Genomic DNA, 288,358 nt, shown 5'->3' on the forward strand with positions numbered 1-288,358 from the left:
AAGGGTGTAGATCCTACTACATGGAGGTTGTGCACCAGGTATGAGATCAATTTGACAATCGTATGACCTGTGAGGTGGTAAGGTGTTTGCCTGTTCTTTTTGGAAAACATCCTGGAATTCTTGATATTCTTGCGGTAGCTGCCCAACTGGAGTAGCGACTGTGGCCAGGCCCTTGTTCAAGGTTTTCATTGGATAACAAGTATGTGCACAATCCGGGAAGGTTATTCTCTTCTCTCGCCAATCAATACAAGGATTATGTGTTTCCAACCAAGGTATCCGCAGTATTATTTGAAACTGCGGGGCTTTGAATAAATCAAACACAATAGTCTCTTGATGCCCATCCTGACCCAATAATGTCAACTCTGCGGTGGAATGAGTTACAGGCCCTGAGGCAATTTCAGTTCCATCGACTGTGGTGATGACATCCGAAGTGGTCTTTCTGCAGAGGGGTAGATTCATCCTAGAAGCCAATTTGTGATCCACAAGGTTTCCTATGGCCCCGCTATCAATGTATTCCCTAACTGTATGCAAACGTGATGGCTGCCTTGGATCTGTAAGGACCATTGGTATGATGAAATGTGAGGTCTGAGTATCCTTCTTCAAGCTCGGCAAACGGACCTCTACGCTTGTCGGGCGTGGGCGTTTCCCAAATCAGGCTCCATATGTCTTTTATCAGTAGCTCCTACCACCCTCTTGGGTGGTTTTACCGGGAAATCCCATAGAAAATGTCCCGAAGTTCCACAGTACAAACAAAATTGCATCTGCCGTCTCTTTTCTCTTTCTTTTTGAGTTAAAGGTTCTTTAACCCCTCCGATTTGCATGGGTTCTGATGCATCTGTTCCTTTGGGAGTAACGTTGGGTTTAACCAAAACCTGGTTTTCGAACCTGACTCGATCAGCCTTTCTATTCTGGGGTCGATGATCTAACTGGACCACTAAGTCTATATATTCAGCACAATCCTGAGGTGGGTTCACAACTTGCGCCAAAACATCTTTAAGTTCTCCTTGAAGTCCACGATGAAATAACGTAATTCGTTTTACCTCGGGCCATCCGGTTTCCACCACCAACCTATTGAAGGTTGCGATATAGGTTAGCAGATCCTGATTACCCTGTCGTAGGGACAAAAGTTCGTTATCCAGGGCCTGTCCCTGTAATTGGGGGCAAATAGTCTTTCCATGCTCATTTGAAAACCCTGAAAATCCCAAAGAATAGGGTCATCCTGATTGACTGGTGGGATTGACCAATCTGCTGCACTGCCGCTGAGATCTGATAATACGAAGGCTACTTTGGCTTGATCGTTCGGAAAGGCTCCAGGTCTGCATAAAAAGTGCAAACGGCATTGGTTCATGAACACAGCGAATCTTTTCGGGTCCCCCGCAAAGCGTTCTGGCAGGGCTAAAGGGATATTTCCTGTTGAAATCACTTGCACGGGGTTGCTTGTTGAAACAGGGTTTGGAATCCCCCCGAGTCCCGGTAGGGGTGTTTGCCCCGCTTGGTTTTGCAGTAATTGTCTAGCAAGATCATCAGTGTGTTCCTTCGAAACAATCAACTCTCTCCTGAGTGTATTAGTTTCTTGGCGAGCGGCATGTACTTCAGCCCTAGGTTCCCTTAGTAATTGGGCCAATTGGTCAGTTTCTGAGGTCTCCATGACACCCGGGTGAGAATTTGTAGGAAGGCTTCGCATTCTGTTACGCTCACCTGGCTCCCACAGGGGTGTCGATCGGAACTGGACAGCCACGGTCTCCTCCCACGTGATGCGTAGTGCAGAGATGACTGACTGGACTGGCCCACCTAGCTTCGTCTGCTTGACCCGTAGAAGTAGTCTCCTAAAGACGGGGAAATGGAATTAGCCACCTGTGGATTTGAGTAGTAACCCCTCACTGCGTCCCCACTTATCCCTTCTGACGTTCCCTTTCACCAAGCTCACCTTATAGTTTTGTATGATGAGCTCTCCATCCTGCGAAGAATGCAGGGGCGCGTTGATGGCCAGTTACTTCACTGGCTTGAGGATATTGGAAGAGTTCTGGACAATTCTTGACTCCAAACCTCTGGGTGAAAGGCCGTAAGTATATAGTTCAAATGAGTTCAATATGTCCGAATAATCACTCTTGTTCAATTCCTTTGTTTCTTTTGCGGCTTAGACCCAAACGAAGATTGTCTTGTGGCAGCTGAAAGAATTCAGGTAAGAGTCTGTGTTTTCTAACGCTGTCCGATAAATGATGGCGAAGTTTAACTCGCTGCTTTCTCTTTTCTTAAAAAGTGCAGCGTATGAAGAATTGGCGTGCTGGTGGATAATACCTCCTGCGGTAAAATCAGGTAAGCAGGTGGTGGCAAGAGATTGTCCCTGTTTGTTCCCTTGGCTCACCCTGTGGTTTTTGTTCCCCTTAGGTGCTGGAATGCTGCAACCTTGTGATGGATACAGCACCGGATCGTAGAGGTACTGCGAGGAACGGTGAGTATGGCGCGGCGCTGCTTCAGGCGATGCAAGCGTTTCAAATGAAGTCTATTTTCCGGTTCGAAGATGCACTGGATCCGAAATCAGGTAAGAAATCCATTAATGTTCTGGTTCTAACCTTTCTTCTTCTTTTCCTTCTTTCTAGGCGCTCTGGAATCTCGAGGCGGGCGTGGCAGGATGCTGACTGAAGACACGGTGAGCGTTACGCTGCTGGATGCAGAAAAACGCGAAGCATGTGCTGCTCTTCGGGCGTGGTTTAAATAGCCTTCAAAGTAGTCCCAGGTAAGTATTCCTCCACAACCACACCCGAGTAACAAAATAGTCCCTAAAACAAAATAGTCCCTTCAAGCCTCACAATGGGCTTGGATGCTTGAATCTCTTGCAGCACGGTCTGCATCAGGTAAGTTTTAACATATGACCCAGATAGCCCCTAACAGGGGTTGCTGGGTTTGCTCCAGGTGACATGATGCCTGCTTCCGGGGTTGAAGGACTCGGTCTGGATGCCCGGGGGTAGGCATCATGACAAACGGATGCCTCTAACTACGCCATAGGAGCAGTTCTAAAGCAAGAATTCGAGGACAATTTAGAACATCCCATTGCTTATCTTTCACGAACCCTGACCCCAGCGAGACTCATTATTCCGTTTTGGAAAAGGAGCTGTTAGCCATCCGTCAAGCCTTCACAGAATGGCGTCATCTACTTCTGGGAGCAAAACATCCTGTTCAGGTCCGTACAGACCATCGAAATCTTCAGGTTTTACAATCCCTGGAATGTAGGAATAGTCATCAAGCCCGTTGGGCCTTATTCTTTGCCCAGTAACAGTTCCAGATCCATCATTTCCCTGGATCACATACCATAATTGCTGATGCATTATCCCGACGACCCGACTACGAAACTCTTGAATATCGGTCCTTCCCAAAGATGTTTCCCCACACAATATTTGTAGCCCAAGCAGTCAGCCTCCTGGAAGACATTCGGATGCAAACCCAGTCTTCTGAGATCTGGAAGGACTTTATGGGAAAGAATCGATGGAATCTTAGAACAAAGGACGGGTATCTGTTCAAGGATAATGGCCTGGTCATTCCCACAGAGAAACGACAACAACGGATTATAAATCTTTGTCACGATACCCTTCACTCAGGACATCATGGCATCACCGACGCCCTCCGTCTAATACAAAGACAATTTTGGTCGCCAAGAATGAAGATTGACGTTCAACTGTACATTCAAGCCTGTGCAGTCTGCAATCAAAACAAGCATGATAACAAACGACCGGCGGGTCTCCTACTTCAACCTACGCTACCGACAAGATCCTGGGAATTCATCGCTACAGACTTTATTGTGGAACTACCACCTTCCAGAGGATACACCACTATCATGGTCACCATTGATGTATTCACTCATATGGCTCATTTTACACCATTGTACAAGTTACCATCTTCTTCAGAACTTGCTGGCATCTTCCTGGAACACATATTTCGACTTCATGGACTCCCTTCCAAGATCATATCAGACAGAGGACCTCAATACATCTCTCAATTCTGGAAACACTTATGCCGTATACTAGAAATCCAAAGTACCCTCTCTTCAGGTTATCATCCACAGACTAACGGAGCTACTGAACGTGTGAACCAAAGCCTGGAACAATATCTTCGCTGTTTCACCACCAAGGGACAGGATGATTGGTTACTGTTAATACCTGTGGCTGAATTCGCCTACAACAATTCTGATCACTCGGCTGTCAAGACCAGCCCTTTTTTTTTTGCAGCCAAGGATTCCACCCTTCAGTTCCACCTTCCATTCTCCCACATCCTACACCAGTACCAACAGTTGACTCCTGGATTGAAACTCTCATCAGCGTACACAAGGAAGCCAAAGAACACTTAGAAAGGGCCAGAACTAACACCAAGCATTATGCAGACTCCAAGAGAAGACCAGGACCTTCCTATGCAGTGGGTGATAAGGTCTGGCTGTCCTCGAAACTACTGCCTCGACATTTACGACTGAACAAGTTGGATCCCCGGTACTATGGTCCCTTTTCCATAAAGGAAATCATAAACCGAGTGGCTGTCCGACTCAAACTACCAGACTCCTGGAAGAAGATTCATCCAGTTTTTCACACTTCTTTAATAAAACCTTACATCCAGTCCCCCCGGAAGCGCCTTCAGACACAACCCCGTGGTTGTGGACGGCCAACTGGAGTATGAAGTATCCAGAATATGCGTCTCCAGGTATAAACGGGGTCAACTTCAATACCTGGTTGAGTGGAAAGGATATCCTCCTAGTGAATGCACCTGGGAACCATGCTCAAACCTGAATACCCCCTGATTACTCAGAAGGTTTCATCTCATACACCCGGGCAAACCTGGTGGGACAGGTTTTTGAAGGAGGCATGCTGTCATGATCCGTAGAACGTGTCCCTTTTGGACTTCCTGGTCCCTGACACAATGGGGCTTGCACTCCATAGTACTTCCAACATGGCCGTCTAACGTAGAACGCTATCCACCAGCCTCCACGTCAGACATAACACATTCTATAAAGAGACCACGCCCCTGCGTCCCCGCGCGTCTCAACGCTACCACTTGCAGTGGCTAGACGTGTGCTCCGTAGTTTGCCGTAGCTAATCTCTTGTTTCCTGGTTCCCGGACCCTCGAATCCCCCCTCAACCTTCCTTCCTCTTTATTCTGCCTTAATTAACCTCCTTCGTTCCTGGACTTCCCGGAGATTCCAAGTACCCGTGGACGTAGAATGCTGAACGCACGCTGGAACCAGAAGACGCTTGCTCGGGGTTGTACAAAACCCGATCTGTACGCAAGAAGACTCCTTCCAAGAATTCCAGCAAAGATCGAAGTCAGGTGAGAAAAGGGGAAATCTGTGACAAGATCTAAATAAAAGACTACAAAACATCTCAGAACAGATGACCCAAGAGCTATGTCAACCAGAAAGGTTTGTGAATGTAATATGGTCAATAGCCTCGCCAAAACCACCATCAAATAATGCAAAGTAGAAACATCTTCATAGTTTTGATGAAGAAATCAGAGAAAGAAACAGAAATTTGAGAAAAGGTATTAGAGGATTAAAGACTCAAAAATTGGATCAAGAATCCTGCACCTTACAAATAAAAGTAACTAGACGAAATTACAAGGCCTGGGTAAAGAACCATAAAGCTCTCCTTCATCAAAGAGATGGGGAGCAAATGTTAAAACTAGTCTCAAACTCAACCTCAAGAAGCTGCTGGTCAGTGATACGAGAGCCAACACTTTGGGTGAAACTATTAAAACGACCCTTCACTGAGATCCTACAGGAAAGGAGTTTTCTCCCGTCTTGGAAGACAGCATTATTAATGCAATTTTTCAAGGAGGGGGATAGAGTAAACCCCTCAAATTATCGCCCTCCTGGATATCGATAGTAAAATATTTATGAGGTTTCTGCTAAATGAGCTCTCGATATGGGTAGAACAGGAGGAGGTACTATCCCATGTCAAACTGGGTTTAGAAAGGGTCTATCAACGGCCTTGAACGGGATTATGCTAAACCTTCTTAGCGAAACATCAATGGTGAAGGGAGGGACACATTATTTGGGGCCTGGATAGATCTGTCCAAAGCTTTTGACCAAATTGACAGATCAAGGTTATGGCATAAACTCAGAAGAAAGGGAATCCCAGAGACGCTCCTATCAATGTTAATGGGACTTCACAGGGAAACAAGTGTAAGGGTATTTTTGGATAACAAGGGACACATTTCAGACTCAGTATTAGTAGAAAGAGGGGTAAGACATGGTTGTCTGGTGGCACCCACATTTTTCAACCTATTTCTAGCTGACGCAGGGGAACATTTGATCTCGTCCGCGTTGGCCAGTCCCGAACTTAATGAAACAAAAATATTCTGGTTGGCCTACCGGGCGACATCATCCTGCTTGACAGAACTGCTATTGGCTTGCAGCGACTGTTGAATGGACTGAGTGAATATGCAGAGGAAAATGGGTTGATAATAAATCCGAAGAAGTCAAGGATATTGGTATTTAAGCACCCAAGGAAAAGGGTTAACTTCAAGCAATGGGTTCTAGAAGGGCAGAAAATCCCACAAGTAGAGGATCTTACATATCTGGGTTATAAGGTCTATGCAAGCCCAGCCAACCACAAAGCTGAAAGAGATTTGCTCGCTAAAGCCCTCTCTTTAATTCCCGATTTGATCAAAATCAGAGGTTGATATTTGTCAAGACTTGATGGTCGTGTAGCCGATGAAACCTCCGTCCCCAAGTACCACTCAAGCAAACAAGAAATTACTGCCCGAGTGGTCCTTGAGGCCACAGGTGGTGAATTTCGTCAGCCGGAACCAGGAATGCCGGAAGATGCCCCCTATGACCACTGTAAGGCAAACACGAAGTTAGGTCATAAACACAGAACCCTAGACTTGTATATGAATATGTAAGAAGTCTACAATAGGGCTTACCCTTAGGAGCTGGTCGGGACCCAATGTTGGTGTAAGGATGTTATCGGGGGCAGCCGGCAAGGGTGACGACAAGATGACAGCTTGGTAATGCACTTAGTAGGATAAAATCACCACCATCGGTTATCAGGTCCATGGACACTGTATGCCATGGTTTCGGGGGTATAGGCAATGGCTGTAGCAGTCCCAGCGGACGACCCTTCCGAGTCTTGCATTGTGCGCATGTAGAGCAGGTGTTAACATATGTCCCCACGTCTCGCCGCATCGATGGCCACCAGCACCAGCTTTTTAACAACTCCAGAGTACGTCGCTGACCTGGGTGGCCATTGATAGGGGCATTGTGGGACCACTCTAAAGCCTGGTTGCGAGAGTCACTGGTGGGGAGGAACAGTTTTCCTTGAACAAAAGGCAACCCATCCTGCATAACGGTATCCCAATCATCCAATTCCTGGGGATGTTGTATAACCCATTGGCGTATAGCCGTTAACATAGGCAGAGACGGAGTACAGGTACAAACAACATGGCCTTTACCCAGGAGAGTTTCGGGATATGATGGGAGAGGAACCCCCCCAGGCGAACGGGACAGGGCATCTGCTTTACCATGGGACAACCCCGGTCTGTATTTGACAAGGAAGTTGTATGCAGCAAAAAAAAAAGGTGCCACCGAACTTGCCTACTATTGGCGCATTTCAGTGACGCTAGGTCCTGTAAGTTTTTATGGTCTGTGTAGACGATGGTCTGATGTTTTGCCAAGAAAGCGTCTCTGATGGCTAGGAGCTACTTTTCAGTGACCGTATAGTGAGTTTCAGTCGGTGTGAATTTCCTGGAATGGTAGGCCACCGGGTGTAGTGCTCCGGTGGTAGGACAAGGCTGAGACAGGACGGCCCCTAAGGCAAAGGAAGAAGCATCTGCCTCTACAATATATGGGAGCTCTGGATCAGGATGCTGCAGGACTGGGGCCGTGGTGAACAAGGTTTTAAGGGAGTCGAAGGCTGCTTGATGTTCAGCGGTCCATATAAATGATACTGCAGGACTGGTCAATGTGGTTAATGGTGCCACAATGGAGGAAAAATTTGCGATGAACCTCCGGTAAAAATTTGCGAACCCTAGAAAGGATTGTAATTGTTTCCATGTAACAGGTTCCTGCCAATATGTGATAGCCTGGACTTTGGATCGGTTCATTGTTAGCCCCCCAGGTGAAATATGGAAACCCAGGAATTCAACTTCAGCTGTGTGAAACAGACATTTCTCAGGTTTAGCGTATAGCGAGTTCTTCCTGAGTCTTGTGAGTACTTCTCTGACATGAAGGATGTGTTCGGCCAATGTTTGGGAGAATATCAGTATGTCGTCCAGATATGCCACGACTTAAACATCCAGAGCATTACTAAATATATCGTTTACCAACCGTAAAGGCAGTCTTCCACTCATCACCAGGGCGAATGCAGACTAAATTGTATGCCCCCCAGAGATCCAGCTTAGTATAGATGGAAGCATTGGTCAACTTGTCTAACAGGGTAGAGATGAGTGGGATGGGGTAACGGTTCTTTATGGTGATCGCAATCAGGCGTCTGTAATCTACACAGGGGCAGAGATCTCCCTCTTTTTTCGGGACAAAGAAAATAGGACTGGCCACGGGTGAAGAAGAAGGCCTGATATGACCTAAGTGTAAGGCGTGGCGAATGTATTCTTTAAGGGACGTTTCTTCAGATGGTGATAGTGAATATATGCGTCCTTTGGGAAGCGATGCCCCATAAATCAGATCAATAGAACAATCATACGGTCTGTGAGGGGGCAGTATCTCAGCAGATGTTTTATCAAAAACTGAATGGAAATCATGGTATTCTGGGGGTACTCCTGACAAAGTGGCTCCCACCGTATGGGTTGTTTCGGGTGGGTCGTTATCCCCTACAGGGACTAAGTATAGGCCCCCAAGTGCCCTCGCAGGGTTGTTGAAGTCTTCTTCCAGTAAACAAAAATGTTGGCAAATGTCAAAAGAAACCTGACCCGTACCCCAGTCGATGAGTGGGTAATGCCTTTTTAACCAGGGAAGGCCTAGGATTATCCCGAACTGTGGTGTGGATATCAGATCAAAGGACAGTTGTTCTTTATGGTTACCCTGAATAATCCCGTCCATCTGGGCGGTCTGTTGTTTGATCGGACCAGAAATGAGAGAGGACCTGTCCACAGTTTGGACTGGCTCGGGATGTGTCTTGGTCACTAGTGGAAGGTTGCACTGCCTGAACGACCACTGGTCTTACTGGGCCGAAGGTAGGAACCCTGGGGTTGTGAATCGAGCTCGTCTTGTCCCCCATACTCAAGGACGAGCTTTCTGAAAACCCGAAGACTTGTTCTTCAGGCGTCGTGGGCACTCTTTGACGAAATGAACACTGAGTCCACAATAGAAGCATGCGTTGTCGGTTCTCTGACGCTCTCTTTCGGTCTGAGTGATGGGACTTCGTAGACCTCCTATTTGCATGCGTTCACTTGCGCCATCCGGCGGAGAGGGCAAGGGTTTACCTGAAAAACCAGATTCCGCCCGACGTTCGGTCTTCCGAGCGTCTACCTGGAGAGTTAGGTCTACTAGTTCGGGATATGCGTCAGGAAAGAAGGGATGACAGAAAGAGCGTCCTTCATAGTGTTTCACAGACCTTTGTAAAATACCACAGCTTTCTTGTTTTCGGGCCATGAAGTCTCAGCTGACAATTGGTTGAAGCGTGTGATGTATTCTATTAAGGTTTGTCTACCTTGGGATAGTTCTAGGAGCTCTAGATCCCGGGACTGGGCTTTGTACCTGGTATCGAATACTTTGGCCAACTCGCTCACCAGGAGATCAAAATCGTAAAGGGCCGGCTGGTTGTTCTCAAGAAAAGGATTAGCCCAGGTAGCTGCAACCCCGGTCAAGTGGGATAGCAAAAAGGCAGCTTTTGTGGTGGAATCATGGAACACCAGTGGTCGGCAAAGAAAGTGAAGTTTACACTGATTAATAAAGGTGCAATATTTTCTGGGATCTCCCTGGAACTTCTCAGGGGGTGCCAATGGAAACTGGGTAGGTAACACCACGGGAGTAGGTGGTGTAGGGGGTACAGAGGGACCCAGAGTTGGTGTTGCCTGATCACCAAATTCGGCATCAGCCGGTAACGGGTTGCGGGTACTTTGGATGTTATCTAAGCGATGATGTATCTCGGTTGTGGCAGCCGCCACTTCGGTTCTAAGGGATGCAACAGCTTGCATTAGAGCAGCCACAGGGTCTCCGGCAGCGGGTTCCATCGTCTGGATGACCAAAAAAAATGGCTTCACAGTCTGTCAAGACTTGATGGTCGTGTAGCCGATGAAACCTCTGTCCCCAAGTACCACTCGAGCAAACAAGAAATTACTGCCCGAGCGGTCCTTGAGGCCACAGGTGGTGAATTTCGTCAGCCGGAACCAGGAATGCCGGAAGATGCCCCCTATGGCCACTGTAAGGCAAACACGAAGTTAGGTCATAAACACAGAACCCTAGACTTGTATATGAATATGTAAGAAGTCTACAATAGGACTTACCCTTAGGAGCTGGTCGGGACCCAATGTTGGTGTAAGGATGTTATCGGGGGCAGCCAGCAAGGGTGACGACAAGATGACAGCTTGGTAATGCACTTAGTAGGATGAAATCCCCACCTGACGTAGCAGCCAGAAGCTGTGAGTCAATCAGTTGAAAGGTACGTGATCCAAGAACAAAGTTCATAACAAAAGGGCAATCCAATAGCAATCCGGGGACGAAAAACGTGGTCGAGTCCAGGAGAGAACAGTTCCAGCAGGGTATATCAAAAGGAATAAGTCCCAGGCAAAGGTACAGTGAAGGAAGAAGCCAAATCAGAGTCCAAGAATCAATCCGAGGTCAGTGGTAGTCTGTAATCCGTAATCCGTAATGCGCCCAACAGGATCAGCTGTGAAGCGCTGGAGGGCAGTCAGCGCGTCGCTTTTGAATGCTGACTCATGATCGCGTGACTCTCATCATCCGTCACGTGATCGAACGTGCTGAAGGAGGAGCTCCCAGGTGCCGGCAACGGAGACGTTGTAGAATGCCTGTGGCGCGTCTCCATGGCAACTGCCAACGCCGGAATGGAAACCAACGCCGGGATGGGAAATGAGGCAAAAATCGGCATCGCTGACCTTGTCCCAACCTTTGCCGGCAGGCCTGCAGGGGAGAGTATGTCCTGGCATGTATTTTGGTGGTGATAGTGGGAGCTGGAGTCTGGGATGTGTCCACGGAACGCGTGGATGAAGATGGGGGCGTGACAATATTGCAAATTATCAGTGGTTCCAATGATAAAATACTATCTGGTCAAGATAGTGCCAATACTACTATATGGCTTAGAAGCCAAACCGCAACCGTGGGACCTAAATTGGGCCAAAGTGGAGGGTAGAAATTGGAAGAGAGCCCTAAATCTTCCGTGGAGCACACCAGGTGGACAGTTGCGATTTGAACTGGGATTAAAGTCTTTGAACTGCTCAGCAGAATGGAAATTGATGTCCTTCTACAGGGAGATCACAAATCCTAAAAGTGGCTCTATGTATTAGGAGATCAAGGAACATCTTAATCAATTGAAATCTTGGATTCTGCAGGGACTGGAACAGAAAATAAAAATGCACTAGCCATGACAGGTCAGAGTCTGGAAACACTGGATAAAAACCCCCTGAATGTAAAACGGGAGTTGGAAACATTAGATTGGATAGATACAATAGGGAAAATAAGATCATCAATCCCAAAGAACCCCTTTCTGGTTGTTGATAAGGAAATGGGAACTCTCCCTAGGCACCTAGAAAAATTCCCGGATGAAAAGACCAGGAGTAATTTTCTCAGAGCAAGACTTAACCTGTTACCCACGGGGGAAATACTGGAAATTAGGAATCAGTCAGACTGGGCAGTGCAATACTGTGAGAGATGTGCGGCTCCAAGAAACCAGTCCCTGAGACATTTATTAATTGAATATAAAGGAACGTGGGACCAAAGGGTGAAAATACTAGGATGATTCATAGAAAGATCTGACTGGTTATCATCAGAGAATACATGGCATAGAATAATAGCAGGACATGAAACACAGTTTACAGCAGCAGTGGTAAGATTTCTCCAATCCATAAATCTGGTGGATTGTAACATCTCAACCAGAAAGAAGAACTGAGGAAGTAAATATAGATTAACAATGCTGGAATTTCAATAAGAAGCAAGAAAATGTGTCCCTGGGGTAGCAAATGAACTATATTCTGATAAACCTAAGATTAGGCGGGGTGGGGGGTTTGGATAGAATAAAGGGTTGTGAAACTGTCTCATAATGGATATTTGTATAATCCTCAAACAAAATCTATTTCCTTAATGAAATGAAAAAGAGGAAAGAGGCAGGTATTTGACTCCACAAGATTCTTATCCTTACTATTGTTTTTTTTTCTCCTTTCCGTTTCTCTTTCCTTTTTCTTCTTTTTTCCCACCCCTCCCTCGCATTTTTAGCTCGGTAAAGAAAATGTTGATTTATAAAATTTTTATCTGAATGTTTTATGTCAAATTGTTTTGGTTTCTTGTCTATTGTATGTAGATTGTAAACCAAATACAATAAAAAAATGACATTACACAAATTAAAATGGCAGATTACAGCATTGAATCAAATTGCAAAGATAGCATCAAAAATAGATTTATGATTTCCAAAGAAATAAAAACAACAAACTCACAACAAATTAAAATAAGACAAACGAATCAGCTGACCCATACATAGAAAACAAAGTTCCCAAGAACTTAATCAAACAGAACAGAACCTATCTTATGTAAAATTAAAATTAGTCATAATCATAAACAAATCACATAAACATATAAACACCTCATCAAGTGGATACAGCCTATAGAAGGTATAATGTATATACAGCCCATTAGATGGTATAGGTATCTACGGGCATCACAACCAGGATCTCAGACCAAAAACTAAAAATGTATCTTTGCCTACTTTAAGTCAGAAAAATGAGGAGCACCTATTATTATTATCATCTGAATATGACTAAGTATCAAGATCAGTTAGCAATATAACCTCCTGTTCAAATTTGTGAAGGTATTCATCCACCTTCTTCTAGATCTGAGTGATGACAATAATCAGGCTTTTATTAAACCCCGATAAACAGCTAAGCCAGAATATTTCACTCACAATGTATTCCTGATAGAACAAAAATTTTGCAAAATGTCTGTCATAAATTGGTCTTATCTTCAGGCAGCAGGTAAGAACATGTCTGGCAGATTCAAGCATATTAGTATCAAGACATAACCTATAAGCCCTCTTCTCGGCAGGGATACCATTCCAAGCACCTATTATCCCCAGTACATTCAGACGAGTAAGTCTGATATCCAGAAATATTCTGTGCATCGACTAAGAAGGAAGCAGTTTTAGATAGTTTTGTGGTTTTTTTAATTCATGCGGCCCTTCCCCTTAGAGATTTCATACTAGCAAACTTCTCATTACTGGCAACCCAGTCCCATAGCTCTATGGCTTTTTTGAGAGATTTTTTCACTGCACCATCCCCATATTCCCATTTGGGTGACCAACCTATTTTATCAAACAGTTGGAAGATATTCTCCTTGAATTTATTAAGTGCTACCATATTACCACCCTCTAATACCTCACGGGTGATAAATAACAGTCTTTCCGTGCAAGCAAATGTAGTCCTAATATATAGCATAGCTCTGTCAAGATCTATATGCGAGGACAGAGACATAAGGCCAAGCTCAAGCCGGACTGCCTGGACTGGGGTATATGTAGTAGTGAGACCCAAAAGTCTCCTCCAAATCATACCTTCAGTCACATCAGTCCAGTCTGACCAATCCGAGTATGAAGCTTCCAGAGAGTATGCAAATATTGCTGCTAGCTGCTGCTTATATACATTGATAATGCCCAGGAGACTATAACCTGCGGTTTTCTTAGAAAATGACATCACCGCAGTTAGGGGGGACATGACATTTGCTCTTTTACTTTGTTGAATGTTAGGCAAAGTTTGTATGCAGCACCCTTTGGGACCAATTCATACAACTAGGACTACAGGTGTAAGCAAAACCAACATTTGGTATAAGTCTGTACGACACAGTTTTGTGGTAGCGCTGCTGAGCAGTCAGGCTCATCTCAAGAGGGAATGTGAGCTGTAGGGGTGTTACACAGAGGTCTATAATTACAAGTATTCAAATACACTTATACTCAATGTTTCTTGGTAAAACACTTATTAATTTATTTCACAGTCAGTTATATAACATTCACTAGAAAGAGGCAATCTATATCACACAAAAATATACTTCAGTACTTCACAATATCAGGTTCTGAGGCATTTAAACTACTTTGAAGGAGGAGCAAAATGGCATTCAGAGCATTTGAAGTAGGAGCAAAAAGGCATAAGTTAATAAAACAAATATTACAATTACTCTAAAACAGTGCAAATATTATGAGTTCACCAGAAGAGTTGATTCAATGCAATAGGTTAGGCCAAAGTCAATGGGCTAAAGTCTTGTATAGGATAAAGCAGTTCTGGAAGTTAAACGGAAAAGTCTTTGCCAAAGTCCTCATAAGTAGTTTGTAAAATAAAGATTCATATGTTGGGTCACAAGCTGACTAGGCCTGCAAGTTGCCAAAGTTTCAAGCACTTTCCTAGTGAGAGGTAAGTTCTCTCGGTCGGGTTTTCACAGTACCTTACAATGAAGAAAAAGATGCAGCAAAAGACGTCTGTTCCTGGCAGTTCCTGCTGATCTCGCTGTTCCTGAGCCTCAGTCTTGGGGACAAGAGGGAGGATGTCGGGGGACTCCTGCACTGCACTGGGACTGGTCAAAAAGCTGGCAACGGCAAATCTTCAGTTCCGGTAACTGTAGTCAAGCACACAAACTGGTGTCCTTCTCCCTGGCTATTCGGTTTCCTGCAGCACTCTGAGGAAAATACAACCAAGCCTGAGAATGGTATCCAGGTGGCTTACGAGTTGATTGGCCCCACCAACTCAAAGGCAGAAGTCGTCCTTGAAGGGCTTCTCTATCGAGATGTACTTGGTGATTCGGTCCTGCAGCAGGGCTTCACCGGGCAAACCAACGGTCCAGGAGTTGCAGCAGCCGTTCTCTTCCAGCTCGTCTTCGGTTCTTTCGTTCCAGTGGTCGACTCTGCCTTCCAAGCCAAGAGACTCGCCTTTTATCCAGTTTCCTCCGATTCATTCCAGCCTAGCTGGCACTCACCCAGCAGGGTGGCTGTCCTTGCCGGACAGTCAGCCAGCCAATCACGCCAGAGTGCATTTGGGTCTCCTAGGAGACTGAGCACAGGGAGTTTCAGGCACCTCTCTCACTTCCTGCCCACCCCATTCACTCAGGCACCAGAGGCGGTCTTCAGTCCTGAAGCCCGCCAAAGGCGTAGGAACAGAGGGACCAAACCTGGTTTGGTGCGCAGAGACAAACTCTAGAAGAACCTTTCCAAAAAGAAATGGCTAAAAATGAAGACAGGGACCTGTTTAAACAAAGGGGGCTCAGACTCCATCTTGAAAAACATGGCTCCCGCGATCGATTTAACAGGAAAAATCATGCTAGTTCGTTGTAAAACAACTGACACCAGCCATTTCAAGAGGAAAGGGTTGCATTTGACTGCTACATGAGTTTCTAGACATAGGGGATACTAAGTAACCCCTCCAGCACTCTATTGTAGGATAGGGTGTGCTGGGTCTAGGAATCTGAAAAGACTAGTAAAGTTAATTTCACTTTACTTTCTCTGGGAAACAGTAGTTTCTCCCAGAGAAGGTATTTAAACCTTGGGACAGCATAAAGGGCTTCCCCTGTGTCACTGCACTGAGGGTGCTGTGTGACACACATGAACAGATGATGCATATGGAGTTGTCTAAAACTCCATAATCAAAGAACACAAGATTATAACACACATGAAAATACATGAGAGAGAGGGGAAAAAGGCTCACACTCTCTCCAGGTAAGAAAATCAAGTCCTCCAAATCCAGCAGAGTTTCTGGGGGTCTCTAAGGTGAAGGGAATTAGCTCATGTATGAGAATTCTCCCGAACATTGAACCATACATTTTTTTTCTTTACTCCCCAAACCTCATGTCCAAGGTATTTACAGGTTTTAACTTTCCTTATCACATCCAACAAGCAGGATATTCCTGATTTTTTACAGCTGTTGCGACCAACAGCCATTAACTGCGTTTTAGACAGGTTTATCTTTAGGCCATTATCAGATGCACATTCACATCCAGCTCTGGCGCTGTTACACATGCCGATGTATGTGTTGTCGAAATTGATAATATCATCAGCGTAACTCATCCAACCTATCTTACGTGTACATATCCTGGGAAAGGCATTCATTTTTTCTTTAATGATTGCTCCAAAATCAGCCATGAACAGATTGCATAATGTGGGTGCTAAGGAACAACCCTGTAAGACACCCCTATCGATAGATATTGGGTCAGACATAGCGCCCTCGTTGTCAAGCCAGACCCTAGCCTTGCTTTCTTTATAAATCATCATAAAGAAATATAATAGATGTTGGGGCATACCAAACGCTTCAAGTTTGTTCCAGAGCTTCTCCCGCTCGACAGTATCTAATGCAGAGGAAATGTCTATGAACAACACATATAGAGGAGGTTGATCAACAGCATTAGCCTGCTCGATCAGCGTATTCACAATGAAAATATCATCAATGGTCGAGCAGCCTTTGCGGAAACCAGTTTGTGCAACATCCAGAATATGTTCCACATGGATCCATTTATTAATTTCATTAAGTATCGGTGTGCAAAAGATTTTATTGGATGCATCTGTTAATGCTAGTAGACAATAGCTTCCTGGAAGTTTACGAGACCCATTCTTATAGACAGGAATGCTATTGGACACCGCCCAAGAGTTGGGCATTATTCCATATCAATAACCTTTTGATATACAGTGGTGAGTATCTGTGACCAGATTTCAGGATTTTCTTTAATTATAACATTACATAGCCCATCGGGCCCTGGTGCTCTACTGGCTTTTAAGTTCTTAATGATCCCCATAATATCATCATAACACGTGGTAATGTTAGGGATATGTTTTTCTCCCAGCTTATTAGCTCCTCCTTTAAATGTATCCAAAATAAAGCTGACCCAAGTATCATTGGCAATAGGCACAATAAGCTTGTGGATTCCCACATTGTTAATAGATTTGTAGCTTGCCCAAATTTCATGGTGTCACCATCAATTAGCATCCTTACCATATGCTGCCAATTGATGTTGTCCTCAGATGCCAGATATCTCCTAATCCAATTTCTATAATTGCTCCTGTAATTGTAAAAAACACCATGTATTACTGCCCTATTTTTCATCACACACTGCTCTCCGATCCGTGTCTGCATCGCCTTCGGCTCACACTCAACAGGAATGTCACTCCTGATGGCCAAGATGCCGACACTGAAACTGATCACCTTCTTCATGCTATAAGAAGTTCCTCAACCTGTACTTCCTTCCACTTTTGGGAGATTGGACTTGCATCCCCCTTTTGTTACCCCTGTGACAAAACTCCTAGTTGCCTCCTTTTCCTCTTGTTCCCTTTCTCTTTCCCAGTCATATTCTTCTTTAGGCACCCCTATTTTGCTGACATTAAGCTGTAAAAGCAAGGAAATATCAAGGCTGAGTACCAGAAAAGGAAATACACCAAACACGGCTATAAAGATTCACAGATATTTAATACTACGCAGTTACAAAGAAACACAAATCCGATACAGATAGCTATCTGGCTCTCGACACCCGCAATGAGTACCAGCCCGTCAGAGTGAGGAGGGAGAGTGCTGGACATCTAAACATTAGCATTTTTATACATTTCCTACAATATTGTCCAGCCCCTCTACAGGTTAATAATCTGCGGTCTAGAGTTCAGGCCGAGTTCACATATAGCTCATACCATAATATGCACACGGATTACATAGGTTTGTGCTTCCAACTAGTTACTATGGCGAAGTGTATTCCTGGATTTAGCAGTGAGCCTTAGTACATATCCCTTCACAATGTAGTTCGGCCAGTGTCCACCCTCGACATTTACATAGTGTTGTCCTTGATGTGTATTCGTGGATGAGGCTTGTTAAAGCAGACAATCCTAGGACAACAAGTCATGCTTGGTGCAAGGTCTCATTACCTAGTCTAAACAGTCGGTCCTCAGACAGTCTAACCATTAACACAACTCAAAGGTCGGGAAGGCTTGGTTGCAAGTTAGAAACACAGTCCACCATTTTAGAACAGAGAATCACATACGAACAGAAAGCAGAATGGCGGATGATTCTAAAATGGCAGTGAAGTCAATCTAAAATCGGAACTTTGCAACGCGGTTTTCCTCGCAGAGCGACTAGGCTTAGGCCAATATATATCAAATTGGACAATCTACAGCCATTTGGCGATCATGGCTGCCTACACCCCAGGGGCTAACAGTGATGTAAAGAAACTCTTGGTCTTGGAAAAGAGACAATACTGCAATGGTTGATTCAGGGCGTTGATTGATTCTTGAGAGAAATAATTTGAGCTCTTCTGCAGGATAAAATCAAGGACCTCTTTTACCAATGAGAGGTGGGGGCAATGATGTGGGTAGGGGCTGTGTGGGCCGGGTTCACTGGGAGAGCTAAAGATGTATGGTCTGCAGGAAGTTCCAAAACTGGTGAATGCATGGGTAACCAGGGAGCAAACCTTGCTCCATGGTGGTGGCAAATTAAAGTGTGCCTTCTCTCCAAAAAGCCAGAAGATATCCATGAGTGTGGCTGTAACCACTTGTAGAGCTGACATGACAAAGTTGTTGCACAGTTTGATTTCTTTCCCATATGTACAGCCCTATTGCCTCTGAAACAGAAGGAAGATTGTGTGAGTCGCTGTGCCTTACCAAGTTGATCATAATGTTGCAGACATGTTAATTGTCCAACATAGTTGTCCCATACACTTTAGCATTGTTCTTTGGTGGCCATTACTATGTCTTCTGTAAAGCCCACTAGCCCCTCTACTCTGAATACCGTTTGCCCCTTCACCCAACTATTATTCCAGAAATATGGCCTCTTGATGTGTATTTGTGGCCAGACAGTGCCCTGTTTCTATGTTTTCTCTTGCTCTTCCCTTCACATCCATGTTTGTCAACTTCTTCTAGCAGTGCTTTTACTGTGTATCCCTGGAACTGCCTGTGTAACTTGCAGAGAACTAAATGTGCTAAACACTGTGCCACTGCGGGTGACACTTCATTTGGCAAGAACATCTAGAAGTGTCAACAGCGTGTGGAATGAAACTACACACATGACATGATTGGTTGTACTTGCTCCTTCCCACCTCCCTCGTGCTACTGTACCACACATTGCAAGCTACCAAATAGAGATCTTCTATGGCACTAACATAGATATTTTCGTGATCATGGGTTCTTCTTTTTGATCTGGTCACAGAGTTTCTATGGGTGGCTTATTCACTTGCTTCGTGAGTTGTGTTAGTCCTCAACTTCCACGCCCCCAAACACATTAGAAAAAAGGAGAGAAAGAGCAAAACATATACTATAGTATTTTTTCCTTCTTCCTGTGATTCTGTGCTGCTGCTTCTTGAGCATTTGAAGAAAAAAATCACACTTTTTCCCAAAGGGATGCACTGAGTTCAAAACAGTCATTACATTTTTTCCTCTACTCATGTTTTAAGTGCCGATGCATTCATTGCGCTTTGAAACACTTGTTTATGGGTGCGTTATGAATAAAATATCATATCATTCCACCGTCTCCTGCATCGATTGCTGCTGGTGGGAGGAGACGGTGCTTGTATCCTTTCACCTTTATCTTCCTTTCACCTCAACCATGTTAGGCGTGGCAAATACAACTTCATGGGGGCCTGAAAACTACTGCTGGTCCCACTTAGTCTGGAGATAGTTCTTGCCACCTGGATGCAGTTGGGGCTTTTCTAGGAACGCTCTGTTGCTGGAGAGCAGTGTGGCCGGTTGATGCAGCTTTGTGGTGGTCTGATGGGAGATAACTTTTGCACATGTGGTTAAGTTTGTTTGTTTGTTTGTTTGTTTATTTATTTGGTAATTCGCACCGAACCCTTAGGTAGCTGGGTGCAGCAGATGCAGTTATACTTTAAGCTTGGTTACAACATGATACAAATACAGTAATAAAGTTTTATGAATGCAATGGGCACAGGGTAACATTTAAAACAAGGGCAGTGGTCAATTCAACCTAATGTTACATTAGGTAAAAGGTGGATGATAACGGTTAGTCGAGTAGTCAAGTGCACATATGGGTACAGCAAAACAAGCATGTATTACTTTTCATTAGCACGGAGCCAGTTTAGCAAATTGCGTCTGAATCTGGAGTATGGTTGTTCAGTTCTGAAGGCTTGGGGGAGTGCATTCGAGGATTGCGCCGCTTTAACTGGGAAGCTGGATCCGCCAGATTTGGAGAGTTTGAAACTGGGAATTTCTAAACAGTGGCCGTTGGATGATCTTGTGGGGCGGGTCAAAGTTCTTCTAATCATGCTGTCTGAGAGATAAGGGGGTGCAGCATTGTTCAGGCATTTGAAGGTAGGGGATACAGTTTTGAGAAGGATCCTATCCCTGATTTCTAGCCAGTGCTGGTCTCTTCTAATGTTAGAAATGTGGTCTCTCCTGGGTATGTTCAGGGCTGCTCTAAGGGCATTATTTTGTAATGTTTTCATTTTATTTAAAATGCATTTGTTTTCTCCTATGTATAGAGCGTTGCAGTAGTCTAATTAGGATATTATTAGTGCATGGGCAAGCATGATGCATCTAACTTTGGAAAGGAATGGTCTGCAATCCCTGATAAGTTTACTGGTATTGGCAGTTGATGAAGCCATGGCGCTGACTTGCTTTTTTTAGTGATAGGGTAGTGTCTAGGTAAAAGCCACATTTTTTTACCTCTGTTACTGCTTTGATTACATTACCATCAATATTGAATGCAGCGTAGCTGGGGCTAAGTTTTTTTAGGTTGGCGTCAGAACCCAATATCAGGATCTCAGTTTTGTCGTCATTCAGGCAGAGGCAATGTGATGCCATCCATGCCTGAATGAGGTGGTATATCTTAGTTATCAAGGCCGTATCTATGTCAAAATTGCCCGAAAGGGGTATGAGGATCTGGGTATCATCTGCATAATTAGTGTAGGTGACACCCAGTCTGTCCAATTTGTCGAAAAGTGACTTGGTAAAAATGTTATACATTGTCGGTGAGATGCATGATCCCTGTGGTCCCTACGTTACCCCCAGAACTCCTCCTCCAAAATTTCTGCACTTTTGTGAGGATGTGAGATTGTTCGAGCAGGGGCAACCGGCGTATGCATCTGCTGACTCGTAACCACCTCATGAGGAGTCAAGTGATGGTCCTTCCCTGGCAGGTTACACTTGCTGTTCAAGGCCAGAAGCAAGCAATACAGCCAACTCTTGTTTCAGAAGGGACATATTTTAGACGGTTTATTTTTAAGCAATCATTCAATCTCTCCATGATCCCATTTCCTTGTGGGTGGTAGGCAGAGCAAAGCTTGTGTGTTATGACCAGAAGGATAGTTTTTTCTCAAAAGGGCTAATTTGCAAAGTGGGGCTCATTGACAGACCACAGAACATCACAGATTTCCCATCTGGGAAATACTTCTTGTACCAAAAATCTTGCTGCAGTTTTTGCATAGGTATGGACGCACTAACCAGCCTCAAGCCATCAGGAGAATGGACAAACAGCCACAAACATATAATGAAAGGTACTGCACCTGTTAATCATGTCGACAAAATGATATGGCACTCCCTGAAAGGCCCTAACGGGCGAGGCAGTGTGCTCTGTGTTAAACTGGTGACACGTGCTACAATTGGCCATGTTGTTTTCAATCTGCTCTGAATAAGTGGGGACAAACCAATCCTCACAGATGTCTGCAACAATGTGTTGTTTCAAGGCATAAGTGGGGTGGTATAATTGATCCAGGGCAATGGTGAACATTACTACTTTGCCTGTAACGTTTTGTCTCCAGACTAGGCCTGTGGGAGACAACACACAGCCTTGCTTGATCCAAAAGTAGTTTTCTTGCTGTCGGCTCGTCCCTGCAATTGTATGATCTGTGCTACGGGGAACTGAGTTATAAGTGACTGACTGCTGTGTCTGCTGTAATGCTATGACATGGGGCTTTTCTTCCTCTATAAAAGACATGTAGGCCACTTGTTTTTCTGCTGTGTTTGTGGCCTCATTGCTGTGGGAGACTGTGTCTGTTCCTTTAGTACGGGTTCTGTCTTTTTTTTTAAAGCCCCTCCTGCGCCTTCTAGATAGGCCATAATATACTGTGGATGTGACGTATGCAGAGTCTGAGTAAATTGTAGCTGCACCTTCTACTAACAGTTCTAAAGGCTTATTGAGTGCTATGAGTTCTGCTGCTTGTGCTGAGTAGTATGCTGAAATATTTTCTGTAACACTTGCTTCTACTCATCTTCCTGACACTTCAGATAACTGACCATTGCTGCCCCGTGTGCCTTTGGTCATTCTCCTGATCAATAATGGAGGACCCGTTAATGAATAGAACCTTCCCCTCCACTAGTGCATTCTCTCACACTGGGGTGCCTTCATCTGGGGTGACCTCATACACAGTTCAATCGTGAACCTGATCCTGTCACTGCACTGGCTGTGCTACAAATGTTGCTGGGTTCCCAACATGGCACCGGACAATGTGAATAGATGCATTTGATAGTATTACTTCGTATCCTGAAGCTCTCTGTGTAGTGACGGTGGATTTAGATTTGTATATGATGGCAAGAAATGCATGCTCTACATACAACGTGACCGGGCATCCCATTGTGACTGTGGAAATCTTATGTATTGCAAAAGTAGCAGCTGCCAAAGCTTGTTCGCATTGGGAAGGGGACATGCATTAATGGGTTTAAGAGCCCACTGTAATAAGCAAGAGGCTTGTGCTGCAGGGATGTGCGCTGAGTGAGAACTGCTGTCATTACCTGACCATCAGAGTGTGAGAACAGAAAGAAATGGCTTGGTGTAATCTGGTGTTGCTAGGGCTGGGCATTGGTGATTACCAGTTTGAGGTCCTCAATGTATTCTGCTATTTCATTTGTCCACTCAAGGCCCCTTCTCTTTTTGGAGCTCTTTTAATGCTTGCAGCAATGGCCTGGTGTAGGTGGAATAGTCAAAGATCCATCCCCTTTAGTAATTGCACAACCCCAGGAACTGCTGGATCTGCTTAACTGTGGTTGGATGAGGCATGCTATGTACTCCTGCTGCCCTATCTGTGGTGACTCTCCTACCTGCTGATGATATGATCTGCTCTAGAAACACTACTTCCTTCTGGCAGTGTTGCAACTTATACTTGTCCACCTTGTAACCCCTGTGTGCGCGTAAGGTGAAAGCTGCACTAAGTCCTAAGTCCTTTCTACATTGCTCCTCTGGTTTCCTGCACACCAAAAGATCATCTACATAATGGATGACTTTGCTTGGTATGTGTAAGTTGCTCAGGTCCTTCTGAAATACCCTGTTGAAAATGCTTGGCACTCACAAGACCCCTGAGGCAGCCGAGTGTGCTGGAATCGCTGCCCATGCTAAGTGAACGATGTCAGATACTGGGAATATGAGTGCAGTGGGATTGAAAAGAAGGCCTTCTTAAGATTGATGACAGTGAAATGGGTTGCTTCTGCTGATACATTGCACAGTATGGTGGAAGGGTTGGCCATTACTGGAAACTCTGCCTCAACAATGTTTTTTAAACGGTGGAGTTTATGTATCATCCTCCAAGATTAACCTTTTGCTTTTTTCAAATGGTATATGGCTATGATGCATGGGGATGCAGATGGTACTATGATCCCTTGTTCAAATAATGTAGCACTGGTGGAATAGATCCCCATTGTGAGCTTCCCTACACAGGGGTACTGCCTAACTCAGGGTAGGAATGCACCTGGTTTGAGCTATATTTAGACTGCGCCTATGCTCTTCAATAATCCTGCATGAGGGTTACTAGTCCAAAATGACTTTGTATTTTCTTATAATCACTACTTCCAAATCTAGAATACGTGTGGAACCTGGTGCCCTTTCAAGTGGGATCACGGATCTGAACAATGACTCTGCAGGCAGGCAGAATACGATGTTCCTTATCAAGGGCAACTATCCTAGTAGAACTGTTGTTCCATAAAGGAACAAGTGTTCATGCAGGGTCACCCCTCGCACTGAGCTGGCACCACATAGTGCCTGCAGCACTGCTTCTACTCGCATGTAATGCATGCCTGGTGTCAAGCACGCTACTCCTTTGTTGGTAAAAGAAATAGTCATGTTCAATTTGCTCAAAATATCTCTACACAGGAGTTTGACAGGGCTTTCCTTACAGTACAACAAGGCTGCTGACAAGTCATGTACCCCTGCAGTGCTGGGTAAATCTTCAGTTAATGGAACAGCAATTACAGCCCCATTGAATAAATGTGTGTCTATAACTTTGTTGGTCAATAGAAATCTCCCTTCCCTGATGCAGGACTTGATGACCCCTGTGTCTATCAGAAAGGTGAACCTTCTGTTTCCTGTCTTCAATCACACCTGGGGTTCCTCTTCCAGGTCAGGGGGGATAGACAGGATTGGGCACGTCAGTGTTCTCTGTGGTCTGTCCTATTGTGGATACATGTTTGAGCATGGAAGCGGGAAATGGTTGCCCCCTAGGACACTTCACTTGTGAGACCCCCAGAACATTTTGCTTTATGGGTGGATTATTTTTCCTTATACATCAGTGAGTGGGAACCTTTTTCCACACTCACACAATCATTTACTCTTTTTATGGGGGTCATTGCTAAGACTCTCCATAGTGTCTTTAATTTTATCCTCTTTGACAACTTTTGGTACATACCTTTTTATTGTTACAGGGTTGCCCTTTGGGCTCCCCTTTTACATTCTCAGGCTAACCTTGTGAGAACTACAGTTCCCAAAGGTAGTAAGGATATTTCTATCCCTTCTACATTTTGTTAGATGAAACCAGCACACACCCCCCCTTATGTGGAGTGCTGGGGAGATATAATGTATACCCTTTCTCACTAACACTGTAAATATTCTGCTAAAGGGACAAGCTTACCTTTAATGGTTGATGGCAATGGACCTTTTTACAAATTTGGTGCACCTTTACACAGGCTATTTTCGCAGCTGCGGTTAAGGCACCCATGGTTGCCCATTTTACCAAAATGTCACAACCCTCGCCCAAAACTCCCTCTGGCAAACCCATTGGCCAGGTGGAGTCAGGACTCGGGCCTCTAGAGGCTGGCATCCTCTTCAAATGCCCTCATGGGGCCAGTCCTGGCACCTATGGCGCCAGGCTCATACACCATTAACAACAATGTGCTTGGGAACTACTTTATTGTATTGTCAGCCAACATGGAGGCATCCACATAGCTTGGTTCCTAAGAACCAAGCTATGCGGTCTAGTGTTTTGGGTGTGGCAGGCCCGGAACTACTTTCCCTGGTACTACTTTACCTGGGCTATATAAACCATACCCTGGCTGCAGAACATGCTTCGTGTTATTTTGCAGCTTGCAACGTGATGCTCACCGTGTCCAGCTATTCCCTCGAACCTCGCAGAAGCAGAACCTGCAAGGAGACAAAAGGAACACAATTAGCAGCAGCATTTTACCTACTGTCTTCATCTTTAAACACTCGCAGCTACTGAGAACAGCTTCCTCGAATCTGCACGCCTCCCGGACAGAACGACCTGAAAGAGGAAGATAGAGGCAACATTAAAGAAAGCTGTAGAGACATTTACAAATTACGTACTGCTCAAAAGGCTTACCTGGCTGGTCGCCTCTCGGCTGGCACCACTCCGGACATTCCACTCACTCTGAAGAACACTGCGACCTACAAGGAAGGAAAACACAGGTTAGCAAAGGCAAGACTTTGCAGCGCTGCGCATAGCGCTTACTTACCGCATCATAGCACTCTTAATGCGCCATCATCTACCAGCGGGGCTCAACCAAGCCAGTTCGCCGCGCTGAAGCCCCGCATACCTAAGGGAGAAAAATGAGACATTTTAAACAAAGAAAGGCGTGCAGGATAGCAACAAAACTAAAGAACAGCAATAAGACCTACCTGAACAATATCAGACAGGCCAGCATCAGTGAAGTAACTGAACCGCACTCGCCCATGAAAGACAACGCACCCCTGCAAAGAAGGCAGGATGGAGAGCACGCCTAATTCTACCACAAGAACCTTCCCCGCAGACCACATCAGGGCAAAGCTGAGAAGCATACCAGCGAGTAACCCAGCTGGGTGGCGTCGCTGTAGATACCAGGTGAGCGTAACACAAAATGGCCCAGTCTCCTTTTTTTCACATTTTAGTATTCCTTGTCCCTCTTCAGCCCTTCCCCTGCCTTCCAGAGTGGAAAAGACCTTTGTGTGATTACCATCATCAGCGGGAGACCTCGGTCAGTCCTGCCCAAGCTCCAAAGTATCCGAGAAGGCAGGAAGCTAGGGAGGAGTCCAAAACTCCACAGCCCTTGGTCTTCTGGCCTGCCTGCAAGAATCCATTTCAAACTGGGAGGCTGGCTGTCCTGAAAGAACTGCCAACCCCCAAAGTTTCATTGTTGCATGCCTGTGTGATTGGCTGGCTTCCTGCATAAAAGTCTGATCCTGGAAGCTGAAGAGGTAGTTGACAACTGAAACGGAATCCCAAGAGAAAGATGAAGAAAGCACAGCTGAGGTGATTTCCAGCGCCGGATCGCCTGCTGTTTATCCAGAGCCTATCCTTCCTTCCAAGTGACCTGGGTAATCCAGAAACGACGACCCCAACATAGAGCCTGATAAAATCCACTGGATTCAAGAAGACCTGAATTTAGAGCCATCCCATGTTGTGCTGCTGCCTTGCAGGGCTGAAATACCCCTATACCCTGGTACCTCAAACCATTGTGCGTGCGTGGTCTTCTGAATTCCAGATCTAGCTGAAACCTTGGTGGCATCCTGCTGGACCTCCAGAGATGAGATTCCAGTCCTTGATGTCCCTCACCGGAGTGGTGAACCAGATTAGCAACGCAAATCCAATTGGCAATATTCAGTCTTCTTCTGGCTCCTAAAAGGGCACCAAAACTGCATATCCACATCCAGCCATGACGAAACACTTGACTGGAGCCTTCCCCATTGATCCCTGCTGCAGAAGCCCTTCCAGTGGCCTGTCTTCAGTCTACATGACAAGGAATTCAGCAACCAGGTTTTTTGGCTACAGATGCTTAAGTCTCCCCTGCTGCAAACTCTTCTTCTGTGCTGAGTAAACCATGTCAAGAACCTCTTGCCTAGAGCCTTGTCCATGATCCCTGCTGCAAAAGTCCTTCCAGTGTTCTGTCTTCATTCTTCATGATGAAGGTATACACCAAACTGGTTTTTGGCAGCAGATCCTGTAGTCTTCTTGGGACAACTCTTCCTCCATGCTAAGGTACTGTGTTGGCTCGTGTATTTACTTACCTTAAGCCTTTCTGATTCCTGTGTAGCTTTGAGGTGTTTTCTGTGATTGGCAGGCCATTGCGCCAGTTCACCCATGCCCACTGCTGGAATCCTCATGGGGCATCTCTCAGAAGTCCCTTGACCCTTTCAACCTCTCTAAAGTGAGATGTTACTTGTTTGACCAGTCTTCCTTAGGAACTCTGACTTTTGCTACTTCTATGCCTATCCTGAACTACCTGGACACCGGACACTAGAGCCTAGTGACCCCACATTTGCCACTGAGAACACTCATACTCCAAGAATAGGGAACAACTTCTAAGGATTTGGCATGTTGCCTAGAAAAGAGAACAGGTGTTTAAAAGTGTACTTACTTGTAAAATAGTTGGTTCCTAACTGTAACTCTGAGAGTGAACAGTTACAAAGGTTCTTATTTACCTTGAAGGTATATGTAAGGTTATTTTACTCAACTGTGAATGGGTTGTGCCTCTTTCCCAAAAGTAATGCTGTTGGCTTCACTAACTATTTCTTTCAGAGAATAGGTGTATAGGTTTTCCAACTGGTTTACCCTAACTTTTGTATAGCCTGATTAGAATAGGTGTGCCTTAGGGTTTACCTACCTGGAATAACATTGAGTCATTCTTCAGGTGTAACCTTGGGTTTTGCTTTCCCTGGTCTGTTTCAAACAGATTCTAAAACAAGCTTAGGTATATACATATCTTTAAGTTGCTGGTAGCTCCATTAAAAAGTATATGGGTTTTATTTACCTTGGACTGCTTTGGGCAGTCCTAAAATAAGTTAGAGAGTTATTGCTTACATTAGTCTATATTTCACTGATCTGAAACACGACTGTGAAAGTTTATTACAAAATAGGGGTTTTACCTGCCTAGAATAGCTGTGTGCCATTCTTAAAAAGTGTTCTTAGGTGTGGCAGACCTTGGTCTGCCTGGTGCATCCTAAATTAGTGTAAAGGTGTCTTGCTTACCTTAGTCTGTGCTCCACTGATCTGAAAACAACTGTCATTGTATATTACACCAACAGGTCTAACTCACCTGTAATAACTGTGTTATCCTGAATGTAGTTATAGCGTTTTACTGGTCCTCAAATATGTGTTCCACTATTCAGAAAGGTATACTTGCAGGTTGGTTTACTAAGTGATTCCTTAACTGAGTGTCACTGCACAACTGCTAAGGTCTATTGCCCTTCTATTACTGAAAGTAATCAGAAAGTAACTTATGGTTTTACTCCCCATGAATAGGTATGTCCTATATTAAATGTTTTTGATAAGGTCTGACTTGCCCAGAATGCTGTTTGTTTTCTAAACAAGTTTTATGCTTTGGTCTGTGAATCTTCAAGCATAGTGGCTTGTTTGTATAATGTTTTTATGACTCTATGACCAGTACTTACCCCAACACATAACGTGGCCTACTTGTATTTATAATAATCCTTTATTTGTTTAATACCTCTAGTTGAAAGTTTGTCTATTTGAATCATTGATATACTGCTGATTCTATGTAAATTCCTACAACCCTCCTCCCTCCTAAAATAAGCCTGGATGCTTTGTCTATGCTACCAAATACTCAGCTGTACGCCTTATACTAATAGTGGAGTTTTGTGCTGTCTCAGTTGTATGGTGTTGCTAAGCCCTTAGTTGGACTTCAGAAAAACTGTCCTAACAACACTTGCTCCTGTGTACTGGGACACTGTACCGTGCAGTAGGGTGTTCTTATCCCATGGTTGCAGGTTTGTCTGTGCTGGTCCTTTCTGTGTGGGTGTCTGCATGGTGGTCAGTGTTGAGTACTGAATGGGCTGTGGTTGTATTGGAAGTGGGATCTGCATGGGACCTGATGATTCCAGTAGCATGGGGTCTTGAGTAGGGTTATACATGGGACTGGGGGCTTACACTGTGCCTGGGGTATAAGGGAATACCTGCGTCGTGGGTGGTGGATAATTGGGAGGGTAGTGTGATCAGGTGGGGCGCCCGGGTGATACTGCATGGGTGGTCTGCTTCATCAATCTTGTGCATAATGTTCCATCCTCCCGTAGATCTAACAGGGCCCGGTGACCCTAGGTCTCCGTGCTCTGAATCCCCCTTCCCTTACTCATTGAGAGCTGCCTCTCCCTCTTTGAAATCCTCCCATATCCCCCCTTGCTTCTCCCTTCCCCTTCATCCATTCCCGCTGCTGATCATATTGCCCTTCTGCAGCGATGGCAATCAATGCCCCTTCCATACTCACTTTGGCTAACTTCTTTTGCACTCATTTTCCTCTGCCTTCTACACCTGCTCCACTTTAGCCCTTTCCTTCTCCCATCTCCTTCTACAGGAATGCACAATATGTGGCTGTATCTCAGCCCATCCTGTTGCCTGACTACCCACTGCTTTGTCCAGATCTCCCTGTACTTAGTAGGGGACCACTACGCAGCATGTTGTGGAACACGGGTACACTCGTATGCCATAGTTCCCCCATTTCCTCATTCTGCGTTCCCTGAATGGAATGGATGTAAAGTGCTGGATCCTCATCTAGTTTCATTGTGGGTGCCATAATTGAGCCAATACCTGGTTTGTCTAGGTACTCGTCCCTTAAAGCCTTCCAGATACAGGCTTTGCAGTTATTAAATGGAGCCCCATCATTTGTGTTGCCTTCATGAGGTTGTTTCTGTCCGTGTGTGGCCACGGCACATAATGAGCTTTTCCTATTCCCTTCTCCAACAAGAGGAACTGGGCTCCTAACTTCCCCTTATTGGGCAGCTTCCCTTTTTTCCCTTTCACAACTGCCGTCCATCGGGGAAATGGTCTGAGCCTGGCGCCCCATTGTGTTATGTCTCTTTGTTCCTCCTCTGTCCCTCCTCTGTCTTCCAGTCTTCCTCTGCCAGTACCCTTCCCCCTCTGTAAAAACGGAATCATAATCTATGCTCTGGCGGTTCCTCTCTTCGCATCTGTTTTACTAATTTCCTCTTGCTGCAGGAAAGGGACCCCCCCTACCCCCGTCTGTCTCTATCTTAATGTAATTAATAACTGTATTGTCCATTTTGAGAAGTATTTGTACCGCCGTAACAGGTATTGGTATCTACCACTGGACAATGACCTCCCCCTTTGCCCCTCAGTGTCACCCTAGCCAGCTCCTCCTCTGTCCTCTGTAATGCTGCTTCCAAGTCCCTATGCGCCCTGTTTTTTATCTCAACTAGGAGTGGTTTTTGTTTTCCGACTGTTAACCTCTACTGTTCTTGATCTGGCTTCGGTCTGGGGCACATATGGGGATTTGTGTATCACTCGGAAGGCTGCAATGGATAGGTTCCTGGTATGGACGGGCCATCATCTGTGCATACAGTGGGGCTTATGCCTGGTTGGTACTCTATTCACAGTGGGGCGGGGCGGTCACCTGTATGTTTGCCAGCATCTGTGTCTGGTTCGTTCCTTCCCCAATGAGTGCCGGGTCTGTCACATGTGTGTCTATGTGTCCTAACCTTTGTGTCTGTATCTGCATGGGTGCATGTGGGATAAGGGGAGGGATGATCGCCTGCACAGGTGTCTTGTCCCATTTCTCAATACTCCCATCGGGTCCTCCTCTACCTTCTTATATATTTTCCATAACTCAAGTATGCTTTGTCTGTTCAGTTCAATAACTTTATTTGGCCGTAGGGCCATCAAAGTACAAATCACAAATATAGCAACAACAATAAAACAAATATATAGCAAACCTCTTGTTCCGCCACAGTCATTGGTGGAGTAAGGATCAGAGCCCACAGGCTCACAACCCAATTGGAGTCTTTTACAATACAGGTGGATGTCTACATATTGATGGCAAAAGCTTTCTCAGTTTGGTAATTAGCTTGCTAAGTGCAGCAAGGTGTATTACACGATCCATTCTCAGGTCCATGATCAAATGGGGCATCCTGCAAAATCCTGGAACATAGTCATGCTAAATGGCCGGTCTCACCCAAGGCCCCATTCCTCATGCACTGCGCTACTCCATAATGTCCTGGGCCAGGTCATCTTCCCCTCTGTCCTTTTTCCCAGGGGATGTGCATTTGGGCTGGAGATTACATGGTCAGATTGGATAATTTTTAGGGACCTTTGCCACCATTTTTGCAAATACGACTTGATTTAAATCATGCTATTTTGATATCTCAAAAAGCACATTTCAGATCTTCATCTCTTACTTTCATATAACTCAGAATAGGCTTTCCTCCGTCGGGCTTGAACCTTTGGAGTTCACTCGGTCTCCCTTCACCGGGCTCACACCCCTCCAATGTATAGTTCAAATCATGTTGCCTCACTTTCATAAAGAATGTATAGTTCAAATCTTGATCTCCTATTTTCACACAACTCAGAACAGGATTCCCTATGTTGAGATCGATCCTGTCTTTCTTTTCTCACTTCTCACAAGTTTGCCATTCACTGGGTCTCCCTCTGTCAGGCTCAGACCCTCTTTCAACTTTGTGGGGATTCCCTTCCCCAGGTTTTTCTTGAAATTTCATCTTACTTCATGTCTTGACTTTCAAAGACCTTCGAGACTGTAAAGGATTTTGTTGTCAACCCCTGCATGACCACTTCAACATTTCACTCAATATGGCTCATAGTTCATACAGGTTTTCACAACAGGAAAAAACGCTTTCTGGTACTTGTAGTTCACAAACTTCTGTAGGCTTCCCTCAATCGGGCTTGGACCTTCACATAAACATTCATAGGCTTCCATATATTGGGCTCAAGCCTTTCCTCATCATCTTTCTACACACTTAATAGTTTGCCGTTAATTTTTCTCTTTTCCTTTTACGGGTTCATATACATTTCACAGAGACTTTCAAGTGTGCGCTCCACGTTCGCAGGACCACCCTGTTACTTTGTATAGTTCATTTAAGAATCCAATCTTTCTTGCTGCTTCTGCGCAACTTTGCACACTACGTGTGTGATTTTTGTTGGCTATTGTTTCACTCGCTCGCAACACAAACCAGGCTTTTGTCTTCACTGTTAACTAACTGGTTGTGTTATCTGGCTTCTCTTCACTCTCACCTTGCATGCAGCTGTCAAGAACTTTATCACATTCTCCTCCGTGCCTCCACAACTGTGTCGTTCTCCTAGGAGGGGAACCAGCAAGATTTGTACACTTCAAAGACGGGCTCTCTCAACCTTCCTGGCCGCACTCTGCCAACTTGGACGGTTTGTCTGCTTGGCTTTTTCCGCTCTTCCCAGCATTGAAACAGACCCTTGGCCTTCCATTCTCTGCAGCCTGGTTTGCAACAGCTCAGAATAGCTGTTCCTTCTCGTATCAAGGCTCGCTCAGAGTGTGCCTGTGTGTTCCACCTTTTATAATGGTAGGGATTGTTAACAATTGCTCAGTGTTTATAGTTAGGATTAAGTGCCTGACCCGGCCTGGTCTCATTAAAGGTACAGAGCCATTGCAAGTCATTAGAGGTAATCTTCTTAGCTCTAGTCTTCATCTTCCTCATCTCAGTAGTGTTGTCAGTATAGAGAGGAGAGGAATTATGGGAGATGTAGTTTCCAATAAAATGGGTAGGGACAGGTTAAATGGGTTTCAAGAAAAGGGGGATACCATGTCTCACCATCAGGTGCTTTTCCCCCACTCCCCGAGGAACCCCTACCCAGGTGATCCTCCCTCACTTGTCCACCTAAAGGGTTGGGATCCAAAAGTGATGGCCCTCCCCGGCCACCTGAAAACTGGATCCCCCGGGACTAGGCAGTGATACACCCTCTGGTTTTTCACATTACCTTGGTGTGTCCTGATTGAAGCACGTTAATGCATGCTGGTTCAACTACAGCACCAAAACTAGAGCTGGACACTGGCTTCAACAATTTTGAATCCTCCATAGTCCCCTTGTTGTTAAAGCCTAATTCTGCCATGGTCCACCGCTTTCCGTGGAGTTCTATCCAAAAAAATAATAATTACTTTACATCTGCCAGTTCCGCTAGTACCCTGTCAAACTGACAGCCGCCACTTGCTGCTGCCCCCTTGTTATCGGAGGGGTGAGATGTAGCTACACCCGGGAAGGTTGGTGAAGTTGACAGCCCACTGGCTAATGCAGGGTGGACTGTTCTCATCAACACACTTAGCATGCCCCCCGCAGGAACACCACAACCATAAGACTCCCCTCCCCCTTCTTCCATGCTGGAACTAGATCTTTCGTGAGAAAGGTGGGTAGGAGAGATTGGGCAGCATGGCGAAGCAGCAAAATGCAGGCCCGCTGTATCTCTTTATCCGAGGGAACTCATCCCTGTATTCGACTTGCTTCATTACAGGAATTATAGGGCAGCATATGCAGGGAAGTCAGGCTTAATTCCATTGTGGTGAAGGCTGCCACTTCATCAGCCCCTTCCCCGGAAAATGTTGTGAATGTAATTGGCAAAATCACTGTGTTAACTAGATTAGCTGTGGTGGTAGGAAGGAGAATCACCCAAAACGACAAGAAAAAGAAAAGGTATGGCATATTTGTCAGAATTTTGGCTATGCGAAAATGACATATAGCCTAAAAATTCGAACAAATATGCCATACGAAACATTACAGTGAAGAAGGGCAGTGGTGGGTCCGGGAGTGTCCCCTGCACCCTTGTTCAATGTAATGTGAGCTGGGGTTGTGGGGGGTGTCCCCAGCGACCCTGACTCAATAAAGACGGCGGCACACAAGGAGTTGTGCTGCCCACAGGTAAGTAGAGGTGTGGGGGCAAGGACAAAGTCTGAAATGTTCAGGGGAGAGAATACCGAAAGTTATTTTCAGAAAAATAACTTTTGGTCTTTTCTCCCTCGAACATTTCAGGTATGGTCTTACAACCCAAATCCATAGGCAGGCACTTAATGATAGTTGGGGGTGCATAGGCGATATGGTCATCTTAAAATACGTGGCTTTGCCGATTTTCTTCTGTGGATCAATTCCAGTCCCAATACCCACATAGTCGGAGGCACCCATTGCACCGCTCCACAAATCTGTCCCCTGGCATCTGGGACCAATATGGATACCTCAACCCTTTTTCACATTGCCTGAAACACTTAAATGCTCCTTGGTCTCAATATGTGAAGCATTGTCAGTCACCTTAGCCTCAAAACGTTGGCTGTTTCATTCCCTGGGTCCATGGCAGTAGAAGGGTGCATTGTGTCGAGGAAAATGATGGCTCTCATTTATCAAAATATGAACTTCCCCTGTGGCTTTGAAGGGGTTACCTGGACATTCTTGGTTATGCAGGGTGGCTGGGCTTCCGTTTGGATTTTCCTTTTTTACTACTAAGATTTTCCTTTTTGGATTTGCACATGGCATAATGACTTGTGGCTCGTTGTGATGATGAAAAAACAGGGGCTCTTAGCCTGATGGTTGGATGGGTGGCGGCGATGAGCGATAAGCTGTAAACAGTGGGTGGTACATGCTAGCCCACTATCATTGGGTCGTTATATGTAAGGGCTTTCTGCTCTCGGCTGCTTAGCGCGCGGAAAGAGGACAAACCATCAGTCATTCAAAAGAAAAGAAAAAACAAAAGGTGTGTAAAGTTTGTTGTGTAATAGAGAGTCGGAGGCTGGCTGTATGTTCTCAAGCTATTTTATTAATTAATAACAAGAGTAATTATTAAGTTAAGTGCAAGAGATAAAACATCCAACAGCCCCGGTGGAAAGCTGGCCCCAACTGTCACCTTCAAATCCCCAGCTGGAGAATGTAAACACTACGATGACATCACAACAGACTTGCTCACACACTCACTCATCCACACCAGATCACTACATGGTGCTTTTCCAAAACTTTTGACCCTTATCAGCTTCTTGTCCCACTCAATCTCCCAGATTGGCGCTAGCCTGGGCCCTGGGCCTCTCACCAGTGCCTGCAGACCACTGGCTGTTGGCAGTCCACTGAGCAGGAGAAGCCAAAGTGGGGCGACACAGTGTCCCACTCAACCCGGTTTTGCTGCTGCTAGAATATCCCTCTTCCCATGATACTGCAGGACAACCTTCTCCCTCCCAGCGTCAAACAATGTGCAGGCGCTCAACACCTGCGGGCTGGTGTGGGCCCGATGTACTCTAGCGGGCATGGCCAAACAGGTCCAAGAGGCAGGAAGTTCCAGGAGATCAAAGCCCCCCCTGCAGGCACTCAACACTAGGCCCGCGCTGCAGACTTCACATTGCAGGCTGCGTGCAAGCCGGATGTACCCTAGGGGGTGTGGCCAAACAGGTCCAAGAGGCAGGAAGTTCCAGGAGATCAAAGCCCCCCCTGCAGGCACTCAACACTAGGCCCGCGCTGCAGACTTCACCCTGCAGGCTGCGTGCAAGCCGGATGTACCCTAGGGGGTGTGGCCAAACAGGTCCAAGAGGCAGGAAGTCCCAGGCGATCAAAGCCCACTCAAAACCCATGCCCTTGCCGCAGGCTTCAACTGCTTGCCTTTATAGGTCAACAACAAATGTGTGTACATATGCTCAAGAATCCTCTCATGGGCACCCCCCCCCGCAGGCCAAGCAGTAAACATTTGACCCTCTGTTCACTGTACCCACTCCTGGTGGTAGTTCAAGATTTTTTCCATGTACTGAGGTAGCCGCTCGCACATGTATTCTATCTGCTTGCTCATTTTTTCTCACCAACAACAATAACATACAAAACAAAAACTCTACAAGAATTGCTGTTCCCCACAACCTTCAGGAGCCACCCCTGCGGCGGCCTTGCTTCAAAATCTCTTCAATACAACAATAAGTCAGCATCCGTCTTTACACAACAATCCCCTGTAGGCGCCTGCCCTCTAACCAAAACATAAATGTTTCCACCACTCATCTCCACACACAGTGGACTTCTCGCAGCCCATTTCAAACACTCAAGTTTGTACAATACCATCAAAATAAATGTACACAATGATTTATTTGTCCTCCTCCTGTCCCCTGACAAAGAAAAATACCACGTTCCATACCACACTTTGTCCATTCATACCCGAAAGACCACCCCTTCACTTGTACCCGCAAAAAAGTGCACTGTAAGGAACTCATGGTGGCAACAGTAAAGGCAGACACAAGTGATCACAGTTCAAGGGTGCTATTAAAGATGGGAGCAAGCTACGACCATCAAATAATAATAAGGCAGTCCTAGTGGCATCTTGTCAAATAAAAGGGCCTATACTAAAAAAAATATATATTGCCAATCCTTACAGCTAAATTCAAAAAGAGTGTGGGATAGTGTTGACAAAAAAAGGAAAAAGTGTTCACAAACGATAAGTCAGGATGTTATAGCCGGGGGTCTTCCTTCCCCACGTTTTTAGCACAGGACACTCTCCGGCTTTTCCAGCACAAGGCTACAGTTCCGTTCTCTTGTATCAGGGCCTTCGGTGGTTAAGTATCTTTTCTACAAAAGTCTCTTGCCTCCCAGGACCTGATAGGTTCAAAATAACAAAACAAAATGTTCCTTTCCCCATGTATGTTGGGTGATGACGTTTCGCAATTTTGGACCACCCTCTTCTGGGCGCAGACCCTTCTCAAACATTAGCCTTCCTCTGTTGTGTTCACTACAGCTTTTATTCCAAAGATTTTACCTGTTGCATTCACAAGTCTCAACGACACAATGTTTATTGGGGTATCATGCTTCACCCCGTTCTGCAGCCATCCCTCTGATGGGTTCACGTTTGCCAGTTATACAGTTCCCTCTGCTGTATCACGATACAGGATTTATTTCCCTTAGCTTTCCAATTATTTGCGGTTCAAAGACTTTTGACTGTACAGGGGGTTTTACTCGACCCGTGTAGAACCACTTTGACTTTTCCATGCGGCTCTCCTAGAGCCTTCTGTTATCGGTAGTTGCAACAAAAAGGGGGGGGACCAGCCAGGGTCTTTTGAGTGAGCACCCACGTGACGCCGGAACACTCTGCAACTGGCCTTTCTCCTGCAGTTTTAACAGTTCTTTGATTCACCTTATTTTGCCATTTGCAACCTTTGCTCAAAACAGTCTGGTTTATTATCGGTTCTCCCTCCGACTCACCGGCTGTGATGAGCGATTGGCTTTTCTTATCTCTGGAAACAAGGACAGTACCATGGTAGCAAGCGCCTCTCCCCGTCCTGGTTGTCAGTGTAGGAAGGCTCAGTGTACCGTTGACATCTGCTACCGCACAGGCTGGATATTGTTCGTGGTCTTATGATTCCTTTCCCGAAGGCTTCACGGGTCTGGGTCAAAAAGGGCAAGGCCACTTCTCTCCTTGTCATCCCTTTGGTTCTCACCCCCTTTCTCCTCCTCTTCAACTACCGTCCTGGAATAGCCGTCTCGTTGTGCAGCCTGCCTTGCTCGTAGTGTGCCTTCATTTTCCACCTTTTATCCCTGTGGGGAAGGGAAAGGGGCGTCAGGTGTGTGTGGTTATTATTAATTGGCCTGACTCTGCCCGATCCTTGTGTTGGGACATGTCTGGCTAATGGCTGAGTATTAATCAGTTGTCTTTCATGGGCTAAGAAAGTGCTTGTGTCAGAAAAGGGGGGGGGTAGAGTTTCTGAGTATCACACGTGGAAGGAAGGGGAAAAGGTGTTATTAGAAAGGAGATACCATGTCTCACCCATCATTGTCCCACTCCACTCCCTGAGGACCCCCCATCCAGGTGATCCTCCCCCACTGGTCCACCCCCAGGAACTGGATCCAATAGCAATAGCCGTGTCCTGGCCACCTGGATGACAGATCCCCAGGGACTAGTCAGGGAGACACCTTCAGGTTTCTCACAGCACTCATGTCTAGGTGTCTTCCAAGGTCCTCCGATGTGGCATCACCCTAAAAGGCCAACACAGCCCGGCATAGTGCAGGACTTCGAGTAACCAAGGCACTGCCCACCTCTTTGCTGTGTGCCTGGGGACTGGTCTCTGCAGGTAGGCACCGCAGCCCAGGAAAAGCGGCAGGGGACTTTCCAACTCCTCGGGGGGCAGCAGGGGAGTCTGGAATACACGTTGGGGTCACCACTATATAGGGTAGGCCCAAACAACCAAGAAACAATCCAAGAACAATAATGAGTGCACGAATTGCAAGAAAAACACATTTTATTGCATATAGTTTCAGTAGGGAATAAAACAAACTTTATTCAACTCGCCTACATTAAATGTCACTGTATTAAGGAAGAAATAACAGCCATGGCATTGAAACAGTTGCAAGAAACATGTACCTTTCTACATTCCCATTGGCTGACAGCATCAGTCCCTTAAAGAAAACCATTCATTAGTTGTCCCTCGTGGCCCAGATCTAACCCCGGGACCAAACAAGTCCAGACCCTACATCAATGAGCTCATGTCGGACTCGCAGATTTCTCTTTCCCCATTGGTTGGTAGCTTCAGGTACATTTGTTGCATTCAGACCCTTTCCCCATTGGTCGACACACCCTTGAGTCTCTCATGGTGTGTTTCAACCCTCAGTCCCGACCATTCCTCTGTGAAGTGTAAACAGTGTGGCAACAAATACAGATACCTCATCCCATTCCCATGCGATCAGAAAGTTTGGCACCTCCTGATATTTCTCATCCTTGTGGCTCTACACTTGGCAGGAGCTTGCTGCGACTCGTGTTTAGGAACATGCTGCATCTGTGGGGCACACCCTATGAGACATTATAAAAAATGCTACTAAGAAACCACTCAGATCAATTTCTCAATTTCATGAACTTTTACTAAACTGTTCTTTATTTTCCAGCTGGGAAACTGCTGTGCCCTACGCCACTGGGTCAATCTCTGTGCGGCCATTGTACACCACCGCCAAGGATGCCGGCCATGTCTGTGCACTGACTGGGGTGGATCAGAAATGAAGTCTGATTTTACTGTTCACAATCAAGCTACGAACTGTGGCCTAGCCCTTTAGATAGTCACACACTGCAGCTCCTAATGTACCCTTACCCACCTGGTAAATTGTTAACCAATGCACCTCCTGCCTGCTACCAAATATGTCTATACATTCCCTAATGGGTTCACTACTCAGCCTTCACCTCCGCTCTGTGCAACAAGCTAAAACATGTTTGGTTTGTTGCTACTTGCTGACATGCAGCCCAAAAACATTTGGACCTGCACTCTGTCTGAAAAAACACCATGTATTACTGCCCTATATTTGATCACAGACTGCTCTCCAATCCGTGTCTGCATCATCTTTGGCTCGCACTCAACAGGAATGTCACCCCTGATGGCCAAGATGCCGACACTGAAACTGACCAACCTCGCCATGATATAGGAAATTACTCAAACTGTACATCCTTCCACGTTTGGGTAATGGACTTGCATCCTAAGAGTAAGTATTATGTCTAGTGTGTCTGTGTTTTCTGTACCTAGCTGGACTGATTCATCCAGCTCACCTTGGGGGCTGGAGGGAAGGTAAGAAGAGTAAAAAGAAGACAGATCTCCCCTGCCAAAAAATGGGCTGGGCATGGGCGAAGACATTCTAAAGAATAATGGTTAGGAAGAATGGTTGGGAAAATTAGATAGCGGGACAAGAGTCAAAAGAGAGCTCCCTGGGGAGGCTATGGCGTTGAGCAGCCACCCAGGGCCTAAAGAACATTTTGAGTTTGGCTACATGTGTAGGGTGACCCGCTGCCCTTGCCCTGTGAAAAAAAAGAATGGAAGTGAAGGGACTTACTTTAGGGACGTTGAATACGAAAGAAATTCTTTTCCAAAGAAGGCAGCCTGCTATAAACAACAATCTATGCCGATTCTGTGAGAAATCGGTTGAATCATTGAAACACCTGATTATAAGCTGTCCAGCAATTGTTAATTTACGTTCTGTCCACCTAGGCGAATATGCCCCGCTAAATGATGATATGATCACCTGGTGGTGCCTGATATCCTCAGGCCAAAACATTAAACATGTTTGTGCGATTGTAAATTTGATGAACGCTCTCTTGAGATGTCCCCCGTAATCAGGAGGGGTGGTAGGCTGATGCTTGAAGTGTGTAACTGTCTAACTGATAAGTCAAATGTTTAATTGACTTTGTCTGTCTGTTTGCTTGACTATTAAGTGCCTTATATGCTACGATGGTGCGTTGAAGAACTTTGTGGAAAGCATAATAAGACATAATGATGATGTTGATAACAATGATATGGATTGGATGTTTAGACGATTTAAAACAAAAGTTTTCTTTTCTTTTCTTCTTTCCATCTTGGTGTTGGAAAGAGAAAGGAGAAAAACTGTAGTTTTTCAATAAAAAAAAAAAAAAGAAGGGACTTTCTCATTCCTGTCACCAGAGACTACGACACAGATGCCAAAGTACTTAACAACATCTATAGTATCATTCAAGCTTGGATGGCTAAACATGGACTCTGTCTCAATGACGAGAAGACAGAGCTTCTCCTTTTAGGCTCCAAGCTCAAACTCAACAGACTAGACAAACAATTCAATGCATTTAATATTGACGGTAGCTTTATCAAGGTCTCCAAAGATGTGAAAACTCTTGGCATCTACATCGACTCTTCTCTAAACCTATCAAGACAGGTCAATGCGTTGGCCTCCTCTGCAGCATACACCTGCAAGTTAATCACGGCCTACAGACCGTTTCTCTCTACACCTAACTGGATCTCGATAGCTAGAATTCTAGTACCCTCCAAGCTAGATTATTGTAACATACTTTACCTTGGAACCAGTCAACAGAACTTTAAAAAGTTGCACGTTCTGCAAAACAATGCCATTAGGGCAGCCCTGAATATTCCTAGATCTCATCATATATCTGAGGTAAGACGCAACCTGAATTGGCATTCGGTTAAGCAAATGATCGCCTTCAAAACCCTTTCACTTACCCACAAATGTCCCGCCACCTAGCACCAAGTTACCTGACCAAGAAATTTTGCACGCAACACCTCACACCTCCCGATGCGATTGGCGCAGGCACACTGCCTTAAAGTCCCTCGCTTCAAGCTACAAAAGACAGGAGGGAGTTGTTTCCCTGTCCTTGCAGCCAAATTGTGGAACACCTTACCCTAACCACTAAGAACTGAACAGACCTAACACCCATTCAGGAGGAACACCAAAACATGGCTCCTTGCCCAAGAATCCTAGATACAAATTGCTCAATTTGTAAGAAATATACTCCCTTAATTATGCAATCTTCCTGTAAATTCTGTACATTTCTATCTCAGTCAAATGTATATCTTGTAATTTGAAAGTAATATATACCTGCAACTATGTAATTCTCTTCCTGTAAATGCTGTAAATTCTTTTTGTATTTTTTGCAATCTGTGTATCTTCGTTCATGTCATCGTATCTTCTGTAACCTTCTATGTAGAAATGCGCCCAGATGCACACATGCTTGGAGCACCATACAAATAAATAAACTAAACTAAGCTTACACAGACCCTTTGAAAATACATATTCCTACAAAGAACAAGTGGTTCTCCACTCTTCAGGGAAACACACTGAAATTGTATCCATGGCAGAACTCCAGTTAGGACCCAGGTCAACTGGATGATATAACATTAAAACACTCTTGGAGATACCAGGGACATGTGTTCATGCAGCAGTCAGATTACCCTTGGAGACTGAAACTCATAAGCACTTGAAACCTGCCTGGACTGCTAAAATAGGATGAGGTCACCATTCATTTTGCTCATATAAATTTTAATTTGAAAAACATTTGGTTCAGCAATTTCTATAACACATTTATAACCTTAGGTTCAGCATAAAAGTAGCATCAAATTTGACTTCAACAACATAAAAACAAATACATCATTAAAACAAATCATAAAGTGCAATGTTCTCCAATGTTAACATGTTTAATCCTAATTCACATGTACTTCTATTTTACTACTGTGCAAAACTTACAATTGTTTTGTAGATCCAATTGTGGATCTATCTAAACAACATCCACCCAACATGTTTTGTTCTCTCACTATGCTACTGAGAGCCTTACAGTCTTAGAATTTGCAGTGGTTAGAGCGGATATCCCTCTTTTTCCTATTTTCCCAGGGGCTATTTATTCCCCCTTCATATTAACTTCTGATTTACTGAGAGCCATTTTTAGTGAAGTGCTTGTCTTCCTTTTGGGGGCTGTCTTTTTCAGCCCTGCAACCCAAGGTGACATCTTGCTTCTCGCTATTCGCCACCCTTATCTTTCTGTGGATAAATTATAAAAGACCTTTGTTACATTCCATTATGATGCCCCTTCATGGTTAAGGACATACATACATACTAAAGGTTTTCACTTCCATACATGTGTACTCTTCTGTCTATTCTCCTGAATCTGTTAACCCAGCTTGGGCCTGTTCTTGTTCAAATCCAACTGTTCTTTGAAATGCTGGAGATACCAGTTCATAAAGCTCTATTCTCGGCTTTGCATCTATAGGTAGAGTGATATAGCATTTGTGCCCATTTACTCTTTTACCTCTCCTGTCCATATTACATCCTGGAGGATAACACAGAAAACAGAATCATCTTTTGTAACTCCATTATAAACAAGGTAGAACTCATATTCTTCCCTGTTCAACTTAATGAAGGTAAGGAAACAGTTCTCTCCAATGTTTGCCTAGTTCAAGATGTTTCATTAGCAAAAGATTACTCAGGGAAATTAGAAAAGAATCTGAAGATTCCCACATTTAGTTTGAAAGGCAAATGGGAATCTGGACTTGATGCGATGGATTCAAGACACATGATTACGAGCAGGTGCATGCTGGAGATCCTAATTGGAAATAAAATGGTAAATCATAACAGTTAGGTCGTGGGAGATGTCATTTCGCATTTCTATATCAGCAATGACATACTACACCATATGCAGTTCAATGATTTAGAGAAAGCATTTTGTTCTGCCAAATTGCTGCCATATGCTGCGGAATTTCAAACAAAAGAAGAAATTACTAATACAGGAAATGCACGGCAACACACATTGCCAGTAAAAATGAGAAAAAGGATAGGACTTGCTGAATGAAGAAGCTTTTATTAGTTAAATAATATTGTTCAGCAAAAAGGGCCTGTCCCTGCATCCAAATCCATTAGTAGATCTCAAAGATGACACAATCCGAATACTGGTTGATATTAATGACCCCCAAACCAGTGTTCTATCCCCAAACATGGCTGTTGATTCTAAACACTTTTCCATGTATTTGGCCAACCCTATAATTGGCTCCTTACCAGAAGATTGTTATGACAATGCTGATAGAAACCGACCAGAAAACCTTTATACTTGACGAGGGGTGGAATTATATGGTGTACTCCCAGTAAATTTATGGAGTGAAGGCTGTAGGCTGTTATCTGTGAGATGTGTCAAGATGAGATATCTTTCATAGTCACTAATAACTACCTCGACATGAAGGAAACAATTGCCCATATAGATGCCTTAAGGAAAGACCTCTCTACCCAACTAGAAGACACTTCAGAAATAGCCATCACAGAATGTTTCCAGGATTACGTAGATGGTAGAACAAATCAGTATGTCTGAAGACTGTGAGATGGAAGAAACAAAAGTTAAGACTGCTATTTATGGATTTTCAAATATTTTCTCTAAAGACTCATATGATTGTAGAAATATGTCTATTCACTAAACAACCATAACTATGCACTGCATGAAAAGTTTACACATTTGGTAAACAGGGTGCAAACGTATACAAACTATAGGTTTCCAAAGGTTTGCACCTGTTTGAAACTTGTTTGTAAACATTTGGTTTACATTGAGTTTAGACATAGGCGAACCATGTAGTTATGCAAATCCATTTGGACTTTATGTTCCAGACATTTGTAAACACTACGTTTTCCATGGTTTACAAAAAGGGAATACTTTGTAAACCTAATGTACACTTACAGGGTAATTCATAGAATTTCGCAGAAAAGTGTCGCAAGCGGCTGGCGCAGAGTGTCCGCGTGCGATTGTCTGCGCCAGGCGCGTGCGCTAAAACCGATTTCCGCGCACAGCGTATTCATGGATTTTAGGCTCCCAAACCAGCCGTGGCGCAGAGTATCGCAGCGACCCTGCAGCAGCGCCAGTAACGCCCCGAAGAACGCCCTTGCGCAAGGAAAAGCCATCAAAATCGCTAAATCATCGCAAAGGGCTGCGCTAACCCTGGACCAGTTTACAGGGCTGGCAAACAAGGAACGCAAAGCGGGTAACGTTTATATCAGGGGTACGCGGGAAGTTTTACACGCGATTAGCCAGGGCACGTGTATTACAGGGGTACGCGGGAAGTTTTACACGCGATTGGCCAGGGTACGTATATTACAGGGGTACGCGTGAAGTTTTACACGCGATTAGCCAGGGTACGTGTATTACAGGGGCACGCAGGAATTATCACACACAATTTGGCTGGGTACGTGTATTACAGGGGTACGCGTGAAGTTTTACACGCGATTTGGCTGGGTACGTGTATTACAGGGGTGCGCGGGAATTATCACACGCGATTTGGCCGGGTACGTGTATTACAGGGGTGCGCGGGAATTATCACACGCGATTTGGCTGGGTACGTGTATTACAGGGGTGCGCGGGAAGTTACACACGCGATTAGGCTGGGTGGGTCCTCATAGGTGTTCCCTGTACACCCTCCACGGCCCCTGCAGGCAGCCCACAAAACAGGGGACTACCCTGCACACCTGCTCATGTCCCCCAGCACCCCCACCCCCCAGCACTGTGGGCCACCCTCCACCAGGCCCCCACTCATGTCCCCTTGCACCTCCACCCCCCAGCAGTCATGGGGAAGCCTCCACCAGGCCCCCACTCATGTCCCCTTGCACCCACCCCCCAGCAGTCATGGGGCACCCTCCACCAGGCCCCCACTCATGTCCCCTATCACCCCCACCCCCCAGCCACCAGGGGCAGCCTCCACCAGGCACCCACTCATGTCCCCTATCACCCCCAGCAGTGCAGGGGCAGCCTCCACCAGGCCCCCACTCATGTCTCCCACCACCCCCACCCCCCAGCCACCATGGGCAGCCTCCACCAGGCTCCCACCCATGTCTACCACCACCCCCACCCCCAGCAGTGCAGGGGCAGCCTCCACCAGGCCCCCACTCATGTCTCCCACCACCCCCACCGCCCAGCAGTACAGGGGCAGCCACCACCAGGCCCCCACTCATGTCCCCTATCACCCCCACCCCCCAGCACTGAGGGGCACCCTTCACCAGGCCCCCACTCATGTCCCCTATCACCCCCACCCCCCAGCAGTGCAGGGGCAGCCTCCACCAGGCCCCCACCCATGTCTCCCACCCACCCCACCCCCCAGCAGTGCAGGGGCAGCCTCCACCAGGCCCCCACTCATGTCTAACACCCCCCACCCCCCCAGCACTGAGGGGCACCCTCCACCAGGCCCCCACTCATGTCTCCCCCCCACCCCCCCAGCACTGAGGGGCCCTCTCCACCAGGCCCCAACTCATGTCCCCTTGCACCCCCACCCCCCAGCAGTCATGGGGCAGCCTCCACCAGGCCCCCACTCATGTCTCCCACCACCCCCACCCCCCAGCAGTCATGGGCAGCCTCCACCAGGCCCCCACCCATGTCTACCACCACCACCACCCCCCAGCAGTGCAGGGGCAGCCTCCACCAGGCCCCCACTCATGTCCCCTATCACCCCCACCCCCCAGCCACCATGGTCAGCCTCCACCAGGCTCCCACCCATGTCTACCACCACCCCCACACCCCAGCCACCATGGGCAGCCTCCACCAGGCCCCCACTCATGTCTCCCACCCCTCACCCCCCCAGCACTAAGGAGCACCCTCCACCAGGCCCCCACTCATGTCTCCCACCCCCCACCCCCTCAGCACTGAGGGGAACCCTCCACCAGGCCCCCACTCATGTCTCCCACCCACCCCACCACCTAGCAGTGCAGGGGCAGCCTCCACCAGGCCCCCACTCATGTCGCCCACCCCCCACCCCCCAGCACTGAGGGGCACCCTCCACCAGGCCCCCACTCATGTCCCCTATCACCCCCACCACCCAGCCACCAAGGGCAGCCTCCACCAGGCACCCACTCATGTCCCCTATCACCCCCACCCCCCAGCAGTGCAGGGGCAGCCTCCACCAGGCCCCCACTCATGTCTCCCACCACCCCCTCCCCCCAGCCACCATGGGCAGCCTCCACCAGGCTCCCACCCATGTCTACCACCACCCCCACCCCCCAGCAGTGCAGGGGCAGCCTCCACCAGGCCCCCACTCATGTCTCCCACCCCCCACCCCCCCAGCACTGAGGGGCACACTCCACCAGGCCCCCACTCATGTCTCCCACCACCCCCACCGCCCAGCAGTGCAGGTGCAGCCACCACCATGCCCCCACTCATGTCCCCTATCACCCCCACCCCCCAGCACTGAGGGGCACCCTCCACCAGGCCCCCACTCATGTCCCCTATCACCCCCACCCCCCAGCAGTGCAGGGGCAGCCTCCACCAGGCCCCCACTCATGTCTCCCACCACTCCCACCCCCCAGCAGTGCAGGGGCAGCCTCCACCAGGCCCCCACGCATGTCCCCTATCACCCCCACCCCCCAGCCACCATGGGCAGCCTCCACCAGGCTCCCACCCATGTCTACCACCACCCCCACCCCCCAGCCACCATGGGCAGCCTCCACGAGGCCCCCACTCATGTCTCCCACCCCCACCCCCCCAGCACTGAGAGGCACCCTCCACCAGGCCCCCACCCATGTCTCCCACCCCCCGCCCCCCACCACTGAGGGGCACCCTCCACCAGGCTCTCACTCATGTCTCCCACCACCACCACCCCCCAGCAGTGCAGGGGCAGCCACCACCATGCCCCCACTCATGTCCCCTATCACCCCCACCCCCCAGCCACCATGGGCAGCCTCCACCAGGCTCCCACACATGTCTACCACCACCACCACCCCCCAGCCACCATGGGCAGCCTCCACCAGGTCCCCACTCATGTCTCCCACCCCCCACCCCCCCCCAGCACTGAGGGGCACCCACCACCAGGCCCCCACCCATGTCTCCCACCCCCCACCCCCCCAGCACTGAGGGGCACCCTCCACCAGGCCCCCACTCATGTCTCCCACCCACCCCAACCCCCTTGCCACAACGGGCAGCCACCACCAGGCCCCCACTCATGTCTCCCACCACCCCCACCCCCCAGCAGTGCAGGGGCAGCACCACCAGGCCCCCACTCATGTCCAACTCATGTCTCCCACCACCCCCACTCCCCCAGCATCCAGGGGCACCCTCCACCAGGCCACCACCCATGTCTCCCACCACCCCCACCCCCCAGCAGTGCAGGGGCACCCTCCACCAGGCTCCCACCCATGTCCCCCTGCCCACAGGCCCTGACAATCCTCAAGCATGGGCCTCATGGCCAGCCACCACAGCCCAAAGCCACAACCAAGTATTACATGCACCCATGATACTACTCCAATGGAAACAATGTAAATCAACACATGTGTCTCACACACACACAATGGTTGCAAGTGAACCTGAAAACCCATATCATGACATGCATGAAAACAATGAGATGAAACCACACATTGAAGAATGAAAAAATCCAAATAATGTATTACTAACAACAGTAATGGCAATCAAAATGAAACAAAATACACAAGTAAAAAAAAAAAATCAAGCTGCCTGTCCCTTTTCAAATTAAAATCAATAAATGATAATCCTAAAAAATTTCTTCCAAAGTTCTAGTCCATAAAAAGGAAATGAAGGGAAAAAAGAAAATGAAAACCATTGCTCCATGGAAAAAAATATCCATAGTAAAAAAATATCCAAATCCAAAGTCCAACTATGTACAAAGTATTCAGGGTCCATCATCCCAACAGAAGAAATGAAACCTACCAAAAAACCTATCTAAAATGGAAATATATACAAAAGGTGGAGCAGTGTCGACTCCAAATAAAAATAAACTATAAAGGAAACCTATCACTAAATAACTATATACAATGGTGGCGGGCCAGTCCAGCGGCTCACTTAGTGGTGTTCCGGGCTAGGGCATCATCGAACTCCTCGTCTATGTCCCGGAGGCGGTCCTGTTCCATGGCCCCGAGGGTCCGCAGGGAGGCCGACATGTTCACCCCCAACTCCCTGCGGATTGCCTCGAGGCACTCGGGCCGCCTCAGGGCCCTCCGCATGGAGTTCTCCGCCATGACCATCGTGAGCCGCGCCTCTTCCGCCCGCCGCCGCTCCGCACCTATCTGCTGGCCCAACCGCTGCCACACGGAAGACACTTCCCGTCCAGGGTCCTCCTGCCCGCCGGCCGAAGCCTGCCCCTCCGATGTTGAAGGCCCCGAGCTATCGTGGCTTCCACCTACAGCCTCCTGCTGCTGCAGCTGCTGCTGTCCATGTGCCCTGTCCGATGGTGCCTGCACATCCTCCTCCAGTTGGGGTGCAGTCGTTGATGTGCAACCCCTGCTGGACGTCCGACTCCCGACTGTGGCAGGGATCTGTTGTCCACCAGCCTGGCCGCACGGTCGGAGGCAGCTCCACAGGGCACCCAGTTGACACATGGGTGGGAAGATGGCATGGAGGACGACTGGGGCATAGGGGGCTCCGTGGAGGAGGGGGTCGGAACAAGGTCCAGGAAACGGAGGAATCCAGCCCTGGTGAGCTGTCCCAGTGGGTCAACGCAGTCAACGAGCCATGCAAGAAGACGTGCAGACTCATCATGAAAAGACTGCAGGTCATCTCGCATGGCCCGTTGACGCAACGCCACCCAACCCTGGACAGGCTCAACCTGGTGCAGGATAGCCACATCCGCAGGGAGAGGAAGGCCAGGTGTTGTAAGCCAATCCCCTCCCTGAGAACGGGTCTGGAGGTAGGCATCCCCGCTGGTGCAAGATGATGCAGTGACAGGAGCAGGGACAGGATTGCACACAGGCTTCTCCGCGGTGGCCTGTGCTGCCTCCTGTCCTAGATCCTGCACTGCACCACTAGCACCAGTGGAATCCCCACCTCCAGACCCCGCCTCTGTCGCTTGCATGGCCTCCTCCTCCTCCAAACCCCCCACCAACCTGGATGACTCCGTGCCATCTTCCTCCGTTGGGCCCTGTGGGGTCCCAGCTGCCCCTTCTGCTGCCGAGGAGTCCAACTCTAACCTCCACCTCTTGGACCTCCCCTCGGCAGCTGCGGCCTGGGACACGGCACCGGACTCCTCACTCCCCGTCGAGATCAGAACCTGGGAGGGGATCCGGGCCTTGCGTCTCCGGCTGGTGGTGCGACGCCTGCCGCTGTGCTCCACAGCACCTTCTCCGCCCTCTTCATCAGTTGACGCTGCAGACAGGGAGAAAGAAAACACAGGCATCAGGGCACTGTCCAATGGACTCATACACGCATGACAGTCATACATGAGTGGCATTGGTAAACCTAAGACATGGCATCACAATACCCAACACACATGTCATTTCAACTTGCACACATGAGCCATACCACAGGCATATTGCAACAGCCAGCACCATCCATTCACATACAACAGCATGAGCAGCCAAAGGTCATCCACACATCACATGCAACATAGGGACTACACTACACATGCACACACACCACCAAACTTACATGCATGTGTACACCTCCGCCAACTGTCGCAGTGTTCCGATCGACATCCATGTCACACCTGACAATCATTCCTCCACATCCTGTGCCATGCAAGCCCACACACACAAGCACCATCCATGTGTCACACATGAGACCCCTCGCATGTGTCACCCTCACGGCCCTGTACACCCCCCCCTACTTGCCCACATAAAAATACATGTTCAACCTGCACACTCCTGGCACACCACACGCACAGTTTACAATCAGTATGCATGTACACTTACCGCTCGACTCTAGACGGGTCTGCCTCTCAAGGACCTGGACGTGGAGCGCTGGGGATATGCGTTCCAGGACCCTCATCTGATCTTCCGATAAGTGGCCCCGGCGCCCCTTAGCATCCGCTGCCCTCAGGAGGTGCCGGGCCTTGTTGAGGGTCCTGGACCTGAAGTCCTCCCAGCGCTTCCTGACACGTTTGTAGTCGCGGACTGCCACCTCCTCCGCGTTGATGGCAGTCACGATGTCCATCCAGATCCGAGTCCGTCCTTCCTTGTCTGCTCGCAACCTTCCGAAGAGGGCTTCATACTGCCCCAGGACATGCTCCACCAGGACACCAACTTCGGTGGCAGTGAAGCTGGTGCCCCTCTGCCTCCTTGGCCGGGGGTTGCCACTGGTGCCAGATGTTGCAGTGCCCGACATGGCAACCCCAGAGGCAGGAGTGGGTGGGTAACTGGGTCCTGGGGCTGGGCTGTGGGGCGATGGAAAAGCAGTCGTGAGTCTTCGGTTCCAGCAGGGGTGGTCACAGCAACAGCACCCCTGGCTGATGTGCAGGCAGCAAATGGCAGGGCACGTGGGCAGCAGGCAGTCAGGCAGCAGCAGATGGCAGGTGGGAGCGTGCTCAGGACTCTGGGGGGCAGTAATTCGGCCTTCTGGGCAGGAGCGTGGTCTTCCGTGTGTGAACGCGTGGCCAGCTTGATACGGAGTGATTTTGCACGCGAAAATTGTGCACGTCTGCGTGTAATTCGAGGAAAGGCCCTTAGCGCGTAAGCGCGTCAGCACACGTCTGTGCATTCATTGGCCCAAAGGCCACCAGCGTATGCGGGTCTATGAAGTCACGTGCACGTTGAATATGGCACACGTTTGAAATGTTGCGTGTTAAAAAAATGAAAGACACGTCCCAGTGTCAAAGCGTGTAATTGGTGGAAATAGCGCGTACACGCGGAAGTGACAAAGCGTGTAATTGGTGGAAATAGCGCGTACACGCGGAAGTGACAAAGCGTGTAAATGGTGGAAAAAGCGCGTACACGCGGAAGTGACAAAGCGTGTAAATGGTGGAAAAAGCGCGTACACGCGTAAGTGACAAAGCGTGTAATTGGTGGAAATAGCGCGTACCCGTGGAAGTGACAAAGCGTGTAATTGGTGGATACAGCGGGTACACGCGGAAGTGACAAAGCTGTAATTGGTGGAAATGGCCCTAGCGCGTACACGCGGAAGTGACGCTGGACGTGTGGGCCTGCATAAAAGGTACGTGTAGAACACCATTTCCTTGTACGTGCTTTTCGTGGAGAGCGAGTGGGTGAATTCTGTACTTCTTGTCGTTTCACACGCGATTTACTTCACTGCGTTTCAAGTTCGTACTCCCTGTTACCTCTGACAGCTTTTTCTCTTTTTTCTCTTTTTCTGGTTTTCCTGGGCCTGTTCCCTCAAACAGTGTTCCCTTCTACTGTTGTCCTGTCTCCTCAGACAGCGTACAAATCTTCTTTTGGCGGGGGTGTTGCCAACCAAACGCGCTTCTTTTTCATGCTCTTTTTCCTGGCAGACGGTGAGTCACGCACGTATCTAACATCTGTGCTTGCCCCGTGTGTAGCCTATCCCTTCAGAGGTCATTCTAGGCTGCGTGTGACACGCATACGTTCATTCTTGTGTTACTGGGTGCCACAGCGTAGTGCAGGTTTTTTTTTCCGCACACGTGGTCTAGGAGGGGTTGCGTGCACGTCATCTCCCTTTTTTGGGCTTCCTGTGCGTTGCGTGACCCGTCATCTTTCCCCAGGGGTCACATTCAGCCTTGCTAGAGCACTAGGGTGCAATTACCATCTGGTACCCAACCCCTTTGACCCCCAATTGCCCAGGACAATAGTTTACAGCCACTCCCAGGGCGAGGATTCCGTAAGGGTGGCAAAGGTGGACGAGCCACAAGTGGTGGCCGTGGTGGATCCGGTAGGGGATGTGGTCGTTACTTGCAGGGTGACCCTGTACCCCCATGTGTGGAGGACCAGTCAAGGGCACCCATAATACCCCCCCCCCCTTGGTTGAGGCTGATGTGTCTGACACCATCCATGCTCAGCCCTTGTTGGACCAGCCCATTGTGGCACCAGACCTGGCTGACTCCATGGCTGACTTCCAGGTCAGCAGGCCTAGGACACTTGCGCTGGTGCACGTTGATGTCATCAGGCCACGTGGATCAGGGGCAGCAAGGTCATCTGCTGCCCCAAGTAGGCAGGGTGTAGAGGCTGCAGGGGCAGCTGCGGCTCCATCCACTCCAGCTCTCACACACCCAGCCAGGACAGTGTCGGTCCTAGTCCATCCTGCTGACATTCCCCATGACACCATTACACTTGAGCCAATGCCTGCACCAACTCCCATGCTGAGTGTGCAATCCCATACTCCTGATACAGAGTCCACCAGGGCTCCTGCCCCTAGTGTCCAGAGCGGCGCAGGACACTCAGGATCACCACCACCTTCCAAGCGGAAGAGGAAGAGTGCTCGTCCGGCACAGGCTGATGCCCCAGACACGGCTACACAGTCCGGCCCGTCGAGGAAGCTCAGCTTCACGGATGCCGAACTGAATGCACTTGTCGAGTATGTGTCCGCACATGATAATGAGATGGTCATTGTTGCAGGATCCAAGACCACACTTGCACAACGCCAGGCACACTGGCAGACCGTTGCGACATCGTAAGTGCCCTTGGAATCGTGAGGCGCACAGCCAATGATTGCTATAAGCGCTGGAATGACCTAAAGCGCAGGGCAAAGAATAAGCTGGTCTCAAGTCATGCCGCAACTCTAGTGACTGAAGGTGGGTCTCCAGTAGAAGACATGGAACTCACTCCACATGAGTCAGTCGCTGGGACCTACGTCACGGAGGAACAGATCCAAGGTGTGGGAGATCTGCCTGATTATGAGGCATTGTCCGGTGAGTGCACATGCATGTGTGTGTCATCCATGTGCATGGTGTGTGTGGAGGGCTTCTGTTTGTGTGCCAGGTGAGGGTGTGTGCGCCTGAGTCGTTTGGGTCACCCATGTGCTTCATGCAATACATTCTGCGCAGCAGCATTTGGCCATAGCAGTATCCCTTCTGCCAACAGTAGACATCTAGCCCAACAGTACGCCAGTTGCCCTTGAAATGTCACCTTGCCACAACATTGTTGCTTATTTTTCTCTGTTCATTCAGGCAGATTGTTTGCATTCCACCACTTTTACTAGGCATTTCTCAGTCCTCTAGTCACATGTCTGACATGGCTATGGTAAAGTGGAGTGACTTTGTTACCTGGATATCATTTGTTCACACATGTCCCTGTGCAATTGGACCATTTTGGACTGACAGCTCCAGGTGAAAAATCAGACCTGTTTGAATTTGAAAAGCTATTACATGCGGGAACTGGACTGAATGAATAAGTGCTGCCCTCCTCTCCACCTTCACTCAATAGCAATGGTACATGCCATCTGTGTGATGGCATGTGTATTTCACCTGGCAATCACAGGCCAATGTGTGATGCCACTGCCAGGCAGCATGCAGAAAATGTGTTCATCTTCCATCTTGGTGTCATCAGTGTGTGCCATTTGCCTGCCCTTCATACGCAGTGAGGGTGCATGCGTGGGAGGGTTTTAGACATGTGGGACATGTGTCAATCAAGTACTGGTTCTCTTGCTTCTCAGCCCTCATTGTGTGCCATGGTGCTAATGCCTGTTTCCATTTGTTTGCTTTTATGTCTTTGCAGGGGAAGACGCACCTGATACTGCTGGGGTTGTGGAGATGGTGCAGACCCAGGAGGGCTCCGAGGGCCGACCGACCACCAGTGAGGGACGTGGTGTGGTGGTGGGTGAGAACCCACAACTGCTGCAGGTCGTGCTCTCAAGGGGTGTCTCTGGCTGCACCTCCCCCGAGCTGTACTCAGGTGTTGATTCGGATGATGAGACCTACGTGCCGTCGCAGGTGAGTGTTCCTGGGAGGGATTCTGTTCTGTCCCACCCACCTGCACCAGGGTCAGAACCCTCAATGGGGATGTCAGTGTTGGCAGCTACGCCTTTGGTGGTTACGGATGCAGGGTCACACTCTGCGACATCTGATCCTGTTCCTGGACCAGCAGATCAGAGGGGGAATGCAGTCCTGCAGCCTCAGGCAGTGCCGGCACAGCAAGGCGCAGTCGCCTTGCCCCAGACAGGTGTGGTGCCCGCCGACGTGGTGGCCGTACGCCACCTGGCAATACCGCATGGGAGCAATCCATTTACGGTATGGCAACCCAACAGGCAGCATCATCAGAGATGATGGCTCAGGCCATGGATAGGGTGGCCACTTCCATTGTCCCCCCCGAAAGGCTGATGGAGCGACTACAGCAGGCAACCGACTCCATCTGCCAGTCACACAGGGAGGACATGTTGGTGTCCAACAGGGACAGGCGGGCGGCACTGGCGACTCTTCAGGAAGCCATCTCCATAGAGTCCCAGGGCCACAGGGAAGCACTGAGGCAGGAGCTCCTTCACCTCAGGACGACTCTTGTTGAGCTTGAGGCTTCAACAAACCAAAGGACAGAACAGCAGCTGGAGCGTCTCACCCGTACGCTCTCAGCTGAGATGCAGGCAACTAGGGCGGAGGTCCGGGCATCCCGTGAGTTGTTGCATGGGGACCTCCGCACACTCATCCTCCAGAACGAGACCTACCACACCAGCATGCTTGCAGCCATGGAGGAACAGACTAGGGCCTTGCGTGGGCTGCCTCCCATAGTGCAACCATCTCCGGATTCAGCTGCACAGGGTGATAATAGCGACAGCAGTGATACTCCCACAATAGGGTAGCCGTGTGGGCCATGAGCCCATGGAGGTGTTTTTTTCCCAAGATCCACACAGGTGGGTTTTGGTGTGCACCCTGTCCTCGGACCTCCTGGGTGGCCTCCCCAACCCCCCCGGGCCCATTAATGGCCATTTTTGATTTTTTTTTTTTTTTTTTGGGACAATGTGTTGCCTTCTGTGGCTCCTGTGGGCATACACTGCATTGTGGCTGGGCACATGCAGGCTTGTCATGTATTTGGTTCAGATGCTTGGGTTTTTGTCACACACACCCCTCCTGCTTCCCGTTTCCATGGGCTTGCAAAGGGTGTGCCCAAGTGACATTGACGTACATGGTGACATTGGACTCCCACTACATGTGTGGGTAGTCTAGTCAATACTCTGTATACATTCCTAGTGCATATTGCTGTTGTGTTGTACACTGCATGTTGCATTGATGTGTAACTCATCATCCGTGTCTACCTCCTAATTTGCAGGTCCTACACCTACAACTCTACATGGCGGCAACACTGTACAGTTGGAAGTGGTGGGAGTGCAGGCATTTCCAGGTGGTGAGACTACTAATTCCTTACATTCGTAATGTCATGTTAATGGTAGTTTTGAGGGTCAGTGGCTGAGAAGTGTTATTGCTAAATACCTGCTCAAGTGTGTTGTTGGTCCTGCATTACTGTGAGCATTTCAGGTGTCGCGAGTTTCAATTAGGGACACTGTACATTGTGACACTTGTGTCATGTTGTGGGGATTACTTTGTTTACCTGCACATAGCATGACATGGCACGGTGTGTCGTGTGGCGGTGCTGGGGATTGGTTTGGTGACATGGCACTGTCCTCATGTTGCATTCTGCAAGTGGGTATTCATTTTAGCTGCATGAATGTGTTTTTTCACGAAACTGTATTGGTGGTGTCTGTGTAGGTAGGGATGCACACATTGTAACACTTCCAGGTGAACAATCTCAGGCTGATATGGTTTTGACGGTTGATTCTCCAGACATTCAGGATCAGTGTCAGGTTGAGTCATCATTGATTGTCAGATGGTATGTGCCAGGGCAGTGTGATTTCTATGTGAAGTAATTAGCCACTAGCTGTGTACGGGCTGCCGCCCCCCGTGCCCTTTCCCCTCCCATGCGCAGCGGCCGTGCATGTGGTTGGGGATGTGGGGCCACCACCATCTCCACGGCCAGGCCCGACGTGTTGCAACGTTGTGCAGGACACATGCTGCCACTATGATCCTGCACACTGCTGGGGGAGTGTATAACAGCTGCCCGCCAGAACGGTCAAGGGAGCGAAAGCGTGACTTAAGCACTCCGAATGTGCGCTCCACTATGCCACGGGTTGCAATGTGGGCTGTGTTATATCTTACCTCGGGTGGCGTGGTGGGGTTCCGAAGTGGCGTAATCATGTGGGGGCTGAGAGGGTAGGCTCTGTTCCCTGTGGAGGTGGTGATTGGTATCATTGGTGGGTTGTGACCTTGCTCAGTATCTGACATAAATGCATGTGCAGTGGCATTCATACTCACCAAGCAGCCATGTATCGCCATGCCGCCCAGCTTCTAGGTCCCGGCTTAGGGTGGACATTCAGTAAATGAAGCTGTCGTGGGTGGACCCGGGATAGTTGGCATATACTGAGGTGATGATTCCCTTGGTATTACATACTACCTGCACGTTGATGGAATGCCAGTGCTTGCGGTTCCTATAGATGTGCTCAGATGCCCTGGGGGGACGTAGAGCCACATGGGTGCAGTCGATGGCACCTAGCACTTTGGGGACTCGTGCCACACCGTAAAAATCCAGGGCGGCAGCATGCCTTTCTGCAGGTGTTCTGGGCAGGTATATGTGCCTGCAGACTGATGGGCGTGCAGTGATGATGTTCAAGACCTGGTGTAGGCAGCGTGACTGGGTGGCCTGTGATACCCCACCCACTATGGCACTTGTCCGCTGAAATGATCCAGTGGCTAAGAAGTGCAGTACATTGAGGACCTTCTCCAGGGGGCTGAGTGCTTGGGAGCACAGGGTGGGTGATGTGAGGTCATCCTCCCACTCACTCACCAGGTCCAGTATTATGTGTGGTGGAAACCTGTACCTCCCATACACATGGTCATCAGGCATCCTGAAAAGGCTTGTTCTGGGTGTGAATATTCTGGCCCTGACTATCCTCCTCCTCCTCCTTTGGTATCCCACGGCCACTGCTGCTAGGAATGGTATATTCATCGTAGCGTCTGAGCTTGTTATTTTGTTTGCATGCAAATTTATGCGTCGCGGTTCGACGTATGCCTGCTTCCTACTGGCGTATGTGTTTCTTTGCGCGTGTTGTAGGCGAGCGTGTGAAACTTCCCACGCACCCCTGACATCCAGTACCCAGGCCAATAGCGTGTGGAAATTCCCACGCACCCCGGTATACACGTGCGCTGATGTACTCGCGTGTGTAAGTGCCCGCGCACCCCTGAAATACACGTACATAGGCCAATCGCGTGTACGAGCACTTTTGTCCAATTACACGCGATGACACTCTGATGTGCAGTCTTTCCACGTGTGCTCCGTCATCATGTGCTATGAGGGAAACACCCGTGCGGGTCACGTCACCCGGGCTTACGCGCTGAGGGCCTTTGGTCCAATAGAATCGCGTATACGTGCTGAAGCGCTTACGCGCTAAGGGCCTTTCCTCGAATTTCACGCTGACGTGCAGGATTTTCACGTGCCAAATCACTCCTTATCAAGCTGGCCACGCGAAAACACACGGAAGATCGCGCTCCTGCCCAGAAGGCCGAATTTCTGCCCCCCAGTGCCCCGAGCAGCCTCCCACTTGCCATCTGCTGCTGCTGCCTGCCTGCCTGCCTACCTGCTGCCACCGTGCCCTGCCATTTGGTGCCTGCACATCAGCCATCTGCAGGGGTCCAGTTGCTGTGTCCACCCCTGCTGGAACAGAAAACTCCCGACTGGGATAACACCGCTCCACAGCCCAGCCCCAGGACCCAGTTGCCCACCCACTCCTGCCTCTGGGGTTGCCATGTCGGGCACTTCCACATCTGGCACCAGTGGCAACCCCAGGCCAGAGGGGCAGAGGGGCACCAGCTTCACTGCCACTGAAGTTGGTGTCCTGGTGGAGCATGACCTGGGGCAGTATGATGCCCTCTTTGGATCGTCCCACGCCAGCAAGGAAGGACGGGAGAGGATCTGGGCCGACTGTGTGGTTGCCATCAACGCGGAGGGGGTGGCAACCCGCGACGTCTAGAAGATCAAGAAGCGCTGGGAGGACTTGAGGTCCGGACCCTCATGAATGCCCGGCGCCTCGTGGAGGGGGGCCGGGGCCGCATGAGTTCCATCCAGATGAGGGTCCTGGAACGCGTACGCCCAGCGCTCCACGCCCACATCCTTGAGAAGGAGACCCGTCTGGAGTTGAGCTGTAAGTGTCCAAGCATTGCTGTGTGAGACAGGGCATGTTGCGGTGTGCTGGTTGTCTGATACTTGCCTGTATGTGTGACATAGGCCATGTATGCATGTATGTGTGCAGGGACATCATGGTAATACATTTGCGACAAGTGATGTGTGAACTACATGGTTGTTGCATGTGTTTAAATGCCACATGGGGAGCCCTATGCAGATTTTACACATGAGAGCATGCCAGTCTCTGTTCCTGGATATGGGTGGGGGTGAGGGATGGGTGCTGATGCCAGGTACATATATGGTAGCCATGTCTCTGTGCCTGACCTGCGTGTCTGTGACTTGTGAATGCCATGGATGCATGACGCATGTGTGTGACAATGCACAGATTCACTGATGCAGCCTAGTTACCCTTGTATCCGCTGTGTTTGGGGTGTATGAGGCCAGATGGATGTGACTGAGGTGAAGTATGTGCATGTGATAGGCATGACCCATGATGCATGTGAGTTCCATATCATTGTATGTTTCAAGAGTCCATTGGACATGTATGGAAATGTCCATGGCATGCACCATGCCTGTTACTGTGTGTGTTTTGCCTGGACTGACCCATGTGTTGTGGAGGGACATGATGGAAGTGTACTTTGACAGTGGTACTCATCTGCTATTGCTTCCTGTCTAGGGGACCATTGAACAGTACCCTGATGCTTGTGTTCTATGTCTCCCTCTATGCAGCGGCTAGTGAAGAAGAGGGCGGAGACGGCGCTGTGGAGCAAGGCGGCGGGGATGCCCCCACGGCTGCAGCGGAAGGGGTGGGTGAGCCCCCACAGGGGCCTGCTATGGCAGAAGACGGTGAGGAGCCATCCAGGTTGGTGGTTTCCACAGAGGAGGAGGAGGCCGCCACTGAGGCACACATGGGGCCTGGTGGGGGCATCCCTGCTGGTGCAAGTGGTGCAGTCCAGGGGCAGGGGCAGGAGGCAGCACAGGTCACCGTGGAGGGGCCTGTGCATGTCGCTGTCCCTGACCCTGTGAGTGCACCACCATGCACCAGCAGGGATGCCCCGTCCCAGGCCCGTCCGCAGGTAGAGGGGATGTCCATGTCACCTGACTCCCCTCCACCTGCGTACGAGGGGACCCGTATCTGTATGGAGAAGGGCCTGATTGGGGTCACGATGCGCGCGGGTGCAATTCGTGATGACGTGCGTGCTTCCCGGGAGGAGCACGCACATCATCACGAAGAGCACCGTGCCGACGTGGCCCAATTGGGATCTTCCATGTTCGGGGGTTTCCTGCATGTGTCGGCCAATCTGGCGGCCCTCTCCTCCTCTGTGGAGGCTATACGCTGGTCGTTCTCCTTGCCGTCTTCCGGCCCAGATGCCACCAGGGCCCCCTGTGGACCTGCCCTGACCAATGCAGCCAGCTCGGTGGGGATCCCATCCCTGCCACAGTCGGGAGTTGGAGGTCCAGCAGGGGTGGACACCACAGCAACTGTACCCCAGCAGATGGAGGATGTGCCGGCATCATCAGGCAGGGCACGTGCACGACGGCGTCGGTGGATTCCATCAGCCTGGATGCCGTCGTGCTGGCAGAGGCAGTTGCGTCGGAGGCAGCAGCAGAGTCAACGTGGGAGGCATCATGGCTCGGGGCCATCAACATCGGAGGGGCAGGCATCGGCCGGAGGGCAGGAGGACCCAGGACAGGAAGTGTCTTCCGTGTGGCTGCGGTTGGGCCAGCATATAGGTGCGGAGCGGCGGCGGGCGGAAGAGGCGCGGCTCACGATGGAAAGGGTGAAGAACTCCATGCGGAGGGCCCTGAAGCGGGCCGAGTGCCTCGAGGCAATCCGCAGGGTGTTGGAGGAGCAGATGGCGTCGTCCCTGCGGACCCTCGGGGCCATGGAACAGGACCGCCTCCGGGACATAGACGAGGGGTTTGATGATGCCCTGGCCCGGAACACCACGGAGTGAGCACCTGGACTTGCCCGCCGCCTTTGTATATAGTTCTTTAGTTTTAGGTTTCCTTTGTTTCTTCTTATGATTTGGAGTCGACGGACACTGCTCCACTTTTTGTATATAGTTGGATTTTAGTTAGGGTTTTTTGTAGGTTTCCTTTGTTCAGTTGTGCTCATGGACCCTTGGATGTTTTGTACATAGTTCTTCATTGGATTGTTTTATTTTTTTATTTTTTTATTTTTGATTTATTCTCCATGGAGCAATGGTCTTTGCATTTATTTTTCTCTCTCGGATTGATTTTATTTTTAATGTGACTTTGAACAACATTTTTTTGGATTTGGATTTGTAGTTTTGATTTTTTTGGACGGACATGCAGCTTATCTTTTTTTCATTGCCATTGTAGTTTGTTTCATTTCATTTGCATTCAATTTTTTTTAATACAATTTTGTTTTCATACTTCACTGTGTGGTATCATCTCATTGGTTTCATGCATGTCATGTTGGGTGTTTTCCCATTCATTTGCAACCATTGTGTGTGACGGACATGGGTTCATTTGCTTTATGAACATTGGGGGTGTAACATGTAATTTCCATTTCCATGTGGGTGAATGGGTTACTTGGTAGGGCCTTTTGGCTGTGGAGGCTGACCATAACGCACATGATTGGGGATTGTGAGGACCTGGGTGCAGGGGGACATGAGTGGGGGCCTGGTGGAGGGTGCCCCTGGATGCTGGGGGGTGGGGGTGGTGGGAGACATGAGTGGTGGCCTGGTGGGGGATGCCCATGGTGGCTGGGGGTGGGGGTGGTGGGAGACATGAGTGGGGGCCTGGTGGGGGCTGCCCATGGTGGCTGGGGGGTGGGAGACATGGGTGGTGGCCTGGTGGAGGGTGCCTCTGGATGCTGGGGGGGTGGGAGACATGAGTTGGACATGAGTGGGGGCCTGGTGGTGCTGCCCCTGCACTGCTGGAGGGGTGGGGTGGTGGGAGACATGAGTGGGGGCCTGGTGGGGGCTGCCCATGGTGGCTGGGGGTGGGGGTGGGTGGGAGACATGAGTGGGGGCCTGGTGGGGGATGCCCATGGTGGCTGGGGGGTGGGGGTGATAGGGGCCATAAGTGGGGGCCTGGTGGTGCTGCCCCTGCACTGCTGGGGGGTGGGAGACATGAGTGGGGGCCTGGTGGAGGATGCCCATGGTGGCTGGAGGGGTGGGGGTGGTGGGAGACATGAGTTGGACATGAGTGGGGGCCTGGTGGTGCTGCCCCTGCACTGCTGGGGGGTGGGGGTGGTGGGAGACATGAGTGGGGGCCTGGTGGGGGATGCCCATGGTGGCTGGGGGGTGGGGGTGGTGGGAGACATGAGTGGGGGCATGGTGGAGGGTGCCCCTGGATGCTGGGGGCGGTGGGGGTGGTGGGAGACATGAGTTGGACATGAGTGGGGGCCTGGTGGTGCTGCCCCTGCACTGCTGGGGGTGGGGGTGGTGGGAGACATGAGTGGGGGCCTGGTGGGGGCTGCCCATGGTGGCTGGGGGGTGGGGGTGGGTGGGAGACATGAGTTGGGGCCTGGTGGGGGGTGCCCATGGTGGCTGGGGGGTGGGGGTGATAGGGGCCATACGTGGGGGCCTGATGGTGCTGCCCCTGCACTGCTGGGGGTGGGAGACATGAGTGGGGGCCTGGTGGGGGATGCCCATGGTGGCTGGGGGGGTGGGGGTGGTGGGAGACATGAGTTGGACATGAGTGGGGGCCTGGTGGTGCTGCCCCTGCACTGCTGGGGCGTGGGGGTGGTGGGAGACATGAGTGGGGGCCTGGTGGGGGATGCCCATGGTGGCTGGGGGGTGGGGGTGGTGGGAGACATGAGTGGGGGCCTGGTGGGGGATGCCCATGGTGGCTGGGGGGTGTGGGTGGTGGGAGACATGAGTGGGGGCCTGGTGGAGGGTGCCCCTGGATGCTGGGGGGTGGGGGTGGTGGGAGACATGGGTGGTGGCCTGGTGGGGGATGCCCATGGTGGCTGGGGGGTAGGGTTGGGTGGGAGACAAGAGTGGGGGCCTGGTGGGGGATGCCCATGGTGGCTGGTGGGTGGGGGTGATAGGGGCCATAAGTGGGGGCCTGGTGGTGCTGCCCCTGCACTGCTGGGGGGTGGGAGACATGAGTGGGGGCCTGGTGGGGGATGCCCATGCACTGCTGGGGGTGGGAGACATGAGTGGGGGCCTGGTGGTGCTGCCCCTGCACTGCTGGGAGGTGGGAGACATGAGTGGGGGCCTGGTGGTGGATGCCCATGGTGGCTGGGGGGGCGGGGGTGGTGGGAGACATGAGTGGGGGCCTGGTGGGGGCTGCCCATGGTGGCTGGGGGGTGGGGGTGGGTGGGAGACATGAGTGGGGGCCTGGTGGGGGATGCCCATGGTGGCTGGTGGGTGGGGGTGATAGGGGCCATAGGTGGGGGCCTGGTGGTGCTGCCCCTGCACTGCTGGGGGGTGGGAGACATGAGTGGGGGCCTGGTGGGGGATGCCCATGGTGGCTGGGGGGGTGGGGGTGGGTGGGAGACATGAGTTGGACATGAGTGGTGGCCTGGTGGTGCTGCCCCTGCACTGCTGGGGGGTGGGGTGGTGGGAGACATGAGTGGGGGCCTGGTGGGGGCTGCCCATGGTGGCTGGGGGGTGGGGGTGGTGGGAGACATGAGTGGGGGCCTGGTGGGGGCTGCCCATGGTGGCTGGGGGGAGACATGAGTGGGGGCCTGGTGGGGGATGCCCATGGTGGCTGGGGGGTGGGGGTGGAGGGAGACATGAGTGGGGGCCTGGTGGAGGGTGCCCCTGGATGCTGGGGGGTGGGGGTGGTGGGAGTCATGAGTGGGGGTCTGGTGGGGGCTGCCCATGGTGGCTGGGGGTGTGGGGGTGGTGGGAGACATGAGTGGGGGCCTGGTGGGGGCTGCCCATGGTGGCTGGGGGGTGGGGGTGGTGGGAGACATGAGTGGGGGCCTGGTGGGGGCTGCCCATGGTGGCTGGGGGGGTGGGGTGGTGGGAGACATGGGTGGTGGCCTGGTGGAGGATGCCCCACACTGCTGGGGGGGTGGGGGTGGTGGGAGACATGAGTGGGGGCCTGGTGGGGGCTGCCCATGGTGGCTGGGGGGTGGGGGTGGTTGGGAGACATGAGTGGGGGCCTGGTGGGGGATGCCCATGGTGGCTGGGGGTGGGGGTGGTGGGAGACATGAGTGGGGGCCTGGTGGGGATGCCCATGGTGGCTGGGGGGTGGGGGTGGTGGGAGACATGGGTGGTGGCCTGGTGGAGGATGCCCCACACTGCTGGGGGGGTGGGGGTGGTGGGAGACATGAGTGGGGGCCTGGTGGGGGCTTCCCATGGTGGCTGGGGCAGGTGGGGGTAGTGGGAGACATGAGTGGGGGCCTGGTGGGGATGCCCATGGTGGCTGGGGGGTGGGGGTGGTGGGAGACATGAGTGGGGGCCTGGTGGGGGATGCCCATGGTGGCTGCGGGGTGGGGGTGGTGGGAGACATGAGTGGGGGCCTGGTGGAGGGTGCCCCTGGATGCTGGGGGGGTGGGGGTGGTGAGAGACATGAGTTGGACATGAGTGAAGGCCTGGTGGTGCTGCCCCTGCACTGCTGGGGGGTGGGGGTGGTGGGAGACATGAGTGGGGGCCTGGTGGAGGCTGCCCCTGGATGCTGGGGGGTGGGGGTGCTGGGTGACATGAGCAGGTGTGCAGGGTAGTCCCCTGTGGTGTCGGCTGCCTGCAGGGGCCGTGGAGGGTGTACAGGGAATACCTGGGAGCACACAGCCAAATCGCGTGTAGAATTTCCCGCGTACCCCTGAAATACACGTACCCAGCCAAATCGCGTGTGTAAATTCCCACGCACGTACCCGGCCAAATCACGTGTGTAACTTCCCGCGCACCCCTGAAATCCATGTACCCTGCCAAATCGCGTGTGGAACTTCCTGCGCACCCCTGAGATCCACGTACCCAGCCAAGTCGCGTGTGTAAATTCTTGTGCACGTACCCGGCCAAATCGCGTGTGGAACTTCCCGTGCACCCCTGAATTCCACGTACCCTGCCAAATCGCGTGTGTAAATTCCCGCGCACGTACACGGCCAAATCGCGTGTGGAACTTCCCGCGCACCCCTGAATTCCACGTACCATGCCAAATCGCGTGTGAGACTTCCCGCGCACCCCTGAGATCCACGTACCCAGCCAAATCGCGTGTGTAAATTCCCGCACACGTACCCGGCCAAATCGCGTGTGGAACTTCCCGCGCAACCCTGAAATCCACGTACCCTGCCAAATCGCGTGTGGGACTTCCCGCGCACCCCTGAGATCCACGTACCCAGCCAAATCGCGTGTGGGACTTCCCGCGCACCCCTGAGATCCACGTACCCAGCCAAATTGCTTGTGAAAGTTCCCGCGCACCCCGGAATACACGCACACGTTATTTTTCAGTCAGCGGGTGTCCGTGTTTGTGGGTACCCCTTTGCACGTCATTTGTCCTGGAGGGCCACAGTATAGGACATTCATCATGGCTGTATATAGGTGCTATTTGTTGGCGCACCTTTTGGCGCACATTTATTACAGGCGCTGAGACGCTACCGCCTGCTTTCTTGTGGCGGTCGTGTTTGTGCCTGTGCGCTGGTTTGACCGTGCGCTTTTTTGCCCTATTCGATTCCATGAATACGAGTTGTAGGCGAGCGTGTGGGCGTTCCGCGCACTTGCACTCTGTACTTCCCCCGTGACGCCCACATTTTGGCAAGTTGTTCCCCATTCCGAGTGTTACGCCCTGTGTTCCGCCTACTATTGTTGTGTGCGCTGCGCTATGTGCGATTTTCGCTGTGGCCTGTGCGATTTTCGCTGTGACCTGGCGCACGCCGTTAGATGGCCTGTGCGCCTACGTGCGCCGCGCACTTTTTTAGCGCACATCGATGGTTTTCTCGCGCACGGCCTTCCATGAATCGATGTGCGCTGCTTTTCGTGCGATTTTCGCACTTGCACTTTCGCTATTCCACTGCGAATCGCACGTTTTTGGCCACTTGCGCCGCGCTAATTATTCCATGAATCGGCCTATGTTTCATGCACAATTGAACATTTCATTTACAAAGAAAACTGTTATTTGTAAACCTTTGCAAACCTAGTGTACACCTCAAATGTGTCAATATTAGTAAACATTTGGTTTACAGCATTGACTATTTGTAAACCTTTGCAAACCTAGTGTATACCTCAAAATTGACAATATTAGTAAATATTTGTTTTACAGCATTTACAATGTTTGTAAAACTTTGCAAATAGTATTAATTCCAGTCTTGAGTAAACTGTTACTTTATTAAAGAATAAGTTTGTACACCCCCTAAAACACAATGGGCCTCATTATAAGTATGGCGGTAAGGCAGCAACGGCACCAGTATCACTACCGGCACTGTTGCTACCATACCGCCATACTACGAGTTGTACTTGCGGGACTTGCTCTGCCCGCCAGGTCCGACCTAGCGGGCAGTGCGGCACCCGTGAGCACAACTCGTGGATGCACCGGCACCGTTATAAACGGTGCCGGTACAATCCCAGCTCCCCATTTCCATTCAGCCCTATGGGTCCGAAAGGGGACTGGGTGTCCCTTATTGCCGGCATCCGCAAATGGGCAATTACTGGGTCCGCCAACCTTGGCATGACCCGGTAATTGCCCATTTGCGGGTGCCGGTAAAATCACAGGTCTGGGGGCAGCTGTTCCTTTGATACAGGCACGGCTACCAACCAAACCCGTAATGAGGCCCAATGTTGTAAAGGTTGTGTATAAAGGTTGTATATTAGGGGTTCCTAAGAAAACCTTGTAAAGGCAGACCTGGCATCTACTGCAGTAGCTGTTCTTCCCTCTGTGCAGTGACTTAGAAACAACTGCACATATGATTTGAAGAAAACAGCTTGATAGTGCATCACTGGCAGCACACCTTAAAAAAGTCATACAAATATTTAAAGCCTCACAGCCATGTGATGCCAACATTATACTGCACACATCACATAAGACAGAGATCCATAAACAAACACGTAAAACAAATGTAACTGCTGATTTTCTCTAGGACGCTAGACTCTTGCTACGCCGCTCCTACATTTCTTACAAATTGTTGATTAATCCTCCAGTTATGGTCCTTTACTTGTCTTTTGATTAAATCTAAACTCACCAGTCGCTCAAAAGTCATAAATGTGCTCAGTGTGCCAGAGTACCAAAATGTACTTTCACGGGGCAAATTAGTGTTAGCAACAGCTACATAACATGTTTACAGCCATGTGAAGCCAATAGGTTAGTGGGTTTAAAAGTTAAAGAAAATGTTGTATGCTGAACATTAGGCATATAGTGGCCACTGGCAAATTCAATCAAAGAAACACTGATGAAGCCAGATGAGGTCCTGCAGCACATCCAAGAGAACTATATGTGAAGCTAATGTACGCTATATTAGGAGTCTACAATAAAAGCATTTTGAAATAGAAGCCCAGCATATGCATCTCCTAGCCTGCTGAAGTACTGGTGTGCACCTCAATCCTGCTTCGATACCAGCTCTCACCTCCCAGAGGTTTCATCAAAATCACAATTCTTAACCCAGACAGTATCCAACATGATTTCATATCCTATGATTAGAGTAGGGATATAAGAATAAAATACAAGTAATTTACAACAAGGCCCATGTGTTCAAAACAGAGTAATGGCAATTACAATGCGTGTGACTGGTCAAGTAGTTGTACAAATTGAGCCTTCCAAGTATTGGAGCATGTTAAATGTGTTCATTAGAAATATAGTCTGAAGCTATGATCTTTACCCGTAAGAACTACCATACATGTAAATCTTATTTATTTTTCTGAGTATCCGTAATTTTGAACAGTTGGGGGGTTATATCTCTCTGTGGCTATTGGTTTGCAATAATTGCAGTTGGAGTAGCCAGGTAGAGAAGGGCTTAAACACCCTGTCTAGGCGGGGTTTGGCAGTGATTAGGTTCAACAATCAGTATGGAGAGAGAAGTGTTTCCCCTGCTATGGACATTTATGGAATGCAGGGTGTGCATGCTGCATTATTTGGAGCAGGATTGTGGGGGTATTCAGATGCCCATGGCTTGGTTTGGGAGGAAAATAAATAGCTGCTCTTAATCTTCCCAAAAGTGCTCAGAATTCACCAATCAAATTTGAGTTGGGTGCTTATGGGCTGGAGTATCTGATACAGCTGCGACCATTACTACACTGGTTGCACATATGGCATACGAGTGAACTTGTACGATACCGGGCGGGAATGAGTGACCTGCTGCATCAGAATGGTGTGACAGGTCTTCCATGGTTTCAATTTATCAAAAATATGGCCATATTGGTGGACATTTGTCAGCTGTGGAAGGACCCTCTTTGGTTGGGTCATAATTACAAATTTGTTTTGAGGGGGGCGTAGGGTAAATGCTTTTTCAATGAGATATGCAAACAGTTGTTGGGGGAAAAAGGTGGTGCTAGCATTTCTAGTGTTCAAAAGTGTATCTAGATATTACTTGTAAAAGGATTGAGAAGACTGATGATAAGGTTTAGATTAGGAATTCTTCTGGTTCATTACCTTGTTGCACGATGGAATTAAGATTCTCTAGATAAATGACAGTTCTGTACTAACTTGGTGGAAGATGTTATGCACTTTATTTGTATCTTCCCCTTATATATCTCCCTAAGGAGATGCTTTTTAAGACCCTTATTTGTGCACGGGCAAACAAGGACCGTTTCAGCCTATAGGCTGCTTAAAATAATTAGAGATGAAAATGGTGTAGTCGAACTAATGAAGTATTTAGCCGCTGCTTGGGCTTTGCATGCACATTTAATACATTCTTGTGTATGATTGTCCTTGTATTTATGATGTATAACATATATTTTATCTTGTTGTACCTGGCAAGCATTTTTATCTTTGTTACAGCACCCGCGATTTACTGCAATGCAGGCGTTACGAGCCTGTGAATCTCACACCTCAGTGGGTTTCCATGCTGCATCCCGCAACGTTCTTTCCTGTTCTGGAAACCGGCATGTCTTTTTCGCCCACCATGGACGGGGAGAAGGGACTACTTGTAGTTCCTTCTTCTGCTCCTTGGCAGGCATTTGCTTTCTTTTTTTTGTTTTGTTAGTGAAACGCCAGTGCATCTCGCAAGTTCAAAAACAAACTATTAGTGCCCCAGTTCCATCAGCCACTTTGTGAAGTCCTGTATCCCCCTTGTGGACGTGGGTATGAAATTAGCATGGTGTGAATGACCACATACACATGCATAACTCAAATTTGAAAAAGAAAACTAGGACTATTAGTTAATTGTGACTCACTGAAAGTGGGAGAAAGGGAGAGAGAAAGAGAGAGAGATAGAGAGAGAGAGAGAGAGAGAGAGAGAGAGAGAGAGAGAGAGAGAGAGAGAGACAGAGAGACAGAGAGGCAGAGAGACAGAGAGAGAAATAGAAAGAGAGAAAGACAACCATTAGCACAGAGTGGCAGACCGCTTATAGCGAGCACCTCTGCTCTGGCAGATTGTAAGAAAGTAGGCTAACCATTAGCAGTGAGTGGCAGACCGTTTGGAGCAACCGCCTCCACAGTGCCTCTGATTCAAAGAAAGGAAGAAGATGACCATTAGAACCGTGCAAGACTGCTTAGAGACAGATATTTCCTAGGGATCCAAGCGAGTGGAGGGAGGACAGAGAATCCCAAGGTGGAGGGCACAAACAATACTAACTTTTAAATGCTGGTCCAAAGCTGGTCAAACTTTTTCACATATTGGGGATACTGGCGCAGATGACATCACTAGGCCTAAATGGTTATGCACTGTCAGACATTGAAGAGCCTTGCATTATAATAGCATTTTTTACTGCTTTGCATCTGTTCGAAGTCTAAAAACGTCTAACCCTTCAACAAATTCACCATAGCCCCTTCTGTTACGCTCACCTGGCTCCCACAGGGGTGTCGGACGGAATTGGACTCCTACGGTCTCCACCAGTGTGTTGCGTAGTGCAGAGATGACTGTCTGGACTGGCCCACCTAGCTTTGTCTGCTTGACCCGTGGAATTAGTCTCCTAAAGACGGGTAAAGGGAATTAGCCACCCTTGGATTCGAGTATTAGCACCTCACTGCGTTCCCACTTATCACCCCGATATTCCCTTTCACAAAGCTCACCTTATAGTTTTGAATGATGAGCTCTCCATCCTGCGAGGAATGCAGGGGCGCGTTGAGGGCCAGTTACCTCACTGGCTTGAAGATATTGGAAGAGTTCCAAAGAGTTCACAATGTCTGAGTAATCACTCTGTCCAATTCCTTTGTTTTCTGTTGCAGCTTAGATCCAAAAGAAGATCATCTTGTGGCAGCTGAAAGCGATCAGGTAAGAACCTGTGTTATCCAACACTGTCCGGTAAAAGTTGCCAAGGTTAAACTTGTTGCTTTCTCTTTTCATGCAGGTGCGGCGAAAGAGGATTTGGCGTTCTGGTGATCAATACCTCCGGCGGTAAAATCAGGTATATATATGATGGAAAGAGATTGTCCTTGTTTGTTCCCTTGGCTCACCTTGTCGTTTTTTCCTTGTTCCCCCTTAGGTGCTGGAATGCGGTAACCAAGTGATGGAGACAGCGCCAGACCGTGGTGGTGCTGCGAGGAACGGTAAGCATGGAGCGGCGCTGCTGCTGGCGAAGCAACGCATTTAAAATGAAGTCTTTTTCTGGTTCAAAGATGAGTTGAATCCGAAATCAGGTAAGAAATCCAGTAATGTTCTTGTTCTAACCTTTCTTCTTCTTTCTCCTCCTTTCTAGGCGCTCTGGACTCGAAGCGGGCGTGGCAGGATGCTGGATGCTGACTGCAGGCACGGTGAGCGTCACGCTGCAGGATGCAGAATAACGCGAAGCATGTGCTGCTCTTCGGGTGTGGTTTAAATAGCCTCCAAAGTAGTCCCAGGTAGTATTCCTCCACAACCACGTATTCCTCCACAACCACGCCCACGTAACAAAATAGTTCCCTAGGAAAAGTAGTCCCTTCCAAGCCTCACAAGGCGCCAGGACTGTACCCAGATTGCCCCTAACAGGGGTTGCTAGGCTTGCTCCAGATGACATGATGCCTGCTTCCTGGGTTGATGCACTTGGTCTGGATGCCCGGGGCAGGCATCATGACACCTTCCTTACAAGAGGTTAAACACTCTTCAGTGAAAGAGGTCTATGATGCTAAGTTCTATACTGCTTCTAATAAAATACCAATAAACTAATTCCTAAGTTTGAACAGCAATCACAAAATAAAGAGGATTTATTGATTACCAATCCTAGATAGCATTAAAAATCCATCACCAACATAAGTCTGTCTGGTGCTGCTGTTCCCTCTGACCTAATCAGATTTCCAGAAATGCCCCAGTTGTTTACTTTGTACTGTCCAGACAACTGAATACAGACAGGTTGACCTGGTCTATCAAAGTGTAGCTTCAAGATGTTATGATCACTGTAGGAGGGGCACTGCATGGTAAGGCCCCTAGACTAAGGAGTGACTGACTAGCCACAAATATATAGTCCAGCCGGCTTACAACCCTACCATTAGTCCAGGTCACATTATCAACAGAAGCCTTACTACCCACCGGGTTAAGGTATTCCAACCCATATGCATTAATAAAACTAGTCCACCTAGCCCTTTGCTTAATTTGAAGGAAGTGGTATGTTGAAATGGAACTTGCAAGATTTACTCCTGCTCTAATGGACCCAACTTCCCAATCACACTAGGCATTGAAATCCCCACATATAATGATCACACCACCAGGATATAACCAATGCCATTCATTAAGTACTGCTGCAAGGAGGTTCATGATTTTACATGTAGCTCCTCCAGGAGGATCACAAATAATAACCAACAATCCTCTGGCACTTAGCACAAACCAGTTGGGGACTCCTACAGCACATTCATCCACCTTCATGGAGGTGCTAGCACCAATAGCCAAGCCCCCACAATGTCTGCCTACTCTACTCTTGCTTGCTTCCCTGGTAATAGGGTCATAACCATCCATGACAAACTTGGCAGTTAACCAGTTTTCCTGCAAAAGAAAGACATCACAGTCCAATAATGTATCCAAACCCAGGGCACCATTTACAAAATGGGCATGCCCTCTAATGTTCCAACTGGTCATAGAAAGTGAATCTTCCTTGAATCTCTTGTCACATCACAGCTACCCATATCACATAGGGTGAATGGCCTCCACACCCATTCACGGTTGTAGGTCAAATGTTCAAATGCAAATGATCGAATGACAAAAGGATCGAGTCAATTTGACTGAAAAAAAGGGTTGAATTTTTTTTTTCTTTTTATTTTTGGATGGGGGGGGCCCCCCCTCCAAACCCCTGTTTTTGGTGTTAAAACACCTTTTTTTACCGATACTAAAGCAAAAAAATATATACATTTTAAAAAAAAATTGTTTACGGTCAAATTGACTGGACCCTTTGGTCATTCGATCATTTTGGTGTCGAACCTTTGACCAGACACCCCCATTCACCCTGCAGATACCCACTCTGTAGGTTTCCTACATTGCTTGTGGGCTTCGTGATGCTGGAAATGCATTGGAGGGACAGGGCCTCCCTGTTCTTGTCCTGTAGTCCTTTTTCATTTGTGTTCTGTATTGTTTTCTGCCCAGGAGTCCATGTGGGACTCCTGGCAGTGCAGCTCTTCCTGTTTTTGGTTTGGTGTACAGACCCATGGGATACCCTTATGGCACCCATGGGTGGGGGTACAACCCTGTGCCCTTAGTGTATGTTTTTGGGAACCTGTGTGTGGCCCACAGAGCAGGGTATGGGCTGGTGGCAGCCAGCTCCATGCTGAATTTGACAGGTGCTCTGAGTATCCTCCATTTTGGGATACCCAGGCCCTGCCATTGGAATCAATTGATTCCTGATAGGAAACAAGATGGCCCCTGTGTCCTCTTGCTTTCAATTGCCCATTACCCTGTTTTCCCAAAGTCCTGGGAAGCCCTGACTCTGTCCTTTCTCCCTGACTGGCTGTTGGGTGGAAGTTCCATATATGGTATTGTTGTGAAGTCCAGGCCAGGCAGGCTGGAGCCTTCCGAGTAACTGTATGTTGTGGGTACACCCTGTGGGTGGGACCTGGGTGAATGGAGTGTGTGACCAATATGCACCTCTTGTTGTGGATGTCTGGTTTATGGTGTTTGACAAAATGACTGAGACAGCCCTGCCCGAAACTGGTATGAATGCAGTGTGTAGCGTTGAATAGCTGGGTACTTGTCCCAATACACATTCCTTGTTGTGAGTGTCTGAGAGGGAGGAGAATGGCCTGAATGCACTGTATGCCTAATTGGCTGACTGACTGCTGAATGCCCTTCTGAGTGATTGGTTGCCTGAGTGTGACCCAGCAGATTGAATGGGAGATCAACTAGTATATCTGGGGGCCTCTCACTGCTAGAAATCGTTCAGAAGCTGAAGTTGAAACTGACGCTTAATCTCGAAGCCGAGCCTGAAGAAGAAGGTTGGCTGCTGTCTCCCTTCGCCAAAATCCGAAAGCCGTCGAGACTGACCCAAGAGATGACCTGGTTAGGTGCCTCTCCCCGTGCTCCGAGGGACCATTGAGCGCCGCTAACTGTCGCCGAAGCGCCCTGGAAGTCAGACCCTAGAAAGGATGCCGACCGTAGACTGGGACTGCTGAGGAGAACGAAGATCAGCACCGGACATTCCTTCCACCGTCGTCGACCAGGGTTCCCAACTTTGCTGTAACCGCTGAGAGCCCGTCGAAGCCGTGTTGCCCAGAAGCGGGGACCGCTTGATGCCGAGCCACCAACGACCAGAGCTGCACGCTCCTTTGCCTAAGACTTTTGATTCACGGATGCACTCGTCGGCAACGCCACCCGCCTTATCCCGCTGGAGAAGGCCAGGCCGTCGACGTGCCGAGGAGCATCCGTCGGTGGGTTTCCCGCCAACCAACGACCGTAGAGATGCCGGACGACTCGACGCCCTTGCTGGGCCACAGTTCTTCACAAATTCTTTACAGTCCTGCACTATCAACATGCTATTCCAGGTACATTGGGGTGGTAGAAACATTATAGAAGGAAATAAGACTTATAGAAAAATATATGGACTGGGCTTGTGATATATCTTTACTTTACAGGTTGCCCAGGTGGGGGGAACTCCACACAGAACTGTGTTTAACAGTAGAGGCCAGTATTCTGCCAATTGTTCTAACCAACTGCTTTTCCTCCTATGTCTATTGTTGGTTTTCTTTATTAAGTGATTTGTGTGACATTTAACCAGAGTACAGTTGATGCACTTTAATGAAATCTAATAATAATTGTGGTACCACTTAGAACTGTATATATTTGCCATTAAAGATTTACTGAGCACAAAGTGAATTATTGTGATTGTGTATATAACCTTCACCCTTAATTATATAAAGACTGTGTTTTAACTAATACATTTTGTGGACATTCCTTTGTGGGGTCTTGGGGACTACAGAACAAGTCTGCATCACCTCCTGAGAAGCTAGGCCTTGATTGCTCGACTACTTTACCAATAATAGAGAATCTTGGCTGGGTTCCTCTGTGCCTCTCCTCTGCCATATAGAGAGCAGAAGTACAGACCCCCCTGTAGTCTTTACAGACTTCCCAATAGATTTTGCAGAGGGAACAGAGATTGTAGGCTCTGTAGACAGGTTTCCCTCATGACCAGACTTGAACTCTGCAGCAATCCAGTTGTGGAAGTGAAGACAAGACCAATTATCATTCTGAAGGGCTTGTTGGTGGATCTAGGAACAGACTCTCTCAGTTGGAAAATAATTCAATTAACATAATATTTTGTTCCCTCGCCGGATTTCAACACCAGAAGGGCACGATTGCTTACTACATTTGGAGCCAAGGGCTTACCATCGTCTGCCTCTCTAGGTTGACTCGCCAGGGGCGGACAAGTGTGGGGAGTGGGTTGATCTACTTTCCTCACTTCTTCGTCCACAGGTGAATTTGCCAAAGCTTCAAAGTCGTCATAAATACATGACTGATCCTCCTGAATTTAACTTTTTTAGGGACTGCCTAGGCTTGTTTGCCGATACACAGACCCAGTGATCCAGGGTCTCCTTAGTATTCCTTGACATTGTAAAGGTTGTCTCTTCTTTGCCTGCTTTGGGCTCAGTTCTTGTTCCTCCAGTCAGGCTCAAGGTTGTTGTACGTGAGCGGGGAATCCAGCGCAGGCACCGAAGGTTCAGCCTTCTATTTATAAGAGACTTCACTAGCATGTTTTTTTTTTAGTTGTACAACCATATTTAGATGCATTTTTCCTTCACTGCCTTCTCTTTCACGGTTGAAAGAAGACAGTATGAGAATCAGCTTTAGATACAAAATTCTGTCCTGCGCCAAAGGAAACAAATGTGGCACAAACCCTCACAATGAGGGTCACCTCCCCAATGAACGAATCCTGGATCGAAATGTGAGCTGCTCTATTGTCATCCCCAGGCCACCATCTCAACCTCAGTCCCTGGTTCCACTGAGATACTTTGGGCCTCATTACGACCCGGGCGGTAAGTGAATAACGATACTGGTAAAGGATTACCGGCATCGCTTACCGCTCCGGCCGATTATGACCTTATAAAGCGGTATTAGCGGCACCGTAATTAACGGTGCCGCTAAAAGCGCCAAGGGCACACGACCACCCATGCTGTAAATACTGGCATGGCGCAAACAGGGCAACATCACGAGTGAGGCGGACATGCACTTAACACCCTAGTGAAGGCCGTAAAGTACCTTACCGCCATGGTGCAAATACCAGCATCGCGGACCACCCGTAAATGGCCATGTGCAGTGTTCCCAACTGCCACAGGTGCACACAATCAGCACAGGTGCAGGCAATACAGACTGGGTCAGCACAAAAGGAGCACACCCCACCCCTTCCCACACCCAGTCACACTCCACAATGATTCCAATACTACTAGCAATGCAGGGGCTGGAGGACTTGATTGCAGTGGAAGTGCTACTACAACAACAACAACAGCAACAACAACAGGCAGCACAGAGGAGAAGCAGGAGGAGGAGGAGGGCAAGGCAGGGCCAGCAGCCTGAACAGTACAGCCAGTGGCACCACGCAGGCAGCCCCCAATTCCACGCATCAGAGCCAGTCCATTCAACCTAACCCCGGAGCAGATCCACACCCTGTACCGTCTGGACCGGGACACCATCACCACCATTGTGGACATGATACATGACGACATTGTCAGCCTGATTGAAACACGCACCGCCATCTCACCCCTACAGAAGGTAGTGTCTGTGCTCCACTTCCTGGCCACAGGCACCTACCAGCACACAGTGGGGCACATGCATGGCATTTCACAACCATTATTCTCATGTACGCTGAACCAAGTGCTTGATGCCCTCCTCAAGCACACAGACGACCACATTTCCTTACCACGGTCTGCCCGGGAGATCTCAAACACCAAAGTAGCTTTCCATTCACTGGCCGGCATCCCTGGTTGCATTGGCGCCATCGACATGCCATGGAGGTACCGTACCGCAACCGTAAGCTATACCACTCAATCAACGTGCAAATGGTATGTGACTCAAACAGGTTCATCACACATTGTTGTGCCCGATTCCCCGGATCAACCCATGATTCAATGGTCGTGCGGAACTCCATGATACCACGCTACATGGAGCGACATGCAGGGCAGAGATCCTGGCTTCTCGGTGAGTCGCATGTTATGCCAATGGAAATGTGATGTGGGTAGGTGATTGAGGTACAGACGCATGATATGATATGATATGGCATTTGTAACGCGCCTATACACAAGTGTTTCAAGGCGCGACGAGGCAGGGAGGGGGGAACAAAGGGAAAACAGACAACGATCCTACGAGGCCAGGTGTCATTCAGACTGCGCAAGTGCAGGGGTAGGGGGAAGGGAAAAATGCAAGGGGAAGGGGGAGGGGGGAGTGCAATACAAATAGTAGAATAGAAATAAAATAATAAATAAATAGGGCCAGCTGGTGGCAAGTGCAAGGTAAGTGCAGACAAGTGCTGGGGAGGGGGTTGGGGGGCTGTAGTGATACAGAGACAGTCCCGCTGTGCAGGGGTTGCCAGGGAGGCAGTGCAAGTGAAGAGTGACTGGGTCCAGGACCGAGGTCGGTGGGAGTGGCCTAGTTGCAGGATCAGTGCAGTTTTGGTGAAGAATTTAGCAGGGGAGAGGGAGAGAGAAAGCAGAAGCGAAGAGGAAGGTTTTGAGGTGCTTCCGGAACAGGAGATGGTTCTCCTCAAGTTTGAGGGAGGCAGGAAGGCTGTTCCAGAGGGAGGCACCTGCCGCAGAGAGAGATCTACCCCCAGCTCGTTGCTTCGAGAAGCGGCTGACCCAGAGGGAGTTGGAGACAGATGAGCGTAGGGCTCTGGAAGGAAGATATTTAGGAAGAGAGAGTTGAAGGTATTTAGGCCCCAGGCCCCAGAGGCCTTGTGGACAATGCAGAGGGTTTTGAACTTAATCCTCGCAGCCACTGGGAGCCAGTGTAGAGATTTCAGTCCTGGAGAGATACGGTCCCTGGGCTTGAGGCCAAGGACAAGTCTCGCAGTTCTGTTCTGGATGAGTTGCAGAGGGCGGAGAGTGGAGGCAGGCAGATTAAGATAGAGGCTGTTACAGTAGTCCAGCTTCGAGAGAACCAGGGCTCGGGAAACAGTGAGCTTCTGGGGGAAGGAGAGGAAGGGAAGAATACCTCTGAGGAGGTGCAGCTGGTAATGTGACTTCTTAGAGACGTCAGATATATGAGGAGAGAAGGAGAGTGTGGAGTCGAAGATGACCCCGAGGTTTTTTGCCTTGCAGGTAGGAGCAGGAAGAGGGCCAAGAGAGGCCGGCCAGAGAGCTGCAGGGAAGGAGGGAGTGGGTGTGCCGATGAGTAGGATCTCAGTCTTACTAGCATTAAGGCAGAGGTCATTGGCAGCACACCAATCCTGGATAGCAGACAGACAGTCAGAGATGAGGGAGAGGAGGAGGCTGAGGGTAGCCTGAAAATGAGCTGGGTATCATCCGCATAGCACTGAAAGTTGGGGCAGAGGGCGGTGATGCGGTGGGCAAGGAGTGCCAGATACTGGTTGAACAGCCAGGGAGAGAGATTAGATCCCTGGGGAACGCCACAGGTGGAGAAAAAGATGTCAGAGAGGAAGGACCCAAGTTGGACCTGGGAGGGTCGATTGGAAAGGAAAGAGGTCAGCCACGCCAGAGCCTGACCAGTGATACCCAGGTTATCACAGAGACGGTTGAGCAGGATGGCATGGTTGACAATGTCAAAGGCAGAAGAGAGATCGAGCAGAATGAGAACACACGGAGTGTTGGAGTCGAGGTTTAAGAGCAGATCCTCACGGATGTTCAGGAGAGCAGTTTCCGTGCTTCTGGCCGCTCTGAAGCCAGATTGATGGTCATGGAGACTGTCAACAGCTTCAGCATGGAGGTTAAGCTGGGAGATGGCCAGTTTCTCCAGGAGCTTGCCCAGGAAGGGAGTGATGGAGATTGGGCGATAGTTAGCCGGACAGGAGGGGTCGGCAGAGGGTTTCTTAAGGAGAGGGTGCACAAGGGAGTGCTTGAGGGGGGATGGGAAGACTCCAGAGGCAAAGGAGTGGTTGCAAAAGTCAGCCAGGGCAGGAGCCAGGGAGTCGATGTGGTCCTTGATAGTTTTGGAGGAACAGGGGTGAATCTGTTTAGACGAGACTTTCATAGATCGGACTTGTCTGGAACCCTTGTCAGCAGAAAAAAGGGGAAAGGCAGAGAAGGAGGGAGGAGGGGTGGCTGCAGAAGGGCCAGAGGAGGAGCAGGGAAGAGAGGGGGGGAGGTGATAGGAGGAGAGTGAGGACAGGATGTCCTGAGTTTTAGAGATGAAGTGGGAGGCCAGTGCAGTGCAGAGGGCCTGGGAGGGGACAGGAGAGGTAGAGACTGCAGCAGGGTTGGCAAGCTCCTTCACCTGGCTGAGATGGGGGGGTATAGATGCATACTTCACCTGGCTGAGATGGGGGGTATAGATGCATACTTCACCTGGCTGAGATGGGGGGTATATATGCATACTTCACCTGGCTGAGATGGGGGGTATAGATGCATACTTCACCTGGCCGAGATGGGGGGCATAGATGCATACTTCACCTGGCTGAGATGGGGGGGGAATAGATGCATACTTCACCTGGCTGCGAGTGCCAGAGGGAATGGACCATGCTCATACCCCAAAGCAGCCCAGACTGGACATGACACCTGACCACATAATGCAAGATGTAAGCAGCCCTACCATGTATATGAAGCAGTGTCACAACCATTCCACAGCCACCTGCATGTGCACTGTACCAAATCAGACCGCATCCCGCTCAACGCAATGCAGCTACAAGCAATGTCTATACCCAATACACAGCACCAAACTCCATCAACTGAAAGGACAGTCCCCCATTACTGCATACAAAGGAGTCACATGAGGGTCCAATACATCAATACACCACTACACTGACACAGAGGCCCAACTGCATTGCATGACACCATTTGTTGTGCGTAGTGAGATCATCATGAGGCTGACATCAACGGTGCCTGGATGAAAGCATACAAATTACTGGACTTCTGCCACATCACAGTTACAACCGCCGTGGACTAACACAGTGCATGAGCACTGACAAGGAACTGGACTCCCCTGCACCCACCAGTTGATGGCATGCACACCAGTCCATAGAGGAATACACGCATAGCAGTCACATCCTGTGTCTCCATTCATGCATGGAAATGGGGTTCAATTGAAGAAATAAATGCATGCTATGGTGTCACTTAATGAGGTCCCATTTGATGTGATGACTTTCACATACATTGTTGCCCACATGCAGGTGATGCAGGCTATCCCTTGAAGAGGTGGCTCCTTACCCCAGTCCGGAACCCACAGAACAGGCACGAGGAGGACTATAATCGTGCACATACACAAACCCGTGTGGTGATTGAGCAGACATTTGGCCTCTTGAAGGCACAGTTTCGCTGCCTCAGCAGGTCTGGTGGGGCACTCCTGTACCGCCATGAGAAGGTGGCAAAGATCGTCATGGCATGTGTCATGCTTCACAACATGTGCATCAGACGGAATGTGCCCCTGACCCCTGACGCTGAACTGCAACCACCTGACGATGAGGATGAGGAGGGTGGGATGGGGCAGCACCTCAGGGAGGCAGCAATGCACAGGAGGGACGTTACATGTGTCAGACTCTGATCAACCAATGTTTCTAGCACTCATGGACAGGGGTGTTACATGGAGATGGCACTCGGGGCACTGGGTGTGCCAGGGACATGGACACTGTAGACTGTTAACAAATAAAGCACACGTATGCAATGGGCAATGTCCACACATGTGAATTATGAGTTACCAAAATGTGTATTGAAGAAGCATAACAAAGTGAACAAGTCCTCCACCCCACACACCCTCTCCCCCCTCCCCCCTCAACTCCCCCACACACCCTCTCCCCCCTCGCCCCTCAACTCCCCCACACACCCTCTCCCCCTCCCCCTCAACTCCCCCACACACCCGCTCCCCCCTCCCCCCTCAATTCCCCCACACATGGTGTGCAGTAGTGTGCATCAGTGGTCCACATGGCACCAGTATGCAAGTCTGTGCCTACTGGCCTCCCCCTCTTCCAGCACCAGGTGCCCCCCTGTCTGATCGGTGCACGTTCCTGCCAGACCTGCTCACAGGGCTGTTCCTGGTAGAACTGGCCGCTGAGGATGTACCTGGTAGCTTGGATAACTGTGGTGGACGCATGTCCCGCATTGCTGCCACCATCTCAGACAGTACATGCCGCACTGCAGCCATTTCTGCACATATGTCCTTTGAGGATGACTCAATGGCTGACTTCAAGGATGCAGCACATTCCCGGATGTCGTCCCTTACACTCCCACATTCAGTTATGTGCTGCATCAAGAGGCCAGTGAGCTCCTGCTGGCGCCTTTGAATGTCCTGGATCGCCTCTTGGGTGTTTGGGGCTGCGGTGGATCTTTGAGGGGTTCCTGAATTACTATGTTCCTCGGGCACAGCTGGGGTGGGGCTGGGTGTTGCAGGCCATGAGTGATCTGGAGACAGCCCGTGCATGCTGGTGTCGGGCAGGCTGCATGGGGACAGGAGTGGGGAATGCAGGGGGCCAGTGGGGGGAGTTGCAACATGCAGCTGATCCCCTCCCTCATCATCAGAGACTGCTGCTGTGGCAGCTGTTTCGCCAACTGAGCTGCTTGCAGCCGATGCAGTCCCTTCTGCCGCTGCCACTTGGGTGCTGGTGGCTGTTGTGGGTGCTGCAGTGGGGGCCGTAGAGCATATTGGTGCTGTGGCCTGTGGTGTTGTCTTGGCCTTCCAATGTGGTGCCGGTTGGCCTATGCCCCTTGAAGTGGAGGCCCGGTGTTGTCCCTCCTCGGCACTGGCCTTCTTCCGTGGTGTGGTACCGGTGTCCTCATTACCGCTGTCAGATTGTGTGCCTGTGGGGGACCAAAGGAGGGAGAGGGTTAGTGATGGGTCTACGGCATTCGACATGCATTGGGGTGGCTGCATTGATATGGATTGGTAGATGAGTCACATTGGGGGGAGTGACATACAGGTTGCCTCACTCTTGGGTGGGTGATGCATGGAGGCATTTGGGTTGAAACACAAATGGGGTGCATCATGCATGTGGACAAGGTGATGCTCTGCACTGCCTGTAGGCAGACTTGTGCTTATGTGTCTGGTGGACCCTGCTATACATCATTGCAGTTCAGGTGGAAATCATCATGGTGGTATTGGCATTGTTTGATTAGAGACACCTACCTGCATCGGCTGATGACGGGGCTCCTCTCTCCATGTCCCCGACTCCCTCTACTGACTCAGTGCCTATGGTGGAGGCACATATCTCCTCCCATGGTTGGAGTTTTATGGGCGACTCCGCACCTCCACCTGTCGCCATGCCAAGCTGTCAGTTGGCTGACAGTATACTGCGCACACGTAGACATAGGTCGTCCCATCGCTTGCAGCATTGTTTTGGTGTGCGGGGTGTGGTGGCGACAGCACTGACGCTCTGGGCGACCAATGCCCAAATCTGCTTTTTACGCAGCAGCGCTGGTCGGGTCATTTCATTTGCAAACACCAGGTCTGCATGCTCCTGCAGTGTTTCTGCCAACATGGTGAGCTCCTCTCTGGAGAAGCGCTCCTGGCACAGCCGATCTCCAGTGTTTTAGACAACTTTTGGCATCCTAAATTCAAACTGGTGGTGGTTGAGGTGTATGGGAGTTCTGGGGGTCAGATGGCTCCTGGTTGTGGTGGATGGCAATGGATTGTGTTTTTAAAGATGGGCGCCGTGCTCTTTCCTGTTCCTTTGCGATGATGCTACTTCCGGTTCCGCTTATTTACAGTCACTGCTAATAGCGGTTACCGCTATTTGAGGTGACCGCTATTAGCGGTGACCGCTAATGCCGATGGCTAGGTTGCCAGAGGTGCTATTTCCACTACAGACGATGCCGGAAAGGGGGATTTATCGGGCTTTTGCGGCATGGCGGTGAGTTCATTACTGGCATGGCGCAAAGCTCGTGCCCGTGAACTCGTAATGGGCCACTTTTGGCAGTCTATTGCCAGCACGGACACGGTAATTACGCCATGCCGGTAATGACCGCTACTTACCGCCCGGGTCGTATTGAGGCCCTTTGAATCAGGGTTGAAGAGTAAATCACTGGTACCCCCATAGCCATGTCGATAGATTTAAGCATGGCAAAGTTCAGCTTTTGCCCCTTAGAAAATCTCTGTACAGATGGATAGTACCACTTTAAGCAAGGTACGCAGATTGTCAAGCTCTGCTAATCATTTGTCCACAGACACATCACCATTACTAAAACACTCACTTGTATGACAACTGCTTATATGAATGAGCTTCTCCAAGTCAGGGGTTGCAGAAAAATGACATCAAATTAAAATTGGGATGTTGTGATAGTGCAGCGTTCTGCGCCTCTAAAATGGGACGCCTGCATTGCTTTGCTGCTGCAGACTGTAGCACAGGTGTAGGATGGAAAATGTGCTCGGAAGTAGGTCATCATTTTCCCCGCACAGGGTACTCCCTTCAGAGTTTTTTGTCATTTAATACCTGCTCTTTGGCCTGTATGTCCTTATCTCTCTTACACACAAAAAATGTCAGCATGCTTTAGTGTGATCAACATCTTTAGAAACAACCACACAGGTCATACTGTATGATATTGTACACCACACTTAAGCATGCTGAATATTAGGCAATGTATGGAAAGCTCCTACCAACGTAGATTGATCTTAGTCACCTGTTGGCTACCAACTGCTGACAACACTTGCCACACTCATTACGCAAGTAGGGCTCACTACAATTAACACAACTAGCACACAATAAATAGAATGCCAAGTAGTGCTGTGTCAGTGTCCCCCTCTCATGGCAATCATTAAAAAGGTGAGCAAAATGGTGAGAAAATAACAATGAGTGGGTGCTGTCCCACAGTGCCTCACAAAAACAACTAGCATGTGGGGCAACAGATGCCACTGGACCCTCTCACTGTTCTCCAGTCCACCTTAATTCAGCAGTGGTTCCAATGAACCTTGTTACCCATCCTCAGCCACTCTACCTACTCTCACTCTTATGCTGGTTACTCCGACATACTCCACCGGCTTGCCCCGGGAACCGCAAGCTCAGGCTCACCACTCAGTCTCAGGAACCACGGCTGAATCTCACTGGTCCGCCAAAGGGCCACTCTCTCCTCACTGCGGCTCAATTCAGCAATCTCAGATGAAAGAACCTCTGTACATAACAAACTTGTCAATAACATTAATTCATCCTCAAAAATGGTGTGGATTCCAGCTCTGATGGACCACAAAATCCCACTACTAACAAAGTTTCTATTGTACAGATATTTCCGCTGACCTAATCAGATTACCCCGAGCCCAAGGTCTCTGATAAGAAACCTAGAAGGTGGCAGCCCTAATGTGCAACAATTTCCCATCAGTCTTCATATTTCTGTCCTACCATTTCATTAGCAGTTGAAAATCACTCTTACCTGTCAGCCAGAATAGAAAAGAAAATATCTGCTGGATTGGGGTAAGGACACTGGGTGATTTGACAATTTATCTGTGTGTTAGTGAGATTTGCTTAAGCCTTGTTGTCAGGGTCTTTAGGTATTTCTTCCTGGTTTAGGAACTACTAGCAATTCCCTCAAGCACACCAGGCTTTCCAAGTGGTATTCATGACAGACCATCTGAGGTCTAATTCTCAGGAGGTGGAGTGAATTGGTGCAGTACACAATTTTCATGTATAACCAATGAGGGAATGTCCACACATTATATTTTATCATAAACTTATGTTTTTTATATAAGAAAAGGAAAAGAGAAAAATGACTTCAATTTCAGGTAAGTACACTTTTCAGAATAAAAGTTGCCACAGTTAAACAAGCAAGTAAAACAGTTTCAGAGTTCAGTAAAACATCTTTCCTAGAATGAAGACTGCAGTAAAAGGCAAGCAACACACATTTCTGCAAAACACTTTTCATACTTGGGCTAGAAAGTTAGAAAAGACCAAGGGAGACCCGTAATAGTGATTTGGGGGAGTCGTTGGTGGTAGAGAACTACCTTTTGTGAACATAGCCCAAGAGGCAGTTTCTGGAGGTCCACTGGAGTGAGACCAATGGGATAGCATTGATGATGAAGAAGGGTCCAAGGGATGAAGAAATAGTTGAAGAAGAGGCTCATCAGCAATGCTGGAGTGTTAGGAGAGCAATACCCTGGAATCGAGAAAAAGCAGTTCTACAGCAGGCAGATGGAGTTTTCAGAGTCTCTTGCTGTGCATGCCATTTGGTGACCACCCAAGGTTGCAGTGATGTCACACCAGTGCAGGAGAGATCCAAAGACTCCCAGGTCAAGGGTAAGAGCCACAAGAACTGCAATACAAAGCAAGCATGACTGGTGGTAGCCTTCAATTTAGGGCTCCCACACCATCATTGGGCACATGATTTGGCTTCTGAAGAGGGGGCCAGCTTGCCAAGATCCCCAAGGAAGAATGCATGTTCATGATTTGCTACTAGAGTCACACTGGAGAGCAGGCCGTCACCAAAGAAGGATTGGGAGGCAAGTTCAGCATTGCGGTTGCAGGATCAGAGGCTGAACAGACTCCTTGTGCTTCCCTGAAGGGGAGATGGAACCAGACTGCTAGCCTGATATCCTGGGACAAAGAGTCTCTGGTCAGCTAGGCACAGGGCCTTCGAGCATGTTTTGTGAACCAGCTGTCCCCACCACATCAGGGTAAAGGTTCCTTCTGGTCATCCAGGAGAGGGAGAGCTTTGCTGTCAGATTCTTTGGAGCATCAAAGTATGCAAATACAGAGCGTCAGTTCTGCCTCAGGACTTCCAGAGTATAGGTGCAGCTTTCCCGTAAAAGGTAAGGTGAATGGGTAAAGGGGTCTGCTTTTATCTCTATCAAGAGGTGAGCACAGTGACCATTCACACCCCAAGAATCATTCAGAGGGTTGGTCAGCCAATGCCAGATCAGCCCTCCAAAACACACACATACATTTAGGATGGGTGTCTCACACACAGGAATTAATCCACGTGATTCAAGACAGGCATAGTTAAGTGTGATTTTAACAAATCACAAAACAACAAATTCCCTTTTAATGAACCAAAAACGTCTAAAAAAACAAAACAGTTTTTCTCATTGTTTTTGGGGGGCTCCAACACTCCCCACTCTGCCACCCCCTCCCAAGTCCCCCTTTTTTAATTAATACGTTTCCCCACACCAAAACTACTTTTCCCATTCCCAACCCCATATATATAGTTTTCAAAAATATATTATTTACTTTTTAGACTTTTCAGTTAGTTAAAAATGCAATTTGTTGTTTTATATTCGTTAAAATCACTGCATAGCGACATGCATCTGCATATACTAGTCATCACTGTTTTCATGCTGACTACAGTCCCCAGACCTGCAATACAGGCATCCGCTCTCACCAACACACACAAGGGACAAGCAACAGTCATGGGGCCCCTCAGGTCTTCAAGGCAAAGAAAGACAACCTCCATTTTGTGAAATGGAGAAGGTAGGTAAAAAAGGACCCAGCGAAGTAAAATGGATTACATTCAGTAGAACCATTTTACATAGGGGAAAATTAGTCGCCAGCCTAGTGCCCAACTAACAGAGATGTGGTACCCTATATGGGACAGTAAAGGGTAACTTTGGGATACCCCTGCCATGGGAATGAAAAGAACTCAGAGCAGAGCACATCTAACAGAGCCGCACACTCAGTCCGGCTTTGCATTAAGCCTGATTGGGAGAAAAATAAGTTCCTAAACCGAGAGTACCCAGCAAGGTCTGCAGGGGGATACCACATGTGTTAAAAAAGTGGGCTTTCTCCCTAACATAGCGGAACACAAAAGTAAAAGAAAATGGTTTAACATGTGTCTTGCACATACATGCTGCCAGAATTACCCAGTACTCCAAACAGTTGCTTGGCAATTCCAATTTTCCACTATCGTTAAACACCTATGGGCATTGTAAAAAGCACCATCAAGGGCAAGATTACAGAAACTTTGCACCAGTGGAAGTGCAAAGTTGCAGGGTATTAACAGTAGGGCATAATTTGCCCTATTTCTAACAGCGCTGGGACATATTAGAAAACTATTGAACCATGACAAGTGCAGTTTGGCATGGTACAAGCACCGGGCAAAAATTACTCAAGTGCAAAATAATGAATTTTAGCACCAGGGCAATGTTTGCCTTGGTGCGAATACCATTCCATATTAGCACTAGGGCAAACTTCTGGGCTCTTTGGTTATCAGCACGGTTTGGACTACAGACACACTTGGCCATGGTTTGCTTGAAGTTACTCTTACCCTCTCCAGGGGTCTTCTGCCAATCAGCCCTGTGTGGGCTATGGACTCATAAGGCCCTGTCGCGATTGCAGTTCTGCAAAACCACCTTCAGGGGTCTTTGGCTGATCAAGCCTGTGTGGGCTTCTGCACAGTCTCCCCAACCTTCACCCGTCACTCATGCAAGGCTGTGTACCTTCTTTACATGGGGTTTGCTTGAACCTGCAGGTCTCTCAGGCATTTGCAGATCTGTGTACTCATCCTTGGGGCAGACTGCACTGTTGATGTCTTGGTTCTAGTTCTCCGCTTTGGCAGCTGAGGGTTTTCCCACCCTTAGTTACTTCCGTCTGTTTACCTTCTTGGCATCCCCGGATACGTCCGCGCTCCTGCCTTGGTTGGAGCAGCAATCATCTGCAGGCTTACAACTGCGTGGCTTTCCTCACAGGTTCCTCCTTCGGGGAAGGGAATTCCTCCTCTGCACTCTTGCACATGCTGGCGTTCTCTGCTCTCCAGCCAGGTCTCTCCCCTTCTCTGGCATGGCAGGTGTACTTAGTTTCCTCCTGCAATGCCGAGATTGAAATCTTTAATTCCCAGGAGCACTGCGAGGAATAACAAGATGCGAGTAATTCAATTTCTGAAGTGGTAATCTGACCATCAGATTCCCCTTTCATAAGCATCATGCCAAAAGTATGGTATAGCCCTGTGCCCTGCTGCATCAGTAGCCTGCTCTGCAGCGCCTGTTCTTCAGTGGCCCAGAGGAGTTTCAGGGGACACAAGTGCCCATCTGACAGCTTCAGTGACAACCAATTCCCTGCAGCACTGGAGTGGCACTAAAGAAATACACTGCTACAGGACTCAAAATTAATATTGGATAAGCAGGAGCTACAAGCAGCCCCTGGGTATCAAGCAATACCCACTTCGAAAGAGCTACCACTGGGGAACGAGGTGCTAGTACATAGCATTACGCAAGTCTAACTGCCACATAAAATGCAAACATATAATTGTATCCAATATTTATCGCCCCTTAGGCTTTAAATGTCAGATAGATTTGTCATAATGTTTATTTATAGATTGTCCCAAATGCACATAGTTGTGTTTGTTCGGCATCAGTTGGCCTCGGGGACCAAAAGTAGGTCATGGTAACGGTTTGTTTTAAGCTAACAGGGCTGTTCTGGGCTTTAAGCAGGAGGTAGATATCTCCCAGATAATTTCAAACCCTGCTCCTGTACCAAAACCCTTTAATTATGAGCTACTGTCCTGGTGGCAGAGACATCCTCTAATATGAGCCATACCTTAGAAATGGTATTCTCATAATTATTACAGACACATTAGTTTTATATCACACATGTGACAGACTTGTAAACTCAGCTTAGCTGTAAAGGGACTATGTGTATTCTCCACAGACAGGGCTGTTACTGCTACTGCCAGGAAGATTGTAGCCCTGGGGATTGCCTCTCTGTCATTCCTTTGCAATGGGTGGGAACACCTCTGCAGAGAGACAGCCACCCTACAAGAAGCTGTACTGGGAAGAGGAATCAAAGGGCACACCCATTCACATAGGAGTAGCCTCATACCAGTGTGCTGCACATCTAAGTGCCTTTGATTCTATTGAGAAGGGAAGGGTGGGGTTAATGTAGATTGTGGACCCTCTTGACAACAGGAGGAAGGTTCCACCCTCTTGTTTCTCTCTGCTCCTATATCTCATTCTTGCTCCCCGGCCCCACTTTCTGTAGCACTTTGGGTGCGACGTCAGGAGGAACGGTCCACTGGATCCAAGGCCATGGAGTGGAACCCTAAAGCAGACTGGCTTTAGTCCAATTGTCTGGGGGCTTTTGAATTTAAAAGAAGTGGTCTCCCACCACTCTTCAGTTTCATTTTGGAACAAACACCAAAGAAGAATTTCATTGGACCTCTGTTGTTGACTTTCCAGACCCTCCATCAGTGAGGCGAATACTGAGTGTCCAATGCAGAGATGAGCTATGTTTCCTACCATCCCCAGGGCACATTGGGTGTGGACCTACTGCTGGAACAAGACCGCCATCTCTGCCAGTTACACTGGTGCCACAACGGTAACTTGGTGTAGGACCCCTGAAGGTGTGCCCCAGGCTGCATTGCTGGGAGCCCTATAAAAAGGACTGAACCTGTCCCTGAGGCCACAGAGTGGTGCTCACAGTATCCGGAGAGCCAAGCCAGACAAGAGGCGTGTGATTCATCAAACCTGTCAAACTGTTGTTAAGCTGGGTTCACTGCATGCAGAATCAGCAGAACCGTTGAGGGCTGCCGTTGGCACTCACCAAGAGCTTTGAATTCGAACTGCACACCCAAAGCTGTTTGTTGCTGCACTGTGGTAGCTGAGCTCATTGTTGCCTCGGCTTGAAATACAAGTTTTTTGTTGCATCTGCCACTGCGGCTCCCACCACCCGCATATTCGCTGCCAATTGTTATCGTCATTGAAGCTGACGGATCCTCAAGCCCTAACCATCAACCACTCCAACTAAACCTGCACATCCAGCATCTTTGCCATCTACTGAAGCATCAAACCGACCATGGTGGCCCCTGATACTCCACATCTCCTTGAACGCTTTATAGAATCGATCCCGTAGAGAGCGCAACCAGTCACTAGCCTCGAAATGACTGTCAGACTAACTCTGGTTGCCCTCATGATCAACTTGTCTCACAGCATTGATCTCAAACCGCAACAAGCTCCTGTTAGACCGCTGTTTGATATTGCTTCCCCGCTAGGACAATGCAACCACCACTCTCGAACAGCCTCGAACAGCACGAACTGCAAAGAAGATCCTATTGGTCCATAATTGCCTTCTTGGTCCATTTTGATCCATATAGACTGGTTAGGTTACCTGTGCACATTTTCCCAAGACATATCCTTTTAAAAAGAAAATAGTGGTAATTGAAATTGCCTTCTCACCTGAAGGGCAGATCACCGGCAACCAGATAAGTAAAAGACAATCATCTAAGGAAAATGCTTGGTGCACCTCTTGCAAGGATAACAAGGTTTTTTTCTCATAAAAACATGACATGTCAGTAGAGGCATTCAATCCCATCTGCCATGGAGTGCACTGGTTAGTTCAAAGCAGGACAGTACATTTTGAATGAAGTTGTCGTCACAAATGATCCACGCAGAATACAGTATAAATTCCCTGAGCTCATTGGTCGTACCCTATGTGCCACCTGCTCCATATGGGATACAAAGCGATTTGTTACCATTTTTCTCTGCCCAGCCCCTTCCACATGGTCTATGGCCGTGTCACTCTAGGTCTCAGAGATATGATTGGATCCTTAATTGAGAATACTTCTCTCCCCATGGACAACTCACATGATGTGGAACTGGTAGTTGGACATGAGCTCAGTGGAAACTCTCAAGGTCAAATTGGCCCTCTGAAATGTGAGGCACTTCTTTGGATCCCAGACACATAGGGACCCACACCATGCCTCCCCATCACTGATCTAGATTTGTTATCCTCGCCCTGTGAACCTCGCAGTACAAATCACAGACATTCTGCTCTGTACTCCCCATTGGCAGCAGCCCCCTCCCCGGACCTTCACCTGGGCTTTGCCAGGACCACACTAATCAGTCAACCAGTGAGGGATTTAAGTGTTCTAATGGTGGCCATCTGGTAGATCAAATAGAGTGACCAGCATCATGGGAGCACAGGGTACCTAAATCTGAACTGGGCTGTTTTGGCAGCTCAGGAACTCTGCCCTGGCTCCCAGGATAATGTCCTTTAGGGACAGACGCAGCTGGAAACGGGGATGAGAAAAGTGTATTGGTGCTGAAATACCAGGATATGCTATTGCTGATGCTCGGACCTGGCCTTTTTAGGCCTCAATCTTAAGATGGCGATAGTATTGTGATTATTGTCACAGGACTGAGCTGGCTTTCCCACCCTCCATTATTGTGAGCTATGATGTTCTCTCACCCCTACAGGACACCCCACCCCCCCATAAAGTCCGATTTCATTGTTACAATATACACCCAATATATTTTCCTCAGCCTAAATCATAATGGGGGTGCAGGGGACTTGGATATGCAACACACCCCTGTATTCTCAACCAGAGTGTTGCATTCTCTCTTTTCTGCATAATACCTGTTCTTCCTACAGGCCACAGGGGTGGGTTTTTGTATAGTTTTTCTATTTAGTTTTCTTACAGATGGTGAGTTTAAATATATAAATATATATATGTGTTTTGAGCTGTGACACTTTGGTGTTTGGGTCAGTAGTGAATCACATTCACACCCCTTTTAAGAGTATAGCCTTCCCTCGGTCCATGTTACCACAAAAGGCAAAGAAAGTGTATCTCTTGAATGTGCTTGGTTTACCTTTATGATTGGGATCACTGTTGGTTTAAAGAAGTTTAAGAGCTGAGTAGGTGGTTTATTCACTGCTCACCTCAACACTCATTCAGAGCAGAACTAATTGTGTCACAAGCAAAGATATCTCAGGCAAGCATTTCATTTGCTGAGCTGAGCTTAGCTCAGCTCAGTTATATGCTCTTATGAAAGCCGAAAATGCTCAAAAGCACAGAAATAAAAATGTTGACCTCTGCCACCCGCAAAATGACATCCATATGTGATGTCCAATCTTGATGATTTTGAATGTTCCCATCATTTTAGCAAAACATCCTTCTTGTGAGTCATATAAAAGTTATCAAGAGTGAGAGAAAGAGAGGCAAAGGGGAGAGGAAAGAGAGCAAGAGAATGAGAGAGCATACATGCATTGGGTGTACCTCTTCTCTCTGTTGGATCCACCTTACATTCTTCGTTAAACATGTGTGGCCTTGCCCTCTACATTTCCATATGACATGTTATCCCGTATGATAATAGATGTTTTTATATGTTGCATCTGAAAAATAACCTATAAACTGAAGGTCACACATATATTTGCAGCAGGTGTATTAACCTGCTCGGTTATGTTACACACAGCTTACGCAGAGATCTCTTCTTCGAATGGATTGTGTCCTCCCACGTATTCTTCATCTTATGATAATTTGTTATCTCCAGCTTAGCTGCTTCGGAAAAAAAAATTCTCGGCAGAGGGCGCTGTGCTCGAGGTTGCGGTGTCGACTGTCCCTCGACGGGCTCCGTACTCTGTCGACATTACTGATGGTATAAATAGCTTGAGCCACGCCCGTTGCTTCAGTTCCGTTTTTCCGATCGCTTCGCTAGCGAGAACGGGGCGCTTCGAGATTTTCTGTGGAAAATGTGGTCTTCTTCTACACCTTCGACACCCAAAACTGGGTTTAAGAAGTGCATCGACTGTGGATCGAAAATGTCGATTACGGATCCTCACCGAGTTTGTCTCTGGTGCCTCGGTTCAAGTCATCGAACCGACTGTTAAAACGGATTTCTGAACTCTGTCCTGGAGGCGCAGAGGTTCAGAAGGCCAACCTAGTTTCTTGGAACAGGGTTACCTCCGGACAAGCCAGACCAATCAGGGTAGTGATCGCGGCGGTCAAGACTAGGTCTCAAGAGGGGTGAGGGTGACTGAAAGCCCGCAATGAGCACACACAGCAAGGACACTTACAGATTACTCCAAACAGGTGTTATATTAAAAATATAGACACATTTATTCCAAGGCCTTTGCAGCAATGACCATAGCGAGAAATCACAATTAAACTCAAGTAAACCAACACATACCAAACCAATACAATATATATACAAATACAAACGAGTCTAACGCGTTAGACGCACAAAATGTGTAGAGCACCTAGATGGGGAGGAAAACAGGCAGTGCGAATAATACTCAGACCCAGTCTGTCTTCAGAGGCACCTAACTAAAAGGAAGTCCAAACCCTACGAAGAGTGGAGCCTTGTGCTCAAAGGTACCTGCACACGCTGGTGCCAACGGGCAAAAAGGGGAGTCTCTTCGAGGGAATCAGGCAGTTCAGTTCGGTGAACAAATGAAGATGAACAGAACTCCGCGACTCAAGCACAGCCTCCACTGTGGGCAGAAGCAGAGCGCGAGTACGGAGAGGCGTGCTGTTTGACACAGCGAAGATAAGCTATGGGCTACTGCAGGACGGCAACCAGCTCCTAGCTATGCTACTCCCCGGTCCGCGATGCAGGCAGACCCGGGCTTCTCCGCGTCAGTTTCAGTGCTGGCAGGTTCAGATAGGAGCAGGGGACGTCTCGTCGTCGTGTAGATTCCGCAGCAGCAGAGTTGAGTTGAGGGTGTCCCAAACGCAGTGAACCCGCACAGTTTGTTACGACAGCAGGGCAACGGAGCGGCCATGTGTATCTCAGCCAAATATACACTACTCACTTCAGACCTGGGAATGCCAAGTGTACGAATCGTGTGAGAGTGACAAGGACTCGAAATACAACAGAGTGTGGGATATTTTTACCCATGCATCCAAGCCCTACCATAAAACTGTGCAGTACTGGCATGGAAAACATCATGATGGCCAGAACTCCCCAGAGAGTGCACAGGGAAAACATGAAGAATAGGGTGCCACCCATTTTTGCCTATGTTGTGAGCACAGGAGGGCACTGCCTAAAACCACCATTGGGCTACACACACAGTAGCCTGAAACCATTGGGAATGGCAATGCTGATTGCCAAAAAGCAACTCAGAACTGTGGGGAATTCATTTTCTTAATCCCAAAAATGGTTGCATTACCAGTACTCACCACTATCAGACAGCCGGCGTTTTAAAACCACCAGACTTTTGTGTAAAACTGAACAAATGAAACAAAACCAGACCAAGGAAAGACTTGCTAAGAGGTGGATACAATGTAAAACTATATTCTGAAATGACTTGAAGGAAGTCATTATTTAATGTATAGGTAAAAATTGTTAGTTTGATTTGAATGTAGAAAACTGGGAACAAAAAGTGACATTTAGCTGAAACCTGGCTTAATGAAACTGAATTCTGCCTGACAACTACCCCCGACAGGAGTTGAAACTGGATCAACAGCCACTCTTCCCAGGCCTAGCTGCATCCTGCTGCCCCTTGCCAAAAGAACCTGTAGCACCTCTCTGATTAGATTAGGGGTGGAGCACCTGGGAACTGGAAGGGACAGAACAATGCAACTTCCTTGACTCAGGCAAATGTTATATTGGGGGCGTCGTAAAATAGCTTCCTCTTGGGAGAAACTGGGGGGCAGCTGTGCCTCTGTGAACAAGCTGGCTTGGGGGAAGTGGATAAACCAGTTATTCCACCCTGTGATGTGGGAAGCCACACCCCTTTTTGACCAGAGCATAATTTTAAAAAGATAGATAACTCACAGTGCGGACTTGTCAGAATTATATAAGTAATATCATTATTTTTGTGATTTTTCTGTGAACATTTTAAGAGGCATTAGGACCCTGTGGTGTATTCTGGGGGGTTGCTAGCGGAAAATAGGGTCTCACTCCAAATGTATGCATGTTAAAAATCTGACACTTTATCATCTGTAACCCATATCCCTGGTGCACATTTGTGTAAAATCTGGAAAGGTTTAGAGGTTGTTATCTGGATGAAAAGGGGAGAATTCTGTCATCAGTGGACACGACATCGTACAAAGACAGGGATCGGATGGTTTGGTGCTACAGAAAATATGTTAACTGGACCTATAATATTAGAAAAATGGTACATAGATAAATATGTATTTGGGTCAGAAATAGATTTGTGTGCAATCTGACAAGGGGAGGTTCCTCTGACCATAAAACCTACAGCATCACTCTGACTCACATTTCCTTCCCCCAATCAAGGGAGAGAGGAGGAATTGGCCAGTGATAAGTGAGAGGGGCGGGTTTAGTTATGACCAGGCACACACCCACTTTCCAAAACACATAAAAAGAGACTGCTGGGACAGGTAGACACATTCAATTCCATTTGCTGCGGAGCATGCTGACCGACGACTTCACATCCAGAGATCCAGACTTCAAATCCATCAATCTCCACAACCTGTAGCAGAAATTAACTCCAGAATTTGTAGCAGAGAGGCCTGAATCCACCAGATGAATCCTCTTCAGCAGGCCTCAAAACTAACCAAACTATTCAACAGCTGGGCGAGCTGTTTGAGGTTTTGCCGAGAATTTTTGCAAGAACCTGTAGCAGTACCCAGAAAGCAGTGTTACATCAGAATCCAGAGAGGCTAGACCAGCAGAGCAGAGCTGACCCAGATCGCTGTGAGCAGAACCGGTGCCTGATTGACCCGCCGAGCAGACAGAACCGCAGCCGGACGTGTTGACCAGATGCATGACGAGGCCTAGTTCAAATTTATATTGTGAGTACCTAGCAGAACTGTGCAGAACCAATCTCTTAGTTAAAATAATCTAATCCAAACTATTTTAACCTAAGTAGAACTGCCTCCTAGAAATCGTGTCATCTGTCATTTGTAAAGCTGCACAACTGTCACCTGTCAATTCTGCAGCTGCAAGCTGTCACCTGTCATTTTGAGTTTTACTTTAAATCCGAAAAACGACCTTTATTTAATCGTCCGTATCTCTGGAACCGTTTGGGCTAGGAACGAAATTTAATGTTCATCTGAAAGCTTAGAAGCTAGGCTTTCCTACTCCTTATACTGTTTCCGCAATCACGATTTACGCACTGGCAAAATTTACCGCGATTTGCGATTTTGGCTCAATTTCTCCACTTGTCAAAATAGCAGCTCCATTCTTTCTTTTGTTAAAATCCGTTTGCAACTTGGTAATAACTCAGAGAGCATCGCTAAAGTGAGCCTGAGCTAATACCAACACGCCTCTCCCACTCACCCTGAATCTCTAGAGGGAATTAAAATCAGTTGGCACATTTTCCCATCCATAGCCATCACATTTAAAAAGCATTTTGGGCCTGTGTTTCCAACTCCTACCTGTTTCCTCTAAGCTTGCTGGGGGGGAACTGAATTTCGTATTGTATTTGATTGCATTCCTGAGAACTGTGTGCTCCTCTTTCCATCTCCTTCCATTTCTTTCATTGCATAGGGGAGGGGGGTGAATTGCCAGAGAAAAAGTGATTTATCTTATCTTTTGCTAAAATCATATCAAGTATTTCTGTACTGCATTTTATTCTTCATTGCATTTCCTTGAAACCATAAAGCATTCTCAGCTACCTCAACCTCTATACTACTCCTAAGTAATCAAGTGTATCAAGTGTACCACTGTAACATTACCCATTGTGGATCCACATCATATGTCATATGTCTCAGATATTAATATATTATAAAAGTGTGATAGATATATATTGTTGAATTGTCCAAATAAACCTTTTAATTTGCAAAACAAACCTACTTCTTGGCTCAGTGGGGTCAGGGGGATTCTAAGAGGGGGGTGTTATACAAGGGTTGTCATACAGAGTACTGCAGTGGATATAAAAATACATCAATAAGGGTTTTCCTCAGCATCCCAGACTAGGCATTGACTTAGCTGTGGTGTTGATTGAATATCGCTTACAAGAGCAAGACTCCTGGGTAGGCTGGTCAGTCTGCTGGATGGCCCAGAGACACTTCCGAAGGCTTACGTGCAGGAGATGGTGAAGGTGCCAAGAATAGCTGTTCCTGCTATTCCAAGGGTCTAAGTACCAGTACAGGCCTTCTCGTTCGATCAGAGGTGGAAAGGGTTTCACCAAGCGACAGCAGTGCAGAGGAGCAGTCCTTCAGCGGGTCACCAGCGGTTCAGACTCGTGGTTGCAGGATACTTGGCTCCTGTATTCCTTTGTTTGTTAGAACTCGGGAGATCGACATGGTAGTGGTGTTTCTAGCCTCCTCTTATCCACGGTTCCCTTCACGCCAAAACGGAGAGGACCCAATGGGAGATCTGCTCACAAAACACTCACACCATACGTGGATCTATCACGGACCACGGTGGTCCCAGGCATTCATACCACACTAGACTCTCTAGCACCCAGGATGTGTATTGGGACCAGACATCCCAGCCCACATCCTGGAGGCACACACAAGGCCTGTAGAAGCCCGCAAAAGCATCTGTGTTTCGCGGGAAAGTACATGCCCAAATTAGAAAGGCCCCGGGTCGGCTCGACCTGGGGAAGGTGAAGGTGGCAAGACGGTCAGCGGACAGGACAAAGAGCCTCGTGGTCTGGCCATTTTGGGAGCCAGGCCACCATTTTGGGCTAAGCGTGAGAAACGCGCTTAAAACGCCAAAAGGAGCTCAAAAACACAAGAAACAATCGCTGCCACCAGTCCCGTCAGTGATTCACTTGCACCGAGCATTTAGAATCCAAAAAGAGTATCTAGGGCCTGTAGAAGACTAGAGACCCAAGAGAGCAGTAACTCAGTTTACAGTGCCCTCTTGTGTCATGTTGCGTGAAAGCTGCCACATGATAAAGAAACTACGGAAAACAACATTCCCCGGTACTGACTGTCTTAAGGGCATGTCAGTTTCCCCATAAGAATGGAGCGAAAGCCCAGAGGAGTGCGGCAGAAGGCTGCACTTCTCTGGCAAAGTCTAGATCCTGGTGAAAACAACAGCAAAAAGTTTAGGGGTTGCCACATGGAAGGAAAATTACCCACAATTAAGAAATCTTTCCTAACACCGACGACTGTGGCTCCTGTCAATCTATGACGGAGAAGACCCTTCGTGAGAGGAGAGGTAAACTGTTGGTGGGGAGGGAAGCTTCTAAAGCTAAGGCTGTGTCCAAAAAACATAAAAAATCAACCGATTCGAAGGAATCGGATCACCATAGGCATTCCAAGAGATCTCGATCTCGTAGCAGATCGAGACGCTCTTCGTCTTCCTCGTCTAAAAAAGTGAAGAGAGACGTAGATCTCCCTCATCATCTTCCGAGTCATCGACTGAAGAAATTCGATGTCCGACAAAATCGGATTCCCCCAGAAAATGGGAGGAATTTCGTAAAAAGATGATAAAGGTATTTGAGAATGCGGCCCGACCCCCTCGAATAAACCTCAGAAGAGCCATACCCCTAAAGTCGCTCCATTGGACGACAAAGGGAAGTCGAAAACTACTATGTTTAAAGCCAGTAGTGTCGAGGATACTCGAACAACTCGAGTTGAAGACTTCCCTCCGGATAGAGATGATAAAAAAGTTGATGCTTGGGCCTGTAAAGTTTTCACTTCAGGATGGCCCTTAAATCAACTAATGTCACCTGTACCCTGGCCAGGTTCACCCATACCCTGTGGGACTGTATTTTGGCGGCGGCTGATCATATTCCGGAAGGCGAGGAAAGGGAAGGCTTCCTGAATATAGTCAAAGACGGGAAGGAGGCAATGGGGGAATGTCTCCAGTCTGGACTGCATACTGCTGATCGTATCAGCAGATCCATGGCTGCAAGCACGGTTCTACGCAGATTTGCGTGGTTGAGGAAGTCGGGGTTTGCACCAGATGTGCAGGCCAGACTTCTCAACATGCCCTTTGATGGCTCGAGGCAGTTTGGCAGTAAGGCTGATGAAAGCCTAGAAAACTCCAGACCTCTAAAGCGGCAGCTAAATCTCTTAGTGCCTCCATGCGCCAGCCTCAAAAACCCTATTCCGGCTCATCTTCCTGGAGGGGTCATTCTTTTCGGTACTACTCCTCTTTTGGTAGAGGAAGAGGACAGGCTTTTCAAAGAGGCAAAAGAAATTTCCCTCGTGGTGCACGAGGAAGGGGTGCAAAATCAGCCTCAGGAGCGGCATCTTTGCCCTCAGCCACTCCTGCAGCCGCCTCCAAATCACTCTGAGATCTTGTTACACAAAACCCCAGTGGGAGGCAGGATTTCTCAGCATCTGAAGGAATGGCGAGGTATTACCTCAGATGCTTGTGCACTGGAAACAGTAGCTCAAGGTTACTGTCTCCCCTTCCAAAAAAGGCCTCAGAATCATACACCTGGAGCCAACTCTGTCAAAATTCCATACCCGCTCCTGTTGCAGGAAATTTTAACCCTGCTTGAGAAAGGTGCTATAGAACAGGTACCTGTAACGGAGAGGAACAGGGGTTGGTACTCCCCATACTTTCTCATCCCAAAAAAGGATGGAGGATTGAGACCCATCTTGGATTTAAGAAACTTGAACAAGTTCCTCAGGAAGGACAAGTTCAAGATGGTGACCCTTTCTCAGATCCTTCAGGGTCTACAACTCCAAGACTGGTTGTTATCATTGGACCTTCAGGATGCTTACTTTCATGTGCCAATCCATCCCAAGCACAGAAAGTACCTGAGGTTCGCGATTGGCAACTCTAATTATCAGTTTCGAGTTATGCCATTCGGTTTGACCTCCGCCCCAAGGGTTTTCACCAAATTAATGGCGGTGGTGGCAGCGAGTCTCAGGAGAGGGGGGATTCACGTCTACCCCTACCTGGACGATTGGTTGATCAGAGCACGTTCTCCCGAACACGCTCAGGAACACCTTTCGATCACCTGCCACTTCCTTCCCAAATTGGGCTTCTCCCTCAATTTCAAGAAGTCCCACATGATACCATCCCAAAAGCTCCAGTTTATCGGAGCAGTCTTGGATACTTCCTCGGGAAAAGCCTCGCCTCCCGAGGTGAGAGCTCTCTGCATTCTGCAGATGGTGACAAAGTTCCAGAATGCCCAGCATCTACCGGCCTTCGATTTCCTGAGGTTGCTAGGCCTCATGGCATCCTGCATTTTTCTGTTGCCAGAGGCCAGATTGAGAATGAGATCCCTTCAATGGGCACTCAGAACTCAGTGGTCCCAATTCTCAGGGAATATGTCGGATCTTCTGCAAGTCCCGAGCGCAGTTGCTCAGGATCTTCTATGGTGGGCTTGCAACGACAATATCCTAAAAGGAGAATCTTTTTGGCAACTATGGCCGGAGATAACAGTAGTAACGGATGCCTCACTCATGGGGTGGGGAGCACACACCAACGATCTGACAATCAGCGGTCGTTGGTCTCCATCGGAGTCCAAACTACACATCAACCTATTGGAGCAGAGGGCAATCAGACTAGCGCTGGAGGCCTTTCTGCCCTCTGTACAGGGGAAAAATGTCCTGATAATGACAGACAACACAGTGGCCATGTATTACCTCAACAAGAGAGGAGGTGTAGGATCAATACCGCTGTGCAAAGATGCAATGCAGCTCTGGTTCTGGGCAATACGAGAAGGAATCTCTCTATCAACAATTCACCTAGCCGGAGAGTAGAACACGGCGGCAGATGCTCTGAGCAGCAGAGCACAGTCTCCCACGAGTGGGAGCTAGCTCAGGAAGTCTTTCTGGAAGTCCTTCTGGAGATCTTCGCCCTTTGGGAAACCCCTCAAGTGGATCTGTTCGCCACCACGATCAACCGGAAGTGTGAACAGTACTGCTTAAGGGAATTTCCTCAAAGAGGAGCTCTGGGAGACGCATTCATGGTGGAGTGGAAGTTTCCACTGCTGTACGCATTTCCCCCAAATCCCATGATTCCTCAAGTAATCAGGAGGTTGAGAAAGTTCAGGAAACCCATGATTGGGCCAGGAGGACGTGGTACCCGGACCTTCTAGACATGTCCATCTACCCTCCAATACGTCTTCCACAAAGAGAGGATCTTCTCTCGCAAGAGGAAGGTCGAGTTCACCATCCAGAGGTCAAGACACTCAACCTTCACGCATGGTTTCTGAGAGGTTGAGATACAAGGATTGGGATCTTCCGGATGACGTAATGGAGATCTTGCTTTTCGGCCAGAAGGCCAGCAACAAAGTCTTTGTACCAATGTCGCTGGAACAAGTTCAGTAACTGGTGCAAGGATAAGGATGTGGACCCCTTTGAATGTGGCACCCCAATAGTGCTTTCTTTTCTATTACATCTAGCCAATCTGGGGCTCCAGATAGGAACAATTAAGGGATATCTTGCTGCGCTATCCATTTTCAAGCGCAACTCGGAAGAGGTTTCATACTTCAAAATTCCACTAATAATCCAATTCCTAAAAGGACTTACTAACGTATACCCTCCAGTACCTTTTCATGTCCCAACTTGGGATTTAAATTTGGTACTTACATTTCTAAATTGTATACCTTTTGAGCCTCTGCACTCCTGTCCATTGAGGCTTCTAACATTAAAGACTGTTCTTCTTGTGGCCTTATCATCAGCCCGCAGGTTTAGTGACTACAGGCTCTCTCATGCACACCTCCATATACTACTTTTTATAAGGACAAGGTAGTTCTTAAAGTTAAACCTTCATTTTTACCAAAAGTAGTTTCCGACTTCCATTTGTCACAAAAAATAGTTTTACCAACATTCTATCCTCCTCCTCTTTTGGGCAAAGAAGAGGAGAGACTACATAGACTAGACCCCAAGAGGGCTCTTAGTTTCTACATTTCAAGGATGTCAAAATTACGCCAAGATGACCAACTTTTTGTGGGTTATACCGGTCATAAACTGAGTTTATCAGTGACAATACAGACCATATCCCGCTATTCTGGCCATAATTGAGTGCTACAAATTGGCAGCAAAAGACCCACCAGATGGGCTTTGAGCCCATTCTACAAGGGAAATGGCTACTTCTGCGGCTCTAAAGAGGGGAGTTCCTGCAGCAGACATTTGTTCAGCTGCAACTTGGAAATCAATGCATACTTTCATCAAGCATTACTGTTTAGATACTGCTTCCTCCAATGAGGGGTTATTTGCCAAGGCGGTACTTCACTCTGTCCATGAAAACAGTATTTAGTACTCCCACCTCCAAAATTGCCACTGCTATGGGAGTCTATCATAAGATGAGGAATATGTGGGAGGACACAATCTGTCAAAGAAGAAGTTACTTACCAACTGTAACGTTCTTTGACTGGATGTGCCTCCCACATATTCCTCATCGACTCTCCCATCCTACCCCGCAGTACAGTTTACATTTTCTTACACTTTGCTCTCACGAAGAGTGCATCAGTCATGAGGCACGCCTGGGTGTTCCTCCTATATTTCATCGAAAAAACAGAACTGAAGCAACGGGCACGGCTCGAGCTAATTATACCATCAGTGACATCGACAGAGTACGGAGCCCGTCGAGGGACAGTCAATGCCGCAACCTCGAACACAGCGCCCTCTGCCGAGAATATTTTTTGCCGAAGCAGCAAAGCTGGAGATAACAAATTATCATTAAATGAGGAATACGTGGGAGGAACATCCAGTCGAAAGAACGTTACAGTTGGTAAGTAACTTGTTCGTCTATGGCATCAACGCAAAGCAGTCTCTTCAACAAATGAACCATGCTATTTTAGTAGATGCATGCCCATCTGGTTATACGCAGAATCCTGAAGATCATACTTTGACCAGCGATTGAGTTATAGTCATACTTTCAACAGCGTGTAGACAGAGCTCCAGAACAGAAACATTCCCCAATCAATGTTATTATTGTGACTAATTGGTATTTACGTTGTTTACCATTAACCTTCATCTTTCTGTCATCCCACATACCTGATATCCCCTTATCCACATCACCACTTCTGCCGCTTCTCACTCTTTTGGCCCTTATTCTGGCCTACCCTTTTCTGTGTCCCCCATTGTACCATTTTTCTGTTCCCCTCTATTGCTGTGCCACCACACTCTCCCTTTCCCAATGCTCAACACATCTCACAATCAGCCCCTTTCTCTGAACACATACCTTCATTTCTAATTCCTATATTTAAGCACTGACTACACAACGTGTCTCCCTTTCCCCCACACCATCCATCCCTTCCCCTAATAAGCACCGAGTGGTCAAATGTCACATCTGTCAAAAAAACACATACCCATTTAAAAGTTAGTATAGACATTTCTTTCTAAACATGTAAACCAACGGCTGTGGGCAGGGAGGCAATACAATTGATGTGGCCAGACACAGCACAAAAACCTCATACAATTTGCACATAGCTCCAAGGACACTTTTTGAAAAATAGAACCGTAGGCATTTCATTTAAACAAGATTTATTTTTAGAGCAACTTTGCATTACTATTCCTGCCGCTGAAACATTTAAAGCTAATGAATGACACATGGTGGTGCTGGGCAAGCAATTAAAATGAAAATATAGGGCACAGGGTTATCGTATTGTATTTCATTAGGCCAACATAACTTTAAGCGTCACTAAAACAAAACAGTACATACTCACGCACGGCAAAAGAAATGAAACGTTATTTCAGCATTGATAAAATAAATATATTTTGCTCGTCACGATTGTGTTTTGTACAAGCATTTCAAGTACCCCTCTGCTGCCATACTCACTTATACTGTGCCTTGCACTGGTCTGCGCATGGAGTTTGAGGGTCCCTGGGTGGCTGCCATACTCACTGATAATGTGCCTTGCACTGGTCTGAGCCTGGATATTGAGGGTCCCTGGGTGGCTGTTGTGTACTGGGTACACGTATTACGCATGCGCGAGACTCACGGAGATCGCGCATGCGCTGTAGGTTAATAAAGGCGGTGCCCCGGCAGTTGGAGCCGGAGACCGGAGCCATTGCACGTCTCCGGCGTGTGTTCTTAGCGTGCATGAATGCGTGTGCCTGTTTGCGTGCTGGGTGACTCGCAGGGGGCCCGCGAGCATACAAAACTGGCGACGAGGCGGGAAGTGAACCGCTACTTCGTTCCTACAACATTGCAGGAACGGAGTACAGCTCCGCAGTCGCGGACCCGCTCGAGATAGCCAGCGGCCATTTTGAGCGCTCGAGTGAGAACATCACACGCAGTGGTTGCGGCCCGTTTTGGGTGCTGTGCACCATCTGTTAGTCATCAGCAGCTAAAAAAAAAAATAATTTTTGGACACTTCACAGCCCAGCTGGAGCAGGGCTGTGATAGACAAAGGCCCTCATTACGACCCTGGCGGAAATCGGAAAACGATGGCGGAAATGCAATACCGCCATCGAATAGCGCTCGGTGCGACTATGACCCGTCACCGCAAAGTACGAAGCCATTAGCGACACCGTAGTGAACGCCAACGCTAACTGCACCAAGTACGCGCGCGCGCGCCATGCCAAACCGTAAATACCACCATGGCGCAAGGGTACGCGAATTCCGACCCTAGCGGACATGTACCTAACGCCATCAAGCATGGCGGAAAGCACCATTCCGCCATGGTGAGAAGTACGGCATCGCGAATCAACCGTAAACGGCCCCACTGAGTGCCTGTACACCGCTCCCTGCCCACAAAGTACAACTCCCCGTAGGTGCAATGAAGTCACAATGCAACCAGTGAAATGTACAAGTCACCCATGCATGCCAACGAACAAAAGAATCACAAGAGGGGCCAATGGGAGCTGCAGGGCACAGATAGCACGAATACAGAAGCCATTCCAATGGACATGACCACAGTCCCCCCCCCAGAAACGCACGCAAACACAGGCACCTGTGACCAGCAATATTCCGAAAATCACAACATTCCACCAGTCCACCTGGCTGACCGGCATCTGTTACACAAAACCCAATCCCCCGCCCCTGAGCATGACAACATTCAAACAGTCATATTGGCAGCCCCCATCCCTGACCTCACTGTGCTCCGTAGGCAAACGCGCCCAGCACAGTACCACGCGACTAAACTCCGAAGCTGGAACCCAATGCAGATCTCCTCACAATACATCGCTCCCCAAATAGGAATATGCCACATCACTCGCAAAGAAGAACGCTACACGGCCCATATCAGAATGGAAATTTAATGCACAACTAATTCACCAAGCCCATACAGCCATTAGTCCATGAACTCCAAAACACATATCACCATTGTGGGCTGCATCCGCAAGGAATGACCAGCAACTACTTGTGTGACGCCCTGTTCCATCATGGTACACAGAGCCACATTCACGTACGAAAAGGCAACATGGAAGCGCACAGAACCGCAGGCCCGTCCCAATGGGGAGCCACTAGTCCAGCTGAAAGGCCGAAATGTTGCTCCGAGCCACTAGTACTGCGTGAGGGCATGTGGCCCATTGGCGATCGTCCCATAAGATCGTAATGCTGCTCCACTGATTAACACGAAGCAGCAGGTGTCGGGAGTAAACGCCATCTGCAGGAGTGGCATACAGATCGCAGTGGCAAAAGGGGAGGAGATACCTGTCAACCAAAAGAAAAGAAAAAGAACAGAATGGCCATCAGAACTACATTCGAACAACTCACTTCAATGATCACACTAAATCCACAGTCATATGCATGCTAGCCCACTCGAAAGGATCATCACCACCCCAAAACCACTTGCGACTCATAACTATCTATATCGAGGTGTAAACACCATCACAAACGAGTGTACCTGTGCATGCGTCTGTCAAAACAGATTCCATCAGATGGGAATGTTAACGTGCATGGACACAAGTGTCTGAAGGCGCGTCGAGACAGGGAGGGCTCAACAAGGCCAGATAGACGATGGTCCCACTATGGCAGCCCTGCATCACATAGCGCAGGGGAGTCGGATAGATTCCAAGAAGCCCTGTACATGGCAAACCCTGTATCAAATCACCTGCCCATGCATCCATTCATCATTCCCTCATCCTGTTATAAAAACGCCTGAATATTTACTCACAAAACATTCGAAATTTCCATTGAGTCTGTGCGTTATGCAGCCTGCAAAATCCACAGTGCCCCAGCCCGTAATTCCAGTGTTGTGAAGTTACATGTATTTGGGAACGTCCGGCCTCATCGCCCACGTCACTATTGCGCATCCAAAACTATTCATATCAATCATTGCTTCCTCGCCATGGCCCCTGTCTCAAGGACATCGAACAATAGAACGTTATATTTGCAGTCAGACCTGTGGGCATCTCCTCTCCGCTAGCTGAAAACCGAAAGCGCCGCCCTTCGAATTCCTCATTTGCAACATCACGTCGAAAAGGCATCTGTGGCCGTTTGAAATCACAAATTAATCCATCTAGTGCGGCTGTGTGTGAAAATGGCAACTGCCATCGCCCACTAATGGGACGCCCCGCCCGTCGTTGCAACTCGGTACAGTGATGCATGAGGGCCCACCGTTACTCGAGTACTACGTTCCACTGACCCATCACAAGTCTGTTCGCGACTGCAAAGATTGTATGTGAAACAATGGGACCATAGCCGAATGTACATATCAACAAATGTTACACGGCCATCGGGTACAAATACATGATTGCAATAGCAAGATGCCATTCCTCGAATTGCAGCGTTGTGTGCGGGACGTGCTCGGCCAAAGGGGAGAGCAGCTTGCACAGGTGGAATGAATCACCACAGGTGGAGGCCATACAGCCTGAAAACACATAAATTGCACACCCAGTCTCCTCCCACAACCACACCCACTCCGAAATGCTACCGGCAGGACTCGCGATGTTGGCCCTGGGGGACCTGATAGCACTGCAAGTACTCCAACTCCAAGAAGAAGACGAACACCAACTACAACCGGCCGCACGGAGGAGACGCAGGAGGAGGAGGAGGGCAAGGCAGGGCCAGCAAGGGCCGCCAGCACAGCCACTACCACCACGCAGGCAGCCCGCAATCCCACGCCTCCGAGCACATCCGTTCAACCTCACTGATGAGCAGATCCACACCCTCTACCGTTTGGACCGGGACACCATAGCCGCAATAGTGGACATGACACACGTTGACCTTGTCAGCATGATAGATAGCCCAACCGCCATCCCACCCCTACTGAAGGTGGTGTCTGTACTACACTTCCTGGCCACAGGCACCTACCAGCACACAGTCGGACAGTTGCATGGCATTTCTCAGCCACTGTTCTCACGGACACTATTGCAAGTGCTCGATGCCCTCCTGCAGCACGCAGACGACTACATCTCTCTACCACGCTCGGAGCAGGAAATTACCAACACAAAAGTGGGATTCCATGCACTTGCCGGCATACCGGGTTGCATTGGTGCCATCGACTGCACCCATGTGGAATTGGTCGTCCCACATGCCATGGAGGCCCAGTACCGCAACCGAAAACAATTTCATTCCCTGAATGTACAAATGGTGTGTGACTCCAACAGGATCATTACACATTGTTGTGCCCGATTCCCTGGATCAACCCATGATTCTATGGTCTTGAGGAACTCTACTATACCACGCTACATGGAGCGACACGCAGGGAACAGATCCTGGCTACTCGGTGAGTCTCATTTCATGCATGATGATGTGGGGTATGTGATGCGGCAATGAACTGGCAGGAAGGGGGGGGTGTGCGTACGTAGCAATGGCATTCCACATCATACGTTTATCGTCCACATACAGGTGATGCTGGGTATCCACTGAAGAGATGGCTCCTCACACCAGTCCGGAACCCACGGGACCAGCATGAGGAGGACTACAACCATGCCCACTCACGTACCCGTGTAGTCATTGAACAGGCATTCGGCCTACTGAAGACTCGTTTCCGCTGCCTCAGCAGGTCTGGCGGGGCACTCCTGTACCGCCATGAGAAGGTTGCAAAGATGGTCATGGCATGTGTCATGCTCCACAACATGTGCGTACGTAGAAATGTGCCCATGCCCCCTGACGCAGAACTGCAAGCACCTGATGATGGTCATGATGAGGGTGGGGATGTGGCAGCACCTCAAGGAGTCTGCGAGGCACCGGAGGGCCGTGACATTCGTCAGCATCTCATTGATGCATGCTTCTAGCACTCACGCCTGGTGGCTGATACATGGACACGGGACTCGTGGCACTGTGTGTGGCTGGTACATGCACAATATGGACTGTACGCCTATGATGGCCTAGTACACAAAGATCATTGTCCACACATCTCATTGGTTGATCGTGCACTGTTTATGGCATATGTGATATCATGTTGAACACCCTATCGACCCGCCACCCAAGTGAGCCCAACACACCCCCTCCACCCTCCTACCTCCCCCCCGAACACCAGTGTCCAAAGATGCTCATTGTCAGTGGGCTGTCGCTATTGCAAGCCCCCTCTGCGGGTGTCAGGGGCACCCCTGCCTGTGGAGCGCAGGTTCCTCCCAGATCTACGTTGGGGGCTGCCCTGGACGGAACTTGCTACGGATGATGTGTCTGCCTGCTCACGTCCATGCATGTCCCTAAGGGTTTGTGAGATCTCAGTGAGCACACGGCGCACTGCGGCAAGTTCGGCACATACGTCTTTGGACGTCGCATGCAGTTCCCCCCTCAGGCTCTCGGTGCTTCTCTCCATTTGGACTCTCAGGCTCTCGGTGCTACTCTCCATTTGGACTCTCAGGCTCTCGGTGCTACTCTCCATTTGTGCCCTTAGTGTCTCTGTACTTCTCTCCATTTCTGCCCTGAGTGTCTCAGTTGATGTTTCTATGTCTGCCTTAGTGCGCCCACATTCATCGGCATGGTCCTTGAGGAGCGTGGCCAGTTGCTGCTGTTGCACGATTAACTGGTCGAGGGACTGTTGCCTCTGCTGGGCCATGGCCATTTGCGGGGGTGTCACAGAGGGGCTGTTGACCTCATGTTGCCTTGCCACAGGGCTTGTGGGGGATGGCCAGTCGTCGTCTTGTGGGTGCCCCTGCGTGGTATCCTCATGTTGTACGGGATGGGACAGACAGGGGGAATGGGACAGGTCATGGATGGATCTGACTTCGACATCCCCGTCTTCTGTGTTGGAGCATGCTGCCATCAATGGGGTGTCACCTATGGTGCTGCTGCCACCAGAGGCAGTGCCTTCTGTGGCATCCGTTGGGGGGACCTGTGGTGGTGGTGTTGTGGGCATGCTGGCTGCTGGGGTGCCTGTTGATGTTCCCTCCTCTGTGCTTCCACCTGATGTGTGCTGCTGCCGTGTCTTGATGCGTGCAGCTGAGGTGGAGGGTCTTTGGCCGTTGGTCTTGGCCCTCTTTGCAGGTGCGCTGGTAGGGGTGTCCTGATGCTCGTCGTTTGGATCAGACCCTGTGGTGGAGTAAAGGAGGGCGAGGGTTATTAATGGGTCTGTGGGTATTGGAATGGCATTGTATCACATGCATTGGGGTGGTACCTGAGGGTGATTTGGGTCGGGGCCTTGGAGGTGCTTTCATTTGTGTGTGGAGTGAGGGTGCAGTTGTTTGGCAGCCTGCAGTTAGGGTGTGCCTGCTGCACGTGTAGTGCGTTTTTTAGGGGTTTTTAATTATTTATGTATTTATTGTGAGTTTTAAAGTGCGCTATCAGGGCGATGTGTGTGGACGTTCTCCTGGACATGTGTTTCTGTTGCACTATGTGGACACATGGTACTTCACATGATTGGACATTGTGGATTTAGCATTGTTTTATCTGGCCCACCTACCTGAATCTTCGGATGTCTGCACTCCTTTCTCCATCCCTCCGACTCCCTCTATGCTCTCCATTCCGATGGTGGAGGCACAGATTTCTTCCCAGGGGGTCAACTTGATGGGTGATTCAGGACCTCCCCCGGTGGCTGTGGCAATGTTGCGGTTGGCAGAGAGTATGCTGCGGACGCGTATCCGCAGGTCGTCCCATCGCTTTCTGCATTGCTGTGGGTTGCGGGGTGCGGTCCCCACCGCACTTACCCGCTGTGCCACCAGAGCCCATATGGCCTTCTTGTTCGCAAGTGCCGTCCTGGTCATTTGCGTGGAGAAGACGACGGCAGCATTCTCCTGGAGGGTCTCTGTTAGCACGGTGAGTTCCTCACGGGAGAAGTGGACCTGCCGCTTGCGGTCGCACGCTTTCTTCGCTACTTTTCCCATTTTTCTTGGTTTCGCTAGGGTGGATGACGGGTTGGGGTGTGTCTCGGGGTAGTGTTTTTAGTGGTTGTGTGGTTTTTGTGGTTTTATAGGTGTACGGCGGGATGTTTCCCGTTCCGAGCCCATGTTTTCACTTCCATTTCCGTATATTTCCGGTCACCGTACTTTCCGGTAGGCGCACTCTGCGGTGTCCGCTGTGATGGGTGGCGGTATTGCACCTAGGGCGCCGTACGGCGGCGGTGTGGGCCGTTTTGGGGTCATTTCCGCCATCGCGGACTTTGCACTTCCGCCATGCCGTGGTGCTCGTGCCCGATGGGTCGGAATGGGCCGCACTTTGCTCCTTCGTGCAATGGCGGAAACGCTATTTACGCTGTGGCGGTCCGGTCAGTCACTTTCCGCCAGGGTCGTAATGAGGGCCAAAGCGACAAAAGACAACAAAGAAGATTTTTGTCACAGCTGGGAGCCGGACCACCCATTTTCAGCCAAGACTTTACTGTGAGTACCCACGGAGATGGGTGATGAGACAGATGAGGAGGGTGCCACCGCTCCAGTACCACGTAGAGTGCGCACCACCCTAGCGCCCATGCCTGAATTCGACACTACAGGCCCCCCATCAAAACTCGGCCCCAAATGGCTCATATGGGTCAAAAGACTGGAAATGATGTTCAGGGCCTCAGGGGAAACAGCAGATGAGGCAAAGATTGCCATCATGATGTACTCGGCAGGCACAGAGGTCCAGAAGATATACGCCTCCCTTGACATTCCAGTGGCGACATATGACGCAGTCAAGCAAGCGCTAAGGGATCATTTCCTACCATTAGCGAATGTCGATTTTGACAGATTCGTTATGGGGGCTGAAAAACAACGCAGCGACGAATCACTAGATGAGTTTTGTGCCTGTCTGAGACACCTGGCGAGCTCCTGCAGGTGGGCCAATGAAGAGGAAATGGTCTGAAACCAATTATTGCAAGGATGTTGCTCTGGCAAACTCAGGAGGCAAGTCCTGAGAGAACCGGGACTAACCCTCCGGCAAATCCTAGACATGGGGAGGGCGCATGAACTGGCGGAGGCCAGAGGGTCGAAGATGGACGCAGCCACTCATCCCAAATGTGAGGAAGAGGCACTCGCTGTCAGGCGTTTTACGCCGGGAAAGGCCAGATGGACACCAAAACCGGAGGAAAAGACAACAAGATCGGGCTCCCCTCAATCGTGCTCATACTGTGGGTATGATCTCCCTCACAGGGGTGAGTGCCCAGCTAAGTCAAGGACATGTGGCAGATGTGGGGTCCCCGGACACTATGCCAGGATGTGTAGGGCCACTGTGCCCGTGGCGGCCAACAGGGGGCCCGAGAGGTTCGTGAGGAGTGGTGCCCGCACTGTGAAGGGTATATCTTCTCTGGAACAGGAGATACAGGATATGAACATCGCCGAGGAAGAAGAAGAAGAAGAAGGAGAAATATTCTGTATCTCCAGCATAGCAAGTGGCCCCGGAACTCGACGAAAACCTACATGCACTGTGAACATTGGGGAAGTTCCCACCCCGGTCCTCATCGATACGGGAGCATCGGTATGTGTGCTCGCGGATAGACACTACAATGCACTTGCGGGCCCGCCAGCACTTTCGCCGTCTAGAGCCCAAATATATGCGTTTGGCGAAGATACCCCTCTACCCATCCAAGGAGTGTTCATAGCCCCAGTATCCCATGGCAGGAGCAGCATCAAGGCTAGGTTTTTCGTTACCAGCGTGAGCCCGCATTCATTGCTGAGTTGCGCAGCTTCGGAAGCACTCAACCTAGTGCATTTCACATTCGCAGTATACCAGTCGGATCTGAACAATTTGTTGGCACGCTTTGAGAAACTCTTCAAAGGGATAGGGAAGCTAAAGGCTGAACCTGTACGGCTCCACATCGATAAGTCAGTCAGACCAACGGCACTAAAACATCGTCGTATTCCTTTTCACTTGAGGGCCCAGGTTGAAGAGGAACTACAACTCCTAATAGAACAAGACATTATCGAAAAAGTGGAAGGGCCGACGCCTTGGGTTTCACCGATTGTTGTTGCCCCAAAGCCCAAGCAACCGGGGGCTGTACGCATTTGCGTCGATATGAGACTACCCAATCTGGCTAAAAAAAGAGAGCGTCATATCACACCAACTCTGGACGACATCGTTGGCGAGCTTCAAGGAGCCAAATTCTTTTCGAAATTGGACTTAAGAGCAAGGTACCACCAGCTGGAGCTCCACCCAGAGTCCAGATATATCACGACCTTTACAACCCATGAAGGACTGTACCATTATAAGAGGCTCAGTTTCGGAATATCCTCCGCGGCTGAGGTCTTTCAAAATTCCATCAAGGGGGCTCTGTCAGGGTTGAAAGGGGTCATAAATATGTCGGATGACATTCTTGTATTCGCCAGGTCGGAGGCGGAGCACATCAAGCGCCTAGAAGACACTTTTCGCAGACTGCACAGCCTTGGGTTAACACTGCACCAGGAAAAGTGCGAGTTCATGAGGGACAGTTTAGAGTTTTTTGGATTCATTTTTCACGCGGGGGGTATATCACCCGATCCGAAGAAAGTGAAGGACATTCGGGAAGCATCATCACCCACGTCCCCGGCGGAAGTTCGCAGCTTTTTAGGCATGGTGACATATTGCGGACGCTTTATTCGTGACTTAGCATCCATCTCTGAACCGTTAAGAGCTCTCACGAGGAAGGAAGTGGCATGGGCATGGACTGGAAAAGAGCAGAGAGCGTTCACGGCCATCAAAGAAGCTCTGTCTGAACTAGACACCATGGCGTACTTTAACCCGGCCCGGGAGTCTGAGATAGTGGTGGATGCCAGTCCTGTGGGACTAGGGGCAGTCCTTTTGCAGGCAGATCAGCAGGGAGCAATGAGGCACATCGCGTATGCCAGTAAGGCACTGACCAGCACCGAGAGGAGGTATTCTCAAATTGAACGTGAAGCCCTCGCCATATTATGGGGCTGTAAACACTTCAGGTTATACATCCAAGGGAAACCGGTTGTAGTGGTGACGGATCACAAACCACTACTGCCCATTCTAGCTGGTGCCTCATCCAAGCCACCACCAAGAATAGAAAGGTGGATGTTATCCCTCATGGAATACGGGGTAAAACTGGTATACCGCCCAGGGACCCAAAACCCCGCTGACTACTTGTCTCGCCATCCCAGCTCTGGCCAGTCAGGGGATACCACGGAAGTTGCAAGCTGTGCGGACACCATTCATTTGGTTGTCGAGTCGGCGCTTCCCATCGCCCTATCGAGAGAAGAGATTGCCAACGAGTCCAACTCTGACGAGGCATTTCTGAGAGCGAAGGAGGCAGTGGCCTCAGAAGCATGGAAGGACCTTCTCATGAACAATGCCAGGAGAAATGTGGAGGTGCAAAAGGACCTACAGGCATTGTGGAGTGCACGACACGAATTGTCTGTGACGACCGATGGACTACTACTGAGAGGACACAGGATCGTGATTCCCAGAACCCTCACAGCAAAGGTCCTTCAACTGGCTCACAATGGGCATCAGGGGATGACCAGAATGAAGGCATGCCTCAGACTCAAGGTCTGGTTCCCGGATTTAGAGAAGAGGGTTGAAGAATTTGTGAGGACATGCATCCCATGCTAGGCCACCAGCCCAGCGGAAAGAGGTCCACCAGTACAATCCATGGCAAGAAGTGAACTACCCTGGGGGACAGTCCATGCCGACTTCGGCTCCACCGGTCGGGGTCTGTACTTCCTGGTTGTGACTGACCAGTGGTCCCGTTATCCCGAAGTGGAACTGGTTGAATCCACGGCCAGCGATCACACCACCATAGCGATGGACAAGATTTTCGCCACCCATGGTTTCCCCGTGGAATTGTGTTCGGACAATGGGGCACCTTTCCAGGGGCAGGTGTTTGCCCGATATTGTGAAGAAAGGGGAATAAAACACCGCAAAGTCACCCCGTTATGGCCAAGGGCCAATGGCGAGGTAGAGCGCTTCATGCGCACCTTAAACAAGATATTTCGCATATCCGAAAATGGAGGGGAAGACCTCCGAAGGAACCTGTTTGAATTCCTCCGAGAGTATTGTACAACTCCGCACCGATCCACGGGAGTTGCCCCGGCGGAAGCGCTCTTTAAAAGGATACCGCGAGGGCTCATACCTGAGTCCGAGGGGCGGGAACCAGGTGTGATAGACAATGAGCAGGTGCAGTCGGACAGAGTGTCCAGGAATGAGAGAGAGACAGTACGGAGAAGGCTCCCCGAGAGGCAGATAGCAGTGGGTGATACCGTATTAGTACGAAATAGAAGGTCGGAGGGCAAGTTATCGACAACCTATGAGACTCAACCGCTGGGTGTAACACATGTGAAGGGTACCATGGTCACAGCAGCCAATGCCAGAGGTACTATTACACGGAATCTATCATTCTTCAAGCGTATCAAGACAGCAGAAGATGATGCGGCGGCGGACCAAGCTCCGGAACAAGAGAGTGAGGCAGAGCACGAAGAGTGCCCTCCAATGGCAGATATGCAGACAGAGGAGATCCCGGAGGGACTGCGCCACGATACCCGAGCAGGGCAGGACGAAGGCTGCCCCAGAGGTTCAGAGACTTCATCGTGGACCCAGCCCCCTAGAAAGGACATTTTGCTGTTCCAGTTCCTGACGACAAGCAAGTTCTGTTTTGATGTTTTCATGTTCAAATGTTTGTTTCTGGGGGAAGAGGAGGAGTGTTGTGTACTGGGTACACGTATTACGCATGCGCGAGACTCACGGAGCTCGCGCATGCGCTGTAGGTTAATAAAGGCGGTGCCCCGGCAGTTGGAGCCGAAGACCGGAGCCATCGCACGTCTCCGGCGTGTGTTCTTAGCGTGCATGAATGCGTGTGCCTGTTTGCGTGCTGGGTGACTCGCGGGGGGCCCGCGAGCATACAAAAGTGGCTGCCATACTCACTGATACTGTGCCATGCACTGGTCTGAGCCTGGATATTGAGGGTCCCTGGGTGGCTGCCATACTCACTGATACGGTGCCTTGCCCTGGTCTGACCTGGAGTTTGAGGGTCCCTGGGTGGCACAGACCAGAGCTCTGCTCTGGGAGAGAAGGATAGTATTTCAAGGCCATTTCCACGCAGCCTCTAAGAATCCTGTTGCGAACATAGGCGGCCATTCTTCCCACCGATCCTTCTTTTGATTTGTAATGCTGGAATGCAACACAGCGCATGTCTCACACATGCGCTGTGAAGGAGGCAGCAGCCTTCCTGGCAGATAGCTTCTAATTACAGCTATGTGTGAAACTAAGCGACTGCTTTTACAGCTAATGCAAACACATGTACTGTAGTGCTGAGAGTGTCCGTTGGCTGCCTTTGGAGGTAGAAATACACTTGAGAATACTGAAGGAAAGCATATTAGAGCTACAGTAGAATGTGACTTAATTCTGTTTAGATTATTTTGTTGCCAGCAACACGTAATAGAATTTCTAGTGAGGCATGTCAACAAATATTTTCTGTACTTTTTTTGTTTGTACATATTTGCAAGTGTTCATTTTATAATGTTCTATCACATCAATATAAAAAAGAACACTTTCACCACCACCGATTTGGAGCTTGCAATGTAAAGGTACAGAAAACATCAGCATATTTACGCCGTGAATTATTTGTTAATTTAATCAGGAGAGAGACTTGAAAGCCTTGGACTGCGAGAGGGCTGCGGTCTGAGAAAACAGAAGGACCATAACTCAGCACCGCTTGCCACTCCCCTGCAGACAAGAATTTCCGGAGGAAAAAAGACCTGACGAAAAAAGATCTGACGTGATAATATTACATCTCATCTCACAAAGGATAAAAGAGACCATTTTGAAAGCAAAGGAAAGGCTAGCTGAAGCAGGTTTCAGATTATCGAAGGTTGATCAATCGGAAAGAAGTAAACCCAAGATGACAAACGAATATACAGGAATGGATTACAAGAATTCCAGGTCGAAAGTATCTCAGAAAGAATCCAAGAAGGGTAGGCATACGACACCAGAAATAGAAAGCAGGAAACTGAGATACGGGGAAAATAACAAGGGACAAAAGCTTGCCCATGGGAAAGCTGAGGAAATGACCCGACCATACAAACATACTCTGAGAACTCAAGGAATCAAGTATCCTGACAGAGACTATCAACTGTAAAGGGAAAAGGCTCCTCAGAACGAGAGGAACAAAAGTAAAGTGGACCACAAACCCAGGAATGATACCTGGTTGGAAAAAATGAAATTTACGGTGGACAACTCAAAGTCAGTAAAAACACTACAGAGGCCTGTGACGGAAACGTCAAAATGGACAGAAAGAGCACATAGAAGCAGCTTTCAAGTCCCTAAGCAAAATGGAGAGTCGGACTTCAAACCCGAAAAAAAGAGACAATAGGCCTGGAAGGAGGCAGACAGGGGAAAATCCCTTCTAGCCTCATGGAACTCCAGGGGTTTTGCAAACCTCTTTTCAGGGAAGTGTGCCTTCCTGGGGAAGTATGATATCATTTGCTTGCAGGAATCGTGGATAAGAAAGCTGCCAATCTGTGAAGGGTATGAAGTCTTTATGAACCCAGCAAAGAAAGGTTTACTAGGTAGACCTCGTGCTGGCCTCTTGACACTGATAAGAGGAGAAAGCGATCTTAAAGTGATACAACATCACACGCCAAACCCTTATGTCCAGGTCCTAAGGCTAAAGAAACAGTTACAATCCCAGGAAATGGGAATCTTGATAATAAACACCTATTGGAGCCAAATGGACTGTGTAACTGACACCTACTTGTCCAATATCACGGTGGAAATAGATGAATCTATGACAACGGAAAGAAATCAACTTATTCTTCTCTGTGGCGACCTGAATTTGAAATTACTGGACTCAATCGGAAGGCTCAAAATGAAATCCACGTTGGAGGGGAACGCGAAAAGATGGATGGAGGAAATGGAAATACGAGAAATGAAAATTTTGAACGGGCAGACGAAAGGAGACTTAGAAGGAGCCTCTACATGGTTTAATTTCTCTACCAACGCTGTCCTAGACTATTGTTTCATAGCGGAAAACACCTACAGTTGGATAACCTCGATGAGGATAAAGAAGCAAAAAACCAGTGACCACGCTTTATTAGAAATTGAATTTAACTGGGTCTCTGGGAAAAACACAGGCTCACCTCAAACCCTTCTTGAAGTGACAGGGGGCAGAAATCGACTGAGAATGAAGCTACCAATGAAGTCTGACAGTTATAAGAACCATGTTGGAAAAAATGCAGAGGAGGTCGAATATAAATGGCTTCTCAAAGAGTTCGAAGTTCAACAAAAGGGAAAAAATAACCTTACCATAATAAGAAAGCATGCATACAATGCGGAGCTGGTGGCAAAGAGAAAGGAACATCAAGCCTCACTGAGAAGCTTAAAACAAAGTGTCCAACCTAATAAAGAGGAACGAATTCGGCAATGTAAACAATCATATAAAAACTGGCGGTCAAACTCGAAGGCATGGCGTGCTCAATGTGATGCAGAAACAATGTTAACAGCTCTGCAAAAAACAAACACACGCAGCCTATGGGAGATTATTAACAAGGGTGAGGACCTACATTCAGCTCTGACCGTTTGTCAGGTTACAAAAGAAAATTGGGTAAAGCACTACACCAAGCTCTTTAAATTAACTCCCGGAGAGGAACCAAGCCCATGCCAAAGGAAAAGGAGTAAAACACCTTGGAAAATGGATTGTGACTACAATGATATTTTGGGGATCATAAAAAAGCTTAGCTCCTCGCGAGCTGCCGGGCCTGACGGCATTTCAAATCAGCTACTGAAAGAGAACGGCGAAGAATGGGCAAAGTTCATTCTACGGCTCTTTGAGCAAATAAAGAAAAATAGAACCATCCCGTCATCATGGAAGGAGGCGCTGGTAGTGCCTATATTCAAAAAAGGAGACCGGGAAGACCCGAAAAATTATAGGCCTATCGCCCTCCTGGACTCTATAGGAAAAATCTTTGCTTCCATCCTTCTAAGAGATCTTAAGATTTGGGCAACCAAGGAAGGCTTATTAGACAAGCGGCAAACCGCCTTTGTGAGTGGGGTTGGTACCACCTTGAATTTATTTACCCTGAACGTACTAAAGCTACGGACCCTCGAAAAAAAAACAGATTTGTACTTGGGCTTCATAGACTTGGAACAAGCCTTCGATGGAGTCAATAGAGGCCTTCTTTGGGCAAAATTGAAAATCTGGAATTGCCCTGGAGACCTCTTGGAAGCTACTCAGGAACTATACACAGGAACATCAATTCAAATAATAACAACAAAAGGAGGAACCACTACAGAAAAAATTCATACATTCAAAGGAATCAAACAAGGCTGCGCCTTAGCCCAATTCCTATTTATCGTGTACCTGGCAGACATGGCGGAGTCCCAGAATAAGATCAGGGCTTTCCCGCCTAAAATAAATGGCGAAGAGCTCTCGTGGATCCTCTATGCTGATGACGGACGTGGTCTTTATTGACCAAACCGCTGTAGGCCTTCAGCGAAGTATATCTGAGTTCAAACAATACTTGGACAGAAATCAGATGAAGATAAACATAAAGAAATCTGTCATCTTAATAATGAAGTCGCTCAGAAGGACAAAACCGAAAAAAAAGAACTTTGTTTGGAATATTGACAACCAATATTTGGACACAGTGGAGTCAATGATATACCTGTGAATAAGAATAAACAAAAATATAAATGAGTGTGGTCAATACTCACTCATTAGAGAAAAATTGTTAAAACTGACAAACCAGGGAAGAGCCCTACATCGAAGATATGGAAAATACTCAACAATACCAATATTGACTTTTTACAAACAAAAAGTGGTGGCTATTCTGTCATATGGTGCTGAATCAATGCTAAACCTGTAGTGGGAAACCTGGGACATAGTAGAAGCATTTTTCTGGCGGAAGATTTTAAGACTACCAAATTGTCTGTCAGTCTCGACAATAAGGCATGAGTTAAGACTCCAATCTCTAAGATCAACAGTTCTGTGGAAGACTCTCTCCTTCTACAGAAAATTTATCCTGGAGCCTCCTCCACCCCCCTTTGAGATCTTGGCTAAAACATCAATGGAGGAGAGAGACAAAATTCTTCAATTGTGGAAAGTAAAATGTCTGTCAATGTTAACTCAACACAGCATAAAAGAAGAGACTCTTAAAACAAATCTGAATAAAGCAAAGAAGATCCTGCAGGAACATGATTGGGACAAAACGAGCACCTTAAAGCAAGGTAATAAACTATGCCACAACATCATTTGGGAACGTAAAACTTTAAATGATGCCCCACTATATTTGAAGAAGTTCCCTTCATCCCACTACAGAGATTTCTTGATGCGCTGCAGGCTCAACATCCTATCTACCAAAGAGGTCCAACTCCAAAGAAAATTGATCGCCCCCCGAGATGCCAAATGCAGATTCTGTAGAAATCCTAACCTTATTGAAACAACAAGGCACTTGGCGCTATCCTGCCCTAAGTTAATATCAGAAAGAAAACAATGGCTGGGGGATTACATCTTGCGTATTAACCCAAACATGGAAGAGGAATACTGGGAGGGATTGATGACAGTGGAAAAGCTAGGGAAAACACTGGATGTGCTAAAGTTCATTGAACACCTTTTGATAAGGACTAATCAGAATACTGCCCTAGGATCCCTGGGAGGACATCATCCAGGTCTATCTACAAGTGACAACTGCACTGGGCTCCTGAAAGCATCAAATCTCTATCTCTCAACAGACTAAAAAGGAAGGACTTAATTGGAATGTAGATGAATGTAGGAGATTCACCAAAGTGATTACAAGTCATGTTATTTTATGTTAAAGGTTATAAATAAAATGTAACCAATAAAACATTATAAAAAAAATATATAAATTTAAAATTGCAGAAGTTTGGAAAACCAGATAGGCTACATCTTCTAATGTATATTTTATGTCTTGCTCTACTGCATGTATTTAATTTTACTACCAAGCACATCAAATAGCAAGCTTTGGCAAAGCCAACAGGTCTAGCTTTTTTATCTATGTTATTTATGGGTATGATATGATATGGCATTTATAACGCGCCTATACACAAGTGTTTCAAGGCGCGACGAGGCAAGGAGGGAGGAACAGAGGGAAGACAGGGATAATCTGACTAGGCCCAGTGACATTGAGATCACGCGAGTGCATGGGGACGGGGAAAATTGCAGGGGGAAAGGGGAGGGGGCAGGGCAGTGCATGGGAATGACAGTAAAATAAATAGAATAAATAAGCGATAAGTAATAGTGTGGCTAGCTGGAGGCAAGTGCAAGGGTAAGTGCAGACATCAGGTGTCAAGTGCTTGTAAGGGGCTGTAGGGATACAGCAAACAGTCCCCAAGTGTGTGGAATGCCAGGGAGGCAGTGCAGGGGTGCAACTGGCAGGGGAGGGGACCTGGGCCCGAGATCAGAGGCTAGCCAGGTGACCAGTGCAGTTTCAACCACGAGTTCAGCATGGGAGAGGAGGACAGAAAGCAGAACCAAAGAGGAAAGTTTTGAGGTGCTTCTGGGACCAGAGATGGTTCTACACAAGTTTCAAGGAGGCAGGGTGGCTGTTCCAGAGGGAGGCCCCAGCCGAACGAAAGAGATCTACCACCAACTCCTTGCTTGGAGAAGCGACTGACCATGAGGGAGTCGGAGGCGGATGAGCGAAGAGCTTGAGAAGGAAGATATTTAGGAAGAGAGAGTTGAAGGTATTGAGACCCCAGGCCCCAGAAGACCTTATGGACAATGCAGAGGGTTTTAAACTTAATCCTCACCACCACAGGGTCCAATGTACAGATTTCAGTCCTGGAGAAATACGATCCCTGGGCTTGAGGCCAAGGACAAGTCTTGCAGTCCTGTTTTGGATGAGTTGCAGAGGGCGGAGAGTAGCGGGAGGCAGATTTAGAAAAAGGCTGTTGCAGTAGTCCTGCCTAGAGAGAACCAGAGCTCTGGAGACAGTGAGCTTCTGGGTGAAGGTGAGGAAAGGAAAAATACACCAGTGCGGAGGCAAAGCTGGTAGTGTGACTTCTTAGAGACGTTAGAGATGTGAGAAGAGAATGAGAGTGTGGAATCGAAAATGACCCTGAGGTGTTTAACCTCATAGGTGGGAGCAGGAAGAAGGCCAAGAGAGGCTGGCCAGAGAGTGACAGGAAAGGAGGGAGCAGGTGTGTCAAGGAGGAGAATCTCGGTCTTACTGGCATTAAGGCAGAGATCATTGGTGGCACACCACTCCTGGATAGCAGACAGACAGACAGTCAGAAATGAGCGAATGAGGAGAAGTGGCGGAAGGGAGGCTGAAAATGAGTTCAATGTCATCCGCATAACACTGAAAGTTGGGGCAGAGAGAGGCAATGCGGTGGGCAAGAAGTGCCAGGTATTGTTTGAACAGCCAGGGACAGAGGTTAGACCCCTGGGGAACACCACAGGTAGAGACAGAGATATAGGAGAGGAAGGACCCAAGTTGGACCTGGGAGGGTCAATCAGAGAGCAAAGAGATCAGCCAAGTCAGGGCCTGATCGGTGATACCCAGGTTATCACGGAGACGATTGAGCAGGATGGCATGGTTGACCGTGTCAAAGGCAGAAGAGAGATCAAGTTAGATGAGGACACAGGGGTGCTGGAATCGAGGTTGGAGAGCAGGTCTTCAGAGATGTTCAGGAGAGCAGTTTCCATGCTTCTGGCAGCTCTGAAGCGAGACTGATGGTCATGGAGACAACCAAAAGATTTAGAGTGAAGGTTAAGCTTGCAGATGGCCAGCTTTTCCATGAGTTTGCCCAGTTAAGGAGTGATTGAGATTGGGCGATAGTTGGCCAGTCAGGAAGGGTCAGCAGTGGGTTTCTTAAGAAGTCGGTGCACAAGGGAGTGAACGGAGATTGAATGGATAAGTTTAATTGCCTGAATGGAGGATGAATTGGTGGGTTGATTAGTGTGATTTTTTAGATGATGTTGAATGTCACAATGGGAATCAATTGCATTGAATGTGGTGGTATATGTAGCAGGTCATTGGACATGCAGGGTTTGTGCATGCCTCCTGGGATTGTATGTCTTCAAATGTTTGTGTGACTGCAGAAGAGGGCATGCTGCAGAGGAAGCCAGCACAGCAGCTAGTGATTTTTACAGAAAGTGGGGATCATATAAACTAGATTTCACCTCAAAATTGACCCTAACTTTTAAGATGCCCACATGCTTACTCCTGAAGTATTGTGACTTTGTGTATCTGCATTCCACAATACATTAACATTAACATACCTGCCTTTAACATGATATCAAATATATTTACTCTCCCCCTAATCTCGACACTCCTTGATTGAAAGTATTAATGTGTTACCATGTATTTCTCTCAAACCTGCTTTGCCTTGATTGCATGCCTATTGGTGCCAGTTTTGAACCCAAGCCAAAACTGAAGAGCCCATTGCCTAGCTGTCTATGTAGAAAACACATGGGCCATAAGGACTGAGTCCACCCCATAGCCCATAATTGCTATTGTTGAATTGTGAGATTGGGGAGGGGATTACTTCTTAGTTCTTGTGACCCATGTGTTTTCTATGCATGTCCTGCGTGGCAGGATCAGCCAAGCAGTATCTTGATTAATGGAGTGTGGCCTCTCTCACTTGAAATGAATCTCCAATATAAGTAGTCATATTGATCCTTCAGTAGGGGGGCATGGATAGCTCCTGACAGTCACATGTCACTGCTAGGATTAATGCGCAGATAATCATTGTGGTCCACCTGTTTCCATGGAACTTTTATTGCAGGGAGACCTATAACGATAGCTGATGCTGTAACCAACTCTGTTAGCAGGTTTCTTTATAGAAGTTATTTCAACAGAGAGTATTCTAGCTAAGTGTTCAAGTAGCATTTAGTCCACATTCACAAAAAGGGAACTGTTGTGCTTCTGTAGGAAATATATACTGATCCAATACCCTTCCCAGTCACTTTAAACTCTACTCACGATATACCACATTGTTCACCAACACACTAACCAGCTGAATGCATCACAGTTGTTTTAATGCAAATCCATGCATCCACTATCCCTTCTAGTATGGAACTGCAGTTGTTGTTATAGTTTTCAGAACCCAGAGAAACCTTTAAGAAAACAGATTTGAATTTTTTCAATCACGCCAAAAATGCAAAAATGACATTTATAAGGTTTACTGATTTTTGCAAACAGAATGTTCACTCAAAATGTGTGGAAAAACAAATACTTTACTAGTGTTTTAAATCATGTTTTTTGTGGTTTACAAAATCTTGCAAAACATTTTAAACCCTACCTTTACTATGGTTTACGAATATACAAAATATAGTAAACATAAGGTATGCTTATTGTATATATCCTATTATGTAAATAGAATGTTCACTCAACAAAATGTTGTGTAAACACTGAGTAAACATCAAGTTTGCAGAGGGTTTTCAACAATATTGTAAACAGTTGTAAATCTATGGTTTTGCTATAGTTTACAATTTCCAGAAAATGTGTAAACCATTGTTTTCATGCAGTGATGGATCCTAACATGGTGGCAGTATTTTATAAAACAATACCGGTTACCGCTAGTGTCTATGGAATCATTCACAGAGATTATCTAGAATTTGGAATCTTGTGCGATCATTCGACTGATGCACAATATTTTTCAGAACCTAGTTCTAGGAATAATGAAACCCAATGGGCAATGGAGACTCTCTGCAGACCTAATGGAATTAAATAACAGGCTACACATGTCACAGTGTCCTCTTCCTTATATTGATTGGGTCCTTGCACAGTACCAGGGTTCGAAGGTATATACTGTCCTCAATTTGACTAATATATATTGGACTGTCATTGTATTCCATGAACACCGATAAAACTTGTCTTTACCCTTGGTGGGCAGCAGGATGCATGGGCAAGAACTCCTGTTTCGTTAAATTAACAGTCACAATAAGTTCAATATATTTCTGCATAAGGCCATGCCTGACCTTGTAGAACGAGGGAACTGGGCTTATGTGGATGATCTATTAATAAAAGGAAAGTTGTTGACCTATACCTTGAGGATATCCTAGGTGGGGACTTTTTTTTGTGACACATGGGTCAAGACCTAAACATTTACTTAACGTGGTGTCTGGTGTGCTCAGTTCCAACCAATTTCTCCCACTCAACAGGCTCCTCTACAAAAGAAAGGAATGACCTTACCATGGGCCATTCTTCAGATCCACTTTATTGGTCCAATGACTCGTTTTGCATGCATCAACACATAAATGTTTGCAGGTACATGACTCTTTGCCAATTGGGTTAAATGTCTTCCTGCTTCGAATTGTAAACCAGAGACAGCAGCTATATTATTAATGAACAACATATTTCCCATTCAGCCTGCCTCAAAGATCAAATATGACCAAATGAGTCATTTCAAAAATGAGTTAATTTGTTTAAGTCTCCTGAGACTGGTGCACATTACTATATAATGAAATGGCTGATGCTGTGGTAAGCATTGAGACATTGGTGACCAATCCAAATTTAGCACAAAAATAAATCTATGAATGTGATTGGATTAAGAACCTAGCGGCTTGTCAGATGTATAAGGACTTCGACATCTCAGTGTTCGGATCAAAATGACATGGTGCAATGGCTGAATACCTAATTAAATGTCCATCTCCCCATATACGACGGAAATTCATGAGATTTCACTTGAATTTATGGCACACCCGAGAAATATTGGTGAGGAGAAAACAAATCAAGTCAACTCAAAATCATTGTCGTTATTGTGTAGATAAACAGCAAATAGAAACTTTGCAACACTTGATTGTGGTATGTCCTTGTTTAAATGTACTTAGAGCCAAACTATTTCAAAATGTGTATATGATATTCTCTGATTTGGATGTGAGTATAATTTGGAAACTATTGTTCACAAGTCCCGGATTGGCCGTGAAGGTTGCGACTGTGCACTTCCTTGAAGCTACAGTCCCAGAGGTTGAGCCAACTTAACAGCAGTAAGGGTCAAAGGGATATATGTAATCAGAGATTTGAGTTTATTTTTTTTTATTTTTTAATAGATGGCATTTATATAATCCATTGGTTTCTACCTGCAGTAGTGATTCATTTTTTTTAATCATGCTTGGTCCTTTTGATGTCTGTATGTTTGGCTGAGACGGTGGTGTTTATGTGTGCCCTTTGTGGCTGTTGTGAACTCTTTAGAAAATGCATCATTTGCACAATTACATAATGTGTATAATGTTTACATAGATAGATGTCTAATGTCTATACAGATAGATGTTTTTTGTGCCTTTTCTGTTGATTTTCTGTTGATGGAAAAATGTAAAATATTTGAAAAGTTGTTTTTAACAACTAACCAAATAAACATTTTTTTTTTAAAAATGAGTTAATTACTAGAATGTGGGAAATGTTTGGAGTTAAAAGGAAACTACATATCTCCTACGACCTGGCATCCATCTGAGTGGTGGAGCGACATAATAAAACTATGGTAGGAATCTAAAAGAAGTTCATACTGGATTCTGGACCCAGTTGCCACTTATGATTACCACTAGTCCTGATGGCTCTGTTGTCTACACCCACTTCAGCAACTAAAATGTCCCCTTTTGAATTCATGATTGTAGAGAAATGGTATTGGCTGAACTGTAATATACCGAACACAGGAACAGACATTGATCATCACCTCTATCACTCATGAATAGTTGGAAAACCTGTGAAAGCATCTCCAAAATGCTTTTCCCTATGCTCAAAGGAACCTGCAGAAATCTGGGGTAAGTACCAAAACCTATTATGACCTGAGGACATCCAAAAAGGAATATGAGGTAGGTGATAGAGTTTAAGTTAAGTTCTTTGCCAGTTGGAAGATCTTCCCTATTGCATACAGAATGTGCATTCCAAAAGGGAAGCTGGCGGAGGAGCATTGTATCCACATGAATCATCTGAAAAAGCCTGCACCCTTAGATGCTCTTCATAGATCTTGGAATTGGTCCCCCAATCAGATGAATTCTGACAAAGGAAAAGAATCTGAATAAAGAGGAAAGTACGAATGATTTGGGAGAACAGATGACAGTTGGTAAAATGTTAATGATACAATCATGATTGATTAAATGTATGTGAAACTTAGATATATAGTACTGTGTACACATTAGGACAGAATAGAGTAGTATAGGAACTTATAAAGGCTTAATAATATAAAATGACTGCTTGTATGTTACCAAACCTGCCAAAATGCCTACCAAAATGCTACTAAAACAGCCATTCTACCGCTCACATCTAGTAATTAACAGCCTTCCTTAGGGCCTCCCGGATCTAAAAAAGGGGGAGAAGGGTAAGTACCCCAAGGAAATAGGGTGCTGATCGTCCAACCCAATGAACGAGAGGGGGATGATAACCAGAATACCCCAATCCAAAGAAAGGAATATGTGCAATGAGTCTCGAGGTTGATGAACCAACCAAAGAAAGGAATTTGTGCACTGAGTCTCAAGGTTGATGAACCAAAGCTATGAGTGGTCCTTTTAATAGGGCAAATGTGGGCCCTATGTTAGTGTAGTGCGTGTGCGAAAATGAGCCAAAAAACATGGCGCCGACGTGCGGTCATATTGGGCTTTCACTTCCATTACTGCAATGAAAGCCTACGTTTTCGTGGGCTCAGCAAGTAAACATGTATTTCTGCAGCAGAGGCAAGGTCACATATTAATGTAAGATTGACTAACTGTGGGGAATAATTGTTCTATTGTCTGCCGAAAGACGAGCCAGAAAGGGAGTTGGAGAGCTCTGCATGTGTAGTGATAAGGGACACTGGGAACGAAAGTAAGGAGAGAAGCTGGGTGTTTCCGCTTCTAGCTGGAATATTCCACTCTGTGCCCCTCATGCTTATTGTCTGCTCTTCGACCAAGGGCAGTCTGGTACCCCATGATGGGCAGGGATCGAAAGTAGCCCCATAAAGAGAAGAGATATTCCTCTTGGGAAAGCAGTTAAAATGTGGACCCCAGGTTATGCAGTCTCGCGGAGAGGGAGGACACTCTGCTCCAGACCCGTTAGCACGTGTGATCTCTTTGCCTATCTGCTCTGGGACAAAGCAGTGTTGCGAGGGTAGAGAGGAAGGTGTGTTCTGCAACAATCCTATTGGTGACGCTCTTTTTCTATGTTTTGTATAACTATGTGTTTATTTTTTCTTATTTATGTTATGAGCGCATAAAGGGTCTATAACAAGCCATTTACATAACCATTATAACCAGTGTTTTAGTTCTAATTCTTTGCCTATCTGGGTCCAATAAATAATTTTGCGAAGGTCTGGGGGTGTAAGTACGAGGTGTCCCCCGTGGCCAAGATAAAGCAAAACAATTGGCGCTGTGAGCAGGGTCTTTGTGCTGATATTGATGCCAGAGGCCCCTGCTAATTTGATATAAGTAAAAGATATTGGACTCGGAGAGACAATACTTCGGAAAGTGAAATGTGTGTTGTGAGTTATTGACCAAATGGACGTGGAATAGCCATTGGGTAAAATGAGTTCCCTATTTTGGAAAAAAAGGAAGCTCTGCAGGCGGAGGCTGTCCTGAGTTGACTATTCCAGGGTGGATGAAGAATCCATATGACAAAGTCGCACAGACTTGGGCATGTGGTGCAGGCTTGAGCAAGGAATGGGATATCAGCATAGGAGAGGAAAGTCCGGATGAAATGGTGGGTTGTCTGAAACAGGTGCCGGTGGAACAGGGAAGCAGTGTTCGGCTCTAGGTAGGAGGGGCTGGATCTTGTTGCATGCTTTCAGGAAAATACACCAGCAGAATGTGGAATTACAGGCGAATGTCCTTAGATTGGAAAAGGAATTGGCTGTGGAAAAACAAATTGCGTTGATGCAGCAGCTCCAGATGAAATTGTATCATGATAAAGTGGATATATATCAAGCGGTGGCCGAACGGGCTTCTGTAAGGGTGGCTCATAACAAATATAGAAAGAGAAAAGGGAGAGTGAATTCTTGCAAGGTAGCAACCGTGATTGTTTCCGCAGGGGTAGATTTGGATCCCAATCAGTGGGATGGTGATGTATTCGATAGTACTATTACTGAGAGTGGTATAGAGCCAGAGGTGTTACCCAAGCCGGAATGTGGCCGTAAAGAGGTAATTGTTAACCCATGATATGTAGAAGGATGGGTCGTAATCCTAACAATCCCGGAGGGGGGATAGTGGATATGACATAATTTGAGGATTATTGCCAGCAAGAAATTGGGGAAATCATTAGCTGATTGAAGCAGAGGGCTGGTGAACCCTGCTAACATGGATGGTCAGGTTATTTGATGGAGGGACAGCAGGTCTGCAAGTAGATGCAACAAAATCTGCCAGATTTCTACCCTTGACGCAGGAAATCCAGATACAGGAGATTCTACATGTAGGCCCCCCTCATGAGGATGAAGGGGGAGAGGTTCAAATGTCTTTGTTACAATTGGCGGCCCAGGGAGGTAACCACAAGTAACCTATCGCCTCTGATTGGTCAAACGAGGAGACGAAATGGTATACTTTAAAAGAGGCAATTCAAAGAGTGAGGGAACATCCTATGAAGGAGGCAATTCATTTAGATACTGCCGAGCATTTGGGGTGATAACGTTGTCTGTTTCAGCTAGAAATACCATCATTCGACCTGCCCCCCCGGCATGTAAAAATGTTATAATGACCCTATTGGTGGGAATTACTGGTAGGGTAACGGATTAAGTGGTAGATGCTACTAGGAAAATTGGCGGATCTGGGAGAATGGGAAAAGACAGAGGAACGACCCCGAGTGCGAGAGAGGGTGGGGCGGAGTGAAACATGCACTCCTGGGAAAAGGCTTGATAGTCATGATTCTCACGTATCCAGAAAGGATATGTTTTTAGCTTTGCTAAAATACAGAGTGCCGCGGGAAGACATTGATGGGATTGAGGCACGGGAAATGTATAAATTGTACAAAAAGCAGTGTTTAGATGGGAAGGAGCGTTACAAACAAGTGAAGCAGCAAGGGGTATATAAACCTGAGAGGGAGGAGGTTGCATTTACATCGCCTCCAGACAAGGGAGATGCTGAGTCTTCAAGTATGTCCACGCAATCCCAGCCAATTTATGCAGACTTGGAAAAAATGGTGAGTGCGAAGGTGGAAATGGAATCCAAACGTACGCACTCAAAATACGAATAGGATGATGGTCAAACTCTGGTAACAACTGCCCAAATTAAGGTAGATAGAAGGCCTCATGTAAAAGTAAAATGATTTTGGCAGTCATGAAACATACAGGAGGTCAACGCCTAAATTGATACCGGGGCAGAGGCCTCATTGATACATGGAAATCCTTCAAGGTTTAAGGGATGACATTTTACAATTACAGGGTTGAGGGGCAAAGAGACCCCTGCCATTCAAATGAATAGACATGAAAATTGGGAGTTTGAAAAGGGACACTTATCAGGTATTAGTTGTCCCTATCCCCAAATACAATATTGGATTTGACATTCTAGAAGGATTGACGCTAGGATTGGGAGGTACACTTTACCAGTTTGGGGTGACTGCTTTCATTTGTACCCCTGTGACTGTAGGGTGATTAAAAATGTCCCTGGTGCAGGTTCCGATAGCCACAAAAAGAGTGTCCATGAAACAATATCAAATTTCGGGAGGGCAGAAGAAGATTTCAGAAACTATTAAAGGGTATGTAGAAGCTGGTGTCCTGCGTCCTGTAATCACGGCTTGGAACAATCCGATCTGGCCAGACGGGAGCTACAGGATGACTGCTGATTATCGTAAGTTGAATAAACACACTCCTCCGCTAATACCGGCAGTACCTGATGCAGTGACTTTGATTGAAAAAGTGCAGTAATTTGAGGGAATCAAAAAATAGGGCTCCTTGTGTGGAACCTATTCTACCCAGGAGAGTTAACTAGGAAAACAAAAGATACAAATGAATAGGTCCAAGGATGCTAGGCTCAGAACAACACCTCCACATGTATTATCAAACTCTGCATTGCTAAGGAAGGAATCACTCTTCAATAGTATGTTGTAGAGCTAAATCTCATTTTTTTATATTAGAGTTGTGTGCAAAAAGACATAAATCCAACATTTAGAGAAATTAAGACATCAAAATGGTTTGCTAAAACAGAACAATCAGACAAAAAAACAGAAAGATATTTAAAACACACAGTGCCAAAAAAACATTTTTTGGGACAATCTCCAAATTGTGTGTGTGCAACAAACCCGACTCCTATTAGGATTTGCCAAGAAATTCACATATTACAGTGTACATATTCAAGTCAACACCAGGTGTTTCAGCCGTTTCTAGGTGGGCTAGGTGAGGCACACCTAGCCCACCTAGAAACGGCTGAAACACCTGGTGTAGACGCACTACTCCCCCCAAAACTACAGCACATTAATACTGTTTACGCAAGAAAAATAATTTTGTGTACCCACCATTGTTCTATGTGTTTTCCACAAATGTTGACTTGAATATGTACACTGTAATATGTGAATTTCTTGGCAAATCCTAATAGGAGTCGGGTTTGTTGCACACACACAATTTGGAGATTGAAACTGGAGACAGATATACACTGCTTGAGAAAAAACTGTTAGCCTGTTATTGGGCACTGGTGGATACAGAACAGATGACGGTGGGTCATGATATCTTGATTCGACCGTAAATACCAATTATGCAATGGGTACTGAGCTCCCCTAAAACACATTGAATTGGGCACAAGAGGCTAGAATCATCAAATGGAAATGGTACATTCAAGATCATGCCAATACAGCAAAGGGTGGAGTAGCGAAGTTACATGAGCAAGTGGCAGGGGTTCCGTTGGTAGATCTGGACCCGAAGGGGAGGTGACGATTGGTGAATCTCCCGTAAAGTGGGGAATCCCGAATGGAGAGTTAACAAGTGAACAAGTCGAACATGTCTGCTTTACCGATGGCTCAGCCAAATGTGTAGGTGTAGAGCAACACTGGAAAGCTGTAGCCTACAATCCCAAATTGAAAAGGGTGTTAACCATCTCCGGCACAGGGAAGAGTAGCCAATTTGTGGAATTGTATGCCAGGCTTTGAACAGGAGACGGCAGGGAGTTGTTACACTTATACGGACTCATGGTCCATTGCGAATGGGTTGGTGGTATGGCTTCCTACTTGGCAGAACAATGGATGGAAGATTCATGCTAAGGAAGTATAGGGGAAAGAGTTGTGGCAAGACATTGCTGAGATGCTAATGCATACTACAGTAACTATATATCACGTAGATGCACATTGTGCAACAGATTCATTGGAACGATGGTTCAATTCTGATGCAGACGAACATGCAAAGATTTAGATCATGGACGCGAGGGCTGAGGAAGATGATTTGGAGGGTTTGCTAAATGGGCCCACCAGAAGAGCGGACATCTCGGAGAGAAGGCTACTCTCAGGTGGGCACAGGACAGAGGAATCAGCCTTCTGTTAGAAATTGTGAAAACAATAATTCTACAATGCCCCATGTGTCAACATCAGAAGCAAAGACCTATTTCACATATAATTCAAGGCACATTAAAGCAGGGTAAATTGCCTGGACAGATTTGACAGATCGATTATATCGGTAAAATGCCCATTAGCAGAGGATGTCAATATGCATGTACCATTGTGGACACGTATTCTGGTTACTTAATGGTATTGCCATGCAAAAGAGCCACCCAATTGAACACGATTAAATTGTTAGACAAAGTGGCTGTGTATTATGGTATTCCCTTGCAGATTCAAAGTGACAACAGGTCCCACTTCAGGGGAAAGTTGGTTTTAGATTATTGTCAAGAAAAGGGAATCAAATGGATCTTTCATGAGGCTTCAGGGATAATTGAGAGAATTGATAGATTGTTGAAAGCACAGTTGCGCAAAACTGGTAAAGGTACCTTGAAAGGGTGGTGAGAATGTGTGCTAGATGCAGTTCAAGTATTTAATAACCGTCCCATTGCGAACAGTGAGACTCCATTGATGCATATGTTAACACCAGCCTTACAATTCAGACTCAATAAAGTGGTGGAAACACTGTTATATTGGAAAATGTCTCCTGGAGCGCTAGCTCCTCATCATGCCTCTCCTGAGTCTACTGGGGTAGATTTACATGCAAGGGAAGAAATCCGACTTGAACCAAGAGGCACTGTTGTGATTGATACAGGAATCGGGGTGCAAATTCCATCAGAAAATATGGGATTAATTGCCCCTCGATCTGGACTAGCCCTGAAAGGCATTCAAGTGTTGGAGGGATTGTGGATGCAGATTGTTAGGGAGAAATCAAGCTCATTCTCATAAACAGTGGAGAAAATATGTTGCCTATACATAAGGGAGATCAAGTTGCCCAATTGAAATTAGTGCCTGTAAAATTATCCATGGTGAGGAAAGGAGAGCCACCCACAGTATTGACTATTCGTGGGGACAAGAGTTTCGGCTCGTCAGACGCAATGGTTCCAGGTGCCAAGGTATGGGTCAAAAAACATAATGGTCCGCCCGTTCCGGCAGATGTTATTCCATCAGGGGAAGTTCAGGTGGTTCTTTTGATGGAAAAGGAAATGTTCCCGCTGACAAATGTTATTTACATGAGTGCTGTACTCCGCTGATATCTTGTTTCTGAATTCTGAGTTTTAGATCCTGTGAAGGCTGAGTGCCTGTGTAAGGCCCGGTGCAGTGTCTTCAGGAGCGTCCGGGGACATGTCGGAGGAAAGATGGTAAATTTCTCCATCCTACGAATGGAATGAGGGATCTGGATGAGGACCGATGAGTCTTCTAAACTCACACCGAAGGGTGCAGCCCTTTCGGAATATCACAATGCCTTGAGTAAACGGCGAGGAAATAAAATGGACGCCTTACCCCCTTCTGCAATCTCTGTGTCTTCAGGGCATGATGGTTATTCAGCCATTGATGGAAAAGCCGGAATCATTTGGGTTTACTTGCCTCGACAAGTGTTGAACGTTTCGCATTTCTGCATGGCGGATGTACATGACTCCGCAACTTTGATTTCTACCTGGGTTGTGGTGGTACCAACAACCGCCCCGGTACTGCAGTAATTATTCAGAGTATTGCATTGGGATTCTTTGGTTGAGACTTCTGATGTATGGAATTCCTTTTCAGTTTATGAGTACTGCAAGTTTTGTGCGGAGACAAACCGCAAATGGAGAAATATGACAAGCATAATTACTCGTAGAATTGCTCCAGCTGATATTTGCTATCACATGACTTGTGATCCGAATTTTGTCGGTAAATGTCAACAACTAAACTTGGATCAGGCTGAGAAAAGATCAGATTTTGAGTAATGCTTGTGTGCATGACCAATATCTGTTTGTCTTGATGTATCTAATAGTATGCTGTGTAACCATACTGGCTTAGCTGCTAGTCACCTGAACCATGTGAAACTCTCTACAGGTTGGTTATTTTCCTGTGGTAATTATAACTATACATATATTCCTGCTAACATTTCAGGTGGCCCCTGTGCTTTGGCATGTCTTGGTCCAATGATGTTTCCTTTGCAGCCTGCTATTCGGCGGTCTACACAATCCGCTCATTATTCTACAATGTCATCTGATTGTGATTCTAATGTACACTTATAATCTGAACCTGAAGTGTTAGCTTTGGCCATTTCATTAGCAGGGATTTGGGGCTTAGCAGCTGGAGGATATAAAACCATGATTAAACTGGCTTGCTTGGTAGTTAAAGGGATTAATGAAACCTTGCAGGCGTTAGCAGAATTATTGTTAGATAATAGAGGTTTTAGGAAAGCTATCTTGTTGAATAGAGCAGCTATAGACTATTTGTTTTTGAAGCATAATTTGGGGTGTAATGCTGTTGAAGGGATGTGTTGTTTTGATTTGGAAGACCGTTCCCATTCCATTGAGGATCATATCAATGAAGTGAAGAAGCTAGTTGCTCGAGTGACGCAGGATAAGGATGGGGACTGGTGGGGTCAAATGTTTTCCTGGATTCCTGAGGCGTTGCATTCAGCTTTGCTTTGGGTTGTTGGTGTTTTTGCCATTTTGATTTGTTGTTGTTGTATTTCTTGTATTCCGAATTTGTGGCGGTTGTTTCGTGGTTCTGGGAACAGCCCGAAAATAAACCAAAAAGCATGGCGCGGACGTGCGGCCATGTTGAACATTCACTTCTATTACCGCCATGAAAGAGCAATGAAAGCCTACGTTTTCGTGGGCTCGGCAAGTACACATGTATTTCTGCAGCAGAGGCAAGGTCACATATTGATATAAGATGAACTAACTCTGGGGAATAGTTGTTGTATTGTCCACCGAAGAACGAGACAGAAAGGGAGTCAGAGCGCTCTGCAGGTGCAGCGATAAGGGACACTGGGAACGAAAGCAAGGAGAGAAGCTGAGTTTTCCGCTTCTAGATGGAATATTCCACTCTTTGCCCTTCATGCTTATTGTCTGCTCTTCAGCCGAAAGCAGTCTGGTAACCCACGATGGGCAGGGATCGAAAGTAGCCCCATTAAGAGAAGAGGTATTTCTCTTGGGAAAGCAGTTAGAATTTGTAGCCCGGGTGATGCAGTCTCACTGAGAGGGAGGATGCTCCGCTCCAGACCCCGTTAGCACAAGTGATTTCTTTGCCTACCTGCTCTGGTACTAAGCAGTGTTGTGAGGGCAGAGATGCAATTGTCTTCTGCAACGATCCTAATGGTGATGCTCTTTTTCTATGTTTTGTAAAACTAACTATGTGTTTATTTTTTCTTATGCATGTTATGAGCGAATAAAGGGCCTATAACGAGTCATTTACATAAACATTATAACCAGTTTTTTATGTGTTTTTCTTTGCCTATCTGAGTCCAAGAAATAATTTAGCGACGGTCCCCAGGGTGTAAGTATGGGGTCTCCCCATGTGGCCAAGATAAAGCAAAACAGTTGGAAGAAACAAGGGAATATATTTTGTTTCAAGAACGATCCCTGAACCTTGGTTCCTCTCCTGGAGAAGTTGATTTATGGAGGAGAGACCTGTAAAGGAAAATACAGCAAAGGATAATGACCTAAAATAAAGTGAACACAGAAAGTTTATCTGACAGAGCGAGGTAGGCGCTTTTCACAACAGGATACTTACAATAGAATTGTGCATCTTACTTGGTGTTGTGGTACATACGATGCCTGTCTGAAGCGCGAGGTGTGAACAAATGCCTGGTCCCAATGTCTGGTCCCAACAACATTTTACATTTCACTTTTGGATTGCAATAATTTCCGAAACCTGATTTTATACTTTGAAGACACTAGAATTTGCACACTTCTTCAACTATTGCCTGAATCAATATTAAGACATGAGGAAAAGACAAGACCGAGAACGTTGGAGTGCATTTGAATCCCAAAAGAATTCAGTAGACCTAAGGACACAGGTTTAGGGCTTAAACCCTCAGGAAAAAATCCACTTGTGCTACAAACATGTCATTTGTTATTAATGATCATATTTTGCATGTGTCCTTTTAACCGAAATCATATAAAAGGTCATACAGAAAACACAGCATTTAAAAGTTCCATTTTATTCTGCATTGTCTGTTTTTCACTTGCAATCACATTGTATATTTAAAGCTCTGAACAATCTTGCCCAGACATATTTCTGTTGGAGCTTGATTGGAACTTGAAACAGCCTGAGAACTCACCTCACACTAGAAACCCCAGTTCAAGAATGCAACATCACAAGGCATGAGCACACAAAGAACCATTCATCTATTGTGCTGAAGGTGGTTTCAAATGAGACATGCCAGTACAACCACTTCCAGATGCCAGCTAATGGGCTTTGGCTCCGGGCTTCAAAGAGACCTATCACCACTTGTCCAGAAATGGACCTCATATGTTAGCTGAATCCATGCTGCATTGTATTTGATCTTAATGAGAGGCCAAACAAATTATGCCTGGACACATATTGAAATCATGAAAAAGAAGTATGCAGCAGATGTATCAACAATGCCCTTTATAGGATGAGGCCAACAGCTTTTCACTCCCAAACTGGATAGGGAAATACATGTTAATGCCCAAATCTTTAATTGTTAAAAAAGTATATCTATGTGTTGTGATGACCAATCAACACAAAATATTGCTTTTTGTATCTACCAAACCAGGTAAAATAGCACATATTTATTTTTAATATTTTTATACAGGATGAACAATGCTCTTTTGATCACAAAAGAATGTACAATAGATAGACATATGTGCAATGAAAAGATTAGGAAATAAATGGGGAAAACATATATCTTGTGAAATATTTGGCGCACAACAAGGTTCTGCATCTCCAATCATGTGCACTGATATCTAGATTACAGTGATATATAGTTTATTAATCTCACATATTCACATCCAAAGCTAGGTTCTAAAATAAAATGGAATGTATTTTCTTCGTGAAATAGCTTACCCCCACCCCACTTTTAGTGTCATGGAACTGGCAGAAACCACACCTCTGTCACAAGTACTAGGAGGAGTATAATAGCATATAATAAGCATCCTCATAGAAGTTAGATTAGTATGGAATATGGGGAGATGAACATTGACGATTTTAGATACAACGGAATGGAGGGAGCAAAGCTGAAATCATTTAGAAAACTGGGTTCCAGCCAGGCTGAGGGAAAGAAATTTTGCAGACAGATGAACAACTAACACAGGGGAGGCGACTTTCCAGACAGCCAGTAAAAAGAACCCTGCTGATGCATTACCTCCTGATTGAGGGTTCAAGCTGTGTCCCCAAAACCAGATAAGATACATTAAAATGTAAATATAGAAGACCCAATATAACTCCAAACTGTCCCAATAAACTGTCCAGGATAAAAGCCCATGGAAGAGACACTGAGAGCCATGGGGAACATGAAAGATACAGAATCAGCCTTAAATATGGTGCTCTGTGTCTCACATGTATAGTGAGTACCAAGTGAGAAGCAATTTCTTTAAAACCCAAATGTATTTTGGATTGGGATACAAGATTTAAAACAGAATGTGTTTTGGTGTCGCTTATGCAGAATTGCTTTTGTAAAACTACGCTACATTTCAAATAGAATCTACGGCTTAAGCCAGTTTTGAATAATTTTGATCATAGTGTAGTCCTAACATATAATTGTCTGACATGATATCATGTACAATTGCCTCCATGAGGGCCTCAGCTATAAATTAGATTTTTCACAACAGAAATGAGTATAGGGAATTAGTTCTTTTCACTAAGAATAGTCCAAAACGTTAAAACATTGCGTTCCCTTATATTTGTATGTACATAAAGTCCTATGTGCAATGTCACAGGAAAAGCATGCTTTAACAGTGTATATTTTATTGGAGAGGATTACATCTCCAACACAAAAATACACGTAGAATAAAAATGACACACACAGGCACATAAAAACTGTGCATGCATACATAGATTTATAGTTGCACACGCATATGCATTGAAAGTAGCACAGACCTGCTTAGTGAAAGTTGCACACACTGGTTCATTGAAAGCTTCACATACATATTCTGAGAAGACATTGTTCATAATAGAGTGCAAGAATCTGTGATTGATTTTGAGTTCAAAGCTGTGCAAGCCATATTTAAGCTGCCCATTGCCTACATTTATCCTATACATTCACTACCTCACACTTGTACAGGGGAGCCATGTTGAATGTACATATGTTGATAAATGTATGTTCAAGTAACTTTTCTCCGATACCATAATTGCTTTGATTCTGGAGAGAAGGATATGTTTTGAAGATATTAAAATATGTCAACACTCTGGCCAAGAGGCAGCAATGTTATAAATATAATATGTTTTGTTGTTTAGATAGAGGAATTAAGAATATATATATATATGAGGCTGCTTTGAATGTTTACAAATACAATTTGTTTGAGAGACAATTTGTAATTGAGTCTATAACATTGCTATGCTCTCCATCGTGTAAAGCTGCCTTAGTTGAAATAACCTTTTTTTTAAAATACATTTTGAATTTTGAGATACACACTGTCTGTTCTTCTTGGCCATAATTGTGGGGGTTTGTACATCAAGGGGCATTAACTTGCTTATGTTGCCATACCAGAATGTGTCAATAAACCTATCAAACGATAATTTGACAAGTTTACCCACCATTCTTCCTCCCATGCGTCCACGACCTTATGTGTACCTTTCCTCGGGCCTACCTCTGCAACCCCTCATTGACGATTGGACCCTCTGCCCTTCCTGGGCCTCTTTGGTGAACATGAAGCCAGCACCATTGCTCTTATCCCCACCTGAGGCAGGCTTTTACCTGGCGGCCCATCTTTGTTGACCAAGTAGTTCTCCCCTCTTCAGGAAGAACTCTCCCTGCCATGTTTGAAACAGCGATAGTAGCAGCAATCTCGTCTTCTGAGGGCATCTCTGTGCAAGCTGCCATCACTGTAGGCTCCTGGAAAAAAGTGAGAAGCACTCATGAACACTATTTTCTAGCAAAGGGTGTTGGCCTCCCATGCCAATCAGCGGTACCAGCAAGTCTTGACATCACCATGTCTCCTGGCACCATTACCTGATAGCTCCCCAGTTCACAGGAATAAGGCAGCAGACTGTTGGCCTCACGCACTGTCACAGAAACAAGTGTCACAGTGAGGGAGCACATCAACAAATCTCCCTCATTCCAATGTGCCAGTTTAGGCCTGTCCTCCTTCCTGATGTTTCCTGTCTTCTTGCCTTCCTCATCATGACTTCTGTCCTACTCCCTCCTCCTGCTGTCACTCTACTTGTACCCATTCTTTTTCCTGCTCCTTGTTTTGCTCTTCACTCTGCTTTTCTTTCTCCAACTGACACCAAATTCCCACACTACCTGGTGCATTTGATCCTGTTACAACGTCTGCTCTCTGACAATGGATAATGTAAGTAAGGAGGCGATCAAGGGGGCTGGGAACTTACCTCAGTTAGAAGATGATGGGCCTGGACTGGTATGGGGAGGATCTCTTTGCTATCTTCCCTTAGTCCAACATGGAGAGTAGGGCATGGACACATGGCACCAGGTCAACCCCATTTCAAAGTGTCAAAAGTGTGGGTGCTTAATGCTCATCATAGTAGACCTAAACGACCAACTTTGTGTCTATTTAATCATACACCAAAACACTGTTGTTACCCTGGCCAGAGATCCAGGGAAAGGGCTATACATGTTCTCTGGGTTTGTAGAGCAGTCCAATAATCCCTTTGGGGGAGTTAAAAAATCCTGGGGGCTATTTAGTTCTTGGTCCTAGTGCAATACTATTTACCTAGTTGACGTTAATTCTATGTGTTCGCAAATGCCGATAAATGATCATTAGGACATATCTAGAAGACACTTAAAGGGCAATGCATTCTATATATCAGACACAAAGTTACAGTTTCAAGCACAAATGCTAGTTACATTTGTGACAGGCTATATGTTCCATATAGGTTCCTCCTGCTTATTACCAGGAGGTGATTTTAGCTCCTGCAATCCTTATTTGGATCCCTGCCATGTCACACTGAGGGTTTGTTAACTGCCAACAAGCTGTTCCCACGCTGTCTGCAAACCTTGTGTCTAAGTAATCCCCTGCATGGCCCATAAACCTTGCATAATTGCAATACACTTGGTAAGCAAGGCATTACTGGAAGCAAGTTATACGCCAAGGGATGCTGATCTGGGGGTCTTCCCGGTGGGCATCCCATGTAGACTCCAGCATGGCCAGCCAGTCAAAAACACATCCCAACACTGCAAACACACTCTGGAGAAACAAAGGGGCTTCCCTCTTCCTACCAAGCCAGTAAGTCTAAACAGACATTGAGAATGAAATACAATTTGTCAGACAGGCCTAACAATGTTTTGGTCCAGCCTTCCTCTGGCAGTTGAGTCCAAGTGAATTCAGAATTTGTAACCATCATAGGGCACCATTAATTTAGAGACAAAGGTGCAGACCCTGAGCAAAGTCCAAGATCAAGGTCTGGGACAATTGGTGTTGGACCTTGGTGAAGATGGTTGTAGTTTTTAGTTAGAGAGACTGGAGGATGGTCCAAGACCTAGTGAGGAGAATTGTCAGAGTGACTTGGAAACCTGTAACAGGGAAAAGGGGATATAAGGAGTGTGTGAAGAAGAATTCAGACAGGAGGAGAGAGAAGGAGAAGGTTGCAAGGGGAGAGGAGGTTGATGGAAGAGAACATCGGAATATGGCGCTTTAACACAAGGAAGAGGTTGGGGAAATGGAGATTTCTGGTGGAAGATAACATGAAAAGGATGGGATTGGAAAGAGAGCAGGCTGGTAGAAGAGAATACTAAATGGAGGAGGTTGATGAGTAACAGTGGTTTGGGAGAGGGATCAATAGATTGGATGAGCATTTACCAGGAAAGACGAACCGTGGGCCATGATAGAGAGTCAGAACAGGAAGTAACAGGAAGGCACAGCTGGCCCAGGTCAGGAGCTAGACATGGAGGATGAACAAGCTGGCACAGAAAGGTCAAAGGAGGTGTAGAGAAGATGGGAAAGGCGAGCAGGCCTGGCATATAATAATAATAATAATAATAATAATAATAATAATAATAATAATAATAATAATAATAATAATAATAATAAAATAATGGATTGTGTTTAGTTTCAAAGAAACTTTTACAATACAATTTACAAACAACATTTTGTTAAAATCATGCCATATAATACAATGCAATACCATGGTACAACAAAACAACAAGGGCCATGTTCAGACTATCATCCTCTCATACATTTCATCTTACAATACATTTAATCAATTTAAATATTAAATACATTTCATCAACACATATATCAACAACTACGACAAACTCATATTCGAATCCTAAAACGGGGTTTCCCTACATTTTCCTATATACTGTTATTACAATACTACCTAAAAACTCTTAGTTTCTGTGCTTAATGGCCATTTTCCTTCAGTTATGGTAATACCATTTGCCATACCTTATAAATTGCTATGTTTGAATCCATATATGTGCAATAAACCCAGAATTCTGGGGATTTTATAAATTCGCAATTATGTGTCATTTTCCCCATAATTATCATATACACTGTACCCAACCTTTCTGTGCTTTGTTGTTTCTGTATTTGTTCAAACCTGACAAATTCTACAGTAATGCTCTTCAGAGGATAGCTTTCATAAGACCCACCGATTGCCTGTACTGGTAATTGGTTTGTGCTTAATTGGAGTCTAAACTTGCGCACACACGGATCTGGGCATTTCAGCAGATAAGACTGAGAGGTTATGTACCTATGCACCACCTGCGCTACCTGAGGGTAATTATGCGGCTTTGCCAGGGGGGGGGCATAATTCTCACACCAGTCCATCTTGACACCCTTCTGCTGAAAGCCTTCTTTAATGTAGCATAGTGGCAGCAACCTTCAAAGTCCGGGGACCAATTTATCTTACCGCACAGGTCCCTCATCAGTGTGAAATAAGGGTCAGCTACGGGTCCCACAGTAGGCAATTTGAAATCGGCCCCTATCATCCCCAAAATGGGACACTTAGGGGTCGAATTCACTATCAGTTAGAATTTGCGTCTGTGCCTCAACAATGGTGCCTTCAAAGACAGCAGACCCAGTTCAAGCCGGATGTACTCCATCAGGGTAGACCTCGGAAATCCCAGAATCGTGCACCAGAAAAAACCTTTTATGATGTTGAGTTATTTAACTTCTTTTAAACTCAGAGCCTCCAGGCCATACAATGCAGACGGACAAAACCACTGACGGTGAAAAACCAATAAACCCCCAAGTGAAAATCTGGCATATTGATTGGTAAATATTTGCACTAAAACAGTAATCTGTTTGGCCCTTCTTATTTTGTCTTCCTTTATGGATTTATAACCCAGCCTATTCGATATCTGGAGCCCTAGTTACCAATAGGTGTCTGTATACTCAATCGTACCCCCGGTAACATTCACTGTTGGCCTGTTTATCTTTCTGGAGGAAGCCAACATACTTTTAGTGTTTATTAGATTCATAGTCAGACCGTTTTCTTCCCCGTAATCTCCCAGTTCCTCCAACATAGACTTCATCCCGGTATATAATTGGTCAAAAAGGACCAAATCATCAGCATAGAGCATTGATGTAATCAGAGTTGGGCATGCCTAGGTGGACATTTGCCTTTGTGGCCAAACGTGCAGGTAGATCTGCAACGTATAAATTAAAAAGCACAGGTGCAACCATGCACCCCTTTTTTACTCCTTTAATTATCCTGATTTTATAGGATAATAGCCCCTCGTTGTTCATGCTAATCTGCTCTGATGTGTCTGTATGCATTGGATCTGTAGCAGCCAGTATGGGAAGCCCATTTTCCTCAATTTTGAACACAAGATGTTACAATCCACCTGGTCGAAGGCTGCCCAGAAGTCAACGAAGACTATATTGTAGCCTCTGTATTCTATGTAGGAGCCAGAGTGGGACATAGCATGTGATATAAAAGTGTCCAGTAGTCTAATGTTATGCGTTGTACTGGAGCCTGGCGAAAACCAGTTTGGAATGAGCAGAGAATATTACTGTGCGTAGCCCAGGTCTGCAAGTGTTCCATAACGCAAGAAGCAAATCATAGTGGTATCTAAAAGCGACAATAGCCCGTAATTCTCCGGTAACAACCTCACAAGGTTTGTGTATGGGGACCAGAATAGACCACTTCCATGATGCCAGGACCTGACCTGTGTTGCATACATTAGTAAACAGGTATACCAGTACTCTTGACCACAGTATCGGGTCCTCTTTCAGCACCGCAGAGGCTAGCCCATTTATAGACCTATAGGATGGAGTAGGAGAGGAAAGGTCCTGGCTGCAAATATATTTTGGAGAAAAGCTGCTATTGCATTACTAGCAGATGGAGACCAGGAGTTTAGTTTAGTTTATTTACTTGTAGAGCACACCCCACTCAAGGGTATCTGGGTACAATGGGCCACGCTCTGAGAAACATCAGCCAACAGTTTTGATGAACACCTGAAAACGTGCAAGGAACATTGGTGACTTGCACAAGCAACCCATAAACCACAGACTAAGAACGAGAGACCCCTGAAAACCTGTAATGAGGTGAATCTGTATCACAACAGAGGCATTTATGTGACTGTCTTGTTTTTTTTGCATTCCTAAATTGACTTAGTTGATTTTAATGTCAATAAAATCCATGTGTACAGACATTCCCTGTGTCCAGTCCTTTTGTGTCCCCCTCTCACCATAAGACAGTCCCTTTCTAAATCCAGGCCCACTTTTAATTAAGCTCATTGAATGTTTGCCATATGCACCGGTTGGGACTTGAAAATTTGGCTCTGGGTTTCATCTGTGTAATTATGCCCAGCCCCAAGCCAGAGTGTAGCCAAGTACCTTCTAATTGTCAATGATTTGCCTTTGGCTTCACATGTTGAGTGTATAAGCCTGGCTCGCCATCTTGGTATCAGGGGACCTTGTCGCCTGACCCAGAAAAGGTTTCATTACTGTTCAATGTCTCTTTTCAGTCTGGTATGTCTGTCCAGTTGATTGCATCTGTGTCTCCATGATTGGGTAAGTGGCAGCTTACTTTCTGCTCCACTGACCCTGAGAATGCACCTGTTGGTTTCTTGGTGCAGAGGTTTGAGGGCCGCAATCTTGATCTTGTACTGCATTTATTAAGAGCCCTTGTACAATGATGCATTTCTGATTCCTTGTGGGGGGATGGGATGTTTGCCCCATACAGCTGAGGTCAGGAATGGTGAAGGGTCCACCATACCATGCCTCTGGGTGGACATCGCATAATGATGGTCTCCCTGACTCTGGAGATCCCTTGTCACCCACTTCTTGACCTTAGAAATGTGACATATCCACTTGGAAAAATCTACTTGTCTTGATCGACATTTCCCAAGGTATCCAGAAATTGAGTTTGTCACTGTATCACACTGAGAACATCCAGACCAAAATAGAAACGATGCAAAACATGGCATGCCCAGTGAAGTGAAGACCGACAAGTTCTACCCTTCAAAGGCAAGAATTCAAGAACTAAACCAAAGATTTGTGTCGGCCTCAAGCAAATGGAGATGAGCCACAGGAAGTCAAAGAATTCCTGAACTAGAAATATCCTGATTATTCAATTCAGAAGATTTGTGCACAATATTCCTCTGTCATTATCAGATACTTTTGGGTTTCGGATGTTTTCAAAGATCCAACCTTCTCTCACACTGGCAATATTAAGATATTTAATATTAAGGTGTAAGGGAGTGTCTTCATCTATTGTAGACTACATTTTTGTAGGGATCCAGATCTGAAAAAACTTAATTCCTCCACATTACACAAAATGAATTCTGTGACCATTGAACCTTGTGAACCTATTTTGATACTGGTATGAGGAATGATGGGGCCTCTGAGTGTATTTCTGTGGGGCTAAGGGTTAACTTGGCTGGCAATAGAGTGCTTTGGAACACCGGTATGGTGTCTCGTGTAAATGATACTCTTGCAAGTAATCTTAGCTCTGTTAGCTAAGGCAGGGTTACCGCCGGACCCATAATGAGGCCTATGGTCTTTTGTTGCCTGAGTTGGCTGAGTGCAGATTTTTGTTGGATAAAGGTCACTGTTAGTCATTGAAACATCTGTTTATATCTTGCCCTGTAGTTCAAGCGAAGAGAATGACTTACTTTAAAATATGTGCAAACTTGTAAAACTCAGGTGAGGAGGAAATGGTTTGGAGTTATTGCCTGGTGGGAAGGACCACCTCGATTGTATTAGCAGTAACGTTTGTATTTAACTCACTGCAGCTAGAGCACTCTGATCAGGACTGGACACGTTAGGATTTATAAGTTTTAATGAATCTAATCAACTCTTTTGCCTTCGAATGGGTATTTTAATGTTGGGAATGTTTTAGTGATGTTGTTGATGAAATCCTCAAATGTCGATTTGCAATGAAAGCACTTTGAAACTGAGGTGATGAATATTATTTGATTGGATGAAATTTGAATATTCCATGACTTGGTTGTTTTTTTTCGGTTGTTCTTTCAATTAATTATTTTTTTTATTTTTACTCTGAACATTTTAAGAGTTTATTGATTGAAAGTGATATTTGTTAAAAATGAATACGTATAATGTTTTTTAAAATATGTATTTTTTCTTTTAAATGACAAGTTAAAAGTTATTTTATAACGGTATAACAATAAAAACATATGAAGATATTGTGAGAATCCAAAGGGTGTCTCACTGACTAGTCCCTTGGGATCTGTCATCTGGGTGCCGCGGTATGGTCATCGCTATTGGATCCAGACCCCGGGGTTGGACAAGTGCAGGAGGATCACCTGGATGATGGGTCCCTGGGGAGTGGGGCACCCGATGATGAGACACGGTATCCCCTTTCTCATCCTCCCCTTACCCCTTCATATCCGGCATACAACCTGGGAACTTTACCCACCCCCCTATCCTACACAAACATTACTACATGGACGGAGTGCTCAGGGAGAAGACAGACTAACAGCTAGCCATTTCATTTGACATGTCCCAACATCAGTGTCAGGCAGAGTCAGTCAAACACTCGTAATGACTCACACCTGAATCCCGTTACATTTCCCCTCATGGATAAAAGGCAGAGTATGAGAGCACACTATGAGCCAGGTGAACGGCATGGAGAGGCAAGACTTCCAAGGTGGCAGCTGAATCACAAAAGTGTTGTGACAGATCAGTAGGGGGCTGTGAGTCGGGAGAAGCCCCTGACCCCTTTTGGCAGTGATCGAACAACACTTAATGGTCGGAGAACAGTGCATGTAAAACCCAGATTTAAGGCAGTGAAAGCTTCACAGGGTGTGCATTATATCCGGGGCCCTCCTGCCTGTCTGCTCGAGGGCAGGAGGAGCCGCAGCCACCCGAGTATCATCCTTGGCTTGAGGAACAAAGCCGTCGATAAAGAAGCTTCATGTAACTGGTGAGCTGGAGGCAACTGTGCAATACTGGTTTGCATTGAAGTGAAGGCTGTGAGTGGCAAGATTGTTACAACGTGAACTGTCTAAGAGGTGCAAGTGAAGGCCAACTGGAGAGAGGGAGTGACAATTGATGAGAGGATTCAGGGATAAGCTATTGCAGAGTGGTCTGGCACCTGGGGGTGCCCAGTCGAAGGTCTCTGACAAAGGCCTCCCTGAAATAAGTAAATTGTAAAGGAAGTTGAAAGCAACCAAGATCGAAGTGGTCATGCAAAGGTCATGACAAAAGACTGTGGGCCTCATTACACGGAAGGCGGTGAGCCATGGCGCTATTAGCGCCATGGCTCATGCCGGTAAAATACCGGCACCGCCTTGGCGGAAAAGGGATTTACCGCCCCATTCCAAGGTTGGTGGGGTGGTAAATCCCCCTTCCGCCATTGCCCTTCCCCATTCCCATAGGGCTCTATGGGAATGGGGAAGGAGCTAATTATGGCACCGCAATTTTGCGGTGCTGTAATTAGCTCCGAGGTCCCTTAGCGGGTTGGTTTTTAACGCCTGCAAAAAGCAGGCGTTAAAGCACCAACCCGCTAAGGGACCTCGTAGTAAGGCGGTAATGGTTAACGGTCACCGTTACCATTAACGGTGGCCGTTAACCATTACCGCCTTCCGTGTAATGATGCCCTGTGTTTGTTTGTTTGTTTATTTATAGTGTGCACCAGGCCCTGAGGTATCAAGGCGTGGGATCATGGATATTCTAAGCTTACAAGTTACAGAATAGGTCACAAGAATGTACAGCATTTACAAATTACATAATTAATACAAACATAATATACATAGGGCCACATTACACGGACGGCGGTGGACCAAGGTGCTATTAGCACCTTGGTCCATGCAGGTAAAATACTGGCACCGCCTTGGTGGAAAGGGGAATTACCGCCCTATTCCAAGGTTGGTGAGGCGGTAATTCCCCCTTCCCCCATTGCCCTTCCCCATTCCCATTTTTGCCCCATAGGGCATAATGGGAATGGGGAAGGTGCTAATTACGGCACCGCAAATTGCGGTACCGTAATTAGCGCCCTGGTCCCTTTGCGGGTTGGTTTTTAACGCCTGCAAAAAGCAGGCGTTAAATTCTCAAACCCGCAAAGGGACCTCGCAGTAAGGCGGTGAGGGTTTACCGGTACCGGTAAAATACCGGTACCGGTAAACCCTTACCGCCTATCGTGTAATGAGGCCCATAGTCATGAACAATAAAAAATAATTGCACAATCGAAAGTCTTCAAACTCACAGTTGGCTATCATGCGAAGTAAAAGTGTGAAATTGGCCTTGCGAGGGAAACCTGGCTCTAAATTATGACATTGAGATAAGGAATGCAGACTTGTGCCCGATCAAGGGGAGCCCACACCAGGGGACGAGATAAGGTCTGAGCCCAACTGAGGGGGACCTCCAGTGATTGAAAAGCCAAAGATATAAGGTCTGAGCCCGACCGAGGGGGACCTAGGAAATTTGCTTTGTTTAAGCGTAGCACATGATATTTGTGCATCAGGAAACTTTCCAATCGAGTGGCTTTTTGAAGACAAAGAGTGACTCTGTTTTGAAATATCCTGCCTCAGCTAAAAAGACTGCTTCCTTGTGCCCAAGAAGTTCGAGTGTGCTCAAAGCTCGATTCTTTTCCGCCTTGTCCATGCTGAAACGTGGGTAAGGGGAAGCTATAGTTCAGCAGTCCTAAACTACCATACTCCTTGGACCTTTTCATTTTGTTACTCATTTTTTATTTATACACCTCATCATCCCACACCCTTGTTGTTATATAGAGTAAGGTTTGGAAATTGTTTTTTTTTTAATACAGGCCATCTTTATGTTGACACGACATGAGTAGGACAGCGTTTTCCTTTATTTGATGGATGTAGCTTGCTCCCATCATTGGAAGTTAGGGTTAGATAGGCATTTTTCCAACCCATGCATAGTTCATAAAACACCCTTGAACTATAAAACCGGTGTCTGACGTGTTCTGGTACCATGACTTCCTTACAATATTTAAAATCTTACATGTGATATGAAATGTATGTTCTGTAATTTTGCTGTATGCTGTAACGATATTATAATTTGTAACAATTTTGTTAACATAATTGCCTGAAGGATTTTATTTGAGAGAAACTTGTTGGTTTCAATATTTATATTCTGTATAAGGTTCACTGCAAATTAATAAATAAAGCGGAGCGTGAGCAGAGGGTGAGCAGTCGTCTGCAGTCTCCAGTCTTTCTACACTGTTCTTTGCTGGAAGTGCCTTTAACCAGCCATACTACCGTGGAGCGGTGAGCAGAGCGTGAGCAGAGGGTGAGCAGTCGTCTGCAGTCTCCAGTCTTTCTACACTGTTCTTTGCTGGAAGTGCCTTTAACCAGCCATACTACCGCGGAGCGGTGAGCGGAGCGTGAGCAGAGGGTGAGCAGTCGTCTGCAGTCTCCAGTCTTTCTACACTGTTCTTTGCTGGAAGTGCCTTTAACCAGCCATACTACCGCGGAGCGGTGAGCGGAGCGTGAGCAGAGGGTGAGCAGTCGTCTGCAGTCTCCAGTCTTTCTACACTGTTCTTTGCTGGAAGTGCCTTTAACCAGCCATACTACCGCGGAGCGGTGAGCGGTGCGTGAGCAGTCTCCCAGTGACTCAGCAACCTTTTCCAACATACCAAATAGATCTGTAAATACATCTGTAAATACCTCAGTCGAGGTGTTAGACATTTCGGGCTCGGCAAAGTCAACACAGTCCATTGAAGCGCCCACGCTTGCCGCCTTACCTGTCTCTCCGGTGGAACGGATCCATGGCTTGGCGCCATCCGACGCCCCAAGTCTTAGAACGGGGTCCCGACAGGTTCCTCTGTCCGCAGGTCCAGCTGCAGGATCGACAGCACGCACTAATCCACTTGGCAGTCCATTCCCCGCCCGACAGGCTCCGCTTTCCCTTCTCGACAACGAGACAACGGGTGCCTCGGTTTTGGCTGTCGGAGAACGGCCGGCCCAGGCCCCTGTGCTGCCTGTCGTGGGTGGAGGGTGTGGGATCAGTCCCTTCAGGAGCGAACCGATCCCAGCAAAGGCGGGATCCCTCGGGGAGCGGGGCTCCTCCTCGACACAGATTATGGAGACGCCGTGCCCGACAAGCTCCAGCAGGGTGCAGGGCTTTAGTGTAAAGCCACCCCAGAGCGCCGTTTCACTGCTGCCTGAACAAGAGGGCCCCACAAAGGTCTTACCGAAGGACAAAACTCTTGCCACAAATTCAATGACAATAATGGTGGAGGCCCAATATCACGCCTCCCAAGAAGTGCCAAGAAACAACAACCCTCGTTCGCCCCCTCGGGTCCCCCAACTAACAGACTGGGAAAATGTTCCCGCAAAGAACAACAACTAAACATTAGCTGCAGCGACACATGCAGCCCTAAAGGGCCCCTCTCTGCAATCGTGGAATTCCAACGTCCTTTTGCCTATGAAAAAGTTTGCAGCAGTGTCTATTCCTCACTTGGAACTAGCCCCTCTGTCTGAATCAGAAGCCCAAGACTTTCAAGAGGCTACCAAACAAAATAATAAAAGAAAAAAAAAGGCTATAACAAATGTAAAACCAAAACCTAACAGATCAAAGAAAGTAGGGAAGATGACTTTACCAGCCCCCCTTCTTTCCAGTGCTCTGAAAGACTTCATAAATAAGCAATATAAAAGAAGACTGGACCACACTAAAGAACTGTCAGACGCAGAAATTTTGGAAGCCATTCAGGACCTCCCACCTGTGAGTAAAGCAAGGAAACTAACCTCTGGGTTTCCCAATCACGCCCAGATTCAATCTGCTATCCAAATCCTATTAACTGGATCGAAAGAAGCCTTCCCTGTGCCCAGAGCAGACACGGCACCCAAAAGGGTTTCAGCAAACCTTAACAAGGAGGTCCCTTTGGTCAAAGAAACAAACGCAGATGTAGATCTACAAATAGTGTCTTAAGATCCAGACGGTGTAAATTCAACAGATACTGATAACCTTCCAGTATCGGAGGGAAACACTCACGATTCAAGCAAGCTGACTAACTCAAAAGAGTCTGCTCAAACACACGGTAAACAAATTTCGTCCACGCCTAAACGGGGCCCTGAAACGAAAGCTGGCTCTTCTCTGACGCAACCTGAAACACGGCCTTCTCCTGAACGTTTGATCCTGGATGAGGGGCCGATTCAATCAGAGGACCACCTACAAGCCTCTCATGTATCGACTTAATATACACCACGTCCCATATCCCCTCCAAAAAAATCGAAGACTCAGTGAAATCACAGCCTCTGGCAACAAGAATTCGCCTTCGAAAAAAACAGATTTACCAATAATCATGTCAGCAATTACAATAGCTTTAGCCCCATTTAGAAAGCTGTATGAAGCCATCAATGACTTGCTGAAAGATAGTACTGTTTTAACCGCAATGATGCGCAGAAAATTAATATTTGTTGAAGGTTTCATCAGAGCGTTGAATCAAAGAAACGAAGACCAGATGGAGAAGTGGGACTCAAAATTGAACCGGATAGAAGCCCTACTGTCTAGTCTTAAATTAGCTTATCTGGAAAAAGAATCTCAGACCAAAAGCGACGGCAATTCCTCCTGAACTGGCGCCGGTTTTCAAAAAACAAACAGAAAAGCTTCGGCAAACCAACTCAGTAGTGCCTAAACACCCGAGGACTGCGGAAAATCACCAAAAGACATTACCGAATCAAACCACTGCTGCAAATTGCAACAGTCAATGAATCGGGTGGCAAAGGCGCCCAAACAGTGTCGGCTTTGGATCCCCTGATGGCAGTGAGAACCAAACAAAAAGAATCATCGAAAGGAACTTTGAATTCACTTCAGTCAAATCAAAGTATTAACAACTCAGTGATTTGCATTTCAACCTCTCCCAAGTCCACCGAAGAATTTATAGCCCAAAGTTCGCTGATGGACCTAACCCAACATGCGGATTTAACAGAAGGACAAACATCGAATCCAGTAATTTCAAAAGATGTGCTCGTTCAAATTGAATATTCATCTGAGGTAATTTCTCCCTCGGTTATACCGACTCAAATTGAACTTAAATCCTTCAAATTAACATCGAACCTGACGACCCAGAACCAACAAAAAACATTATTAGCGTCTGCCATTCAAGCACACCGTAAAAACAACCCATTGAGACGTTCATTTGAGGACCATGCTAAACCAAGAGGTCCGTCTTTACGTTCAACTCGTCTTTTCAAAATTGAACAAAAAACACCTAATGATCACTATATGATACTAAATCGAAATATGGTTCTCAGAACACTCAAGAGGGTGAAAATCCTACAAAACCTAAAATCGGACGATTTTGTCTTGATCGAACTGTATCACAGAAAGAACCAAGCAAAGGCTTACTTGCACATCAAAAAACGTTCACTTGATGAACTACCACAAGACGCATACACAGAACTAGCCCGTTTGGGATTCAACCTTTACGAGATCTCTTCTGCCAATCTCAAAGAATCGTCAAGAGTTACTTACAGAAATTCTCCTTAAAAAAACTACAGATTTAAATCACAAACAGAAGATCTACATAGAACAACCAGAAGGGGAAGAAGTCCAATAGCACTATCAAACAGGACCCCGAGAACTGACGGTTCCTCATCAGACGGATTTTCTGTAGCTGGCCGTTTGAGACATATGACAAGTAGCAATGAGAGAGATGATCATAGAGAAGATCGTAGACTAAAACACGAGTCTGAACGGCAACAAGGATTTGCTATAACTCCCTGTATTTGGAAGGAAGAACTCCCTGTATTTGGAAGGAAGATCGAAGATGATCACCGCTCAATGACAGGTCCTCAAAAAGAACCACAAAGCAGACCCCGACCGAGTATGAAAAACCAACAAAGAAAGACAAATGGAACTGGTTTTGCAGCGTCCTAACCTCTGGCATGCGGAGATAACAACCACCTGGGGATGTAAAGTCGACGTCACTGACATCCCACTCGTTTCAGCAAATACCTGCGAGAGAAACTTTAAGCATAGCATCATGGAACACTAGAGGTCATGTTCATCTGACCAAGCCCGACAGCCACGACCTGAGCCCCTACGACATCACATGCCTTCAGGAAACATGGTTGCGCGAAAAACCGGCCCTCGACGGTTTTTGCATTGAAATATCGCCGGCTTTCAAGGGGCCTTTGGGCCGACCTTCGTCGGGCTTACTAACAGCTACCCGCATCGTATCTGGTGTATGCATTACAAAGGTCATAAACCAGAGCTATGAAATTCTGGCCGTTTTAACCACATGGAACTCGGAAACCCTTTCTACCGAGTCTAGAACACAAGATTCAATTGCAATTATAAACGTTTACTGGAACCCCCAAAAGACTTCAACAGTGAACATGTGCGAGCAAGTGACTAGCACAATCGATGAAATCGCAATCAAATATAAATCTCCTAATATAATGATTTGCGAACTGCACAACACCTAGCTCGCATGTAAGAAAGCAATCCACAAATTATTCTGCCTTAAGTAGGGGTTCTGCGTGGAACGCAACTATGAAATCTCGTAACCTTTTCAACTCCGCTTCTGCAACAGACTCAGTTGTGGTGATACCAACTTGGGAACGTGACATGTCATCGGCCACTCTTGATTATATCTTTGTCTCCGAATCTGAATTTCTCAACATAGTCTCATTCAGTGTTATCAAAACCAACCACAGTGACCACAACCTACTGAATCTTATATGCAGAAACAAAGGGCCCAACTCGCAACTTTACGATCTGCCAATTGCGACAAATTCGCAACAAACTCGTCTTTGCATGATCGCTTCAGACGTTTCCAAACTCTCAGACCAATTTACAACTCTGATATCCGATCCGGATTCGCAAAACAATTTGGCCAGATCGAGCTATATTCCGCTTCTTCCTGCGTTCAAAAAACCAAGAAAGAATTTCAATAATCAAACCAACCAGCACGCTCATGAGTATAATGCGACCTTGGCTGCCAAAAGCAAACTCATAAGAAAATTATGAAGAGTCGCAGTAACTTTGAACCTACCGACCCATTGGGAAACTCTTAAAGTAGAAACAAGACACTATAAGCAATGGTTGAGAAATTCAAGATGTCTCCTATACCAATCAGATGCTGAACAGATGTTGAAGGCTCTCGCCAATAAAAAATCTGGAGACTTCTGGTTGCTTATCAACAACCCAAGTAAGCTTCCCAATTTAAACATGATTAACCCAGTCTCGGAAGAAAAATGGTCTACACACTTTTTTAACCTGTTCCAATCAGCTGAAGGTAACGACGATGAAATCATACAATCTAAGGAATCGGTATGGGTGGACCAGACTGATATCAGTGACATCAAATCCACAATAATGAAACTGAAATCATCAAGAGCACCAGGGCCCGATGGGCTCGCGAATTGGGACTTAAAACAACATCCGGGCGAGTGGTCAAACGTCATCAGCTCAATTTTCAAAATATGCAGAGAAAGAAGAACTGTTCCAGACTTATGGTCGAAAGCGGTGATCGTCCCGATCTTACAAAAGGAGCTAGAGAAGACCCCCTGAACTACCGGCCAATAGCCCTTCTGGACATCATCGGAAAGGTTTTTGCTTCCATCCTTCTGTCTCATTTTCGGAAATGGGCTCTTACCTCCATGTGCTCCTAACCTTTGCAATCAGGATTTCAGAAAAACGCGAGCACCAGCGCAAACATAATGTGCCTGAATATACTCAAGGAAAGAGTCCTGACAGGAGCACCCCGAATTTTTCTAGCTTTTGTCTATTTGTCTCAAGCTTTCGATAGAGTTGACAGACAGAAACTGTGGTCCAAACTTAGGACATGGCACTGCCTGGAAAGCATCTTGGAGCCCATAATTAGTCTCCACACCAACACTACCATAAAAGGCTGTCTAAACAATCAAGGTTTAATTTCAAACTCTATACCGACCTGCCGTGGAGTAAAGCAAGGTTGCCCTCTGGCACCTGCTCTGTTCATAGCATTTCTTGGAGATTTCAAAGACAGTCAAAGTAAGATCAGTTAATTCCCTCCAAAAATAGGTTCTACAAGGATCTCTAGACTTTTGTATGCGGACGATCTAATATTACTTGATCTTACCTGGTCGGTCTACAATGGCAACTCGATAACCTTTCAACTTACACGCAAGAAAATAACCTTGAGATCAACAAATCCAAAAGAAAAATAATGATTTTGCAAAAACCTGGCAGCAAAAAGAAAGATCATTTTCAATGGCAGCTCAATGAGACAAAAATCAAAGTGGTTGACTCATTTAAATACCTAGGAGTACACCTCGATAGCTCCAAGAAATCCTGTAACATGCAAGCTATGTTGTGGTCGAAAGCAAAGAATTTAGCAACACAATTGAGAGCAGTTGACCGAAAATATGGCAAATTCTCACTGCAGCCGGCGATGAACTATTATAAGGCAAAGATCATTCCCTCGCTGACCTACGGTATGGATGCTACACCCTCAAACCCTCCACAACTTTGGCAAAAACTCGAAGGTTTCATCTGGAGAGCGGTCCTGGGCCTACCCAACTCCACTGCAGTAGCACCAATAAGACGAGAACTCGGCCTCCTATCTCTGAAAGCAGTGGTGGACCACAGTACTCTACAGTTATATAGAAAAGTCATCCATCCTGAGAGTCTGGAAATCTATCATATGATTGCAGAAGAGATTGAAAAAGGCACCAACCATACCATGAACCTGTGGGCCATAGACCAAAAACAAAAACTGCAGACAATTGTGTGTACTGACGAATAATTGAAGACCAATCCAACTAGGATCAAAACAAAACTGGAATGCTGGGATTGGATCACCACGATTGAAAAAGCATCAGCTAATAAACTATTAGCCCATCTTCCGACAAACGTTAACAAACTGAAAGAACCAATGGTGTACTGCAAAAGATACCCCAGTAAATCACTGATGAGAACTTTCTTAAAAGCCTGTTTAAAGGCCCAAGAAATTCTAGCGATCAGATCAGGTTCAGAGGAAAAAACATGCAGACTCTGTAAAAACCCTGAAGAGACAGAATCAATAAGACATCTGTTAATGCTCTGCCCGGCTCTCCACCAAGCCAGGATCGCCTACTTTAGCCCTTTGACAGTCACCTCTTTCGCTGGAAACGAATCATCCTGGTGTAACCGCCTTATTACAGGAGAAAAAACTCAATGGCTTACGGCAACAGCTAAACTTCTGAATCTTGCAATGGAAAGGACAAAACTGAGTGTGGAGGTTGGGCTCACACCAAGCTAACATCTAATAGCTGCGTGCTACGCCAGAAACTACGAACAGTTTGTCTATAAAGGGACATTTAATGGGAAATCGTCTTGAATGGAAATCGTTTTTGGAAAAATCTATTTTTTGATTATACACAAGTAAATAAAAAAATAAAAAATAAATAAATAAACAAACAATAATTTAAAACAATATTTGATTGTCATGAGAGCCTCAAACCACAACAGATGCATGATCTGTTGCTCCCTGATGGCCCTGCTCACAAGCTTTGAGCCTTGACAACCATTTTGTTGTACCAGACTGTTGGTATAGATACCAGAAGAAAACAGAAAACAATGTATAGAGGCAACCGAGAGAGCCTCAGCTCTAAACATGAGACATCGTCCTTTTCAAGAACCAGCATGCGATAAGGAAAGCGAGCCTGCCATTGGAAGAAACTCCCCTCCAAGTCATGCAAAGACAATATACTATTGTTATCAGAGAGGCCCCCAGAAGACAAGTCACCAGACACTAAGCACAATTCAAAATACTGTAAGGTCAACTAGGTATGTTTTGTGTGTTTGTTTAGTTTAAATGTAAACCTTAGACAAAGAAAAATGCTTGCTTAACATTTCTCAAGACCTTGCCAACTAGGTGCAATATTGCCATAACAGTTCTCAGTCAGTGATGAGCATTTCTCTCATGAATTTTGGAGAAGTCAAGGTATTGGATTAAGAAGAATGTATAGGTTTGCCAATGTATTTTCATCTAGCTGAATATTTGAGGGTAGGCGATACTGCATTATAGTAGGAGCATTTACATAGTCAATGTCCAGAATGTAAACGATGCTTTTATTTCACACCCACCTAAATCCAGCTGCCTCTACGCAGGTGCGCGCGCGTGCGAGCGCACGCACGCACGCACGCACGCACGCACACACACACACACTACCCCCCCCCCATTCTATAACTCTCTGATGAATTTCCCATACCCGGACTTCTGTCCTCCAAGGGCGTTCAACCTACAGTGCCTTGGGACCATACAGATTGTGAAAGTGGCTATACAAATGACAATTACAATATATTACCTCAAATGCAAATATTATTTAAGCATTGAGTAAGCTGCGTATAAAAAAGCTGACTTAATATTTGTTAAAGAGTTACTAAAATGTGTATTAGCTTTGCAATATATATGCTATTATTAAATGTTTACTTGCATAGCATTAGGCATTTGCTGAACATTTTCACAATATTGACATGTCTAGCTCTGCGAAGAACCAAGAGCTGACGCAAATTGGTAATGTGACCTCTTAAGAGCAGATGACCAAAGCTTTCAAGTGATGATGATCAAGAACACCTCCCATGGAGGACATAAGTCCCAAATAAGCTAAGCCTGATCCAGAACATACAAGCACATATGTCAGCTGACTTTCCCTGAGAAGAACCCAGATACAACCTTTGCTGATATCGCAAACAATCAGCAAAGTTTAAGGACCCTATCGGGTAGAACACAACCTTCTATGTATCCACTCAAGCACAAGAAGGAGCTATGATATTTATTATGTTTTGGAGAGATGTGTACTAACTTCTGCCAGCCCAGACAGGCTACTCTATTGGCGCACAAACCAGACAGTCAAACATTGATTGACGTGGCCATTGCTGCTCAATGAATAAAGGGCCGTTTCCTCTGCTTGAGCCAGCAGGAGAGACCGGAAGCAGCCAGTAATACACAATCCATGTGAAGTGTGATTAATGCAATGCATGTGTTCAGGCTCTCTTGGACCCCCACCTCCAGTTCCAGAGGAGCAGATATCCACCATAATCTCACATGTACCACATGTCCAGTGCTGCCAAGGAGAGGGTGCATTGTGGCAAATATGGAAGCTGAGTCCAGAGACCCATGTGCCTCAGCAGCTCTGAGTCCACTACCTCAATACAACTCTGTCTCCCAGGTGCTGGAAGGTTGCTGACTGCAAACAGACTTCCAGAGGACTGAACTACCTCCTCTCTTTGCCAGGGGACTTGGGGCTGCTTGATTCAGTGCTCACAGACAGGGACTGACTTCCTACTAGCTTACTTAGCTTACTTCTAAGATGATTTTCTGATATCTAGCTATGATGCTGTTAATAGCTGCAATATAGTGATTAAGACAGTGTTCAATAGATAGCAATGTGTTGACTTTTGACTGTGGAAAGGAAAACAAGATCACTTTGTGTCCACTATCTCTGGTGACAGGCTGAGTCCAGAGTTGGATCTCCTCAAAGTCATAACTGATGACCTGCCTTCAGGCACAAAGTGAACACTAAGGATGATCATGAGACTTTCAGAGCACTGAGAAAAGGGTGTCCGAATCATGCATTGGCTGCTGAAGAAAAGCTCTGCATTTGTATGGGAAAATGAACAGGCGAAGAGTTTTCCTAATTTGAAATCCAACATTTTACATGTCACGGTAGTTTAAACAGAGAGAGAGAGATTGGGCTACCTGCCTCTAGGAGCAGGTGTCCGAGTATGTACTAAACCAACTTTAGTAACTCGTGATATCGGCAGGCCCTATAGATTTAATTAAATGTGCCCACAGTGCAGATGCCTATCTGAATGGTTAGACAAGGGTCGTCTAGGAACAGCACCAACCAAAGCAACTATCCTTTAATTTATAAACATATATTCACAACTCAAGCCTCAAGGAGAAATTCAACACAACTATACTCAAGGGTCAAAGTGCAGAACTTATATTAACGGTGACTCCTCTGGCTTGCTTACCTTTTGTACTTTACACACTATATACAAGGCAACATTTTGCAGTACACCTGAAATAAATAAACAGTAAACTACTTATATATTTCCTTATTTGTATTTAATTCTGTTGTTTACCACTTTCACATCTTTCAGACACAAGGTAAGAATGGGCTGCACTAACAGTCTTTATCCTGTCATCCTTACTCCTCTTGCTGGGTACAATGGTTGTGAGTAAATATTTTCTTGGATCTCTTTCGGGAGCTCTGGGTTTTGAGAACACACTAAAGTGAGAGGTTGATTAGGAGGGTGATCCATGTGATCTATGTAGAAGATTACCCTCCAGCTTGGGAAGACAGAGTCATATACGCACCCTTGTAACTGGACTGTTTCAGGCTGGCCGGTAAAGTGAATGGCTTAAGGGGACCTCTGGAGGAAAGCTGAGTCGGAGCATAGTGGACATGGGAGGATATCTCAAGCATAATATGCCCACTTTGGGAAGTGGACGATAAAGTGCAACATGGGTTCTAAACCACAACTCAGCCCTTCACCACCCCTATCCCACCATATTGATAAATTGAGTACCCAAGCGGTTAATAGTGACACTGATTATTGCAGCACTTAGAAGTTCACAGGATCTTGTATTAAGAACTATATAAATCACCAAATTAGTATTACAGTCATTTACAGGGTGGCAGACCTAACAGACTTATAGTAGCATTAGTTATGTTGAAAAAGAAAGAGATCTATTTCCTCTCTCCTAACTCTTAGTGTGTCTCCAGTTTTACCCTAGTAAGTCATTTTTCTCAGGTTAAACTTGGAGTGTGTATCCCTCCAGAGGCCCTACCAGCAAGTCCTGCAAGCAGTCTCTCCTTGAACGCTACTCATCCCCCTCCCCCCAGCAACACCCCCAGCGACATGCTGTCTTCTTACGGTACCATGGTTTGTGGTCTCCTTCCTGCTCTAGCAGAGAGTGGGACCAGGGATCATTTAAACAGGGGGTGGGGAGGTATTTCTTAGAGGTTGTGTAGTATTTCCATTGCTTTTTTCCAAGCAGGCCTGAGTTCAGTTCACTTACTAGACAGGATAGAGCAACAAATACTTTCAACCAGCTCACATCTTTTACTCCTTTCAGGGAGAGTGGGCTTTGATGTCTGTACCCATTGCATGAAACACACTGGTCTGTTGGGTACACTGGAAGAGCCTTCAGCTTCTGGATGAGGCACACCAAAGTCCATGGGGTGTTGCTCAGGGAATTAATGTGATTGTCTTGTTTCTGTGTTTGAGAACAGGGAGAATGCTGCTCGCCTTGAGCCAGACCGTCCCTGCAGTCGTTTTCTGAAGCAGATCACCATTGGCCAAGTGCATGATGTAAATACATAGATGCTACATAAAGCATATACACTGACCTCGATAGGAAAGTTAAATGTGCTCGCCATGTGTGAAATCCTTTTAAACAAAACTGCACACCTCAATTGCAGTAGATGCCAAATGCCCTGGGGAAGGTGCCTCCCTTTCTCAAATGAGACTGGTGAACGGGCAATGTAGTGGCCTTCATTCTCCAAAACAGTATCCTAGTGAGAGTGCAATTACTTTGTGATTCAAAAGGAGGTGTGCAGGAATGACAACATTCTCCAGAACTTGCATATAGGGTAGAGAGCTTGGCTAAATGAATGTGAGTAGTAGAAAGGACCCCCTTTTGTCTCCTTTCAAACCTTTTACAGGTGGGAACGCCCCTTTTTTGTGCTTAGTCCTGGCCCCTTTTAATATGGGATTGATATAAACTTTATATACATTTTATATAAAAAAAGATATCTTTGATATCAATTTTATATCAAATGCTTATTTGATTTAAAATGTTTTCTAATTTTATATCAGAAAGGATATAAAGTGAATATACATTTGATATACAAATGATATCAAGTAAATATAAAATGTATATAAAAATGTGGCTGGGAGTATGCGTCTGTACTGCTTCCTGTTTGAGGGTGAAGTGAGTTGTGAAGAGAGAGAGACTGTGAATTTTAGGGTTTGGTGTCATACCGTGTTGAAGATGCGGGAGTGGGTTTGGCCTTTAAGGCGTTAGGCCGGGTATGAATTGTATAGCTGACAGCATGATTATATAACAGGTTTTTTATAGGTTTAATATAAAAGGATTGAGCTATATGTAGATTTGGGAGGGTTTTGGTATTTTAATGGGAATACAAGCTGAAAAGAAATGTATACATGTGAATAATTATTTTTTTATAATAGCTGGTTGTGGTTTATGGTTGACCCGGGGCGGAAATGCCCGTGCATGTCTGGTTATGGAAGCGGGATGAAGCTGGCTGTTATGTATTATGACCAAGGAGGTGTCAAGAGCTATAAATATAAATAAAAAAATAAAAACATCTAAGCTCTATAGTATGATTAAAAATATAGAAACTGTTGGGCTATACTAATAGCGGCTAGTATCATTAAACTTACTGTAGTGCAAATAGAGGTTGGCACACTGGTCCTATGTAAATGGGCAAGCTGCGCTTTACAGAGCTGAGATAAATGTGTTCAAGCTATTGCCTTTTGGCAATGCTTGTTTTGAAAAAAATATTGAGAACAATTTGCCTTTTTATATGTATAGTGTTGTTTACAGTGGCAATGGAAATACCAATGCATGGAGGCTGCACAGGCGGTTCTTTGCTGGATAAAAAATATCAGCGGCGTAACTTGTGCATGTTAGCCAGCAAGAAGTGTTTTGGCTTTTACAAATGATGAGTAAAGCTTTGACATAACAAACTACTGGCTGTGTCAATGCATGTTTGCCATTTAAAAATAAAGAGTAAAAGTTTAACCTGAAAGACTAGTGACTTTGGCAATGCTTGCTTCAGTCTAAATGAAGATTAAAACTTTAAGCAAAAAACTACTGGCTTTTGTCAATGCTTGTTTCCTTTTGAAACACAATGGGCTTCATTACAAGTGAGCCGGTGGGGAAATAAAGGTGCTGGTAAATATTTACTGTCACCCTTTCTGGACCAGCTTACTTCAAATCTGCCAGTGGGGGCCATGGATCTCCCAGCAGGGCTGACCTGGCGGGAGTTTAGTCTCCTACCGACAGGCTTTTCACTGAAGCACTGGCACCATTAATAACGGTGCCGGTGGGTTTGCCATTACCATGGAAATAACCGTACTGCCGCTGCCTGTGATATCCCTGTGGCACCAGGATGTCAGGAGGTAACAGTGCTACGGGGTTGCCGGTAACCCACCGCCTACCAACAGGTTTTACTGGCAACCTTGTAATGAGACCCAATGCGTCTTTTTTAAATAATGCACTTTAGTAATGCGTGTTTCTTAAAACTTTGCCCTTTGACAATGCTTGTTTGCTTTAAATCATAATGGGCCTCATTACGTGTTTGGCCCCAAACTTGTAACACTGTTCCATCCCCTGTAATCCCGGTGCCACTGGGATATAAGTCCCAGCGGTCCGGGCTGTTAGGCGACAGAAAGTGTAAGTCCCGATTCCCATGAGTCCCATAGGACTCCACGGGAATGGGGACACGGAAGCACCAGCACCGTTGCTAACGTTGCCGGTGCTTCTGTGAAAACCATGCCTACAGGTGCTGGTGCCGCTGGAAGGTCAGACCTGCCGGAAGTGATGGCCCCTGCAGGCCTACTTGTAGTCTGGCGGTCCAGAAAGGGTGCTACCGGCATCCCTATTTCAGGACTGCCAGGGTTGTAATGAGGCCCAAGGTGTCTTTATTTTTAATAATTCTGATAATGTGTGGTGTGGCTTTAAATGCATACTCATGGGCATTCTGCTGGCAGGGCCACACACAGCAGCTGACAGCTATGAAAACAGCACAGCAGCTGGGCTGGGTATTATTTACAAGCTATGCAGGGTTTTGGCACATGGACTCTTGCAACAGCTGCGAAATGCTAGGAATATGCTGACGCATGCAGCCGGTCAGCTGTGTTGTCAGCCAGCAGAAAATATTTTGAACAGTCACAGGCTGCTGTACTTCATACACACATGTTATGTGGAAACTGTCGACTTTGCAAGAAGGACATGTGCTTGGTATCGATAAGAGTGACATGCATTTTTGGAATTGCTTATCTAAAGGCATCAGTTGAAGCAAACAGTGGACAGGTGGATTATTTCAGGCCCAGCGATATTGCTGCATCATATCTGGTAAGCTTCTTATCTTTTGCCAGCCAACAGTGTTAGGAGAGGGTGTAGGGGTTAATGGAGTTGTTTAAAAGCCTTACTTTTGCCGAGAAGGGCGACCTCGTCTGAACTCGGTATTTGGCGTTCAAATTTGACGGAGTATGCAGTCTGAGGCCTGCTATGAAGACAGCTTTTTCTGCTAACATCAACTTAAGCTCAGTAAAGGTTTTATTTTTTAGTATAGACTTAATGATATGTTAGATGCATAAAGCACTTTGAGTTTGTAACTTCTTATATTGCATGCATGTTTAAATGACTGGTGAACTGGATACGCCCGGCTCCTTTGATGAGTAGCAATTACCCTTGAGATGGATGGGGATGCAGACCTTACTCATACATCAAATAATAGAGCCGACTCAGGAAGTTCACAAAAAGAAAGACTGTTTTAATATAAATGTTCAAAAACAGGGAGCATAACGAACATCATCCAATTGCTCAATCTTCATACTCAACGTATTTAAGAAAAAACAGAACCTTTATAGGCTATATTTGTCATCAATGACGTCCTACTAACATCATCCTACATGGCAAACTAAAAAAAACGAGTAACAGGGATTGGGTGTTCATGGACCTCTAAGTATAGGATCCATACTAATCTAAAAAAGTGTAAATATGTGGATGGCTACTTAACATCAGGTGGGGCAGCTACGCCCTCCCCCAAAAATGACCTCTATGAACGTCACTAAATACACAACGTCCCATTAGTTTACACAACTATAGGACCCCTGACTACTCAGGTCCTCTACAATTGGTTGGCACTCTACCCTCTACAGTGTTTTTCCATCTGCGTTAGCAGCAACCAGACTGGCCACGCAGGTGCTTGTGAGGTTGTCTTGACTTCAGCTTCTCACCAATTAGCACGTCCATCCATCATCACGTCAGTGCTTCGCTGTCAATTAGTGTGTTTGAAGTTGACTTTGGACATGTTCTCTAGCTCTAGAAAATTAGGGAGTGAGGTTCATAGTCTGCCTCCATGCGTAGGTGTGAGCATCTTGTTCATCCAACTTCATGCTTCCATGTGACTGGAGACCACAAAATCCAAGTTTATTTGTATATTTAATATTATTTTCCAATAGCCCTCTGACGTCTTCCTTGTTATGTTCCTGCCTTCTAAACAGGAGTTTTGTTCTTTCACACGATTTGTATAAAAGGTCAGGTTGCTCCAATTTGATAAGACCTTGGCTTCTTGGCACGATCAACTCTGCCTTAAACTGAAACTCTTTTGTAATTCAATTTTAGTATTTCAACTGCGACGCACTAAATTGAGGACTTTTGCTACTGTCCAGCCTGCTATAACACGTAAATGGAAACCATCCATAGTTCATTCATTCCTATATACATACATTGGCGCTTGCCGCAGTCTCTTTTACCATAAGCTTAGAGCTAGCTTCACGATTACTTTGCTGCTTGTGTTACTTCTGCATCTGTACACATGTAAAACAACTTGATATCTTCATCCATTCTGTGGCATAAGCTTCTTCACCTTGATCCCAAGATGTCACTTATCCTTGATACTTTCTTGATGCCTTGTAGAATATCCGCATTCTCTGATTGCTGCATCTCTTTATGTACTTCATTTCAGCTTCATGTAACATATACTGTGAATTGCAAACAACATTTAGCATTCATCCTTGCTGCTTATTGATTCTACTTCTTCAGGGATTTTATTCAAATGACCGTCATATTCTCTTGTATGCACATATGGTTTCCTCAATGGGTACCTTGGCTTCCAATTTCTCTTAGGTACTGGACGTTTCACTGGTACTGGACTGAGTCCATACTCTGCTCTTTGTCGGTTCAGTTGCTCCGCATATGTCTCATACTTCGGTATAAAGTCTATAGGCAACATAGGCGATATAGGTGAAGTGGTTGGGGTGGCGTAACTTGGCTCCTCCTCTACACTCCCCCCTCTGGGCAATTCATCGACCACTTTCACATCATCCTTCACATCCAGACATCTTGGCCTGAAGAAGATCTCGTTTGGGACCCATACCTTTATGACTACCTTCAGGAATCATGCTGTTTTCACATTCTCATCTTTATTCCACGTCATGAGCTGGCATTGTCCACTTGGAATGCAATAGATCAATTTTCCGACATACTTCTAATGGTTCTTTGGATACAGGTACTTTGTTCCTTCAGGTGCATGAACACTGTTCTTCACAAAGTCTCTGATTTCTTCATCTGTCAGGTTTTTTGGCTTCCATCCTGGTTCAACATCGGTCATAATCTTCATCCCTATGGCTTCTTTGCTGTCTTCTTGCATTGTGAGATTATTATCTTGATTACACAGAATCCAAGCATCACCAACACTAACAGGGCTCCAAGGAACTTGAACATGTCTGCCATCCACTGTGGAGCCGAAGAGAAGAGTGATCCAAACCAGCTGTCATCAGCAATGTCTTCAACTTCATCGATCATCTGACCATGGAGCTTTGTCAACATGTCTATGGCCTCTGTTAAGGTTCCATTTCCGTCATCATGAGAAGGTATACATGTACAACATGATTCTCCGATTTGTGCACAAACACCTCCATCCATTGCTGTAATCATATCCAGGACATATCTGTTCTGAAGAGTCATCAATCTTGTGGCTCTCATCTCTTCTCTGATTGCATTGAATCCGTTTATTGTAGTGTTAATGGTCTGCAGCAGTTCCCATCTGGTGATCTGCAGCCACTTTGTATTTGCTCCAACTTGAACACTCGGCAGGAAGATCAGTGAAAACACAGATGACATATGGCTGAACAGACTGTGTTCATACAGTATGGCATCAAAAGCTTCTATTGATTTGGCTGAGATATAGTTCTCTCTCTTCAGTCTTTTTATTAGCTCCACAGATCTCCTCTTCCTCAGATGAGTATCTGCTTTCGGGAAGTTGCCAAATCACCTTTTGGAATTACCATGGCTGGAACATGGACATTCACCAGTGTGCATATTCCTCCCCAATCTGAAGGTAATCTGATGTAGGCTCTAGCTCCACAAGCCCAATAGTGATCCATAATATCTACTGTTCCATGCACGAGTCCTCGGGCATCAAACATTTAACCACAATTCTTATTTTTTCCAATTTTTCTTGTGACATTTTTTCTGAAGCACAGTTTTGAATTTTCCAATGGTACTATCTGCAGGGATCCTCCTCTGTCTTCAACCCAAGTCAATAGTTTAGCAAGTCTTGGCCACAATGGTTTGCAACCATTTTGCACAATGTCAACAACTGGTTCATAACATCCAATGATCACCCAGGCTCTGCAAATGATCACTCCTTCTTCCCATCCATCTGGTGATAACACAGATCCACAGATCTGCATATGACTGCTGTTCTTCCATCTTCGAAAGTCTTCTGCAGATTTTCCTGCAACCTCCAATTTCTTGTTCACTTCGCATCTGATTTCAGCTCCTTTTAGTCCAGGCTTCTCATATCTGATCACATGATTCTTTGTGTGTTCTCTGTCTCTTGTCTTTCTATCTTGCACATAGTCGTCTCCATCTGGGTCTGTCCACTCAGTTGCCCATTTGAGATGGGCATCTCAACCCATAAAATGACCTCTGATTTTGCAAAGCGCTATATGTGAAAGACAGTGGGCTGTCTGGACGTCTATTTCGATAGCTATGAAGATTTCTGACTTTCCCATGCTGTATGGCAGAAGTGCACACACAAAGCATTCTTCATTTGAGGTTCTTCTTCCTACTTCCATCATATGCTGGTACAAGATCTTATTTCCCAAATGAGCTGTACTGTCCAAGTAATCATTTAGCTCAAAATCATCCTCTTGAGTATTTCTTTTAGTTCTCATTCTCCTCATGCATCCTTTCATAGTTATGTCATGACGTGTACCTGCATAACTTCTTCTTTCTGGATCGATCATAGGCACATTTATCAATGGCCTGGGTGTATTTGTCTGTAGTATTTGACTAGGAGAAGGCTTAAGATGTTTTGTTCCCCTCACATACCATTCAGGCATAAAAATGTCTTGCAACATCTCCCCGTGTGTCTGCTTTCCAGGAGTTACCTTTGGGTCACTTATCATAGGATCAAGGTACTTCTTCATACATCACTTGTATAGGCACATTGTCCAGCAACTTCTTGTTTTGCTCCTTTGGCCTAGCCTGCTTTTTGTGTTCAACCAAAATGTTTACAACCTTTTTCTATATGTGAGTGATTGTCAATAGCACTTATCTCAGGCCCAAATGATTGACCATCTTTCTTTGGAACAGGAATAACTACATAAGGGGCCTCATTACACATTATGCGGTAAAATCCGGCCATTACCGGCATGGCGCTATTAACGTGTCCGGCTTGGCATGATGCCGCTAATTGCGTGGCATTACGAGTACGCGGACACGAGCACAGCGCCATGCCGGTAATGACCCTACCGCCATGCCGCAAAAGACCCCAAAAAGTCACTTACCGGCATCAACGAAAGCGCTGATAGCACTTACGTCCTCCCGCTACATGCTATTAGCGGTGTCTGTAAAATTGCGGAACCGGAAATAGCATCATCGCACAGGAACGGGAAAGAGCACGGCGGCCATCTTTAAAAACACAATCCATTGCCATCCTCGACCACCAGGACCTGTTTCCACACAACTCCAGCACCAAATCATCCCGTATACCCTGACGATGCCAAAGGCCATCAAGAAAGGTGCGGATCGGCAACGCAAAGAAAAAGTCACCAGCGAGGAGCTCATCATGTTAACTGAGACCCTTGCCGCAAATGTTAATGTTGTATTTGCCAATGACATGCGGCGTGAGACCCTCGTGAAGAAAAAGGCCATCTGGGCAGAGGGGGCCCACAAAGTCAGTGCGGTGGGCACCACCACCCGCACTGTCAGGGAATGCAGGAAGCGGTGGGACGATCTACGGCTCCGAGTCTGCAGCATACTGGCTGCAAATCGCAACTTAGCTATGGCCACTTAGGTGGCACTGATTCACCAATCAAACTCCGGGAATGGGAGGAGACCTGCACCAGCACAATTGGCGTGGAATCCATCGAGGGAGTAGGAGACATGGAGCGTGGTGCGCCCACTTCATCAGATGGAGGTGAGTGTACACATTAAAGAATGCACTGTGAAGGGAGAGGGGCCCCCCAAATCTGAGTCCAGAATCAGCCCATGGATCCAGCCACAAACATACATGCACACAACCCTGCCAATGTGAGTGTCACACCCCAACACACACACATGCACGCATCACCACAAACACGTGCAACACTGACCCATGCATGCATGACCCACTCGACATCCCCATTACCGGATTCCCTACTAAAGAGGTCCCAATGCATAGAGCGGCATGACATAATCATTCTGCATAAGGCACGTAGAACCATCACCAATGATATTCCCTATTTTTGTCCCCCATGGGCTCACAGACAGACAGTGATGAACAGGGCACTGTGACACAGGCTCCCCCAGCAAAGAAAAAGGCCAGGGCACAGGAGAAGTGGACACCGCCACCACATCAAGGGGCACAGGGAGGAGTGAGCACCAGCAGAGGGGTAAACGCAGCAACAGCACCACTTCAACACGGCCTGAAGCCACGGCTGCTACAATTGCTGCACCCACGGCAGTGTTCCCACCATCATTGGAAACAAGCAGGGAGGGCCCGCTCTCTGCTGCCACCAGTTTGACTGGTGAGGCAGCAGCCACCACGCCGCTGTCGCACGTGGAGGAGACCGTTGACCTTGAAACGCAAAGGCAGACCCCCAGCCCCCCGCAATCCATTGAGCCAAGCCCAAGGCCACCATTGCAATCAAGTAGCCATGGACAATCTGGCAACAAGACTGTGGAAGGGTGCTGGAGCCCCCAGGTGTCCTCACCTGATGGCCGAGCCATGGACCAGGGCGCAGCAGCCACCCCAAGAGCTGGATGCAATCGCCATGACCTGTCAACCATCAGCCAGAAACAGGTGGAAATTACAGCGCTGGTTGGCCAGCATATGGAAGAGGCAGCCCGTCTGAGGGAGGAGGTTAGGGTGAATGCAAGGCAGACAAGAGAGGGCATGGAGGCCTGCACAAACAGGCTGTGTGAGGAGATGGCCCAACTGAGGCAGGTCCTCACACGCATAGCGGATGCTATGGACCGACAATATCCCCCCCACCACAGGATCAACCGGGCACCTCCTCCTCTGCGAGTTCATGTCAGACAAGCCCCCGACGCCGCTCCTTGCGCACCATGAGGTGCATGCCATCCCAACCTCCCAATGGCGGTGGAGGCCATGAGAAGTAGGGCCAGCAAGAACTAGCTGGCACATGTGCAGCAGGACACCTACGCACTACAAGCCACACATGGGGGTGTTGTGGGGGAGGGGGGAAAGGGTGTTTTTGGGAGTGTTGTGGGGGAGGGGGGAAAGGGTGTTTTTGGGAGTGTTGTGGGGGGAGGGGGGAAAGGGTGTTTTTTGGGAGTGTTGTGGGGGGAGGGGGGAAAGGGTGTTTACACAGTTGGGGCCATGCACTTTTTGTTCACAAATTAATCATAATACACTGTTGACAAGTTGAAACACAGACTTGGTCTTCATCATTGTGTATGTGTACTTTATTGGGGACAGGGCCCATTGTGCGCCTCACCACATACACCAGGACAACAATACCCATATCCATCCAAAAGAGTCGAACCATGTCTCTCAGAATATTTGATAGATCAGATGCTGACGCACATCATGTCCCTCCTGGCCATTGCCCCTTTGCATGTCCTGCCAGCCCATTTCCCCCATCACCATCCCCATCAACATCATCCTCATCAGGTGGTTGCATGTCAATGTCAGGGGGCATAGGCACATTCCGTCTGATACACATATTGTGCTGCATGACACATGCCATGGTTATCTTCGGCACTTTGTCATGGCCGTACAGGAGAGCCTCACCTGGCCAGTTTAGGCACTGGAGCTGTGTCTTCAGAATGCCTGCTCAATCACGACGCGGGTACGGTTCTGTGCAAGGTTCTATTCCTCTTTGTGCCTATTCTGTGGGTTCCGTATGGGGTAAGGCGCCAACTCTTCAGGGGATAGCCAGCATCACCTGCATGGCCGAAACAATGGGGCCTTGTTACTGGTCACCTCAATTGCAACCTGGACATTTCACACTAATTCTGTTAGCATTCTGATTGGCATCCATGAATCCCAGCATGCATGGAGATGATCAGTGTAACTGCAATGTGAGAAGGTAAGCTAGTCCCTGCAAGTGGACGTGCACCATGCATGCCTCTGTCAGTATTTCCCATGTCCTGGGTGTGGATAGGTCCTAGGTGTTCCTGGGACCAGACAACCTTTGTACGACACTGCTAGTTTACTGCCATTATGATTCCAATGTCCCCATGCTATGAAGCGGCACATCAGTAGTGGTGTACGGGTGTTGTTCTGTACAATGGCTACAGGTGATCCCTTTGCATGCACTCAAGGGCGCATATCTGTTATGATTTACATTATGCATATTGGCTGCATGTAGCAGCTTTGTGTCATGTAGGGTATGGTATGTTGTGCAATGTGCATGTGGATAGGTGTGTCATGTATTGCGTTATGGATTGATGTCTTTCTTGTGCAGTTTACTACTTGCATGTGGTTTTATGTCCTCTCCATTGTGGGCTGTGTTGGTGGACATTGGCGTACATCTGTATGTCCCTTTATTGTACGGACGACTGTCCACAACCAGTCGGAGTATGCATCCCCCCCCCAAATACACCCCACATCACACTGCCATGTGCCTGCCCTGCTACTCACCAAGTAGCCACAAACTTTGACCAGCATGGCGCTCCATGTTGCGTGGTATCATTGAGTTCTGCAGGGCCATTGATTCAAGGGTTGATCAGGGGTATCGGTCACGACAATGTGTTATTCTCTTGTTTGAGTCATATACCATTTTGACATTGATGGAGTGGTAATGCTTTCTGTTTCGGTAGACTGCCTCATTGTGATGTGGGGGCACCATTTCCACATGGGTGCAGTTGATGGCCCTGATGCTACTTGGGATGCATGCCAGTGAATAGATGCCAACTTTGTCGTTGGAGATCTCCTGGGCTGTCCATGGCAGGGATATGTGTTCACTTGTGTACTTCAGGGGGCATTGAGCACCTGGGTCAGCGTGCGTGAGAATACTGGTTGTGAAATACCATGCATCTGCCCTACCGTATGCTGGTAGGTGCCTGTGGCCAGGTAGTGGAGCACAGTTACCACCTTCAGTAGAGGGGGGATGGCAGTATGGATGTCTATGGGGCTCACTATGTCGTTGTGAATCATGTCCACAATGGTGGTGATGGTATCCCGGTCCAGGTGGCACAGGGTGTGTGTCTGCTCAGGGGTTAGGTTGAAAGGAATGGCTAGAATCCTGGGTATTGCTGGCTGCCTCTGAGTTATGACTGGGTGCACTGGTGGGGCTTACTGGGCCAGTCTCGCCATACTCCTCCCCCTCCCTCTCCTCTGTGCTGCCTGTTGTTGTTGATGCTGCAATGCAATCATGTCCTCCAGCCCATGTAATGCAGCAAGTATTGGAACCATCTCGGTGTGGGAAGGGGTGTGGGAAGGGGTGTGGTGTGCTCCTTTTGTGCTGCCCCAGTCTCCATTGCCTCCACCTGTGCTGTTGTGGCCACCTGTGGCAGGTGGGCACACTACTCAGCTCTATTAATGGGTGGTTCGCGATGCCGGTATTTACTCCATGCCGGTATGGGCTTCTTCGGCCAATACCTTGCCGTTATTTGCATGTCCGAATGCCTTGTAATGACGTGCTATTAGCGCCATGCCGCTATTTCTGACCTGAGGGGTCGCCCGCCCACGGACTGGCTGCTATTAGTGGCACCGTTCTTAGCGGTGCTGCTAATAGCGGCCAGTCCGGGTCGTGATTAGCTAGGGATTTTAGCAATACCGGTAATCCGTTACCGATACCGTTATTCCCTTACCGCCTAACGTATAATGAGGCCCAAGGTCTAGGATGTCTGGTAGTTGCCACAATTGCTCTTTCCTCTTGCTTAGGACGAGTTACTGGAGTCTTAGCTTCATGTATATTGAGGTAGTGGGATGTACGGACAGTGAGTGAAAGCAATATGATTATGAATAGAATACAACTATAAATGAGGCAGAGGAAAGTTGACTTACAACATCTTGTCTGTGGACATCGTGAACGTGTTTCCACATTTGGCATGTTTATACTGCTACTACTTCCCCTCTTTTTATTGCCTAAGGAAGGAAAAAGTATTTTTAATACATTAACATTTTACACTTCTTCTTGAGGCCGTTGTCTTGCCTCAGTGACTCGTCCTCGATCAGTTGTCTGCTCACTGGATGACAAGGATAAACCTTCTCTGTATTTCTGGAACTAGTTTTTTAACATACAAAATATGAATGTCTCCAGCAAGAAGAAAACTGCTCTCAGTATCTTTTATACCAGTTCACGTGTATACACTAATTCCCAGTCAACTCCTCGAATTTGCTCACGTCCAGACGACATGCTGAACTTCTTTCAGCATGAAACAAAATGGCTGTCTTTATCAACAGCCTTCTCGATCTGTCCCTCAAAGGAAAGTCCCTATACAACCGTCCTGTGGGTTCTCTCGGAATAGACCCACGCTTGCAGTTTGATTCCTTGCCAAATCTCATCCAATTTTGCAGTATTTCTAGGATCCCTTAGAAAGGTAAGCACATTGGTGCGCCTACCAACAAGATGCAGATACGCTTCAATCAGACAAATGAAAACTCTTATAACAAGTCTGCCTATAGCGTCGGGTGATAGGGGCATTGTACCCTCCTCACTGTACTCAATTAGTTGCAAGATTTATTCAATGATCACTGTAAGCAGCCTCTTTATAATTTTTGTATTTTCAGGACCTCGAATAAAAGCTGGAATGCAATTAGTTCTCCCCACCAGTGAAGGATATGAGCGCAGCACGACTCGAAATATATAAGTACACTCCTACAAAGGTCATCACTGAGTAACACCATAGACAGATCCGAACAAGAACTCAGTGTGGAAAGAAGTTGGATACTGCACTCTCTTCCAGTTATCAAAACCACGATCAGAGTCTAACATAATTCTCTTCTTATCAAGGCTTAAATGTGCCTCAGTCCAAAGATTTTTTATCACTCTTCTCTGTGGCTCAAACAAACAATTTTCTTTCACCTTGAACTGACAGCACAGAGTGTTTGCATCAGCTTCCTTTACCCCTTACAAGGATGGCTCAAAAGGAGTGTCTTGAACCAAGCCACAGTCCAATAAAATCTTTATTTATTTATCAGCTTCTGCGTCCTGCTTCCTCGTCATGGATCTCGTCTGCAAGTTCTGTGGTTCTTCCCCGATGCTTATACTGGCTTCTCTTGTCTCTCGGTGGGGTGCAGAGGACAGAAGGGTTTTTCCAGTGAATATCTTGACATCTCCCAAAAATATACAAGCATGGCTGCACATGCAATTTGGCAGCAGATGGCGTGATGTCTTCCACTACAAACGGGCAGTTGAAATGAGGTTTGTCCCACCTTTTTCTTGTGTGGTTTCGAACTAGGACCTCATCTCTGGCGAAAAGTTGGGGAAGACGTAACTCTTCAAATTGTTTTCAAATCTGTGTTCTGTTCTGCCCTACACCCTTGTCGCTGCAGCTGCCCTGAAATGACAGAAATACTGGAAGTCATACAGTTCAAATAGTCATTCATTTCTTTATCAAACAAATCTGACGTTGGCTGAGCATCACTTCTAACTCGAGATGGAGGCATTCGGGTGTTCTCATTTGCCTCCCAGTCACAATTTTGTGAGGTGTGAGATGGTGGTCAGAACCTGGCTGGTTCCTCAAAGCATATAATGCCAGTGGTAGACAATGCAACCACCCTTTCTTCAGAGTAAGCTTCAACTTGGCTATTCTTTCCTTAAGCAATCCGTTGAGTCTCTCACAGATCCCATTTCCTTGTGAATGATACCCCGAGTAAAACTTGTGCTTTATACCAAGCAACAAGCTGATCTGTTCAAATATCTGGTTCACAAAATGTGGACCATTGTCTGATTGTATTACCTCGCATACCCCCATCTGGGAAATACTTCTCGCACTAAAGATTTGGCTGCACAAGTGGAATCTGGGTATGTACAGGGACCTGCTTCAATCCACCTCGAAAATGGGCAGACTATGACAATCATGTATCTGCAGCCATTACATACTTGACTCATATCGACATAGTCGATGTGCAAATGCTGAAAGGGGCCAGTGGGTCTTGGAATAAACCCCCTCGCTGTGCGCAGTGTATGCCCAGCCGTGAATTGCTGACAGACTATACAATTTGTCATAAAAGATGCAACATGCTCTACCAGATTTGGCACAAACTAATCCTCAGCAATCGTTGCAGCAAGGTTCTCCCTAGTTATGTGTGCAGGGTAGTGTAGCTGTCCCAGCGCTACCCTTAATAAGGCTACAGGCATCACCAGTTTACCAGTGCTGTCTTGTCACCACAATGCTTCCGAGGGATTTAAAGAACACCCTCTTCGTGTCCACAAATCCTTTTCTTCTTGGGGTGCTTCCTCCTGAATCTCCATTAGCTGTGTTCTTGGCAAATTGCTATATTTTTCAGTCACATTTATCAACACAACCATTTTTCGTTAACCTCGGGTGTTTCAAAGGTTATTATATTGTCCGAACATGCTGCGATTTATGCGTCATCGTCTGCTGCTTGGTTTCTGCATGAGATAAAGTATGTTCTTTTAGTGTGAGCTGCGCATTTGACAACCATGATGGCCACTGGAAGTTGCAGTGCCTTAATAAGCCTGTCCAATAAAGCCACGTGTTGCACTGGTGTGCCATCCGCTCAGAGGTAGCCCCTTCTTTTCCAACGTGCTAATCCTGCATGCACCGTTGACGTGACGTAGGCAGAGTCACTGAACACTGTTACTTCCTGGTCTGCATTATTCTTAAGCATGACAATCAGCGCCACTAACTCTGCACCCTGTGCGGAGTAGTGAGACGGTAGTCATGCACTTACCAATGGCAGAAACGATCCATTGGCTGTGTGTTTTACCACAGCGGCACCTGTATATCTTTGTCCATCATTCTGATCGATTTTCAAAAGTACCGTCAATCAAAACAATTTCTCCACCTGTCAAGGCATTTTCTTTTATCCTAGGGATTTCATTATAGGACTCTTCATAGTTCGAACAATCATGCATATGCTCAACCTCTGCCAGTGGTTCAGCTACAAACATGGCAAGATTCACTACTCTGCATCAAACTATTTTAATTGCTGGATTCGATATGACCACCTCGTAGGCGGAAGCCCTTTGAGAAGTCAACATGCCTTTTGGTTCCTCTAAAATTTCAAATAGTGCGTGCTCTACAAATAACGTCATTGAGCATCCCATCACTATGTTTGCAGCTTTCTCTATGGTGAACGCAGTGGCAGCCAAAGACTGTTCACACGAACATTGACCCCTCTTTACCCGGTCTAAAATTCCACTGTAGTATGCAAGAGGCTTGTACACCAATGTGGTTCTCTGTGTGAGGACTGCTGTCATGACAGTGTCATCTGTATGTGAGAATAAGAAAGATTCCTCAGCATAGTTGGGAATCCCTAGAAATGGAGCTGTGCAAATTGTTTTCTTCAGCTCGTCAAATGCTTCCTCCATTTCCTCAGTCCACATGATGTTTTCCTGTGTTACCTGTGCTTTCTTTAAGGCCTGTAATAAAGTTCTTATATATGAACTATAATCAAAGACTCATGCTCTAACATAGTTACATAATCCTAAAAATCTCTGCATGTGTTTTATGGTGTGTGACTTTGCAGTTTTTAAAATAGCCTCAGTTCTCTCAGGAGTAACCTTTTTTCCTTCATGTGAAATCAACTGACCAATGTACAACACTTCTTGTTGGCAATACTGTAACTTCTTTTTGTCAACCTTATATCCTTTGTCAGCAAGTGTAATCATTAGTTGAACAGAATAGCGTCCACAATATTCCATCTGTGGTGCTGCAAACCAAAATGTCCACATACTGCAGAACAACACTTTCTAATTCAATGTTGCTCAAGTCCATCTGCACGACTCTATTGAAAATAGATGGAGACTCGCAATACCCCAAGGGATTGAGAAAAATGCATTCTTCAAGTCAATCACAGTGAAATATCGTGCTCCAACAGGTATATTACATAGAATTGTAGACAGGTTCGGGACTAAAGGGAACTCTGCTTCTACAATTTGGTCTATCGGTCTAAGATCTTGTTTTCGTCTCCAAGAACCCCCCCCACTTCCCTTTTTTCACTGGTTAATTGCGGTATTACACAGTGACTCTGACGTCACCAAGATGCCCTGTTCCATCATGGCGGAAATCGTCTTAAATATACCTTAATTTGCCTCTCGAGACATGGGATACTGTCATGCTTGAGGTAAAATTGCTCCTGGTTTCAATTTAATCTTTACTTCTCCCACCCCCTTCAACAGACCTACGTCATAGGGGCCTGTGGTCCATAATGAAGCTGGCACTTTTTCCATGTATTTGTCAAAATATTCAGGACGTTGTTGTGCTATCATCATTTTCTGAGATATCTCTCGTTTGATTGCCTTTACCCAATAAGTAATGCTCATGTCAAAAACTATTTCGTCATCAGACAAATGGTCGCCAAATAAGTCTTCATCAGTGACGTCAGTGAACCTGTAACCTTCCCCAATAGCAAATACTGCACACCATTGTCTGCCTTTATCATCATTCCCATCAAGCAAAGCCATTTCGCCTCGCACTATGGCTGCTTGCAACTCTAAGGGGAACACTCGCCCTTCTTCTTCACGCATAGGCATCTTTGGCCTGAAGGAAAATTCATCAGGTATTCTCATTGTTTTGCCCACCAAGCCTGGCAGATATGTCAATAGAACGCGTATTGCATAATAAAAAACTTCCGGTTCTAAAGGTATTGCTCTCATGGCTATTTGTCCTGTAAATGTCCTAATCATCTTGCACACGCTTAAATAATGCATTCCTGGTGTTGAGCATATTAGGCCTTCATCGGTAAACAAGATTGTAATATTGAGCTTTGTCATCAAATCTCGTCCCAATATTTTAACAGGTGTCTACAATATGACAAAGGCACTTTCATGTCATATTCTCCTATAGAGACTGATAATTCTTCTGTGCAAGGAGCTCGGTTTGTAGCTCCTGAGAATCCCTGAGTATTCATGGCAGCGTCGGACATTAAAAACTTTCCCTCACGCACACATGAACGCGTTCCACCCATTTCTACTAAAAATGAAAAATTCTTACCCCCTATAGTCACATCAACCCTTGGTTCCTCATGAGGATTCAGCATCACGGATAGGACTAAACACATCAAGTCTCCCAGTGAGCTGTCCTATTGCAGTACAGGTACAGACTCGTCCCATTACCTGAAAATGGATTCCCTCCAGCGACAGTGACACTCTCTATTCTAGTTGTCATTGACTGTCCTGTACTCGTGTTCTGTTGCGACTGCCCTTGTGGCAGAGCCACTGCCACTTGTCGTGTCTGCAAGCCTGGTTGCCGTCTCTGCGCTTGTTGCTGCTGTATCGCTTGATTCTGAGCAAACCCATCATTGTACTGCTGTGAATATGCGGGCGGGTTTGGAATCCGCCCTCTTGAAAACTGGTCATTTTGCATGAACCCTTGGCTTCTACACATATGAGCAAAATGTGCTGTCATCCCACAGGTCCAACATATAGGTGGCCTCCTAATTTGACCATCCTGCATGTTCTGACCATCATTCTGCATATTTTGAAACCCACCTTGGTTATTCTGAAAGCTTCCCCGGTTGTTCTGCCAATTTCCTTGATTACTCTGAAAACCTCTTCCTCGAAAATCCACCCCTTCCACGCTGAATAAATCCATGATTACTCTGGTCAAACTGCCTTTGGTTATTCACCTATGACATATTTGCAATCTGTTGTAAATTCGATCCGTCTACACTCGTCAGCATTGCCCCTTCAATGGCATACTTAGATCGTTTTTTCTTTACTAACTTTGCTTCCTCGCCTTTTTCGAGCATCATCTTTTTTGTGATTCTTTAATGCAAGAGTCTACAATAGTGCGCAATGGTGAACTGAATCTCGGACCACGGTTTGGTTTCGATGCCCACAAGTTTCTTAAGCTGCTTTTGCACAGGGTCTGGCAGCCCCTGGTGTAATATGTGATAGAACACAGCTATAGATTTTACCCAAGATTCACAAGTTTCCAGGCTCCACTGTTCTTGAAAACTTTGAATGTAAACAAGCGGATCATCTCCGTCTTTCATCGTTTTCATCATTATAGCTCCCATATCGGACGTGTCTGGATGTAGTACGCGAAGCGCTTTCCAGACTGCTGCCCTACAGTTATTGAAGTGTGCTCTGTCATGAGAAGTGTTGACTATAGTCACACCAGCATACCCTGCTCTCGTCCATATGTCATCAGCCCTCTCACCAAGTATGGCAATTAAGAGACCCGTAATACCCCCTATGGCCAACGTGTTTCCTCCTGTCATTTTTTCTAACTCATGGATCCATTTCCCAGCACCCAAATTCAAAATGGGAAGTTTACAGCTCAAATTATCCTTGTCCATCTGGGGCCACGGTATATACTGTGGTCTGGCCCCTCCTTTTTCTAACAAGGGAAACTGCGATGCCCCAAACTCTTTTTCATCTCTCATCATGTGTCTGTCCACTGCAGGGACAATATTGCCACATCACCTTCTACCTGGTAGCAATCTGAATCTGCTGACATAAGGCTGCGACTCTCCTTTCTCATCACGATCTGCCCTTTAGGAGATTCAATTGCATCACTTGTTCCGACATCCCAGCTATGGGTACGTTTAAATCTCACCATCAACTTTTTTCTCCATTGAGAGACACCTCTCAGAACCGCATACGTTCCCTCTTACTTCCTTACGGAATATGTCTCGGTTTTCATCTGACATTTCCTGTGCCCAACTCGTGTAACTTCTCTCCTCATCATCTCTGTTCAGTGTTAGTCTATCTAAAGACATCTTCTCTGGCCTTGTGCTGCATGAGGCTCCTTCTGTGCCATACAACTGAGTACTTTCAAGTCGATCATTTTTTCCCTTCCCTTTTAAACCTTTGTGAGGTTAACACCTTATTGATCGCTTCCCCAATGCTCCTAGAGTCAAACTCGTCTTCTAGATTTACTTTAGATGGGCCTGGTAATGACTTGTATTCTGGGAAGAACTCTTCTATATCCTTCCATGCTACTTCTGGCTTAGGATTTCTTATCTCCTTTTCCTGACGATCAAGATCACATGCTCTCTGCCTTCTTTTATGTTCTAAATCATCATCAAATTCTCTTTGCTTTCTTGCTTCCTCTCTGACCCTTTCTTCTTCCTTTTTCTTCATGTCCCTTCTCTCGTTTGCCCTATGTATTTCCTCATGCTTTCGTCTTTGTATTCTCGTATCCCTTAACTTCTGTTCTTCTGCTGCTATTCTTTTTTGTTCTAACCTTTCCTGCTCTTCAATTGATCTTTGTCTGTTATTGTACTTTCTTTGCTCTTCTGCTCTCTCCTGTTTTTTCAACTGTTCTTCCTGATATAACTGCTCTCGTCTTTGCTATCCTTTCTTTTTGCTCCTTCGTCTTTCAATCGTTCCTCTCTTTCCTTGTCTTTTCTATCTCTCTCGTCTTGGTCTTCCTGCTGTCTTACATCCTCAACGTTGTTACTATCGAGTTTGAGTAAAATCTGGCCACCCATCCATTTGTTCTGTAAAAGCGCTATCTCATCAGCCTTGTCTCTTTCTCCTTTCCATCATTTTATCTCCCTTCCTATATCTAAAGATGTACTTGTACTTGCTGAATCACTTCTCTCCTTGTGGCATCTCTCCTTGCCCTTCGGGACCTTAGAGATCACATCTTTCACAGTATATTTCGGTGTGCCCTCGTCACTGCTTGACTCATATGCTGGGTTGCTATACCCTGCCGCTGCCTTAAGCTCTCTCAATGGGTATAACCCATTGTCTTTCTTGCTTTCGTCTCTTGTTTCAGTCAGGGCGGGTGGAGCAGTGGCCCCTCACCCCCCTCTCTGCATATATTAAGTATCCAATCTACAGGCGGTGATTCATCACGCTCTATTTGATATATTTTCCAAAGCTCCAAACCAGCTAATCGACGTTTCCAACTTCTTTCCGGTATATGCAGCATGCAAATAGGTCGTCATGTGCTGCAAAACTGTGTTTGATAGGGATCCTCTTTGAGGCCATGGCATAAACATTTTATCTGTGGTTCCTTTAACCCATTCTGCACTGTATTGTTTAAGTTTAGGTGCATACTTTGGTAGTTGTTTACAAAGATGCACAAGTGGAGTATTGTCCTCCATGTTTAACTCGTCTACTCTTGACTTTTATATGACACTCGTTTTATCCTTAATCACAACATCTTTAACAAATACGTTTTCAGAAAACTAATACAATATGAGCAATCACCAACCATCGCAAGCTCCGATCCCACTAACCACAATTATTACTTTAATCTTGCTAAAAAAGCAACCATCAGGTTCTATTCTAATTGAACAAATGACATCATAGACAAAACCACATAAAACAAACAACTCAACCGGTTACACAAATTTCCTCTTCTCAATACTCGTTACTCTGATTGGAATTTAAGTTACCCCTTCGACCCCGCCTTTAATCGGGATTGTCTCCTATTTGTTCCACAATGGTACACTGGGTTCAAACTTCGTCTGTTATGTCATAAAGACGCAGGCCAGGGCATACTCTTTTGTTGTGGCCTCTCTCACGACTATAACAATTGCTTGGGCACACTCGAGTCAATTTCCCACATATATATTACACTCTTACTCTTACGTTATATTTTATCCCGCCACCCTCCGTTACTCTCTTTATTTCTTCATTCATCCCCTGCTTCTTTTATCAGCTTAGTCAATCTTTTTACTCACTGATATCATCTTTTTCCACTTCTGGCCCTCCGGATCATCTGCCTTTTTTATCCGCCTCTTCAACCTTCTGATCGATCCACTTCTCATAGACGTGGGAGGGGATTCTATCTGAAAATAGGGAACACGGCACACCTTGCTCTTGCAAGACTCTTGCTTGATTTTATACTAGCCACTATCTACAAGGAGTTTCACGTTCTTTCAGCCGAATGGCAAAGGTTGTGCGATATTTCCGAGACCCGAAAGTTTACTCAAATCGATGGCTCTGAACCATCCTCTCTCTGCTACCAAGTGAAGTGGATAAGCCCAGCTCATTTGATGAGTAGCAATTATCCTTGAGATGGATGGAGATGCAGACCTTACTCATACATCAAATAATAGAGCCGACTCAAGAAGTTGACAAAAAGGAAGACTGTTTTAATATCAATTTTCTAAAACAGGGAGCATAACGAACATCAGCGCAATTGCTCAATCTTCAAACTCAATGTATTTAAGAAAAAACTGAACCTTTATAGGCAATATGTGTCATCAATGACATCCTACTAACGTCATCCTACGTGGCAAACTACAAAAACCTAAGAGTAACGGGGATTGGGTGTTCATGGACCTCTAAGTATACGATCCATACTATTCTAAAAAAGTGTAAATATGTGGTTGGCTACTTAACATCAGGTGGGGCAGCTACGCCCTCCCCCAAAAATGACCACTATGAACGTCACTAAATACACAACGTCCCATTGGTTTAAACAACTATAGTACCCCTGAATACGCAGGTCCTCTACAATTGGTTGGCACTCTACCCTTTACAGTGTTTTTCCATCTACGTTTGCAGCAAACAGACTGGCCACGCAGGTGCTGGTGAGGTCGTCTTGACTTCAGCTTCTCACCAATTCGCACATCCATCCATCATCACCTCAGTGCTCCGCTGTCAATTAGTGTGTTTGAAGTTGGCTTTGGACATGTTCTCTAGCTCTGAGAATTAGGGAGTGAGGTTCATAGTATGCGTAGGTGTGAGCATCTTGTTCATCCAACTTCATGCTTTCATGTGACTGAAGACCACACAATCCAAGTTTATTTGTGTATTTAATATTGTTTTTCAATATACCTCTGACGTCTTCCTTGTTATGTGTGTGCCTTCTAAACAGGAGTTTTGTTCTTTCACACGATTTGTGTCCAAAGTCAGGTTGCTCCAATTTGATAAGACCTTGGTTCAACTCTGCCTTAAGCTGAAACTATTTTGTAATTCAATTTTTGTATTTCAACTGCAACGCACTAAAATTAGGTCTTTTGCTACTGTCCAGCCTGCTAAAGCACGTAAATGGAAACCATCCATAGTTCATTCATTCCTATATATATATATATATACATTGGCGCTTGCTGCAGTCTGTTTTACTATAAGCCTAGAGCTAGCTTCACGATTACTTTTCTGCTTGTGTTTCTTCTGCATCTGCACACCTGTAAAACAACTTGATATCTTCATCCATTCTGTGGCATAAGCTTCTTCACCTTGATCCCAAGATGACCATTATCCTTGATACTTTCTTGATGTCTTGTAGAATATCCGCATTTTCGAATTGCTGCATCTCTTTATGTACTTAATTTCAGCTTCATGTAACATATATTGTCAATGACAAACAACATTTAGCATTCATCCTTGCCGCTTATTGATTCTGCTTCTTCAGGGATTTTATTCAAATGACCGTCATATTCTCTTGTATGCACATATGGTTTCCTCAATGGGTGCCTTGGCTTCCAAATTCTCTTAGTTACTGGACCTTTCACTGGTATTGGACTGAGTCTATACTCTGCTCTTTGACGGTTCAGTTGCTCCGCATATGCCTCATACTGCGGTATAAAGTCTATAGGCAACCTAATCGATATAGGTGAAGTGGTTGGGGTGGGGGTACTTGGCACCTCCTCTACACTAGGAATAAGGTGGGTTAAGGAAGCAGTTGGGTAAGGAAAAGAAGTGGGAGAAGGAGAGTATGGTTTGGGTAAAGGAAGATTTTGGGGAATGGATAAGGAGGGTGGGTTAAGGAAGGAGTTGGGTAAGGAAAGAAGTGGGGAAGTGGAAGTATCTAGGGGAAGGTGAAGAGTGGGGGACTGAAAGGGCTCTGGGGGGGGGGGTTAAAGGTTGAAAAAGTAGAATAGGTTGAAAAAGTAGAATAGTAGAATGTTAGAAAGTACAATGAATAGAAATGGATTGAGAAAAGCCTGTGAATTAGAATGCTAGAATGCTAGAACAAGTGAACAGAAACAGAATGAAAGAAAAGAACATGAATTGAAATGGAATAAAGAAAATAAAGAAAATAAAGAAAAACAAAAAATGGAAAGTAAAACGAAGAAATGTCCATGGGTAGAGAGGGAATGGTACTGACGGATGGGGGGAGTTGGTTAAGAAGCCACACACAGCGTAGAATAATCCTTAGGTTTGGTGGAGAAATGGATCACCTGTAAGATAACTCCTGACATTATGCAATTAAGCTTGCTGCAGCGCTTCCAAGATGGCCACCAAGCATGTCGCACCCTGAGGAGAGCGCTCCTCCCAGGTGGCCCCAATAAGGAGCAATAAGCGCACCAACTATGGACCCAGAAGCAGAAAATGCTGCACAAGCAGCTCGGGAACACCCGTAGCTAAAAAGAACTTTGGAACGGAGTGTTGCAGCTGAAGGTGGTGTAGCGGGGGCCAAGCGAGCAGGCCCAGTTACAGACATGGGCAGTCCCAGGGGGCTGCCAGTGAATCAAGAGCGGGAAGGGGAACGGTGGAAGCCGCAACCCCTCTCCTCACTCGCTCGGGCTGCTTGGGCTGCGGGGCACCCGCCCGACCCCTATCACCCAAGTTGGGAGATGACAAAGTGCCGGAGGGGATCCCTGATGGCCCGATTGACAGGGAGGCGGGACTGCAGCACCAAAGCACCGTGAGGACCGAGAGGCGCGTGCCCCGCAGGGCATCTCATCAGCAGTGCAATAAGAATTCAGTTATTGCCTTTTTCACTTGTTTGAAGAATTGTTCTGGAACTGGGACGGGGAGTACATAAAAGGGGTATAGGAAGCGTGGGAGGCTCACCATCTTGATGGCATTCAGACAACCCATCCAGGAAATCGTGAGGGACTTCCATTTGGCGAGGTCCGCTTTGAGGGTGTCTAGAAGTTGCGGAAAGTTTGCCTCATATAGGTGTGAGATGTCTCTCATTAGGTTGATCCCCAGATATCTTAATGTGGGGCCGCCGATAATTAGACCCAAACGCTCGAGGTTCATTCGAGGTTCATTCGTTGGTCCGGGGTGGGTTCGTGAAGTGGGAAGAGGATGGATTTGGTTCTATTCATTTTGAAGCCTGACACAGCACCATATTCGTCTATTAGGTGGATCGCTTGGGGAATCGATGAAAGCGGGTTCTGCACATGGAGCAGGATGTCGTCTGCGTACAGGGCTAGCTTGTATTCTCTGCCATTCACTCTCATCCCCTCAACGTCGTCGTTCATTCTAAGCTTTTGGGCCAGCAGTTCCAGTGACAGCGCAAAACGTATTGCAGACAGAGGGCAACCCTGTCTAGTCCCTCTGCTAAGAGGGAACCAGCGAGAGTACTGTGAGTTCACTGCCACCGTGTAAACAGCCTTAATTCCTCGTCGGAGCGTAGGGCCCAGGCCTATTTTCTGTAGTGTGGCTTCCAGGAAGTACCATTCGACTCTGTCGAACGAATTCTCATCGTCAAACGAGAATAGAGCAGGTGAGTTCGGCAGTTTCTTGGCCTCGTGTATGAGATGAAGGGTCTTCCGGGTGGAGTCTGCCCCCTGTCTGCCGAGGACGAATTCCAGTTGGTCGTTGTGGATTATGGCGGGCATGTGTGACTCGAGCCGCGCGGTGATGACTCTCGTGTAAATTTTGGCACCTGTGTTCAGGAGGAAATCAGGCGGTATGATGCACATAGTTGGGGGTCCTTGCCTTCCTTGGGTATGACTGTTATGAGCGCCTCTGAGAAGAATTCGGGGGCGGAGCCCGATTGGAGGATGTTATTGAAGAGCTCGACTATGAATGGTAGAGAACGTCCATAAAGGTTTTATAAAACCCTGCCGTGTAGCCATCGTTTCCAGAGGCTTTCCCTGTTGGGAGTCTTTTAATCCTCTCCTGTGATGGGGGCATTAAGGGCTTGTGCTACGTCTGAGGGTAGTCTTGGGAGGGATATCTTGTCCATGTATTGCGTTATCGCTTCCGGGTGTGGGGCGGCGTTTGAGGTGTATAGTTTCTCGTAGAAGCTGGCAAAGGCTTCTGGTATGTCAGTGGGGCTGGTTCCGTGGGGTACTTCTTTATTTCGTATCGTTGGCACCCATCGCTCTCTGCGTTGCCTTCGGAGCCTTGCGGCAAGTAAGGCATCAGTCTTATCGCCTTTTTCAAATTGCTTTTGCTTTAGATATTGAAGTTTACGTACGATGCGATTGGTTTCTAATCGCCACAGTTCATCTCTCTTGTCGTTGGCTTCCTCAATCTTTCAGGGTCTATCAGAGCCAGCTGATTGGGCGATGTGGTCCAACTGGGTTATTTGTTTCGGAGCCTGTTTTCTATTAGTAGGCGTTCTCTTTTCTTTGCTGCTCATTCTTTTGAAATACTGGGCAATGTCTTGCCTGAATTGGTCTTGAAATACCGAGTCCTTCCAAAGTGTCTCGTTGCATCGCCACTTAGAGTTTCTCTGAGGGAGCGCCAACTGACTGATGGTGGTCGTCACCATATCGTGGTCCGACCATGTTACGGGAGATATTTTGGATTCAGACATCGCCTCGATGAGTTCTGGTGTGAGATATATGTAGTTGATTCTGGTGAACGTGGCGTGGGGTGCAGAGTAGAACATGAATCCTGTTTGTCTTGGGTTTATATGTCGCCATGCGTCTTTAAGTTTATAGGCTTCCATCATGTCTGCGACTTGTGTGCGACTGGATTCGGATGGGGTGGCCGCTAGAGGGGTGCCATTCTGGATCCATCCACGTATTAAGGTCTCCTCCCAGGATCACTTCACCGTCTGCTTCCATCATAACTTTGGGGACTGTATGCTGTAGGAACCTGGACTGTCCTGAATTGGGGGTGTATATGGATGCGAGTGTGATGATAGTGTCCTGTATTTTGCCGACCAGCACAAGCGCTCTGACGCTTACGTCGGCCCAGGTTTTAAGGGTTTCGAACCGGAGCTCTTTGTTGATTAAGATGCCGACTCCGGCTTTCTTGAGTGGGCTTGACCCCCAGTATTCGGAGCCAACGTTGGCATATATGACCTTCCTCTCCTCACCCCTACTGTATCTGGTTTCCTGTAGAAAAAGGATATCGAGCTTCGCTCTCTTGAACTCTCTGGACACTAGAGACCTCTTGGTGGGGGAGTTAAGCCCCTTAACGTTCAATGTGCTGACTTTAATTGTACCATGCCTGTCACTTGTTGTATCATATCTGTCGACCACTTGTAGATTTTCTTGGTGGTGTCGCGTCCTGTCGCCCCTCACTAGGTACTAGGTACTGCCATCGTGGAAGTTGTCTAATAAATGCCCCTAACTAGCTGAGGCTGTGGTGTTGTGAGCTTCCCTCCCCCTCCCTCCCTCTGGAGGTATTCATTGTGATACCCCTTGCCCTCTGTTCACTTTCTTCCCCTTTCCCCTTTTCAATGAGGGTCAACATCTTGGTTCAGTGTCTTCTGGATTGGACCTGTGGTATGCAGCCACTCCAATATCGGACCACCGGTGGGGATCTTTACTTCATGGTCCCTGTCTCGACTATTGCCGTTATAACATTTTTGAGCCCCCGCACCGTCTTCCCCCAACACTTAAATTCCAAACAATAACTTATACGTGAAACGAATGCTGATACATGCGGTTTTCTTGTTCCTCGTCGGCCAACTGTTCCCCCCTGTGCGTTCTGGCGGGGGCCCCTGTGTCGGTCCTTGATCCCTTAACTCTTTTCCTCCTTGGGCCCTGGAGCTCCCATCTCACTCTGGTTGTATACAAATTGTTCGAATGTCAATTGTTCGAATAACAATTGACCTTCTGCACAATTGACCAAATTTAAACGGTCAATTAGGATATATATGCGGGGGAAACCCCCTGCAGCCCCCCACCCAATCCAACCCCCACCCCAACCCCCCTCCCAATCCCCTTATATTATTATTACACCAACCCAACCCATAATATATTTTAAAATGACCATACGATTGTGCAGAAGGTCAATTAGGATCCCTATTATTCGAACAATTGGGTAATTCGAACAATTGTAAACGAACAATTCGGGTAATACCCTCACTCTATTCTGCTCTGGCTCTTCTCTTGCTCCTTCTCTTGGGCCTGTTCCGAGAATGTCTGCGATGCAGTCTCTGATCTCTTCTTCGGATCGCAGCTGTATCTTTCTGCTTCCGTGCACGAACGTGAGGGAGAAGGGGAAACCCCACCTGTATCTCGTGCCCTGTTCTTTGAGCCATTTTGTTAGAGCACTGCAGAGACGTCTCAGGGCCAGGGTGAGTGAGGATAGATCCTGAAAAATGGTTATCTGTGCCCCCCCCCCAGCGTGAGGGTTCCCCGGACCTGGCTTTTGTGAGTATCCTCGTTCTGTCCTGGTATCAGTGGAATCTGGCGAGGACAGACCTTGGGCCGCCTGGAGGGCCACGAGCTCTATGTATTCTCTCAGTTGTGGGTTCGTCGATGTCCTCATCTGCTGTCAGGATTTTAATGATATTGTGTATCATTTGTTTGAGGTCCTCTTCCGTTTCCCCATCACGCTCCGGTATTCCGAAAAAACGTAGGTTAATTCTTCTTTCTCTATTTTCTAAATCGTCCATCTTGAGACGAATTTCCTCCTCCCTCTTCTCTATGTTGCGTATCCTAAGATCCATTTGGGTTTCAAGGGTATCTATTGAGGCTTGATTCTTCTCAACACCCTCCAGTCTCTCTTCGATGTTATCCACTCTCTGGGTCATCCTATCAATTTTGCCAGCGAGGCTGGCCCCCATGTTTTTGATTTTGCTCAGGAGGGCTGCAATGTCGCCCTTGGTAGCTGCCGCTCCCGTTTCCGAGGCTCAGTAGACCTTGTAGTTTTGTGTTCGGAGCTCTGGAGGAGCGGAGCGTATGCGTATTTAGCTAACTTGCTTGTAGTGGTCATGAGGCAATTGTCGTGACAGAGGAGGCACACGCCCCTATTGTGGGGGCCTTACCCTCTGTACTAACCCGTTGTGGGGTGCGTGGGCTGTTACTTTTTCCGCAGGTAGGGTCTGGCTTTGGCGTTGAGCTGAGGCGTCCAGTGCGCACTGCCGGGTTGGTGCTGGTGTCTCTATGCCTTATGGCGTATTAATATTGTCCACAGGGTGGGAGGAGGCACTCGCCCTGGTTTCAGGGGCGCTACCCTCCGCCTGGCCAGGCGTCTATTAGCGGATCAAGTGCGCCTCAAAGGGTGTCTCTGTGTTCAGGATGTCTTGTGCGTGGTCTCTGGAAGGCTTGGGCGCAATCAGTCTCTTTATTTGGAGTCTGAGGCACAATTTCAATCTCAGGGAGAGGCACTGGTTCTCTGTGTCGCTGCTAGCCACTTGCGCCCATGCCAACGCAGTCGGGGACCAGCGGATGGCTTATCCGTGCTGCAGAGAGTCCGACACTGTCGTTCGTTCGGAGGAGGGCACGCCCCAGATTCCGGGGCCCAACCCTCCAAACAGCCTTTGATGTGACAGTGACCCCCCTGCCTTGTTCATCGTGTACATCAATGATATATTTTTCAGGGGTTATATGAGTGGTCCACTGGTCACACCTGATGGGTTCCAGGTTACCTGTTGTGGTGTTTTGGGTGGGTGGGCGAAGACTGGCGTCGCTATGGAGTGCAAGTTGCCCAATCCGATGGGTGGGGATGGAGTCTCTTTGGCTCGGAGCACTCTGGTGCACTGGGGAGCTGCATAGGTGTCGGATGGCTGCTGATGCTTTATACCGGGGCCGAGGGGGGGCGTCCTTGTTGTGGTTGTTGGTATGGAGGTATCACTGGGTATTGTTCCGCCCCACTCTAGTGTATGAGGGTCTGGGGCACTTCGTGGTCCACTGGCTTTCACTTTTTCCACTGGGTTTGGAGGGCCTCCCAGAAGTCGGGCCATTTTGGAGCACACAAGTTCCTACTGCCTCTTTTCAAGGGCTCAGTTCATGAGGTTGCCAGCCGTGGAATTGTGGGTTGGGGCAGTGGGCTCCATGTCTTCGGGAGCTCTGTGAGCTGTCCGCTCCGGGGGCGAGACAGAGCATGAGGCGCGGTCACCCCACACCCGGGTTACGCGTGTCCCGCTAGGAGGATGGTGCGTATGATGGGGCCTCCCTGGGGGCCCGCACGGAGCTCTCATCCCTATCGCTGGTCTGATTGCCAGCCCAGTGCTCGGATATACCTGAGGTGCCTGGCCCCAAGTAGGCACGCGCTGGGGTGCGGTGGGGCCCCGAAGCAGGGTGCTGGACCTCGGCGTACCCCTGGGGGGAAGGCTCGCGGACCCACCTCAATGCGGCTTGCATCTGAAGGAGCACAGGGGCCTGCCCCCGCGTCGCCTCTCATCTGGTCCATCTGCCTGCTCTGCCGGGGCTGTTGGACGGGGAATGAAGGATGCTCAGCCGGCTGTGCTGGTGCGCAGCCCGTTCCATGTAAATTCACGATCGGGGACTGGGCCCCTCGATGCTCTGCAGCTCTTCTTCTCTTTCCCGCGGGCGCCGTGGTTGGGGGAGGCATAGAACGACGGGCTTTCCTCAAGGAAGGTTTGTCCATTCAGCTACAGAATTTCACTCAGCGGGTGGGGGGCCGTCTCATGCTGCTGTAAACTCAAACCATTTCTTGGGAACGTGAGACGGGAGCTTACACTGAGGTGTTCCGCATCCGTGCGCCCCCTGGTGGCCAGTCCTTAACTCCTTTTTAATGACTGAAAAGTGTGTCCCGAAATAAGCCACAGTCCAATATATTCTTTATCTTTATTCAACAGCTTCTGTGTCCTTCTTCCTCGTCATTGACCTAGTCTGCACGTGCTGTGGTTCTTCCCCAATGCTTGCTTCCAATGGAGGTGGGGGTGAAGTGGATTCTCCAGCATAGATTTTCACATCTCCGAGAAATATCCAAGCGCATCTGCCTTGCACCTTGACTGCAGACGGTGTTACATCCTCCACTATAAAGGGGCCGTTGAAACGTGACTCGTGCCACCTTCTAGTGAAATTGCGGACTAGGACTGCATCTCTGGGGAAAAGTTTGGGAAGACATAGTTTTTCAACTCTGGATGTTATAGCATCTCCTTCTGTGTTCTGCGCTCCCCCACAACCCTTTCACTTGAGCTTATCTGAAATGACAGAGATACTTGAAGTCATGCACATAAGATAATCACGTAACTCCTTTCCTAACAATTCTGCTGTTGGCTGGGCCTCACTTCTAATTCTAGACTGAGGTGTGAGAGGTGTCCTCATTCGCCTCCCTGTCACTATCTCATGGGGGGTAAGATGGTGGTCTGAACCTGGTTGATTTCTCAATGCATACAATGCCAGTGGTAGACAATGCAACCATCCTTTCTTCAAGGTAAGTTTTAATTTGGCTATTCTTTCTTTAAGCAAAGCAGGCCATTGATTTCTCAGAGACCCTCTTCACCTGCGGGTGATACGCCAATTAAAACATGTGCATGATACTAAGCAACAAGCTTATTTGTTCAAAGACTTCATTAACCAAATGAGGGCCATTATCTGATCTCAATACTGCACATGTTCCCCATCTAGGAAACACTTCTTGTACTAAAAATGTTGCTGCACAGGTGGAGTCTGGGTGTTTACACGGTCCAGCTTCAATCCACCTCGAGAAAGGACATACCACTATGATCATATATCTGTATCCATTGCATACTTGCAGCATGTCGATATAGTCAATATGTAAATGCTGAAAGGGACCATTAGGTATCAGAATAACTCCTCTAATTGTGCGCAATGTGTCCCCAGCAGTAAACCTTTGACATACAATAAAATTTACTACATGAAATGCAAAGTGTTCTACTATATTTGGAACAAACCAATCCTCTGTAATACTTGCGGCGAGGCTCTCGCTAGTAACGTGCGCAGGCTAGTGTAGCTGTTCCAATGACACCCTTAATAAGGCTACAGGCATCACCGGTTTACCAGTGCTGTCTTGTCGCCGTAGTGCTTCATAGGGGTTTAAAGAACACCCTCTCCGCGTCCACAAGTCTTTCCCATCTTGAGGCGCTTCCCCTTGAATCTCTACCAACTGAGTCCTAGACAAATTATTATAACACTCAGGGGGTCATTACAACCCAGGCGGTAAGTACGCCAACTTTACCACCATGGTGTAAACTACCTTTACACCATGGTGGATGGCGGATTTACCGCCCCATTCCAAGCTGAGTGGGGCGGTAAATCCCCATTTTCCATTTTACCCTTCCCCATTCCCATTTTTGCCCCATAGGGCATAATGGGAGTGGGGAAGGCGCTAATTACGCCACCGTAAATTACGGTGGCGTAATTAGCAACAAGGCGGTTTAGCGCCATGGATTTTAACGGCTGCTAAAAGCAGCTGTTAAAATCGGAATCAGGTGTTAAGGGTTAACAACGGCGTTAACCCTTAACGCCTGAGTTGTAATGAGGCCCTCAGACACACTCATCATCACCACCATGCTTTCATTCACATCAGGCGTGTCAAACGTCATAATCTCTTCTGAAGATGCAACACGTTTGGTTTCCTCATCTGCTTTTTGATTTCCACGTGAGATAAAGTCTGCCCTCTTAGTGTGTGCTGCGCATTTAACTACTGCGATGGCTACTGGGAGTTGTAGTGCTTTAATGAGTCTATCCAATAAGTCTGCGTGCTGCTCTGGAGTGCCGTCCGCTCGAAGGAAGCCTCTCCTTTTCCAGCATGCTAGCCCTGCCTGCACCATTACTTCCTGGTCTGCGTGTCTCTCGAGCATGATAATCAGTGCCACTAATTCTGCAGCCTGTGCCGAAAAGTGAGACGGTAGTCGTGCACTTGTCAGTACTTCAAACTCTCCATTGTCCGTGTGCTTTACCACAGCAGCACCTGTATATCTCTGTCCATCATTCTGATCGATTCTCGAAGAACCGTCAATAAAGAGAATCTCCCCAGCTGCCAACGCATTCTCCTTTACCCTCGGGAGTTCATCATAGAATTCCTCATAATTCGAGCAATCATGTGCATGCTCGTCCTCTGCCAGTGGTTCTGCTGCAAACATGGCACGTTTTACTATTTTGCATCGGACTATTTTAATTGCCGGATTCGATATGACTACCTCATAAACATTAGCCCTTTGAGATGTCAACGTGCCTTTAGGTTTTTCCTAAATGCCAAATAATGCATGTTCAACAAATAACGTCATGGAACAACCCATCACTATGCTGGCATCCCTGATTTCAGTTGGTTATGATGTTTTTTGATCTCCTCCTACAGGGAACCATTTTTTGGATATGTGATTTCCCTGCAGAGGGATAACAACTTCCATTCTGCTAGGCAGTTCAGGGATTTTAATCCCAATTCGAATCTCAACTGTCCTCCTGATGTACTCCATGGCAGATTTAGAGCTTTCTTCCAGATTCTGCCCTCCACTTTAGCCCAGTTCAAGTCCCACAATTGTGGTTTGGCTTCTAGGCATATAATATCTTAAGCAGATAATATTTTATCATTGGGACCACTGAGAATTTACAGTATGTCCCTCTAATTTTGATTAAATTGGTAATTAGGGAGAGTCTTTTGGAGAGTAGGTCTCTTTCTGCTTTGTGGTTAGCTGGGCTTGCATAGATCTTATAGCCTAGGTACGTGAGATCTTCTACTTGTGGGATTTTCTGCCCATCTAGGACCCATTGCTTGAAGTTGGTCTTTTTCCTTGGGTGTTTAAATACCACTATCCTGGACGTCTTGGGATTCATTATCAACCCATTTTCCGTCACGTACTTGCTCAAACTGTTCAGCAGTCGCTGTAAACCGATGGCAGTTCTGACAAGCAGGAGGATGTCATCCGCGGAGGCCAGCCAGAATATTTTTTCACCACCAATTTCTGGACTGGCCAACGCAGCCGGGTTCAAGTGCTCTCCTGCATTGGCTAGGAATAGGTTGAAAAATATAGGTGCCCCAAGCAACCCTGTATTACCCCACTTTCTACTGAGACTGAATCTGATAGATGGATCTTGTTGTCCAAGTGTACCCTTACGCTGGTTCCCCTGTGGAGTTCCATTAACATTGACAGGACTGTCTCTGGGATCCCCTTTTTTCTCGGTTTGTACCAAAGCCTTGGTCTATCAATTTGGTCGAAAGCTTTGGACAAATCTATCCAGGCCCGAATAATGGTGTTCCTCCCTTGACCATTGATTTTTCGCTCAGTAGATTTAGCATACTCCATTCAAGGCCGTTGATAGGCCTTTTCTAAACCCAGTTTGGCATTGGGACAATACCTCCTCCTTTTCTACCCATATCGAGAGTTCATTTAACAAAAGCCTCCCCATTATCTTACTATCGCTGTCTGCTTCTGGCGCGGCGGGTGGAGCAGAAGGCTCCTCACCCCCCTCTTTGCATATATTGAGTATCCAATCTAGAAGAGGTGGCTCTTCTCTCTCCTCCTGGTACATTTTCCAGAGCTCTAAGCTCGCTAATCGCTTGTCTAATTTTTTTCCGTATTTGCTGCATGCAAATTTGTCGTTATATGCAGCAAAACTGCCTTCGATAGTGATCCCCCTTGTGGCCATGGTATGAACATTTTTTTCTGGTGTGCCCATCACCCATTCCACACTGTACTGTCTAAGCTTGGGTGCATGTTTCGGTAGCTGTTTGCAGAGATGTATAAGTGGAGCAACATCCTCCATTTTGACACGGCACTCTTGACTGTCAATACTCACCTTTACTATTTGCAAATTAAAAAAATAGGTTTTAGAAAAACAAAACAATATGAGCATGCATCAATCGTTGGAGGCTTCAAACCCTCTATATAATGTTTTTTACTTGAATCTATTTTTTTCACTAAACACCATCAATTCAACTCCAATAAATAAATAATTAATTCTTAAATCTCGGGTTTTTCCTTTTCACGTCTATCAATTCCTCTATTGTTTTTTCACCATATACAGTCACAGACAAACGGACATACTCAACCAGCCACATACATCTGTCTTCTCTTCAAGACTTCTCCTACCCCTAAAAAATATCCCGATTGGGATGTGAATCGTCCTCTTTAAACTTGTCTTTAACCAAGTTCATAGTTTACGTCAACCGTAAATAGGGCCCTAGGAACAATTCCTTCTCTTATGTCTTTAGGACGCAGGAAACTGGGCATATTCTTTATCGTGGCCTCTCCTCACAATACCTCTTAATTGCTTGGCCTCTCCTCAAGTCAATTACTTAATACCCAGCCATCCTCTGTTACTCATTTTTCCCTTGTCACTTTCTCCACTCAGTGACCATACACAATTTTGCCACCTCACTCAGTTTTACTCACCATTCGTTATTTTGATTTCCGACTCTCGGGATCGTCCACCTCTTTACCAGTCTCTTCAACCTTCTGTTTGTTCAGCTTCCTGTAGAACCCGGGAGGGGATTCTGCCTAAAAACAAGGGACCCATCTAACCTGGCGTCACATCCTTTCAGCTAAATGGCAGAGGTTGTGCAATATTTCCGGGACCCCAGAGCTTACTATATCGATGGATTTTGAACCATCCTCTCAGCTACCACATGAACTGGAGGCTTCCAGTCCTTTAAGACGAGGTAGCAATACCCTTTAGATGGAAGGGGATGCAGAAATTGTTGAAACATCAATAATCAAAACGACTCAGCTAGTTGGCAAAACGATAACTGTTTTAATATCAATTATCTAAAACAGGGAGTACAACGGACATCAACGGAACGTCTCAGCGCATGATCTCTCGATGCATTCTAAAAAAACATTCTTTTATAGCAAAAAATCATCATAGGTGACGTCAACCTATATATTACTAACGTCATACTACAAAAACCTAGTGGCATTTGTGATAGCATCTGAAGGAATATCTAAGTACAAATCCATAATAGTCTGAGACAGTGAGTGAAAGTAATTGGTTTCTTAATATCAGGTGGGGCATGTAAGCCCTCCCCTTAAACAGGTGTATATGAACTTCACTAAATACACGGCGTACCATTGGTTACACAAACTATAGGACCCTTAATCACGCAGCCCCCTACAATTGGTTGGCACTCTAACCTCTGTCAGTACTTTTCTAACTACGTTTAGCAGCATGCAGGCTGGGCTTCCAGGTGCTGGTGAGCTAGTCTTAACCATAGCTTCCCACCAATGAGCATAATCATCTATCATCACCTCAGTGGTCTGCTGTCAATTAGGACTTTGAACTTGTCCTTGGAAGTGTTCTTTGCTCTGGAGAATCCAGGGGAGTGAAGGCACGCTCTGCCCTCATGTGTAGGTGTGGTCGTCATGTTCGTCCAACTCCATCCTTCCACGTGACTGAAGACCACAAACTCGAGCTTGTGGTGTATTTAAAATACTATTTTCTAATAAACCTCTGATGTCTTCCTTGTTTTGGACCATGCCTTCTGAAAAGGAGTTTCGTTCTTTCACACGATTTGTATCCAATGTCTGATCACCCCATCCTGATATGGCCTTGGCTTCTTGGCTCATCCAGCCTAGCCTTTCTGAGATTCACTTTGTAATTCAATTGTTTTTAACTGCGACACACTGGAAAAGAGGCCTTCCTTTTTTAGTCCAGCTCTGCCATAATACGTATTGGAAAAATCCATTCTTTACTCACTCTTATATATATGTACATGTTGGCGCATGCCGCAATCTATTCATTATAAAGCTAGCCTCAAGAATACTTTGTCTGCTTGCATTTCTTTGCATATGTACACATATAAAATGACCTGATATCTTCATCAGTTCTGTAGCATAAGTTTCTTCATCTTGATCCCAAGATGTCACTTATCTTGGATACTTTCTTGATGCCTTATAGAATAGCTTCAGCCTCTAGTCTCTGCATCTCTTCTATGCACGTCAGCTCGACTCTGTGTGACGGTCCCATTCTTCTTGGCCATTCATTTGCTCTGCTTCTTCCGGGATTTCATTCAAATGGCCATAGTACTGTCTCGTATGCAGGTATGGTTTCCTCAATGGGAACATTGCTTCCAGGATTTTCCTTGGTATCGATATTTTCACTGGTACCGCACGTTTCTCACTCTCTGGTTCCCAACATATAGGCAATATGGGTGAGGTGGTTGAGGTGGGGGTACTTAGCTCCCTCTCTACACTCTCATCACCACCAACAGTCTATAAATAGTGTTCAGACCCCCGCCTCGTCCTCTTCTGTGCTGCTGCCAGTCAGTTAAGTGAATTTGTTTGCTAGTTATTTCATGTATGCGATGTGCGCTGTTATGTAGTCAGTTTGGGACTACAGTAACACAATGTCCTCAACTTTCAATGTACTGTATGCTGGTGCGGTGGGTTCGTAACTCGTACTCACTTACTGCGGTGCTTGCAGCCTGCCGGTGGGCATCTTCCGGTTTCACCAAGTTGTGTTTTCTTTTTCTGGTCGGTCACACGGCGGCCGTGCAGCAAAGTCTGTCCCCGGAGGAGGGAGCATCTGGTGTGCTCTGACGCGCAAGGAGCGGGAGGTGCGTGCTTCTTGGTGGAGTGTGACAGAGGCTGTGCATGAACAGGAGCTCTGCAGCAGTCTGCTTTCCCTGCCCACGTGTGATTCCTTTCCAGTGTTCACAGTGTTACTTTGTTTCTGCAAGTTGTGACACTGCCTTTACACCTGTTAGTGCCAGTCGGTTCTGGTTTTGGAGTGTCCTCTGGTGGTTTTCTGGGGAGAGGCATGTCACGCAGTGGCAATGAGTCTGGGCCTGGTGAGGGCCTTGCCCATTGCCTGCAGGGTAGTTTGCAAGAACGGACTCAGTTGCATTCTTCTCTGTTGTGGATCGTACAGTCTCTTCCCTCTTCTATGGCTATCACCTTGGTGAAGCTGTCAGAGGGGCAGCTCAGGGGCAGTAAGGGGGTTCCTGTTTTGATGGCTCCTGGTGAAGACGAGCAGTTTTGATCAGCTGATTTGTCAGGGCCGGAGGAATCAGCTATGCAGGCACCTTTGAAGAAAAAGACTCGGGCAGTGTATGGGCATAAGTCCTCCGGAGGTGCAAAAAGAGTCAAGGTGGTGTGTGTGCCTCAGTCAAAGACGGTGACCAGCAATAAGGGCAAAAGCCTGGTGTCCAAGTTGGCAGGGGTGAGTTTGCAGTGAAAAAGGAAGCGGGATGCCGCAGCCTCCTCTTTTCGGGGAGTGATGGGCATGGCGAGTCTGATTCATCTGACCTGGGTTTGACTATGGAGGGTCAAAGCCGGCATTGATATGGCTTTGCACCCCTTATGGGTGAGGATAGTGCTTGCTTTCTGTTGAAGCACCTGAGGCCGCACGGGAGATTTTGGATGCACAGGGGTTGCCTTTGTTTGAGCCCTCTTTTTTTTCCCATTCTAGGTCCTGGGAGAGGGTGCCTTTTCCCCATGTAGCACGTGATTTGTATGCTAGGATCCGGAAGCCATTGGAGGAGGAGGAGAAGAATAGGCTAAGTGCAGTAGGCCGTCCACTTTTCAGAAGGTCACTGTCACCCCAGAGTTGGATCTGCAGTTAGTGGTTTTTCTGGCCAAGTCAGTCAAGGATCCTAAAAAGGGTTTGGATAGGGCCCTGAAGTTGTGTCATGACAATGTGCTTGAAGTTACGGGTCCCCTCACAAAAATGTTTGATCTCTCTCAGGATGCACTGGATCAAGGTGGATTGATAGATCCTGGTGTTCTTCATCAGTGGGTGCAGAGAGAGATTTGTTTTTTGCACAAGGCCAATGCGGCTATTGCAGCGGAGCGCAGGAAGAGTGTGTTGCTGGCCCTAGACTCCAAGTTGACAGATTTAGCCCTGAGATAGCCCGCTGTTGAGGCGTGCACACAGTTGTTGGGGGACAAGTTCATTAAGGATGTATCTAAGTATATGGGCTTATATACTTCTGTGGAAAAGGCACAAGCCGCTCTGAAGAGAGTTTTTTTGGGGGGTGCTTTTGGACAGGCCGGTAAATGACTGGGCTGCTTGCCCGGCCTCCTCAGTCAAGGCCCCAACCGTCAGTTGAGGTTTGTGCAGAAGTCAGCGGATGTCCATTCAGCCCAAACCTTCTACCCACAACACGCTAGAGAATGGAGAGCACGACAGAACTTTCCCAAGGTGGACAGCGGTCCAGGGCGCACAGAGGAGAGCCTTCCTTTGTTTCCAATGCACAGTTCTTTCGTGCGAAAGATAGAGGGTAGATTGACTGGATTTTTCCATTCTTGGTGCGCCATCACACATGATCCGTGGGTGCTGCAGACTGTTCGGGGGTTTCACATACTGTTTTACGAGGAGCTCTTTCAGGTGACTCCTCCGAGGCCCATTGTTTTCTCACAAGAGAATATGCAGGTGTTAGATCAGGAGGTGCATCAACTGCTTCAAAAAGGGGCAATTTGGCAGGTGGCATGCTCCTCTCCCCGGTTCATCAGCAATATCTTTGTGGTAAAGAATAAATTGCAGGGGGTAAGACCAGTTATCAATCTCAGGAGTTCAACGGGTTCCTGGAGTACAACCATTTCAAGATGGAGCCTATCCATCTTCTGAGAGAAACTTTTTGCCCAGGGAATTGAATGACGAGATTAGATCTCAAAAATGCGTACTTGACCATACCTATTCACAGGCCGCCCCAGAAGTTCCTGCAATTTCTGTGGGGTGGCAAGAAATTGGCATTTGTGTCGTTGGCCCTGTGGTGCTTCACAAAGATGATGCAGTCAGTGGTGGCGGCCCTTACGGCACAGGAGATTTGCCACAACGTTCTTTTGATGTTGCCGTTCAAGAGACCACACTCCGTCAGTTACAGGTCACAGTGTCCTTATTGCAGAGACTGGGCTTTGTGATCAACTGGGAGGAGTGTCAGACACAGCTGAGGCAGAAGATAGATTTTTTGGTGTTCCAGATAGACACTTTGCATGCATCCTTGTTGTTGCTGCCGGCCAAGATCGGGGTCGATCAAGAAGGAGATTCAGGCTGTCCAAACGATGTCGCTGCAGATTGTGGGACTTTTGTTGGCGTCTATCCAGGCAATCTTTCCTGGGCCTCTCCATTATTGGTCGCTTCAGAGGCTGAAGATGCTGCATCTGCGGCAGGGGTGGAGTTTTGCCAATTACATTGTCCTTCCCCCGGGGAAAGGGAGGAGTCGGAGTGGTGACTTTAGCATATGCAGGCGTGGAATAGCAAGGCCATTTTAGCCATGTCCCCGGAGATGGTCATCGAGTCGCATGCCAGTCTTTTGTGATGTGGGGTGTGATGCAGTACCCTCTGCACAGAAGGGAAATGGACTTCCCAGGAGAGGGACCTTCACATCAATTGTCCAGAACCCCTGGCAGGGTCATTCGCTCTGAAGTGCCCGGCGAAGGACAGAGTGAATTGTTGCATATTATTGAGGATGGACAACATTTCGGTGGTACAATATGTCAACAAGATGGAGGGGTCCCGGTCTCGCTTATTAGCAGAGATTGCGATAGATTTTTGGGACTTCTGCCTGGACAGACAGAGCGTACTTCAGGCAGAGTACCTGCCGGGGGTTCCGCAATATGGTGGCAGACTGGGATTCCAGGCATTTGCAAAATCCCAGTGATTGGAGGCTTCATCCCGAGGTCTTCAGCAGGATTTTAAGTATTTGGGGCTCTGTGCAGGTGGACCTCTTTGCGTCACATCTGAATTGTTAGGTTCCAACGTTTTTCATTTGGAGACCGGACCCGAGACATCGGCGGTGGATGCGTTTTGGCAGGATTGGGCAGTCATTGATGAGTATGCCTTTTCCCCCTTCGTCATGATGCCGAGACTGATTCGACAGGTGAGGGTACAGAAGGCATTTTTGATCCTCATGACACATCTGTGGCCGTCTCAGTCCTGGTATCCAGCCCTGCTAGAGTTGTCCGTAGATTGCCCACGGCTCCTGACAATGTTTCAGGAGATGCTGTTGGATCCAGTGAGGAGGCCTCAAGAGTTGGTCTTGCAGGGTCTGCTTCAGCTGGTGGTGTGGAAGATTTCAGGGGTGCCTGGAATGTCCAGGGACTTTCAGTCACAGCTTCTTCCATCACCAGGGAGTCTGGGCTCCTGGAACCTTCAAGGGTTATAAGGCGGGTTGGGGAGCCTGGGTGTGCTGGTGTGTGGGTATACACTTGGTACCCTTTGTGGCGGCTCACATAGAGGTGGTATGTTTTCTGGCTACCTCATTTGAGCCGGGGAAAGCCTTTCATACAATTAATTTATTCAGGTTGGCTATTTCTGCCCTTCACTGCTTATGGGACAGGTTACCGGTAGGTAGTCATTCTTTGGTTTGCCGATTTCTTAAGGGTGTCAAAGTGTTGGTATTCCACATTATGGGATGTTGATCTGGTGTTTACTCTTTTTCTTTCATGGCCTGGTAATGCACAGTTGTCATTGAAACAGTTGCCTGCTAAGCTGACTGTTGCTCTGCCTCATTTCCTTTCGAATGGTGTCTGATGTCAGGGCATTGGATGCACATAACAGAATGTTTACTCCTTCTGGGGTGTGTTTTTACATTACTAGCCGCACCAAATGCAGTTCTTCCTCTATTTCCAATCCCTATCTATTTGTGTTCAAGTGTTTAAAACAATATGAACAGGTTACTGCTACACTCATGGGGGTACATGACTCACAGCTGCTGATCTCCTTTAAGAAGCCTTTTGATCCTGTTTCCTCTCCTACATTAGCCAGGTGGGTTAGATGGGTGATGTCCCTATCTGGTATTGATGATTCCCAGTTTGGCGCCCATTCCTCTAGCGGTGCTATGGCTTCAAAATCATACTTAGCAGGGGGGGTCCTTGCAAGATATTTTGAGAGCAGCTGATTGGTCTGGCGATTCTACTTTCAACACGTTCTATTTTAAACTGGTTGTGCGTTCTTCACAATCGGTGGTAAATGCTCTTTGAACGTGCAAAATCACAGTCTCTGTGTCTTGCTATAAAATTCCGATTTTCTTAGCTAGTTGTGTACGTAAATCGTGATTTTATTAAAGACAACGGAGGCGTGTATTTCCCCACCATTGTACTCGCCCTAACTATCATGTTTTTTTCGCTTCAGGAAGCAAAGTCTGAGGAGGTGCTCCAGTTGGATGAGAAGGCATGCACTGCGGTATCCTGTTTCTTCACGGTGTTGGTTCTTCGGTGAGGATTGCATGTTTAGAAAAGAAGAGGATGAGGCGGACGCCTAAGCACTATTTATAGACTGTTGGTGGTGATGAGGTGCACCTGGGTCATGGTGGGCCAAGGGCAGAGTATTCTTTCTGTGTTTATGAGTTAACCCTGTCATGTCTTTACGGATGGCAGTTCAGTAAAATGTGCAAAATTTACACCTCCTTTGTCTTTAACAAAATCATGATTGTCGTACACTTCTAGCTAAGAAAATCGACATTGTTCAAATAAATTGTACTTACTATATAACAAAACAGAGTAAAGAATAAAAGCTGTCAGTTCTGTTAGTACAGCATTGCCCACTGTGCCTTAAAGAAAGGCATCCTTAAGCTGTCCAACAATGCACTTAGGTGGGAGTTTTAATGCTCTAGCAAGAAGATCCCTGAACACAGCTAGCTCTTAATGCTTCTCATTCTTTTCACTAGTCCCTTTCTGTGGTCTTTTCATGAGTCCTTTTCGGGGAATTTTCTCAAGTTTATTCATTGTCTTCTCTCTTTTTTATATTTTCAGATCTGGCTACAGTTTTTCTTTCACATTCATCTCCAGCACGCATGCTCTCTTTGACAGGTGGTCAAAAAGTGTTGATAGGATTACTAAACAGGGCAAACAAAGCAGGTGTATGTACTGTTTGCCAGATGAGTGTCAGGCGTGTCAGGATATGTCATGGAGGAACTTGAGGGAGAGAACCAAAGAGGATACAACACCTGTAAAGTGGTGAAGTAAACCCTCTGTAAGCCACTGCTAATGACCCCCTTAAAAGGTCAGAGATTTGTCATGTGGAACAAAAGCCTGCTTTATACTTTTAAATCATAATATCAAGGAGTTTGCCTGCAGCACATTCTTCATCGTTGAGGTTTTCGCTGGGGATTTCCATCTCCATGTCAAAGCATTTTCCCTTATAGATCTCAGAGTTATGGTATTAAATGCCGAAACTTCACGCTTGTAGTCACCAAAGTCTGTCACAGGAATGTTATGTCACGTAAAACTTTGACGCATCACTTGTCTTGGATATGGTGCTGTCTCCAACTGCAAGTTAAGTCTTGCTTTTGCCACAAGATCCTCATGGTCCTTCCTTCTTTTATGTGTTCATTGATAGGGTATCATAATATGATATGTTAGATTCCAAAATACCTAAAGATCCACAGAGATAACCCATAGTGAGCTACATGTATACTATATGTTTTTCTATTACTATTTATTTGAAGTATCTGAACCTTATCAGAGAACGCTTGCCTACATTCTCTGTTGGTTCTCTTTTGACCCAAATTCCATATGTTACACTGTGGTGCCCTCAAATGCGTCACCATTTTCTCAGCCCCGTATGTTTAGTCCCATCTGACTCAAAGCACTATACCTCAAAAACAGAGTGATAAGTCTATTTCACTCTAAGGCCTCCAATTGTCTGGAAAGTAATAATTGCCATCTTTGAAGCAAAGATGGCTGATTCTTTGCAGTCTTTTAAACACTAGTTCGGCAGATTCTAGTTGCATCTTGGAAGTACAAATGGTCAATCGCCATTTTGTGACTGCATACTGCCAAGTTCTAAAAAGTATAACAATGGGTTGCAAAGGAAGATTATTAAATCATCTAGGCATTCTATTTCCCAATAATGGAATCAAACACGAAAAGCGCTGGCTGCCATCTTGAGAGTAAAAATGGTTAAAAAAAACTGAAAAGGCAATATTATTTGTGCATATCTGATAATTTAAACATGCCTTACTGTCCACTCCACCATCTCATTGAGACCCGTTTGATTTCTCTTTAGTTTCTTTCAAATTCCACTTTTGTTATTTTCTGTTTAAAATGTTTTCTATATTTTGATCTCTATTGTTCTTCTTAATTACCTCCAATATAACCCAGTCTATGTCAACTTCAATATGTTTCAGGGCAACATAATGTGATACTATAGGGCTTGTAATGTTTTCAAACTGATCCTTGATCTATATTGTGAAATTTGTTTGTTCATTGATCGTAAAGGTTTTGTCCTATGTGAAGATTTTCACGTGGACATTTAATGCAATAGATGACATTGCAAGACTTACAATTTGCAAAAAAACCTTGAGGTCCATGCGAATGAGCCATGTTGAAATGTGTTTGTCTTCTTGGAGAAACAGCAAGCTGTGCATGTCCCACATGGATGATGACCTATAATTTATAGTTTTAAGAGATGACAGGACTGCAGTATCCCTTTGGTTAGAATTAACTAACATGTCGCTTAGGCTTTTTGATTTCTTAAATGAAAATACAGGTTTTCTTCTTTATGCCCTCATGTGTGTCTAATATTGGCCAATTCTTAAGAATAAGTCTAACAGCTGAGCTGTGCTTATTAAATGTAGTAACACACACTATCTTATCCTAATCAGAATCTTTTCTATTGTTGATACTGGCCTTAGAAGATCATGTCTATCACTATACTTTGCCAGACCTGTTGCCTTTTGAAAATGTAACTTTGGTAAAGACTTTATTTTTGTCTCTCAAGTCGCCACAGTTCCTGTGTTCTCTGTAGGCCAAACCAGTGATAGACACACTAAGCTAGCCCTTCTTCTATTTCTATGTTTTTATTCTTTCTATCTTAGCAACAAAATCTGATCAGGTTCATCTATCTTCACACGTATGTGTGTGTGTAACCCGTGTATCCTTCCTTACCCCCTCTGGATCGCTAATGGTTATCATGGTGGATATGCGAAGTGGTAGCCTAATGACACTGAGTCGAGTCGAGCAGGGAGAAAGCAAACTCGACCTCGTGGCAAGGTTGTAGTTAGTAGGTGGTTAGCAGTGTTTAGCTGCCTACCTTGGAGATCCTCCTAGACTCACCGCTACATTGAACTGCAATCAATGTTGTAATACCTTCCTTGCTGTGAGTGTCTTGCACATCAGCTGCAATATCCTGTGTCCCACGAGTGCTACAGTACTTCCTGACCTTGGAGTACAAGGCTGAAGGTCTGTGAATCAGTTTTTTTGTTTTGCTCCTACTCTCAATGGTTTCATATTTGATTTCAATTATTTTGCATCAAACGTGATTGCCATATTGAGAGTCCTGGCAGAGGAAGTGCGACTTGGCGCTTGATGCCTACCTCTCTCCCGGTGTTTTCCATGGAATACAGGGACCGTCTTGGTGTTTAGGTGCCTAGGTGTGAGGTGTGCGTGTGGCCCCATCCCGTCCCGCCGGAGTTTGCTTCCTAGGACCTGCCGTAATTGTTTTAAAGACCCCCCTGCATCGCTCCCCTTTCTCATTTTCTTGCATTGGTAAGCACCCATTGATAGCCACATATTTGGATAGACACTTTGTTGTTATGAAGCTCCCCAAACACCATTCTTATGGCCTAGAGAGTGGGACCTCCCGCATTGGGAAGCGCCCTCATAGTTCCTCGGCTGTGACTGTTAACACTAAAAGGACCTTGCTTGCTCAGAAAGCCAAATTATCTCAAGTGGATGGGCAGCCCAAAATCAGTGGCTATTTTGGGCCCACAGCAACACTAGTTGGTGATGGATCAAAAGCTGAACAATCATCCTCGGTGGGCGCTACCAATGCTCGTAAAAGTACACCCTTACGTAACTTCCCCACTCATTGAAAATAATGAATCCCTTTTAAATGTATGTCACTCACTCCAGAGAAATTCACTAGGGATAGCCTACGACAATATTATTGGCTCTAGCCTTTCTGCCAGCCTGATCTTGAAAATCTGCTTTCTCCCCCTAAAGAGATATACTGTGAGCCTGAGGCAGATTGTGATAATGATGTTGTGAACTCTTTTCATGCCAGCTCAATGTTGTATTCATCTTTCGGGGTTATCCCCAGTGTTGTGACGTTAAATGTTCTTATGTCAAAACTGGATGCTCTTCTACTTTTATTTAGCAATCTGGCACAAGACCAATGTGAGATGAAAAATATTCTGGCAAAGGTGGTTGATGTTGTACTGGGTGTAGCATCGATCTGACTCAAACCCAAGCAGTGGACTGAGGGGGCCGTAGTGCTTTAGAACAGTCTCTAGAGGTTCCTCTAGCTCCGGCTCCTCTGAGTGCCAATCAGATGACTCAAGTTCCACCAAGAGGCACTCATCAGCCCCCTTTGTTACGTTGCCTCACAGATCAAAATCTTCTACTGCTGGTACCAACGTCAACTTGCAGGATCCTGTAACAGTAACTGCAGAGCCCGAGGAGCACGCCATAGCTGCTCTTCGAAATGAATTATCGATGTTGAATAGCCCACTTCGGGGCTCTTAAATGTAAAAAACAACGCTTGAAGCGCCAACACAAGGACAAACTCTCTGCAGCTGATTGTTCTGCTCTACCTGTTGCAACAGCTTTTCAGTCTAATACTGCCACATCTGAGTAACCACTGGTTACTAGAGACCAGAGTGATGGCACTACTAGGCAGGTTGTCCTACATGGTCCCATAGATAAATGGCTCTGCCCCTCTTTTACTACTGTAGCTCCAGCCTTGCCAGTGCCCACACGTATGGACCCAAATAATGAGAAGTTGGCACCAAATCTGGAGTTCCTGTTGAGCTTCCCTTCAGGATCCTTCACTATGGCAATCTGCTCAAAGCGACCAAGGGGGACACTTTCGTTTTTGACGCCTTGTCCCAATTTTAACCCCTTATCTGTACCCTGGAAACTCCCCCTTAATGAGTTTGGTAATGTGTCACACTTGCGGAATCTTGTAAAAATCGAGGAAATGAATCCCAAAACTGAGACCCCGTTTTTAAACAGAACTTTACTGCTAGCTTTAAGGAAACCGCTCCCAGGCCTCTCAGTTATTACTAGTGCTGACATACTATGTATCGAACTTCCAAATCGGTCTAATGCCATGAACTGGGTTCTAATTGAGCTTGCATCACCAGTGGTAACTTCTCTATTAAACAAGTGTTGTGTTATATTGCAAAAGTTTGGTTTTCAGCCTAAAGTGAGTTGCAAGCAAATAAGCAAAATCAATGATGCTGTCAATTCTAGGGGCCCTGTGATTATTCCTTTGGCCCATAATTGTTCTACTGATCATTTGTCTGAAATATCTAGCCTGCTGATCACAGTAGCAAGTGCCCCGAATAATACACACAGGACTAGAGAGACCACATGATGGGTCCCGGAACTCCATAACATGAACAAGCAATGACAGACCAAACATTCTGAATCTGTACAATGGTTTTTTCTGGAATACATATGGTCACTGTTCTTCCATAGAACAGCCTGTTGGTATCTTACACACACACTCAAGTGTTTTTTTTACACCACAGGAAACTTGGTCCACCAGTGATTCTCCCAGAGCCAACCTCATGGACTTAGTAGTCTGTACTCATATGTATGGACCTTTAATAACAGCCCATGAGGCTGCCCACGATCTTAATTCTGTGGGAGTATCTCCAACTCATTAGTTTGCACAACTCGAATGGCTGCGCTTGTGGAACATAGCTGGTCTCCAGAAATGATGCATCCTGGCTGTCACAATATAATTGCCCTGCAAGAAACCTGGTACCTGATGGCCCATGACATCCAGGGCCTTGCAACTTTTCACGTGCCAGGGGGAAGGTGGGGCGCCCAAGCGGTGGGTTGAATCTCTGGGTTAATGTTAAGTTATTCACGTCAATATGCATGCACCCTACTGTCTCAGGAGATTACAATGGAAATACAACTGCAGTGTCCTGACCGGTCAAATCTTTGGCTTATTACCTTGTATAACTGCTATGACAATAGTGCCAGCAAATCCTGGTTTACATTGTTGGGGGAAAGAGTCACCAAGTGGAGGGCAAGTCAAATTGGGCAGATAAATCTTTTTATTTTTGGAGACTTAAATCTCCAATTTGAACTGCTTGAAATTATGGTGGGGCTCACTGAGGAGGAGGATGCGACATGGAGTGTGGGGGAACTGGTGGCAGCTTGCTCCAAAAGGAATTATAGACTTACCCATGTAGCAGCAAGAGAGTTGCAGGCCCTTGGCCTCAGGGCGTGCAATGGAAGATTTCCTAGTGATCTTTCTGCGACCAAACCCTCTGGCACCCTCGCCAAATGCAGCCTGATAGACTACATTTTGGTAAATGTAGAAACTTGGGGACATTTGCAGGACTTTAAGGTGTTGCAAAGGCCGGAAAGAGATCATAGTCCTATTGTAGCCTCTGTAGCGAGGTCACTGTTAGGGGGAGGAGGCTGTGGACTAAAAACTATACCAAGAAAAAGGGTGGAGTAGACGTGTCATCAAGTGGCAATTACTAGATCTAGAGACGAAATTACCAGGCATACATGCACACATTCAGTTCCCACTTAAGATTTCTTGTCTCAGTGAAGCTGATAATGTCGATCTCTTGGTAATCGGGCATGAAATGATTGTTAGCACCGTGGGGGTTGGGCTGAGCAGGCCTTGGTCTATCGTGAGCAGCAGGGTAGCACGCAATACCCCATGGTATTACGGAGAATGTCGAGCTGCCAAAAAGTCATTGATAGAGCACACAAGGGGCTTAGGGGAGTGGGCACGTTGTCCTTGGTTGAATCCAGTGTCTTATATCATAAATTACTTAAAAGAAAGAAGGTTGAGTACTCTAATCATCTGTGGGATAACCTCTAAGGTGGGTGATTCTAGGGGCTTTTGGCAATGCCTGGGCGCCGTGAGGAGTAGTGATTGAAATTTGATTCAGAACAGCATCTCTGAGGCTGCCTGGATTGCCCAGTTTGGAAATCTCTATACGGCATAAAATCTGGCTCCCAGTATGAAAATTGGGGCTATTTCTGATAGGCCTAAGGAGGGGGGAAATGTATCCCGGGTGTTCACCATGCGTGACATTGAGGTGGCTATCTTGTCTCAAAAGCTGGGGAAAGTGCATAGGCCGGACATGGTCCCTATTGACTGGTACCAACAGGAGGTGGTTATATGGCTCCCCTATTTTGGTAAAACTTTTTTAATGTCTTGGTAGAAGTGAATAAAGTCCCTTATTCTTGGAAACAAGCAAAACTTGCCCCCATATACAAGTAGAGACATAGGGGTTGCCCAGCTAACTATTGACCTATCTCTCAGATTGCACCACCTTCAGGCTGGATTTCAGCGCAATATTAGCACAGTGGGCAAAGAGTCGATCTGATTTTGGAAAAATATGTAGCACTGCGGACCATGAACATTTACGTGGTCTTTGTTGATTTATGTCAAATGAGGCCTGTGTTTCTCTGGGCTAGACTCTGGACAAAAATTGCAATTTGAGTCATTATAGAAGAGCTGTTAGGAATGTCTTATCCCAGTTGGGAGGACCTAATTTCCCCTGGCTATCAGCTATTAGAAATTAGTTGATTGCCTTGGGGATGGATAGCTATTGGTTACAGCCAGCAGCAACCCCAGGACATTTTAAAATGTCATTAAAAAGGGCCGATGAAAGCATGTGGGGAGAAACCGGAGCAAAACTTGTAAGTTTAGCTAGCCTAATCTCTTACTTAGCCAGGAAAGAATATTTTGGTTTTGAATGTTATCTGGACAGAATGCAGCTGAAACCAATCATGAAGCTGAGTATTGGCATTCTTCCCCTAGATAGTTTAAAGCATAGCTTGAACCCGAGTAACTCAGGAGCCTGTCCTTTCTGTCCATATGAAACTGAAAGCATAGTGCATTTTATCTTGTTTTGTTCAGAATATTCTTATATTAGAAGCAAACATTTGATCCCACTTTTTAAACAGTTTTACGTCAGAAGGGTCAATGAGGCACTCCAGCTTCAGGGGGAATGTGAAATGGCAACCCATTGTATTGGGAACTACCTACTCCAGGTTTGGAGAAAGAGATCCAAACATGTTACCCCAGTGATGGAAAATCTTCTATTCTCGGACGTCTAGTTGACTGTTTTATATATTTGTATCTGTTATTTGAAGTGTTACAGCACAATGCAGATGGTGTATTTTATTTACTTTTATTAATGATATTTAATATTCATTGTGATTTATATTGTAATCTATAATGTTGTACATTTTTGTATGTGACTTTTATGATCTATGTTGGATCGAAATAAAGTTGTAAACCGGATAATGGTGGATATAAGCTGCATCTTGACACTGTTGTGTGGTGCATGGTTACTGAGCGATAGTCATGAGTCATGTTGGGCTTAGTGGCATCTCAGTGCTATTGTCATGCTTTCACCTGCCTGGCGTTTCTCCGATCGCATGTTGTTTCAGAGACACATCAGTGTTGCGCCCTGATCCAAGATGGAGCCAGGATGCCGATGTCATCACGCTTGCATCCATTGCAACCTTTGTCACTCGTAAATAAATAGAGCCTTCACGGAAGGCTCCTCGTGTTGCAATTATTATTGCGGAATGCTAGTGTTCCTTTGTGAGTACTTTTCTCAGCTCTTTCTCGCTATTCTCTTAGCGAGTCCCTGGAATCCTTTTATTGCACTTCCCCTGTGTCGCACTGCTTCCTAATGCACGGCTTCACCGTTCCTTTCTCCCTGGTGCTCTGAGAGCCCTCGCTCAGCATCCCTCTCTCTAACCTTTTCGAAGCTACGCTCCTTCCTTCCTTAATTCTCTGATATTCGTTCCAAGTCTGCCAGCAGCCTTCCTTCCTTGCTGGTTCCTTCCTGGTTCCTCTGGATTCCCACCTGGATTCTGGAGAGGTCTTCCTGGATCCTATAAAGACAAGACCCAGAATTTAAGAATTACCTGCAGCTGCTATTCTTCCCCAGCAAGTGGCTCTGTAAGTGGCTGTTCGGCTGGGCATTCTACTCGTGAAGCATTGTGAAGATTCTACTGATTGGCCCCTCCCACTTTCCCCAGAATTCCATAAGAAGTGGTGTCCGCGCGCTCATGCGCGCGCGCTCCGGGCAAGTGGCTCTGTAAGTGGCTGTTTGGCTGGGCATTCTACTCGTGAAGCATTGTGAAGATTCTACTGATTGGCCCCTCCCACTTTACCCAGAATTCCATAAGAAGTGGTGTCCGCGCGCTCATGCGCGCGCGCTCAGAGCAAGTGGCTCTGTAAGTGGCTGTTCGGCTGGGCATTCTACTCGTGAAGCATTGTGAAGATTCTACTGATTGGCCCCTCCCACTTTACCCAGAATTCCATAAGAAGTGGTGTCCGCGCGCTCATGCGCGCGCGCTCAGAGCAAGTGGCTCTGTAAGTGGCTGTTCGGCTGGGCATTCTACTCGTGAAGCATTGTGAAGATTCTACTGATTGGCCCCTCCCACTTTACCCAGAATTCCATAAGAAGTGGTGTCCGCGCGCTCATGCGCGCGCGCTCAGAGCAAGTGGCTCTGTAAGTGGCTGTTCGGCTGGGCATTCTACTCGTGAAGCATTGTGAAGATTCTACTGATTGGCCCCTCCCACTTTACCCAGAATTCCATAAGAAGTGGTGTCCGCGCGCTCATGCGCGCGCGCTCAGAGCAAGTGGCTCTGTAAGTGGCTGTTCGGCTGGGCATTCTACTCGTGAAGCATTGTGAAGATTCTACTGATTGGCCCCTCCCACTTTACCCAGAATTCCATAAGAAGTGGTGTCCGCGCGCTCATGCGCGCGCGCTCAGAGCAAGTGGCTCTGTAAGTGGCTGTTCGGCTGGGCATTCTACTCGTGAAGCATTGTGAAGATTCTACTGATTGGCCCCTCCCACTTTACCCAGAATTCCATAAGAAGTGGTGCCGCGCGCTCATGCGCGCGCGCTCAGAGCAAGTGGCTCTGTAAGTGGCTGTTTGCTGCTTGCAGCGAGCTGCGCTGTGAGTGATTTTGTGAATTCTATCTTCTTCCAACCTGACGTGTTAGAACGACTTACGTGAGTTGGTGCTGTGAGAGTTTAACCTAGCTAAGTCTATTTAACCTACATGTGGAAATCCGACGAACATTTAAACTGTAGGGGAAATGGCTCGATATGTTCTATCATATTTAACATTTTGGTGAATTCGACATTTATCTATTTGTTGGGTATTGTGCTGTGCAGCTATTTTGACATGCTTTGCTTTCACCTTTTTTACTCTATCTTGATCGCGCGCACGTGTGTATAGCATGATTGCAGGAATACGATCTTTATTTCCCAAAGAGGGTGTTTTGCGAAGTGTCCTTGGAAGTGGCCTGTTGTGTCTGTTTGGTCTGGTAGGGCTGCGGGGTGACGGCCCAATTCTCTGCACTTTTGATAACTATACATTGACCAGTCATACTATAGTACTTATCATAGCTTTTCTTTCTCTCTGAAAATATGATCGGAGCCTCATTTTAGATGTAGTATAATGAGTCATGAGCCCAAAAAAATCTGTTAAAGTAGCTGTAAAAAAATCTGCTAAAACAAAGTTTCGTTTTACCAGCGTGTCTGTGCCTCATATGGCCACCAGAATGAGTATTGCTCGTGCAACGGCCCTATCTGCCTCTGACTTAACCAATTCTGAAAGGGAGATGGTGGACTGTGCACAATCATGTTCTATGGAACAAAAACTTACAACTAGCCCTAAGGCATTAATCAATGATGTTCATCTTTCGGAAAGCTTGCAATCTCTATTTGCTGAGGAGGGCTCAATCGCAGATGTTGATGTAAACAGGGTAATTGAACCTGACAACAAAAAAGATAGAATGAACGAGAGCCCTATTTATGCTGATACTCCACCAATATTTAGTATAGGAGTAACCTCAATGTTGGATGTATCACAACATTTGGTCCAAGATTCAAGCTATGATACTACCTCAGTACTGGAAATAAACAATGTAAATTCAGATATGGCCTTTGGGACATGTTGTAAAGAGATTCAAGCAATGGTACTATCTGAATTAAAGACTCATACTAGATTGCTAAATGAGATGGTGTTGGCTTTTACAGCTTTACCTGAAATGCTAACACGAATGATCACAAAATACGATATTGAGCCAAAATGTATGAAAAAGCACTTAGATAATAGTGGTGCTACAAAGATAAAAGAGTTGGCCATAAATGTAATTCCCTCAAAGATCCCGCAGGGATTGGCTCCTGGTGTGATAGAGACTAACATTGTAAAATCAGTTTAAATGATCCCGCCATTGTTATTGAAGGTGTAACTACCTTTAGTGATGACGATAACGGTGCTTTTATTGAAAAAATTTCGAAAAAAAGGAGAAAAAAAATAGAAAAAAACAGGCAAAACAAGCGAAGGCTAGCCTTACTACATCTCGTAAATTTATGAGAACTCTTGATATACGTGAGGCTTGGCTAGATAAGAAAGACAACAATAACATCAACAAGGTGGTGGACGATAATAATGTAGCAGAAGCAACTCTACCAGTATTATCAGTTAAATTGGCAGCCCTACCATTGGTCACCACACGGAGCCCAGACAAATCAGAGTATATAGAAGGCACCTCTATGCTGTCAGCGGTACTTAAAAATAAAGTTACTTCTGACACGATTGATAGTAATCTTCGTGCCTTAGAAAGGGGGGTTCAAGACATTTTTGACATCTTTAAGAACCCGGATGCCTTATCTAGACCAAATACTCCCACAATCATGGATTTTACCCCCACCGCTTGCTCCATATTCCCAGTAGCACAAGCTAAAGAAGTTATAGTGGCTCACCAAACTGACAATAAACGTGGTGGGGTCACCTTACGTGGCAATCCTAAAGAGGGCATGCAGGAGAACAAGTATCTCGATCTCAATGTAAAAGACAAAATTCTTGAGTCTCCCCAAATAAAAAATGTTGAAAAATGGACAAAACTGTGAATCAGATTACAGGCACTATTGATCACCCTAATTTATCTAGGGAAGCAGTTAGTAGCATTGTTGAAGATATTCTGAATCACAAACTAAGTGAAGCAAAAAAACTCTTCCCAAGCTTAGTGGGCCCCTATGTGGGCAAACTTGATAATCCTGCGGGTAAACATGATAATCCTACCCTGGAAAGTGGTGTAAGCAGAAACACCTGGTTGCCTGATGCAGTATTAAGCCAAAACACAGGTATAGGGTCGAATCAAGGCGGACAGGAACGCTATCAATTTCAAGAATCTGACCACATGGCCAATAGTAACAAGAGAAATGTGACCCGTAACCTAAGGCGTCCTGTGTATCCAAATGAACCAAGTCTGGTGCTTTACTATGTTTTTGATGATGGGGGATCCTGGTCCCTAAATAGGCAGTATATTTTAAGTTTATTTAATGACATTGATGAACTACGTCTAATAACCTCTTCAGACATTGAACTTGTAGATTTTATCCATGAAGAGAGACATGACTATGTTAGACTTATAATAAATTCTCCCTTGGTCAGAACACTTATATTAAAAGAAGCGGGTGCTCTTCAAAAAAGAGGATTTGACGTGATGGAATTTCAGGAATCGCATAATCTTGACGGAAATTTGGGTTGAAATGAAGGCTATATGAAACATCCCTCTAATCAAGGTATTTATTCACAAGAGGTTAGGTGCTCTACCGGTAAAGAAGGCGACAAGCCGGTAATGACGGAAGTTAAATCCCAACTCTCTGACATGCAAGAATGGAGATGGCTAGCCCTATCTCTCAGGGAATCCATAGATAAGCTGAAATCAATGAAGGATCCACTTTAGCGAAGATACAGCATTCAACCTTGCATCATGGAATACTAGGGGATGCTCACATTTGACTGCTAATGCAAAAATTGTTGAAATGTTAAAGTGTTATGACTTTGTCTTGTTGCAAGAGACCTGGGCTACAGGCAATTTATTATGGGATGGTTATGGTATAATTAATATGAAGGCATCTAAGGGTCTGCTTGGCCGTCCCAGTGGTGGTCTTGTATTGGGTTATCGTTCAGAGACTAATATAAAGATGGTTTCTGAACAGCAGGTTATGGATTGTGCAATTGTTGGTACTTTCAGATTAGCTACAGATAAGGGCAATGTTTTCATAATGTTGATGAATGTATACTGGAACACCGCCACTCATACAAACACAGAGCTTCTAAAGCTATTTGCAATGCTTAACCAAATATTACATGATTGGTTGGACTCAAACATGGGTGGTGCTTTGCTGCTTGCAGGAGATTTGAATGCAGATTGCAGCATGGAATATGATGACGCAACCTGGATTCTCGCATCCACAGATTTGGAGGCTCTGGGGGCCCGCAATAAAGTGTACAGAGGTAGTATGTGGGTGGTTTTCATGTATAGTTGGGGAATGCAGCCTCTGTTTAATATCACTCCAACTTGGCAAGCACGGGGCCTTAGTTCCATATTGGACTATATCTTTGTAAGCAATAATTCTCAAGAATACTCTTGTTCACTAAAGGTGACTAGTCTGCTGGAAAGTGACCATGCATTGCTATCTACAGTTTTACCCTGGAGGAAGGTAAATATAGATGTAGTGCAAAATATGGAGAACATCATAGTTAATGTTGCTGGTACTAAGGTAAAATGGACCCCAGAAAATATGAATTTTTGAGAATTATCTGTGAATTAACATGAACTTGATAAAGACTGTTTAAGCATTTAAATACTCAGGAAGCTTTTAAGAAACAATGAGTTGAAGTCTCAGATTATTAATAATGTCTCAGTTATCTGGTACAATTATTATGTATATTGAGAAGTACTAGGTTCTAAGTGTTTTAATAAGAATTGTCTGTTTTCAGCTGTTTAATATGAATTGCTGGTTCGGAATTGTATTAGACAAATGTGTTTTAAAAAAGTGTAGTGTATTGTAATCCTTTTGTAAACGTTTCTACTATTCGATTGTATTATGAAAAGCACATTTTCTTAGAAGTCAATCCTTGTCTTACCTGTGAGAATGGGGACAGGTCAGTCAAAGCAAGTGCCATTTCTCCCTCCAGGAAGTCCAGCACATTTTATGTACACAAATTATTCCTTGTTCTTATTCTAGTAACAGGTGCAATCAGTCAGCAAGATAGGCCTTTTCCCTCCGCAGCCTGATTTCTCTCCTGTATTGGGCATGCCTGCTGTCTCTTTCACTGAAGAAGGCCAGGGATATACATTCCAGGTAGGCCTCATTTACAGTGATCTGTTAATAATCCATTATGGGTCCAAAGAAAAGCTATCTATTCTATTTTCCTTTCTGTTGTTGCCAATTCCCATTTCTCTCCTTCTTCCCATCAATCAGTCAGTGAGTGAGCAAGCGTCTCCCGAATCGATGGGTTTAGACATTTATAGATCGAAAACCACTCCCTATAGAGGTGTGCATAATTTCTCCGATCAAATTCATCAGTGTCTGTGAGTGGACAGTTTTCCAAAGTGACATCACACTAAAACATCTCCTTCATACTCATTCGGCATATTAAAGAAGAAGGGAGTCACTTCTAAACCTAGTTTCCATCCTATTTGATGTAATGTTGTCTTGGATAATTCTACATTAAACAATTGTAATTTTCTGAAACATGATGTTCCTCACATGTGATCATGTTACTAAACAGTTAATCAGATTTCTCTCACGCAGGTGCGTCAACTGATGTGATTCTCATCTCAGCACGCCCGGTGATGTGTGTGTCAAATATGTTTCCTTTTTGTTCTCTGATACTTTTACAAATAAATGTCATTCTCAGATCAGAACAACGGGCTTGCCAGTACGGACACTGCAATATATATGAATCACTGGTGAGCACTCTTTTGTGCAAAAATATCTAAATGTACCTAATATACATAATTTTAAAAAATCAAACAAATATTGTTTTACATTCAACTGATAGAGCTTTTCACCCTGAACAATTTAAATGTGTAACTTTCCACGACCTTCCCATCAAAGGTTATTTACAAAACTGTGATTCTATATGTAATTTTTCATTAGTGCATCATTTTCTTTTACATGTAATAGGCTAAATCACAATATGAAATGTCATCTCCACTTCCTGGCTGGTAACAGCCATGTGGTATCATCAGTTCCTTTAGAGCTCAGGGCTGTTCATTTAAGACTGCTGAAAAGGCTGGTTGACATGGAAAAGTTATTTGAGGTTTAGTTTCTCATAGCCACATGTTTATACAGCTCTGCCACCTTTAATGATTACAGTCACTTGTCTGTCACTTTATCAAAGGTGTGAATCGCATCCACTTGGAAAGGCCTGGCTGATAGGAAGATTTGATTACGTGGAAAGCAAACCACTGCAGACCACTTCACAGAGCATATCAGTTGTATTTTTAACAAGTGTTTACACTAGCCCAGTGGAAAATGGAAGCTGTAAATGTCCAGCCTTTCTTTCTGTTACCTAGGCATGTCTCTCAGAACAAAGATCCAAGCAGTGTCAAAGTTTTATAGCCCATCCTTTGGGTTTCATTTCCTTGCAGCATATCAGCCCCCTAAGAAGCAATTGAGGGAGGTCACGAAAAAATGCCACTTTGCATTCCAGCTCTAGACTGGTTTCATTCACACATGCAGCCTTTAAAAGTAATGTTTTTTTTTAACATTTTATTTTAATATTGTATATGGTTCAAAACAAAACATATCATTAGAACCTTTACAATTCTTAATCGTACAAAGCAATAAGTATATAAAGAAGAGAAAAAAAGAAAAAGAGTAAACAGAAATTAATAACATCTTTCCACATAAAACCTTCAATAAAACAATATCCCAGGTTCATGAGATCACTGTGTGGGGGGGGGTCTCAGCCACGCCACTGGCCTGGGACCATACTACCTTTCAAATTTCCCTTACTACTGTGGGATAATAACCCCATATAGCCCATTTAGTTTCATCATATCGGGGGTGCCCCACTCTCCCTATTTTCATAAGGAAATGGCTTAACTTCATATTCCCTACACAGACTTATCCGTCCGGTGACCACTTCCCTTCCGCTCTAGCTACGTAGGTTCAGTTTTTTCAGGATTTCTACCACCATTGCAGTTAGCTGTACTTCTTGTCCTGAAATCATTCTCTCCCATAAATGCTCTGATAGAATTCCCTCCTCCCTCTCAGTAAATCTTCTTAATTTAGCCAGCCTCAAGGCCCAAGTCCCTTCCCACTCCATTAACATGTGGCGGATTGACTGTAGTCTTGTGTTGGCACGGATTTTACATAATTTGACTGTGTTCTCCTACTGTTTTCGTATGGCCAGGATTTCACCAGTATAGAGAAGATTCAATCTTGCCTGCAAAATGTTAGACCTTATTCTTGGGTCAGGATACTTTTATAAATAGCGGGGGAGAGAGCCTAGATTTTTTTCCACCGTCAAAAACGCATTGCATGGAGTGATGCTTCTCACCATGGCTATGGTTTCGATCCAATCCATGCGTTCTAAATCGCGGTTTACCTTGAGAGGGTTGGTAATCAGGGTCTTTAGATCTAAAACTGTCCTATCCAGGATAGATCTTACTAACTAATTTCCACTCCGCCGGCACTTTAATGAAATAAGTCCTAATTCAAACCGTAGGTTCCAACCCGGGTTATTCAAGGGAAGGGAAAGTAATTTTATTCCCCACATTTCCACACTTTAATTGTGACTTTAATCAGCGTAACCTAACAGTTTCTTTGGAGCCAATCTCCTGCCAAATGTTTACTTTTCATACTATGTCGATTTATTTTTCTACTACTGGTTCTTAGTCCGGTCAGGAACTAAACAGAAAGAATACAGGCACAAATCAGTTTTAACTTTTCTGTAACATGCTGTGCTTTTATATTCCAAAGTGTCTGTTTTTCCATTTAAGGTTGCTGAATATTTTCTGCTAATTGGATTTTGGGCTTCGTCGGTTACTTTGGACAAAAACACTTGTTGAAGATGGGCTACTGACTTCACAACACTTCCTTGAATGTGCCGTTTTCAGATGCTTTGCGCAGGATGTAATTCTGAATTTTTAAATGTAAAGTTTTGCTTTGCACCCTTTTCCTTTGCATAGATTTCGATAGAGCTTTAAACACATGATGTCAGAAGAATGTTAGTCTTAATTGTATTAACGTTATGCACCCATGTTGGTATTTCTTGAAGATGCAAGAATTAACCTTGAAAATCCTTGTTTGACTGGCTCCTCATAAAAGACCATTGTACTGATTGGACCGAGTGATATCCTCCTTAGTGAGGCCATCGAATCCTTTGTTAGTTGCATTGCAGTTCACCTACTGAAATAAAAGTTGCTGATAAGGGGGGGAGATAACATATTGTTGGGATTTCTGAGGATTGTGTGCTATCTGTAATTGTGTTCAATCGGTAGTGCTGCTATAAAGATTTAGAAAACTAACCAGACCCGAGATTCGAGTCCTGCGTCTCGCATCCACGACACAAGCGGGAATATATATCAGGAAGGGATACCCAGTTCAAGACTTTGTTAAACCCTGAGACTTTGTTGGTTGAACCTGCAGTCAAAGACACTCAATTGAGTTCTATTTTGTCATAGCTGGCCCACCCCGATTGTGGGTGACAATCTCAAAACGTGTTGCTTATGGTATCAGATTTTTAGTAAAGTCTTTATCCACAGGAAAAAACACTGTTTTAAATCCCAGTGTTAGTTACTTAAGGAAAGTTCCCCTGGAACCTGAAAGTGTTTGCGAGGTGCTTTGATTTATTTTGTACAATGTTGCAACTCCCCTAATAAACATCTATTTCATCTATCTGCATTTCTGTCTGGTGTTGTGACAGCATTCATACTCAGGTAATAGTGGTAAATTCACCAGCAAACAATGTTGCTAATAGCATACAAATGTTTGTTCCATTGTGATGAATCCACAGACTTCGTCCCCTCCCCCAAAGGGGGAGCCACCCCCTTTCGGACTATGGAGGTGTGCTTTCTAAGCTTAACACACCCTAGGGGAGAGGGCAAGTGGGATCCCACTGGGCGTGACCAACCTTAGAGGACATGCAATCCCTAGATAGGGATGTATCTTATCCTCCCTTGTCCCCAGAAACTAACAACATTATTGGGTATATAGGAGTTAACCTCCGTAACAACTGGCAATTGTATATAGGAATGACTGGTGTGGTTTCTGACCCCTTTCAGACATCAACCGTACCTGAAAAGAGAAAAAGGAGAACTGAGACATCCCCTTGTTGCATGGAACATAAAGCTCCAATCCCCTTGGGAGAAGAGGGAGAGAACTGCCCACGGAGCAGCAAAGGCCAGGAACTCTCCTTCTGGGAGGTGTGGCAGGGGAGCGGAAGCACCACCCAGCATTCCCAATGAAGGTACAGACAAGCCCACGGAATGTACGGCAGCCCAGAGTGCCCCGGTGCTGGAAAGACATGTGCAGAAGAGGGCGCCTGCTCAGGACCAGAAACTGATACAAGGAACAGATGTGGGAACCCTGCCGAATGACAGTGTGAAGAGAGCCACGGCTCCAACCAATGCAGAACCCGGTGAGGAAACGAGGGAGAAAAGCTGCATCACCCGACAGAAACACCCACGGGGAGGAGCATTGCTCAGAAACAGAAGGTACACGGTTGCTCCAGGGAAAAGAGTGGTGGGCAGAAGGGTCCTCATCCTACTTGATCACAGTCAACCGTGCCATCCTGCTCAACCGTCTCTGTGATAACCTGGGTATCACCAATCAGGCCTTGGCTTGGCTGACTTCTGTTCTCTCCGATCAACCCTCCCAGGTCTAACTGGAGTCCTTCCTCTCCTCTATCTCAATCTCTACCTGCGGTGTTCCCCAGGGGTCTAGCCTCTCTCCCTGGCTGTTCAACCAATACCTGGCACTTCTTGGCCAACGCATTGTTGTTCTCTGTCCCAACTTACTGTGCTATGCGGATGACACTCAACTAATTTTCAGGCTCCCTTCCTCCACTTCTTCTCCTTCTCTCATCTCTGACTGTCTGTCTGCTATCCAGGAGTGGTATGCCGTCAATGATCTATGCCTTAATGGCAGTAAGACTGAGATTCTCCTCATCGGCACACCTGCTCCCTCCTTTACTGTCACTCTCCGGCCGGCCTCCTTTGGCCGCCTTCCTGCTCCCACCTGTGAGGCTAAAAACCTTGGGGTCATCTTCGATTACACACTATCCTTCTCTCCTCAGATCTCTGATGTCTCTAAGAAGTCACACTACCAGCTGAACCTCCTCAGATGTATTCTTCCTTTCCTTTCCTTCCCCCAGAAGCTCACTGTCTCCACAGCACTGGTTCTCTCTAGGCTGTACTACTGCAACAGCCTCTTTCTAAACCTGCCTGCCTCTACTCTCTGCCCTCTGCAACTCATCCAAAACAGGACTGCGAGATTGGTCCTTGGCCTCAAGCCCAGTGATCGTATCTCTCCATGAGTGAAATCTCTGCACTGGCTCCCAGTGTTTGCAATGATTAAGTTCAAAACCCTCTGCACTGTCCACAAGGCCTTCTGGGGCCTGGGGCCTCAATACCTTCAAAAATCTCTTCCTAAATAACTTCCTTCTCAAGCTTTTCGCTCATCCGCCTCCAACTCTCTCAGGGTCAGTCGCTTCTCCAAGGAACGAGTTGGTGGTAGATCCCTTTCTTCGGCTGGGGCCTCCCTCTGGAACAGCCTCCCTACCTCTCTGAAAATTGAGGAGAACCATCTCGGGTTCCGGAAGCACCACAATACCTTCATCTTTGCTTCTGCTTTCTCTCCTCCTCTCCCCTGCTGAACTCCTGGCTGAAACTGAATCTGCACTGGTCACCTGGATACCCGCTGTTCTTGGGCCTAGGCCCGCCCCACCAGTTGCACACCTGCACTGCCCCCCTGGTATCCCCTGCACTCTGCGGCTGGTTCTGTATCCTGAGAGCCCCTATCCAGCTCCTGACACCTGATGTCTGCACTTGCCCTTGCACCTGCCACCAGCTGGCCACGCTTATTTATTGTTTTATTCATTTACTGTTTATCCTATGTACTGCACTCCCTCCCCCCTCTCCCCTCACACTTTTCCTCTTCCACCCTCCCCTGCACTTGTGCAATCTCATAGTCACCTGGCCTAGTAAGATCGTTGTCTCTGTTTCCCTCTGTTCCCCTCCCTTGCCTCATTGCGCCTTGAAACACTTCTGTATAGGCACGTTATAAATGCCATATCATATCATATCAAGGGACCCATGAGACCCCAAGGTGGGGTGAGAGACAGACCCAAGTCGGGGTGAGAGACAGACACAAGGCGGGGTGAGAGAGATACCCCAAGGCAGGGTGAAGGAAAGCGAACCCCATGGCAGGGTGAAAGAAACCAGAAAGCTAAGTGGGGTGAGACACAGACTCCAGGGCGGGGTGAAAGAAAAAGAACCCCACCGTGGGGTAAAAAAAAAAAGCAGACCCCAAGATGGCGTTGAGAGACAGATCCCAGGGTGTGGTGAAAGAGAGCAAACCCCAAGGTGGGCTGAAAGAAACCAGACCATGAGGCGGGGTGAGAAAGTGACCCTAAGGTAGGGTGAGGAACCTGAGAACCCAGTAAGACATAAAATCCCGAAGGCAAGCAACTGGAGAGAGTACCGTAGAGTTCCTTGGGAGGGGAGCCCAGGGATTTACCTGATGTGGACATACGAATCAGGAAGTGATCAAAAGACTGAACGCAGACCAGAGACTGGGACAGAGGGTCTGTGAATATCAAAGAAAAGAGACTAACCAGAGACTGATTGCCAGCCTCACAGAAGGGTGCATTCCTACAAGAGAAATGAGGTGTCCTGAATGGACATGTGCAAGGGGTAAGGAGGCCCTATCTGTTGAGAAAGACATCATGGTGGGGTGAGAACCCAACCAGCAATCCTATGTTGGGCAGGGTCCTGCATTGTACCTTTGAAGAGTAAGGATTTTTCTTTGTATAGTGGTAGGGACAGAAGTCAGGCCAAAAAAGGTTTCTGGATGGCGACTTGAGTTGATTTGTACGTCCTCCTGATGAGCACTCTTTTAGGTTTCTTTTTTTTTCTTTAGATCATGGCTAAGATTTAATGGACAGCTTAAGTTTTCAAGAGGCTCAAAATAAAGAAACTTTGGCCAAGATGCCACGTTTTGCATCTCCTGATTCGGTTTTACCACACCACACAGAAAAAACAGAGAGTTCAAAGATACCTTGTGCTGATCCCAAATATGAATAATAGAAGTTTAATTCACATCAATTAGATTATTCATAAGAACATTGCAATATCATATTACAACAGGTACTGTTTATTATGTGAGGGAAAAATACAGCTGTCGTCTTATCGCTAGAACATTCAAATTTCTCAACACCAATTCCATTAATTACCTTGATAAAGCTCAGTTATGGGTGAAATGTGTGGGTGCAGTCATTGAATGCTGGATTTATTTTGTACAGTTGGCCATCAAACTTGTTAAGCTGCTGACTGTGATGATTTTAGAAGTCTAATTTTGAGTTCAGCTGTGCATTACATTTCTGGTGGCAATGCCATTATTTTGGCAGTAACATAATTACCACCAACTTCACAGCACTGCTGGATTCCTAGGTTGGAGGTGAAGTGGAGGAATTACCTCCATCACATAGCTGGAGGTAAATCCTCAAAATATTGGCATCCATCTACATCTCCAAGAAGGCTTGAAGACTTCCATGAGGATGGGGTCATTCCTCTGAGCAAAGGCCTCACCGGGTAAGGGGCCAACTTCCTCTAGTTCTTCGTATTTTATTTTACAATGGGGAGGTCTGCTTCTCTGAAACCTTTAGAACCTTGTTCTCTCTCTTCTTGTTCTGCTACTTCTTGGGGAACTGGGAACACTGCTTTTTCTGAAATAATCCCTTCAGCCAACTTTTCCACTTCATTCACAATATAGATGTTATTTCCATGATCATGTAAGAGAACTTTAACATCCCCTCAGAAATCAGGGTCGATGATTTGTGCCATAACATCTAACCGACGTCTCCAGGCCAGACCAGACTTGGCGGTCACCTTAATAAAGGTTCATTTAGGAGGTGTTAATATTAAGCCCGTGGGAATCAGCCTTCTCTTACCCGATGGGATTTCAATCTCTTCAGTACTTTGTAGGTCAAACCCTGTGGACTCGGCTGTGGCTGCAATGTTTCTTTTGGGCTTTGCACTTAATTTGTAGAATTTTATGGGACCCCAACTTCTATCAGATGGTGTACATCTCATTCCTGTCACCATTTGTGGCAAAATTCAAAAAAAGGGCACCTGGCTAAGCCCTGATAAACCCAGGTGGGCATACACTATTAGGTAATCCAAAATAATCAGTGAGAGAGATCGCACACAAGGTTCTCTGATGTGCTCTTACACAGAAACAAAATGCGACTTTGAATTTCTTACTGGGTCAACAAAGTCTTTGACCCTGGGTTATTTATTGAACGTAACAATTTTTGCAAATGCGACACAGGAACCCAAAGAACACTGTTTTGCTTACAATGTTACAGTACAGGTATGTACAACCCAATCAAATAACATGGATTCAATGAGTCGGGTCTTCTATACCGAGTAATTGCCTAGGCAACCTACATTTGGCGTCCTTTTCAGTTCAGCAGCGAGCTGCATTGTTCTTATCCTCAGCAGCCGCAAGACAATGATTCGATCGCGTGCATCGGGTTCACAAAGTAAGTCAAGCGCAGGTCGCTGACATGGGCGCATTTGATCTCCATCTCACAGCGTGCCTTTTTGGTTTTTGAGCCACCTCTCTGCTAGCACAGAGTTCTCACCCGCCCAGGTAGCACTCTTTGGGAACCATTTCATTCACGGACTAGAACCAACACATCTCACGTTACACTGCATGAACAGGGTCCCGCTCGGAGACGTTCAATTCACACGGGCCACTCCGCACAGCCGATCAGGTAGATATAAATGGACACATAATATACAGCATGCCCCTCCAATTTTGCACTATAAAGGCCACTAGATATATAGCAGCACCGCATAACATTGAATGCTCGATATGGTAGACACAGCCACCAGCTCTATTCTATTGTGTTGTCCCCCGCATGCCCTCAGCAACGTTATTACACCACATTTTTCGGAATCGATCATTATCCAGGAGAGAAACTTTGACAAGTTATATGTGTCTTTTTTATTTTTTCATAGTTTGAATACATTTCTGCCCTGCATTCAACCACTACGTAGGACGTTGCCTACCTACCAGCACCATGATCAAACACATGGTACTAGGGGCCTTCTCCCCACAAGGTAAGAGCATTTCCATACTAAGGCCTAATAAGCTTATCTCTCATCCCCATCAACCTAACAGGGATATTCATGTTCCTTTGATTGTCCATAGGCAGACAGGATTCTTTGTGATCATCTTCTTGATGGTGATTACAGGTCATTTGAGTCCTCCCGCTACCTGAGAAAGGCCACCTCTTGGGAACTTACTGCAGCATTAAATTACTGATGGTAATCATCACGATAATGGCATTTCATACATTGTCGTATTTTAGCTTATTCTTGAAAAACATCTGGTGAGATATATGAAAATTATGTACTCAATTTCTTGAGATCACACCATGTTCTAATCCACACATTCCCTGTAATCATTCTCTGACAGATACCCTTTGGACACGGCTAGCACATCACCTGCACGTCCTGATAAAGGCCAATCCTACATAAACTCCAACAAGTAGCCTCATCTGGCCGAAACACTATAGTGTCGATTACTTCCTCCATAAAACTCAGTGTTCACTTCCACACTGTCTTCTGTCCACCAGAATATACATCGTTCTGTGTCTCAAATGTTATTTGTAAATCTACTTTGTCGTTCAATGTAAGAGAAACATGCCTTTTACTCATTGAATCATGTTATTTGATTGGGTTGTACATACCTGTACTTTAACATTGTAAGCAAAACAGTGTTCTTTGGGTTCCTGTGTTGCATTTGCAAAAATTGTTATGTTTAATAAATAACCCAGGGTCAAAGACTTTGTTGACCCAGTAAGAAATTCAAAGTTGCATTTCGTTTCTGTGTAGGAGCACATCAGAGAACATTGTGTGTGATCTTTCACCCTGATTATTTTGGATTACCTAATACCATTTGTGGCAAGTCAGAAGAATAATGCGGACACTTTGAGGACATGCTTCACAAGATTGTATTAAATTAAAGTATAAAACCTATCTTTTCCTATCTCTATGGGTGGTCCCTACCTAAGTTTCTAACTAAGGTGCTGGTCCGTCAGTCGTGAATGTCCAAAGGAATAAGCCTGCTTTCCAAAACTAGCCTAATTAACCCTACCACTATGAAAACTAACCTATAATCGGAGAATAACTCTCTTCTCCTGAGAGTACTTCCAGTACCAGTATGTGTGCTTCTTTATCAATATGTAATTCTCAAATAGTCTCTCATGATTTCTTGGATCAGTCTCTGTAATTCTTCAACTGCCCTCTGGGGTTTTCTCCTCTCCTTGGGAGACCCCTTTGGGGTTCTTTTTCATCTTATAGATTTGTGCTTACTGTTTCCAGAGACTGCTGAGAAGAGTATATTGTTCAGATAGTCTTTCTCTATTGACCAATTATAACTCAGCTTGCTTCGGCCTATTTGATGCTTTACTTGATTCACTTGTCTAGTTATTCTTAACTGTGGCTCAGAATAGTCTCTCCTTCTTATATTCTCGTCTTCTTGTAGCAAGTATCTAGTGGCTTTCCCCTTTTCCCAGGGTATTGTCATCCACTGCTCTTTTTCCTTAATATTCTTTCTCTTGTATCGTACAATTTAAGTTCATCTGCTTCCAGGGCGACTTTGTCTCAGGACTTCTACTGGGACTAGTTGTTTATGCGGTATAATTATCCCCTCTTGGCCTCCCGTTATTCCCTTTCTCCCCAGTAACTTACATTTTGAAGGACGTCTCCGGGAGCCTTATTCCTCAGCATCCTTCTCTCTGGTGTCAGACCGTAGTCGCCTTGCCTACATCAGTTCTTTCCTGCTTACCGTCTCACGTTTTTCTATGGTGTCCTGGTCTTCCGACTAGGGGCTGGACACCTTGTGGGTCTCTAAGCATGGTGGTATTGGCAATGGTTTTTCGCATGCTGGGGTTGCACCATGGCTCTGACGTCCCAGTCTGTTCCTCCGGGCTCCTGCCCTGTTGGTTTCCCGTGTTGGGATTGTGCCTTGACTCGAGCATCTGAGTCTATGGTAGCGGGCGTGTTCCAACTTGCAACCTTTCTGGTTCGTGCTGACTCTGCCTCTTTCAGGAATTACGCAGCATGGCCCCACACTTACCCACGTATGCGTTCCTCTCTCTTCTGATTCTACTGTAACGCTCACCTGGTATCCACAGGGATGCCACTCAGCCTGGCTGGACCCTCCGCTCCCTCTCGAACCTCCTCCCTTGGTAATGCTTCAGAGAGTTGGGCCTGCAATACAGGAGTGCTAGGTTCAAACTTAATTGTTCCTTGCTGCTTAACCCCCCCCGACTCCATTGAAAACCAGACCTTCCCTCAGACCTGTCCTCACCTTGATTTTTTGTACGATGCGCTCTCTGTCTTGCTTCTCAATGCAGGAGCGCGTAGATGGAGTGGGCGTGTTGCAACCGAGTTACTTCACTGGTGTGAGCCCTGTTCGAGTCCAGTCCTGCTGTGACTCCAACTTTGTTAAGGTAGGTTGCTTCTTCAGTTTTATATTTCAGTCTCTCTTCTTTCTTTCTTCCTCCTTATTCATTTGCTAATGTCTCTGTTTTCTTTCCTCTAGGTGTGGAAAGTGATTTTTGCGTTGTCATGCGGATCGGAGTGGAGCATGAATTGGTGAGCAAATGCTTTATTCCGAAAGTAATGTGCGTGCGCAGCGTTAATTTTCCTTTCTTGTGCTAACCTGTGTCTTTTGTCTTGCTTGCAGGTCGCTGTGATGTTCCAGAATGGATGCTGACCACGAGACGTTCGAATCAGGTAAGCGTCTTGTGATTCCTTAATAAGAATGATTAGGTGCTCACTAATGCTGTTCTTTCTCTCTCTCCTTTCCAGGTTGCGGTGCTCCATAGGAGGATGCAGCACCTAGATGCTGGTGTTCCGGAGAAGGATGCAGCGCCTAGATGCTGGTGTTCTCTGGACCGGGTAAGAGATGGACCGAAGACAAGATGCTACTCACAGATAAGTGCTGTAGTAATGCTGTTCTTGTTCTTTCAGGGTGCGCGATTCCAGGATTCAGCAGTTAAGGAATTCAGCAGGCAGAGCTGGACACGGTGAGTGTCACGCTGCTAACCACAGAGTAACGTGAAGCGTTTTCCTCTGTTTGGGCGTGGCTTATATAGCCCCAGGTATTTCAAGGCCCGACCACACCCAAAACACTAGACCGCATGGCTCAGTTCTTGGAACTAAGCTATGTGGGAGCCTCCATTTTGGACCCTGCCCATTACGAAGTCCAGGCCCCCATATTACCCTCACATTAAGTATGAGCCTGGTGCCAGAGGTGCCAGGACTGACTCCAGGAGAGTCTTTGGCAAGGTCGCAAGGCCTTTGAGGCCATAATAGGAGACCCTAACTTGGCTCCAAGGGGAAGACTGACTTGCCTATGAGGGTTGGGGGTAGGGATCATGACATCTACCTCTCATTCGTCAAAGTTAAGTTATTAAAAGTACTTGTCTCAGTTAATTGAGTACGTGGATTTAACGGGACATGTTCTTTTTCTGTAAGAAAATGGCATCTGTTAGGAGCTTCGTCATCCCAGTTGCGGCATTTAAATGTTTTTGGTATTGTAGAGAATGCCACCGTGTGTACCGCTCTAGGGAGTTACTCATGCAAACGGGAGTCCTTGTCCACTAGGGGTAGTCTCTCCCGGTGAGGTCCCACTTGCCTCGGCCCCTAGGGAGGGTGTTGCGGAGCGGGCTCACCTGCCTAGCCTCAAGGGTGTGGTGGGGACTCCCCATTGTGGAGAAGAGACAAATTCCATTGATTCGTCACATCATACATTTCCAAGCTGGCTGCACCAATATATACCAGTATATCCATATACGAACATACTCATGTTTGCTTTGCGCATAATGCCATAAACTATACAATAAGAAAGCCTGTCCAAGCTGGCCATGGCAATATATATTCCAGTACCCCCATGTAAAAACACACTCCTATTGGCTTTGCCATTAAAAATGACAAGCCACAATAAGAAACTGGTGTAAATGCTGGTCAGTCTAGACACGCAAGAACACTTGTCATGCTTGTTTTATCCTAGAGGCTCAGTAAAAAATGTCATGCCACAGTAAGAAATGTCTAGATTGGCGGCACCAAAATTGCAGTCTAGCCACTTAATAATCCTTATCAGGTTTGCTTTATCATGAATGTTCAGTAAAACATCTCCTGCCACAGTACGAAATGGCTACACTTGCTGCACCAAAATGCCAGTCTAACCACATAATAATACGCATCAAAATTGCCAGTAAAACATGGAATGTCACTTTAAGGAAATGTCAGCAATGCTCCAGTGCTCCCTGGTCCCCCCGTTCCCCACAGTGGCTCGCATGCCCCCCAGTCCCTCACATTCATACCTATTCACTCACCCATACACCTTCTCTTCCATTCACTAACACCCCTGCCAGAACATGCACATTGCATTCTCCACACGGGCACCCAGACAGAATACTCACATTCATACCCATTCACCCACCAGCCACTCAGCCATGCACCTTCTCTCACATTCACTTGTACTACATTCTCCACACTTGCTTCCCTTCCAGAACATTCACACACATTCATACCCAGTTCTTCACCCACTAGGCGCTCACCCATACACCTGCTCTCACATTCACTCACAAGCGCACCCAAAATATCCACTTTACATTCGCAGCACGGGCACCCACTCAGAACATTCACCTACACACACATATAATCACATTCATACACATTCACCCACCGGTCACTCACTCATACACCTTTTCTCACAGTTACTCAACACACACAACCAGAAGAGTCACACTGCATTCTCCACAAGGGCAGCCACCCAGAATATTCTCTCTCACACACACAATCACATTCATATCCATTCACCCACCAGTCCCTCAACCATATACCTTCTCTCACATTCACTCACACTGCATTCTTGTCATGCGCCCATCTCGTCCTGTGCCCAGTCTGCCCATACGCCTCCCATCATACTCTGGAACTAGGGCACATTTGCATTGCAGGCGCAACCCGAGACTACTACTGACCACGAGATCCCCTGTCCCTCGGCGGGAGATGTCTCGGGTTTCCACAGTTCGTGCTGGCAACGCTGGCATTGGCAACTGCCATGGCATTTGCGGACATCCCGGCAGCCGGCCCCCCTGGCTTCCGTTGCACGGGCTGCACGGGAAGAGCGATCACGTGTATGGGGGCGGGGCCTGTTTCTTTCCAGATCATGTGGTTCTTCCACACGTTAATCACGCGCTCACATGACATCGAGCCGGCAGCATAAAGAAATGCCAAGCACGCTGCAAAACGCTTCTCAGCTGTTGTTCATTCCGCAGCATTTGGCGTTTTGTTCTTGCTTCTGGTTTACGTGGATTTTGGACTTGGCTTCGTTATTTGGATTTTCCACCTGTTTTTTTCCCTTTGGATTTGGTGCCTATTCAGGATTGAAAACTACAAACTGCTTTGATCTTGGCTATCGGACTTTGGATTGCTCTGGATCATGCATTTGGATTTTGAGACTTTTGGACATTCAACCCTTGTCTTGCCCTGCCTTTGTCCATTCCTACTTCCCCCATCAAGATCCCTTCCCATCCTCTCTACCCCATGGTGGCACCCCATTGCTGTCTTGGAAAGGTGACAATCCTGTTGCTTTAACTTTTGTCTCCACAACTACATCTCATAGACACAAGGAGGGAACTAGTGTCTTCTGTTCGTTCTCCGGTCTCCCTATTGGTAGGTGCCGTTACATTTCCTACATTGAGGTTTATAACGAACTAAGGTTGTTTAAACTAAACTTGCTTGTTTTTTCCTTACAGTCACCTGGGACCCGGAGTTTACTGTTCCTGCCACCTGTGGCCTCAATAACCGGTCAGTGAGTCCATTACCTCTCTCTGACCGGTGCTTGGGGACGGAGGTACTCTATTCTACGTGGGTCTCAGTTCCTGAAAGACTGAGAAACCTTATTTCCACTGGATTATGGATACCTCCGCCGGGGACCCAGTGACTGCTCTGGTCCAGGCTATAACCACCCAAGGGATGACATGTCAGCCGCGACTGCGGCCATACACCAGCGCTTAGACGCCATACATAGTGAGCATCATGCATTGCCCCGTGCCCACTCCATTCCCGTTAGGTGCTCCAGAGAAATTCCAGGGTGATCCCCGGAAGTTTTGCACTGCACATTCCTGAACCAGTGCAAACTACACTTCATCTGTCATCCTCCGGCTTTCTCTGATTCAACCACTAAAGCAGCCTTTACCTTATAGCACTTGAGCGGCATAGCGGCTACCTGGCCAATCCTTTGTTGGAATGTAATAGCCCTGTTCTGTATGATTTTGATTTGTTAGTAGCTGAAATGACCAGGGTGTTTGATACACGTCATAAAGCACAGACTCGCGATTTGGAACTCCTTGAATTGGCTCTGGGGAAAACCGCTCTGATCGAATATATTGCACGATTTAACCAAATGTTCGTTGAAACGGCTTGGCCTGAAAATAAGAAGGCTGTGATCTTCTACAGGGGTCTTAACGATCACATGAAGGACGCCCTGGCTGTGGCTCCCGCGTTGCCAGCTCAGTACCCCGACCTTGTCGATCTAGCCCTTCAGGTATATGCCCGACGATCAGAACGTAGAACTGAAGGCCTTAAGGGAGCGCCTCTCTTATTTTCTCCTACTACCCCTGCTTCCAACTCTTCTAGTGAACTTATGCAGATAGGGGGAATACGCAGTACAATCACGCCCACAGAAAGAGAATGGAGAAGACAGGCTAATGCTTGTTTTTACTGCGGCTTGGGCGGACACTTCGTTAAGGAATGTTCGAGGAGTCCTAAACCCAAGACGTCAGATTTTCAGAAGGCACAGGGGAACGGACGAGCCCGTTTTTGACCCCCTGCGCAACCTTTCCACTACCAGCCTCCACTAAACCCATATTGCTTCATGCCCTGTTGTATTCTACGGATAACATTAAGCATCATGTTCAATTGGTCATTGATTCAGGAGCTACAGGGAATTACGTTGACATTTCTCTGGCCGCCTCTCTTATCCTCCCTGTACAAAACAAGAAACACCCCGAACCAGTACATGCTGTAGATGGTACAATTCTGGCATCTGGCCCTAAAACAAACAACGCCCCTCACCTTGCTTATACAGGACACTCATAGGGAAACCATTACCTTTGATTTAATAACCACTCCTCAGTTTGGGCTTATCCTTTGTATCCCTTGGTTAGAAAACTGCCTACTTGCCTTCTCTAACATTGTGTCCCCATCCCAGGTCTTGGGTACTTTGGCTCAGTTGTCTTTAGAGGAACCACAGGCCATGGATCTCGAACAACAGAGACATGTGATAGGTTTCGTTTCCACTAACATACCCCCAGTGTATCACGACTTTCTAGATGTCTTCGATAAGGGTTGTGCGGAACACCTACCCCCGCATAGACCCTACGATTGCCCCATCAACCTCTTCCCTGGGGAGGTTGTGCCTTATGGACGCATTTATTCCTTGTCACCCTCTGAAAACCAAACCCTGAAGGAATACCTACAACATTCACTCTGCTTAGGGCACATAAGGCCTTCAAAATCCCCGGCGGCTAGCCCTATCTTTTTTGTCCTTAAGAGGGAAGGTGACCTCCGTCCCTGCATAGATTATAGGCAGCTGAACCATATCACCATAAAGAACCGCTACCCCATTCCACTTATTTCTCCACTACTTGACCGCTTGACCCATGCCACGATCTTTAGGAAACTGGATCTACGGGGTGCATACAACCTAATCCATGTTAGAAAGGGCGATGAGTGGAAAACAGCTTTTGTATGCGGCATGGCTTATTTGAATATACAGTCATGCCCTTTGGGCTTTGTAATGCCCCTGCTTTACAAAACTTTATGGATGAAATCTTTCATGACATCATAGACACCTATGTCGTTGTATACTTAGACGACATTCTGATTTTTTCACCTTCTATTGATGAACATGTGGGGCACGTTCAGGATGTCCTTGCCCGTCTCCGTTCTCATGCTTTATTTGCCAAGACAGAGAAATGTCTGTTCCACGCAAAAGAGGGGGACTTCTTGGGTTTTCACATTGCTCCCAGAGGTTTGTCCCTAAATCACACTAAAATATGCGCAGTTCTCGATTGGTCCATCCCTACTACAGTGAAAAACACTCCAGTCCTTCCTTGGTTTTGCCAATTTTTACCGGTGATTCATATTGGGGTTTTCAGCAATAGCAGCTCCGCTGACTAAACTCACCCGTCCTCACTGCCCTTTTGTCTGGACCCCGTTGCAACAGGAGACATTCCTCGCTCTTAAAACAGCTTTCACCTAGGCTCCTATACTGCAGCACCCAAATCCAGAACTCCCCTATGTCATTGAGGCAGACGCCTCCTCTTATGCTTTAGGCGCGGTTTTGTCTGAAGTCTGTATCAACACAGGTTTGTTGCATCCAGTGGCTTACCACTCCCGCAAATTCTCCTCTGAAGAAAGTCACTACACAGGGACAGAAAAGGAACTGTTGGTGGTAAAAGACGCCCTTCAAGTGTGGAGGCACCATCTCCTAGGTGCAAAACATCAAGTTACAGTGTACACTGACCACCGCAACCTCCAAGACCTAGCGTCTTTCCGGTGTAACAACAGCTGCCAAGTACGCTGGCATCTTTTTTTCTCTGCCTATGATTTCGGTATACTTCATCTACCCGGCGTTACACACTGTAAGGCAGATGCCCTGTCTCATATCCCTGGGGGGTCTTCTCTTCCTGTGTTCCCTGACACTCTACTTGACTTTAAGCATATGATCTGTTTCTGCACCCTGTCTACTGACTTGTTGTCTTCAGTCCGTCACTGGACTTCCAGTCATCCAGAACAAACAATTGGGATATAGTCATACACGATGGGTTGCCTTTCATGAACAACATACTGTTTCTACCCACCCCTGACACCCATGCCCAAGCATTAGAATGGTCCCATGATGCGGTTATTAACGTACATCCAGGACAAAAATGTACCTTGACTCTGCTACAACGCTGGTGTTGGTGGCCCTCCATGCGTAGGGACACCAACGCTTATGTTAGTTCTTGTTCAGTATGCGCACAGTGCAAAAATCAAAAGGGATGTCCCCTTGGCTTGCTTCAACCCTTACCACTGCTACTCAGACTCTGGCACACCATAACTATGGATTTCGTCACAGACATGCCCAGGGTGAATGGTTTTGACACAGTGTGGGTGGTAGTGGATTCAGTCACCGAAATGGCCTGCTTTATATCCTGTACCGGCATACCTACGGCAGCTGTCCTTGCTGGTTTGTTTTTCCGTCATGTATTCTGCCTATTCAGTTTGCCCTCAGTCCTTGTATCCGACCGGGGTTCCCAGTTCACCTCACGTTTCTGGCATTCCCTTACGAATCTACTGGGTATAGAAACACGCTTTTCTTCATCATACCACCTGGAAATGGATGGGCAAACCGAGCGGGTTAACCAAACTATGGAATAGTACCTATGTTGTCTATCGTTACAGCATCAAGACTCATAGTATCAAGTCCTACACATAGCCAAATTTGTATATAACAATGCCCCACATTCCTCTACTGGTTTTTCCCCTTTCTACTCCCTCTATGGTCAGCATCCCCGAATCCTGCCCTTCCCCGAGTTATCCCCATCTCCTGTGCAGACACCTGCTGTCTCTTCTTATCTAAGGGAACTCAGGCACGTCCATAATCAGACATTGGTTCATCTTAGTGAAGCACAGGAGACGATGCGCCTGGCAGCAGACAAGAAACGTGTACCTGCCCCTTCATATGGTGTTGGGGACCATGTTTGGCTTTCTACCAGACATCTGCCAATCCCTGGCTGTGGAAATCTGCTCCCTCGCTTTGTTGGACCCTACCGCATCCTCAAGATTGTTAACCCTGTGTCATATCGCATTTCCTTGCCAGCTGCCTGGCGTAGCCATCCCGTGTTCCATACCTCCCTCTTGAAACCCTATCCCCCTGCCACGCGCATTGTCATTCCTCCTTCTCCTCTTATGCAGGGTTCTGCTGATGTATACGAAGTCAACAGTATACTTAGCTCTCATATCCGGAGGGGTTGTCTTTACTACTTGGTGGACTGGGTGGGTTTTGGTCCAGAGGAGAGATGCTGGGAACCTGCTAGTCAGGTACATGCCCCACTCCTTGTCTCCCACTTTCATAGGGACAATCCTTCCGGCCCACTGGGTCGTGGGCCTTTAGGAGGGGGCTCTGTCATGCGCCCATCTCGTCCTTTGCCCAGTCTGCCCATATGCCTCCCATCATACTCTGGCACTAGGGCACATTTGCATTGCAGGCGCAACCCGAGACCACTACTGACCATGAGATCCCCTGTCCCTCGGTGGGCGACGTTTCGGGGTTCCACAATTCCGTGCTGGCAACGCTGGCATTGGCAACTGCCATGGCATTTGCGGACGTCCCGGCAGATGACCCCCCTGGCTCCCGTTGCACGGGCTTCACAGGAAGAGCGATCACGTGTACGGGGGCGGGGCCTGTCCCTTTCTGGATCATGTGGTTCTTCCACGCATTAATCACGCGCTCACGTGACAACCAGCCGGCAGCATAAAGAGACGGCAAGCACGCCGTAAAAAGCTTCTCAGCTGTTGTTCATTCCGCAGCGTTTGGCGTTTTGTTCTTGCTTCTGGTTTACATGGATTTTGGACTTGGCTTTGTTATTTGGATTTTCCACCTAGTTTTTTCCCTTTGGATTTGGCGCCTATTCAGGATTGAAAACTACGAACTGCTTTGACCTTGGCTATCGGACTTTGGATTACTCTGGATCTTGCATTTGGATTTTGAGACTTTTGGACATTCAACCCTTGTCTTGCCCTACCTCTGTCCATTCCTACTTCCCCATCAAGATTCCTTCCCATCCTCTCTACCCCGTAGTGGCACCCCATTGCTGTCTTGGTAAGGCGACAATCCTGTTGCTTTAATTTTTGTCTCCACCACTACATCTCATAGACACAAAGAGGGAACTAGTGTCATCCGTTCGTTCTCTGTTCTGCCTATTGGTAGGTGCCTTTACATTTCCTACATTGAGGTTGATAACGAACTATGGTTGTTTGTTTAAACCTAACTTGCCTGTTTTTCCTTACAGTCACCTGGTATCCGGAGTTTACTGTTCCTGCCACCTGTGGGTGGCCTCAATAACCAGTCAGCGAGTCCATTACCTCTCTCTGACTAGAGTTTGGGGACGGAGGTACTCTAATCTAAGTGGATCTTAGTTCCTGACAATTCTCCACACCCGCATCCACCCAGAAAATGCACACATAATACATTCATACCATTCCCCCACCAGTCACTCATCCATACACCTTCTCTAAGTCACATCCACTCATACATGCTTCCAGAACATTCACACTTCATACAACCACAAACTGCATTTTCATTCACACAAGGACATGCAAACTCATGCCCATATATACATACACACCATCACGCGTGCAATGACATATATTGATATACATCCAACATGCATGCACGCATAATACACACATACACACTACACATATTAAAAGAAAATGTCCTTACCTTGTTCCCATGTTAGCTTCGGCCCACCGGACTGGATGTTGTATCTCCAGGCCTCAGGCCTTCGACTTCCACGCAGACAGGAAGCAGGAGAGCTTTTGGGTTGGTTTCTGTCTGACATGGTAGGTGAGTGCCTTCCAGGACTTTAGTCAGGGTAAGGGCTAGGTCAGGGACCCCCGCCCCAGACATGGAGCAGCATCAACCCTCCCCCACCATTGTGGGGGCTACATGGGTCCTGCTATGCCACTGCGAGTGTGGGATGGAGAAGTGATAGGGGCATGTGGGTGCAGGCATGTGCTTCATCCTGTAGTGGGCTCAGTTTGACCACATAAAGACGGTGGGGGAGATGGAGCGTGGACAACGGGGTCAGGTGAAATGAACAGGGGACGAAATGGGTATAACCCCTACATCACTGACAGAAGCGAGGAATGACATTTTCTTTTTTTCTTTCTCTCACAATCCTTGCAAGTCCGTTTTTCACCTTTATGTATGTGCTTCCCTGGTCTGCACGAGTATGAGTCATAATTAGAATTGTTTATCTCTGCATTAGTGGCAAAAAAAATATTTCTCCCTCAACAGTGACTTTGAAATGCTACAATTTTGTTTCTTTAAAGGGGAATGTATTATGTACTACACCTGGTGTTTGGGTCTGGTTAGGGTCCTGGAAAGGTTCTCTAAGTGAGTCAACGTTATGGTAAGGGTGCTCGATCCCCCCTTCCCATTTGTAGGTTATGGAATGCTGTGGGTATGGTAACGGTGCGAGTGAATCTGTGAATACCTTCTACCTTAGTGCAGGCACCCAGTTGAGGTGGTCCAGGCATCCCTTATATACCACCTGTGAATCCAGCACCCACTAGCTCGGGTCAGACCTGGGCCCTTTGACCACTCCACTGTTGGTCCCCTAAGTTAGATAGGGATCTTTATCACACTACGAGTTAATAGGTCAGACTGGTTTTCAAACCTTTTATTTAGTGCTCCCTGATTTATTTTATTTTTTTTAAGTGTATTGACTTTTGTCTGGTGCTGCACGTCTATGTGTAGTCACTTTAAAGTGCTAACAACATAGTAGAGACACAAATACAGAGCAAGAGACCAACCCATTGTGTGGAATGACACATTATGCTATCTTGGTGTTTGGCATTCAATTGCTTCGTGTTTGGTATTCAGTCATAAGCAAATTTGAAAAATCCAGTTTTTCATATTTCTGAATCACAAGTGATTCTGTTCTGAGTCCAGGTTTTGATTAAGAGCATTCCAAAAACGAGGGCCTGTTCGGTGGAAGAGATTGGAATTAGTGAACGGTTGTAGCGAGAGGTTGCTTCTGAAGGTTTTGTTGCACCAGTATGCCTGTTCATGGTAAACATCATTATCAACTTAATTCTGGATTTCATAGGCAATCAGTGGTTAGCTTTCAGGAAAGGTTCCATATGGTCTTTTTTGCAGGTGCTCTGGTGGGTCTGAAGAGAGTAGGTGGCTTTGGTTAGTTGAGAGGAGAAGAAAGGCAAGATTGCAGTGCTTCAAGTTGAGGTTGCAGGTTAGAGGTACCCTGATCTCTCTACGTACTTGTACGCTTTCTAGATGAGAATTGCAGGATGCATTGAAAGCTTTGTGTCCAGGGGGAAGGTATTGCTTATAGTGTGGGTTTGTGTTAGCCAAGGCCTGAGTATGTTCCTTGTAGTTAGAGGTGAAAGTTTGTAATGCTTAAAGTTTGGGGAGAGTGATTTATTTTTTTAAAGATGTGTGCGTGTGGCTGGTTTGTGTGTGTGTAGTGGGTAAGGCGGAGAGATATTGAGGGTTAGTTAAAAGGTAGGTGTTCTTGGGGTTTCTGTAGCACTTTCAAATTATTGGTCTTGCTATCGGTTCCATTATGGTGAGAGATGTTTGACTTTAGTGGTTGGCGCTTGAAGATGTTCGGTGTTGAGGTTCAGATATTGTGTGAGACCGGGAAGACATTCTTTCATAGTTTTGGAGGTGTCTTTATGTGTTTTCCTCTAGTCATTATATATGTTCCTTAGTGCCGTGCTTTGTATTCTAGGTGGACGGTCAGGAACCCTTATGGTGTTCACTAAGGTTGTGCCTAGGCATAAAAGTTAAACTATTGACGTGTGTCATTTCCACTGCTTGATGGGTGTAGATTAAACTTTCTGTCTGTCAATCATTGAAGCGCCAGGTTTTGAGACTTTTCTTGTATTTCACGTGGGACTATATAGGGTGTGAATTTCCCTTGCTAGCACCTTCCAATGTTTGGAAACAATAGTGGAAAAGGAGGATCCTCTCTGTCTTTCTGTGCAAAATCTTCTGGTTCCTAATAGTCTGTCATTTCTTGATCTTAGTTTTCTGGTTTGTTGGTAGAGTGAGATTTTATTTTGGAGGACTTCTGCTCCTTGACCTACAAGTGCGCTGTGGGTGATGCAGAGGATCTTGTACTGGATCCTTTTCTGGACTGGTAACAATTGAAGTGCTCCGAGAGCCAGTGTTCTGTGTTCCCTTCTGTTGAGTATTAGTAGTAGTCAAGCTGCTGTGTTTGGGTTCCCTTGAAGTTTTCTTTTTAGGTAGTCCAACATACCTAGGTAAATGCTATTGGCGTGGTTGATTCTTGAAAGAATCAGGTAGATGACTGCCAGCGCAGTGTGTGAAGTAAACGCAGGGCGCAATCTGTCAGATAGAGCACAGATGGTAGAAGCACCTATTGACTATTTCGTAAACGTGGAGTTCCAGCGTGCGTCCATTGTCCATTAAATAGGCATAGGTCTTTGATCATTTTATATGGTTTAGAGCAGTTACCTATTTCCAAAGGCCATGGTAGAGGTGTTTCAGGTGAGGCGTACAGTTCTGTCAGGGTTGAGTGTTAAGTAGTTTGCCGTCATACATTTGTTTATTCACAAAAGGCAATTGCTGAGGGTGGTACTGGAGTTTCCATCATCAATCACTTTGTGCATGATTTCTGCATATTTGTAACAAGTGAGCACATAAGATATCATCATCTTCATCAAAGAGTCATATAGATGTTGAAAAGGAGTGGAAAGAGACTTGATCTCTGGGGAACTCCACATAAAATGGGTTATGAGTTTGAACTGAAAGGACTCACCCATTGTAGAGGTATGTTATATTTATTCAAGCCTTCGAGTGCACTGTCGTTAACAGTATCAAAGGCAGTTGAGATGTTGAGGAGTACTATTACCGGGGTGATGTCTGCTTCGATAGTGGTCATCCCAAATGGAAACTAATGCTGATTCAGTGCTTCTCATTGGTCTGAACATAAACTTGCGAGCAACCTTGTAAGTTATTAGACTCTACAAGCTCCACGATATTACTGTACATGCAGTCCTCTAGAATTTATGTTGGGTAAGGTATGATTGACATAGGAGGAATTGCTAAAGGTTTTTTGGGTCTCCAACAGTATTTTTTTAGAAATGATATCACGCCTTGAAAGCTTTTGGTACAGTTCCTGTTTTGAGAGAGGAGTTCATTAATTTGCCGAAGTAGAAGGCTGATGTTTCCTTGCTTACTTCTGGGTGAGAATCACTAATGATTAGGTCAGAATTGTAATGCTGCTGTGCTTTAAGCATTCTGCTTTGTAGTGGTGGATCTGTCTTTGGCAGACAATCTTGCCTTGTGGGTTGTAGTGTTTTCTCTGTTTATTCAAGTATTTTATTTATTTTTCTAAGCATTCGTAGGTGGGGTGTAAACCATCTTGCTGAAGTTATTTTGTCTGAGAGGGGCACTTTAGTGTTGTGAGGGCGTCTTGTGCTTTGGTTATCCAGTTTTCTATTGTACAAATTCCTTCTGGTAATTGGAGTTGGGTTTGGTCTCTGCCATAAGATTCCTAAGGTCCATCAGGTTTAGAGCTTTCCAGCTTCTCTAGACGGTGGTTGTTTGTCCTTTGTGAGTCATGAGTTGACATATGATATGAAAAGGAATCATTAGATGATTACTCTGTAGTACCTGAATGGGTAAGAGGTGGTGGTTATTAGGCCTTCTTCACAAAAGATTGCTGCAAGGCTATAGCCTACAGTCTGTTTCACTACTTTGACCATTTATTTGATGTGAAAGCTGCCATTTAGGAGCTTATGCTTTTTGATGCTTATTCTGTTTGCTCATCAGACCAAATGTTGAAGTCTTAGATGAATGTTGATTTTTAACCTAGCAGTACAACACAAACAACTATGTTTGAAATGCTTTCAGAGAAGGTTTGGCTGCATGATGGTGGTCTGTTTATAGGTAAAAGGGAGAGGTTGATTCTGTATTTAATTGTGAGGTGGGCCAGGAGTCCTTCACAGTCCTAGAAATCCATGTGGTGTGAAGTCAGTATTTTGAGCCTGTTGTGTGCCATGGTGATACCTACTCTTCTTGTGCTTGTCCAGCTGACTTGGACGAGTTTGAAGTTGGTGAGGATGGACTTGTGTGCTATTACCTTGTAGTCATCTGACAACCATTTTTTGTCCTAAAGAGCACGTTAATTGCTTCTTAACTAATAATTAATTTCATGAATCTCAGTTCTATATTTAGAGATGGAGCGGGCATTAATCAGACTGCAGTGTATCAGATCTCAGCAGCGAATTCTGAACTTACGTAGCTTTAACAGCGGAACCACTACAAATGTTTCACAAGACTATTTGTCTACTGTGGACATTATTTTGGATCGCAAAAAAGAAAAAAGCTTAGTCAGTTAGTCATACTCTAGTTCATTGTGCCCCTTCCCAATAACAACTTCTTACTACCTTAGACTACTTGGCACTTGCTGACAGGACCTTCAAGATCTTAAATAGGAAAAAAAAAGTTGAAGCCATGGGAATGGATACAAAATTCCCCCTGCTCAACACTCTTTGGCTGCGCGCCTCATCCATACGTGGATCAATTACAATTAGGTGCTAAATCACATCCAGATGGACACCTCTCCTTAGTCTTACATCCAGAATTGGGATTTGCCATCATGTGAAGCAAGTTAACAAGAGCTACACAGATGTTGGATTTGATTAGACCCAGGACCTTGAACAACTATGCCAAATATGTGCAAGTCTGGAAAAGGTGCAGGTCTCCCAGGAATGTTATAGCATCTCAGGCGGGCATGCCATTCCCCATCAGTGTGTAGGGCCAACGTTATGCTCTGAAACCTATAAGAGAAATCTAGTTTGCAAACACCCGGTCTTGAACATTGTACAGAAGCGTTGACAATCGTTAAGGTGCCAGTCTTTTTGAACCTCACTTAACAGAGACACCCTATTAACTGCGACAAGGCTCTCTCCCCATTTGTCTCAAAAACAAAAATCCTTGCCATTTAGTCCCTCAGCAAGTCTACTTCTTGCCTGATTTGGTAGAGTTTGGCTTGAAAGATGTATTATAAGATGAGGAAAAAGAGAAGCCACTTGTTTAGTATAAAAAAAAACCCTGAGCCAGGTCTCTTTAGGGTGCAAAACCTTCAAATTATCCCACAAACTATCACAGAGCTTCAAAGGGGCCGGATTAGATCAACAATACACAAACACAAGACACACTTGCCATTGCCCTTTGAGAGAGCTGTAAGGTGGATTAAAAGTAAAAAGCTAAGTGTCCTACTAAAGTTCATTCTCAAGACCGACTGCCCTAGAACCTTATAAGGAATGGTATTTTCTGTCCCTACTAGAAATTACATTCCAGGACAGAGAAACTGTTCTACTGAATAGCGATGGTCCTGCGAGCACGACAAGAGGATATGTTCACCTTAAGCTGACTGTTCCATTAGCAACATTCCAATCTCAGGTTCATATACTGCATCCGTTTTCAGGGCTTTCACTTGCCCACTTGAGAAAACGTGAATAGAATCCTTGGGGTGTAGAAGCTTGGACTTAAAGCCCCTCATTCTCCCCCACAGAAGATAAACTCATGGTGGGCTGAAGACCTTCCACCTCATTGACAGACTTAGCAAGCAATCGGGGGTATGCAACCTTGACAGAAAGGGGAACAATTCTCCAGATGTACCAAAAGTATGGCTGCAGATAACCTTGCCGAGGACCACGAGGTGGACCCTGGTGAGAGGCCAGAGGATAGGATGAAACATGGAAGAAGGAATCCAACAGCACATACGAGCAGTGAGTCAAAACGATCTTTCCTTTAAGGGTCCGATTAACAGAGCTCACTCCATATTTGCTATTCTTATGAATGTTGTTTGTTAAATGTTTCTGTATTCTAACAACAATTGTACTTTTGGATGAACATGTATTGTTCCTTGATTTTGATGTGAATACCTTTGTAATGCTACATGTGTGTTATCAGCCTTGAGGACGACCTAGAAGGGGTCGAAACACGTGTCGGCAGACCGATAACATACCAAGAGGAATTAATACCTACCGATTACCATACATTGGACTTTTATGTTGATTTGATTTACCCAATCACTGGAATACATTGTTATATTAAACTCTAATTATTTGGGGAGAGCGCTAACACCGGATACCCTCCTTTTTCCCTTTCACTCCATAACACCCCAGCAAGTCAGTCATTTAAAACTTGGGCTGGCCGCAGTAGAAAGCCAAGTGGCAAGGGTGACTAAAGAAAAACACACGTAGGCTTAAGAAGAAAACAAACACAGGTTTACGTTCCCAACAGTCTATTGGGAAAAATAACCAAGTTGGCAGAGAAACATATGGAGATAGATGGATGAATGAGGAACGCCACGGTGCACGCAGGAGGGACGTACTCACATGTCAAACAAGTTGGTTATGGAAAGGAGGACAGGAAAATAACTGACAATCCTGGTGGGAAGTTGATTGGACTGAAATCCTACATGTCAGTTTATTTATTTTACACCTGTAAAAAGATAAGTGTAACTGAAGGATAAAAAATATAGAATTCTTCACAGCGACTAATACAGACTTTTGAAATAATAAAACTTGAGAATTTAAACCTTATTCATTGAAACACTCGCCCTCCCACAGCCTCATGATTCAGAAAGGAAAGCACGCATTACTTATTATACTATATCATCCACAATAACAAAACTGATTCCTCACGATACATAACATTGTTAATGGTACTTCTTTAGGGAAGGAAAACTAAAAAGGGGGGCCTCAAGAAGCCATGAGCCGTTCCAGAACTTTAATGTTAATCTACTCCTGGTTTAGACCTTGATGCTTCAAGCAGGAGTGGGGTGTGAAATTTCTGGACACCTCAGGAAAAAGAATAAAATGTGCATGTCACTTTGCATCAGATTTTAAAATCCCCAGGATTCTTCTGGCTAGCCTTTTGGGGTCATTTTCACGCTCCATGTATAATACTGCTAGTGCTGCTTTTGTGTAAGTATCTCTGCTAGAAGGTAAACTGAACATTAAGGTGGGCGTATAGCATATAACCCAGCAGTTTGCCTTTTGCTTGCTATTCAGGAACTGCTGTTTGCTTGCTATTCAGGAACTGCTAACAAAGTGACAAACCACGTTTAAACTTTAGCAGCTCCCTAAGCACGACTTCCACCCAAAATGAAGTTCATAGTCTTACAACAATTCAATTGAAGAACATTTTCTGGGATGCTTTCGCTCTTGGCTTTGTGTTTCACCTAGAGCTGTGATCTTTGCCAACCAGGGTTCATCGGCCAGAGACAAACAAGGCAATTCTGAGAGATGTCAGCCAAATCTCCTGCAGATGGCATTGGATGAGCAATGCACTCACAGTAGCTGATATCCAGGAGAAACCCTGGCTTTCTTAAACTGAAGCCAGTGCCTCCTTGACAAGTACACATAGAGCAGTTTAGAGGGTTCAAACATCAACCCCTAAATGGGAGTGTGCTCAAAGTAAGAATACAATAGGCCGACTTGCTGGAACCGTCTAATAAATACAACAGTTTAGTGTAATACTCACTGTTCCAAGGCACTCAAAGTTTCAGATTCAATCTAAGTAAAATAAATGGATGATACAGTGTGGATCACCGTACCAAAAAACAAAGTATGATTTGAAATATAGGTTTTTTGGAAAATTAACGGTTTCTATTAATGGTGATCAGGTCAGACACAACTAGAATGATAATGCAATAATATTTACATAGCGCTTTCGCCAAACCGCTGTAAATAGACATTTTTAGCAAACAGTAATTATGCAACCAAAGTTGGTACTCATTTTTCGGAAGGATGAAAGGCTGTGTTGGCCTTGCACGATTTGTACCTGCAGATAATACACAGATCGCAGCAGTGAGCACGCAACCTGCTGAGCCATTTTACTGGCTTCAGTTCCCTCCTCCAAAGATGTTTACGAATAGCAGCAATTATTTAATTTGGCTTCCCAAAATACCACTTTCCTCCTTCCCACTCGATTTGACAATATCGACAATTATTATACTTGGCTCCTCAGAGTAACTGTATTTGTTTGATTAGTCCGGTGATTAACAGGTCGTTGGCCATATTAATTAGGAAGCAGCAGCAATGTCAATGTTTAATGTCACTATTACCCTTACTTGAAATGATCAACAGTTCCTTTTTGAGGAAAAGGTCCTCTAGTCTGTCATTTTAATACCAGACAGAAAGACCACATTTGGGCAATTGACATATTGCACCAATTTTGAGAGGTAACCCATATAAACTGGTGTCTTTGGCAGAGGTCAGTGAATGCTGCCTCCATATGGCAGCAGGGGCCATCGCTGGACCCTGGAGTACATTCTATTGCATTTAAGGAGACGGAAGTCAGGAGCAGGCTCAATTTGACTTCTAGAATATCCCCTCCCTTACTCCTTCCCAACAAAGAACACACAAGCGAGACATTTAATAATAAAAAAGCATTATGCATATATTTCGCCCTTGTTGAGGCTCATCAGTGCAGTGTAGCTTCCTAGCAACGATTGAAGTGATATTTCATTGAACAGGTCCACGTGGGCGTCTCCCCTGATCTCCAGGCTCAATCACACAGCGCTCCGTTTCCTTTCATAGGAGCAATGGTGATGAGGGAGCCGAACCACCTGGTGATGAGGGAGCCGAACAACCTGGTGATGAGGGAGCCGAACCACCTGGTTTAAAAACAAAATGTTTCTTTCATCCACTAGAATAAGATATTTGTGAGAGTTGCTATGACATATCAACTACTGGCTAACAACTGCAGATATATGCTCATAAAATATATACAATTGACAACTGGTTGCTTTTACTATTTCAGGGATTTAGCACAACTGTTAGGCCTAGCAGGCGGCTTCCAGGCATCATCAGAGACCATCAATTCATCCAGTTTATCTTGGTGCAAATCCAGTTCTTCGTGTTAAAGCAGCGCCCCAGAGACGACAGAGACCTGGTCCAGGTATGCACACTCCGAATCACCGGCAACGGCAAACCTGGGATAAAAACAAACAAAAGGATACTTACTTTCACATCTGTAACACACCACATGCCACAGGTGAGCCCAGAGAGCCCAGCAAATAGGATGGCATACTGTTCCAACTTCAACAGTAGCTTCAGTGCTAGGAGGGTGTGGAAGGGGTGGAGGCAGTAACACAGCAAGGCAGGGCACACTATAGAAACATGCTCAGTGCACATGGGCACTTTTGATCAGTGTGGAGCAAGACAAATAGGAAAGTTACTTACCTGCAACAACCAATCATAGCGTGGATTAACTGCCAAGATGATAGGCATAAGAATGCTGCTTTCCTGGATCAGGGACTGCCCTTATCCACACAAGGCAATGCCAAAGGTGTTTCCATTTACAAAGAAAAACATTCGGAGTCCACAAAGCCTCTCCAACAATGACTTATTCAGTTTTACATTATGTTGAATGTGCTACGATCACACAACTCTAAAAGTAAGGGGGCTGAGTGAGTTACATACCACTGTTGATTGGATGGCCAAGCTGGAAGCCTGTGGGTTCTTTCTCCTGTGGCATGAAATCCTCTCCAGATGAATATATGGTAGGAAGGAACAAGTTACTTATCTGTAACTGTTGTTCTCCAACATGGGTCTGGCATGGATTCACATGCTCATGATTAATCCCCGTCGTCAGGCCGGGAATCCTAGGTAAGAAAAGAAAAGCAGTATTGCTTTAAAAGCTTGAATACTGCATTCCGCGTGATAGCCAATTACTGAAGACCGGGTCGTACTGCGACCATCCAATGACAATCGTCTCCGTGAGTCCCACTCCCAGCGGACTTCTTCAGATTGGAAGTACGTGAGGGTCCAGTATGAAACACAGAAGAGCAACACCGGTGACGAAGGGAGGGTTCGCATGTGAATCCATGCGAGACCCATGCTGGAGAACAACAGGTACAGGTAAGTAACTTGTTCCTTCTCCAGCATGGGGTCTGGCATGGATTCACATGCTCATGAATATGATTATACAGCAGTAACACATACACAACCACAGGAGGTGGGTGGCAGGGCTCAACAGAAGTACAACACTTACCCCTGGGATAGACTCACCTCAAACAAATAGGTAGCACAGCACTGTTTAGCCGACTCTGCACTTCTCCCTGGAATCCCTGTCGACAGAGTAGAATCTTGTGAAGGTGTGTGTCGACCTCCACGCAGCAGCCCTGCAAATGCCTAACAGGGGAACCCCAGAGAAAACCGCTGCCATAGCAGCGATGGCTTTGGTGTCATGGGCTTTCGGCCGGCCTGGAAGGAGTATGTCGGCCAAACGATGATAGTACATGATGCAGCTAGAAAGCTACCTGGATAGGGAGGCCTTGGACAGGGCCTTCCCCTGATTCAGAAGACCAAAGTTCACAAAGAACTGAGATGTCTTCCGGAAATCTTTCGAGTAGGCCACATAGAACTTCAAGGCACAAGCAACGTCGAGCGTATGCAGTGACCGTTCAGCAGCCGAAACAGGATTTGTGAAGAAGACTGGAAGTACCACAGGTTCGTTAAGGTGGAACTCAGACAGACCTTTCGGCATGAAGATGGGGTGTGTGCGGAGCACCACCCTAGTGGGTTGCAATGATAAATAGGGGGCTTTGCAGGAAAGAGCCTGAATTTCCCTGATCCACCTTGCTGAAGTGATCGCTACCAGGAACGCAGCCTTCCATGAAAGAAACTTGAGAGGAGCACAATGTAAGGGATCAAATGGAAGTCCCACAGGCTTCATGAGGACAACATTGAGCTCCCACGCTAGGGCCGGAGCTTTCACTGGAGGGAAAGACCTAAAGAGAACTTTCATGAATTCTTTCACTAGTCTGTGAGACCATAACCATGGCTTTGTAGGTGAACAGGTGTTTCGTGAAATGGCCGCCAGAAGTATCTTGATGGAGGCGTGGGCCAAACCAGACTTGACCAGCAAGAGCAGGCATGGCACGAGCTGAGGAGCTAGGGAGAATTTTCATTTCTGTGCCAATTCCCTATAACCTTAGATACCCCTAGCTCTTTTACTGGATTCAGAGCTTTTACATTTTGACTCCTGATTGAGTGGGACCTTTTTCTCACTCACTCATGTGTTTTTCTGACTATGATTTTCTATGTTCCTTACTGTTTTATGAAGTTTGGTAAACTCCATAGGCATCTGCTTTTGCACTGTGACACACAGCACCTTTTGTGCAGTGCCACTGAGAAGTCCCTTGGATTTCTCTTAATGTTTAACTTCATTTTCTTGGGTGAACTACTGCTCCCAAGACTAGTAAGATGACCCCTGTCTTACTAACCTTTACTTTATGGGTCCAGCGCACACCATCCTGGGGGGTTACATAGTAATTCCTTTAACCCATTCCTCATGTAACATTTTGTTACACTAACTCAATTGAATGGCTGGTGGCAGGGTTTTTTTTTAACTACCTAGTGACATATTTCTGCAGGCTGATACCTCAGCTGCGGTGCTGCACCCAAGGGTGACAATTTTCTCAAAATGGCCCCTGTCTTATTTTTTCGCCATTTCTTGTTATTTAGTTTCTTCTAGGCTTTTACTCTGTTTGCATCAGGTTTGAGTCCTTTGTGTAGTTTGCCTTTGGTGGACTTCAGTGTTTCTGGTAAGGCAGGAAGTGAGTTAGGGTCCCGAAACTTCCCTGTCCTTTATCTCTAGGTGTGCCTGAATGAAACCAGTTCCAATTGGCTGGCTGGCCACCTTGGAGGACAGACACCCTGCTGGGTGATCGACAGCCTTGAGCTGTGAATGAATGGGAACTTGCATTAAAAATGAGATTTTTGGGACTGGAAGCAGAGTCGACCACTGGAGGACAACATCTAAAGCAGAAGACGAGAGAGGATGCCAGCAGCACCCTCCTGGACTGCGAAGTGCCCGATGGAGCCCTGCATCTGTGCTGACCCCATTTTCGAATCAACAGGGAAGACCCGTAAAAGATGACTTCCTCTCTTAGGCTGGTCGGACCACCTAGCCTCGAGACAAACTCTATTTTGGCACAACCCCTGACTTGCTGCGACTTGCCAAGGCTGGAGAAGCCTAATACCCGGTACCTCAACCACTTATGAGTGCATTGTCTTCCGAAATCTGAATCAGGTCGGATCTTTGTGGGCACCAGAGGACCCTACAGAAGCAAGAAATCCACATCCAGAGGCCCCTCACCAGAGTCCAGGACAGAGGGATCAAGTAAATCCCGACAAGTGCTTTTTGTTCTTCGTTGGCGCTGAGAAAAAGTCACCAAAACCACAAAGAGCTGCTTAATCAACAGAAATCCATTGCTGCTGAGTTCCTCTCTCGAGTGATGCTACAGGAGCCCACCAGACATCCTCCCTTTCATCACCACGACCAAGGACTAGGAACACGGGTCTACTGTATTGCATCGAGAAGGCAACCAGCTTGAACACTTTCTTTATTTTCAAGGTACTGTGGGGGTTGGGGTATTTTATCCTGTTGCCATTTGGGGGTGGTTCCTATCTTTGAGAGTGCGATTTAACCTTACACCAAGTAGAACTCAACTGACCTGCATTGGCCTTACAGCTTGTGCTTTCTAAAGTTGACTCCTCTTGAGTTGCTGTGATTTCTCTTTTGAACACTGATTACTTAAGAAATATTTTCTAAGAAGAAGAGCGTCAGAACTTTAACTTTGTCCATTGACTTCGGCAGTCCTCGCTCCCTAAAGGCCTCCTTCTGAACCTATTGTCTTTGGCAGTGCTTGTTCCCTCAAACGTCTTAAATGTTGAACACTTTAATGCTGGGATAATAGACTGCTTACATCCCTCTGGGAGAATATAACTGTTCCTATAATCTATCTGTCTGTTCTGATCTTACCCTAACCTTTCCTTCCGAAAAAACTAAATATTGCAAAGGTGATACCATATAAATGCTACACTTACCTCACATGACGTCATCTCCGGGTGCTGAAACATGTCTAACATATGAATGAATTACTCACCTCCTTTATTGTACACTTTTTTAATTGAACCCTAACTTGGAATTAATGTTACAGCTAATTACTGATTTTTAAAGAATGCTTTAAATATCTTTCTGCATAAATACATACATAATTTATTATATAACTTTAAGTGTGTAAGTATTTAACTGGATACTTGTATTGACTGATTTCATTTCACAGCTCTACAGCTCACATTACCCCTCTTTCGATAAGCCTGGCTGCTCAGTCACACGACTAACATGTGTAGTAAAGGCCTATATTAAAAAGTGGGTTACCTAATACCAAGAGATAAGTCTTGTGTAGTCCCACACCAGTTGGACTGCATTAATTCTTACCTAAAACCCTGCATCCTGCACCACACTGTGAAGCGTTTCCATTTGTGACTGTAACACGATAGACTAGAGAGCCCTCTAGCCTTCACAAGAACAGCTTTACATTTCACCGGAAGGTTGCAGTGGCCAAACTATAAGGCTGCAGGAGCCAGGCCAGGAGGTTCATTGACGCTGGATTGTGTTGTAGGATGGTTCCACTTTCTCTGGAGAGCAGATCGGGAAGAGGAGGCCACCTGATGACAAGTGCCACTGATAGGCAGAGCAGGTCGGGTACCATATCTGGCAGGGCCATGCTGGGATGATGAGTATCATCTTGCAGAGGCATCGCTTCAATGTGTTGATGACACTTAGCGGGGGAGGGGGGGTCAGAGGAAAAGCGTACAGGAATTGACCATACCATCTGAGTGAACAGGCGCCCCCCCAAGCTCCCCGGTTGAGGGAACCTTCTGGCGAACTGCTTGCATTTGGAGTTCGCTGCTGTGGCAAATAGACCGATCTCCGGACAACCCCATTGGCAGACCAGAAAGGCTACTTGGTCCTGCTGCAACTCCCATTCGTGATCGGACCGAAGCTCCCTGATGAGGGCTTCTGCTATGGTGTTTTGTATCCCTCCTGGGTGAAAGGGTACGAGGAACATGTTCTGAAGGATTGCCCAGTGCCATAGGGTTTGCACGTCCAATGATAGAGCAGGGGATCGGGTCCCGCCCTGCTAACATCGTGGTGGTGTTGTCTGTGAAAATCCTCACCAATTGACCCCTCAGCAGAGGCAAGAATGACTTGACGGCCCAGAACATGGCCTGAAGTTCCAGCACATTGATGTGTAGATCTTTTCCTCTGGCAGCCAAAGGCCTCTGGCGTGAGACTGCCCGGTGTGGGCCCCCCATCTGTCTAGCGAGGCATCCATGGTGACTGTTGCTTAAAAGGGAGGGGTCCGCAATGGGGAACCCTGCGTAAGGTGTGAGCGCACCCCCCTCCATTGGATGGCTTGCCTGAATCCCAGGTTGAGCTTCAACTTGTCTGAGCAATTGCCTGTGGCGTTGAGCCACCTGCAGTCCAGAAACTCCTGGAGTGGCCTAATTTGCAGTCTGCAGAACGGGATCACATGTATGCAGGAGGACACCATGCTCAGCAGCGACTTCATTGCTAGGATCATTGCTGATTTGATGGTGGATAGAGGATGCACCTTCCCCAGGATGGCCAGTACCCGCTCTTCCTATGGGAAAGCTAGACACGCCACTGTGTCGAGACGTGCCCCCAGAAACAGAACGTCCTCTGATGACATTTATGCAGGATTGCAGATCATTGATAGAGAATCCGAGCTCTGTTAGTATGCCTATGGTCTCCTGTGTGTGTTGCACTGCTAGAGTCAGAGAACGTGACTGGATGAGTCAGTCATTTAGGTACGGGTAGCCGTGTATGCCCTTGATATGTAGATGTGCTGCCACCAGGGCCAAACACTTCGTGAACACCCTTGGTGCCGACTTTAGGCCTAAGGGCAGTGCCTTGAATTGGTAGTGATTTCCCAGAACTACAAAGTAAAGCAATTCTCTTTGTTTTGAATAAATCGAGACGTGAAAGTAGGCATCTTCAGGATCGAGAGTGCAACGTGACCATCCTGAACTTTTGGGACTTTAAGTATTTGTTAACGCGTTGTAAGTCCAGGAATGGGTACCACCCCCCCCCACCCGACTTCTTTCGGACTCAAAAGTATCTGGGGTATGCTCTTGAGCCCCAGAGTCGCAGCAGCATGAGTTCTATTGCGCCCTATCATAGCATGGCTCGCACTTGCACGTGCGTTCGAATTCCAGCCTGTGCCCTCGCTGCAGAATGCCCAGCACCCATTCATCTGTGGTGATGTTTTTCCAGGCATCGACAAAATTTGACAGACGGCCTCCGCGTGGGTGCGGAAGTGGGGGGCGGGCCCTGGGCCAAGTCAGTCCTGCTTGGGTGCTTTCCGTGCGGGCTCTGCGAGCCTCCACCGAAGGCCTGGGACGGACCTCTGTATGTTTCCTGTGCTGTGGAGCGGGAAGGCTGTGGGTAGGAAGTGGAGGCGTATCCTGTTGAAGATCTTCCAAACATACTCATGGAGGGCCAAAAGGAAGAAGAGTGGCGCTGATGCAGGGTTTCTAGGGACCTTGCCGTCTCTGTGTTCGTCTTGATGGCCTGGAGTGTTCCATCTACTGTCTTTCCGAAGATATTATTGCTTTCAAAGGCATATCCCCTACCTTGGCCTGAACGCGAGGCCTAAAATTGGTAGCCTTCAGCCAACCTGGACACTGGAGCGTGACACCATTCCCCATTTGGCAAAACCCAGAATCCGCGACATACATCGCCACAGTGATCCATCGTGAAATCCATTGCCACAGTGATGGCATGATCGGAGGCCACCTCCTCCTCCTGAAATAGTGGCAGAGCTTCCGTCCGCTTGTCATTTGACAAGAATGACAGGAGTAGGCCCAGTTTAAACCACAACTCCATATCATACCCGGGCAGGATGGCTAGAACTTTGGCAGTTTTGATGGTTGACGCTGCAGTTGCCGTAGACTTGGAGGATGGATTTGCCGACCGTTTGCTTGCTGCGGCCGAAACTACTGAATCCAGGTATGACTGCGAGCAGAGACATTTGGGGGCTGAGTCTGGCACCCTGTATTTTTTGTCTAGCCGGTCCCGCTGGTACAGGGCTTGGGGACCTCATTAAGGGAAGGCCCTCTTCCCATATCTCGTCCTGCAACGGGATGAATAAAATTGTCTTCCTGGTTGAAACTTGTATCTGATAAAGGACGTTTTCCTTCCTCTTCTACTCTGGTACCAAATTAAATAGGGCAGATGCCCATACCATCATGGAATGGAATGACCCGACTTCATCTGGAGGTGAGTCTCTGGGCGTATCATACGCACCTACTGGCTCCCCATCGGCTGGGACAAAATCCTCAAAGTCATCCGTGTCCGTTGTGCCAGTGTCCGTGTTTGTCGCTGACAGGCCCGCTATAGGTGGTAGCTGCTGCTGTATCTCGGAGACCAGAGATCTGAGCCCGAGGAGTGCCGGTGTGTCTCAATGGGCTTGGGGGCCTTGTTGAACCCATGCCTATGTGGGTGTAGCCATCTGCATTCAAGCAATCATGCCGTGTTTCATTGTCGTAGCTCGTATAAACAGCCAAAGGACCAACTGAGCTTTCTGTGTGTCCTACCACCACAGGAAAAGCATCCACCAGGGGCAACTGGTCTCTGACTGGGTAGTGGTGGTCGACGAAGCAGTGTTCATGGTCAGAGTGGTTGCGGGCCTTGGAGGCAGTGAAACCCTTGCCACAGGTTTTGACAGCAGCTTTTCCTTGTTCGAGGTGGCATTTGACAAAGCGACCATTGTCGAAGATGAGCCCACTGCAGTCGATGACGAAGCAACCGCCAACAGTGGTCTGGTCAACGTAGTCGTGGCAGTAGACGATGGCCTTGTAGTCGTTGACAAAGTAGTGGGAGTGGACGTCACCGAGGGCTTCGAAGAAGGTTCCTTTCAGAAGTGCTTCTTCGGTTTCTCCCATGATGAAACACTATGCTTCAAGGACTTAATGCCGGCCAACAGCAAGCTCGCTGTAGACGGGCAAGGCGATGGAGAGTGTGTGTGCCCTGTACTAGGACCCGCATCAGCAGCGTCTCTAGCCGGACCAACGGCCTGGCGCTTGGCTTTACTGGTGCCCTCTGGGGGTACCTCCTCGGCCAGTCTGGACCTCTTACCAGGTGTAGAGCACTCTGGAGTGCAGCCCGATCTGGGCTTCACCTGAGCATGCCCTGAGGCCACGCCAGGTGCCCTGTCCTCCTTCAACCACGCCACCAAATGTCGGTAGCGGTCCCTCTTGGTTTAGGACTGAAACCTTTGGCATATGTTGCATCGGTCCTCTTCATGATCGGGATGCAGACAGTAGAGACATCTCGTGTGCTTGTACTCCACGTAGATATTCCTTAAGCCACACAGAGAGCAGAGCCTGAAGAGACTTCTGCCGTCCTCCAACATGGTGAGACACGAAGTAGATCTTGTTAGGCCTTTCCACGTTCACACGTAGTGTAGACGTCAAAACTTAACCGGCAACGGAGCCCTGTTACTGGAGATGATTAGTCATCAGAGGTCTTTAAAACTTTCACAAAATCAGATATTTTCCGTTGAAACAAATGAACATTCATCAAAAAAGCTGAGAGAGCAAAACCCGAGGACTCCTTGCACTGAAATGTGCAGTAAAAATCTGAAGATGGCCACCGGGGTTGGGACTCAGGGAGATGACCGGCATTGGATGGGTACAATATGACCCGGTTTTCAGTGACTGGATATCAGGCGAAAGGCATTATTCAAGTTTTTAAAGCAATACTGCTTTTCTTTTCTTGCTGAGGATTCCTGGCCTGACGACAGGGAATATTCATGAGCATGTGAATCCATGCCAGACCACATGCTGGAGAATTAGCACTCATAAAGAGAAACACTGAGGAGAGGTATGAAAGCATCCTGGAGGCATGTGGAAAGGTATTTGTGATGGACGCTCTATCCGCCTGGGAATCCGATACACCATCAGAGTGCAGTCAGTAGTCTGAAGAACATAGGGAACACTTTCCAGTGGCCACCCCGAAATCTCTTCCAGCAGCACGCTATCTAGGAATATAGTGGTCTATGCTTAGTCTTTGATGTAAAGAGCTCTGCAGAGACTTGGCGCAGCATGCCTCTCCAGTACAAACCCCATTATAAATGCTAGTTTACAAACAACTGGACATGGCATTCCCAACACAACCACCAGCAAAAAGGGTCCATAGACTCGATCCTCCTCCTTACCACCAAACAGTTTAAGTCCTGACCAAAATGCGGGGTATGAACATAGTGAGGGCTTTGAAACATTGTCGGAATTAAAAATCACCTAGTAATCATCTATCTGCGGCTGTAAACTGACATTTTGTGTACACAAAGTAGTAAGAAGGTATAGAAAATACAGCTTTCCATTAAAGAATATAGGTTACACTAGTGCTGGGCTCACAGGAGCCACACTAAATAGTATGAATCAAATTATCCTCAAAGGCTGAACCAGGTTTGTTTACTGGTGGAAACTCATGAAACTAAAGAAGAAGTGCTTCATTAACTGTAGATCTAATAGAGAAATGACTTGGATTACATCCCTTTCCTGTGAAAGGGACTTCAACATGGAAAGACCATTTTAAGGGTTTAGCTGCAACTTTCTCTTGACAGTTCAGACAATCAAAGTCTTTTTTTCCATCCAAAAGAATGTTTGGGTAGATGGTCTATTCAGCTATGAAATGGTGTAAGGGTGGCAGAAACTGCGGTCTCTAGCTGTTACGGAGAAGCTTGTTAGAGAGGACCCCACCAGCCGTGGAGCAAGACCTAGAATCCAGAGTCTTGATCAGCTGGGGTGCAGCAGGTAGCGCCAGCACGAAAGGGTGGCATAAACGGCAATTACAGAGACAGTGCATTTCAGAGTATCCCCGCCAGCTTTGCGGCACAACCCAGGATCCAGAGAGCCTTCATTAGCTGGGGCACGGCATGTAAGGGCAGAGGAAACGGCTACCTCTAGCAGTTAGGGAGGCAGCCTGCTGTGGAGGATTCCCACTAGTCCTGCAGCAGGATCCAGAGATCTTTCGTTAGCTGGTCTGCATAGCTCTCCTGCGTAAGGTCAGTGGAAAGGGCAGTCTCCAGCAGTTACTGACGATTCCTGATGACACCCTGATTAGTTCCTAGAAAATATTTCATATTGTTTGTGCACATGGTTGGTAGACTCCATGGATTAAGGGATATGCAGATACTAACTATATCTACATGTCACAGGCAACCTTTGAAGGTGTTTGTAGGGTTTAGGATTAATTAGGCAATTCCATCACAACAGAGTGTTCACATTGTAGGCTGCACTTGGGCCCAAGGAAAACTGCAAAGATATTTTTAATTTGGGTTTCTACTTTTTAAATTACAATCAGTTTTAGTAATGGGCCAAATGAAAGCTCATCCAAAGCTCATTCAACTGCACAAGGCAGCAAAGAATCCACGATAGTTATGGCACCTATTCTAGAAGTTAATTCTTTAAGAACAGAAATGAAAATCCTGCTGGAGAATCCAAATAAAAGTATTGATCAAACAATTCAGGGGATAAATATACAAGGTGGAGAAAACATTGATTATGTTAATATTGCATCTGCAGCTAACAAGAGTTTGAAGAACAACGCTAAAGGTGAAAATAACCAATTACAGACCAAAGAAAGCATCTATAAATAGACTGAAATACAATTGACTTCATCATGTAGCTCAATTTCCACTGTTTGATCTACTGTGGAGAGTTTAGTTATCATGCCAAAAGACACTTTATACACAAAAGCAGCCATAAACAAGTTCAGAGATTCACAAGTTCTCAGAGTGTGTCATCTTCGCAACTAACTGATGTTACGAGAGGTTGACACCAAATAGGAGGGAAGGCTCTCCTATACCTGTTAAGATTCTTATCCCACTGATTTCCAGGTACAGTTCAAGATATACACCGCCCAACAGTCTGTTTTTTTTAGATGTTGTCAAATTGATCAGTAAATCCACCTGTAGCTATCAATTTAGTTCCCAGGCCGTAATAACTGATTTTGCCACATTACAAAATAGGTTGCATCACTGGCAATAGATGCCGACCAGCCTGTTGACACCTCTCTCGCAAGAGAGCCTAGCACGACTGAACAAATTATGTCATTGAAAGTGGACTAAAGAAGGGAGAAGTACAATAGCACAGTCTAAGCCAGTTGTTGAAAAACATATCTTACAGATTATTTTGCACCATAAGCTATATGCCTAGGTTGCAGAGATCTTACCTCCAAAAACACATACAAGCGAGACCCACACACAATTATTCAAAAAGGACCTAATAAAGTGGGATCGAAGTATGCAAAACAGAAGAGAAAACAGAACCTGGTAATGAACAATGAATAGTAGTGATAATTAATTTTGAATTGCAGAAAACTATAACAGTGAGGAAAAATATTAGAAAAATATAATGATTTAATCTATATCACAGGCATCTTAGCTCCAGCCTGGAGAAAATACGGTCTTAATAGTGCTGGTTGTTACTGATCTCCAATTGGTGAAAAATACATCATCATCTCATCCTAATGACATTAAGGCCTAGATTACCTGACAATTGGCATCTATGGGCAAAGTCCACAAATATTTGTGCAATTCTGTTCACGTGATTGATAAAACACAGCAAGTGTGATCTGAAGTATGCAGCAATGGAAAGCATTTTCAAAGAGTTATCCAGAATAAATAATTTGAGTGTTTCATTTGTTCCCCCGTGTGATAACCTTCATCTAATCAAATTAAAACACATTTTAATTATAGTAAGTATTGTAATGTCAACCGAATAACTAGGTACACTGCCCGCCTGGGGAATCTGATGTCCCTTTTCAAAGTAACGACAGAGGACACAATAATTTGGAGAAAAGTGGTTTCAGAAGGGGAATCAATCGAGTATTTATGACTGGAGTCCCACGTTTGGGAATTGAACAGAGGGAAAGTAGTAAATAGGGCAATTCACTGGATTAGGTTTGTGAGAGGATGTAACTCAGGAATCAGGGAAGATGCCCTAGGAGCCATCAGACAATAAAGCACCATGGCTTAAACGTTGGGCACTGTTGAAGTTATATGGTCCAGTAAAAATTTAGCTGAAGATCTCTATGCTATCGATTTAAGAGCTTTTCCCCAATGGTTTTTTTCTTGCATCCACTTTAGACTATGTGGTTTATTTGTCCATTTAAAAGAGCTACATGGTGTTACAGAGAACTGTAACAGAGAAAGTATGTCTTGCCATTCCAGGTCCTACTCAATCAGTCAATTTTTATGGTGGTATTCTCTCAACTACTGTAATTCAATGTAATTTCCAGGCAAATGTTATCCCCTTCCCAGCTGGGTCATGTAGACTTTGGATACTGTTTAATGAGATTGATTCTGGAGAAAAATGTGGATGAAATCAAAATATTCAGATATTAGTCTGTCAGGCTATCTGTGTGTCTGTGGTCAGATTGTCAGACCACAGTGGTGGCCTGACAATTTGGGTGGCACTTGCAATCAAGGGCTCATTTTCCTCGACTGATACAAGCAATCCTGATGTGCAGATGTTAAAGTGGGCTTTTGATACTAACATTGTTTTGTATATTGTAAATATATACCCAAGAGCTAAGGAGAAAGTAGTTGTTGCCCAAATAGAACTTCAAGATATTCTGTAAGACAAAAAGATTAACACACATTGCAAGAAGGTTCACATTATCCATGAAGGTGATTTTATTTGCAAACTAGTGAATGTGGAGTAATATAAAGTTGTGTATCATGATAGGATGATATCTACAATATTCTGGATGGTGTCGGCAAACAATTAGTGCCACATAACACATTTGTTGACAATTTGATAAGGAATATTCTTGTCAAAGGCTTTAGGGCTTGCAATGTACACTTTCTGGAGTATATTCCAGCGAACCTCACATATTAGAAAGTCGCATACAATACTTGTAATGATTCTATTTTGATCAACGCTGAGAGTTGGAATTTGTTAGGTCGTTTTGGGGTTAAATGTCATGATCTGTCTCCCCCTTCCCCAACTCCTTCTCACTTGTCTTCTCCTGTACTTCTTCCATCCTAATTACAGCCTTCTTTTTCTTGACCTTTTCTCCTTCGGCTGGCTTCTTCTCCTTTTTTTTTTGTCAAAGGTAAGGTAGCCTCCGTGATCTGGCTGATAACAGATCTAGGGAATAACCGAGGAGCACACCCTAGAGAAAGGGGAAAAAAGCCTCCTGGCAAAAAAAACCCGATCAGTATTCAGGTATCCATGGAATACTGATGTCCGGCAGTTATATGGAGATTCCTGCAGCCGCGGAGCTCCGGACACGTAGGAGGAACGTCCAAACCTTGTTCAACTCGTTCCCTGAGAAATGCCGTCAGACCAGGATACTGCCTCCAGTGTTGTGCGGTCTCGATGTCTTCTGGGCTGAGTTGCAATTGAAGGGAGGTCTCGGTCCGTCGGAACACCGGAGAGGCGTTACGAACGGAACAACAGAAGAAATGAAGTCGGAAGAAAAAGAGGTAAGGAAACGGACAGAAAAGTATGAACAGTCGAAAACACTCACAGCGAAATGCTAACGCTGAAGCACCGACTGAGTGAAGAAGACGGGAAAAATACTTACAAGGAAAACGCTTGGTAGTACGCGTCGTGAAAGAAAGAACAGAAGATAATACCCTAATCACCTTACCTGAAAACCTGAAAACACCACTAGTGCAGGGAAAGTAGGTAGGTAAGCAAAGGACCTGAATGAAAAGGCAATGATGGAAAGCTAGACGCTGAGAGTGAATGGCTGGGCACGTAACGAAAACGTTACAACGCGCCGAGCGTTGCTATAGCCTGCTGGTTATAGATTACGTCGGCCATGTTGGAATAAACTAGACTGATAGAATGTAACAGGTTGCCATCTTAGTAGTATCTCCAACGACTAGCAAATCTCCAGGGCTGATGCATGACATTAAAGTTAGACTGGGGAGTGATCATGGCCCACTCTGTCATATTGGGACTTTCTGAGGATAAGGTTTTAGTCACGAAAAATATTATGAATCATGTCATACCAACCTCTTTCAGGAGAGGAGTGAGATGGGCAAACAGACATTCAAAGGCATTTGAGGCCATTCTTCCCATAATGGAGCAATATTGGAAATTAACATTGATATTCCCTGGATAAAATATCAAGTTCTTAAGCAGGACCCTAACTCCATTTTGTACTCTGAATTCTAAAAATGTAAGAAAGCAGAGCTCACGTATAGAGAGTTGCTTTGACTGTGAGTGCCGATCCTGTAATCCTCAATTTATTTCCGCACAGAAGAATGAACCTGAAAGAGATGGCTCCAAAATAAGCGAACTGAGAAAGGAATAGACTCGTTTGATAGCCAGAAAGAAAAAAGAAACAGACATAATAGCTAGGACATCCTGTAAGAAGTCGGTGCCACTAAAGATGCATAATCCTTTTGGTATATTGTGGCTAATGTCACAACACAATAATTTGTGAACTTTGAAACCCATTAAAGAGTGATATGTGGATTGTAATGATTCCTTTAATTATGGGCCCATTTCATTAATTGATGCTAGTGATAAGGTATACAGTAACATTCTATTACAGCGACTTGAAGGTTGGGTTCTGGATAATCAAGCGTTGACCAAATTAAAATCAAAGTTTAGACCTGTCATTAGTACCATTGGTCAAGTGTTTCAGTTGTCTCTACTTTATCAAAAGTTCACATTATTACAGTGACAAAATGTATACATTTATTTGTTTTTTTGAACATTTATATAGCGCACAAAACCCAGAGGCATCTGGCACTTGAACTTAAGAACTTGATTACAGGCATATAATTCAGCTTATTCATCATTGACATATGGCACAGTACATAAGTGGAGGTGTCAGTCTAATCTTATATTCAAATCAAGGAGTAATATACAGTATCATACATTATTTATCGAATTTACACAATTTACACAAATTTACTGTTACTAATTAAAAAAAAGCAAATGAATTGTGCATTTGTTCAAAATTTGAACTTTTACACACTAAAAGTTAAACAATAAAAGAAAAAGAAAATCTTTTCAGAATGTTATACATCACTTCAATTATTATTTCAATATTTAACAAACAAGATAAATACCCAATTTTACTCAAAAGAATGGAGAGCGGCTCTATTAATCTAACAGAAAAGTAAATTTCTTATCTAAGGGAAAGGAAAAAGAAAAAGAAAATGAGAACAGAAATTCACAATATCTGCATAATATATTACAACACAGGATTTGACACTACTAAAAGTAAAAAAAAGAAAAACATAACGATTATAGTCAACCTAAGTTTCCAGGATTGCACAACATTTTAGATAGCATACTTTCTAAGATTAGATTTTTCCCTTTTCTACACTCTGTGGGTCATCAAACCTTACTTAGCTTTTTCAACTATTGTCTATCAAATTACACATTTGAAGGGCCTGTACCACCTTTATTGTAAGCGCTGTCTCATTGCCTGAAATTAGTATGTCCCAGAACATTTCCAACTCTAGTCCTTCTTTTCTGTCCACAAACATTTGCAGTAGGTTGACTCTAGTTTCCCATGTTCCTCCACAATTCATTAGGAGGTGTTTAATTGTCTGTTGTCTGGGATCTTTTTAGACATCACAGAGGGTCAGCACCTCCCACCCCATTTGGTAAGAACCTCACCTGTGTCTAATATATTTAAGCAAAGTCTGATGAAGCTTTGCCTTATTCCCCAGTCCGGGAATTGTTTTAGGTACTTTGGTAGTCACCCCAGTTTTTTGTCATAGATTGTAAACGATCCTGACATAGAGGCTTTACGCATTGCATCAATAGTTACAATCCAATCTGCCCTTTCTATAGCTTTTTTCCCCTTCATTAGATTGTGAACCAGTGTGTCAAAATCTGTGTCTGCTCCTATTAATATCACATTTACCAGTGTATTAAAATTAGACAGCATAGCATTTGACTGTATAAGATGGTTTTTATGTCCCATACAGACTATCTGTCTGAGATATAATAATCAATTGATAGAGACCAACTTCCAATCTGCATGATATGTCAGCGATTTTAGGCCCAGTTCAAACCTCAAACAGCAGGCTGATAGACCTTAGGGGAGCCCAAAAATACTCTTCCAAATTCCAAATGATCCCTTTCCATGTTTGCTGATTTGAATTCCATGCCATAGAGGATTACTGGTCCGAATTTGTTGCATGGCTTACTGGAGTTGCTGGTTTCTGCATGTGGGGTACTATGCTATACATGGGCTCCAACACTCTGCTTATTGGCAAATTTGCAGGAATCTTGATTGAACAGCAGAGTTTTAAGGCTTTTAAGGAATGACCACAGGCATGTGTCAGCCCGGAGTGTTGGTTGCAAGGTGTTTCAAAGTTTGGCCGCTATCACTGGGAAGCTGGAGCCGGCAGTTTTCTGTCTCCTAAATTTCGGTGTGGAGATTAGGCTTGTGTAGGAGGCCCGGGTAGGTCCGTTAGATTGGGTTTTTGCAACTTGGTTGCTGAGGTATGCTGGGGCATTCTTAGAGAGGCATTTGTGAGTAAGCGAGAGGACTTTGAGGGTTGATTCTGTCGCGTACTGGGAGCCATTGGATGTGGCGTCTGGTTGATGAGATATGTTCATGCTTGGGTATATCAAGTGCTGCTCTGATTGCATTATTTTGCACAACTTGGAGTTTACTAATGTTTCTGGCATTAGATCCTGCAAAAAGGGAATTGCAATAGGTTCTCCTGGACAGAATCAGTGCTCTGGCCAGCGTAATGCAGTTGTCCGACGAGATAAAAGGGTCTGCTAGCTCTTATTAAATTGGACGTGTATGCTGCAGAAGAGACAATAGCATTAATCTGTCTTTTTTAAGGTGAGTGTTGAGTCGATATACACACCTAAAGTTTTTTATCTCCTTGGCAACGTTGATAGTATTCACGTCAATGTTGAAGGATTTGTAGAGTGGTGGTAGATTATTTAGTTTGGGTTTGCGCTCAATGATGAGTAGTTCAGTTTTCTCATCATTGAGACATAACTCGTTTTGCGCCATCCAAGCCTAGATGGTGAGGTAGATTTAGTTGAGAGTGTTTGAGTCAATGTCATAACAGCCGGTGATAGGTAGGTGTCGTTTGCATATTTAATATACGTGACACCCTGTTTGTCTAATTTGTTGAAGAGATGTTTCGTGAATACATTATTTAATGTTGGCGACACACAAGAACCTTGGGGTATGCCACAAGCGACTAGAGCTTGGATGGCTGCTGAGGAGGCAGAGAAAACCCTCATCGTGCGATTGGACTGAAATGATTCAATCCATTTTATAGCTTCCGGGGAGAAATCAGCTGCCGTTGCTAAATGGTTGCATAGGATTTTGTGGTTGACCAAATCAAATGCTGCAGATAGATAGCAAAAGGAGGATACATTGGTCCCCTTTGCCCTTGATCTGGCCCATTTGTGTTTTTAGATCCAGAAGTGCTGTTTCTGTTCCGTGGCCTTGGCGGAAGCCAGATTGTCTAAGGCCTAGAAGTTTGTTAGATTCCAAGAATATCTGAATCTGTAGATAGGTTACACGGTCTAGGATTTTTAATAGAAACGGCACAGTGGTGATGGGTCAGAACTTAGTTGGAGTGTTAGGGTCCAATGTAGCTCTTTTTAGCAGCAGTAGTACCAAGGCTTCTTTTAAGTCGTCGGGTACTTTGCTAGAGGGAAATAAGCTATTTACCAGTATGGTGATGAAGGGTGCCTGTTCATTGGCGCATTCTTTGTTGAATGTGGCAGGGCAAGAGTCGCCTTTACATCTTGATGGCTTTACGCCTTTGATGATTTTGATAGTTTCTTCTTTGGTCAGGGGTGTGAAGGCAAATTTGTGTGCGACTTGCTGCCCTGTGGTAGGGGCATCAGCTGGGGGTGGGGGTGTGTGTGGGGAGTCATGGTTAAGTTTAGTTTTCTTTGCCTTAATTTTGTTTTGAAGAAGAGTGATTTTGGCAGGCAGGGCGCTTTGGATGTTGGAGCACCATTGCTGATCCTTGATACAAAGGTCAGGGATAGGGACAGGCAATTCCAACTCCAGAAGTATGGCGAACAGTTCCCTAGAACTAGATTGGGCATTTTCGACTCTCTGGTTATAGGAGTCCCCTTTAGCTTTAATGGGTGCTTCCTTATATTCATTGGCATGGAATTGGGCCTTATTTGTGGTTAAAGGTATTTTTCCAGTTACATTCAGCTGACCTTTTGGCTGCTCGTAGGGTTTTATATGTCTGTTGTGAACCAAGAGTTGGCATGCGCTGTTGGTTTAGCTTTTCTAGCTCTTAAAGGCGCTACTTTGTCGATGGCTGCTAGAATATTCTTGTTGTAGAGGGTGACTAGTGATGTAGGATCCGCATGAGGATCGGGGAGTGTTAGTAATTGGCAGCAAAAGGGGTAGCAATTTGTCTCGGTTGATGTTTTTCTGGTTTCTTGACGGTACTGATGATGTGAGAATGGTGGGTTTGGCAGATTTGGTAACTATAGCTGTAGAGAAGAGGATGATATTGTGGTCTGACCACAAATAGGGGGTGGGGGTTAGCTAGAATGTCAGTGACACAATTGTTGCCAATCTAGGGTGCACCCTTTTTCAAGAGTCGGGAAGGAGATGCAGTGTGTGAAGCCTTCGGCTGCCATCGAGTTTGTAAGGAGGCATGCTTGAGTGTCAAGGGGGTCATTGAGGCCTAGGATAAAGTCGCCCAGAATGATTGTTTTCGAGAGAGGTTTTTTGTTGGAGGCTATGAAGAGATGTCATATTCAAAGGAAGATGTTGGGCCTGGAGGTCTGTAGACAATGTGTGAGGGCGATTTTCAAGGTAATTACTTCACCTGAAGGGAAGATAGGTTCTTCAGATATTCTTAGATCGAAGGTGTTTTTTGCAAGGAGAGTTACACCTCCTCCTTTGGCAGTAGTTCTATCTTTTCTATAGATTGTGTAGCCTTCCGGGATGGCCAAGGAGAGGGCAGGACCTGAGGCGCATGGAGCCAATTTTCTGTGATAGCGAGGATGTCTAATGCTCGATATTTGTGGACCTTCACATAGCGTTCAACGCAGTACCGAGAAAGGAGTTATGGGACATTCCGGTTACTTTGGTCGTAGGTCTAGCAAATTTGTACCAAGACAATTTTGTTTTAGTAAAATTTGGGAATCGGGGGTCATTATACATCAAGCTTCCCTGTCACAAGGCAAGTTAGACAGAGGTGTGTACCGGCCTCATTTGTGTTTGGTTTGTATATCAACAAGTTATCTCACATCCTTTGTGATCTTAGCATGGATGCTTTGCAACTCTGTGGAGAGCAGGTTAGTGTTTCACTCTTCACAGATGACATGGTGCTAATTAGTAAAACCCCAGAAGGACTTCAGATTGCTTTGACAACATTTTACAAGCATTCAAATAGGATGGACAAGGACATTAATATCTTTAAAACTAAGGATCTCATTAGGTCGAAGATGAGCGATATTCATTTACAACAAAAACACTCAATGTTAGAAAGAGTAAATCATTATGATTATCTGGGAGTATATATGGATGAGAAAGGTTCATGGAACAAGCACATTTGAAAAGGTGAGTTATCTCTCTCTAGATACGGAGGGGCACTCAATATGTTTTCTAAAAGGTATGATGGGAAAGCTATTGTCCAAACATTGGAATTGTATTGAGCTAGGGTCCAATCTTCCGCATTATTTGGAGCAGAGGTATGCTGAGGTATGTGGACATGGCAATGTCCAAATATTGGAAAGAAGGACATTTACACTTTTTAAAATCCTGCTAATTTTTCCAATGTGCACACGTAATTTACCCCTTCAGTTACAACTTAGGATTCAAGAAGTTATCTACAAATCTAAATTGAGGATATTGCTCTTTTGGCATAAGCTTTGTGCTAGAGATTGTCTAGGTCCCTAGAAGGAAGCCTGCAGTAGTGTACTGATCCAACCATTCTCAAATGTATAAAAGAGATTTAGAACTGGGCAATCTTTGGGGATGTAGTTAAATACAACAGAGAGAATGTTTACCTCCTAGGTTGGCTATTAAGAAAGTCTATGGAGGGAGGCGTGGCTTGGAGCCAAGGCTGGTGGCATGGCTCTGTAGAAGCTCCCGCTTCATCTCGGCCACTGACAGCATTTTTACCGGTGTAGCTCGATGAAAAATCCCACTCGAACAATGTATGGATTGAGGAAGGGACGGGGTGCCGAATTCACAAGAATGCAGGGTCTGTACACCCTCCCTTCAGTCCCAACAAAGTGATTATGTTAGTGACTTCGGAGGAGGGAAAATAGCGGCTGCTCCGTCCTGGAGCTTTGGGGAGAGCGCGCAGGGAGGAGCCGAGGCTGGGGAAGGAGCTTGCGCTCTCCGCAAATACCAGACAGCTGCAACCAAAGCTGAAAGGGCACCCGCAAGCTCCCAATAAGGACAGAAGCCACTGGTCGTAGCCGAAGCGCTCTGTGGACCCTGAGGGGATCGGAGCCTCCTAACGAGTGTAGGGTCTCTGGCAGCTGCAGTGACAGACGGGATCCCGCACAGAAGAGCCTGAGCGTATCAGGGCTGCAATCCAGCATGGGGTCCGGGGCATGCTGTACTCAAGCAACGCAATAAGAAGCAACCGAGGAACGAAGCTCGGCACAGTCACATGGTGCCAAACAGCTTTAACAGCGGTGTCAGAAACCTCTCCGGCCCGAAGCACAGTGCCGCGCACATTCAGATCGCCCCAGCGTTCCACCCAACCACTGCATCTCTCCCGCCTGACAGCACCGCGATGAAGCAGTCTGACACGGCGGATCCTCGGGGTAGTAACCCCCCGGCAACACAAGGTAGGCAGCACAAGCCCAAGTACGGTGATCCGGCTCCCATCCTCCCCTCCCCCACCCCACAGGGTGAGAGCGGAACAGGACTTACAGGGGGCGCCTCTGAAGCAACAGATTCTCTTGGAGTGATCCAGTTCGGGTTCCAAGGTGGCTGGAAGCGATATTCCCCCTCTTGGCCCACTGAACGCTGATTTAAGCCCTACAAGTGGGCAAGAGCCTTTTCAATTGCCAATCCCACATGGAAACAAACCTATAACCACACCTGGCCTGCTGATGTGTGGGGGAATTCTGATTCGCCTCAAGGGATCTACTGTGTGCTCTCCTAGAGTTGATCTACCTGAACTGCATTATATACAACAAGGGACCTGGGTGCAAACTCCAGCCAACCAATTCCATTCCTCCATAGTTGAACAAGAATTGGAGCCAGCACCAACCCTGCACTGTAACATGACTATATTTATTCCAGTCAGGCTGATGCAGCAGGGGTGACCAGTTTCCTCCGAAGGAACACTAGGCCCACAATCAGCAGTGCCCTATCCGAACTGCACCAGGCTCACCCAGAACTCCGGGCATAGCGCACCCACCTGCTGGTATCACCCACCTAGTTCTGTGACCCTCATTGAGGCCTGGAATAGCAAAGATCCTCGGACGCTCTTAACTCAACTAAACTGGGGTTTGGACACGCTCAGAGGGCCCATATGCAGCCAGCTAACAGAAGCCCTCTAATAAGTTACCGACGGGGGTGAGCGGACAACTATCCCCAGTGCTCAGGTTCCATTCCTAAGATCCTGCGACAGAGGACACACTTGAAAGCCAAAGAGGGGATCCCTAACCGCAATAATCAAAAGGGGGATTGTCAAGGAAGCTCTGGTTCCCAGAGACATCAGGGTGAAACATGGCAAAGAGTGGAAAAAACACTAAGCAGATGGATATCTCCACACTAATGAACCAGCCCAGCCTTGAAAAGACTTGCTAGCAGCCATGACAAAGGAATTTCAGAAAGGGACTGAGGAAGTCATAAGCAAAATATCTACCTTGGGCAAGAGAGTGGCAGCAGTCGAAAGCAGAACAGCTGATGTCGAGAATAACCTCTGCGAACAAGAATTTGAAATTGAAGAAACTGGGAACAAGCATTTGAAATTGAAGAAACTGGGAACAGAATCACCGCTCTAGAAGCCAGGTGCGAGGCTCTAGAAGCTGGACAAGAGTATGCCGAAAATCGTTTCAGATGAAATAACATACGTTCACCGCACCAAGTCCCGACAAACATTCTCCAATCCTCGTGATGTGTTGGCAAGGATACACTTCTTCAGGGTGAAGGAGGAAATAATGTGAGAAGCCAAGAACTCCAAACAAATCCAATTCAGAGGAGCGACCATACTAATATATCAGGACCTCGCGAACGCCACTCTCCTAAAGGGAAAGGCGCTGACACATCTTACCGAGTGGTTAAGAGAAAGGAAGGTTCCGTTCTGCTGGGGTTTCCCGACTTCGTTAAATTTTACTTGGGAAGGTGATCAGAGACAAATACACACCCTAAAAGAAGCTGAGATGTTTTTGAGGATGGGAGCAGACAGCGGAGACTCTGAGAGAGAATCAGCCTCACAAGAACAGACAGCAAAACCAACTGCGGGCGCTTGGACAAGAGTGAATTGAAGATTTCGCATTCAGGGTCCTCCCCGGAAAAGCAACAAGAACCCGGACTGAAGGATGACTAGAAGCTACACTTGACCAGACTAGGTCCACCTTAGGGCTCCCTCTTGCCAGGAATCACTTGGAAGCAGCTAAAATTTAGACATGATGAAGAATCTCCGGCAACGACGTCACTCGAAGGGTACGTACATCCCATGGTGGGAAAATGTGAGGTAAAAAGCCCTGGCCCAGGACTGGGTCCCTAAAGTAAAAAGTACAAGAACATTGTCTGTAACTAGGGAGCTTATCGCCCCTACGCTTGGGAGTTATGCCATTTAGTTTTGCATCAGGCCTGGTTGGCCACAGTTTGTCGGTGGTGGGATGGGCTGGACAACCCTGTTGGTTGTGGGCTGCTCCCATACTTGGTTATGGAGGGAAGGGGGAGGGGAATTGTGGGGGATGGGCAAGGGGGTGAGTGTGCACACATGATGTCTCAGGAGTTTGACAGGAACAAAACATCAACACATAATAGAAACACAAATACACACAGGCAGAACTGCGTCACCCCCTACTCAGGGGAGGGTGACTGTATAGACACATTTAGAAGTTCCCACACCAATGGCAAGCATGGGGTCTAACAGTGAGCGTGAAATTTGTATGATTACATAGAACGTTCAGGGACTTAACTTCCCGGGCAAAAGGAGTTCAGTAGAATGAAGGTTGGGTCAACTCTCAGGCGACATTGTGTGCGTGCAGGAGACGCATCTGCTCCAGGCCGATGAACATCGAATTAAATTTAGAAGGTTCAAGAAAAAATACTTCGCCACATCGGGGGGCAGGGGGCAGTGGCTATCCTGCTCAGTGAAAACATACCCTTAACCCAAATCACAGTGAAAAGAGACGCCCAAGGTAGATTAATTCTAGTTAAGGGCCACTTCCTGGAACAACCACTCACTAAAGCAGCCATCTATTGCCCAAATAATGCGCAGGACAGATTCCTGATTGATCTAATCCCAACAATTTTAGCATTCCCAGAGGCCATCTCCTAATTGGCGGGGGCTTCAATGTTGACCCAGATCCACAAGTGGATATGACACTTCCCCCCACCGGAGCAGATTTCACCCGCTCGCTGGGTCTTGCCAGATTTCTTAGGGAAACAGAGACAATAGACATTTGGCGACTAGCTAACACAGGGGCATCTGATTTCACCTTCTACTCAAATGCGCATAGAGGCTTCTGAAGAATAGACTTGATCTTGATGCCCAGTGTTCTTTTCCCCTGTTTGGAAAGGGTACAAATTCATATGAGACTTCTCTCAGACCATGCTGCGGTCACGGCAGATTTATGAATTCAGGGTCCCCCCCCCCGCCAGAAATATTGGAAACTACCAGACTCTACCCTGTTAGACGTGATCATCAAAAGCAAATTGGGTGAGACCCTCTCTCACTATTTTAGGGAGAGCATAACTAGGGATTCCCACATTGCCATGATTTGGGACGCCATGAAACTGGTTATTTGTGGGATTCTGATTGGAGCAGTAGCAGAGCAAAGGAGGGTTGCATGACTCTAGGGCTCCAGACTTCAAGCGGAAGTTGCAGATCTAGAAAAAAGCTACAAAAAACATCACACTAGGAAAGTGGAGAGGGATCTCAAAAATGCATTGGGCAGATAGTTCAGCCAAGGCCCTGGCATATACAAAGCAATACTATTATATGAATGGGAATAAAGTTAAACGTATCCTGGCGTACAAACTAAAAAAGATACACAATAGAAATAACATCTTAAAACTTAAAGGGGAGAACGGTAACACACGATTTACTGAGAACGAGAAAAGGGAAATCATGGTAGAGTTCACAAAGAAATCATGGTGGGACCCCCTATAACACCTGGAAAACAAACACACTATTTATGCTCCATCAGCAACCCTCCCTCCAAGCCCATTTAGACCCTTTGGAGTTGCCAAACTCAGTGGAGGAAACTACAGAAGCAATTAAAACTCTGAAAAACTCCCGGGGCCTGATGGACTTACAGACAAATTGTATAAGACATAGTCGCACATCCTGTTTCCCCAGTTTACAGCCTTACATAACTCATTCCTCACCACAAAAAGTATTACCCCCTCCATGGTGGAATCGCTCACCATTCTCACCCCTAAACCAGGTAAAGACCCGGAGCTTTGCACTTTTTACAGACCAAGCACATTGATGAATAATGACAGAAAGATATTTTCCAAGATACTGCCCACTAGGTTGAGGACTGTCCTCTGACAACTAATAGAAGCAGACCAGACAGGCTTCATCCTGGGCAGAAGCACCCAAGATAATATTAGATGCACAATCGATCTTATAGAATCCGCTGCTAGAAAGGCGGAGAGGATGGCTATTATTTCCCTAGATGCCCACAATGCATTTGATCTTCTGGACTGGGAATCCATCAGGCGAACCCTCTCTCACTTTGGGTTCGGCCCTATCTTTGCTACGTGGGTGATGGCCGATTACCAGAATCGCACCACACAAATAAGAATTAATGGCTCTAGATCGGACAAGATACATGTAACTAGAGGCACGCGTCAGGGATGCCCATTATCCCCGCTAATATTTGCCCTGTAAATGGAGCCATTCGCCCTAAAAATCAGACAAAACCTGAACATAAAAGGCCATACAGTGGGTAAGCAGGAATACAAAACAGCCATGTACGCTGATGATGTCCTTATCACAATAACGCTCAGTATGGTGAGAAATTGAGGCCTTTGGGGAGGTTTCGGGTTTCAGAGTAAACTATGCTAAATCAGCGACCAAGGCAATTAATATACCACACAAACAGAGAGAATCTCTCGCCTCGCAAATCCCCATCCCGTGGGCAGAATCTTCCAATGGGTATTTGGGAGTTCAGATTCCTAAGAAATTCGAACAAATATATCAACACAACTTTCCACCCCTGTTCAAGGAGCTACAAAAAGATAGATCTGCAGCAGTGGCAGAAACAGGAAATCTCATGGTTAGGTAGGATAACCACAGTAAAAATGAATATTGTCCCTAGGCTGATTTATCACTGTGCAGCCCTCCCAATAAACATCCCGGAAGGAGACCTATCGAAGTTGAGAAAAGGATACTTACATTTATTTGGGGGGGGGACATGCATTGCTAAGCAAATTATGCTCCACAGCAGGGGTTTGGGTGGCCTGGGGGTCCCATGGTGCTTGGTGCCACTCTCCGTTCTCCCACATATAATGCCCTGTCAGAATCCGGTAAACTCAGGGCCTCTTGTAGCCACAAAAAATACCGTATCGAGTTGGAGAATCGCAGCGCGCAAGTGGAGTTGCACATGTACGCTTGGCCCCTTAACACCGATCTGGAGTGATCCAGACTTCACCCCGGGCATCCCTCCTAATAGCTTTGCAGCTTGGCGGGCGGCAGGCTTGAGGAGGATTGGGGACTTCTTGCATAATGGCACCCCCCCATCACATTTGTAGATTGTAAAACCAAATTTAATGTCACAGAATCTGAGCGTTTCCATTATGCACAATTAAGACACTGGATTTCACAATGTGTCGTCAAAGGAAATGGTGATAGGGATTTGGCAGCGCATGAGAGGACCTTGACTGCATCTGTGCCCAGGGGTAAAATCTCCACACCATATATCGATTGCTAGATAAAACAGATCCCACCGAAAGGAAAAATACATGCTTAGTTGGGATAAAGACTTTGGACGCACACTAGAAATCGAAGACTGGGGAAGAATATGGTTGAGACTCCATTACAGCACCAAATGCATAACAGAGAGGGCGGGATACAAAGTATGCTACCGGTACTACGTAACTCCTGAGCTGCTAAACAAAAGCAACCCTGCCATCCCCTCTGGCTGTTGGAGAGGATGTACGGATACTGGCTCTCTTTTTCACCTGCTATGGGACTGCCCAAGGGCTAGAGAATTTTGGCGAGTGGTTTTGAAGAAAATTAAACTCATCACAGGCCAGGGAATCCCATGGGACCCAGAAATAGTATTATTGGGAGATACCAGGGATGGGGCATTCCCATTAACGGGACAAATAACAAAACTAGTTACCCATCTCCTCACAGCGGCTAAGATCTCCATAGCCCATTCATTGCCTATTTGGTGGACAAAATGCTGGGACATTGTGGTATCGGAAAAAATCACTGCTATGCGCTTGGTGAACATTACTAGCTTCCACAACATCTGAGCTCCTTTTATGGAGCACGCTGAGAAATATCCAGGCTTAACACGCCATCCGCCCATGACCCGATGGCTTACATAGACCCTAAGGCTGGAGTACCAGCTAAGGCTGATAAAGACTCTCGGATCAGCAGCAAAAGAATTCACCCCGGAGAAGTGGACCCAAACATTGTAATGCTTCCCTGTATATGTTTGAACCATGTGGCAACTCTGAGCTTATGTGATGTTGATGATGATGTATGTATTCCTGGTAAAATCTAATAAAATGTTTTGTTGAAAAAAAAGAAAGCCTATGGGGAATGGTTCTTCTCTCGCAACCTGGCTTTGGTCTCTCGGCCAGGTTCAAGAAATGGATACATTAAAAGGAAATTGTGCCTGGGTCAATAACTGTATTCATAACTGATTGGGAACAGTGAAACTAGACTGCTTTCTTTGAAATTTCATGTAGGGGTCTTACCCTTAGTGGTGTTTACGAGCAAATGGAAAATGGTCAAACAGATACATGTAGATTTTGCTAAACTTTTATTGAAGATATTCAACATTTTTGCCCTTGCTATGGCTCATTGAGAATTAATTATCTTTTACCAAAGTGTAGAACAAAAACCTTTTGAACAGTGGGGCAGGAGCTGTCTTTTTGTTATCTATCCCACTGCGAGCTGTCTCTATGGGGAACGTCACCATTTTTCAAGGGAGTGTGGAGACTGAGAAGAAGAGTCAATCATAGGCAATTGTCATTTATATAAACTCTAGGATGCAATAATTTGGGATGGTGAGCACATGAGACAATACAATAATTAATTAGATATGTGATTTATTCTTAGATATATTACAGTTAACTGATGTTTTTATTAGAAGGCGTCTTTAAAAAAAATGACATATTTAGTTGAATGCCTTATTATTTTATATTGCTGTAGATTAACTGTCAATTGAGTAATTCCTTTTTGATTTGATTGTAATTGTATGATTTTATGGTATTCAGTTTCACAGAAATAAATCAACCTTGAATATGAAATGAAGAAAACGTGGATGTCCATACTGCAGGACATCAGATATTAAGCTGTCAAAATCCAATGGCAGCAAGCTGGAATCTAATTTATAAAGGGGAAACAGGTATGCTGGACCATCTTGTGAGGTGCCAATCGATAGTTAGCAGCTTGGGATACAACAGAAACTAAAGTGCGCCGCTGTGTCAAAGAGCAGCCAGTGTGTAAGGAACTTGTGACTATGCCTGACTTGCACAGTGATATTGGACCAGTGGAGACACTGTCACCACCTGTTCATTTACCTAACTCCTCTATGCCCCCAAGAAAGGACTTACATAGCCAAATACAGACTGTTGACAGTAGTCTCGAGGCAGGAAGTATCCCCCTCAACCATGTTGGAAACGGCCGACTGGCTGGGAAGGTTAAGGCGTCTTGCAGTATACCTAGTATAAGAGAGGGAGAAGGGTCTTTAGACCCCATGCTGGAAAAACCTTCCCTTTTAAACACAAGGTCACTTCCTAAACACGTAGAGGATATCAACCACTACATTGTTGGTAACCACATAGATGTTATGTGTCTTACGGAGACATGGTTGTTGTACTCACACTGGCTGAAGATTGAGCAAGTAACTCCTCTATGTTTTATTTGAGAAAAACCAGGGGGAGAGGTGGCTAAAATTTACAGGAAAGAGCTAGGGATGTACGAAATTAAGATAGAATGCGAGGGGTGTGACGTTTTACATCTAAAAATTACCCCCACTCACAATAACAGTGTGAACTTTGTTTTAGTATACAGATCCCCCATAGAGATGCCCGCATTTAATGAACACATTGGCCGGCTGCTATCCCTGCTACATAAACCTAACTGCGCCACCGTACTGTTGGGTGATTTTAACCGTTGGAAAGGAGATCCTAAGAATAAGTTAGCCATGGAGTTAGAATTCATGTTGAAGAATATGGACATCCACACACAAAACTCTGACCCCTCGCAGAAAAAGGGTCATACCCTAGATTGGTTATCAGTCAGGAATGTGGCAGGGACCACTGTGGAAACAACATCTTGTATATCGCCCAACCACTCTTTTATTACATGTAGGCTGCAGCTGCCGGTACCTCGGCAGCACAGCCATAGCAGGTCACATAAAATTCGTAGTAGGAACTTTCAGAAAATGAAGCTCTCGGAATTAACTAGTTGTCTTGATGAACTTCTGACCACAACAACAGACCATGGGCCTCATTACGAGTTTGGCGGCAGCCATGGAGCTCGTGGCTCCATGGCTGCCGCCAAACTGGGCTCCTTTACCGGGTTCCCAGAATGAGGAATTACCGGGCCATTCCAAGTTCGGACGGTCCGGTAATTCCTCCCTCTGGGAACCCGGGCCCGGAACTTCCCCATTCCCATCTGAACCCCCATAGGGCTCAATGGGAATGGGAGAGGGAGCTAACAACGGGCCGATTACGACCGGCCCGTTGTTTGCTCCCTCTTCCCCTCGCGGGACCCGGTAACGATGCCTGGTTTGACCAGGCGTTCCTTACCGGTCCCGCGAGGGGACCTTGTAATAGTGCGGAATGGTGTTAACGGGTCCGCACCCATTAGCAGGACCCGTTTACCCATTCCGCACAGGCCGTAATGAGGCCCCATGATTCCCCTGAGGACTTTGTAGAGAAATATAGTGTGCATATGGAAGCTTTCTTGAATAGAACTGTCCTGTTTAAATTAAAAAAGTGTAAGAGATCGCCCTAATCATCATAATTGGTTTTCCCCCAATCTAATACTGCTCAAGCAGGCCAAGAGACAGGCTGAGTGCACTTGGGTCAAAGACAAAAATAGAGAAAAACAAAGAAGCCTGGAAAGTAATTGAGAAAGAATACAAAATAAAATCAAGGAGACAAAGAAGAACTACAATTAACAAATGGGTAAGGCAGAAAATGAAACTAAGATGTTGTTTCAAAATATTTAAAAACCGGGAGAAGCCCAGGGCTCTTGATAGATCTTTCGTGCCTAATAGAGAAGATGGTATCAAAGTACAGAAAGCTTTTGTGGATAAAATCACACTGGCATGAAATAAAATCAGCCAAGATCTTGACACACTAGTACTAGTCTCCCGAGGGCCATTGGATACTGATGAGATTGACTGCCAGGATATCCAAACTTAATATAACTTCAGCCGTGTGTCCGATCTAGATATAGGCAACCTTCTAAGAGACATGCATACAACTAGTTGTGTGGGGAATCTCTTACCCACTAAAATTATTTTGGAGAACAGGAAAATCTTTGCCCCTTTTTTCAGAAGATTCACAAATGTGTCTTTCACGACAGGCTCTGTCCCAGGGGTAATTAAAGAGGTGGTGATGACCCCTCTAGGCGAGAAACCTGGACAGGGTCCAAAGAAACCATCAAATCGCAGGCCCATAACAAGCACTCCATTCTTGCTAAAAGTAATAGACAGAATGGCTACTATTCAGTTGCAGCACCATATGGAGGTTGCAGGAGTCCCTCACGACAAACAGTATGGGTTTAGAAGCAACTATGGAACTGAAAGTGCACTCCTAAATCTTCATACTCAGATGTTATCAGCCTTAGATAACAGTGGTGCAGGGCCGCTAATTCTATTAGATTTATCAGCAGCCTTTAATCTTATCGATCATGAATGATTACTAAATACGTTAGCAGTTACAGGTCACTGCTCTGAGAAGGTGATCAAGTGAATGGCCTCTTTTCTCTATGGTAGGAAATCCAGAATCACCTGGGGAGATGCTGCATCAGTCAACTCAGATTCTGTATGGGATGCCACAAGGCGCATGCCTGTCCCCATCATTGTTTAACATTTACATTAAATCTTTGTGCGTTGAAATGGAGAAGCTTGGCTTACAGTTCACGAAAAATGCTTATGATTTTCAGTGGATCATGGAACTCATTAGGGATAATGAAAAAGATCAGCAAAAGCTGAACCAAGTATACAGGATTGTGGAAGATTGGATGTCCACGAACTAGCTATGCTTAAACTCTTCTAAAACTGAATTGTTAATCTATGGGTGCAAGCATGCAAGAGGATTGCTGAGTCACATGTACACAGGTTTTGACATAGAGGGAAGGTAAAAACATTTGGGATATACATGGAAGCATTGTTAAATGCTGAAGCTATGCAGACAAAAACTCAAATTACTATCTGAGGGTCATGAGGCAGATTAGTTCCCTGGTTACCCAAAAAAACTACGAGAAGTTTGTTTGAGTAGTTATCTTACCAAGACTCGACTACTGCAACTCCTTGCTGGGTGGGACAAGTAAGGAGTGCCTCAGACGCCTGCAGAAGGTTCAAAACAATGCTGTACGTGTGGTCTGTAATATTTCAAGGAGAGAGCGCCAATATCGAGGGCCCTGAAAGAGCTACATTGGCTCCCTGTTACAGCCAGAATACAATTTAAGATCCTTACTTTGGGCCACAAATGTTTGTTTGGAAATTCTCCCTCTTATTTGAAGGAAAGACTGACAATCTATAAACCTGGCCGCATCCTACGGTCGTGTGACATACTGTGTCTCATACCACGGTTTAGGAGAGTTAGAGGAAATGGTCATTCCTTTCCTGTCTTGATAGCATAGGCTTGGAACAAGCTTCCTAGCATCCTGGGTAAGGACAATGACCATCTCACTTTCAGAAAAAGATTAAAAACACTTTTGTTTTCTTAGATCCAGCTAGTTCTTTGTTTGGCCTGTCTGGTTGATGTCTGGTTTCTGTGTTTATCTGTTAGCGACTTGAGGCTTATTATTGAGCGCCTTTGGCGCTCAATAAATAAACATAACATAAACAGGACAATGGGAATGCAACCATTATTGGTTGAGTTTCTATCTTAGCTTCAAAATTTCAGTCACTCCTTAGATATACAATTATATTCATGCCGCTTAGCACATACACTTCACACACTGTTTCTTCAGATTGCTTCATACAAAGTTTCTGCTTGCAACCTTGGTTCTAACACAGACTGGTCTGCTATCAGTCTCCCCGACTCATGGCTGTGCTGACTTTACTGGCGCTGCTTTATTGTTGGAGCCAAGGACAGTACCACACCAGCAATCGCTCCTTCCCGCTTTGGCTATTGACGCGGAAGAGCCCCGGGTATCTCTGACACGCAATGCACCTTTCTTCAGCTTTAATTCTGGGTCTTATGTTTCTTATTCTCGAGGGTTTGTGAAATTAGCGGTTTTCCTCCGAAAAGGCCAAGGGCAATTCTCTCCTTTCAACCCTTTCTGGTCTTGCCGTCTTTCTACAAGTTTTAAACTGCCATCTTGGAACTTCTGCTTCCTTGTGTGTTTTGCCTTGCTCAGAGTGTGCTTTCATGCTCTGCCTTTAATCCGTGTGGAGAAGTGTGATGGAAGTCAGGTGTGTATAATTATCAGTAATTGCCTGACTCTGACTGACCCTTCTGTTGGGACATGTCAGGTATTCGGCCCAGGTGTTAGTCTGTTTTCTCTCACAGTGAGCTGTCCGTGAGAAAGTGTTTGTGTCGGAAAAGGGGGTTGGGGTTGAGTTCCTAAGTATCCTACCTGGTAGGATGGGGAAAAGTTGTTACAGGGAAGGGGATACTGCGTCTCACCATCCAGTGTCCCACTCCCAGAAGACCCCTCATCAAGGTGATCCTCCTGCACTGGTCCCCAGGAACTTGATCCAAAAGTGAAGGCCGTGTCCTGACCACCTGGATGACAGATCCCTGGGGACTAGTGGATGAGACACCTTCTGGTTTCTCACAATAGTAAGGGGCATGTGAATTTAAGCATATACCAGCAACATAAAGGCGATTACTGGAACACCATGTTTGTCTTCTGAGGCTTATGGATCTGCTTAAGACTCTAATGCTAGCAAGCAGTACCCAATCCAGGTGGTGGGTGAATTGAAGGAACAGTAACACATGTTTTAACACTGACTGCCCCACCTGTGAATCATTTCTTGCATGAGTATCAAGAAAATAGTGTTGTGTAAAGGTGTGCACTGAGCTCAATGTTGCTGCTTTACAAACAGCTTCAAGTGGCACATTCGCAATGAATGCAGGCATAGCTTCTGTACTACGTGTAGAATGTGCTCTGGCAGTAAAAGGAAGTGTTTTGCTTCAGAGGATGTAACACTGTTGAATGGACCTTACAATCGATCTGGCAACCGTAACCTTAGAGACAGGGTCCTCTTCTCTCCCACCTGTCAGGGACACAAACAACTGGTCTGTTTTTCTCAGTTGCTTTGTCCTGTTAAGGTAGTACAGGACTGCTCTGCTTACATCCAATGTATAAAGAGCTGTTCTCCTGAATTTTGAAGATTTTGAAAGAATGCCAGCAGCTCAATTGACTGGTTGACCTGAAATGTTATGTTTTTAGGTACTTCAACAAAAGGAAGGAACACAAACAATGATCTAGGTAAAACAATAGGTGTACCCTCAGATCGTGGAATCTCAAACCAGCCACTTAGCAATTATGGGCTGCATTATGTCTTCAATCACAAACAATGTTATCACAAAATATCATTTTTAATATATTATTCTCTTTCAAGCACAAGTAATACAAACATTTAAAAAAACATATACACATCACATAGTCATATACATGTTAAAATCATTCCACCTCACAGTATCAAAAGTTGCTCAATATTTGATCAACAAACACAACAATGGCAACTTAATTCATCTTATTCCCCATTGTGTGAACAAGCCCAACTTATATAAGTTTCTGTCCTCTATGTTGTGGGTAACTGGACATTCATCAGGGGCAGAAGTAGTCCTGTGCTTCAGGCAGATTCCTCCTATTCATACACCAGATTTCTATATCTAAGGGTAAAAAACAAGAAAGTGTTACTACACGGGCATTATGGGTCTAATTAATCAACCTAGCCAATCCCTAATCACCAATAGGGTGTCAGGTATACAGAAAATCATATACCTGACCCAGTAGTCAGAAGAAGAGAATGTCTTCGACCTAGATGGCAAAACCAATTATTGCTCTTCACTAGTTTAGCGGATAGGATTCATTATGAGTACCTAGAATAGGTACCCCTAAAAAAGGTGGACGTCTTGACCCATTCCTTGCTCCTCGGTTCCCTCTCATATTCCAGCCCCTTTGCATAGGGGTATTCATATTTCTTCCTCTTTGACCTCCACCATTGATTTCTTCATTCTCACTTGGTGTGTTCCCTTCCTCGCTGGAGCTATAAGATGTGTTCCTAAACCTCACCCTGTGGTTCGGTCTCTGGCCTCCTGTGGGTGCTCCAAAATTATAATCTTTAGTGACATATTGGAAAGCCTTCTCATGTGTAAAATTAGTTAGATCTTTCTTCAATCTCTTAACTCTTTCTGAGCTAGATTCCGCTTTAAATGTTTGCATTTCTTTCATGTGGGCCTCTAATTTAGTTTTAAAAACTTCAATATCAAAGTTATTTTTCATTTCTTCTTCCAATGTATTCAGATCCACTAAGATCTTTTTAGTAGTTGCCTGGGCCGTCTCAATGATTAACACTAGCCAATCTCTCCCACACTTGTTGGCTATATAGCTTCTGACATGATCAGGGGCAGGGGACATTGATGTGTGCTTTGGGGTCCGTACCGATTCATAATACTGGATTAGGACCTGCGAGTTTATGGGGCTACATATTTTCTCTTCCCTTTCATACCCATTAATTAATTTTTTCAGCTCTGGGTAGGGGCCCATTTACATTCGAGGATACTTATTTTCTCTTCCATTCCTAATCATAGGGCTGCCCCGTTTCCTTTCCAGTACCTTTTGCCTTCAGGGGATGGTTGCCAGGCAACTACACAACAGCTGTGGGGTTGGAGCCGAGTACGATTGTCAGCCGATGTTCGGCTCGGTGCGGCGACGTATGACATCATCACGCAACATCCAGCGTGTGATGACAGCATGACGTAGCGCCACTAATGCGTAGTAAGGGTTTTTTAACGGTGTTCGCCTTGGCGGGAGTGTGTTTTTCTGCCGATTTTCCGGTCTGAATGTTCGGTACCCTGCCCTGTTTTCCAGGAGAGCTTCCCTGATGAGGTAAGAGTTTGAGAGTGTTTTTTTTTACATGAGTAGAGTCCCTACATGTGAAGATATATTTAGCTCACATAGTGATCTTTACTTTCAGAACGAGAGGCGTGACCCTTTGTTTTTGAAAACACTACTATTGAGGAAGATGAGGCTCCTTTCTTCCATGCATCCATTCCAATGAGGTGTGGAGTGTGAATAACAGTTTAAGAGAGGTAAGGGTCCTCTGTTTAGGGTACACACGGATTCATCCAAGATTCCAGTGAGAGTGGGTACTCATTGTGACCTCTCCTGATTCTAGGCACCAGAAGGCCTGCTGGAATTTGAAAGGGACGTATTCTAGAATATGCTACTGTGATAGAGTCATATGTAGGAGAAGAACAGCTTTAACATCCCAGGGTGAGCTGATTTATCTATTTTTGGCTTGAATCTTTTTGGGCACATTAATGCCCCGTGTTGTTTTTTAAGGTGAACAGGCATGAATAGAATTGTATTGATTAAAGGACAGTTTGTCTGTATTGGTTCTAGGTACTCATAATGAATTCTATCCACTAAACTAGTGAAGAGCAATAATTGGTTTTGCTATCTAGGTCGAAGACATTCTCTTCTTCTGACTACTGGTTCAGGTATATGATTTTCTGTATACCTGACACCCTATTGGTGATTAGGGATTGGCTAGGTTGAATAATCAGACCCATAATGCTCGTGTAGTAACACTTTCTTGTTTTTTACCCTTAGATATAGAAATCTGGTGAATGAATTGGAGGACTACTTCTGCCCCTGATGAATGTCCAGTTACCCACAACATAGAAGACAGAACCTTATATAAGTTGGGCTTGTTCACACAATGGGGAATAAGATGAATTAAGTTGTGTTTGTTGATCAAATATTGAGCAACTTTTGATACAGTGACGTGGAAGGATTTTAACATGTATATGACTATGTGATGTGTATATGTGTTTTTAAATGTTTGTATTACTTGTGCTTGAAAGAGAATAATATATTAAAAACGATATTTTGTGATAACATTGTTTGTGTTGAAGACATAATGCAGCCCATAATTGCTAAGTGGCTGGTTTGAGATTCCACGATCTGAGGGTACACCTATTGTTTTACATAGATCATTGTTTATGTTCCTTCCTTTTGTTGAAGTACATAGTATATATCCTCACTGAGTAGGAGGGAATATCACCTGAGTGTGGGGCTACCCCTGTAGAATATTATCGATATGTTTTTAGGACCACTGTGTTTTTAAAGCACTGTGACAAAAAGCTCTAACACTGATGAAGCTTGAAACTTGCTAATTCTGTGAATGGATGGAATGGCTACAACTAAAGCCACATCATAAGTTACTTATTTTAAGGAAGCTTTATGTATTGTTTCAAAAGGTCGACCTATGAGTTTTCTTAGCACAAAATTAAGATCCCAACCAGGTGGCGGATTAGCTACCATTGTGTGCAAACTTTTAACTCCTTGCATGAAGGCTTTGATGAGTGGAATTCTCCATCAGAAGATTTTCTTTTGAGGTGTTGTGTAAGCCTTCAGTGCCGCCAGATGAACCTGTAGGGAATTAAATACTAGATCTGACTTGAGTAAATGAAGGAGCTATAATAGAACCTGCGATGGAGAGCAATCAATAGGATTGATGTTAGTCTCTTTACACCATATGACAAACATCTTCCACTTACCAAAGTAGCATTGCCTGGTGAGGGATTTGCATGCCTCCTTTAAAATCTCAATGCATCTTTCTGGTAAACTGAGGAGACCAAAGTCTAGGACCTCAGGAGCCATGCCGCCAAGTTGGTTGTATGAAGGTGGGGATGTAGGACCTGCTCCTGACACTGTGACAATAGGTTCTGAGAGGCTGTCCTCCTTATCAATGAACACACTGACCACTTCAAAAGATGGGTGTACGATGTTTCCATGCCCACATGGAAACATAGCTGAACTTGGCCAAACTTTTCAAAATATTCAAGGAGCTGGCCAATCCTGCTGCAGTCTCTACCACTCCTGTTCCCTCCCACACCCTCTGCATGGCCTCTCATTTCACTACTAACACTCAGGACATCCTGTCCACCCTCTCTTCCTCTGCCTCCTCTTCCTCCTCCTCCTCCTCCTCTACCACTCCTGGCCCACCTTTCCCTTGTTCACCCCTAACAATGTTTCTAGACAGGTCCGATCTATGAAAGTCTCATCAAAGCAGGTTCTCCCCTGCTCATCCAGAACCATCAAGGACCGCATCGACACCCTTTTCGCCAGCCTTGGCCGATTTCTGCATTCACTCCTTTACCACTTGAACCTTCCCCTCCCCCCTCAAGCACTCCCTTGTGCACCCCCTTCTTAATAAGCCCACTGCCAATCTTTCCTCGCTGGCTAGCTATCGCCCGATCTCCATCACTCCTTTCCTGGGTAAACTCCTGGAAAAGCAGGCCATCTCCAAGATTAATCTGCATACTGAATCTGCTGGTTGTCTCATGACCACCAATCTGGCTTCGGAGCTACCAGAAGCACGGAAACTGCTCTGCTGAACCCCCATGCTCTCTAATCTGGTCTCTAATCTTCCTTCTGTCCTCATTCTCCTCGATCTATCCTCTGCTTTTGATATGGTCAACCATCCCATCCTGCTCAATCGCCTCTTTGATAACCTGGGTATAACTTATCAGGCGCCGGCTTGGATGACCTCCTTTCTCACCGACCAACTCTCCCAGGTCTAACTGGGGTCTTCTCTCTCTCTCTCTCTCTCTCTCTCTCTCTACTTGTGGTGTTCCCCAGGGGTCTAACCTATCTCACTGGCTTTTCAACCACTACTTGGCACCTCTTGCCCACCGCATCGCTACTTTATGCTCCATTTTACAGTGTTATGCGGATGACACCCAGCGCTCTTTCAGGCTCTCCACAGCCACCTCTGCTCCTTCACTCAGATCAGACTGTCTGGCCGCAATTCTGGAAGGGTGTGCCGCCATTTATCTCTGCCTTAATGCCAGTAAGACCGAGATCCTCCTCATCAGTACACCTGCTCCCTCCTTTCCTCTCTCTCTCTGGCCGCCCACTCTGGGCCCTCTTCCTGCTGCTTCCTGCGAGGCTAAGAACCTTGGTGTCATCTTCAACCCCACTCTCTCCTCACATTTCCGACATCTCTAAGACGTCAAACTGCCATCTGCACCTTCTCAGAGGTATTATTCAATTTCTCCAGCATTGGATCTTTCATAGATTCACATGCTTGAATATTCCCCGTCATCAGACCGGGAATACTCAGTGATTTAAAAAATAATTATTTATATACATTATTTCCCATATGAAAAGGCAATGAGAGTTGCCCATTATGTCTAATGAGACACTCACTTGTGGAGTCGCTCCACTTCACTTTGGTCCTTTTTGACCCCAACCAATGAGGTGGCAGGGCTTAAACTCCACCCTAGCCACCCATCTTCAGATTTTTCACCGCAGTCCACCAGACAGGAGGAATCCGCTCAGTTCACCGATTTATTAATATTTAGCTGTTCAAGCTAAAACTTCACATTTTCAATTGGATCTAGTCAAGGACTACCATCTGTGGCTCTTTCTGGGCTCAGAAATGACAATTCTTGCACCTTGTTTCATCGAGTGAAGAACAACTTGACACCATGGCTGAGGAGACAACAACTGTCAAAAAGCCCTCCTTGTTAAAGGATTGTAGCAGATGCAGAAAGAAGTTAGTGTACATGAGGGATCCCCATGTACAGTGTATTTATTGTTTATGTCCTCATGACATTCATCAGAGTGAAATCTGTAAAACTTTGATCAACAAGACTTTACAGGACAGGCACAGAAGGCTGCTGCTACATCTGGAGTCCAAGTGCCACTCCTCGGATAAAGAATCTGCTAAAACAGCCCCTGTAACATCTAACAAGACAACTGAGAGACAAACGTCTAAAAGAAGGTCCTCTTCAGTGGAAAGGGGAATCTCCCCACCACACAAGAGCAGGAAAAAGGTAGAGAAAATCTCTCTTAAGCTCTGTGGACCACAAGAGCCTTCATAAGGAAGGAAAAACTACACCAAAAAGTAAGGAGACGACTTGTAATCCATCTTTTGGGGAACGGCTGTCCACGGGACCGCCGTCTATGAGCGGTAGTAATAGCAAAAGTTTGTCGACGCACAAACTGTCCACGAAAGAAAAACCGTCCACGACAACGTTACAAACATCTTTGTCGACGAGCAAATCTTCTTCTTTCAAATCGTTAATAAAACAATCGTCAATGAAGGCGAAGCAAAAAACATCACTCATCCACGAAACACTCGTTGAGGGAACCAACTCTGCATCATTCATCCAAGAAACCCTCGTCGATATAGACAACAATACAGCATTCGTCCTCAAAATCCTCGCCGACGAAGCCATCAATACCCGTGTCTACGGAAAAGATTAGACCAGAAAAGCCATCCACGAGCATCCCGTCAACGGCAAATCCACTGTCCATGGAGGAAAGCACAAATGAGGCTAAGAATACAATCCCTTCCACTTCAGGAGGTCAGGATGTGCCTATAACAATACAATTATCACTGGTTAAGGAGATGATGGCGTTACCCGATATTATTCTACAAGAAGAATACTCTGACATTGAAGATATGGTTGAACAACCCATTCATACTCCGAAGGAAAATAGTCCACCATGGCATCCTACCACTGAGGACGTCACTGACCCATTTGATCCTACACTGATGGAATCCATGCAGCGAATCAGGAGTTCAACAGACGCCAAGGAGCTCAGCTTTTGGGGCCCTCTCCTTCCAGGCATAGAAATACATCTGCAAGCTCAATGGGCACAAGGTCTCCACAATGAGACAGGTCACCACAGCACACTATGCCTAGGGGCTCTCCAACTGGTAGTAGACCTTGTAAACGCCCATGCTTCCATGAGCACATGCCCAGGGACAGACCAATGTCACGCAGTGCTTCACCAACAAGAGTCTCACCACCAAGGTCTTCACCCCAACCAAGGAGAACCTCGACATCAAGGGACCCGACTACAGTACCCTCAATGGTGTCAGTTTCGGATTGGCAGGGGGACCCATTCAGGGACTTCACGGACACAGAAGAACCAGAGGAAGGAGAGATCACACAAGACCCAGACACACATAGCGAATGGGATGACTATGTGATAGAAAAACCAAGAAAGTGAGATTCCCCAGGGGAAACATCACCACCTGATGACTTAGTATCCTTCCACATCATAATTGCCAAGGCAGCATACCTTTTCAAAATACAGGTACCTTCAGAGGGAAAGAAATCAGTGCTCTATGAGCACAGAGATAAGCGAAGGACTGTCACAACTATCCCACTGTTAGACACAATATGGGATGCAGGAGTAAGGAATCTCTCTACACCTCTATCTACACCCGATTTGGTATCATGACCAGAGAAGAAATATAAGGCTCCAGATATGGCACACAAAACCCGACTCAGTCATCACAGTCACAGCATGAAAGAAGTTAGCAAACCCCTCGTCACCACTTACAGCGCCACCAGACAAGGAAGGCCGGAAACTCAAAGCCATGGGCAGAAAGGTCACGTCATCGGCATCTATAACCATTCATAACCATCAGAGCAGCTAATGCTTTAGCTACGACACCTCGATTTGACAGAACTCTAGCTACGTATTTCAAAACTAGCCAAACATCTACCTGCAGAGTTTCAGGAGGAGGCAAAAGCAATAATAACCGATGGGGAAGCTACCTCTGATCACATGATCGATGCAGCTGTATATGTCGCCGAATCAGGTTTTTTCGACAAATGGCCCATGGAACAGTCCTTAGAAGACAGGTTTGGATGAAGGCAACCAAGTTCAGGCACAACTTTTGGATATGCCCTTTGACGGACAAAACCTTTTGCTAAAAAAATTGATGATCATCTAAAAGGTATTAAATTAGACACTGACACAACCAGAGCTATTAGCTTGCCGGAACACAAAGAGAAGGATCGCCGCCCCTTTCAGTCTTTTCGCGGCTCATCCACAAAATATAGAGGGTACAACAGACCATACTATGGCCAAAGAACGCAAATCAGTACTTTTCAGGACAATAAACATCACCAATACACAGCCAGATACAACTCCCAAAGAGGCAGACGTGGCTTGGGCCAATCAAAAGGACAATCGAAACAAAACTGAAAATCCAGGTGCACCCCTTCCACAACAAAACCCAGTGGGAGGAAGGATAAGCCAACATTTCCACCAGTGGTGAAATATTACACCAGACAAATGGGTGTTACAAGTCATTCGCGAGGGACACACGATCGAATGCATAGACCGACCTCCCTCGCTTCCACCTCTACCATGCAAAATCCATTTGATGAAACATCTAAAAATGGAAATTTGCAAACTGTTGCAAAAAGCAGCCAGAGAACCAGTTCCAGTAAACCAAAAGGGTAGAGGTTTCTACTCCTGTTTTTTCCTTATCAGGAAAAAGAACAGACATAGGCGACCAATATAAGACTAAACAAGTTTGACAAGCTCGTCAAATTCAAAATGACGTCCTTACAAAACGTGCTACGATGGCTAAACAAGAATGACTTTCTAGCAACCCTGGATTTGGAAGACTCGTACATCCATATCCCCATCCACTCAGAACACAGAAGATTCCTCAGGTTCACAGTGGAAAATGCGCATTTTAAATTCCGAGTTCTCCCCTTCTGCCTAAAGTCGGCACCAAGGGTCTTCACCAAATGCCTAGCACCAGTGGCAGCGAACCTCAGACCCACAGGAATGGAGGTTTTCCCCTTCCTAGACGACTGGCTAATAAAGGCACCATCTTACAACCTCGCAGTTGCAAAGACAATTAATTTACTCCGAAATCTAGGGTTTTCCATCAACGAAACCAAGTCTTGCCCAGTACCGGCCAAAACAGCACTCTTCCTAGGAGCAGAATTAAACAATTGCATTCCCAGCGTGCGACCCTCCACAGACAGAATATCCACAAACTCTAAAACTAATCTTGTGGTTTCTCAACAATACCATAGCCATGGTATGTTCCTTCAAGTTGCTCCAGGGCATGATGTCCTTGTGTATTATACCTCATACCCAACTGCAGACTAAAGATGAGACCAATAGAGGAGACCCTGGACCACCAATGGGCTCAAGCCTACGGGTCGTGGGAAGATGTCATCTAACTTTCACCAGCGTTTCACAAAGCATTTCACTGGTGGGGAACTCCACAAAATCTAACACAAGGGATGCCATTTCAGGCACCAACGTCTCTGCTTCTCCTCAGGGCAGACACATCCCTATCAGGCTGGGGAGCACACCTAGCAGAACTCCAAACAAAGGGCACGTGGTCAACCCAAGAGTCTCACCTACACATCAACATCCTGGAGCTGAGAGCAATCCGCTGGGCACTGAAGGCTTTCTTACCCGTTCTAGTAGGACAAGTATTCACAATACAGATGGACAACACAGCCTCCATGTATTACACCAACAAGCAAGGAGGTACACAATCAGAGATCCTATCCAGAGAAGCGCAGAAACTGTGGACATGGGAGTAACAACACAAGGTCCATTTGAAAGCAGAACATCGGTCAGGAATAGACAATGTCCTAGCGGACAAATTAAGCAGGGATTACACGACATCCCACGAGTGGGATTTAAACAAAGAAGAAACTCAGCAGATCTTGTTCATTTGGGGAAAACCGGAGATCGATCTCTTCGCCACCAGCAGCAACACGAAAGGCCCCCTATTCACCTCGAGATACCCAGAATTCCTATCACTGGGGGACGCATTCTCAATAACTTGATTGGGGCGGTTCCTGTACGCTTTCCCACTGACCCCATTGATAGCATGAGTGCTGCGAAGAATGAAGGAGGAGCTGTGCAAGATGATACTCATTGCTCCGGAATAGGCATTCCAACCCTTCTGCTCCTCTCCCAAGTGTCTCCCATTCGCCTCAGAGTGCATCAACGATTGTTGACACAACAGAACCACCGTGTTCTCCACCACGATCCAGCGAGCCTGTCACTCAAAACATGGTTCCTGAACATCGAAAATTAGCAAACCTTACATTACCTTCCGAATGATGGGACATTATTAGAGCGTCTAGGGCACAATCCATCGGGACCACATACATCAAAAAGTGGAACTGTTTCACTGCATGGCGTGAAGTTTCACACTTAGATCCGCTCACAACATCAGTGGAACAATTACTATTTATTACATCTAGCAAGAGCTGGACTCTCTTTGTGCTTCATTAAGGTACATCTTTCAGCCTATACAACAAGTCCTAATCAAGCTTCCTTAGTTACCAATTCAGCAATCAAAGTTTTCCTCAAGGGATTACTATACACTTTTCCACCAATGCCGAAACTGGTACGCGCTTGGAGCCTAAACACAGTTTTGTCGGCACTCATGGAGGCACCCTATGAACCCATCCAGAGATGTGACCTAAAGTTCATATCCTGGAAGGTTTCTTTTCTTGTAGACATCACGTCGGCCAGAAGAATCATTGAACTCCAGGCTCTCTCATCGGACCCTCCTTTCACCATATTTCAGAAGGACTGCGTCACCCTCAGAACACATCCTCATTTCTTACCCAATGTAGTCTCTAAAATGACACTATGTGAGCGTATTGTACTTCTTACATTTTCAGTAACCACACTTCAACGGCAGAACGCACGCTACACTCTCTAGATGTTGTGCGAGTCCTGAAATTCTACATACAAAGAACCAAGGAGTTCCGTGCCTTCCCACAACTTTTTGTGGCGTTCATAGGTCGCACTAAAGGACAGTGCATCTCCAAACAAGGTCTCTCACACTGGGTGACAAATTGCATCAGCCATTGCCATCAGTCCAAAGGTAACCTGCTCACTGGACCTCCAACAGCTCACTCCACCAGAGGCAGAGCAGCATCTGTCACTTTCCACGTAGGAGTAGCGATAAAGGACATATGTAGAGCGGCTACCTGGAGCACGCTACACACATTCGCCATTTATTACTGCTTAATAGAAGACACCAACAGAGAATCAGCGGTCAGACAGGTGGTCCTCCGCCATCTGTTTGTTTAAGGTAGGAGCAGCCTATTTCTCCTGCATTCCCTAAGGATATGTGGTTTATGTTAAATTGCTATACTCTATGGATACCGAAGTTTAACCTTCAGGGTGTAACCATTTTAGGACATGCTTAACTGCTTGGTATTCTGTAGAGGAGGTCCCAAATATGGTCCGCACTCCAACCAACCATTTTTAAGTACCAGTAATGTTCACGCCGAAATATGCGACATATGATGAGCAAATAAACCAGCAGAGAGCCGCAGTGGGGCTCTGTCCAGTACCTATCAGACTGGCAGCACCTATTGAAGTACCGACACCCAAGAAACCTTGGACAGTAAGGTACCCATTGAGAAAACCATATCGACAAGTGAGACAGAATGACGATTGTCAAAATGTAATGCCTGAAGAAGCCAAGAAAGTCCTAAAAGAAGACGTCACAAGAACTTGGACTGATTCACAGATAAGGAAAACAACGACCCGTAAATGACGAAAAGAGACGAAACACCATGGCTAAGTGACATCCTGAGTTTGAAGTGAAATGAGTGATGTCAAGTAAAAAGCTTATGCCATAAGAGCGATGAAGATATGCAACCAGTTTACACGTGTACATATGCTTGGAACCGCAAGAAAGCTGATGAAATTGTGCGGCTTGCTATGCTTAGTAGAAAGATAGATTGCAGCAAGCGCCACCTATACATATCTACCTCAAAAGGAGCACTTTATATAACGTATATGGCCACTTTGCACAAGAGCAGAATGAACGGCAAGTTACTAGAGGCCCCAAGAGAGGAGCCCCTCAAACATGAGAATCGACAGCCAAGAACAGAAACGAAACTCAGATGCATGAAACCTGTGCAAATAATCCAAGGTCATCTTAGCTGACACTGACTAATACAATTTATGACACTAAGAGCAGAGTATCCTGTTCAAAGGAGTCGAGATAAGCAGCAGAAGGCATTTGGTGGACAGAAAGCTAAAATCAAATACACAAATTGCATGGATATGGAGACGATTTCACGGTGCCTGAAACACGTGACCTGCCAAGCAAGAACAGTTGGGGCCTTCACACCTATGCGCAGCCTTGGGCCATGCACAGATATCTGAATTCTCCCAGACAGAGAGGCAGCATCGAGGCTTACGAACAAGAAATTAATTGACACATGGCCAGTGGGGCGGTGATGGATGATGGTACTGGTCGGTGGGAGGCTGGGGGAGCTGACGGGCACCCTGCACCTGGCCGACCATTCTGCATGCTGCTAAGCAAAGTGGAAAAGTACAAGGGGGCTTGGTGCCAACCCAATCACAATGGAGCAAGTAATCTAGGATCCTATAGTTTGTAGAGCCAATGAGATGTCGTACTTTTAGTGACATCCACAGTAGTCATTCTGAAGGAAGGGCTTAGATGCCCCACCTGACACTAGTTATCCAATGCTTTCACTCCACTATCATATACAGATATAGTATCTATAGTAAAGTTACCTTCCTATAACCTATAGAATTGCATGCAACATTTTTAGCGTTTCACGTCAGCGATGACAAGTTTTTAGTATAAAGGATGTGATTTTTGTGAAGTTCATCAGAGTTGTGAAACGAGAAGGAAGATCACGCAACCGCGGATATTCATGAAACTCCCTGTTTTTTGTACTTATCATTAAACAGACTCCCTTTGCCAAACCATTGATTTGTCATTATTGATTTGATGCTTGATTATTAATCTGCATCCCCATCCATCGCACGGGTGCTGCTATTCCATTTTAAAGTGCTGTTTGGGAAAACCACAGTCCTATGGGCCGGCTGGGGTCCCTCCTGCACAATTCTATTCAAGCATTTGAATCTATGAAAGATCCAATGCTGGAGAAGTCTTAGTTACTTACCTGTAGCTGTTTTTCTCCAGCATTGGTATCTTCAATAGATTCACATGCGTCCACCCGCCTCCCGAGGCTGCTCTAAGGCCCGGCAGTCATCATATATGTAGTCAGCATACAGCTCAAAATCTGAAGATGTTTGCCTGGGGCGGAGCATAAGTCCTGCCACCTCATTGGTTGGGGTCATAACGGACCAAAGTGAAGTGGAGGGACTATACGAAATAATGTACATAAATAATTATTTTTTAAATCACTGAGGATTCCCGGTCTGACGACAGGGAAAATTCAAGCATGTGAATCTATGAAAGACACCAATGCTGGAGAAATACAGTTACAGGTAAGTAACTAAGACTGTTCTCACTTTCCCCCAGAAGCTCACTGCCTCCAGAGCTCTGGTCCTCTCTAGGCTGGATTACTGCAACAGCCGCTTTCTAAATCTGCCCGCCTCTACTCTTCGACCTTTACAACTTATCCAGAACAGGACTGCAAGACTTGTCCTTGGCCTCAAGCCCAGGGATTGTATCGCTCTAGCTCTGAAATCGCTCCACTGGCTCCCTGTGACTGCAAGGATCAAGTTCAAGACCCTTTGCATCATTCACAAGGCTTTCTGGGGGCTGGGACTGCACTACCTCAAACTTTATCTTCCTAAACATCTTTCATCTCGAGCTCTCCGCTCCGCTCATCCACCTCCAACTCTCTGAAGGTCAGATGCTTCTCCAAGCAGAGAGTGGGGGCAGATCTCTCTCCTCGGCTGGGGTGTCCCTCTGGAACAGCCTGCCTGCCTCTCTCAAACTCGAGCAGAACCACATCCGGTTCCGGAAGCAACTCAAGACCATCCTTTCTGCTTCTGATTTCTCCCTTGCCCCTCCCCTGCCGATGTCCCAGACTGATGCGCACGCTGATCACCTGGCTACCCTCTGAACTTGGGCACAGGTTCCTGCATGACCAGTTGCCCTTGCACTGCCTCCGGGCTCCCCCTGCACTTAGGGTCTGTACTTGCAACCCTACAGTCCCTTCTTACTGTGTATATGAGCCACCCGCTGGCTGCACTTATTGAGTTACCTGTACGTCTCCCCTC

This window comes from Ambystoma mexicanum, chromosome 3p (assembly GCF_040938575.1).
Source record: "Ambystoma mexicanum isolate Mex_15411 chromosome 3p, UKY_AmexF1_1, whole genome shotgun sequence".
Lineage (NCBI taxonomy): Eukaryota > Metazoa > Chordata > Amphibia > Caudata > Ambystomatidae > Ambystoma > Ambystoma mexicanum.